At 49.7% G+C, this 270,644-nt stretch overlaps 17 protein-coding genes and 1 long non-coding RNA gene across 31 annotated transcripts; 10 read left to right on the top strand and 8 right to left on the bottom strand.

Moving 5' to 3' along the window:
- Positions 1-560: 560 nt before the first annotated feature.
- FAF2 (Fas associated factor family member 2) lies at positions 561-16,373 on the bottom strand. 2 transcript variants are annotated; one of them, XM_064458602.1, is made up of 12 exons: positions 16,063-16,373; positions 12,603-12,690; positions 8,999-9,067; positions 8,426-8,560; positions 7,651-7,727; positions 6,437-6,575; positions 5,058-5,143; positions 4,886-4,977; positions 3,275-3,452; positions 2,157-2,328; positions 1,793-1,936; positions 561-1,330 (listed from the first exon to the last, which is right to left on the bottom strand). In XM_064458602.1, exons 3-12 carry the CDS (start codon positions 9,044-9,046, stop codon positions 1,148-1,150), a joined length of 1,254 nt encoding a protein of 417 aa, XP_064314672.1. In that variant the 5' UTR covers positions 9,047-9,067; positions 12,603-12,690; positions 16,063-16,373; the 3' UTR covers positions 561-1,147. The 2 variants fall into 2 exon arrangements, with proteins under 2 accessions (XP_064314672.1, XP_064314671.1); XM_064458601.1 differs by lacking the exon at positions 12,603-12,690.
- Positions 16,374-16,491: 118 nt separating this feature from the next.
- Positions 16,492-21,946, top strand: CLTB (clathrin light chain B). 2 transcript variants are annotated; one of them, XM_064458603.1, is made up of 6 exons: positions 16,492-17,087; positions 18,746-18,792; positions 20,069-20,186; positions 20,481-20,592; positions 21,036-21,089; positions 21,579-21,946. In XM_064458603.1, exons 1-6 carry the CDS (start codon positions 16,904-16,906, stop codon positions 21,748-21,750), a joined length of 687 nt encoding a protein of 228 aa, XP_064314673.1. In that variant the 5' UTR covers positions 16,492-16,903; the 3' UTR covers positions 21,751-21,946. The 2 variants fall into 2 exon arrangements, with proteins under 2 accessions (XP_064314673.1, XP_064314674.1); XM_064458604.1 differs by lacking the exon at positions 21,036-21,089.
- A 3,480-nt stretch (positions 21,947-25,426) lies between these two features.
- On the bottom strand, positions 25,427-26,228 carry HIGD2A (HIG1 hypoxia inducible domain family member 2A). Its single transcript, XM_064458600.1, has 2 exons — positions 26,069-26,228; positions 25,427-25,780 (listed from the first exon to the last, which is right to left on the bottom strand). The coding sequence occupies exons 1-2, from the start codon at positions 26,181-26,183 to the stop codon at positions 25,614-25,616; spliced, it is 282 nt and encodes a 93-aa protein (XP_064314670.1). The 5' UTR covers positions 26,184-26,228; the 3' UTR covers positions 25,427-25,613.
- Positions 26,229-26,343: 115 nt separating this feature from the next.
- Positions 26,344-29,126, top strand: NOP16 (NOP16 nucleolar protein). The gene is made up of 5 exons (XM_064458597.1): positions 26,344-26,505; positions 26,675-26,789; positions 27,489-27,558; positions 28,331-28,437; positions 28,687-29,126. The coding sequence occupies exons 1-5, from the start codon at positions 26,399-26,401 to the stop codon at positions 28,828-28,830; spliced, it is 543 nt and encodes a 180-aa protein (XP_064314667.1). The 5' UTR covers positions 26,344-26,398; the 3' UTR covers positions 28,831-29,126.
- A 259-nt stretch (positions 29,127-29,385) lies between these two features.
- ARL10 (ADP ribosylation factor like GTPase 10) lies at positions 29,386-34,224 on the bottom strand. Of its 4 annotated transcripts, XM_064458593.1 has the most exons (6): positions 34,083-34,165; positions 33,281-33,369; positions 32,164-32,446; positions 31,368-31,530; positions 30,971-31,146; positions 29,386-30,510 (listed from the first exon to the last, which is right to left on the bottom strand). In XM_064458593.1, exons 2-6 carry the CDS (start codon positions 33,367-33,369, stop codon positions 30,334-30,336), a joined length of 888 nt encoding a protein of 295 aa, XP_064314663.1. In that variant the 5' UTR covers positions 34,083-34,165; the 3' UTR covers positions 29,386-30,333. The 4 variants fall into 4 exon arrangements, 3 of the variants coding, with proteins under 3 accessions (XP_064314663.1, XP_064314662.1, XP_064314664.1); XM_064458592.1 differs by having other exon boundaries at positions 33,281-34,165; XM_064458594.1 differs by having other exon boundaries at positions 32,164-34,165.
- Positions 34,147-42,879, top strand: KIAA1191 (KIAA1191 ortholog). The gene is made up of 7 exons (XM_064458596.1): positions 34,147-34,328; positions 34,410-34,600; positions 35,992-36,118; positions 37,787-37,911; positions 40,056-40,162; positions 40,484-40,620; positions 41,076-42,879. Exons 1-7 carry the CDS (start codon positions 34,301-34,303, stop codon positions 41,282-41,284), a joined length of 924 nt encoding a protein of 307 aa, XP_064314666.1. The 5' UTR covers positions 34,147-34,300; the 3' UTR covers positions 41,285-42,879.
- Positions 42,880-45,538: 2,659 nt separating this feature from the next.
- Positions 45,539-53,917, bottom strand: SIMC1 (SUMO interacting motifs containing 1). Of its 3 annotated transcripts, none has more exons than XM_064458589.1 (11): positions 53,793-53,917; positions 52,643-52,867; positions 51,309-52,064; positions 50,844-51,064; positions 50,032-50,101; positions 49,492-49,637; positions 48,869-49,048; positions 48,261-48,389; positions 47,125-47,281; positions 46,957-47,041; positions 45,539-46,010 (listed from the first exon to the last, which is right to left on the bottom strand). In XM_064458589.1, exons 2-11 carry the CDS (start codon positions 52,652-52,654, stop codon positions 45,775-45,777), a joined length of 1,992 nt encoding a protein of 663 aa, XP_064314659.1. In that variant the 5' UTR covers positions 52,655-52,867; positions 53,793-53,917; the 3' UTR covers positions 45,539-45,774. The 3 variants fall into 3 exon arrangements, with proteins under 3 accessions (XP_064314659.1, XP_064314661.1, XP_064314660.1); XM_064458591.1 differs by having other exon boundaries at positions 45,539-45,995; XM_064458590.1 differs by having other exon boundaries at positions 50,844-51,061.
- A 131-nt stretch (positions 53,918-54,048) lies between these two features.
- THOC3 (THO complex subunit 3) lies at positions 54,049-57,725 on the top strand. Its single transcript, XM_064458595.1, has 6 exons — positions 54,049-54,242; positions 54,706-54,862; positions 55,737-55,941; positions 56,288-56,449; positions 56,540-56,640; positions 56,972-57,725. The coding sequence occupies exons 1-6, from the start codon at positions 54,060-54,062 to the stop codon at positions 57,133-57,135; spliced, it is 972 nt and encodes a 323-aa protein (XP_064314665.1). The 5' UTR covers positions 54,049-54,059; the 3' UTR covers positions 57,136-57,725.
- A 1,119-nt stretch (positions 57,726-58,844) lies between these two features.
- On the bottom strand, positions 58,845-75,111 carry CPLX2 (complexin 2). 2 transcript variants are annotated; one of them, XM_064458598.1, is made up of 5 exons: positions 74,964-75,111; positions 70,248-70,346; positions 61,142-61,249; positions 60,480-60,655; positions 58,845-60,307 (listed from the first exon to the last, which is right to left on the bottom strand). In XM_064458598.1, exons 3-5 carry the CDS (start codon positions 61,170-61,172, stop codon positions 60,110-60,112), a joined length of 405 nt encoding a protein of 134 aa, XP_064314668.1. In that variant the 5' UTR covers positions 61,173-61,249; positions 70,248-70,346; positions 74,964-75,111; the 3' UTR covers positions 58,845-60,109. The 2 variants fall into 2 exon arrangements, with proteins under 2 accessions (XP_064314668.1, XP_064314669.1); XM_064458599.1 differs by lacking the exons at positions 70,248-70,346; positions 74,964-75,111 and adding an exon at positions 63,402-63,437.
- A 16,780-nt stretch (positions 75,112-91,891) lies between these two features.
- Positions 91,892-107,334, bottom strand: HRH2 (histamine receptor H2). Of its 2 annotated transcripts, none has more exons than XM_064458588.1 (4): positions 106,804-107,334; positions 98,806-100,329; positions 95,198-95,359; positions 91,892-93,267 (listed from the first exon to the last, which is right to left on the bottom strand). In XM_064458588.1, the coding sequence occupies exons 2-3, from the start codon at positions 99,906-99,908 to the stop codon at positions 95,341-95,343; spliced, it is 1,122 nt and encodes a 373-aa protein (XP_064314658.1). In that variant the 5' UTR covers positions 99,909-100,329; positions 106,804-107,334; the 3' UTR covers positions 91,892-93,267; positions 95,198-95,340. The 2 variants fall into 2 exon arrangements, with proteins under 2 accessions (XP_064314658.1, XP_064314657.1); XM_064458587.1 differs by lacking the exon at positions 106,804-107,334 and adding an exon at positions 102,041-102,075.
- Positions 107,335-140,634: 33,300 nt separating this feature from the next.
- LOC104048651 (serine peptidase inhibitor Kazal type 1) lies at positions 140,635-146,050 on the bottom strand. The gene is made up of 4 exons (XM_009509178.2): positions 145,680-146,050; positions 144,147-144,187; positions 143,430-143,542; positions 140,635-140,794 (listed from the first exon to the last, which is right to left on the bottom strand). The coding sequence occupies exons 1-4, from the start codon at positions 145,732-145,734 to the stop codon at positions 140,713-140,715; spliced, it is 291 nt and encodes a 96-aa protein (XP_009507473.2). The 5' UTR covers positions 145,735-146,050; the 3' UTR covers positions 140,635-140,712.
- An 11,214-nt stretch (positions 146,051-157,264) lies between these two features.
- Positions 157,265-202,492, top strand: LOC135314669 (serine protease inhibitor Kazal-type 5-like). Of its 5 annotated transcripts, XM_064458585.1 has the most exons (20): positions 157,265-157,345; positions 173,284-173,342; positions 176,791-176,917; positions 182,305-182,407; positions 183,175-183,221; positions 183,613-183,929; positions 184,569-184,739; positions 185,882-185,907; positions 186,974-187,101; positions 187,606-187,669; positions 189,343-189,470; positions 189,646-189,697; positions 192,021-192,151; positions 192,759-192,837; positions 193,350-193,417; positions 194,269-194,359; positions 196,704-196,831; positions 197,198-197,261; positions 200,418-200,470; positions 200,897-200,957. In XM_064458585.1, the coding sequence occupies exons 7-19, from the start codon at positions 184,682-184,684 to the stop codon at positions 200,421-200,423; spliced, it is 1,023 nt and encodes a 340-aa protein (XP_064314655.1). In that variant the 5' UTR covers positions 157,265-157,345; positions 173,284-173,342; positions 176,791-176,917; positions 182,305-182,407; positions 183,175-183,221; positions 183,613-183,929; positions 184,569-184,681; the 3' UTR covers positions 200,424-200,470; positions 200,897-200,957. The 5 variants fall into 5 exon arrangements, with proteins under 5 accessions (XP_064314655.1, XP_064314650.1, XP_064314651.1 ...); XM_064458580.1 differs by lacking the exons at positions 183,613-183,929; positions 194,269-194,359; positions 196,704-196,831; positions 197,198-197,261 and having other exon boundaries at positions 200,897-202,492; XM_064458581.1 differs by lacking the exons at positions 183,613-183,929; positions 184,569-184,739; positions 185,882-185,907; ... (1 more) ...; positions 196,704-196,831; positions 197,198-197,261 and having other exon boundaries at positions 200,897-202,492.
- A 4,713-nt stretch (positions 202,493-207,205) lies between these two features.
- Positions 207,206-217,674, top strand: LOC104048649 (serine peptidase inhibitor Kazal type 5). Its single transcript, XM_009509176.2, has 16 exons — positions 207,206-207,335; positions 207,711-207,730; positions 208,573-208,709; positions 208,880-208,940; positions 209,468-209,601; positions 210,057-210,117; positions 211,144-211,280; positions 211,710-211,770; positions 212,569-212,705; positions 213,158-213,218; positions 214,399-214,532; positions 214,605-214,665; positions 215,932-216,068; positions 216,445-216,505; positions 216,869-216,984; positions 217,485-217,674. The coding sequence occupies exons 1-16, from the start codon at positions 207,281-207,283 to the stop codon at positions 217,528-217,530; spliced, it is 1,419 nt and encodes a 472-aa protein (XP_009507471.1). The 5' UTR covers positions 207,206-207,280; the 3' UTR covers positions 217,531-217,674.
- Positions 217,675-226,151: 8,477 nt separating this feature from the next.
- LOC104048648 (ovomucoid) lies at positions 226,152-236,687 on the top strand. Its single transcript, XM_009509175.2, has 8 exons — positions 226,152-231,375; positions 232,343-232,362; positions 233,149-233,285; positions 233,800-233,857; positions 234,126-234,262; positions 234,836-234,896; positions 235,928-236,037; positions 236,506-236,687. The coding sequence occupies exons 1-8, from the start codon at positions 231,282-231,284 to the stop codon at positions 236,549-236,551; spliced, it is 663 nt and encodes a 220-aa protein (XP_009507470.2). The 5' UTR covers positions 226,152-231,281; the 3' UTR covers positions 236,552-236,687.
- A 2,209-nt stretch (positions 236,688-238,896) lies between these two features.
- LOC104048650 (ovomucoid) lies at positions 238,897-241,123 on the top strand. Its single transcript, XM_064458586.1, has 4 exons — positions 238,897-239,049; positions 239,874-239,890; positions 240,328-240,443; positions 240,915-241,123. The coding sequence occupies exons 1-4, from the start codon at positions 238,995-238,997 to the stop codon at positions 240,958-240,960; spliced, it is 234 nt and encodes a 77-aa protein (XP_064314656.1). The 5' UTR covers positions 238,897-238,994; the 3' UTR covers positions 240,961-241,123.
- A 3,476-nt stretch (positions 241,124-244,599) lies between these two features.
- LOC104041945 (ovomucoid) lies at positions 244,600-250,858 on the top strand. Its single transcript, XM_064458579.1, has 9 exons — positions 244,600-244,721; positions 246,404-246,608; positions 247,090-247,112; positions 247,682-247,806; positions 248,062-248,107; positions 249,006-249,133; positions 249,274-249,319; positions 250,023-250,141; positions 250,631-250,858. The coding sequence occupies exons 2-9, from the start codon at positions 246,551-246,553 to the stop codon at positions 250,674-250,676; spliced, it is 591 nt and encodes a 196-aa protein (XP_064314649.1). The 5' UTR covers positions 244,600-244,721; positions 246,404-246,550; the 3' UTR covers positions 250,677-250,858.
- On the bottom strand, positions 249,059-256,084 carry LOC135314668 (uncharacterized). The gene is made up of 3 exons (XR_010374165.1): positions 255,695-256,084; positions 254,518-254,659; positions 249,059-249,292 (listed from the first exon to the last, which is right to left on the bottom strand). It is a non-coding gene; the product is annotated as an uncharacterized LOC135314668 (long non-coding RNA).
- On the top strand, positions 254,015-259,249 carry LOC104041944 (serine protease inhibitor Kazal-type 6). The gene is made up of 4 exons (XM_009501294.2): positions 254,015-254,180; positions 256,318-256,343; positions 257,299-257,411; positions 259,084-259,249. The coding sequence occupies exons 1-4, from the start codon at positions 254,123-254,125 to the stop codon at positions 259,127-259,129; spliced, it is 243 nt and encodes an 80-aa protein (XP_009499589.1). The 5' UTR covers positions 254,015-254,122; the 3' UTR covers positions 259,130-259,249.
- Positions 259,250-270,644: the final 11,395 nt, after the last annotated feature.

The raw sequence follows: 270,644 nt of genomic DNA, 5'->3' as shown, positions 1-270,644 counted from the left end.
GCCAGGCCCTGGAGCCACCAGTAAAGGAGGCTGGTTTACTACAGCTTACAGGCTTCAGAAACACTGGAGGTGGAAAGACCTCCCTGCAGGTGAGTGAGCAGTTACCTGTCCAGAAGGGACTAGCAGGTAGGGAAGGAACAGGCTCCTGCTGCTCTCCCTTCTGGCAGGAGCTGATAGCACCACTCCACAGCCATGACCAATCCTCTGGGTGCAGAGGCTTACACCCACCCTTCTCCATACTTCACCTTCCATGTTTTTTTCCCCCAACTCTAACTCAATCTGGAAGGCTTGGCCCAGTGCTGTGAGTGAAGGGCCATCTCCCTCCTACCCCACAGTCAGGCAGCACACCAGTAGCCCAGCACTGCCTTCCCACAGGCTGCTCATGCTCTTTGTCTTATAGCAGCAGCTCTGCTGGCACAAAATTACTAATTCAAGGCCAGAAGTTAGGCATACCCACAGTGTTGTGAACAGTAACTTACTGCAGAGCCACAGAAGCTAGAACCCCCTCCCCAGCGTTGGGTTGTGGCAGTGGGCACAGGCAGAAAGCATTGGCACAGACATGCTAGAGGCAGAGTTTATTACACTACGCAGGCTAAGAACGCTGGGCAAGACCCCACACAGGTAAGAATTGAACCAGCTCTTTATCAAAAAGTTAATACTATAGTCAACCCCATTCTCCTTTGGTCATTACAAAGCAAGAGAAATATTAGAAGAAAGATACTTATACACAGAGGGAAGCTGAAGAGATTCTGTCCAGCCCTTCCCCCCCACCCCACTCAGGTGCCCAGTCTTCTGGCTGTGAGGAGCAGCAGAGTATCAAATCTTCACAAGATGTCAGGTTGTTGGGGTTTTATTATTGTTGTCAATAAAAGCAATTATTATCAAGAGCTGCCATTCCTGTTCCTCCCCAGGGAGGGCGGAGGGGCAACACCAGCTCCCCTCCCTGTCTGCCCTTCAAGTGTAGGGGATGGCTGTGTACATGGGTGTGTGAGGACGTGCACACACTTCCGCTCACCAGTGCACACACAGCACAGCTGGCACAGGCGATGTGGTCTCTGATCCCTCATTTGTACGCAGTCTTTTAAAAAAAATATTGTATTATAATAATATGAATTTATCTTTCCATTTTGTGTCTTCTGGAAAAATGTCAATCGTCCGTGAGGTCCTGCACAAAGAGGACTTCCGTGTGGCTGAGTCCAGCCTCCTGCAGCGTAGGTGGATTGGGCCACTCCTCTGTAGGGAGGCAGGGCAGGACACGGCGAGGAAAGTTGGCCTCAATCTGGAACTTTTCAGGGCTTTCTTTCAAGGAGAACAAGAAGTCATGGATCACCTAGGAAAGAAGCACAGAAATAACTGCCAGCTGGGGGAGCAATGACACAGCCACACTGCATTCATGGCATCTCACAGTGGGGGGGGTGTTACTACATTTGCACCATCGCTGCATTGTAGACACAAGACTGCCATTTTCTTAGCATGCATGAAACTGGACTTGTCACAGAGTATCTGGGGAGTCCAGACACTGTTTCTGGCTCTTTGTACACTCTTTATCTAATAGGGAGCAACAAGAGTCCCAGTTTTTCAGGAGAAAAAGTTTCTTCCATTTTTTTCCTCTGATCTCTCTCCTAAGCTGGTAGGCCCAGGCCCCACCACACCTTCCTTACCCAGGAACAACTCTGCCTCCTGCTCAGGCTCTCAGCAAAGTCCAATGGAACCAAAGCTTTGCTGAGCTACCTGGAGAATCTCTTGACCCTATTCTACTCTGAGAAGCCCATCAGCTCTGCCCCAAGCTCACCGTCAATGACTGTGTAAAGTGGAATCGCCGCTCCACTCTGGAATCATTAGGCAGCTTGAAAATGATCTTAACGCTCTCTGGGTCATCAGGATGTGGTTCAGGAGGAAGACATTCGGACTTCCGCTCCTTCTCCTCCTGCAGTGTCTGCAAAGCAAGGGGGGAGCAGGAGCAATGAGCATGCAATGAACTGACCTTTATGTTTGTCCCTTGCAGCATAGCTGCTTTAGGAGGCTCAAAGGGCACTCAAGCCCTAAACAAGACAAGCAGCTCCAGTCCGTTGAGAAAGCCCTACTGCAGGCACTGCTCCCACACAGGGGCATCTGACAGGGCACAGCAGCCTCCCCAGCAGTCTGTTTGCTCTCACCTGTCGCCGCCTCTCCTCTGCTAGTTTTTGCTGCTGCACTTCCTCCTCCTTCTTCTTCTTCCTTTCCCGTTCCTCCTTCTTCTTGCGCTCCTTTTCCTGGTCTGCACGCAAGGATGCCAGATAGGCCTCATCCTGCTGCTGCCTCAGAGCTTGGGTTTGGTTCCTCTCTTCCCTGCAAACACGAGCAGGGAGTAGTCAGGGCTGGCAGGCCCTAAAGCGAAGGCATGGCAGGCTGATGGCAGACCTGAGGGTGCAGGTACAGCCTCAAACTCGTAGGAGCACACATATCAGGTAACATCTCATTTAGAGTACCATAAGCTCCTAAAAGGCAAGCCAAGTCTCCACAGTCCCCAGCACACAAATTGTTTCCCTAGGTTGAGTGGAAATGAACTGAACACAAAAGACTTCTCACCCATTGCAGCTTGACAGAGTGGACAGGCAGCACATAAGCAGTGCCCAGGATTTTTGCCTCATACTCGAGACTCTTCACAGTTTTATTTCCTTCAGGTAATTCCTTGCACATTTCAGAAACCAGAGGAATCAAAACTTGTTATTGGGTCCCCACAGAATCGGTGGAGCACAGGAGGGGCAGACAGAAGACAAGGAGCTGGCATCCTACTTCGGACACAGCCTGCAAATCCCTACAGGATTATCAGGGACTGGAGCTTGTGCTCAGGAGGCACCACCAGAAATGCAGTCAGAATTCAGGACAGCCAGCTCAGGCAGCAGCACTCACTCACCAAATGAGTGCAGACACCAGCTCTCCTCCTGCCTGCAATGCCTTTTCCCCCACTTGGCACCTACTGGCTATCGTCCAGGCTTTACCTGCAAAGCTCCAGCACGCTAAGGGTGTGCTTCAACTGCAGAAAACAGCAGGGCACTCACACCCACCTTTCAGTGGTGGGCCTATGTGGGCAACACATCCAGCTCCCTGACTACAGGGTGGCCTGAATTTATGGACCAGTGATCCCACTGGGAAGAGGAGAGCCCATGGGCTGTGCTACAGAACAGGAGATGCTGAGCTACCTGCCTACACACGGTGCCTGGAGGGAGGAAGGGGGCAGAGCAGAGCCTGACTCCACAAGGTCTGAGTTACTGGAGCTCAGGTCCTGTCATACCTTTCCAGGCGTTCGGACACTAGGTACGTCTGATTGGCATCCATGATGAACATCAGTTGGTTAATGAGGTCATCAGCCTGGATGAGGCCTTCTAGCCGCCCAACTACTGTCATTCTGCGATCCTTCAGCATAATCACAGCCAGGAATGGGTACGTGTTCTCTCGCAGAGCCTGGGAGACTGGGAAGCAGGCACAAACATCACCATAACTGCCCCATGCAGAAGGGTCAGCAACAGGTACAGCACAAATGCTTTCCATCACCAAGGGCCTAGGAAAACAGCTTCCACAGCCACTATCTCTTCCAAGGCAGAAAAGGCCTCAGACTCCATTTTGTCAAACCAAACCCTATAAACTAGTAAAGGGAGGAAGTGGCTTGGAGCATAGAGACTGAGGGGAAAAAAACAAGCTTTCCAGTAGCCCAAAAGGTTCTGTAATTCAAGCAGGAAGGAAGTAAATTGCCCTGAATGTCAATTCAGAATGGAACAAAAATCCCTGGGTTTAAACTGCAGGAAGAGAAACACAGGTTAAGCACAGGGAAACACTTGCTAAGATGATTAAGGATGGCTGGACTCTGGAAGGTACTGTCATGGGGAAGATGTCGTAGTGTCCATCCTGGACATTTCCAAACAAAATTAGGTTGTTTCTACTGGAGGTAGGCTCTGTCCTGAGGCAGGGAACGGAGCAGATCAGGGGCTTTTAAGTTAGCATTCACCTATGGCTGCTGACTACCACCTCCTCAAAACATGCGTGGCACATCACGGAACTTGGAGTTGTCATTACCAGTGGAGCCCTCCAAACTAAATTAAGAGCACCCTGTGGATTAAATGAAAGGCCATGATGCCTTCCAGCCCTGCTTTCTAGGCTGTGACTCCGAAGCATTGCAGCAATGAAACAGCAATAAGTAAAAGAATGTCTCCTTAGACATTAGGTATTGATAACTGTTAGCTGAACTATGATGCCAAGGATGACCCAGGTTTATTACCAGAACTCCTGGCCTCTCCTGCCATGAAACAGGAAGGGTCAGAAGCAACACAGGAGCCACGAGTAGAACTTTGGGAAAAGGCTCCATCTGCTGCCAATCCCTCCCAAAAGGCTGGCAGGCCAGGTATCTGGAAAGACAGTACTTGAAAGGACCTCACTGTGGACTTTCCAAGAGACAGAGAGACTGGGTGTAAAGATGACTGGCTCAGAAAGCAAAAGAATGCACCTAACAAGTCACTCCTGGCCTCAGACATAATATGAGCCAGTGTTAAGGGCACAGCTAGTTAGATAATTGGTTCTGCACTCAGTTTAATCCTCAGCACACACCCACCAACTCCCATTAACAAGGCACTGAAAGCAGCTTGAATGCCGGAGCAAAGAGTGTACAACTAGGGCTGCCCGGAAATACAGGGAACAGTGGAGGTGAAGAACAGAAGGTATTTCCCTGGCATCCAACAGGCCCTCTGAAATATCACATGGAAACCAACATGCACTTCCCCACGTAATCCTGAATCTCTTGTCTGCTTGCACAAAAACAAACAGTGTGTTTCACATGTAAATTTGCCAAAGAGCATTTGGCCTGTTCCAGAGACAGAAGGGGACAGGTAAAGCCCAGAAAGGATATACTCACCTCTGTATCCCTCTGGTTTATTGGTTGAACAAGCCCAGAAGAGCATTCTAGTGTTTATGAGGGTGATCACCTCAGGTACACACAGTGTATTGCTAGGGGATGAGAAGAGACTGTGTGAATGAAGCTGCATTTAGAGTGCAAAGATAACTATTTGGAAAACTCTCCTACCTACCGGCAGAATTCATCTGTGTCTTGGTGGTCATCTCCATGAAGATAAACCAACAGGAAGCGCAGCTCCCGCTTGGCATCATTCAGTGCCTTGGCATAACAACAGAGGAGGTAAAAGTTACAGGGACTCTAGGCAAGGGGAAGGCAGCACCCACAAGCTTCTGTGACACAGCTCAGCAACATTTACCTGGGCCATTACTCTGCCACTAGCATGGTCTAAAAGAAGCAGCAGTGGAGGACAAACCTGTCAGACCTTCTGACTAAACCCTTGTTTAAGGGGGCTACAATGGTGTTCTTTCACACTCCTATCAGGATGTGGTTTTGGAGAACACTGAACTCTGAGCAAAGCCAGGTAGGCAACTGTGCAGACTGACAAGCCCCACCCTTCCACCAGGCTCAGCTGGCAGTGACAAGCTCTCCATCCCTCAGACTCACAGCAGCCAAGGCTGAGCTCTCCACTTAAACCTGTACAGGACACAGCCTTCAGACCACATCAAATGAAAACACTACCAAAAAAAGAACTCCATAATGCTGCAGGTCCCAGTAAAACGAACAAAACCAACAACAAAAAAACCTGTTTGCATCTACAGCCTCTGGATTCCACCCACCCAAAAGCATTTCTTAACAAGACCACAGGATAAGTGCACAATAGGCTCCCTGTTTTACTGGCAGAGTTTTGGTAGCCTACCCATTCTGTTATTTAAGTTTGGATTCCAGGCAAGACAGAGGGGCCTAGAAGAGCTGTAGAGGCAACAAGCTCCATCTCTGTGCAGCATGGAGCACAGACTCCACATTCTTCTCTGGCACTCAGGAAGCAGTGCTGATCCAACTGTCTGCTGGGACACACTGCAGGAGGCCCTTCCCTCGGCTAGGCTAAGGGAAGCTGCTGGGGCATCCCTCTTTTACAGAGAATGTCATCAGCCCAGATCTAACATACTGAACTCTTGCCTCCCATAATTTCTTCAGGGGCTTCCTCTCTCAGTTTTGAGGTCCTGCACCAAGTTCTGGAGTTGCATACAAGCCCAGGCAGTCAGTCCCAATTTGGTGAACAAAGGACAGGCTCTGGCATACCACATCAGTTCATAAAAACAAAGGCAGGATTACAAAGAATAGCTGTTGGCTACAGAGCCATACAGACAGTCAAAGAACAGTCAGAGCAGCTTTGCTTTCCAACTTTGCAGGCTTGGCAAATCATCAAGCCTGGCAGACACTGGTTTTCCAATACACTTGTTCACTAGCTCTCCATTACCCTGTTAGAGAGTTTGGGGACAAATGTCAGGCTTTTAGACAAAAAGTGATTTTGCCATGTAGGCCCTGATACGATCTGGCAAAATCCCCACTCTCCATCTCCACAGGATCTGTGCACCAACACATGACACTGACCTGGCTGTAAGTTCCCTGGTAGAAGACAGGGTGTATCCTCCCATATTTTTCCTCAAACATATGAATAAACGAAAGAATGTCACCCACTGGGTCAGTGACCCGACTACGAGGATCAGGGCGTATAAAACGCAGAGCAAACCTAGGAAAGAAGCATAGGACACTGGAAATTCAGCTTACTCACTTTCTTAAGAACAGGTTTTCTTTTCCACAGACAGTCACTGGTATTTGCAAGTAGGAAAAAAGTCACAGCTAAGACCCCTGAACATTTATAATAACCTAAAACTGCCACCTGCTCCAAACTGATACCATTGCTACAGAAACCCCCCAGTTACATGTTATCTCATGCCAGGCATCAGCAAGTATCTGAATCCTGTGTGATTAACAGTTTTGACTTCCTCTGAAGCATCAGGCATAAGCTACACCAACAGTGATGTTTGAGAAATTTAGTCAAAGGCAGGCTGTTAAAAGTCAAACAGTTTTGTCCAAATAACTTTGAAAACTGAATTTCTGCTCTTCCAAGACTAACAATTCCAGAGTGCAAAGAGCTCCAGAAAGCTTAACTGCAAGGCAGGTATCAATGTTGTTTAGTTCTGTTGATGTATAGAAGTTACACTGAACGGAAAAGTCCTTCAAGGGAAAAAGAAATACAACAGGGGAAACTGCCAAAACAATGCAGATGGCAGGACTGTTGGATATTTACCACCTTTCAACATTCCCTCTTCTCTAGAAAAGTTCTGGATGAACTAGCCCTTTGGGGCAGTAAGGGGAGAAGAGGCAACAGACACCAAAGGGGAAAAAGCAGAGGTGTTTACAGTTTGGGTTTTGCCAAGTAACACACAGGGATTAGGATAGGTTAACCTGCAGCCCAGCCCAATGGGATGTGATTCTGATCAAGTGGTTTGTCCAAGGATACCAGACTTTTGCATCCCCTTTGTGTGGCACTCAAACTGTAAAGCTGCATGGAGTTAGAAGTCCAGCTAAATACTTAATTTGCAGGGCTGCATGATGTTAGTTTTCTCTGCAATAAGATTTATTTCTTACTAAACAGTGTAGGAACTTTACAAGGCTACAGATAAAGCCAGCTGAGCAAATAAATGGAAAATCTGCCATTAGACTTAAAGATCCAAGTAAGATCCAAGTGACAGAGGTACAGCCAAATCTAAGCTAGTGTGCCTTGATGCAGTCAATATGAGTCAGCACAAAAAGGTACTTACCTAAATATATCAAGTAATGTGTAATAGGTAAATCGGAATGGAAGCATTATGAAGTAGTAACCCCATCCTAACAGGCCCTGCAATTACAAACAAAGAATTAGAACAGTCTCCACCCCAGGAACAGGCCTGCTAAAGCCAAGTGCTCACTAGCACCAAGCACACAGGAACACGTATGAGTATCAGTGCTCTAACCACTGCAAAAAGGCTCAGCAATATTTCGTGGCTTCGGACACATCAAATCAAGTCTAAGTGACTAACATGGTTCATTCAGAATTTGATGTGACACATCTGAAAACCAGCATCACTGACTATTCAAGCAGCAATGCTTTTGATCTGTGCTCATTTTCTTAATTGTGCAAAGGGATTAACAGCACTGAGTCTTACAGGTGCTTATGCAAATTTGCATGTGAAACATTAATGCAAGTAATTGATACTGTATTCAAGTAAATATACATTTTACAGGGCTCTAAAAAATATTATCATTCCACCATAAGTAGGGGACAGTCCTTTGTTCCAACTGATCAAAAAGCTTTACTACGCCACAGCAAGACATTCTATAACACAAAGAAGGTCATCCCATACTGTGACCACAGAGAAATTATCCACAGTAATGATAAAGGCTGAAGGAAAAGCTCTACATTTTGTTTTCAGAAGATAAAATATTCAGAAAGGAGAAAAAAGCATACAAAGAAAACAATTCATTCCCCTGCTTGCAAGTTCTGTTGCTCAAAGAGGCACCCAAGAAACAGGACAAATCCAAGATAAGATAACTTGCCCTTGGCTGTGGCCTTGAGACAACGTAGCTGTAGATCCTGTGGTCGGCTGTATTGACCTGTAATGGCCGCGACGGAGGAGGATTAAAGACACTTGGGACACCCTCTTGCTCATTCAGTCGGTCCTGTACAGCTGCCTTTGACACAAGAAAGAGCAAAGGGAGGTTCAGACATTTAAGGGTGGCAGAAGATTTTTTTTGTATATACTTCACTAACAGTAGTTATTATTTGCCCACAGCCCCAGAGCACTGGATAAGCACAACTCATTACAAACCATAACCACCAATACTCTGTTCTGTATGGAAAGCTTTTTCCATGGCAGCCTGCACACACACACACTCTACGGGAAGTTACACAACGTGGCAGTCAAGTGATTGTTCACAGCCGTAACAGCTCTGCTGTATACTTCCAAAACCAGCTCTCCGGATGTGTCAAGATACTGTTATAAAGAGCTACTAGTGTAAATTCAGAGGTTGACAGATTAAATCTTACTGGTAGGACCCCCCTCTCCCTGCAGAGTACTCTGTTTAACCCAGGTACTTGGAAACCACTACAATTCTTATTTGCAGTGGTACCTCTATGTTCCAGTTGTGCTGCTCCAGTGTGTGACGACATTGGTCCATGGACTCTATGCCTGTCAAGTCCTACAGAAGGAGAATAAAAGCAGATCAGTGCCAGGGAAGTGATGTATTTTTACTGTCCTTTGCAACACATGAGCACAGGCAGGAGTTACCACAACACACTACCACAATACTCTTTTTTTTAAAGTGCTTTACTCTCAGTTTAAGAGCAGAGCAACCTGAGCCAACCCAAACCCATAAACATACAGGAGGCCTCAAACAGGCCTTTGCACTCTTCCAGCATTAGCTAATTCTCAGTAGTGCCCAGGGTCTGGTACTAAAACTGCACTCAGCCCAGTCAAGAGTCTAACCTAATACTGCCCACAAATTTCACTCTGGAAGGATATGCCAGGCTGATGTCCTCAAATGTCACCTTGAAACATCAACTTAAAGACAGGCAAAGCATTTCTGAAAACCCAAGATGACCATTACTTCACTCACTGCAAGCATAAAACTAAAACTGAAATGAGCCAAGCACTAATGAAGTTAGTGTTTTCCAGCACCACAGGGGATTCTACAGTAAAAAAAATCCAGTCTAACACAGACAGGACCCTAAACAAAAAACATAGTCCAAACACACCAGCAGACTTCAAAGCCACTGGGCACTCACATCAATGTTTGGGAAGGTATATTTTAGCCTCATGCCAATCAGAACTTCTGCACAGGAGTTCAAACAACAGTAGTTATTACAGGAAGCCACATCAGCACCTCTTGAATGCAGACAAATCTCTTCTGAAGCAAACATCCCTGTCACTGTGCCACAGAAACACATCTTGCCCCACACCACTCACTGCAAGGTGTTTGAACAGATAGTTCAGGTTTGTATACCATACCTATCATCACAGAGCCAAAATTCACTCTTTCGTAGGAAAGCATAGAGCTACAAATGTGTTGCCACCACCCTTTTAACAATCCTTTGAATCAGTCAGTGAAAGGTCATTACAGGTGACACCATTAACAATGCTGGCAATTTTGAAAGAAATGCCTGTTATTTTAATATTAAGAAGCATAAAAACGTTGGTTTTTTTAAACTGGGCTATAGAAAGCCAAGAAAAATTAATCCTTCAGAAACAATTATTTAGCTTGAACACAAGATGGGAGAATCAATGACAATAATTGTCATAAGCAGTATAACAAACTGAACATAAAAATGTGCTGGTCGTCCTTGACAAGAAACCTTCAGATTCTCAGCACCTCATGTTCTCACCTGGTGGATTCAGTAACACTAAGAGGGTACACCGCCCTCAGTGGCTCAGGGTCCAATCTGCTTTCCCACTGGACAGCTACACACTGTGACAGTTGGGGACTGTGTGAGCTGAACTACACAACAGCCTTGCCTGTCCCCTGCCTGCTGGTTCCTCGCACTCTTCTCCGCAGCACCTGGGAAAAGCTCAGCCATGTTTGGCAAAGAGCAAGGAACTTTTGCTCCCTGTGTCTGTCACACAACAGAGCATACCTTTCTGCAGGAGGCAGCCTATAGTGATTGCTAACACAGAGTAATGAGTAGATGTAAATACTTGTGTGCAGTTTTTGTTGCACCTTGTGATCCAATCCATTGTAAGCAATCCTATTTAATTCTGCTCATCATCTCCCTCATTTCTTGCTTCATTTAAAAGCCCCTGAGGAAGTCTTGACAAGCTGACCGTTTAAGAACACACTGAATTGTTTTCTCACTGGAGAAGGATGGTGAATCTATTCCCCACCCTGCCCCCATTCATACATTCCACATGCTACTTCCACCCAAGTCACACAGTAGACAAATGCCCTATTCAATCTCTGGGCTCAGTTCAAACTTTTGAGCATTTCTTGGCCTCTTTCTCATGAAGTCTCCATCTACCTTCTCCCCAGTCTACTGGGCAAAAATCATTGTTTCATTCTGCTGTATAGAACCAGACTGTTCAAAGCATTGCTGACATCAACTATGTGATTGCAGCTGCTCAGAAAAAAGCACTTCTAGTCAGTGGTGTATGATTATTTATTAAAACGTAAGTGTGCAGCAAGCCTTGCAAGGGAGCACTACAGAAGCAAATATCATAGAAGTGAAGCTCAGTGAACTCATCTGTTGCTGCCAGAATACCTTTGTTTATCACTCTGCTTCACAATTTAGTTTTTAACATACTTCATTTGAAGATGCACTTCTCTGAGTAAAAGTTAGGTTTTGTATTCTGATTTTTTACACCCCAAACTCCTACAGAGGGCACTTCATTGTCCTTTTAGGAGGACACCTTAAGGCACCTGTAATTTACTTAATTATTTGATTTTACAATGGAGTCAATGTGTGACAAGTTCACACACTCCTTAACATCCCAGAAAGTCTGCTGGTGTTTGCAAAATTTCCAAGATTCAGAAATTCATTCACACCTTTGTCTTGAAATGCCTGGATTATCACTCAGCAATAACAACAGGGCTTCAGGACTGAACATTACCTCCTTTTTAAATTATGCAAAATACTTTAGCAGTTTTAGGTCAGAAATAAGCACCAAAGTAACAGCTATGCAAAACTATCAGCAAACATTTAATGAGCACTGAATCACCACAGCATTTGCAAGACCTACTGAGCTCCACAGAGACAGACTACAGGCCAGACAACTTCACTCCTTCCCAACCATTGTTATAGCAACAGGCACACTGTTGGTCAGATCTCAGTCTTTACAACAGCACTTTTGTGAAGGTGAATCTACTTTTTTTTCTTAGCATCTTAAGAGTTGCTCTCAACACAAAACAGTGCCAAACCACCCCAGCAGCACCATGCCCAGTGCTCCCACCACTCTTCTGATCAATGAAGCTGCACAATTAAACATTCCAGGAAAAAGAAACTGCCTGCATAAAGGCAGCTTTTAAAACTGAACACCTTTTTGAATGTTACTTTGACACGCTCCATAAGACAGACATACTACATTTCCAGGGCGTTCTGGAAGACAGATATGGGTTCTGAACAACTTGCACTCAATGTAAGGAACTGCAGGAAGGCAGTTCAACTCACAGTTTAGAAAACACTTGCTGGTGAACACCAGTACTGTTCACTATTGCTCCCAACAACCATTTATACTGTTATCTCAGTGCCTTCTATGGCCACTGTTTCACCTTAGTCACAGAAACAGGTCAGAAATTTGAAACACCACATCATTTCCACTGCACCACCTATAGCCTTGCTGGTGAATCTGGTGGCTAGCTGCAAACTGCATTATTCACATGCTGAACGAGCATGTTCTTAGTATCATAAGGCTAAGAGAACAAACAGTATCTTCAAATCAGTCACTAACTGCTGGTCTCCTACTCAATGTAGTCTCTCATTAGGTGCCTCAAAGAGCATATCTTACACAGACATAGTAAGTAATAAAAAGATAAGGCTCCCTGTACTTAAAGGGAATCCCATTAAACCAGTGCCCTCAAACCTTTGAATAAATGTAGGTCCAAGCTCAAGACAGTGGACAATATTTAGAAAACAAAATATTGAGTACCACAACTGCCAGTAAAGTTCAACACTGCATTCTCAAAGGCAGTGCTATCCTAAAACACACTGACACTGCTGCTAGATATAATTATTTGCATCTCTCACCTTTGAGACTGCTCAGAACGCTAAAATCTTCTCAATACTGAAGTTGCAGTTTCCGCTATTCCACACTTCAAAGGCAGGAGGAGTACCCCTGAGTGGACAAAGGTTGTAAACTGGACTTATGAAACTGTTCCCTCTGCAGATACACTTGTATGTTGAAACACAGCGTAAGAGATGCAAACCCACAGGACTGTAACTGGCACTGCTCTTAATTCCCAACCCACTTCCAAATTCCAGAGAATTATGTTTCCAAGGGTAAAGAACATCTGACTTGAAGCAGCAGGAAAGCCTTTACCAAGCGAGTTTCTCTTTGCATATTACAGCAAATGTCTTTATGAGGCTTTTGATCAATATGCAGTACACCTAGGAGGAAAGATGCCTGGAGTTTGTCTCCCCCTTCCTCTTTGAATTAGATATTTTCTCAGCCCCGAGCATTTTGTTTTCCCCAGTTGAAGTTAGAGGTGGTATCATGAGTGCTAACTTTTGCCTTTGCGAATAACACCCCATTACTTTACATTAGCATATTGTAACATTAGACATCAGCCCAAGTGTAATGGGCACAGATCGATAACAAGATCCTACAAAAGCAGTTCCGCTGTTTCTTCCATCTCCCAAATGCAACCATACCCTCACAGCTTTAAGCTGTTCACATGAAGATTCTCTCTACAGATGCCAAGACAGCCAAGTCGTGGCAGATGAAAAATGTTGATGCTTTTATTCCTTTGCATTAGCCAATGCTTCAGCAGTAAATGGGAGGCTGAAAGCATGCAAGAGTGCTTTGTTGCTTTAATTTCAAGTTTATCCCAGTTACCTCTCCCTTTTGGTACATTTGTTTTTACTCCATTAACCTGCCATAGCAAGGTGGCAGAAGACCGTTGTCCAGCCCTGCTGTAGAAAGAGCACTGCTACTTTCCCCATTCTGACAGCAGAGCTATTTATACGAGCACTGCCAAAACACATCAAGGAAACATCAGTGGAATTAATGCAAAGCATGTATTTAAACTGACTCCAATGGCTTGGGCCACAAACAGGATAGCAGGCATTCACCTCTCCACCCTGGAATGAGCAATTTCCAGCAGAAGTAGACTAAACAGTGTAGGGCAACAGCATCTTCACCCAAAACAGCTATTTGGTAGGTGAATGGCAGTCTACAGCTCTTTTTCAATGCTTCCCTTCTGGCTCTCCATTTAACTGTAACACTACTGAGGGCCTTCTGCTATTGCTTACTTCAATCTTTGTCATACCCACTGCCTTCTTTCCTAGTCTGCTGTCCTGCTCCATCCACACTGCAATGGTATGCTGCCTTCTGTGGAAGTACAATGCTCTGCACCACAGAATATTGTATAAATGACTTATGACAGTGCATCACAACAGAAGCATAAAGTTATCTTTGAAAATGTGTAAGCGTTCCCTGAGAAGACAGCGGGAATCCCTGAAAGGTTTACAAGTGTTTTGCGGCAATAGCAATGCAGAAATTATTTTAGCAATACTTAGCCATCCTCTCCAAACTAAATAATGCTTTTTAAGAGTGCAGCTAAAGGAAACCAGAATAAAAATCTTTTCCAGGTGGACTGATTTATTCTATCTCATTTCAAATAAACAAGCAGGGCTGCACACCTGAGCCCTTTTCAGCCATACATGAAGTACCAAAGGAGAAGGACTCACCAGTGAAGTCTGTCACTATCCCAGCCCTGGTGAAAAGCTAATCCCATACACCCTGGGGATAGAAGACTGAGAAGATCCTGGTATCAAAGCCTTCTAGGCTACAGCTTTCACATCAGACTCTGTACAATAGTTGTCTTCTAACTGAAAAAAATTCTCCCCTTTATAGTCTAAAGAGCTTTTGCCTCCACTTCACAGCAGGGCTCAACAGGAAGCTGGACTAAAGCCTGAATTCCTCCTTCTGACCCCTTCTCCATCTCCTCCAGCCCCTAGCCTGCTGTCCACAGCAACACTAGGTAGCATTAGGAAACAGGATTCTTTAGTTTCACAGCTGCCCACAGGGTTTTGAAAATAGCATCAGGGATACTGATGAATGCAGCTGGTCCTATCAGCCCAGATTCAGTAGATTAGTAAGTACTATGATATCTCACAGCAAGAGAATGGGAGTTGGACAGCTTTTGTGCATAAATACATTCAGCACATGGCTATGGCTTAAACCTCATATACTTACCAGGGAAACGGTAGCACTGGGAAAGCAATTGTTAACATTGCTCTCCCTCCTTTGTCTGTAAGTTAAGGTTGCCCAACCAGCTTAATTTGCAGTAAAGATTTAGAGGGGATATCTGTAAAAAAGTTTCCCCATAGCTATACTTACAGAGGAACACCGCAGTACATTAATTACTTCAGGAGGTTGGCGGATCCCCCTGGCTCAGAGGTAAATGCCTGGCAAATATCTCTCTGCAATAATGAGGAACACTTGCACCTCTCTACTGTGGAAGGCAGGGCTGGCTACCTCTGAAGTCCCTTTAAGCCCTATAATTCTACAGTTACATCACACTAAAAAATGCAAAGCACAGTCTCAAAAATATTCATTTGAAGCAACAAGATCACCCAAAACACTCTTGAAAGAAAATATCATATTTGTAAAAGAACTCTAATCTAAGGAACACCACATGATGCCCTACAATTCAGAAACAAACCCAAGACACCTGAAGATAAATTTCATTTGCCATCATGTTTAATTCCTTCTCAGTAGGCAGCCCTAAATATTTCAGCTCCACAGCACTATCTGCTCCCCAACAAGCCACACCTACAAATTGGGGGTTTTTCTTAATTATTCAACTGCTGCACAGCCCTGAGGCCCTGGCAAACCAGAGGTTAAGCAACCCAGCCCATGTTATGCAGCTGACAGCAAGATTAGATCATTACAGTCCCCAGTGGCCTCCCCCCAGTAGGCATTACCAAACAGCGAGGATTAGAAACAATTTTCTGAGAAACCACATTCCACAGAAACCCACTGGCTAGCCCTTGCAAGATGCCAGGAAAGGTTCTCCCACTCACGACTAACAACCAGAGAAATAATTTTTCAGACTAATTAAAATGACTGTGACTTACCAGGGATTTTTTTTCCGTAAGAGGCAATGGCATTTATTCAGCAGTCACTTCTTGCCTCCCCAATTAGCAATAACAGAACACCACTCCTAACGAAGCGCTGGGGCACAGAGCCGGCCACCCACAGCGCGGCCCCAGCCCGGGGCAGGAGCCCAAGCCCCGCACAGGCGCGTCACTCTCCCCCCCACCGGGCCCACGAGTCTCTCCCTCTCGCCCCCCACTCAGGCCCGGCCCGATACCGCCGGGCCCGCTCTGGGCGAGGCCTGCCCCGGCTCTCAGTGAGCCCCGCATTCCCCGGCCCGGCGCAGCGGCAGGACAGGACAGGCCCAGCCCAGTCCGTTCCGTGCCCGCGCCCCGCCTCTTGCGCTCGCTCCCGCCGGACGGCGCGGCCCCCCCCGGGGCGCGGGACCTGGAACTGCAGCAGCTTCTCGGTCTGCTCCGCCGTCAGCTCCCGCTCCTCAGGCGCCGCCATTTTGCTGCCGCCTCTTGACCCGCCGCTCCGTCACTCTCCGGAACTGACGTCTCCCACCCGCACTTCCGCCGCGGCTCCACGGCGCGCGCGCGCGCCAAGCGCCGGTATGGAGCCAATGACCGTTTATCGGCCGCAACCGGAAACGCTCGATCGGGTTCCGGAGAAAGCCGAAGGCTCTCATACCCGTCCGGAAATACCCGAAAGCACTGAGCCTTGTTGATGAGATTCGGGTATTTCCGGTGGGCGTACGAAGATTTCCGAAGTGTGCCGATAGCCGTTCGGGTGTTTCCGGACCTAGCTTGGGGTGGGCTTGGGGGGGGTGGGCAGAACGCGGGCCAGAGCCCCTCGGGAATGGGTTGGGCTGCCTGTCACCGGGTAGGTCCTGCTCTGGCACCCCCCGTCTTGCCGGGTCGCCCCTGCACCAACGGCGACTCCACCCAAGATGGCGGCCACCAGCCAAGATGGTGGCGGTAAGGGGTCGCCCGCCCCCGCCCCGGAGAGCTACGGGTACTCCGCGACCACGGGCCCGCGGGCCCTGCGGGAGGCGGCCAGGAGGCTCCGGCGCTCCATGTCCGCGGTGAGGCTGCGCCCAGCCCCGTAGCGGCTCCGGGGTGCGGCTTAGGCCTGGCGGGACGCGGCCGGGGGCAGCACCGCCCCTTCGCTGATGTCAGCCCGGCCGCCCCGCCCGCTGCCGCCGCCGCAGTGACAGCTCCGCCCGGGCCCAGTCGCGCCCAGCCCAGCCGAGCCGTGCAGCAGGAGCGCGGCGGGTGGGCCGACCATGGCCGACGACTTCGGCTTCTTTTCCTCCTCCGAGGGGGCTGGCGCCGAGGAGGACCCGGCCGCCGCCTTCCTAGCCCAGCAGGAGAGCGAGATCGCGGGTATCGAGAACGACGAGGGCTTCGGGCCGGCCGACAGTGAATCGGTTACCGCCCCGGCCGGGCAGGCGGCCCCGCCGGAACCGGGTGAGCGCCGCGCCGGGCGGGCACGGCAGGGGGCCCGCGGGGTGCCCCTGGCTGCGCCCCCGGTGGGCGCGGAGGGGCTGTGCCCCCACTTACCCCGGGGGCAGGGAGGGGTTCCCTGTGTGAGGCACTGCACCCCCAGTGGGTGATGAGGTCTGTGCTGCACCCCCAGTGGGCAGACGATGGGGTTCCCAGTAGACCAGGCCTACATCCCAGCAAAGACCTTCCGGGGCCTGTGCTTGGTCCCAAAGGGCTTGATGTTGGGGTTCTTTCTCAAGACTTAGGATGTGGGGTGAATCCTGAGCTGGGACTTGCCAGCTGCGGGCAATTCCTCCCGTGTGCTCAGGCTAGGTTCCCTGGTTGGATGGACCCCCATCTCCATGTCTCAGTGCCCCCAGCTAGGGCATTGTGAAAGGCATCCAGGCAAAGCTGAGGAGCAATGGCAGCCTTGTCACTGTCCCCACAGATGGGAGAGCCCTTTGGGGTGCAAAATGGAAGGCATTGAGGACATTGTGGTCCCAGGCCCTGCAGGTAGAAGGTGCTAATCCTGATATCTTGCCTCCAGGCTGTGGGGGCTTTGGTAGGTAGCAGGGGCTCAGGGTCTGCTCTCTGGACATAGGGACACTGCTGCCACAGTATGTCTCCTTTCCCTAACCCAGGCCCACAGGGTCTCCTCGTGCTGCCTGCGGAGCAGTGGTTTAATCTCTCCACATACAGGGCTGTGGGGGCAGACCTGGGCGCGATGAGGTGTTGACGTCCGTGGTGATAAATGCAGTCAGACAGGCTGGAGCTGGGTGTAGTCGGAGCTGCGTGGTGGGGGTGAGCACTATGGGGATGGTGCTTGCCTGCGCTGCACTGTGGCTGTGCGGCTGCCTGTGCCCGCAGCTAGTGGGCGGATAGAAGCCCTATAGTCATCATAGTTGTGGCAGCTTAAAGCTTGGAGTCTGCCTCCTTCAAAGCCTCTTCCCATGGGGCTGGCCTTTTGTCCTTGGTGTGCAGCTTGGTGTTCTCTGGGGCTGGGGGGGAGATGGGGCTGTACCCCACCTGTGGGTGTCAGTGGTGCCTCATTCCCAGCCCTAACCTTGCAGTTCACCCTAGGGACATGCCCCCAGGCAGGCTTTTGGAGACCTTGGCATGCATGCCTGCCCTCTTCTTCTGGTGGAGCACACTGCAATGTTTCTGTGGGCTCTGTTCCTAGCAGGGTTGCCTTCACATCAGAGACCTGTGCTGCTGGGCACTCGGCTGACAGCTTCTGGGTCAGCTGTCTGTGTCCATTGGCAGCTTCTGCCTGGCTGCTTGCAGACTGGGGTAGATCAGGTTGTCTTTCTATAGTCAGAGCACCTGCCTGTGTCCAGCCCTGTCCCTGGAACGGTTTCCCTAATCTTCAGATAAGATAAAACACCAGTGAAAATACCATAAAGATATAAATGCCTGGAGAGGCTTCTCGGGGAGAAGAGAAAATCCCACCAAGAACAGGAGACCAGGCAGCCTGGCCCACATATGTGGGGCTGTTGTGGATGGGTGTGCTGGGCTGGAAATTGGAAATGGCACAGCCAAACTCCCAGGAACTGATTTACTTGAGTTTCATGAACACCAGCCCCTCTGGGATCACCTGCAGCTGCCATAATTGTGTTTGTCTTTCCCTCTTCCTTTTTCCCTAGCTGGTTTCCAGAACGGAGGAGCCACTGTCAACGGAGATGTCTTTCAGGTGAGAGCTCAGCCCCTTGCCCTTGCCCAGTGGTGCTAAGGGGGATTGGGTGGGTATGGGGCCAGCACTCCACTGCTTTGCCCTCAGGAATGACTACACTTTACTATCCAGACCCAGAACAGCTGTGGTGTTCCTGGGAAGGTCTGGGTCTTGTGGGGTGGTCCTGGCTGCTCCATTCTCACCCCTCTTTGATGAGAAGATTGGTCTTGCCTGCCATGACCTGCCCCAAATCTGTTTGTAGGTGGCCTGTACCCTGAAGGAGCACCTGGGCTCTAAGATCAAGTGACAAATCCTCCATTCCCCACAGAAGCCTCTCCAGCCTGGGTAGCTCCTGGAGGCCTCCAGGGCAGTCAGGAGCATCTCTTGGCAGAGTCTGGAGCCAGGACAGGGCTGCCATGGGACACTTGTTTTGCTATGGCCTTGCTGCCAAGTCCTGGCAGCATCTCTCATTAAACCCACTTGCGCCATGGCCAAGGGTATTCAGTGGGGGCCACTTGCCTCAGTCTCAGCTGCCTCTGGTAGCCTGAAGCCCAGCTCTGCTGGCTACAGGAGAAGCTGTGTCAGCATCTGACGAGCGCTTCACCCCACTTGGTGCCCAGTAGTGTGGTATGTGCATTGCCCGTGCCTAGTTTATGGGAAGATAATCACATTAGAGATGGGACAGACTTAATTAGATTGGGGATTTTGGAGGAGAGCTGTAATCCCATTGCTGAGCTCGGTGTCAGGCTGGGCGTCCCAGTCAGTGGAAGGTGTTAGGAGAGGTGCTGGGCCTGGTGGGAGCCGTGTGGGCAGCTTGGCTCAGAAGAGCAAGGGAGGCTGTTGCCTGAGGGCTGGTGTCCAGGCAGAGAGCTGTACCTCCCTTGGGCCCTGCCTCTCTCCTGAGCTCTCCCCATCTGTTGTGTCCAAGCCTGTAATGGCTCTCAGCCCAAGACAGGGCCAGGGAAGCCTGGTGCTGCTGGGGAGCATGTCACAAAGCTGGTGGCTGTCTTCTGCCATGGGGCTGTCCAGAGGACATAGAGCTGTGTTGGCAGCCAGCAGCAAGTCTAGGAGGGGAGTGCTGGGAAGCCTTTCTGGGTGGCAGGGCCTGGGGCCAGGAACTGGGACAGCAGCTTGAGCAGTGCTTTGGGGACACTGTCCCATGCTGTCACCCTCCACACCTCCTGTCTTTGCTTGTCTGAGTGCTGGGAGTGTGGAGTCCTACCCTGCTGTCAGCCCTTCCAGGTAACTGGGCTGTAGGAGGAGCTGGTGTTGACGGTGAAGTGCTTGTGTCCTGCAGGAGTCCAATGGCCCCACAGACGCCTATGCAGCCGTAGCCAAGGCTGACCGGCTGACCCAGGAACCTGAGAGCATCCGCAAGTGGAGGGAGGAGCAGAAGAAGCGCTTGGAGGAGCTGGGTGAGCAAGGCCATGTGTGGCCATGCTCATGGCACCTTGCAACATGGCAGTTGGTGCCCTTGGTGTCCCTCACCTGGCAGTGACCCTGCTGCATGTCAGAGAGGAGTCTCATGTTCCACGCCCTGTGGGTGCTTCCGCCAAGGATCTGCTGTCCTTGGGGCAGTGATGCCTTTCAGACAGTACTAGTGGGGACTGGGGGCAGGCCTGGGGGCCTGCAGCTGTCCTGCCTGCCAAGGGGCTGCCCAGCAGTGGGTGTCAGTCTAGCTGATGGGGTCTGTCTCACCCTGGCCTTAGATGCGGCATCAAAGGTGACTGAGCAGGAATGGCGTGAGAAGGCCAAGAAGGACCTGGAGGAGTGGAACCTGCGTCAGAATGAGCAGATGGAGAAGAACAGGGCAAACAACAGGTACGTTGGGCTCAGTGTGGCCGTAAGGGCTGCAACAGGAGCTGCTGTGCAGCCAGATCTGCCTTCCTGGGATATCTGGGGGCCTCTGTACCCACATTGGGGCTCAGCCCTGCAGGGGAGAGCTTTGCCAGGCAAGGGGAGAGAACCCAGGGCATCAAGTGGCTCCCGTGGCTGTGCTGAGCCACCCTGGCTGGGACCACACCAGGATCACTGTGGGATCTTAGTGCTTCCTGCCCCCTGCATGGGCCTTGCATCTGGGCAGGGTTGGGGCACTGTCTGTGCAGCCCTGCTGTCACCAGCAGGTTCTCCTGGTGTCATATATGCTGTGATGAGTGGGTCATGCTCTGTGGGAGGACGCTAACCCCTTCTCTGTTTCTCTCTTTCTAACCCTTGGCCTGCCTGTCTGTTCTGCACTCTCTCTCTCTCTGTGCCTCGGGGGCTAGGATCGCTGACAAAGCCTTTTACCAGCAGCCGGACGCCGATGTGATTGGCTACGTGTATGTGCCTCTTACAGACCGTATCCTGCCCTGCAGGGTCTTGGGGTCCTGGCCCCAGGACTGGCTGCCCAGTCAAGGGAAAGGGGGATGCTGGGAGGTACTGGGCCCTGGTGAGGTCTCAGAGGGAGAATGCTGCAGCTGAGCATCTCCAAATGGTGAAGTCTTAGGAGGCAAGTGGACCTCCTGCAAATGCCTCTTCAGGGACTGGTGGAAGAGGCAAGGCTGTGGGGTCTTGTGCCTTTTGAGGGACAGCTCTGGGGGCAGAGAAGTCTTGGGAGCCAGAAGAGATTCCCTCTGCCCCTGGATGAACCATATCTTGGGTGAGCGCAGCCAACAGCAGCTTTGAGCACTGCACATCTCCGGATCCCGGAGGGTGTTGAGCTCATCAGCTGGAGCAAGTGGACAGGAAGCAGGGTTATGAGGGGTTCCCAGAGGGGAGGGTCTCCTTGGAAAGGGTTCTGCCAGTGACAACCCTCAACATCTCTGCAGGGCCTCGGAGGAAGCATTCCTGAAGGAGTCCAAGGAGGAAACCCCAGGCTCCGAGTGGGAGAAGGTGGCCCAGCTCTGTGATTTCAATCCCAAGAGCAGCAAGCAGAGCAAGGATGTCTCGCGGATGCGCTCGGTGCTCATTTCCCTCAAACAGACACCCCTGTCCCGCTAGCTGCTGCCTGGCATAGGCAGGAGTGCAGCAGGGCAAGGCCAAGCTCACTGAGCCGGGTAGCTTTGTGGGGCTGGCCCAGAATGGGCCAGCCCTACCTGTCCCGTGCTCCCTGGTGTGCACTTCGGCTGTGCTCGAGTCACTGGTTGTAACTCTCACCATGGTTTTCCTTTGCTTAAATGGTCTCTTTTTACACTTATTTATTACTGTGGCATTTCCCCGGGAAGCGACACTGGGTGGCAGAGCTGAGTTAGTAGGGGAGCCCTGGGCCTGGGCTCTGTGGGAGGTTGTGCCCAGGGACCTGGCACAGTGAGAGGGGGAACACCCTACCCTGTGTTACCCATCTCTCTCGTATGCTGGGAATAAACCTTACTGCAGCTGTCCTGGTGCTGGATGAGTAGCAGGCATGGCAGCCTCCTGTCTGGGCCTGGGTCCTAGCCACAAGGCAGCGATCATAGTGGGACCTCTGGCTCCCATCTGCCTTCCTGGTGGGGTTTAGAGCAGAGCTGGCTTGCAGGGCTGGGAGGGTGGAGTAATAGCCCTGACTCAGCTCTGCATCACAAGGTTCTGCAGGGAGCACAGCTGCAGTGTGATGCTGCTGGGCTAGCAGGGGCTGAGGAATGTGAGTGCAGACACCCAGGCTGGCCAGGACTGATAGTTGTTGCCCCAAGCCCAGCAGACCTCTCCTCAGCCTGGTTGTGCACCCCAAAAAGCTGGCAGGGCTCTGAGCAGCAGTTGCAATGTCTGTGTCCAGTCCATCCTGTGGGGCTGGCAGTGCCAGGCAGCATGGTGGTGCAGGGCACTGGGAACGGGCCATGGGGTGAGTGTGCAGGATGTTTCCTGTCCCTCCCCCAAGACTGCCACCAATTGGGAATGTGGGGTGCCATGCTTTGGGGGCCCTTAGCTCTGCTCTGCTCCTTCCCCTGCTACTAGGATGGGAGATGGAGGCTGTGTGGTTGCAGGGAAGCCGATAGGAAGGTCCAGCTGCTGTGGAGCAGGTCAAGCCAAGGGTCCAGAGCAGGATTGGGCAGAGTTCTGGTGCTGGAGCTTGTGCTGTCTCTGGAGAACAAGCCGCACAACTCTGCAGCTGCTCTGTGGTTTCTCTCTAGCCCCCGCTGGATTTGCACACCTAAGGCAGTGTGGTGAGATATCTCAGTCCCACCCCTGCCCTGCAAGGCACTCTTTCCAGCCTGAACACTGGCTTTCTGACCTCTGCTTGGTGAGGCTGGCACCAGCCACTCCAGCTTTGAGGCCCAGCCCAGGAAAACTGCAAAACTGTGTAGCAGGAGAGGGGCAGGCCTGTGCACACCCTGCTGCAGGGCAGCCTGGAGCTTGTGCCCCCAGTCTGCCCCACCAGGGTCTTGGGAAGGGCTTGCAGCAGTGGGCTGGGGGGACATGGAGCACAGCCCACAAAACATTTGCTTGAGCCTCACTGCAGAGCCCTGCTCAGCCAAAAAGCAAGTATGTGGAGCTCTCCTGCCCTGCAGGAAGGTCACCTGCCCTGTGACTGCAGCCCTCATAGGGTGACCAGGCAGTCCTGGCTGTGGGGCACAGGCTTAGCAGCAGGCTGGGAGAGGCAATGGGTGTGTAGGGAGTCACTCAGTGCTGTGTGCTAGGATTGTGCCCCGTCCATAGGACTGATCACTATGTGCCCCTGCACTCCAGCATGCATAGGCAGCTTGCTGTGGTACAGGATGGACACTGATGCAGGATACCTTGGGACTTGGCTGCCTGCCTCTGCCTGTAACTGCAGAGCAGTGGGAAGCACCTCTGGCTGCTTCCCAGGGGCAGGGACCCCCATTGCGCTCCAGCCCTTCAGCCCCCACAGGCAGCTAGTCCCACGTTCCCCTGGCTGCTGTGCACCCTGTGTCAAGCAAGGGCAGCCAGCTCTTGGGGAGCCACGCCCATAGCTGTTCTGTATCCCCTCAGCTTTGGTATCTGTGACTGTTAAAATCACCTGTTAAATAAACCAACATCTCCAATCCTACAAGGCACTGTCGTCTTTCTGCTTCATCAGCACATACATGTGTGTTTAGGAGAGCCTGTAGCCACAAAGTCTCCTGTGGAAGGGATGGGTCTGGAGAACCTCATTCTACAAGGAAGAAAACAGAGGAGTGAGGGGAAATGCCAGAGGGTTTGTGCTAGGCCAGGGCAGAAGCAGTGGCAGCAGTACCAGGGGGGGTCTGCTCTGCCCCCAGGGAGCTGTGAGCTCCTGCTCATTGTTCTGATGGGCCAAGCTGATCTCCAGCCCACTCTGCACATCTCAAGGCTGCCAGGGGATTGCACTTGCAGATCTGCCCACCAGCTGCTTTTCACATCCCTGCCTCAAGCTGGCCAGGCTGAAAGCGCCGGTGAGGCAGCCAAAAACAGCTTCTGGGAAAGGCGTGCTGAGCAGGCAGCCAGCCAGGGAAGGCAGGCAGCACCACAGCCCCGCAGGAGGCAGAGCCGTGGACTTCCCGGTGCAGAGGTGGAGCCAACCCTGCTCAGTACCAGCAATGGCTTGTCCCCCACCCTCGTGTTTCAGAAGTAAGCTCTAGCAGGGAGAGCCTTCTGTGCTCCTTGTTGAGGCCCACCAGCACCATGGTTCCCCAGATGGGACAAACTAAGCACTTCATGGGCAGAGTGAGTTTACTCCTCACCCTGTCCTCCAGAGCCGCTTGTAAGGGCAAAGCAGTATCAGGAAGGTGCCAGGCAGCTGGCTGCAAAGCCACTGCCGGCAAGGGGGGCCAGGGCACAGTAACCAACACGCACACACCCAGAGAGCAAAGCCTAGAGCGCCCCCGGCAGTTCAACGTGCGGAATTGCAGCAGCTAGCAAGGCCTGTGCCCCTCTCCTGCAGATACACTCTGCTTGCCGGCAGGTATACGCTGCTGCAGCCATGCAGCAAACAGATCTGACAGCCCCATTTCCTCCCCACGCTGCGCCCTGACACGGGAGAGCAAAGCCTCATTGCTCACCAAACACCCCTGGTATGATCCAAATGACCTAATGTCAACAGTGGGACTTGGAGCCACCCATGACGGTGTTTGTCATGACACAGGCAGCACAGCTCCCTCAGGGAACGGGGCACTTGCTCAGCAGCCAGTCCCAGCTCATGCGAAGCAGCAAGCTGTGTGGGAACCAACTCCCCAGCAAAAGCACCCAGCAAAGTGCATCCCAGAGAACACGGCCAGCTCCTGTTTTGGAAATGTGAGTTCCCGAGTTGTTTTCACAGGAGTTACATCTCATGTGTCCAGCTTGCATCACCACAGCTTCGAGGTAGCGTGCCTGCTCCCCTTCCTTCCTACGCTGTTTAGTCCTCTGGCTTCTCAATGCTCTGCAATCCAATATCAGTCAGAATCTCACTGCAATTCACTTTATTACTCACTGGTTGCAACCAGATTACATATTCTCCTCAAACAACTCACTCACTGCTTATGAACTCTGTCCTGACAGGATCAAACCATAAAAGAGCTGTTCCTTCCTACACAGGCAGCTCATTTCTCAAATGTTTGTGCACCGCCTGACTAAAGCCACACCTCAGGGCAGACCATGAACTGCACGACACGATTTTAACAGACTCTGACAGCACCAAGCAGGGACAAGAGGTCTGACAGGGGTGAAGAGCCTTAGTGAGGCACAGCCTCTGGTGTTGCAGGAGGATAAGCTCTCAGGGAATCAAAAAATGCCACAGCCCAAATTTCAGGTTAATCACAGAGGTGTATTAGCCACATTTCCAGCGCTCTGGAACACAGAGCCTCTCTGATACTTGCTCCACTGAGACATCACAACTGTCTCTCAGAAAACTCCATCCGCAGCCAGGATCCACCCTGCCAGGTGGGGCACAGGCTGGCAGCGCGCAGCCACAGCTTCTCTCTTGCCTGATTTCATTTTCTAGATTTCATGGCCGTGACCACCATGCCTCCCAAGAGGGCCACGAAGGTGAAGCCCTGGGCCAGGATACGTGCCCGCATCATCAGCTGGGACTGCCGGGTGTTGCCTCTCTTGAAGCTGATCAGTCCGTAAGTCAGGACGCCGACAGTGCAGAGGCAGCCTGTGGAGAAGGACAGAAGGACAGACGGGTCAGCAAAGCGGGGCAGGGGCTTGCAGGACCAGCTCACACATCACCCCCCGTATCCCCCCCACACCTGAGCGTTGCTGGCTCGTTAGACAACACCCCCAGACTAGAGATGCGTCCCCGGAGGGCAGCCCGTCGGGTCGGGCTCAGGAAGGTCCAGCCCACTGCACACGCCCTCCCCCAGCCCCAGCCCCCACCACCCCAGCCCTTCCCCCACCCCCCAGCGCCCCCCTCCCCCGTTACCCCCCGACCCTCCCACTGCACCGAGGGGCACCAGAGGGTTCTCGCGAGTCTTGCGCAGAAACTTGTCCCCGAAGCCCTCCTCGCTGAACACCGGCAGCGGGCTGGGCTCCAACGGCGGAGGAGGCCCGGCCGCCATGGCTGCCGCCCCCGACGGTCAATGGGAGGGCGGGGGGGGGACACACAGCTCCCGGCAGGCCGCACGCCCCGCCCCCGCCGCGGGGCATGCCGGGAGTTGTAGTCCGCGGCGGGGACACGCCGCAAGGCGGTGCGGGCGTGGGACTCTATTTCCCGTGGTGCCGCGCGGCGCGGCCTGGCGCTCCGCGGCGGCTGCACCGGCAGCGTGGTTTCGCCATGCCGAAGGCGAAGGGGAAGAACCGGCGGCAGAAATACTCCTACAACCTCAACCGCAAGCGGCTCTACCGGAGCGCCCGCCGCCGCGCCGCCCCGCGCATCGCCTGGTGAGGCCGGGGGATGGGGGACGCGCGGGTCGCCGGCCCGTGCCTGGGCCGTGCGGGAGTGGGTGCTCCGGGGGGGACCTGTAGCACGGCTCGGTGGGCGCTCGGGGGGTAGCTTGTCTGTGGGGAGGGGGACGCGCAGCCCGTGATGCCGGTGCCTGTCCCCACACAGCTCGCATATCCGCCATGCCTGGGACACGACCAAGTCGGTGGCGCAGAACCTGGCCGAGATGGGCCTGGCCGAGGATCCCAACAAGGCCGTCCCCATCCCTAAGGAGAAGCTACTGGTGAGTGTGGCCGGGCTCTGCCGGGGAAGGGGAATGAGCGGCTGGGGCTGCTCCTCTGCGGGGTGGGAGGTCAGGCGTCCTCCGGGACATGCAGCCGGGCTGGGGAGAGACAGGGTGGAGAGCAGCCTGCCCTGGAGTGTGGGACAGGTGTCTGCGGACCGGCCTCTGTAGGTGGATGTGTTTCTTATCTTTACTGATACGCTTTTCTCATCGAGATCCTGGTGTGGAAATGAGCTGAGGTGTCACAGGGAAATAATGGGCTTTGGAAAAAGTACAAGTAATGTCAGTCAGTCTCCTGGGACTTGCCAGAGGGAGGTGGGGTTGGGAACACTGCAGCTGAGTTGCTCCTGATAAGAAAGCAAGCCTCTTTGTATACATCAGCACCAGCCTGGCCTGCATACATCAGTGGGCAACACTTCCAGGCAGAAGGTGGCCCCATGAAATGCCATACTCATGAAGAAAACAAGAGTGACCTTGTTTGCCACTTGTCTCCGTTCACACAGTATTGCTCACGTGACTGGCTTGCCCCACAGTCTACCTTAATGGCACAAGAAAGGCTCTGCTCAAGCCGGCTAAGATTTCCTGGTCCTTGGAGCTGTTATATAAGCAGTCTGGAGTTTTGGGAGCAATGAGTTTTGAGGACACAGCTCTCTTCTAAACGGTCTTTTCTTGACTTACTTTCTCTCTCATTTAACACAGGGGATGGAAGTGGAAAGCGATGGATGGGGACAAAGAAAGAAAATAGTGCGGAAGCCCTATGTGGTGAATGGTCAGTGCTGTTTCTGTCCTCCCCAGAAGTGCTTCACCACCTTCATCCTTGGCGGGTTTGCTGAACCGCACTGCTGGCATTACATTTGGGGTTCTCCCAAGGCCCTGTGGGTTATTTTGTCTTTCATCTTTGTACTGCCAGACTGTCCTTAGCTGCTGTGCTGTGCCAGGGGCAGGAAAGGCTGTTAATTCTTGTCCAGGCTTGCAGGCTTGTAGAGGAGTACCCCACTGGCAGCAGTCAGCTGGGGGTTCCCAGCCAGGCTAGACCTGGGAGCGAGGACAGCAGCTCTGCCATTTCTGTGTGTCCTCTGCCTCATGAATTTCCATTTCCCTCCTGTGCTGCTTTTTTTCACAGTATTTCTACCTGCAGACCCAAGAGGGCTCTTGTCACTCTGAAAGGCACTGGCATGTGGCACTGGGGTGACAGGGACTGTGGCTGCAGTATCCATGTTTTAGTGGTGGGCTGGGCAGCTCTGAAGAGTCACGCTCTGCAGCCGGGGCAGAAAGGCTCCACACCTCATGGTGTGAACTGGAGAGGAGCCACAGTGCAGGCCTGAATGACTGCAGCCTATGCAGAGGGCTGTCATCTTGTTTGTTTTCCTGCACGATCGTTCTGGGAAGCAGTCCTGTGTGTGCAAGCAGCTGAGCTATGCTGCAGGAGCTGCCTCCTTTCTGCAGTACTGGCAGCACTTGATCTTGGGAAGAGGCTGGGGACCTCTGAGATGCTGCTTGCTTCCTTCAGCTGCCTCACAGTGTCTGTGTCCTCTGTTTAGAGATGGAATATGAGGCCAGTCTCCCCGAGAAGAAGTCAAACACACTCTCGCGAGACCTCATTGACTACGTGCGGTACATGATACAGAACCATGGGGAGAACTACAAGGTAAGTACTGGCTGTCCCAGAGCGAGGAGCACCTGGATCTTCTGCAGGGTGGGATCCTCTCTGTCCTGGGTCCCATTTCAGTCAGCTGACTGTTAAGGGGAAGCTGCGCTTTTGAACCTTGGCCAGATCCCTGTCTGAGTCAGACAATGATGACAGCCGGCCTGGGTGGGCCTTTGGAGCATGGCTGGGCTGGTTTTGTGTTTGCCCTTGGAGCCACTCCTCTCTGACTTATCCTCTCCTTTGTTACAGGAAATGGCTCGAGATGAGAAGAACTACTACCAGGATACTCCCAAGCAGATTAAGAGAAAGATCAACGTGTACAAGAATTTCTATCCCGAGGAGTACAAAGATTTCATATTATCACTCAAGCAGGAAAAGATGGACATGCAGTGATTGCCCTTTTTTCTCAGGTTTGCCTGCAAGTGCAGGTTTGATGTGACCATTTTCTGAACCAATTGGGGACTGACAGACAGGTGACGGTCACAAGCTCAGCACCAGCAAGCTGAGCTACGCAAAGCCTCTGGCAATGGAGGAAGGACCTTCATTAGACAGAGACAGTTATAATCAGGCATGAAAGACTCTTGGCTATGGCTTGTGGCATTGGGACTGGATGTGCTGTGCTGCTCCCTTTCTGTGTGGCCATCAGCACTTCTTTTGCCTTGTTAAAATAAATTACTCTTTCAAGCTGGTGTGAATGTCTTGCTTGTGGGCTCCCGCTTGGTGCAGTCGTGGTTCAGAGAGCTCCTGGTGCCGACCTGTGGGACACAGGCATCGGGTGTGTGTCCCTGCAGCAATGGGGCTGGGGGCCCATGGGGTGCAGGCAGCACTTGGGCCTTTGCTGATTCATCTGTAAGCAGATGCTGGAGTGGGGCCATGTGCTGCTTCCTTCCCTTCTGAGTGACCTTCCTGCCTCCAGCTTGGAAGACCAGGCTGGAGGCCCCTTCCCTGCCAAGGAGCTGGAGGGCAGCAGAGTGATCAGCCTCTTTTATTGACAGAAGGAAGAAGCGACTGTACAAAAGGTTTCACAGCAGAGACCAGCACATACTCCCTTTCACCAGTGTGCTCCCCAGCTTCTGCAATAGGTTTTCCAGGACCCGGTGCCCCACGGCCTGACCCAAGAGCCCTTCTGCCTGCAGGCAGGGCTTCCTGTGGGCCCTGAGCCTGGCCTCTTTCCCTTCTCCCTGGGGCAGCTGAGAGGGAGGGAGACCAGGCAGGGGGGCAAATGCCTGCTGAGTGCAACTCCTACCAAATAGACTGGCTTTACCCCTGTTCAGGGTTCAGGGTGAAGGGGCAGTGCAGGGCTGCACAATACCTGCCTTCATCTCTCCTACACAGGGCTTTAAATTCATAGTTGGGGGAATTGACAGCTGTGCTCTGCCCTGATGAGGGACAGCCTGAGTTGGTTATTCTCACTGGTGTGCGCTGTATTGGCAGGGCTGTGCCAGCAGTAACTCCCTGTGTTTTTTGGAAAGGAGAGCCCATCTCCTGGGATGACCTGTCTGTGCTGGTGGGTAGAAGGGCTACCTCACTTTTTCAGCGCCATTCATTTAATATCCTGCAGGGCTGCTGTGAAGGTGCGGGGCCCTGCCGTGTGCTGCACGTTCCCACTCACCAGGAGGTAAGAGCCATGCTTGTGCCACCATCCCAAGGGAGGCTTCATCCCTAAAGTGGGGTAGGCAACTGCCCTCTCCTTGTGGCAGAAAGCAGAGCCTGCTGCTCATGTTTCCCAAGGGCAGCTGTGCAGCAGCTCAACCCCAAACCTTGTGGGGTGCAGCAAACACCCCAGAACTGGCAGCCTGCTACCAGCAAGTCTTCAGTTCCAGGGCTCCTGCCTGGCCGCCTCCATCCTGTGCCGCAGACCCCAAATACAAGCCAGGGGTGGGAGCCTGTGCGGGCTCAGGGCTGGGAAAGCAGGGTGACCAGCAGGCTTTTCACACGGAGGACGCTGGTGGCAGTGCTTAGGCTGGCCCAGGTCGCGCTGGTGGGCAGGAGGAAGAGCTCCCGCTGCCCACTCAGCATGTGCAAGGCCAGCTCCTCCTGCAGCTCTGCCGCACTGAGGGCATTGCTCTTATCCTGCAAGGGAGAGAGAGAGGTGGCCACTCAGGAGGGGAGCCGTGCTGGGAGCAGCGTTCCCGGCTGGCAGGGGCCCCATCCTGCCTGTGCAGTCCTGGCAGGGACTGTGTGCTGACAGGGCTGCCTTGCCCTCACATTGGAGTCGCTTTGGCACAAGCTAACGGGAAGGAGCACCAGGCATGCTCTTGGCCACCTGCCTGGGGAATGTATTTCCCCTGTAGGATTTTGCAGGCTGCTGCCGGGGTATTCTCCCAAAACTTGTTAGCTGAGGCACTGGTAATGGCAGCCACGCCTCCTGATGAAAACTGGATGAGACAGCCCCCAAGAAATCAGATTTTGTAAGAGTGGGTGGATTTTGGGTATCAGGATTTCCCCTTGGAGCCCTTGGGAGGGTCAGTTTTGCTGTAAACAGCCCTGGGGGCAGCTGGAGGGACAGATGGATGGATGGATAGACACCCACCTGCTTGTTGGCCAGCACAACCAGGGGCAGCCGGGGCTCCGCAGCTAGCAGCGCATGCAACTCCTGCCGTGCCGTCAGCAGGCGCGACCTGTCCACCGAGTCCACCACAAACACCAGCACGTGGGCCTGGCTCAGGTAGTGGGGCCAGTATGCTCGCAGGTTCTGGCTGCCCCCCACTGCGGGAGATGGGCAGGATCAGACCCCTGCGCAGGGGCATGCAGGGCTGCCACCTCCTGCCTCCCTGTAGCACCCCGGGGAACCAGACGTCCTGCTGCCCGGGATGCTCCCACCGCCTGGGATGCTCTGCACCGCACAGCCTGGTGCCGGCAGGTGGGGACAGCCTCCGTGCCATGCAGGCTCAGCCCCAGGGGACACAGCAAAGCCAGGCCAGTCTTACCCTCCAGCAGGTCCATCTCCAGTCCCTCGATGTAGAGCTGGGCAGAGTTGAAGCCATGGGTGGGTGCAATGTGCTCCCTGGCTGTCTGGCTGCAGATGTAGTGCAGGACGCTGCTCTTCCCTGCCCCGTCCAGCCCCAGCACCAGCACCTGCCGCCAGTCCAGCTGCGGGGACGCAGGAGGGTGTGGGACTGGTCCCACGATCTGCAGCCCCATGCTCAGGCAGCTGGTTGAGGGACCAGCCCGGAGCAAGGAGTCCTGCCAGCTCCCCCAGCCCCTGCACGCCCATCTCCAGCCCAGTGGGCTGCAGGGGTGGTTCAGACAGGGGACCCCTTCCCCAGCAGGATGGACTGCCTGAGGGTCCCCAAGGGCCGTCATCCTGCAGAATATCCTGGGGAACAGAGCCTGACTGGCTCCAGGGGGATCCTGGTGCAAGATCCCAGGGTGATCCTGACCCTGCATCCCCTTCCCCAGCCCCATGCGCTCAGAGGGATCCCGCAGGCGATACAGAACCTTCCCTAGCCTGATGATCACAGAGACGATGCCGACCCCCTGCCCCTTCCCCAGCTGGACGGTCTCGATGGTGTGAGAAACCCGGAGGGATCCCCTGCCCCGTTGGGATTGGAGAGATTCCGACCCCCTGCCCCGTCCCTGCCCCGTTGGGATCGAAGAGATGCCGGTACTGGGCTCCCGGTGTAGAGGATCCCGGTATGGGGGATCCCAGGGAGATCCCGACCCTGCGCCCTTCCCGCCCCGCGACGAGCCGGGGGTCCCGGCGAGGGGCCGCCCCGCCCTTACCACGTCGCCGGCGGGGGCTCGCTCCCGCAGCTCCCGCAGTTCCTGCTCCCACCAGCCGCTCCAGTCGGTGCCGGTGCCGGTGCCGCGGAAGCAGATCTTCCAGGCGATGTAGAGGAAGGAGCCGAGGGCGGCCACGGCGGCCCCCAGGGCCAGTGTCAGGTCCCGGAGGGCGCCGGGCGGAGCCATGCGGCACCGGCGCAGCTGCACCCCCCCGACCCCGCCAGCTGTGCCCGCGGGCGGCGCGCCAGCGCCAGCTGTGCCCGCCCCCGACGTCACCGCCGCCCTTAAAGGGGACGCTCCGACCGCGGTAGGGAGGGAGAGATGGGTCATAGAACCATAGAATCACTAAAGCTGGAAAAGATTTCTAGGATCATCAAGTCCAACCGCCAACCCAACAACCCCAGACCTCCTAAATCAAGTCCCCAAGTGCCACGTCTACATGTGTTTTGAACACCTGCAGGGATGGCGACTCCACCACCTCTCTAGGCAGCCTTTTCCAATGCCTGACCACTCTTTCAGTGAAGACATTTTTCCTAATATCCAATCTAAACCTCCCCTGATGCAGCTTGAGGCCATTTCCTCTTGCCCTACCACTAGTGAGTTGTGAGAGGTGACCAACACCCACCTCACTACAACCTCCTCTCAGGTAGTTGTAGAGAGTGATAAGGTCTCCCCTCAGCCTCCTCTTCTCCAGACTAAACAATCCCAGTTCTCTCAGCCACTCCTCATAAGACCTGCTCTTCAGATCCTTCATCAGCTTCGTTGCCCTTCTCTGGACACGCTTGAGCACCTCAATGTCCTTCTTGTCCTGAGGAGCCCAAAACCGAATACAGTATTTGAGGTGCGGCCTCACCAGTGCAGAGCACAGGGGCACGATCACTGCCCTGCTCCTGCTGGCCACACTATTCCTGATACAAGCCAGGATGCTGTTGGCCACCTTGGCCACCTGGGCACACTGCTGGCTCATGTTCAGCTGGCTGTCAGCCAGCTCCCCCAGGTCCCTCTCTGTCAGGCATCTCTCCAGCCACTCCTCCCCAAGCCTGTACCATTGCATGGGGTTGTTGTGACCAAGGTGCGCAACCTGGCACTTGGCCTTGTTAAACCTCATACAATTGACCTCAGCCCATCGATCCAGCCTGTCCGGGTCCCTCTGCAGAGCCTTCCTACCCTCGAGCAGATCAGCGCTCCTGCCCAACTTGATGTCATCTGCAAAGTTAATGAGGGTGCACTCAGTCCCCTCACCCAGATTATTGATAAAGATGTGAAACAAGACTGGCCCCAACACTGAGCCGTGGGGAACACTGCTTGTGGCTGGCTGCCAACTCGATGTAGCTCCATCCATCACAACAATCTGGGCTGAGCCATCCAAATGGAGGGAGGGAGGGAGGCCTCCCCAGCCAGTGTACAGACAGGTGAGCCACCCCCAGGCCCCACACCCACCCGGCACCCAGCACAGCAGGCACCCATGGGCCCAGGCATTGCACCTGCTGCCCACAGGACTCTTTTGACCCCAGTTCTCCCCAGTGACACAACGTATACCCTGTGCTGGGCCAGGTTCCTCTGAAAGCAGCTGCAGGACCTTCCCTGGAGCCACTGTGCCTGGGTCCCACCCCGCTGCCAGGCCCGTGGGCTGGGCACCCCTCCGTGGGGGTCCTATGTGTTTTGCTGTCAGCTCATGGTGGGGCAGGGGATGGGGGCAGGCAGAAGCAGGTGGCGGGTGTGCCAGAGTGGGCAGGGTCAAGCAGCACCACCGAGGCAGCAAACCCCACGGCAGTGAGGTCTGGCAGGGACGGGGTGCGGCGGGCAGCGATGCCCACCCGTGCCCCAAAGCCCAACGCCCGACGCCCCCGTGGGGCCCGGCCACGCCCCGCACCTTGGCCACGCCCCTTTCGCTAGGCCACGCCTCACCGCATACCGACCTACAACTCCCAGCGTGCCCCGCGCGCCGCCGCCAGCTCTCGCGAGACCTACGCGCCTATAAGAGCCCTCCCGCGGTGGGGGATGGAGCTCCTCGCGCCTCCGGGCCGACGGCGGCGTTGGGTCCCCCGCCGGCCCCGCCATGGCGCCGCCGGCCCCCAGCCCGCCGTCCCCCGCCGAGCCGCGCTAGCCTCAGCCGAGCCGCGGCGCCGCCGCCGCCATGACCTCGCGGCAGCCTGACGCTCCCGGTAAGGCCTCCCCCACCCCCGCGCTCCCCACCGGCCCCGGTCGGCCCCGGCGGCGCTGAGCGCTGCCCTCTGTGTTCGCAGCGCTGGAGCAGGGCGGTGGGGCCCGCCCTGGCAAGATGTCGCTGCCCGTCGGCGTGCCGCGACGGGCCTTCAGCTACGACGACGCCCTGGAGGACACGGCTCCCATGACCCCGCCGCCCGCCGACCTCTGTGCCAACGTCCTCTGGAAGCAGCCGGTCATCCCCGAGCGCAAGTACCAGGAGCTCTCGAAGGTACGGTCCGGCCGGTTGCCTCAGCTCGGACCAGGTGCCTTCAGTGTGCTGCTGCAGCCCGGCCCTGGTAGCCCTCCGGCCTGGCTGGGACACAGCACTGGGCTAGCTGCTGCCCCGCCGGGCCCTCGGAGCCCTTGGTGGGTGCTGGGGGCAAAAGGCCAGCTTTGCTGCCTGGCTCTGTTGCAGGGGTGTTGAAGTATGGCTGAGATAAGCGTGTTCTGGGGGTTCCCTTGCTTATCGGAGGTGTTAACAGGTAAAAAAGCTGCAGGGTGTAACCAGGGGTAACTAAACCAGAGCAAAGGGTAGATGAAGGTTGGATGTAAATTCTTTATGATGAGGGTGGTGAGGCACTGGTACAGGTTGCCTGGAGAAGCAGTGGATGCTCCGTTCCTGGAAGTATTTGAAGTCAGTTGGGATGAGGCTTTGAGCAACCTAATTTAGAATCATACAATCATTAAGGTTGGAAAAGACCTCTAGGATCATCAAGTCCAGCCATCAGCCCAACAGACTAGTGAAAGGTGTCCCTGCCTGCAGCAGTGGGGCTGGACTAGATGATCTTTGAAGGTCCTTTCCAACCCAAACTGTTCTATGAAATGACACTGGGGATGCTTTGAGTGCAAGACCAGCTCTGTTAAATTTAGATTGAAGTGAAGGTAAATGTTGTTGAATGGAAATGAGTAACCCTGCATCCTTTGGAGCTTAACCTCTACTTTTCACCTCATTTTGTTTTAAAATCTTTCTTGTGGAAGAAAACTTAGATATGTTTGGCACAAAAACCGAACTGTCCAGTCATGGAACAGTAACTGCTGTGTTAGGGGGAGGAAGTCTAAGTTTCACAAGATTTCTTGTTTTCTAGCATTTATTGTCTGATTTTTTGTTGCTAGCATCTAGTGATCGGTGGTAGAGCTATGACCACTAGATACACTGAGCAAGAAACTGATACAGGGGATGAGGGGGAAAACAAGATCTAACACCAGCCTCTAATCTGTGTGATGCCATTCTGTAAATAGTTTGTGTTTCTGAGCTGTCTGGAAGGTGCTCTTACCCAACTAACCTTGAAGTCTGATTTGCAGCTATGAGAATAGAAGTAAACATGTTCTGGCTTCTTTCCTGTTGACCTTTTTGTACTTAGACTAACAACTTGTTGGCTCTGAGCTTGGTAGGTTTTCAAATGTTGGATGTGAGCTGCTTGTTCATGGCTAAGAATTGCAAGGTTCAAGCTCTAAATATTCCTGGACTGTAGTGAGAATGGTGTATGGGTTTCTTCCATGGGATGAAGGCTAGCTGCTAGAGCAGCTTGGCCTTGTCTCATTTGGGTAGTTAGAGATGTGTCCTGGCAAGGTGCTGAGGTACTTTTTTATCTTAAACTGTACCCTGCTTCTTCTCCACAGATTGAGGAAGGGGATGCTAACATGAATGCACCTGTCATAACTCCTTCATCATCCACTGAAAGTGTGAACAAGGTACCTGTGGTGAAGGCCAAGGCCACTCATATCATCATGAACTCTCTCATTACAAGTAAGAACTCTCACCTCTAATGTGGTGGCTAATGCGGTGGGCATGTGAGCATGCTCTGGCTTGGTAATGCCTCAAGGTAACTACCAGAGTTCCTGGACAGCTTGTAGGTTCAGACTGACTCTACTCTTGAGCTGTATGAGGTGTTTTTTTTTGGAGGATGATTCTAGAAGGAAGCAAGGAACTGGAGAATAGGCCACACTTACTGTCTCTGTTTCCAGGTGCTGGAGGTGGGTGATGAGGGAGGAGTGCAGGGTAGATTATCAGCTGATGTGATACTGCAGTCCATGCCACCTTGTTGCTGGAGTGCAGAGGTTGCTGCTGCTATTCTGTTTGCTTATTAACTTGCTATTCCCGAATGACAGGTAAAGCTCTAAAATTAACCAGAGTGGTGTGGAGAGCTGACATACTGTGCTAATGGAGCACTTGCTGGCATTTATGTTAATAGCAGCAGCAGCTCTCTTGCTAACAGTAACCCTTAAAAAACAAACCTCATAATTCATGGTGCTTTGAAATTGAGTTGGGTCAGTTATGCTTGCAGAGAAGACATACCCGTTTGCAGCAAGAGGAATTATTCATGTGTTAATCTGTCCCTGCTGCTGCCTCTTTTAGCAGCTGGGATCTGAGCTTCATCTTTTCCTCCAAGCAGTGCTTCCAAAGACTTCTAGATTTTCAGACCAGCATTTTGGAATAGCTATACATTTGTACTTGTTACAGCCTTGGCTCAAAAATAGCCAATGCTTCAGAAAATAACATCCAGGAAAATGGACTTTCTTCTCAAAAGCAGCTCCTGTTCTAGTCTAATGATAAAATGCCAATTAGTTAAAACCATGATGGTCTAAAAATCTTCTCGCGCAGTAAGAAGTCAGGAGCCCCAATCTACACTTCCCAGGAAGAACATTCAGTCACAAGTTGGAAATAAACAGACAAAGGTCCTCTAGATTTCTCATATATACAGTGCACTATCCCTGCAAATAACTTTAACATGGGAAGTGTTGTCTCTTTTAAAGATGACATTGGGCTTTTCCAGAATTTTTTTGTACTCTAATTCCTTTTGACTTTTCTTAGTTCCAGTAGGGAGTGAACATTTTATGCTGCTGGTGGTGGGAAATTGCTTATTTTTCAGAACTGAAGCTGATATCAGTGTATTAGAAGCTGGCTCTGTATTTGGCCGAAAAAGCTTACTTTTTCCTAATCTAGAATCCCTGGGAGTCTTTACCACTGGTTCTGCAAGGCTGTGATTGTCAGATTAGCTACTGTGGGGAAGTCTTTCAGAAGACTTCATTTTATTTGTTGGCAAAAAACCCTCCTGTGACCCTAGAGGGCCAATTAAAATGTACAGCTTATTGGGGTCTCCAAGATTTAGGAAGTTGTAATTAGGAGCAATGCAGCTTTTTGGGTGAGATGGCTTTAATTACAGGTGTTGCATTTGTAATACATCTGGTGATTTGGGACAAATCACTGCTCATCTGACTTAGCCCTATGACTCAGTGTGCTTTTCAAGTTGGAATATCTCATTAGCTTCATCTTGCTGCCTCTATCAACTCATCACAACATGTAGGTATGAATGATGAAAAAAGGGTCTTACATTTAGTTGCTTAAGTTGCCTTTATCTGCCAGAACTGCTTTTGGTGGCATTTCTGTGTGAATATGTGCTCTTGTCCATTCCAGAGCAGACTCAGGAGAGCATTCAGCGCTTTGAGCAGCAAGCAGGACTGAGAGATGCTGGCTATACTCCCCACAAAGGCCTCACTACTGAGGAGACCAAGTATCACCGAGTGGCTGAGGCTGTCCATGTAAGGCTTGCTTTGCATTGGCTTTCTCCATGTAGGTTGTGTACTAGCTTAACACCTATCTGGTGACATAACTTTTTGGAGCAATTTTCTAGGACTCCTTGAACTGCTTCCTCTGAAGGCTTTTAGCTCATTGTGTAAAAAAGGTTGCTCACTTATATTTTAAACTTAGTGTTAGCCTTTATAGTTTTGAAACAAACTTTTTTGGAAATCTGTCATATTCCACAGTCATGTCAGACTATCACAGTTGTCTTTCCAGGTGGGAACATCCCTACACAGAATCTCGTTGCTTGCTGTACCTTTGAATGGTGCCCTGCAGTTGATTGTTTTAACTGTTTGTCCCAAGAGAACTTGTAAGCTGTGCATTTCTGATGCGGGAGTTAGATGAAATTGGGTTTGCCTCTTACTGGAAATAAAGGCAATAAAGGTCTTGAATCAACATGTTGCTGATGAGCTCAGTTGCCCACAGTAATCTTGCAGCTGGAGTTAGTGAACTCTCCAAGTGTGTTCCCACAAGGTCAAAGTTTCAATAATAGCATTGGTGAATTGCATTAGTGTGGCTTGGATAGCCACAGGAAACATTCTGAGAAGGGGCCTGTGTAGTTGGTGTTTGAACTATAACTGCCCTTCAAGTGACTTCTTCAAAGTTGTTAGTACTGTCTGCCTTGTAATAACCTGGTTCATGTACACCCAGTTCCTGTTTATTTAATGACCAGGCGTACTCTTCAAATGCAGTTCATATTGGTGTTCAAGAGTGTCATGGACTGTTGCTGGATTGTTATCTGCAGCAAGACAGATGGTTTGTTAATGTGCTTCACTGATGAGGTGCCAGGTACTTAACATATACCACAATTTTATTAAGTTTTCCACTGTCCTTAAGCAAGTTTGCTTTAACCCATATAGTAAGCCCAATACATAATAAGGCAGAAATTGGTAGAGCAAGATACATGAAATCAGGGGAAGGGGGATGCAATCTGCTTGGTGTTCCAGTAGTCTGTGGTGAGGTCAAAGGTGATGGGGGTCTCTAACCAGCTAAGAGGGAATTCCACTGAGTTACTCCCATTCTCCAATTTTAGAGCTGCTGTGAAGCCCCCAGTCCCCACATGTCTTTGTACCCAGAGTCTTAATTGCTACAGCACATCCTGCTATGACTTTTGGAGCTGAACAGAGGCTGTTTGGGTAGATAAATGAGGGGAAAAGAGGAAGGGAGGCCTCATGATTCAGTGAAAATGTTCGCTTCTATAATTAGAGCCACACAACTAAACCTTCAATGATGAGTTGTGCTTGTGATTAGTGTTAGTTGTGAGTGGGTGACAGCTTCTTGATTTGGTTTAAATACTTCCCCCAGGGTGTTCTGTTAGAAACTGTTTAGGCTCTTGTTATAGGTTTAGGCCTGATTTTCTGGCAGCTGATAAGCAGTGTAGGGAGTGACAGAGGCATATTATCGAAGTCTAGCCCACAGCCCCAACTGTGCAATCAAGGGGTGACTACCAAGTCTTCATCTAGTTCCACCCCTCACCTCAGCCTCATCATGGTGTCCCTTCTTCAGCAGACCCCTGACACTAGTCCAGTCCCAGGGTCACGACCCCACATAGAGCAGTGTTTCCATCCTGTCCTATGTGGATTACTTCTCAGGGTCTAGTGCTCTTAGACCTTGTACCTTCTGTACAAAGTCTGGTCTTACCTTCTTTAGAGAATCCTTGGGACTGAAAACTTTGCTCTGAAAAGTGCTGGAGACAAATGGCTGATGTGGCATTTAGACTTGTTACAGGTAGCTGAACTGATCTGCAAGCTAGCTCTGCTATATCTGCAGCCTCCTTCTGAATGCTGATATTGAAGCAGTGCATTACTGGTGGGTAGTGACTCTGAATTGCAGAGTGAGCTGTAGGTGTTACTTCCTCTAGCCTGGAAGATGTGTCTTTGAGCATGGCAGACTTCCAAAATGCTTGTATCTGATGTGGAAACAAGCTTAAGGGGTGAATGTGAGTATTGTAGTACTGGGTTCAGCTTTACGTGAAGTGACATAAAATCCTTTATCACCTGTAATATAAACAATTATCCAGTTTTACAATAAAACTGGCTGTTTGTTCCTTACATCTTGTATTTAAACTCAATTGCTTCTGTGTTTCTCTTGCTTCTCTTAATAGAAGCTAAAAATGCAGAGTCGAGAGATGACAAAAGATGACAAACAGACTACTTCTGCTCAATCCACTCCAAGCAGCACTCCCCACTCCTCTCCCAAGCATAAAAACAGGTACTCTGTCGCTGGCAGATCACTGTCTCCCTGGGTTTCCTACAGGCTGCTGAGGTGGGACCTGCTACAAATAACCTCCTTATCCAGCAAGGGACTGTCTAAGGGCTGAAATACAGAGCTTACTATGGATTTGTGTTGGATAGATCCAAATATTGAAAGCTTGTGAAACTTCAGCATACATGTCTTCATTCTGGGTGGTAACAAACCTTTTGAGATTGAGTAAATTGTCCCTGATAACTACATGTAAAGTTCTTGGCATGGGGGGGCACTTGAAGTATTTATTCTCATGTTTTATATATATATCAATTATTTTTTTCCTAGGGGCTGGTTTAGTCAGGGATCCTCTACTTCTGTTATTGGCCCAGACTTTGCCATAGAAGCTGGTGGGGACAAATTGCCATCTGAAAGATGGAGCTTTTTTGGACCCAAAGCCATCCAGAAATCCACCAATGATCCAGGTATGTCCTCTAAGACCTCCTGCCCTGCAAGAGCTAGGGGAGAACTGTCATACAACGAACTTGCTAGCTAGTTCTGGAACCTTATCCTGCCTGCCTTGTTACTTTCTAGGACCACCATGTGAATGTGTGCTATTCATATAATTTCTGTGCCTAAATATAAAGCAGTTGGGTAAAAACCTGTGCCAAGGATATGAAAGTAGAAATTACTTGCACTGAGCTGCAGTCGAAAGGCAGGATGTGAAGGTGACAGCTTTTTACTCTTTCTGCTGCCTGGTAGAACCAGAACTGGAAGTGTCAGCCATTGGAGTAGGTTTTAGGTGACATGAAGCTGTGGTGTCTTGCATAGGCTTTCTGCAGTGTTGGGCATCAGTGACAGTGCCTGTTCCTGGCAGCAGTGGAAAAAGGACTTGACTAGTTTTCCTAGCTCTTACTTGCTGTAATTTTTTTATAATCAGGAGGATTTACCGTCCAGTCCTATAAGGGGGCCCAGAAGCCATCCCCGATGGAGCTGATGCGTGCTCAGGCTACTAGGATGCCAGAAGATCCAGTCAGCTTCAAGCCACCCAAAATGGACATCCCAGTCACAGAAGGGAGGAAACAATCTCCACGTTCCCATAATATCAAACCTCGGGATCTGAACGTGCTCACTCCCACGGGTTTCTAGGAAGAATGCTTCTGGTGTCTTTAGTAGGCTACCGGGTGTCTTAGGCTCTGCTTCCCTGTCCCATTGTGCTGCAGTAAAATAGGGACGTTGCCCTTCCAGCTCTTCATCTCAGAAAAGGAAACAGTTGTGACTGTCCTCCTAAAGCCAGTCTTGGAAAAACTCCTGCACGAGTACTAAACCAGTGTAAACCATCCTGTCTGCTGTATTGCACCATTTCAGTCTGCTAGGCTGTGTTAGATGTGCTTACCAGTACACTGCACCACAGTAAAACCTTGAACTGTGTTTTTTGGTACAAGACTGCATGTGATGTGCAAGCAGGCTGGCTTGTCTTCCTGTAGTCTGACTGTCTTGTCGTGTTCAGTGCTGGAGTACCCTCAGGAGCGCTGTGGTTCTGTCTGGTGTATACAGAGCACCAGTGGAAAATGATGAAAACAAGCAAGGACTAAAAACTGGATCATTAATTGCCAGAAGGAAGTTGCTCTGGGAATGTGGTGGATTAGTAAATGTGGCACTCCCTTACTATCCAGTTCAACACACCTAGTACTTCTTTTGTTCTTGGAATATTTTTTTTAAAGGAAAAGTGGAGCACTCTAAGATGCTTTTAATAGAAAGGCAGGAAGCAGAATTTAATGGGACTTGGCAGTAACAAGGAAGAATTGCTTCTCTTCCAGCTCTTGTTCCTCTGAAAAGGTGGAAATGACCAGGCTGGTATGGCGTGGACCAAGTAATCCTCCTCTCCTTCTGCCAAACACTGTTCTGCCTTCTAGACAACAGACTTACAGATGTTCTGGCACTCTGGGTGCTGATTGATTTTTTTTTTTTAGCATCTTATGAGTCACGTACTAGAAGTGTATTATACACCAGGCACACTTCTCAGGTAGGGTTTTCTGTTTCATCAGGGTTAAATGCATTTTGCAGGGCTGGGGGAGGACTGAGGGTGGATCAAGTCTAAACATTCCTCCCTGTTATGATACAGGTACATGTAACTTGGCCTAGTCAGAATCAGTTACTGGGAACAGCTAACACTTGCTTTCATGAAAAGTGGAAGGAACTCCTGGCTACCATCTAATTCTGTAAGCATTATAGGCAGCATTGCTCTGTAGTCTTCACCTGTCCTGTGGCAAATGGGTCTCCTCTCATCTCATGATTGTGTTGCAGAGCTCCCTCAGCCAGCAGCAGGCTTTATGTAGTGGTGAGGTGGAAGCGCAGCCTTGTATATGGTGCTGGCAGCTTCTCTGTTGCAAGGACATTATACAGAGGTTACTTAACAGCTGGTAACTGAGCTCTGGGTTTTCTACCTTCTTAAACCAAGCATTCCTCCTGGAGGGTGAGGCAGGGTTGGCTCAGTTGTCTTGCTGCTGTCCCCTCTGAAGAAGCATGTTTTGTGGCTCTGCTTCCTTTCAAGCTTGAACAGCACTGCCAGCAATGTGCTGTGTTGAAAGTCTCTTACCCGACCAAGCAGTTTTCACTGTTGCCACTCATTTGCACCTTGGCAATCAGTCTCATTTGACATTAATTTATTTGTTGTCTGTATTCATGTTGCTAATGTGTATGATTTTTGTTTGTTACAATAAAATAAAATCCTTGTCAGTGGAGGTCCTTGGTGTGTGTTAGCACTGGCAAAGCATCTGTGGAAGAAATGTGGGGCTGTCCAGTGAGTGTGGGGTCAAGATTCTGCCTAATAAGGCTCTGGCAGCACTTGTGCTAGGGTGAGATGTTTGCTCTGTAAAACTGCATTTTAACAGGGAGTCTAGGTATAAAGCCAGACTCAGTCTTAGGGCTTGTGCAGATGAAAAGAAACATGAAATCTTTGTTTTCTTGAGCTCTTCAAATGGTGGTTCTTCATGTGTCTGAGACAGCTTCTCTTGCAGCTTGTGAGCACTCCATACGCTGGAGGTGGGCACAGGTGCGGGAGCCAGGCTGCTGTTTTCCTAGAGGTGCCCAGCTCCTGGTGGTGCAGCCATATCTGCTTTACCTTCCTCTAAAAAGTTCTGGTTTGAGTGCTGTTGTGGCATCTGTAGCTGCCAAAGATCTGCTGATAGAGCACTCAGTTCTCCTGGGCTGGAGGTGTTTGGGCTGAATGCTGGTGTTTCCTGTGCTCCTAGAGTGTTAGCAGAACTAAAAGTGGTGAAATAACTCTGGTACAGGCTGCGGCTGCTGCTGCTGCAGGTCATTACACAGGCTGATCTTATAGTTTAGTTTGGAAAGGCTGGGGTTAAAATGTGGGCTCTTTGTGTGATTCTCATTCTGCTTCCTGTATTTTACTCTGACATCATCTTGGGATATGATGAATGTATCGGAAAACATCCATAACTGGACCTCTTGCTGGAATGTGGTGGCTTTTCTAGTCTAATGATAAAGTCTAACCCAGATTAGGTGCCTATCTGGAAAATACACCTGAATGAGCTTACCATGCAGAAAGAGCAGCCTTCTGGAGCAGGGAGCACTTGGAGTTTGCACTATTGGAAATGCTTCTGACTACTAATCCCAATACACACTTCATTTTTCTCTGGATGGCTTATCCTTGGACTAGAGGGGCAATGTCATGTGGATGAGTGGTTTGTTCTACATCTGGCAGTTGCAAAGACGCTTCCTAAAGAATAAGAAGCAAACCTGCAAGCCCCAGGTCAGACCCTTCCAAACACTTCTGAGCTAACTGAAGCCAGGCTTCTAGATGAGACGTTGCTGTGTAGCAAGCACCAGGTCTTCAGTGTGTGCAGCACTGGTGTCACTGAAATTGGGAATAAACGTTGTAACACCAGTGTAGTGTTAAAAGGCAGGCATTCTTTATTTGCGGTGACAGATGCATGGGGGATCCGGGTGCAGGGGGATCGCTCCTCCTAAAGTCAGATCTCTTTGTGCCAGTTAAGTCCATGCTTCATATACATATTCATTAGCTTTCTGATAAAAGATATACATATTCAGGCATTATTTGCACATGCCTATTGGTGTCTCCGGGTGGTGGTCGTCAGGGGTCTCTGCATGAAGGACATACTCTTCCTCCCTGTGTCCACTAGTTAACCCTTGTTTTCACGCAGACTCGGTTCTGAGATTACATACGTACTGCCCTTGAGGGGTGGCCTGTTCTGGTTTAGTGTCTGCTCTGCAGTTCCTTATCTTTATGGCTCTGAATGTCTGCCTTAAGGCCAAATGTAATTGTGACTTTGTTTAGGTACTTTGAATCTTGAGGCCTCTTTGACTCCCTAAAGCAACAAGGTTTTGTCATCGTGCAGGCTGTTCTTGTTTCGGCTACCTCCTTATCTTGGCTAAATTTTGGCTCCAGGTCCCAGCCTTAGTTGAGCTACACTAGACTATTAGTAACTCCCAACCATTTATACCCTGAATCATTACTACCTAAAAGTGAGGCTTTAGTTTAATCCTTAAAACAGAGGTTTGGACCCTAAGCACTAGGAGTGAGGGTTTTGGATCTAAAAATTAGGCTCTGAGTCTGAAAGGAGAGGCGTTCTGACAGAAACACATTATCTATTGCATTAATGATTAAAGAATACACTGATTGTCCCCAGACTTAATGTTCAGTTGGATGATATAGCAGCATCCGTGTTTGGTTAACTTCATCGCCCTGGTTACGCTGGGACTACTCCATTCCTGGCCATGACTGTGCTCATCAATGCTCCTAGGCTCTGGTCTCCTCATTAGGACCCTGCCAAGCATTGCCTACTGCAGGGGCAGATAAAGGTGTGGTGGGCAGCTACAGGAGTCTTTCTCCCACTCCCAACCCCTGTTGCTTCTGAACTGTCTGAGGAGACCTTCTGTAGAAATGCCTAATTGCTCTCTGACCTCAGTTGTGATCTGCATTGATGCCGGCGTATTTGAATTCAATATTCTTCATCATAACACGTATGCTTGCCTGCACCGCAGACACTTCAGTGCATTCTGGAAGAGGCACAACCTTTTTAGCTGATGCTGCTTTGCAGTCTTCCCTCTTGCCATGCTAATCACCTTGGGCAAAGACATGCAGATGTATTTGATTAGGAACAGAAACTTCCTCCTGAGGGCTGACCAGCATGGCTTGGGGATCTCTGCACTGTGAATGTCCCCACTGCAGCCCACACCTGCTTTTTTTCTTAAATATTAACCCCTTTTCCTAAATATTGAACATGTTTTTTTGGCATTTTACTTACTGTGCAAACCATCAGAGTTTATGCCTCTTAGTCTAATGCTCTCCTGAGGTATAGCTGACAGAGCTCTGCACTTCCTCTGGGCAGAGCTGGCACCAAGATGGAGAAGTCTCAGCAAATATGAAAATAATTTATTTTTTAAAAGTGTACAAAGTGCCTTGTAAAACTGTAGGGTGAGGCAAGTCTGAAAGGAAATTCTGAGACCATGTGAACCGGATGTTTTTCCAAAGAAATGTATAAGCAAACCCACATGATATATGACACTTGAGGCTGCAGCATGAGATGGGGGTTTTGATGGAGTTTTATAGAAGAAATTAAGCAATTTGTGCCCCTGCATAGTGTTTGTCTCCATCAGGTAGCAGTGACAATGAAGAACAATTCTCGAAGCATGCACAATTTCTCCATGATCTGCAGGGGAAAAGGCTGCCCCAGGACCTGCTCCATTCGGCTGATGAAGTCCTCTATCTTCAGCTGAATGTCTAGATAGCTGATGTCATCACTGTCCTGGAGCTTGGGCTTGGCTTTCTGAATGATCAAGTCTATCCGGTCGTTGAGTGAACTCCGCAAGTGCTCTGCAAGAGGAAATGCTGGTGGGGAGAGGCAACACACAGTGGGTTGCCTGACCTGTTCAGGGACAGATCACAGTCTGCTGCAGGTGAGGAGCAGTTGGGAACTGTGCTGATCCTCTCATGGTTATCCTTGATGCTTCTGCACAGGACTAGCCTGGTGGAGGAAGGTACTCTCCCCTCCTGGAGCTCAGACTGCACGGGAGAGAGCACCCAAGTAACAGGGAGGGGGCAGGGCATGTAGCATTCTTTTCTCCTGTGTTAGTGGCAGACTGGACAGCTGTCCAGCTGCAAAGGAGAGACTCTAAAGAGCTTAACAGTGATCATCTAGAGCTCTGGGGAGAATAACACTCTATGCACACATGATGGTGGGTTCCTCTGTATTCTTCCAGAAGAGCCTTAACCCTGGGCTAAAGCAGCTGAAGTTGGGAAGAGACTTCAGGAATTTTCTGGTAAAACAACTTTAGGGAATTTTAGGGAGTGTTTTGTGACTATGCCGCTCTCCTGGTCTCAGAAGCACTGCTCCTTCCATGGTTACTGTGGGTGGTGGTTCTTGCCCAGTCTACTAAGTGCTGAGTGTGTCCTGGCTTTGCCATCCCTTTGACTTCTGCTTTTTCTCCTAAACCACCCTATTCTTCCAGCCACTCTGTGTGCAACTTAGACTATAGTGCGTACAAAGCGCCCCTAGTGTACTTCTCACTGCTGGGATTGGTCCTTTAGGAAGTAGGCTATTTCTTAGGGGCTAAACTTGGCAAAGTAAGTTGGGTGCTCTGCTTGATGCAACATCAATTCTTTGCTCTGACTGCTAGGAATAGTTACTAGCATGGATGGAGGAACATTATCTTTCTAAGACTCAGTGGCTGTGAGTTCAAGAGTGATGAGAAGAGAGGACGAAGGGTACTTCGGCTGTTCTACTGCAGCCTCTTGATGAGATCGTGTTTGTTAAGGCCAGACACAGGCTGCTTACCCAGTATTACATTTTGGTAACTCATTAGCAGCAAACTCAAGTACTGCAGCATCTCATCCCATCTTTGCCATGTTTCTGTTTCATCCTACGATAGGAGAGATGGTATTTGGTTATTAGAAGAGGTTTTCTCAGGAGAAAACAAGGCAGAGGAGAGGTTGGACTGGATACCTGGTATTGCAGCAGCACAGAGGAGTGGCTCACGAAGTACAGGATCTTGGCCAGAGACAAGGGCAAGGTTGTAGGCACATCGCAACTATGCTGAAACAACAGCTCTAGCAGTTTGCAGCGCAGGAGCTGGCTCTCCATGGTGTTTAAGAAAGCTTCCCTGGAAGACAAAGGGATTTACTCTGGGCGAGACTGCACAGCCTGACCAGGGACAACTGCTCTAGCATGTTGCTGGTGTCCTGCTGGTGCTGATGTGGTACAGGGGCTGCCTAGCAGGGCAGTGGAAGGAAAACCACTAGATGTGATAGACCTTTGTTATGCAGTTTGGCCAAGGACATGTTTATGTCCTTAGGTCTGACCTGTGGCAACTCAAGGTTGGTACGGTCTGTGAAGCAAGCTTAGCTGCTTCACTTCACCCTGCCCAGCAGCCTGTGCAGAAGTTACCCATTCCTGCTGACTTGCATGGAGCACAGCCACACAAGTGTGAAGTGGGGTCAGAGGCCAACTGGACCTAGGAGATCTGTCCTGAGAAGAGTGATAACTTGGCTAGAGTCAATTTGGCTTGATTAGACCTGGTACATGCTCAGAGAGAGCTCTCCTAAAAGGGTCCAAAAGGGCTGCTGGCTGGGGCTGGCAACACAGGTTTGAAATGTCTGCGGGTCTAGTGGTATCATATCTATGCTAGAGCCAGTCAGGCCCTTGTGCTTTGGCTTCAGATACTGCATTTCTTAGAGAAGCAAACAAAAGTATGTACAGGCAAAGCTGCAAGAACTGCATCGTATTTCTGATGAGCTCCTCAGTTTCCCCTGGGAATCAGTGATGTGTTTGTCAGTACTCGAGCATGTTGAATCAGAATGCTGCTTTTCAGACCCTCTTCACAGTTTTAAGGTCCTGCAACCCTAACAAGTGGGAGAATCAACTTTTCTCAGCAACACATGAGCTGGGGAGATGTGTTCAGCTGGTGATGTTCTATCTCCATGGGATCTGTCAGTCTAACAGGCATTTATTTGCTGGCTGGGTCATAAATGAGCCTGTCTTTCTATACCCTGTTGTACTTTATGCATCCAGACTTGTATGTAAATCGGGAATAAGACTATTGCTCACACAGGCAGATGCTGCCTTGCACGTGTTTGTCTCACCTTTGGCTCCTCAGGGGAATATTCAGTATAAATGGGAATATCACATCTGCAATCTTACAGGAGCTGCAGTTGGGAGATTTGTCCACTTCCACTGCAATGGACAACATCCGCTGGAGCAGGAGCATCACCCTAGGTTAGAGAGACAGTCAACATGAGGAGACACTACCCCTCAGCTTGCAGTGTAAAGCAGTGGGGATGGCACCTAGTTCAGCCTCATGCCTTACAGTGAGGGACATAAGGGAATGTAGCAGGCTGGATTTGGTGTCTCTTGGTGGCTTTTGAATCTGATGCTCTTGGAAGTGGAGTTAATCCCCAGGTGGGCCCTCAGGAGGTCTCAGTAGCTGTACTGAGCATTGATGAAGCAGGATGGGGCAGCCTGGGCTGTGGGCCAAGAGCTCCAGCCTTATGCTACATGTAAGAGGAAGATGCTCACTGCGCCAGTTTCCTACTAGATAAGGAAGTCTGTTTCTCACCAAGTGTATGTCTACCCCTAAGGAGAACTTCAGATACAGCCTGGCTTCCCTGACCTGACGGGGAGAGGCTCTGGCTTCTCCCTGACTTGGGCCCCATGATACAGTTGGCAGGGAGTCAGTACTTCTGGGACTTACTTCTGGGCAAAGAAAGCTGGTGGAGCCACCTCTGCCTGGTCATTGCTGGCTGGCCATGGTGCAGATGAGCTGCGTTCAGCCCTTGCTTCTGCTGAAGAGGATGTAATCTCTTGCTGCTGCTCCTGGAGCTGGGAGAACCCAACTCCTGTAACTGCTGCGACCAACCATTCAACCACTTCCCTGGGACAGAAACAGGAATGTTAGCAGGGACAGGCCTGGTTTTGCTGCATTCTGACCTCTAGATCTACTTGGGAAGCCCCTGAGGATGGAAGATTACGTCCCTCCTGCTTGGACAGGCTAGGGAGTAGCTGTTGAGCAGCAGATTTATACGCTTGTCAACCAGACTGCCACCTTCTCAGTCCTGTCCTGAGCAATGCAAACCTGACATTGTTCCTGGGAAAAGCCCATTAGGTTGCAGCTGGAAATGCCTTGCATCATCTCTGGTCATTTGCTTTTGTAAACCTGTGCCTCTTCTTTATACTTGGGCCCTACACTGCCCCCTGCCTCCCAAGCTTTTTTCCTGGGAAGTCGGATAGTCTGACCTGGAGTCTCAACAAGTGTTCCCTGAGCCCCTGCCTCTCAGCATCTGGGTAGAGAATAGGGGAGGAGGAGGCATCCCTTACTTGACATTGCTGAAGCACATGTCACATGAAAGCACTTTCTTGGCAATTGACTTCTGCAGCATGCGCAATCTCAGGTTCTGCTGGAAGTCGTCCTCCAGGGTCTGCACCACGTACTGCAGGAAGAGGAGCCAGCCAGGGGGCTTCTCCTGTGGGCAGATGGAGACAGTATGAGCCTGGCAGAACTGCAGGGCAAGGAACACCATGAAATTTGGCTGTCTTGGGAGTGGGCTGATGTACATGCTTGGCTGGACCTGCTCTACCATTGCACTAGAGCTATGGCCCACAGAGGCTTTGTCTGTTGCTGTGTCTTCCTCAGAGGAGACAACCTGCCTACAGCTTTGCAGCAGCTTAGGGAGCACCACAGATAAAAGCAGGAGACCCAACTGGCATTTGCTGCCCTCAGCAGCTGCAATAAAACTGCAAGTTAGACTGGCCCATTCTACAGCAGAGCATGGCCACGAGGCCCTGGGGCAATGATTACCCTCAGGCACCATGTTCTGGATGATCCCTGCCCGATGTGACACATGCGGTGCGAAGTACCTGGTCCTCCATGATGTATTTCAGCAGTGTCCAGTCCCATCCCACTGTGGCAGCGTTGGCTGGATGGAGCCTGCAAGGACAGCACTGTCCGTTTTTGCTGAACGGTGTGACCATCTGCTTGGGGGCACAGCAACCCTGGCCCCACCTTGCTCAGGGGCCTGCCCTGCCTTCTCCTCTCCAGCTTTGCCTTCTCCCTTTCTCCTCCTCTGACCACATTAATTTTGTGGAAGCACCTGATTGGGGCTGTACTCCATGGAGACCATTGGTACTCCTGGGCCTGTGGCCTCACAAAACACTGTGACTCTCTGTAGGAACCCTGAGGGCAGTTGGGAGAACCACTCCAGCCACTGCTATAGCCCAGGGAAGGCGTTTCTGCCATGTCACAGCAGTGAAGAATGAGATCTGCTCTTCAGGAGCAAGGCAAACACACTCCTCTGTCCTAGAGAGCTCTGTGGTGTCACAGGCCATCCATCCCTGCACTATGTGGGCTTGCTACTAAATAATTAAAGCATGCTTATTATATAGTTGGAGCTGCTTTCCTTCTTGTCTCAGCATTCCCTGCCTCTCTCACCCCCTTCTCCATCTGCTTGGGGGTTTAGTGGCTGTTGTCTGGGCCAGCAATGGTTCTGACCCACCCTCAGACAGTCCAAGGTGTGCCTGTGCTAATAACAAGAGGCAGGAGTGGGAGGATCATCCTGAATTATAGGGGATACCGCTCCCTGTTCTGTGGGTGAGGACCATGGGGAATAACCTTTAGGGCCCCCGGGAGAACCTAGCCAGCCCCAGGGCACCATGGCAAAGGGAACACGTACATTTGGATCTTCATCAGCAGCATGTAGGTGTCCTTCAGGATCTCCCCTTGGTGGGAGTTCAACAGGATCTGTCTTATCAGGTGGGAGATGATTTCTTTGGGGGGACAGTGCTGGTGGGAGACAAACTCACTCAGGAAGTCCAAGGTGCCCTCCAGGAAGTTCTCCTCCATGGTGGTGCGCACCATGCTCAGCTTTCCGCTGGGGATAAGCTTAGGTTTCTGCTGCATGCAAGGCAAGGCAAGGCAATGGGTGAAAGCTGGCTTGCCCCAAAACAAAGGAACCCAGCTGTGACGCGGGGCCCACCCTGAAGGGAACTGCAATAAACAGAGATCTTAACTGCCTGGCAAAGCTTCCCCCAAAAGGGAGAGTGGAGCAGGGGCTGCGCCTGCTCCATCCTCTACCGCAGGGGCTGCTCTGAGCCAGCTCTGTCTGGGCTTGGCAGCAGCTGCTCTGAACCCCATTTACCTGCTGTGCTTCCCTGTTGGGTGCTACGCCTTGGAGAAAGAGGTGCTGGACTCCGCTCCTCCTGAAATAGTGCAGTTTGTTCAGCCAGGCCTTGCTGTCAGCTTTGGTCCTGGCTGGTGTCTTTTGCTGGATTGCTTCTAATGGTGGTAAATTGCCCGCTTCCAGCAAAGGCCCTTGGGCCTTCCCTGGGGCTGTGGGGATAGGTGGGACAGGGGTCAGCCTTGGGGACAGCTCCCTTTGCTGGCAGAGGTGGGGAGTCTCTTCCTCCGGGCCACCAGCTCTCCAGCTGCTGCTGCTGTCCAGACTGGAGGGGGATGGGGACAGCACGTCCGAGTCCAGCTGCACACTGGCTAGGGAGCCCAAGTCACTGTTAAAAGTGGTGGTGCTGCAATTCTGCTCTGGGCTGCAGGAAGAGCCGTGGCAGCTGGAGGCAGGAGAGGAGCAGCTCCAGTTCTCCGCACTTTCTGCTGTGTCCGTGGTGGCACCAGGCTCCGCAGGAGCACTGTGCCAGGGTACTGCAGGGCTCAACCCTGCCACTGCCTCTGTTTCTTGCACTGTGGTGGAGCAGAGCTGGGGATGGGACGTGTGTGCTGCCGGGGCATCAAGCGCCTGCCTGGGGTCCTGGTCAGCCCAACTGGCAGCGTGGGGAGGGCTGTGGGGAGGGCTGCATGTGTCCTCTGTCAGGTCAATGATGGTGAGGCTGCTCCACGGTGCCGGATCTGTGCTGATGTCCTCACAAGTCAGGTCAATGATCTCCTGTGGGGACAGAGGGGCCAGTGCTGCAGTGAAGGTGGCACCTGCGTGCCTTGGTCCTCCCCCACCAGTGACTTATGCTATGGTGGCACTGTTGCTGCAGCCTAAGGGGGAAAAGGGGCTCATTGGCACCAGCCCAGGAAGAGAAACCAAGGGCCTAGCCAAGGGCATGGGGCAGCCTCTGTGGTTGCAGCCCCAAGCTCTAGTGTTGGCCTGCCCTGGCAGCATGGCTGAGCCTGAGCCTGACCTGAGCTCTTCTTCCCTGTTCCTGGCAGGGGCAAACCCCCCGCACCCTCTGGGTCTTCTTATGGCAAATGGCTGTGTCCTCTGCCTCAAACACCTCTGGCCTTGGCCTAGAACAGGCCTGGCTACTTGCTCAGCTCCCTCCCGGGATGGGGGAATGCCAGCCCTGCTGGGGTGCATGGAGAGGGCAAGAAGAACGAAGTGAGCACTCTTATCCCCCGTCCCCAGGGCCTCCTGCCTGGCACGGGCAGCAACAGCACAGGATCCAAACCTCAGCACCCCTGCTGTGGCGCAACCTCACCCACTACACGGACACATGCAGTGGGGAACAGAGCTACCTTCACATCCATGGTACCAAGCCAGAGCTACAGCAGCCCTGAGGCTTCAGGGACTCCCATCCAGGACTTGTTGGGCAATGCAGCACCCAGAGCTCCAAGGGTGCGCCTGTCTGAGGGGCAGCAGGAGCAGGCAGGGGAAAGCAGATGTGTCCGCACTGCTGGCAGGCAGGACACGGCACTTCACAGGATCTTGACGTGCCCAGGAGCAGTCAAAGCCTGTTTGCTCTTGGGAAAAAAAACAAAAACAAAACCAAACAAAAAAACAAAACACACAAAACCAAAACCCAAACCCTCAGCATCTCAAAGCAGGAACATGTTTTGCGGACAATTTAAATCCACTTTTTTTCCACTGACTCAGACCTGCCGCCTTTCCCAAGGAGGGGCCGCAGGTAGCCTCAGGGGGTGGCAAAGCCCAGCATGCCTTGCATGCTCTGGGCAGCCGGTGGAGCCTAGTAGGGCTGGAGACTGCCCTGGCTCCAGCTGGCCCCGCCGCACCGGGTGCCGCGGAACTGCCGGTGTTTGAAAAGCACATCAGAACCGGAGCCAACGGTGGCCGGTGTGGGGAGCAGACAGGCCGCTCCGCCCCGCCCAAGGCTGTGCCTCTCCGGAGGCCTCATGCCCTGAACCGCTGCTGCACCGACCCATCGTCCCCTAGTCCGCGGGCGGCCCAGGTGAGGGGGCAGCGGCCGTCCCGCCATGGGCCGGGCTGGACCCCCCGGGGAGCTGCACCCTGGAGGGTGCCCGGGGGCTGAGCCCCAGCGGGCCGGGACCCACTTCGACGTGCGGCTGGGTGACCGAGGCCCTCCGTGGCTGGGGGCCGGGAGACGCGCTTGGAGACCAGCTCTATGCTGGCGGGAGGTGGCCGAGGGGACCCCAGCCCTCCCGGGGGAGGTCCTTGGGAGATGTGGCTGGGGGCCAGGACTGTCCTGTAAGGGACGTAACCGAGGGGGCCGGGAACACGGGCCCACCGCTGCCGGTATACCGCGCCACGCCCCATCCGCGACCCTCGAGGCTTCCTGTCCCCGCGCGGCTCCCGTCCCCTCCCGCGCCTCCGGCCGCGACGGAACCGCTGCCATCTTTGTGAGGGGCAGGCGGCGCGCGCGGCGGGAGGCCCCACCGCCCCGCCCCACCCTGGGGGCCGCCGACTCACCGCGGTGTGCGGCGGGGGGCTGCAGCGGCCGCGGAGTGGTGGTGAGCCGCCGCCCTCAGAGTCCGAGTCCGTTCTGAGGAGAACGCTGTCGGCCATCTTGGCAGCGGGCGGCGGCTCCGCCCCCCACGGAGCGGCGGCGGGAGCGGCGGCGGTGGCAGCGCTCGGTCTGGGGGCCGGGCCGGTGGAAGCTGCGCCAGTCGCGGCGGCAGGGCGGGGCAGGGGCGGCGGTGGCGGTGGCCGCCCCGGTCGCGGCGCGTCGCCGCCGTCATGGCGCTGTCGCCCTACGTGCAGGCCATGCAGGAGCTGTTCCGCGCCAACACGCGGAGCCGCGAATTCCCGGCCCACGGCGCCAAGGTGCATTCGGTGGCCTGGAGCTGCTGCGGGCGCCGCCTAGCCTCCGGCTCCTTCGACAAGACCGCCAGCGTCTTCCTCCTCGAGAAAGATCGGCTGGTGAGTTCCTCCGGCACCGGTTCGGTACCGGGCCCCGCGGGGCACCTGGAGCGGCCGTTCAGGCCGGTACCGGGACACCCCGGGAGCCCTTGGGCTGGGACTGGTGATTCGGGCCGGTACCAGCCCCCGGGGCCCGGATGCTCAGGTAGCTCCAACCGGGAGCGGGCCCCGGTGGTCAGTACCAGGCCTGAAAGCGGGGGTTTGGGTCTGTACTGGGAGAGGAGCATCGCCAAGGCCGATGCTGGGGCCAGGGAGCCGAGACTGGAGCTGGTGCCTGGGTGGGGAGTGCTCCTCCATCCCGGCCGGCCGTGGGTGGGGAGTGTGACCGAAATGGCGGTGGGGCACCGGGCTGGGCTCCCGCCCCATCCAGTAACCGGCAGAGGAGCAGGGTACATCATACCAGGGCAGGGGGCAGGTAGAGCTGGGCTCATCCCTCCCATGAATGGCTGTCCTCTCTCTCCAGGTGAAGGAGAACAACTACCGGGGCCACGGGGACAGTGTGGATCAACTCTGCTGGCACCCCAGCAACCCTGACCTCTTTGTCACAGCATCTGGGGACAAAACCATCCGCATCTGGGACGTCCGCACCACAAAGTGCATCGCCACTGTCAATACCAAAGGTGAGTCCCTGCATTCCTGGGAGGGCTGTTGGGTCTTGGCGGAACTTCTGCGTGGGACCTGTCTGCAGTGGCAGAGTCCTTTGGACCCTTGTTGTAGGTGTTGGTGATTTGGGCGTCTTTGCTGACTGCTTTTTTATCCTTGTGTTGCACTCATCTGTAAGGAGCAGCAGTGAACATGAGGGCTGATTTACTTTGGTGTCAGGACTGGAGAAACTACTGAAATACAATGCTGGCTGCTGAAATGTCCCGTGTACTTGTGTCTGGAGTCTGTGCACTGCAAGACTGGAGACTGGGGAAAGGCATGTTTGCAGAGAGCCATGGCAGAAGTAAAAGTTTTCTTGGATTCAGAAAGAAATTGTTCAAATTCATGGGCTGGTTAACCCAGATACCCTTGGAAATCTCCAATTTTGAATTGTTGGGGCTGGAAACGGCATTGTAAAGTGACAAACAGAAACCTGCTTTGTTCATACTGTTTTTCATATGTATTTATTGTTGGCTTCTGCTTTTTCTGGATTTTGAAGATCACTGGGTTAAGAGGGTCTTTGAGCCGGCCTTGTTTGGTGGTTGCTGTGGTCCCATCTTGGCTGAAACAGGAAGGGCAGTGATGAGATGACAGGGAGCGTAGTTGTGTTGGCTTGAAGCTGTGGTTCTGTTAAGTTTAAGTTTCAGTAACTATGTATTTGCTGGACAGCTACTGTATATGGCTTGTGTGTTAGACTGCAGACCTGGCAGCCTTTCCCATTTGGGAGTGGTTTGGAGTTAGTGGAGCAGATTGTGGCCTTGGATCAGGAATACAAGCTGCCTGCCTGCTTAATTCATGGCTGCTGTGAATTGTTGGGTGAAAGCAGGACCCACTGCCTTTCTGTCCCTGCAGGGGAGAACATCAACATCTGTTGGAGCCCTGATGGACAGACCATCGCAGTGGGGAACAAGGATGATGTGGTCACTTTCATTGATGCTAAGACGCATCGCTCCAAAGCTGAGGAACAGTTCAAGTTTGAGGTGAATGAGATCTCCTGGAACAATGATAACAACATGTTCTTCCTCACTAATGGGAATGGCTGCATCAACATCCTCAGGTAGGTGCTCTTGACAGCGGGTGGGCAGGGTATCTGGGCTGGCTGTGGCAGACATCAGTCTGCAAGTGCCTTTGCTGCTTTTGGGGAACCTGAGTCCCACACGCCAGCGATTCCCAGCCCTCTGGTGGGAACAAACTTGTCAGGAGCTGAGGTTGCCCCAGTTCTGGGCTGGGCTCCCTGAGAGTGACCCTGATGCTTTGCCTCATTCACTCAGCACTCAAGGTTTCCAAGAGCGTGGCTGTGCACCAGCTTGGTTTGTTTACAGTCCCAGTCCCAAACCTGCCCTGCTTGTAGACGAGCCCTATGCTCCTTCACTGCTTCCTGCCCTCTTCCTTCATCTCTGCAGCTACCCAGAGCTGAAGCCCATTCAGTCCATCAATGCTCATCCTTCAAACTGCATCTGCATCAAGTTTGATCCCATGGGGAAGTACTTTGCCACAGGCAGTGCTGATGCGTTAGTCAGCCTCTGGGATGTGGATGAACTGGTGTGTGTGAGGTGCTTCTCAAGGTAGGTCGTGCTGTCCCGAAGCTGTTTGCCTGCCCTCTGCAGTGATGGTGCAGGATGTGGCTCACTGTCAACTTTGCTCTGTTACTGCAGGCTTGACTGGCCTGTGCGAACGCTGAGCTTTAGCCACGATGGGAAGATGCTGGCATCAGCATCAGAAGATCACTTCATTGACATTGCAGAGGTGGAGACAGGTAACGTTTTCCTTTTGGGGAACACCAAGGAGGGAGTTGGATGGAGAAGTGCTGGTGGAGCTGGGACGGTAGTGGGAGTATCCGTCTGCTAAGGAAGAGCTTGGCTGTGCAGAGCAGAGCACCAAGAGGGGGAGCCTCTGCCTCGTTATTCTGTGGTAGACATGTGTCATGTCTGTGCCTTGTCACCAGGTGATTAAAAGGCGCTGAAGCAGCGTTTGTTCCTCCTCTGCTCTGTGCAGAAGTAGGTGCTTGGCTCTGGTGTGTGCTATGGAGCAGCATACAATGGAGGGCTGGAGGCTCTTCAGGCTGACATGGCCCCTTTTCCATGCAGGAGAGAAGCTCTGGGAGGTGCAGTGCGAGTCCCCCACGTTCACAGTGGCCTGGCACCCGAAGAGGCCACTGCTGGCCTTCGCCTGTGATGACAAAGATGGCAAATACGACAGCAGCCGGGAAGCAGGCACCGTCAAGCTCTTTGGGCTCCCCAATGACTCCTAATGAAACCACACTGAGGGAGGCAACGCTTCCCTGCTCTCGGGGATGGGATAGTGCTTAGTATAGGACAGGGTAAGGAGATGGCTCCCCTCTTTGCCTGCCTGGCAGTGGTGTGACCTTTGGCTCAGCTGGGTGTGTACTGTTCTCGGAACATTTATAAAAGAACCGGCTTGTGTGCTGGGGAGGATGGGAGGCGATGCTAGCAGAGCCCCTCTCGCTGTCTCAGGGCTGCCACCGCCTCCTCTCTGGGGCATGGGGAGCTTGTTCCAAAGGCAAGTGGCCAAAGAAAGTCAGTCACTGAAGGTCACTGCTAAGGAGCCTCTTGAGAGAGGAGCTCCAGGCTCCCCAGCAGTGATAAGTTGTGTGACTGTCCCCTTCTGCCCAACAGCCTGATGGCAAGGGCAGCCCTGGGAGCACAGCCTGTCCCTTCCCCTCCCAGACACCCTGTGTTCCGTCCCCTCACTGGGGCAGCAAGGTGAGGGTGAGGGGATACGAGCTGGGGGATGTTTCCCCAGCTGGGGCTTTTCTTGGTTTTTTATATGTGTGGTGTTTTTTTTTTTTTTTAATTTTGATAAATCCTCTTCTGTAACAAAGGTGCCTGTGGCTGCTGTGGGGGCAGAAGGGGGGCAGTGCTGAGCACCCCTCCCTTCCCCTTCCTCCTTCCCCTTGGCCAAGGGCTGTCCCCCTTGTCCCCACCGACTGTCCCCGTCTCTTGTCCTGTGCTGTCACCCCACCAGGGGGCGCTGCGCCCCTATGCTGGGGACAAGCGACACCAGGGACACTGCGGGGAGGATGGGGACGGCTGCAGGGACCTGCCCCAGACTCGTAGCACGGCTCTCACCTGGCAGCACCGTGCATGGATGGAGCAGGGCCGTGGCCCCAGCAGAAGACGCCACCTGTCCAACACCACAGCCACCGGCCCCAAGCAGAGCCCTTCTCTGCGTCCTTGCCAGGGCTTCCACGTCCCTGCTCTGCAGGGAGAGCTGTGGAGCTTTCTTCCCTCTGCACACTGGGTCACAGGGGAGATGGTTGCCACAGAGGAGGTGTGAGCACAGCCTGCCTGCGATGGAGACCTTACCTGCAAGATCTCTATCATTTCCTACCCTAATATTTTCTTCTGACAGAAGCTTTTCCAGGTGACTATTCTGCTGATGCCACCTGGGTAACAGCTGAGCTCTTTGCTGGTAAATGATAGCAAATCAGTTGAAACTGAGGCTGGCCCTGGACGGAGCCCTCCAGGGCTGTGCCAAGCCTGGGCACTATCAGGGGCCCTGCCTCGCTGTGGGGCACAAGGTGCCCCATTGCCCACGGCTTGCCCATAGCCTCGTGCCCCTGCTCTTGGGCGGCAGAAGGCTGTGACCCACCAGAAACAGCCATTGTACCCCAGGGGTATTCCCAGTCATTCTGTGAGGGGAGCCCCAGAGTCAGTCCCAGAAGCCCCCTGCCCACCAGCACCCATTCCTTTTACTCTGTCTCCAGGCCCGGAGAGGGTGCCTGCAGTGTGGACACATGGTTGTCCGCAGGAGGCAGCTGGACTAAGCAGGGCTCTGGAAGCCATGTGTAGCCTCTCCCTTCACCTGTGACCTGGTTTTGGTGGGCCCTACGGCCTCCCCTAATGTGGTAAGCTGCCAGGTCTCAGCCCTGAGGGGGATGGAGGGACGAGGGAACTTCTGCAGGGCCCCAGGGAAGCAATGGCTGAGAAGAGGCCAGAGCAATGTACAAATCCCTTTATTTTATTAGTTTGTCAAAGACTAGTTCGAGCAGGATGGTCACAGCATGTCTGCAGGGCCCCGAGCTGCTTGCCACCTCCCAGGGAGGACCCTGGTGAGCAGCTGGGGGCTGTGGTGGAGGAAGCATGGGGAAGGGCGAGCATGGTGCGGCAAGGGATGGGCTGGGGTGAGGGTGTGCCCCTGCATCCCATAGTTGGGGTGCAAGCAGCGGCTCCTGGGACACACCCAGGGCTCTTGCCCAGGTATCCCTTCCCAGGCCCAGGGGACCTGTGTGTCCAGCGTCGGGTAGGGGGCAGCCGAGCACTCCCAGCCCGGGACTGGCCCGGCAGCCCTCGGCCCCGCGCTGGCTTTATTGCAGGGGGCAGAGCGGGGGCCCCGGCAGCATGGCGGGGGGCTCTCGGCTCAGTGCCATGGGTGGCCCTGGGGACAGCGGGGACTCGGGGGTTGGCGCATGAGCAGCGGACACGAGGACGCATGGAGCGATGGGACACACCCTGGCACAGAGACACTAATGCGAGAACGGGGGGCCAGCGGGGCCAAGACACGGACGAGCGAGCAGTGGGGACGGGGCGGGGGGGGACGAGGCAGGTAGGGTCCCTGCCCCGCACGTGCCTTTGTACACGGTCGGCGGAGCGTGGCGCCCGCTCCTCCCGGTGCTGAAGTATTGCAGTCTAACTGATATGGCTTTAACTATGGGGCCAGAGATGCGGGGAGGGGGGGGGTCCCCTCCAACCTCCCGATGCTGGGGCACACCGGGCAGCCCCGGGGGACCCCCGTGCCCAGGGACCGGGGATGGGGGAGCTGTGGGCAGGGCGCCTGGCTTTGTGCTTTGGGCTTGGCCCAGGGCAGGACGGGGCAGGGGGATGGCAGTGCTGGGGACAAGGGCAGGCAAGTGGAGGCCTGCCGGGGTCCCCTGGGAGGGCAGGAGAGGCAGGGCAGGGGGCACAGGGAGCCACCCCGGGGGGGGCCGGTTGGACCTGGGGTGCCCCCGGCCTGCCACGAGGTTACATCAGTGCATTTGGTCCCAGTTCGCCCTGTCCGGCCAGGGCCACTCCCCTTTGGCACGGTGTGATGGGGGGGCCCTGCCTGGACGGGACAGGGTGGGTTTTTGGTCTGGTCAGGGGAAAGGTCAGGAGGGGATGGGGAGGGGGTGTGGGACGCCCCCTGGGGCCAAGGGAACTGATGGAGGGGTCAGAGGGGAGAGGGCGCCCGTGCCCCAGCACCCCATGGCAGGGTTGGTGGTGCTGTTACTTCTTGAACATATCCTGCAATGGGCCAGGCAGATACTTGAGGACGGTGTCCAGGATGCTCTCCTCCTCCTCCTCCTCCTCGTCCCCACAGCCCGCTGGAATCGCCTTCTTGGGGCGCGTCAGGCTGCCCTCACATGGCTGCTCCAGTGCGGCTTTCTCCTCTGCCTCCTTCTCCTCCTTCTTCTTCAGCCCGTACTGTGCGGACACAAGCCCTCAGCAGAGCAGGCAGCAAGTGCTGCCTGCTCTGTGCCCCGTGCCCATCACCGCTGCCTTGAGCCACCCTTCTCCCTGGCCATGCTGGCTACCTGTCCCAGCCCCACTGCGGGTGCCGTGGGCAGGGGTGGGTGCAGGGTAGGTGTGTGCCCACCTTGTCGCGGATCTGCTGCCGGACTTTCTCCCGCTCGGCTTCCATGCGGGCGTGTTTGGCTTTCCGCTCCTCCTCCTGCTGGCGCAGGGCCTCCTGCCTCTCCTCCTCCTTCTTTTGTGCGTCGGGGTCCTTCTCCTCCTCACCCCCCAGCATCTTCCCCATGTCCTTGGTGGCGCCTGTACAGCACAAGACCATCAGCTGGTCCCCAAGGGTGCTGCAGCCTGGCACTGGCTGCTGAAGCCCCTACAGAGGCAGGGAGGGCACGGAGCCCTCCAGCAAGGACGACCCGGGATGTTCCCAGGGCCACTGGCACCAGAGCTGGCTGCAGACGGGCTCTGGAGGCTGCAGGGATGGGGAGTGCTGTGGGCTGGCTGTGCTGCCCTAGTTTGCTGTCAGCTGGGGGAGACACCGGCAGCTACTTTGGTGCTGGCACCCAGGGGACCCGCTGGGGAATCCCACTTAGTGGCAGGAGAGACGGGATTCCCCAGCCAGGCGCTGCCGGCACTGGGAATGGGAGTCCTGTTGGGCAATGGCAGCAGCTCCCCGCTGTCAGCAGCTCTCCCCAACAGCTCTGTCGCCCTGCCATGTCCCTCCCGCCGCGCTCCCTGGGGTGCCAGGCTGGCACCCCTCCTGGAGGGGGGACCTTAATAGCACCCACTCACCGCCCAGTGCTTGCTTCATGACAAAGTCCATGGTGCCGGTGTGTGCGTGTGGCTAGGCCAGCGCCCAGCTCTCATTCACTGCCGTCCGGGCTCGCCAACCAGGGCCACCTGCGTGGGCAGAGAGGAACGTGGTCGGGGAAGCTGTGCCCAGGGTCCCCACCACCCAGGCATGAGGGATGGCATGGTCCCTCAGGCTGCAGGATGCACCCTCTGTGTCTCCAGCCCCAAATGTCTTCCAGGATGGGCAGAGGGAGCTTTTGGGGTCTGCAGGCAGAGGGTGGACAGATCTGCCTGCTGGCAACGCCTGCTCCCCTCGGCACTCTCCCCACATCCCTGCTGGCCTCGGGGACCTGCGGAGGGACTTTCTGCCCAGCACTGCCCTTGGTGGGGCAGCGAGACCTGGAAGCCCTGGGGTGCTGCCTGGGGGCTGGGGGGATAGACACCCACCACCCACTGCGTGACCCTGCTTTGAGGGTGGGGGGGACAGATCCTGCCTGGGGATACCACCGTGGCTCAGCCGGACACAGGGTGCTGTGAGTGCATGTGTGTGTTTGTGTGCGTGCATGTAGGCTGCAGAGGGATGGAGAAATGGCTGTTGGCGGGTTGTGACAGTGTTTGGGGGCTGTAGGGGTTGTAGGCAGCAGCATGTGACTGTGTGTGAGAGATCCCTGTGGGGTGCTGGGGATGGGTGACAACGTGCAGGGGTAGTGCATGTGCAGGATGGATGCAGCATGTGCAGCATGTATGTGCATGCTGTGTTTGCGTGCGCTGTGTGTGTGAGCTGTATGTGCAGGCTGTGTGTTTGGTCAAGAGGTGTGTTTGCAGGCTGTGTTTGCGTGGGGGGTGTGTGCACACGTGCGTGTGTTTAAGTTTGTGGGGCTGCAAGCTGTGTGTGCCCACACAGTGTGCGGGTTTGCAGCCTGTTTGCAAGCTTTGAGGGAGTGTGTGTGTGAGTCTGGGGTTTTGCGAGCCCTGTGGATATGTGTGAGGGCTTGCAAGGGGGTGTCTACATGCAGAGGTTTGCAGGCTGTGTTTGTGTGCGCTGTGCGTGTCTGTGCTGTGTGTATGTGTTTGCACACTGTGTGTGTGGGTTGCAGGCTGTGATAGTGTGTGTGTGGGACTGTGTGTGCAGGTCTATGGGTTTGCAGGCTGTACGGGGGGTGTGTGTGTGCGCGCACACGAATTTGCAGACTGCTGCGTGTGTGTACCTGTGGGGGTGTTGCAGGCTGTTTGCATGCTCTGTGTGTGTTGTGTGTGGATATAGGGGATTGCAGGTGGTGTGTTTTGTGTGTGTGCGTGGTGTGTTTGCCGATGCCCCCCACGTGCCCTGTCCGTGGGGCGGGGGGCTGCAGGCTGTGCGAGCAGCCTGGGCGTGTGGTTTGCAGCATGTGTATGTGCATGTGTGCATGTATATGTGTGTGCGTGCCCGGTGGGTGCTGCAGCCTCGCGGCCCCCCCCCCCCCCCCCCCAGCTCCCCGGACCCCGCTGGCCTGTGTGGGGGCTCCGCAAACCAGGACCCGGGGAAGTTTGTTGCTCCCAGCCCCGGGGCACCCCGCGGCACTGAGGGGCGGGGGGGGGGCGGAGGCTCCTCCAGGAGGTGCTGGGCTGAGCCCCGGGGCCGCAGAGGGGCTCAGGGGACAGTGGGGACGTGCGTGGGGACACCGGGGCCGCAGGGAAGGTGCAGGGGATAGCGGGGACCATTGAGACACGGGGGACACCAGAACACCGGGGTCGCGGCGGGGGGGGGGGGGGCGAGTGCAGCAACACCAGGGTACGTGGGCGGACACCGGGGGGGAGCAGGGAACGGGCGACGCGGGGGGGGGGGGGGGACGGGGGACACCGGCAGGCGCCGGGACACCCTGCCTACAAGGGCTGCAGCGACGAAGGGGACACGGGGGGGCGCTGGGAGGGCGGGGGACAGCGGGGACACGGGACAACATGGGGGACACCCGGCATGCGGGAAACACCAGGACCGCAGAGGGGTGCGGAGACCCGGGGAAACGCACCGCGGGGGTGGGCGCAGGGACACGCAGGACGCAGGACCCGGGACACGCACCGGGGGTGCAGGGGACACTGGGGACGCGGGGCGGGTGGGGGGTAGCTGTCGCGGGGACACGGGGAGGGTGGGAGCCGCCTGGGGGGGTCGCGCAGGGGACGCGGTGCCGCGGGGACCCGCCGCCCCCCCTCCCCCCGTGGATGCGGTGCGGGGCCCCACCCGGTGCCGCAGCGGCGGCGCTGTCCCTTCAGCACCGGCACTCACCGGCTCCGCCGCCGCTCTCCGCTGCCGCCGCTCCGCCCTCCCGCCCAGCCCCGCCCCGCCGCGGCCCGGCCCCCCGCCCGCCCCCGGCGGCACGCGTGGGACCGCCTGGGGCGACACGCCGCCCGCCCCGCCACCGCGCAGCCCGCCACCCCACGGAGTGGAGGATGCGGGACCCCCCCCCCCGGAAACACCACATAACCCCCAGGGAAACGTCCCGCTGCGGGAAGGGGTGTGTCCCGGGGAGCCCCGCACCGCACCCCAGGATGCGGAAGGGGCCCCCCCGGACACCTCCACCCCCCCAGCTCTCCCGCAGCAGAGGGATGGGGGGGAAGCGCGTCCTGCGCGGGGTTAATGATTCACCTCCGCGGCAATTAATGGGCAGAACGAGCATTAATCAGTTGGAGCCACCGAGGAGCTGCCCCTCCGGCTTCAATCCCGCACCCCTTGCTCCCTTACACAGCACCCCCAAGCCGCAGCAGCCTGTCCCTCTCCGCAGCTGCGCAGGGCGGCTGCGGGAGTTTAATTAAAGTCCCTGATAAATCACCTCAGCGCCCCCCCACCCCCCCAGCCCACCCCCTGCCAACAGCTGCCCGTGGAGGCTTTGGACTTTTGTTGCTGCTCCCCGCGGGAGGAGTCCCACGGCAGGCGGGGGGTGCTCAGGCAGGAGGGGCTGCACGGCCACGATACCCACAGAACTCAGGACCCCCATGAGCACAGGGGTCCTGGGGAAGGAAATGGGGGGGACCACCCTGCTTTGGCCCCCTGCGCTTGCCCAAAGGGAGACGGGCTTCTGCAGCCCCTCCTGCCCTCCCCGGCTGTGGGACAGGGCACGCGCCCCACCGTCAGCCCTGCCACCCCGCAGAGGGGCAGTCGGCGCCTCCTAATTAATCCAGCCCTGGGTTATTAGAAACAAGATGAGCCCTTTGCAAATGAGATTAGTGGTGCTCTGAGCCAGGCTTTGGGGATAGCTGGTGTTTAATGGTGAGGCTCTGGAGCAGCAGCCCTGCAGGGATACTTGCGGCGATGGCCTGGAAAAGTGCTGCCTAGAGTCTGGGTGTGGGGTCGTTTTGGTGAACCCCACAACCCACCCCTGCAGCACGTGTGAGGCTGCAGAGAGCTGGGATGGGCTGCAGTTGCCCCCACAAGCCTGGTGGTGCAGGCTGCAGAGATGCTGCTGGTGCCATTAGGCGCTGCTGGGGCTGCTGTGGGGAGGTCGAGGTGATGCGGGACGTGGGGCAGCAGTGGGGAGCCATCCCACAGCTGGGAGGGCTGGAGCCACGCCACAACCTGTGCCAGCCTAGCACCTCTACAGGGATGCAGCACCAGCAGACCCGTGTGTGTGCACTTGCTGCCGGCTCCTGCCCCAACGCACAGGTGCTGCTGCGGGTGGGTCTCAGCACAGGGACAACACATCGAAAACATGTCCCTCTTGTTCACCCCGTCACCACACCCCAAAATACCCCCCTTAGCACACCCCATCCCTGCCAGCCCCAAGCCCGCAGCCTCCTTCTGCCAACAATTCCTTTTCCATCTCTGCAGAAAAAACACCTCCTGCCTTCACGCCGAGCCCCATTCTGCCCGCCAGGACCTGGTGGGACAGGCACAGGGGCAGCAGGACAGGCCTGCACTTGGCCCATCCATCTGTCCGTCCTGCAGCAGCCCTGCTCAGGGCACTGACGTCAGCGCTCCCGGCAGCCGGGCGGTGGGCGGGCGGCACCGCTGCTATTGTATTAAAAATAATACAGCGGAGCATAAATTCATTACAGATAAGTGTGACAGCCAGGAGGAATTAACGAGCCCATCTCTCAGCGCCTGACAAACGCCTCCTTTTGTTCCTGGGATGGGTCCTTGAGTCTTTCAATCCTTGGAGATGCCTTGGCTCATTAAGCACATCCTCCCCCAGTAGCTCCCAGCGTGCCCAGGGACTGCTCCCAGTATGAGTTGTGGCCAAGCTGGCAGGGCTGTCCCTTGTGCCAGCACCCAGCGCTAAGCCAGGCTTGTTCTCCTTGGTGTCCGGTGGCCTGGAGTGCTGTCCCCAAGTGTGGGACCCCACGTGGGATACGGGGTGGCCAGGGGGAGGTGGGCGAAGCAGCTCCTGTGCCTGCTGCCGCGGGAAGCACGAGGCTCATGTGAGCTGAGGCCAACCACCCTGGCACTCCAGTTGCTGGTGCTGGCAGCGCAACCACAGCTGATGGGCTGGTGGGTGCCCAACTCTGCCCTGTTGGCGGTCTCTCATGGCAAAGGCAGCCAGGGGCATGTCACCAGCCCTGGATATTGCCTCTGTCCTCCTGCCCTACACGTCCCTGTGGACACCCCTGCTCCCAGGATGGGGATGGGCCCAGGGGACCCCTGCAGTTCCAGAGCTGAGCTGGCTCTGGCAGGTGTTTGGAGGATGCTCCTGGTGCTGGTAGCTTGCTTGTGCCTGGCATGGGCACTCCTTAGGCGCAGCTGTCCCCTGGCATTGTCCTGGGCAGTGTCACCTGCCGGGTGGCTGCCTGGAAATGCTGGGGAAGGCAGGAAGGGAAGGGATGGGGACGGATGGGAGGGCAGCACCATGGCCAGATGGAGGAGGAAGCTCTCAGCACTGCCAAGTCCTGCAAGTCACCTCCGTGCCGGCTCATGGGGGCAATGTGGCAGGGACAGAGCCAGCGCAGGTGCCAGGGCCCCGGCAGTGCTTCGCTCTGCTCCCCAATGGTACCTGGGGAAAGAGCATGAGGCTGGCTGCCACTGCTGCATTGCCCACCGCATCCGCTGCCAGCAACACCGTGAGTGGCACCTGCCCACCCTGCTGCCAGCGTTGCCCCCAGGTCTTGTAGCCACACAAGGTCACAGCCTCTGTGGGCACTTGCAAAGCTCCCGGGTAGAACTGGATGCCTGAGTACCTGCACCCATCCGTGTGGCACTGCCAGCCCAGCCTGCAGCCACTCATTAGCACAGGACAGTTATTTTACTTATTCTTCCCCCCGACCTCTGCAGAAAATAATTATTGGTCCTTCTCATCCCACCAAGGGATTAAAAGTGGTTAACTCCATTTCCAAAGGCTTTGTTATGTTGGTTTTTCCTTAGCTGCTGCACAAGGCGATTTCCACAGTGCCACTTAGGCAGCTTTTATCAGGTTGTCTCCTGGAGGTAATTGGGTTTTTCAGGAGCCTGTTTAGAATTCGTAAGCCAGCCTCTTAAACAAAACAAAAACAGCAGTGGGAAGAAGGGGAAGAGGCAGCACAAAACATGCAGCAGCTGCCACCTCGGAAGAGCAGCCCTGGCCCCTTGGGGCTGGCACCTGGCGGCGATGGGGACAGGAACAGGCACCAGCAAGCTGTAGCATCAGGCTGTGGCTGGACCTCCCAGTGCAGCAGCTGAGCACAATGAGGGTGCACACACTGCAAGGACAGCCCCTGCCCCCCCGCTGTCCCTCCCACTGGCGACACTGCACAAGGCGAGGGGGACCCGGGGTCACTCCATTATGCCGTGCCCAGGGCGAGCATGCAGTGCTCAGAGCTGTCCACGTCCAGCCCCTGGGGCTGCTGGGGCCACTGCTCTGCCCCTGCAGCAAGCCACAGCCCCCCCAGTACCCCGTCCCCCATTATCCTCCACTATATCAGGCACAGGGTGTGAACGTGGGTCTCACCATGGGGCCAGCATGGAGTGGACTAAGAGCCCTGGGGCTGGCAGGGAGGGAGGTGGGCTCGTGCTTGCAGCTTGACTCTGGCTCTGCCACAGTGCTCTGCCCGACCATGGGAGCAGCACTGTGGCAGCAGGGGGCTGGGGATGGCAGGGTCCTCAGAGCTCACCAGTGAGGGACAAAGAAAACAGGCCAAATCCACCCCAGGAGCCACCCTCACAGGATGACTTCTGCTGGCCCCATGCCCTGAGGGTCTCCCCAGCTTTGGGCTTTGCTGGCTGGACAGGGAAGGCTCCTGCCTGGTGTCCTCTCTGTTCCCTGCTCTGCACAGGCACAGCAAAGCACTCCCTGCAGCCAGAGGGACTCTGGGCTGATGCTGTGGCTTTTCCTGCTGTCATGGGCCCGTGTGCATTAACAGCATGGCCCAGTCAGCATCGGTATTGCAACCCATCTGCATTGCTACCATGGCCCTGTCGGCATGGCTCCTGCAGACCCATCTGCCCCCTCCTGCTGGACTCCTGCCTGCAGCATGGAGGGGCATGCTGGGCACCCCCAGCCCATCCCTGCCCAGCTCCGTGCCGTGGGGCGCAGTGTGGGCTGCAGAATGGGTGGCAGAGAGCTGCTGCAGCAGATGGTTGGCAGGACCGGATCACGGCACTGTATGCAATGAGGGATGCGTGCATCCCCGGGGGGGGGTTGTTTGCAGGAGCTGGTTGTGAATTAGTGCCTGCAGGGCCCTAAGAACATGCCTGCTCATCCCGAGCACGGCAGCTGGCGTGCGAGCTGGGGTGGCTGCGGCTGAAGGAGGGATGGGGTGAGGACGGGACTGAGCCCACGGCTTCCAGCTGTTCCCAGCATGGTGGTGTCCCAGGAGGATGCCTGAGAGGGAGGGGTGCTCCCAGTGCTGCTCAGCCCTCCAAAACTCCCCCAAAAGACCATCTACACCTACATCTGTGCAAGAGAGAGTGATGGAGGGGCTCAATCTCCCAGCAAGAGTGGACAGGGACTGAGCTCCAGGCTCCAGCTAAGAAGCACCCAGAGTGGCTGGGATGCCAGCCGCTGCGTGACCGAGTGCCGTGGCTTTGCCGCTGTTCCTCTGTGCCCTGTGACAGAAAGCTCTGCTCACCCAGCCCCAGCCTCAGGGCCACCCAGACCCCTGTTGTGTCCACGTCCCCATAGCTCTGCCGGAGCCACGGCAATCCACGCCGCAGCCACCCACTGCCCCGTGAGCACTGGGGGATGCCTGGATAGACCCCGCTGGCCGAGCGCTGCAGTGGTGACTCCTCGTCCCCGCGGCTCCCGGCGTGCTTCCGGTGCCTCTGTGCCATGCATTATTAAACAGAGGCACTGCAGCCTCTCGCTGTTTATCCTGGCATGGCTGTGCACGGAGCAGGCTGTGGGAGCTGCGGTGGCTCGCTGCAGTCTCAGCTGGAAGATTTAGGCTCACTGTGGGTCTGGCCGATTCCCCAATTAGGTTTATGACCCCTGGGGTTACTCACCTGGCCATTTCCCACCTCCCCACCCCACACACGATGGATCCCACCCCCCTGTAAAAAAGCCACCGTGCACTCAGCCTTGGTGCTGTCACCTACACGGCTTTCTCCTGCCCACACAGCAGGTACTTAGAGCATTTACATCCCAATCACCGTATATAAAGGCACACTTGCGCTGAGTCCACCCCATCAATATTTATGGCAGGCACGCACACCCGCACAGCTCTGCAGGGACCGGTGCAGAGTGGAGCTGGGTGCAGCACACCAGGCACTGCTTGGGGAGCAGACAAAAGCCCCCCTGAGCCCCTGCGCTGCCTTCCCGTCCCTCCGCATTGCCTCAGCCTTCAGCTTTGGGGAAGGAGCCAGACTGTGCACGTACTGATTTCCATCCCCGCCACCCTGGCAGGGAGGTGCAGGGCCTGTGCAGACGCTGACAACGGAGGTGGCTGGGACTGTGCAGGGAGTGGATGCCCGAGGGTCCCCTCCTGGCTCCGTGTCAGGAGGGAATTTGGGCACCTGCTTCCCACAGAAAGCCTCAGAGGGGTTATACTGACCCTCATTTCACTGGCAGGGGAAAGGCATGAAAGACAAGGGCATGATTAGGTCAAGACCAGGCACCCAGATCACAGCAGAGCAATGGCTGCCCCTGCCTGTCCCCCCTCCAGCCAAAAGCACCCTCAAAAATGAGACCTCAGGCACTGCTCCTCTGAGGTTCAGCCTCATGCTGATAGAGGCGTTGGTTTTGCAAAGAAGCTGAAAGCTCTCTGGGGCCCCTGAGATGAGGGCAGAGAGCCTGGGGTGCTTTAACCCCCGCCACACTGCTGAGGCTGGGGAGTGGGAGGAAGAGGGAAGTGGGGATGCTGCTACAGCTGGTCCTGCTCTACCCAAACTCCCAGCCTGGCTCTGGGAGAGCACCTGCCTTCCTAGGGGAGAAGGGCCCATCACCTCCCATGAACGGGGAAGTTTGGGAGCTGAGATGCCCTGTGCCCTGGGCAACAGAGCCAGCCAAGGGCCACAACGCCGGGGACACCGTCCTCCAAAGGCAGCAGATGGCTGCACGGTGGGGGGCTCTGTGACGGTGTTGGGGGGACATCTGGGTGTCTGGGCTCAAGCCAAGCTGCAGCTTGGTGGGAGTGGGATGAGCCTGTACTGCCATGGCTCAGGGTGCTGGGAGGGGTGAAACCCCTGCACTGGGGAGCAGCTGGGATAGATGGGGGGCTCACTGACCACCCCGGCTGAGACCTCCCCAGCCTGCTTGCTCTCAGGGTTTCCACTGCAGTGTGATGCTGGACAGGCACGGTGCTGCTCCAAGAGCTGCTGGGGCTCTGGCCAGAAAATTCATTCTTGGCTGCTTGCAGTGGGGTTTGGCGTGTACCTTTCCCATCTGGGGGCTTTCAAAGGAAAAAAAAAAAAAGAAGGAAAGAAAGAAGGAAAAAAAGCCCCTGGCCCTGCACCAGCTCTACAGTCACCATCACCTGCCACAGTCCCCAGGCAGGACCGTGCCCAGCACCCACCCTGGAGCCCCAGCTGCTCCCCCTCCCATGGCCTCAGCCTGGTCCTGAGCCGGTCTGGATGCCTCTCACCCTGCACTGAGGTCTTGCCAGGATGCCCATGATGAACACCCCATCCTGGGGGACCTGACTGGCTCTACCCAGTCAGCCCCAGGCATTACCCCTGCACCCCACATCCATCCGATGGCTGCACCGTGTTGGTTGGGGCAGCGCTGCCTACCTTGATGCGTGCAGAGCGGGGTGTCCGCAGGCTTCGGCACCTAATTCAGTGGGTTGAGGACCTTGTGGGGGTGGCTGGGCATCGCAGGGAGAGTGGGGCCTGCAGGAGACACCGACAGCGAGAGGATCAGCTTTGTGGTGGTGCCCAAGGACCGGATGGCGTGGACAAAGCAGAATCACCTGATGGGTGATGGACAGAGCACAACACTGCCCACTGTCCTCTCTGTCTACCCAGGGGGGCCCAGGGTGGGTCTGTGCACCCCCTAGCATCCCACCCCCAAGGACAGGAGCAACCTGCTGCCAACATGCACCGTCTCCCCTCAGGTGGGAGCCCAGCGGGGCAGGCAGAGGGTGACAGGCTGCAGGAGGTGGCAGCCTATCAGGGTCTGTGCTCCTCTCCCAGATCAGGGACACCACCTCTGCTGCTGGCAGAGGGCTCCCGGCCATCTCTGCAGACACCCAGCAGTTTGGATGCCTTCATTAAATATTTATAGGGCTCTCAACTCTTTGAGGGTTTTAAAATTTCACATTAACTCTGCCTTCCTCAGCTTGCAAATGAATTTCTTCTATGGAGAACATAATGCCTAGTTAAAACAAGCCACCAAACAAAAGCCCTTGCTCAGACTTTGCGATCTGAGAAAGCCTGGACCCCCTCCAGGCCCCCACTTCTGCTGGACCTCAGGAAGCTCCTGCCCGGGGATCTTGTCCCTTCCCTGAATGTCCTTGAAATCCCCGTGATGCTTGAGGAGACCCAGGGGATGCTGGCCTGGGTGGGGGCTGTGCAGAGGCCCAGGTACCAGGGTGCTGGGTGCCACGCTGCCAGTTTCTTGGAGTGGCCTGTCCTTATGGTGTGGCTGGTGCCACTGCAACATGTGCCATGAGTCTGATTTGTGCTCTGCAACTTGGGGAGTAGGGTTCCTGGGGAAGTTCCATATTCATCCTGACTTTGAGCAAAGGCTTTTCCTGCACCCTGGGGAAGGAGGGAGGTTTTGGCAAATTGGAAATAAATATATGACCCAGGGGAGCCAGGGGAAACACAGGCAAACAGTGATGCTGGAGGAGCAGGAACTGGGATGGATGGAGCCTGCATTTTTGAAAGCATTACAGAGCAGGGAATGCCTTGTCCCAGCCCAGGGGCAGGAGACACTGACAGCCCCCGGGGTACAGCACTGGGCTTGGGAAGGGTGCAGGCTCACCCAGGGGACCCCAAGCTCTGGGGGCTGCAGGGAAGGGGCAGAGGGTCCCCAGTGGGATCCCCGAGGAGACCCCAGAACTGTGACTGCTTCCCTGGGAAATGCAGCACTAAAAGCTCAGCCTGGAAAGGGCTCAGCAGCAGTGTGAAGGTGACCTTTGCTGGGGACAACTGCTGCCTCCTTCGGGATGTGGGAAGGCTGGGGAGTAGGGTAACACAGGCTGCAGAGTGCTGCGGGGATGCGTGCCTGGGGTGGCTGGTTTCCAGACAGCTCAGCGCCAAGGAGACGATCTGGGCTGGGACAGGATCAGTCCCCTGCTTTGTCGGCCATGGCCTGGGGTGCAAATTAGCCATTCTATGCTGAAACCCCAGAAGGTGGGAAGAGTGGGGACCCCCCACCTGGGGACCTGAGAGGATGCACAGGGTACTGGGGGGTGCTGTACTGATCCCTGCAGGGTATATTTTTTCTGAGACAGACTGAAGATTTTTTTTGTCCTGTCTTTGCAACAGCAGAGCCTGCCAGTACCACAAAGATGCATCTCACCTGAACAGCTGCACTAGCTCAGTCTGTCCAGGCAACCAGACATCAACTGCAGCCAAAAGCAGAGGACAGTGAAGAGCAGAGCAGGGTGTCAGTGCCAGGACACCCCCAGCTCCGGGGACTGCAGTGCCCTCAGGCGCTGGCAGGGCTGCTTTTATCCAGCTGAGGTCTGGACACAAGACAGTATCCAGGGCAAACTTAATGCTTGAGATGAGACCATTATTGAGTCTGCAGCTCCTCTGCTTTGGCACCTCTGGCTCTCGGCACCCTGCTTTTATAACTGAGCTTGTCCAAATGTCTGCAGAGGAGGGCAGGCTGGGGAAGGGAGGCAGAGGGGTGCGCAAGCTGGGAAACTCTGGGCCACATCTCAAAGCACTTTTCTTGCCTAAGAGAAATGCTCTTGTGACCTGCCTTGGGACTGGCATCAGCCTTGTGTCCAGGCATCGGGGTGGGAAAGAAGGATCAGAGACATGACGTTTGGGCAAAATATCTGCACACTGGACTCGGTGCCAGCAGTGTGCTATCCTGGCTCTCATGCAAGGGTGAAAAGGGCTCAGGGCTCCATGCTGCGCTGGGCAGCACCCAGAGGTATTTCCCAGCTGGAGTCCTGTACCTGAGCCAACCTGCCATGCCTTCAAAAAGTAGACCCTCAGCCTCAAAAATCTCAATGCCCCTTGCAGACTTCATCTTGCCATGGGCTGGGGCAGGTCTGGGTCACATTGTCACAAAGCTCTGGGATTTGGCTGAGATGAATGATGTTTCTGAGCCTCTGGTGAGTGTTACAGCAGGAGCTGCTGGGAGCAGCTGGGGAGGGACAGATCTGCTGGCCTGGCTGCTTACAGGAGGAACAGGCACCTGCAGTGCAGAACAGCACAGAAAACATGACAGTGGCTCCTGACGAGGCATCGGGCGACCCAGGGACATGCTGAAGTCTGGAGGCATGGCCTGGAAAGCCCATGGCTGTCCGAGGCACATGGTCCAGGTCTCTATGGCCAGGAAGGCTTTGCAGAGTCAGGAGAGGTGGAGGGGAAAGCTCCTGGGACGAGCAAGCAGAAAGCACTCACGTTAGAGCAGCCCGCAGGAGCACAGCTTGTTTACCCTGGCTGAGCAGGCCTGATTGCTCTCTATAAATACACCCAGCGAGTAAACACTGGGGAGGGAGAAGGATCATTTAAACTCGAGGATGATGCTGGCATAAGAACAAATGTGGAGGTCTGGCCAGGAACACGCAGAGACTGTGGGCAAGAGCAGAGATCCTCTGGATGCTGGGAAGGTCCTGCTCTGGGCGAGGGGTCCAGCCCAAGCTGTTCAGGCAGCGAGGGTCTTAGGCTTGGTGCTGGTGGGAAAGGCGGCAGTCCAGGCTGCAGTGCCCATGCCCACCTGCCAGACCAGACCTCTCCTGCTCTGCACTGTGGGCGCCCATGGGTGCCCAGCACTGGGAGCGGAGCTGTACCACTCTGCCAGCAGTCACCATCTCTTCCACAGAGGGTTTCTCTGCAATACCGGACCTTCGCTGGGATCTCTCAGCTACAGTGCTAAAACCATGATAGGCAACTTAACGTGGCTTCCCTCGGCTCCCAACAAGCAGCACCGGGCCTGGCAGGCTGTGCCTGGCAGCAGCCTCTGCAGAAACCCAGGGAAGAGCCAAGGTGCGAACCGCAATCATCCTCCAGTGCTTCGAGGTGTTAATAGCTCTGTCTGGTTGGGGTCATTTCAATACTAATGTTATTACGTGAGGCAATCGAAGAAACAAACACTCAGCCCATAGCCAAGGGAGATTTTGAGACATTTTTCTGTGCCAGTTTGCCTCAGCTGAGCTGTTACGTTTCCCCAGGACAGTGACGGCTGGATACCCAGAGCAGTGCTGCTGGCCAGGGGCTGAGCTCCCTGTTTTCCCCGGCCACATCAGAGCCCTTCCTGGCACCTGTCAGGATGCTGAGGCCTCGGGGGAACAAGGGCAGGTTTGGCAGGGAGGACGCGACTCTGCTCTGCAAGCCCAGCCCATCCTTCCTCATCCTCATTTGCCAAACCCAGCACCTCAGCTTGACTCAAATTGCTTCAGCTCCTTCACCAGACTTGGCCAGCAGCTGCCACAGCCCGCTGAGCCTTGCTGGTCATGCAGAGAAGCCCTGAGCTGCCAGCCCTGTCCAGAACGAAGGTGCCAGCCCTGCTTCGCTGCTCTGACTTACTGCACTGCCTGCCTCAGGCAGCGGCTGCCCGGTCACGCTTGTGCCATGCGGGTGGCAGTGCCACTGTGTGCTGCCAGGCCTGGACCACGGCAGCCACCTGCTCTGTGTTCTGCAGCCACGACACTGGGGGCATGGTGGGGAGAGGGGCTGGAGTGCAGGGCATCAGAAGGACCCTGGGGGGATGGTGTAGTGGAGAGAGGGGCCGGAGCATGGGAACCAGAGGACCATGCAATGGACCATGCAGCTGGGATGCTCCACGAGTGGTTGGACTTAGCTGCAGAGAGCAGGATGGAGGAAGGAGATGTGATAGGGAGGCGTGGGAAGAGCTCGGTGGGGTATTAGCAGCTCCCCACAGCAGAAGGTTTTGCGGAGCCTCCCCGGGTGCAGGCAGGGGGGGTTGTGGGGGGAGCAGGTCACCTCCTCTCCCTGCCCACAGCCCCGCTCTGCAGAGCCGCTCCACAGGGATGGCCAGGAACGGAGGGGCTGGAGCGGGGGGGGATGAAAACCACCGTCTGGGAGGTGACAGCCCTTCTCCTGCCATCCCCTCCGCATGGGCGTCCCCCCCCTCCCCACCCTGCGGGGGGAGCCGTCGGGGACGCACCGCTCAGCCCCGCATCTTGCACCCGCATCGCGCACCGCATCCCGCATGCCGCATCCCGCATCCCCGCGGCCGCCGCCCCGTTACATAAGCCGGCGCCCCCGGGAGGCTCGGCGGGCCGGTCCCGGTCCCCGTCCCCGGTCCCCCCCGGGCTCTGCGGCATGGCGGGGCCGCCCCCGGCCCGGCCCCGCACCCACCTGGCTGGGCTCGGCGCGGCTCCGGTCCGCCCCGTCCGCCCCCGGCGCAGGGAAGGAGCCGCCGCCGGAAGGGAGGCGGGAGCCGTAGCGGTACGGGGAGGGGGGGCCCGGTGCTGACTCCCCCTCCGCGCGCACGGCCTCCCGGGCGGGGCCGGCTCCGGGCCCGCCCCCGGCCCGCCCCGCGCCCCGGGCGGCAGCCCGCGGTCCCGGCCTTCCGTTCCCGCAGCCGGCTATTTCCCTCCAGTACCCGATGATTGTCCCCTCTGCCCGGCAGGTCCACTCGGTTCCCAGTGGCTGCAACCCCCCGGTACCCAGCCGCCCCCTTCCGTACCCCGCAGTTGCACCCCTGCTATCCACCCAACCCACCGGTACCCGGCCATTGCCTCCCAGTACCCAGGCATCCCTCCCAGCACCTGGCCATGCCTCTGGTTCCCAGCAGTTGCACCTCCAGTGCCCATAACAGCCACCCTCCAGTGCCCATAACAGCCATCCCCGGAACCTGGCCATACCTCCCAATCCCCACCCAGAGACCCCTGTTGCACCTGACAAAGCTCTTGCCCAGGGTGTCTTGGTGTCCCAAGGATGGGGGATGAGGAGAGCTGGGAATGGCCAAGAGGACTCCCAAGATCCCCAATGGCCGGAAGGGCTGGGACTCATCCTCCCCCTGCCCAGCCCCTCTTCACAGGCTGCTGCCCTCGCTTCCCTGGCAGGCAGGCAAAGCAGTCCTTTCCCTAGGTCTTGCTTTGGGTTTGTGGGTGTGCGGAACAGCTCCTGGTGAGCCGTGGGGTTGCTCTGAGGCTGATGCTTTCTTGGGTCAGGTCCTTGCTTTGCAACTCATCTTTGCCGTAGTTTTGGCCATTGGGACCTGATCTCCTGAAAAATGGGGTCTTGCCTCTCTGTCCTGAATGGGGAGTGTGGGATGGCCATGCCTTAGCGCCTGAGGACGGCTCAGCAGCCAGTCTTGGGGGAGCTCGCTGCTCACATTTCCCAATTTGGGGGGTCCCTACGCCACCAGGCGTCATGGCAGGTGGGATGCAGGTCCACCAGGAGCCACCTCTGGGGTCAGCTCACCCTGCTCCCTGCCGTGCTGTTCATCACATCACACAGCAGCTCATCATGAGACTTTCTTTTGCAGGACTACTGTGGGATGGAAAGGTTGATGAATAAATCAATCCCCCTTGGTGCTGAGGTAGCAAAACTTGGATGCAAATGGAGGAGCAGCGCTGGGGCTGGCAGCCTGACGGATGGGGTGGCACCACTTGTGAATTCCCCCATGCAGCTGCCGCAGACAGAACTGCCTGCAGCCAAGTGGGCAGCTCTGATTGCCTGCTCGCCATGTTTTATTTATCAAAACGCTCAATATGCAGGCTCTCTCCCGCTGTCCCACATTCTTCCCGGATTCTCTTGCCTGAAAATGGAAGCAGCAGTTTGGAGAGGGGCCGTGGGATGCTGCCTGTTCCTCCCAGGCCTGGGGGCACCAGCCCCTTTGCCTCCCTGTGGTGGGCTCCTGTGAGCCATTGGCACTGCTCTGCTCTGCTGCTGTCACTCAGCTGCTGCTATGCCAAGGAGATGGGGTCCCTCGCTGTGAGTGGAAGGACAGTGCTGTGCGACTGATCTTTCCTGAGCTCAGGGAGCACTTTTAAGGAGCAGCCAGGATCTTGCTGCTCCTCCCATGCTTTGCCAGGAGCACTGGTATCCCGGGCTGTTGTCAGTTATGGGAGGAGGCTGCTGTGATACCTCCATGCCTGGTAGATCCTGGTTCTGACCTGGCCCTGGCTGAACCGCAGCCATGCCTGCTGTCACTGGCCCTGGCCTGGCCTGGCCTCGCTTTCCTCCATCGCCTCCAGCTGCCTGCGCCAGAGGAGAGGGAGCTGCAGGGTGCATTTCTGCTGCCTCGCTGCTAATAAATAAGCCCCAGTAATGAGTTGGGCTCTGGCGGACAGGCAGGTAGTGGAAATAATCCCCCAATTAAGTGGACGAGGCAGACAGTTAAGTGCAGAAAAACCACAAATAAATAATAAGGAGAATAATTTAGGAGCAGGGAGGAGCTGGTGGCTGAGTCCCTCAGCCTTTCCCCGGGCAGTAGGCAGGGCCAGGAGCACTCTGGGAAGTGTAGTTCTGCCTTCCCTGCCAACGTCCTTTCTGGAGGGATGGAAATCTCTGATTTTCAGCCCATTCCTCCAGTTGCACCAAGGCTGGGTGTCCTGTGGAGGACCAGGGCAGCTGGCCCTGGGGATGGGGAGTGGGCCAGGAGCAGGACTGTGATGGAAGCCTGTGTGCAGGGGGCATCCCTTGCTGAGATGGGAGCCCACAGCGCTCAGACACTGAGGAAGCCCTGCCTGCCACGCCGTCCTTTGGCAGAGAGTCCCTGGGGCTGTCTCCATGCCATGAGCATGGGAGCCAAGGAGATGGAGAGGCTCTGGCCATGGGATGGCTGCTTTGCCTGCTCACCCCTGCCATGCATGAGTGAGCATCCCTGCTCTCCTGCTTCCTACAGATGGAAATACCATCTCAGAGAGCCCAGTGAAGGATGCACCCTGGAGGATGCACCTGTGCAGCAGCAGTGCTGGATGGTGCCGCTGCACAGGCTTCCTCCCGGAGCCCCGGACAGACACACAAACCACAGTGAAACCAAGAGCAAATATCTTCCCAGCGCTATTGATCACAGCTGTGGGCTGTGTGTGCCTTGCTGCTGAACTTACAGGGACAATCAATAGTCATTTGTCTCCCCAGCCTTCACCCTGCTAATTGGAGCCACTGTCCCTGTCATTTCCCTGGAGCAGCCAGGAGAAGCCAGCCACGGGCAGGCTGGTGCATGTCCTGCTTCTCCTTTGCATTTGCAGGTTTATAATCTCCAAGAGTTCTGGTGTGTACTGCGGCCTGGAGCTTTGCACCAGGAACCAGGGAGCTGGCAGCTCTGCTGAGGCCGCAGGGACAGCTAACATTGGTGCCTGGCTCGGGATGCCAGTACTGGGGTAGCTGTGATTAGTCACAAGCAAACGCTATGGAGCAAAGGACCCTGGGCTTGTGGTGTGCAGGAAATTCGCTCCCTGTGGTGACAGGTTTCACCCTTCATGACAGCCAGCAGTGGCTGCATTGGTGCATGCAATGCAGGAGGAGCTACTTGGTTCCACAGCTCTGCCTGTGCCATCGCAGGTGCTTGGGAGGATGCATCCGCTGTGCACAGGTGGGAAAGGGAAGCCCATGGTGCCGGGGACTGGGCTGGGGTGCCAGGGGACACGGTCCCATCCTGCCCAGTGGCAGTGCTGCTGATAGTGCCACCATGGGGATTTTTCCTGTGCTGGCAGCAGAAGGGGGGACTCAAGACAGGAATAATAATCCCCATGTGAAGTATAAGAAAAGAAGCTATTTAAGTATTACCTCCTCCGCCTGGCGAGCCCGCAGCCAGGCCCTTATCGTGAGAGGGAAGGCAGATAAATCCCGTTAGGCAGATGAGCTTATAACACTCACGTGGCACCAAATCTTGTGGGAAAATGTGCCTGTTCCTGGTGAGAAAGTGATGGAGGGGATGCTGGGGGCAGTCGGGATGGAGCCTGCCCACGATCCTGCCAGTGGCCAAACATGGGGCAGCGAGTGACCAGCATTGCCTCGGCTGCTGGGACACCTGCCAGGAATTTCTCAGGGACTGCAGCAATTCCCAGGGATTTTCATGTCTGTTCCTGCACAAGCAGTACCTGGGGCTGAACTCCTCCAGGGGAGGAGCAGGAAAAAAAAAAAAGCGAAGGGAAATCAAAGAAATCAGGGCTTTGATGCCTTTCCCTTTGAACCCAAGGACTTGCAGAGCTGGGCAGTAATGAGTAAGTGGCTCCCATGTGACAGTGGTGTGCTGCTGTGGGACAGAGGATGGACTGGGGTCCCTTCATCCTTCTTGCATCTGGGAAAGCCAAGCCAGGCCCCATGTGCCCACTGTCTGTTTTTGGAGGGCAGGCGCTGCCCTTCATGGCAGACTGGAGAAGATAGATGTGGTTTTGAAGCCAAACGAGAGTTTTTGCCCTGAAACGGTGCAGGCGCCTGGTCCGAATGCTAATCAGCTCCTTGGAAGGCAGTTTCAAAGTACAAAGGGCAGTGGGAAGCAGGAGCAGAGCACTCAGCCCCCTCCTTTGGTGCCTGGGGACTGCACCATCCCTTCCCAAAAGTCACAACAGAGAATTAAATGTGCAGGAAGAAAATCCCAAGGAGTCTGGCCCACGGTGCTGGGGGTCAGGCAGTGGCAACCCTCCTTGGGAGGTCATTGTGTGTTTTGTGGTGGCCATGGTGGCATCTGCTGCTCAGAGGGCAGCACTGCCAGACCAACTCCTGGAGGATCATTTTGGGGTGGCTGCAGCAGTGGCTTTATTTTACAGGCAGGTGCTGTCGGTGTGACCCACTGCACTGGTGGGAGAACGAGCAGAGAAGTACAGGGGGCATGTCCCAGCTGTGTCACCAACTATAGTCCCCCCCAGCCTTCTTGCTTGTTGAGCCTGCACAGAGTAGAGCATCCTCGGGGCCAATGCTGCGGGAGTTTGGGGGCGGCTGGTGCAGAGCAGCCATATGGCAGAGCCACCCCCAGACTCCCGCAGTGTCGGCCCCAGCCTGAATCCCTGCATGGGGGTGGCACAGCAGCATCTCGCACATCCCCCAAACTGTCACCTGTTGCCAGGGGGTCTTGCAGGGCAGGGGGTCAGGACCTGCACAGAGTCATTGCCGAAGCGCTCTCTCCATAGATCCTCCCACCTGCCTCTGCCCAGCTCATGGAGGTGATTTTCATCTCCTTTCATCTGAAAAACCACTGGCAAAAATCATATAACAACTTCCCTAGCAGCGGGAGAGGTGAAGAGATGTGCTTGCACATTCAGAACTGGTGAGTCTCTGTGCTGCTTGTTGGAGGAGGATCACTCTGGCTCGGGATGTGCAGCAGCGCTCAGGCAACCGTCCTCCTGACCTGCACCCAGCTGGGCACAGGGATGTGCAGGGAGGGCAGCAGTTACCCACCCTCAGTTGCAGCTTCTCCTCCATCCTCCCTTGTGCCTGCCCTGCGAGAGGTATCAGGCAGTGCAAAAATACCACAGCATCGCCTTTGAATAGAAAACACCCCAGCTGAGGGGAATAAGGTCAGGGTGGTGCATCCATAGGGGTCCCCCCTGCGCTGTGCCTGAGCACAGCCTCTCCCCATGGTGGAGATGCCTGGGAGCATCTGGTGGTGGAAGGCCCTCCAACCAGGGATGGGAGCATCATTATGGCAAGGCAGAGGCCAATACAGGCTCCTCAGGAGCCGCTGTAATCTCATTCCAAGAGCAGATCACATTCCCAGCAGCCAAGGACATGTTAGGTCTTAATAAAAATGGTAATTCCCAGCAGACTGAGTTGGGAACAGGGAGGCTGTTTGTCGCTTCCCCTTGCAAGCCCTCGCCAGTGCCTGTGGAGAGCATGACGGTGTTGCAGGAGGCAGAGGGCTGCACTGAAGGATGCAGCTTCTACTGGAAAGCAGGAGCATGGGGAGCTGCCACAAAGCCCCAGCTCCTCACATCCTCCTGGATCTGGCCTTGGCTTCTCGCCTGCCTGCCCGTTCCCTGCCCTGACGCTCGCCTGAGTTGCCCAGCCCCAAAAGCCAGAGCTGTTTGTTTGCAGTTTCCTAGGAGAGAAATCGTGTTAAAAAAATTAATTACACACCTGAAAACAAAATCTGGCTGCTCAAGTGCACATCAGGGATAAATGGTGTGCTCCAAATGAGACAATTTACAGCTTGGGTAAGTAATGAAGGAACGCAGCCAAGTGTAAAAGCGGAGGGGGAGAGTGACCTTGGAGGGGCTCAGGGCTTCCCCTCCCCCACCCCCCTGGCCTCCCAGCCTCTCCATCTCGCTGAAGCCCTCTTCATTGCCACTTGCTGAGAAATCCCAATTTGCTCAGCACAGCTGGCTGGGGTAGCTTCTTGCAGCCCCATCCTGGGGAGTTCAGCAGGGATTTTGGATGAATTTGAGCCCTCTTAGAGCTTGGAGATGGGGAATAGCCCCAGAGAATGGAGCAGATGAGGCAGGTAATGGAGTGTAGGCATGTGCCGTGGACCCCAGGTCGAAAGGGGCCATGTGGGTCCTGCCACCTCCATAGCAACCCAGTGAGCAGGGTGTCCAGTATGAGGGGGAACCTGCTGCACCCCGGTCTCCCCGGCATCCCCCAGCCCACACTGGCCTCTGCAGTCCTCCACCGCACGGTGTGTGGGAGGGCTGGCAGCATGCTGCTGAGGAACAGGCAGCTCTCCAGGCTTGCCAGAGAGAAGAAAATAATTTCTTTGCCTTATTTTTCCCTTTACAGTGTCCCAGCCTGGTCTGTGAGTGCAGGGATTTAAAGGGGCTGTGCCCCTGTGCCATCGCCCTGGGTTAGTGGCAGCGGGGATGGTTGATGTGACTGGATCCATATGGCGGAGCTGAGCTCTCCTTTGTGCATGGGCTGGTGGCTGTGGATGCTTCCCACTTTCCCCACAGAAAGGGAGACCTACAGGGACTCTCTCTGCCCCAGCCGCTTCCCTGGGCAGATCTGGAGTGTGGGCAGCACCCACGAGAGGTGAGGAGATGCCCTGTCCCCCTTGCACTACCCACAAGGGACCTGCCGCTGTGGGACCCCCAACTTGCAGGGAGCTTGGAGCACGGCATCACCTCAGGGAGCCATAGGGACAAACCCCCCTCCACATACACCCCTCCCCGGCCCCCCATGTGTTGCCCACCAACTCCAGCAAGGGGCAGTATCCCCCCAGGCTCCCCAGGCTGCCGACACGTGATGGTGTGTGGGACTAGGACCAGCCTCCCTTCTCCCCTCTCTGCTCAACTCCCACCTCTGCTCAAAGCCGCTTCGGAAACCAGCCAGCTAATGATGCGAGATGCGGAGCAGATGGGGGACCTGACGCTATACTCCCCAGCAGCGGATTAAGCATGCAAATGGATGTATAGCAACGCTGTGCCTCTTGGCCTGTATCCTTTCCACCCCCACCACGCATATGACATTCCAATTCTCAGCCCCAGGCCCCTTGCTCACAGCACCCCCGGCCTAGTCTGGAGCCACACATGGAGGGCAAAGACAGATGGATGGACGCAGGGCTGGGGATGGTCTGTGCAGCCCTGCCCACATGCGGGATGGCCCACATGTGGGATGGCCTCTGGTTTGCAAAAGCTCCTTGAACTGTAAATCCCCCCCCATGTCCCTGCAAGACAGTGGCAGCCGTGTGGATGACCTGCATTTGCTGCATCATTTCCTCTGCCCCCTTTTTGCACTCCTTTTGCAGCATCAGTGGGTGCTGCTGCCCCATGTTTGTGGGGGAGCTGCTGTGCAGAGAGGTGAGAGCAGGGCTGGGACAGGGACTTAGGTGCCACAGCCTCCCGGCTGTGCTGGCCTCAGAGGCATGGCTGGGCACTGCAGAGAGGATGGCCTGGGCTGCTGGCAGAGCTGCTTGTGCTCTGGGGAATGCCAACGGGCAGCGGTTTAGCTCCTGCAACACCTGTGACCACTTCTCGGCCTCAGAAAGGCTGGAAAACGTGAGTTGCCTGAGTCCTACCCCATCTCCAAAACCTGCAGGGAGGGCCAGGGGTTTGAGCTGCCTGATCCCACTGCATGCCCTGGGGTGACTGGGGCAGCCCTGAGGGGAACCATTTCAGGTGGGAGTGGGAGCAGAAAGGATGCCCTTCTCCAGCCCAGCCCTGCAGCTGTAAAACCAGCATCCCCCCCCGAAAGGTGCAAAGTCTCCCCTTCCCAGTGTGAGAGTGAAAATGCCTCCACCTGCAACATCGCTCCTTCAGACCATCTCTGCCACCGCAGCGCAGCACGGTGCAATGCCGTTATCTCTAATGCCTGGGAGCGGGAAACAGATTAATATTCATCACAAGGGAGCGGAGCATATGGAATATGAATAATGCTAATTGTGTCTGTATAGATTTAGTGTAAGAAGCTTCCATGCATTAAGGAGGGAGGGAATTAGTCCTTCTCGGAACCGCTTTAGACTCATTTGTGGTGAAGGAGCGCCTGCCTGCCTGCGGGTTTTGAGACAGGGGTGAGGACAAAACTTGTGTCCCATGCCTGAGCGTGGGAGAGGCTCGGGGATGTGGGGCATCTGTGCAGGTGGGTGCACGCATCCTCTGCCTCTGAAAAAACTGAGCGATGGAGCAAACTCTGTCACTGCAGATACCAAAGAAGAGAAGGGGCTGCCTGCAGATATGCAAGCCCTGCTGCCGTGGGCTGCTGTGTCCAGAGATCCCCCCAAGCTGCCTGAAGCTCTGAGCCTGCCATGGCTGGGCTGGCTTTCCATGTGCATGGCCCCTCTGGACTCTTGGTGCCTGTGGCCAAGAGGCAGTAGTGCAGGGCTGGCAGATGCGTAATGTTCCCACCCTGGGTGCATTTACCTGCCCCTAGGTGCAGGTAGTTGCCGTGCATGGCAGGGAGGGAGCTGGCAGGAGGCAGTGCCCGATGTGCAGGGGGGCTGGAGTGGTTAATGAGACACTGGGGGCAAAAAACTTCATGCCTTAAACATTCATCCCATTTGTCTTCTGGGGACAAGAGTTGGTGTCCTGTTTTAATTGAATCAGCTTATGGCTTTAATCAGGTGAAAAGGAGAAGGCTCATTTGATCAGCTGGGTGGCAGAGGCAGGTGGGGACATCAGACAGGGCGCTGTGGGCCCAGGGCTTCGGCAGAGCCCCTCCGGACCCAGATGAGTGTGTCCCCTTCTAGTGTGGCATGGGCTGACATGGGGCAATGTCACCTCAGTCATGGGGGATCCAGTAGGTGCAGTGGGACCAGGGCCCCCTCCCTGCAGGGCATGGCGCTGAGCTTTCCCCTGTGCCCCAGTGCTGCAGCTGGGGGTTTGGGCTGGACACGTTTCTTCTGCCATGCTCCCCAGAGATAGCCCTGTGGCAGTGGGGAGCCTGGCAAGGGCTGGGGTCATCCCTATCCTGGGGGCTAGAGCTGTCCAGGGATGTTTTGCAGCCCCAGGGGAGGACAGAAAACACCCAGGGTCTGGCTGCTTCCTGAGATGCCTGCTGGCATCCCAGCAGCTGCAGGGTGAGGAACATTCCATACCTTTCCCCAGGCTCTCTGGAGCCAGCAGCCGCAATATCTCAGACTTGACCACTGGCCTCTTTCTCCCCTCCCCTCCCATCACTGAGAACGTGGGATTCCTCTTTCTGCACTTTGATCTCTCCAGTTTTTAGCTCATTCTGGCTGCCTTATAGGCACTAATCCCTCTGCAGGCATCGGGGAGAATCCACCTACACTCCATGTAGCAATCACTTAAGTCTTATTGTGTAAACAAAATCTCAAACACAAAATCCCTAATCCTTAATGGTTGAAGCCTCCAATACCTGTTCCCCCGTGTCCTTCCCGACAGAGGCTGGAAGAGGGGGAAGGTCACTGCTATGTTTGCTCCCATCCTCAACCTCAGCCTGGATTAAACATCCGTGCACGCTTTTAACCTTGGGTTTTTCCTTTCTTCCCAGCAGTCCACACCGGCAAGCCACCCCCGGCCCCCTTCCTGCTCTGGTGCATTTGTTCAGCTTAGGGGATCAAGCTGGGTGACATTTGGAGTTGGGATATTTAAAATGCAAATCTCCCCTCTATAGATAAGTGGAATTTGCTCCCTCTTATGAAGGGAACCTCCGGGGAGAGGCGAGTGCTGCGGCTGGCCAGCTCTGAATGCAAAATCCATCTGGAGGGGAAGGAATGACTGCCTCCCCCCCCCATCCTAGCACTTTTGGGCAAACACTCATGCAATAACCATCCTCATCACCATGAAGGCATCCGAATTTCCCCTAAACACAGTGGAGAGGTAAGAACCGTGGGGCCGACAGGGAGACCTGAGATATTTCTGGGTTACAGTGAGGGAGGGAGAAATCTCGGTGGCCGCTGGTGTAATCCCAGAATTGATGTTTTCTTCCTCTGTGCCCGGGGTGCTGTTGATGTATCATTGTCTCTGCCTCCCAGCTCGAAAATGAAAGCTTTCGCCACTTTTCTTGCTGTAGAGACACAAATGGGTGCCTGAGAGAGAGATTTACACTTTGCCTTTCCTTTTGGAAATGAGGCATGATTTTCCAGCAGCTGCAGATGCTGGACCTGTCCTGGAGCATTGAGACAGGCTGTTGGGGGATGTGGGGGAGAGGAGCCCCCCACCTGCCCCCCCTCCTGGCCTGCCTGCAGCAAACTGGGTGAGTTTACACCCCAAACAGTTCAGCTGAGAGAAGGCTGTGGTCCTGTGCTGCCCCCTCCCACTCCCGTAGGTGTCCCCCCTTGTGCCCCTCCTTGCCCCCCCTTCCTGGGGGTGCAGAATCCAGGCTGAGCTGATTCACCTCCTGGCATGGCTCTGCCTGCAACCTGCTAAACCCTGCTGAAGGAAGGAGAACCAGAGCATCTTTAGGAAAAAACCACTCGATTTTCTGCCAACCACATCCACAATGTGCCTGCAGATATCAGACTGCAGCTGGTTTAGGAGATGGGGGGGCTCAGGGAGGACACGGTGATACATAAGGTGCAGAAGGGGCTGGGATGGAGAAGAGCAGCCCCAGGTGGGAAAGCTCTGGGAGGTTGGGTGGAGGGTTACCAAACATAGAGCCATGAATGGGCAGTGGCTCCTTCCCTGCCTGCAGTTGACCTGCCTGCCCTCAGCCTTGCACTCATCCAGCACAGTTTAACCAAAGGGGAAAATAATAAAGAAGAAAAAGTTCAGCTGTCTTTTTGAGCCGGTCCTGGGCTCCTGCAGCAGTGTCGGAGGGCAGGCTGGGGGCTTCCCGCCATCCACGATATGCCGCGGAATATCTGGAGCCTCATAAATATACTCTGGGAATGGAGGAAAAGGGATTTGAATTTCAACTTTGATGCATAATGTGCTTTCTCTGAAAAAGCAGCCTTCTTGGCAGGGACCGTACAACTTCCCACTAAATCTCCTGGAGGAGCGCGTTGCCAGTTGCAGAGATAAAACCTCAGTGAAACACAATTAGCTTCCACTTGGATTAGCCAAACGTGCCTCTCTCCTCCCACCCAGCCACCCCAGCCCAGCAGTGGGATGGGGACCGCTCGGTGCCAACTCCCCCTGTCCCCAAACCCTGCTGGGAGCAAGACGGCAGCTCTGCCTGGGAGGAGGATAACCTTCTCTTCATGGTTAAGGGGAACTGACGTGTGATGAATGCACGAAAGCCAGAGCGCTACAGGGCAGTCCCTGCCATCTCACTGAAGACAGCAGCTCATCACGGCTGGTTTGCTGTGATTCTCTGCCATTTGGAGGCCGTTGGGGAGCCTGGGGCAGGGTCCCTATACTGTCCCCCACAGTCCAGCCAGCTCGGGGTTGGGGCATGCCACCGCTGTCTCTTTTCCCTTCTCAGTCCCGAAGTAAGGAGAAGGGCGCAGAAAGGACCCGCTGGCAATGAATGTTGCTGAGAGATTTTTTCTTTAGGCAGCAATATCTTGAATATTGATTTTTCTTTTAAAGGCTTATAAGCTGGGATGTTTTCTAGGCTTGAAGTTTTTAGTCTTAAGCATCACTCATGGTGAGGAAGTCTCACTCATGTTTGGCTAAACTCCCTGAGTATCACGCTGAGCACAGACATATGTCAGCCTTTCTTGTGCCCCAGGTGCCTTTTTGGAGCAGGCTCCCACCTCCAGGCTGGGTCACATTGCCCCAGAGCCAGGCTGGCAGGGAGAGCACAGAGGAGGTAGAAGAAATGCCTCGGAGCCATCCCAGGGAGGGGAGCGCGCCCCCAGGCCTGCCACATCTGCCCCACTGGGGAGCAGCTGATGGAGGGACCAAGAGATGCTGGCAGGGCTCTGAGGGGAAACTGGCCCGTTAATTAAGAGCTTAATTACCCAGTAATGAACAGTGGACCTAGCTCAATCTTGAAGCAGACCAAGCGAGTGAAGTGCCCTCAGGGAGGGACAGGGAAGGTGAGCTGAGGGCATGCTTTGCTTTCTGTGGTACTTGCAAATATCTGCAAGATCTATACATGGAGAAAACAAGACACCACAGCCCCCTAGGTACCTCTGTCCCTGTTGTCTCCAAGGTGTCCCCCTGTGCCGTCACTGCCATCCCCCACATCAGTCCCATCATACCGCTCATGGGTGCTGCACCCGTCTCCTGCTTGGGGAATGGGTTATGGCCCCGCTGCCATGCTTGGAGGGTTATGGGGTGCGTGGCTCTCCCGCAGCACAGGACAGCTGCACATCTCATCCTGGGGAATGAGGATGAATGACCCAAACGCAGCCCTGAGTTAGCACAGCCTGGGAATGTGGTGCCAGCAGGAGGACACGGGATGGGGACCATTTGTCCCTCCAGCAATACTACATAATACCCCAGGGAAGACATGCCCTGTGGGGTTGGCATTTCTGCTGGCAGAGGAGGGAGGGGAGTTTGTGAGCTGGAAAGGGAGAAGGATTTCTTTGGCTTGATGCGTTTTGCTGCAGAAAGGCGGTTTCAGCTCCAAGGGTAAGGGAAATGAAACAGAAAAATGCCTCCCATTAAGCAAAAGAGATGGAGAACCCTGTGTAATAGTGCTGTCTGCAGGGGCTTTTCGTTCAGTGTTTGCATCCAGTGTGGCCTCATGCCAGTGCCCAGAGGGAGCCATGCTATGGCCAGACATGCCGTGTGCTGCTGCAGGAGGCAGAGGCCAGAGGGGACAAGATCCTGGCCCTGAAACTCTGGGGCGGGGACAGCCATATCTGTCACCCACCCCATGGATGATGCACAGTGCCCAGTGGGAGGGCGGGCAGATGCCCTCCATGCAGGTCCCTGTGAGCTCCTGGAGAGGTCCCACAGGGGGACTGGGATCTCCCTGACATGAGCTGAGACAGGGGCATAAGGAGCCCCTGGAGGGGGTTTGGTCGAAGCCTGTGGTCAGCCCTGAGGTTCTCCTGACATGACTGACATGGGCAGTGCCAGTGCATCCTCTTGCCCTGCCTGCATCTGCATGGCTCCAGGGAACCCAGCAGAGACCCCAACCCCAGCAGGGATCCCAAGCCCAGGCAGGGCACGGCTGCAGGTGTTCATCGGGGGACGCTCTTTCTCCCCCTTTGTAGTTAACTTTTTTAAAAGCCCAAGTAGACACGATGGGTGTGTGGAAGGAAGAACAACATTCGCTCCGGAGCTTTCCCAAGTAATTCATCCTCTGAGAAATTAATTATCAGCGCTGGTGCTGCATTTAATCAGCATCAGTCCCTGTGTGCCTGGGGTTGGAGGGTGTTGCTGCCTCTGCCTCCAGCAGCTCTGGGCTCCTGCTGGCAGGGAGCAGATCTGCTGCGGTCTGTGGAATGGGGGCTGGAAGCAGGGAGAGCAGATCAGGCCAGGAGGGCACAGCCCTAGAGCAGCTGTGCAAACACTACTGGTGTGGCAGCACCCTGCCAGCCTTGCCCGAGGGCTGGGCTGTGACAGGGCAGCTTCTGTGCTGAGAGACTCAGACGCCTGCAGGGGGGAGTCTCCAGGGTGTCCATCCAGCTGGGAGCAGGAATACAGCCTGGGAGATGGTAGCCTTCAACCCAGCACCGTGTCCTACATTGAGGACATCAAGCCCACATGGGCAGCATGCACACGCGTGTGTATGCATGTGCGGGTGTGTGGCACACTGGAAGGCAGCTGTTGCAATGTGTGTTTGCTGGGGGGGGCATGGGGGCATCTGTTTCAGCAGAGCTACCTCTGGCATCCATCTCCCTGACAAACGGTGTTTGGTTTGGTGGCAGAGCCTTAATGAAAGTGGTGCTGGCTGCAGCACAGGGCGGGGAGTGCCTGCCAGGAGGATGGACTGGGGGGAAAGGAGAAGAAAACGGCAAAAGGACTCCGGATGCAGCTCTTGGAAATGGCCAGATGGCTCCTTGGCAGGACCTGTGTCTTGCTGCCTGGCTAGGGACGCCCGGCTCTACACAGCCAGCCCTGCACGATGAGGTCTCATGCCACCGGGAGAAGGTGCGTTGCTGGTGAGGGACAGGGTCTGGGGGGTCCCCTTCAGTCCATTTTCTGGGCATGAGAAAGTGTTGGCTTTTGTGTGGGACCAGGCTGGTGCTGGGCTGGTGTTGTGGGGCTGTGCACCCCCCAAGCTGGAGGGCAGCAAGCTGGAGGTGCTGCCTGCATGCAGCACGGACTGCCACCAACCTGGACTGCAGGTCTTGGGCTGTCCAGGATAATGCTCTCCCAGGAGGGCCAGGACATTGTGTGTCCGTGGCTGGACAGACAGTCATGCACCACTGGCAGCAGAAGGTGCAGCAGTGCCACCACAGTACCTGGGGGACACCGAAGCCCTGGGGCCAGCAGGACCTCAGCTAAGGCTGGATATTTTGGAGATGGGGGGTGATGGGGGGTTTTGGGGACTTCCAAGACTGTTGCCCTGGGGAAGCTGGAGGTCCCTTGATTTGGGGACATGTTTCTGTCATACTTGTGCCCTCTAGTGGCTTTGTCCCCTCTCTGGTCCCATGGCCAGCAACCCGTGCTGGCTGGGGTCAGCCTGGCCCTGTACCTCTGGCGCTGCCAGCCTTGGTATTCATGTGTGGCCGGGAAACGCTGGGCAAGAAGGGTATGGCTCAGGCCAGGAGGGCACCTCAGCACTGCGTGATGCCATCCCCATGGTCGCCTCCTTCAGGATGGAAGGGAGTGGCTTCTCCTTGTTTTCAAGATGGTTTGGGGTGGAAATGTAATTTTTAGATCTGGGGGTAGGCAATGGATCCCAAAACCTTTCCAGAGGCTTGAATCTGCAGACAAAACTGTTGGATGAGTGACCCCAAAGTGCATTTTATTCCAGAAAATCAAATCTTGAGATTTCTAACACAAAGTTTCTCATTGTTTGACTGCTTGGGGCTGTTTGCTACCTTTCTGTCTCCTGTGTTTAATCACATGACAGCCTGCAAAAACCCCAACATGTTTTTTTTTTCTTCATTCTACTGATGTTTCTCTTTTATCTGAAAGAAATAAAGAGCCCCTTTGCCTCTGGCCCAAGGTAGCCACCGCTTCTCAGCTGCAGTCCTAGGGGAGGGGACACCTGGATGCCCTGCGGCTGCTCCTGCCTCCCGTGTGCATCTCTCCTTCGTGTCTCCTCTCTGCATGTTTTTGGACCCCACCCAGAACTGCAGCAAGGATGGGAAAAGTGGTTTGGTGGGAGAAGCCCAGCCAGGCACCGTGGGTCCTTGGGGTGGCTGGTGGAGCAGGGTGAGGATGGGGTCCTGTATATCAGGGCAGTGTGATCTCCCATGCCCTCCATGGGGACAGGGGGGTGGGGGTGTCCCTGTGCACTTGGCAGCCCTCCCTCCCTGTCCTCCTTATTGCTAGCAGGGGGATAAGCAGTTTCTTTTCCCTCCTAGAAATGCTGCTTGGAAAGATAATTAAATTCTAATTTGTTGTCGGTTTAGGGGAGAACAAAACCAAATGTCACCTGGAGAAGTTCCTGCTGTTGCACCCCCGGGGCTGGCACTGCTGCCCCAGGACTGAGATTAGCCCATCACCGAGAAAGCTGCCATGGTCAATGGTCCCCAATGGGATCAGATAGATGATCGATGCTGGGATTAGCTCGTACCATGGCTGTGGTAACAGCAGTGACCTGGAGCAGCAGCTTCACCCTGCCTGTGCTTGCACTGCGTTAACCCATCCTCTTGGCTGCTGGACTGTTTCATGCACCAAGCAGTGTCAGGCCTCTGCCAGCCTGGTGAGGGGCTTGGGGCAGCAGTGCTCCAGACAGCAACTGCCACAGGTGTTCCGCACTATGGATTTCTCCCCCTTCTAGCCTCGTTAGTATTGAAATTAAAAGCAAGTGTTTGTGAATTGGTAGCTGTTCTCCAAGACCCTAATTAGCAAATCTCTTCATCCCCTGGGGCTGCAATCTAATAATCAAAAAAAAAACCCCAACACCCAAACAAGCCCCAAACCTTGTTTGATGGATCAGGAGCGTTACTGGAACAGTCGGAAGCGGCTCTTCCTGGTTAGTATGGTAATTAAACACTTCAGTTGCAATTATTTTTGCAATTAGATAAGTCTCTAATTGTTATCATAGGTGGCAGGGGTTTGGGTGTGTGTTTGCCAGTTCTTCCTCCCAGAGCTGGAGTGAAGCGTGGATGCTACTGGCGATTCAAGGCCTGCTTCTGTCTGGTTGGCTTGGAGAAGACAAGTCACCAGTGTGCTCGGCTGCTGGGACTCTTCCTGCCTCTTTGCAAAGGAAGGTGCTGCTGAGGTAAGGTCACCTTCTGCTGTGGGATGCTCTCCCCCGGGGTCTTGTAGCTCCCTGTCCCCAGGCTATGCAGGTAGGACCAGGGAGGGGATGTTGCCTGCCAGGGCATCACCTCACTGCAGGTCTCTCCCTGCCCACTGATGCTTTAGTGGAACTCTGTGCTGCCTGGGCTGGGTGCTGTGGGGGACGGGGGCTGCAGCCCACTCCCAGCGCTCCGTGCTTTTTGGAAGTCATTTGCTCTGTGCAATCGCTAATTACTGATAGAAGGGCCAAATCGCCAGGGGTGAAAGTGGTAGGTGCTGAAACTAAACGCTGCGGTCGCTCTGGAAATGGCAGGGGGAGGAGGGACTGGGGACCTGAGAGGGGACCGCTGTGCCGGGTCGGAGGGGAGACCTGCCCGAGCCGTGGTGGGTGTTTCGGGGTACCCAGCCCGGTGTGTTCGTGGGTGAAGCCCCGTGACGAGGCCGGGATCGAGGGGGCCGGGCGGGCAGATCTGTCCCCGGCAGCAAGCAGGGGGAGCTCCGAGACTGCGCTGCCGCCGCGCCGGCCCCCTCCGCGCCGCTCCTCGGGGGGCGGCGGGGACGCGGAGCCGGGGCGGGGACGCGGAGCCCGGGGCGGGGACGCGGAGCCCGGGGCGGGGACGCGGAGCCCGGGGCGGGGACGCGGAGCCCGGCAGAGCGGCAGCAGCGCTCCGGGCGTCCCCGGGTCCTGACACCCACCGAGGCTGGGGGTCAGGCACCCCGACCTGGCCCCGTGCAGGGAGCCCCTTCCAAGCACCCCCACCCTCCCGGAGATCCTGAAGCTCAGGGCGGGAGTGTCCCGGAGCAGCTGGAGGGGCCCGTGAGACTGAGCTCTGCCATCACCCACTCACCCTCTCAGGGCAAAGCCCTGGGACACATGAAACCAGCTGGCCTGGTGGCCCAGCACTCTCCCTTCATGGGGGGATCCTGCAAACAGGGGATGATGTGGGGTGCAGAACAAGCATGCTATGCCCACAGATTATGTGGGTCAGGCTTATTCCAGGAGGAAAACTTTTGCCCCGCAGGACAGCAAGGGTTTCTTGTTCATTCCAGTCCTACCTGGTCCCCCCTGCCAGCTGCCTCCTTCTTCCCACCAGCTCAGGGACCAGGGAGAATATAATCTAGCTGGTCCCACGGGGCAAGGGGCTCTCTGTGGGGGGTGCCAGCCCTACCTCAAGTGGCTGCAACCTGTATCCTGGGGGCTTGTGCTGTGTGTGTCCAGGCTCTGTCCCAGCAGAGGGATGGGAATGGGACAGCAGGGCATAGGGGGACAGGGAGGTTCTTCTCAGGACAGAATACACCTAAATACATCAATCACCACATTTTCCCTCTGTGTTAAATAGATTTTTATAACCTAGATGACTCTGCACAGGCTTAGTGCAGAAACATCTTGTTTTGGCAGTCTTAGTGTTGAGCTGCTGGGGACGGTAGACCCCAGGGACAAATCCCAGCTGTTTAGTGTCTCCCTGCGGCTCAGAAGGCTCCAGAGCCTCTCCTCTTCTTGCAGTGGGGCTGGGACGGGGGGTGTGAAGCAGACAAAGAGAACAGGGATGGCCCCAATGATGCCAAAACCTCCCCAACATGGGAGGCAGGCTTGCCCCAGCATAGGTGCTGCAGGACTGGGCATCCTGTGCATGGACATCCAGCACTCGTGGCTGCCTAGCCCTCTGGCCACATCGTCCATCTCTCTGCCAGGACCCCTGCCCTCTCTGAGGGGTGAATATGGCCCTCAGGCAGGGCACCAGGGAGGCAGTGCCTGTGCTTCCCTTCTCCATCCTTGGCTACTCTGTCTGGCACCAAGACGTTTTCTGCAGCCCCTTCTCCCCCTGGCCTGTGACCACCCAGCCTGACCCACTCCTGTAGGCCTAGGGAGGGCAACCCACCCTGGCCCTGCTAGGGACACATGCTGGCTCCCAACCCAGATCCTTGGGCACCACTGCCTGCTGGTGTGGGGCTCGATGCTGGAGGTGTCACAGCCCAGACAGAGCAGGTGAGAGGCTCTGCTGCAGCTCCTTCGAGGGCTCTTCAAACACACCACCCTCCTGGGAAGAAACTCGGGCGGGCAAAGGCCTCTCCAGCAGTGTCTGGGGATGGAGCAAATGCTGTGTGCCAGAGCAGGGATCCTGCAGGGGAACAGAGAGGGGTTCAATGGCTTTGCAGGGTGCAGGTGGGTCCCTTCCCCCCCTTTCATGCTCCCCAGCGTAAGGGATGATGTATTAAGCACCCACTGTGCCTGGGAGGGACTATGGTGCGATGCTGTGAGGATGCCCTCAGCAAAGCACAGCTATATGCTGAGTGCTGACATTTGGGCAAAGCTGAGCAGGGTCACGCCACCCCAGGAACCATCATCTGACATCCCTCTGAGTAACATTGCTTTGCTTTGTGGTTTTCTCTGCCTGCTCTTTCCATGTGCTTGGGTCAGCCAGCAGTGGTGGGGTTGTTACCTCTGCAAATAGCTGCATAAAAGTAAGTGTCCTGGGATCAGTGGTGCTCTACTCCTTGGTGCTCCTTCTCCCATGGCCCCTCTGCCCATTGCTGTAAGTGGGTCAGGGAGTCTTCTGGGTGGGTGTCCCATGTGAAGTCATATTTCCTGTCCCCACCCCCATGGTGCAGAGAGGAAATCTGTGGCCACACCACGACCTCAGATCTCTTGCAAACCTTTTCCCCAGACTGACTTTGCTTCATTCTGCTGATTAGATTAGCAGCCTCTCAGAGGATGGCTGGTATTTTGCCTTTACCTCATCAAAACTAAATGTGTTTCGGAATATATGTGCAGCACACAGAGGGGGAAAGCATGAAGCAGAAGAGCTGGAATTGGCATCCCCTCCACCCCTGCTGTCAGGCAATGACATCAGTAGAGATGACTCTGCCTTGTGTCCTCACTGCTGCAGGGTGAGCACTGTGTCTGCCCCGGGGACGTTCACTGTGAGCTGTTGTGCCCTCCAGGTTCAGGGTTTCGTGCTACTCCCCCCTGTGGGGCAGCGCTGAGGCCATGGTCATGCCATTCCAGGGAGCAGCCTCTGCACTGCAATCTCCCTGTTGAGCAATACTTGTGCTTTGGCTCTTTTCACATCGAGGGACTTGCAGCCCAGCAGGGGCTGTGGAGTCATGAGGACCTTGCTGCCCTGCCCTGCTCCTGCCACCTTGCTCTCTAAGCCTCTGGTTCTCCTGCTGACAGGCAATGGCAACTCCAGGGTGATCTATGGGAGTCCATCTGAGAGGTGAAGGCTGATACGGTGCCCCAGGGCACGGGGCCCTGCGCTCACCTGCAGCAGCCCCAACTCCCTCCCTGCTGCACGTGTGGGCAGGCAACACTGGCTCTTGCTATCGCCATGACCTTGTCTAAGGTCAGCAGTGTTCAGCATGCAGCAGGGACAAGTGTACCTAGCTTCCAGTATGTGGGTGACCGTATCCCTCCCCCCGCCCCCGGGCACAGTCAATATGGGAGAGCCCAGGTTATCAGCATGAATTGTTGAAGAGAGCATGTGGAGGCCAGGGTGACCTTGTCTGGCTCTTCCTGAAAAAGGCTGCACAAAGTGGCTCTCTGGAGCTGAGAGGCATCCCCATGCATGGCAGCCATGTTCTCCAGCCCAGCACTGCTGGGAGAGAGTGGCAATGCCCAGTGCAGCATCAGCCCCTCACCCTGGGAGCCCTGCCAGTATCCCCACGAAAGCTGCTGGCAATTTATGTGGAGCTGATGTAGGCTTGCATGAAAATGAAGTGTGCTGGAAATCCATGCACTGAATGCAGCTGCCTCTGCAGTGTGTGGAGGGGCAGGCAGGATGCAGGCATCTTCCAGGGCATTGCAGGGTGGTTGTGTAAGCCCACACCTCCTGGACAGCTGGGGGAGCACAGCTCTGTGAGCCTCCCCTGGGTTTGGAGAGCAAATGGTGCTGGAGAGAAGACTGAGGATGCACTTCTGATGGTATCACCCTCTGCATCAGGTACCATCAGGATGGGATGAATGGACCAGGGAAAATGCAGTGGGTGCCACAGCAGGGAGAGCTGCCCCCTCCACTCATTTGCACCCAGTGACCCTGGCCCCATACTCACCCTGCAGCCCTCGCCTCTGCCGTTGAGTTTCTCCCTGAGGAAAATTGAGTGTTGTCGTTTCAACCTCACAGGATTTTGGAAGAGGGCAGCCAGGAGTTGAAGGCTGGGAGATGTGGGTCCTAGGGCAGCAGGCTGGCTGGGACTCATGGGAAGGCTCTGGTGCTGGAAAGGGTTAAATTGCACATGAAGACAGAAAGAAAAGAAAAAAAGAAGAGATCATTGGTCAGTGCCAGCCTGGTTGAGCCAGGCTTTGGTCTGTGGAGCACCAGCTACAGCATCAGGGGGCAGACACCAGGCAGGGTGGGGCAGGCACATCATGACTGGGACAATGATCCTTTCCTATGGGAACTGGCTTCTCTCTGCCCATGTACTATGGCCACGGTCATGCCCCAAGCTGCCCTCAGCACAGCTGATGTGTGCAAGAGGGTGATTCAGAGCTGCTTGCTAGGCTCTGGTGTTTTCTGCCTGTTACCTCCCTGTTAGTGCTGAATGTTCCTTCTCTCAGGCCTTTCATCTCCCTGGACCTCAGGGACTGGTCTCAGAACCTACAGCCATGCCCAGTGCTTGGCACGCTCCTCTTCAGAGTCCTGCCCTGCTGCAGTGAAGCAGGTTCCTGAGGTCCGCCAGGTGTTCTGGGTACAAGTAGTGCTTTCCTTTACTGGTTTTGTGTGAATTGCCTTGCCTCTTTGGTGCCTGGTGGGGAAACAGAAGCAGCTGTCTTCCCTTGCATCCCTGCCTGGCCCTGACTCTCCACCCTACCTGCTTCTCATCTATGGAAATGCCTCCAGCCCTTAAATGGCAGTGGTGCTCCCATGGCCTTTTGATTTCCAAAGTAGTGATGACTCTGACTCCCTGTCCTTGCTCCTGACACCCTTGAGACCAGCTGCAGTTCTCCAGTATTCCCACTATTGTTTGCTGCTCTTTCCTCTATGCCTCATAACAGGAAAGAGCACTGTTTTTAATGGCAGTGATTCAAAATACTACTAGTTGTACTTTTCCCTGAACGACCCCATGGAGCTGCTCTGAGCTGAGCTCTGGTCACTCTTATTTGGGAGGTTATGAGTTTGTGGAATGATTTATGTTGGTCTTTTTCTGTTAATGTGGCTGAGGCAGATGACTGGGAAGACTACGCAGAAGGGAAGGGGGGAGAGGAACCAGCTCAGTTCGTGCTTGGGGTAAAATTGGCTGCCAGGCTTTTGGTGTATAGATAAATCCTGTGCCCACCTGTCATGTGTGGTATTAGTTGATCCAGATCATCTGCCAATAGCAGATGCATATGTATCTGACTATGGAAAAAGGGGTTGGAAGGGGTCCCATGCAATCCTTGATGCATCGTTTCTGTGCAAGTGAGCAGGCTAAGAAGAGAAGTAGAGAAAGTAAAAGCAGTAACTGATCATTTGGTGCTTGAGCAACTCTTATCTGATTGTGAGCAGAAACCACAGCAGTGGTGCTGTGTAGGACCGGAAGGAGATCTCTGGATTTAGAAAGGTCAAGAAACATCCCTATGCTTGAGTCTTCCTCTCTCGCTTCCCTCACAGTTTCTGCAACTCTCAGTCTCTTCCCTCCAACCTCCTGAACACTTGGGAGCAAATCTAGCTGGGAGGCTCATTGGGTTTGATTTTAGTGGTGGGGGAACCTCACCACACAGAGGCGAGGACAGTCTGGAGCCACAAGCCAGTTCCCTGCGCTGGGGTTTTTGCCAAGCCCTGCTGGCATGGGGCACTCACATGCTGAGATCCTGGGGATGGCAGTCCCCTGGCTGCCATTGACCCCAGTGTGGGCTTTGGATGCAACTCCTGTAGCGGGATCAGGCCCTCTGGGGAACTAGAGGAAGCACCTTCTCTACCTGGGAAAGGTGGGAGGAGGCAGGCTCCAGTGACCCTGACCTCTGCCTAGGGAAGAGAAACCCATTTTTCTTCCCCTTTTCTTTCCCTCCATCTCATTATTCTCCCTTTGTGGTAAGGTAGCACTCTGAGAAGTCATTGATGTCTTTCTTCTCTTCTCCCACTTGGCTGCATAAGGAAGTCCTGCCGGCCTGTTGCCCTTGGCCAGCTCTCCCCAGCCAGCTCCAGTGTCCCAGTGCATGAGCTCTCAGTTTGCCCAGGAGCTGCACTTTTGTGCAAATAAACAGCACAGCTCTTCCTTTGTCTCTGTATGTTTGCAGAAGCATGTCTACCATGCCAGGCCCCTGCTCTCCATATGTTTTTATATATACCTACAACTACATTTACCAAATGCTATACCTTTGCACTCTTTATTAGCTCTTCAAAAGCTGGAAAGGCAGCCCCAGGAGCAGTGGTCTTGTATTTGGACTCATCCATCCCTCTGCGTCTCCTGGGGCAGAGTACCCTGACCCAAGCTGCCCCTCTGCCTTGGGTAAAGTCACATCTGAGCCCCAGGGGAGGCACAATGCCAGCTGAGCCTTTTGGATGGCTCTGCCCTTTAGTTCACCTCCCTACGTTCTCTTTTTGGTAGCTTGAGGCCATGTTTCTGGGACAGGATCAAGGGCATGAATGCGGCTTCTTTGCTGGCACACTGGTAATGGGGAGTCAAAGGACTCCTTATCTATGGATGGAAAGTTTCTGTGCTGCTTATCAGGCACTGCCTAGAAGTTAGATTAAAGTCTCGGGAGCAGCAGTTTGCACCATGGCAGACAGCATGCTTCTCTGTTCTCCTTATGCTCAGGTGGGTGAATGCCTCTGGGCAAGGTGGTGTGCAGGTGGCCCAGCCCTGCAGGGAGGTGGGAGCCCAGGGAGAGGACTGATGCCACAGCCCAGCACAGAGCTCATCCGCCTTGCACCCATTGTGCTTCCTCGCTGCACCTGCAACCCTCCGAGGGCCCTAACCCCTGTCACATGCTTGGATTGACACTGAGGGAATTTTTGGCTCTAACTTTATGTGGGTATTTGTATTTATAAAAGTATTTGCCAACCTAATTTTGGATATTCTTGCTCATTTCCAGAGATGGGAATGGAGCTTGCTGTTGGCTGAATTTGCTGCTGATGCATACTGACAGCCGAAATGCTGAGGGTGCATGGCTTGGCCGGGAAGGAAAACTGCTGAGTCACTCTGCAGGGGGCTGGGGACTCAGGTCTTGGCTATTGCAGGGACTTGGAGCCTGACCATGGTTGCCCTGACTCTGTTCCCCAGGGCTAACATCCTGTTCCCAAGCCCCCTGCAGCTCTGCTATGTGCCCAGGCCTTGCCTGCCCCTGGAGCATGGGACACAGCTGGTTTCTGGGAGCAGCCACAGCTAATGCTGTTCTGTACAGCAAATTCTGAAGGCAAAGCTGTCTCCATTACCCAGCAAAGTCAGAGACGTTTTGTGTTCCCTGTGAATGGGTGGCGATTGCAGGGGTGTTCCAGCCACATGTGAAGCTGGAGCAGCTGGACCTGTGCTGCCAGCATGGAGGGACGTGAGCTGAGTCCCTGCTGGTAGGTGATGAATTTCTAAGTGGCTGCAAAGAGCAAGAGTTGCCTGGGCAAGGATCTCCTGCTGGGGCTTTGGCTTGTTGCTTAAAAGTTCATGGACAACATGGGGTCCCACCTCTGCCTTCCTCTCTGGGGGTGGACCTACCTTCAAAGCCCCACACGTAAGAAGGCTCTTACCTCTTGAGGGCTCCATCAGTCAGCAAGATCCCCTTCCCGTTCCTCATCTCCAGTTTCAGGGGTTTACCCTCCTGCTTGCCCTGGCCCTGCCTGCTGCTCCTGCCCCTGGACTGGGACTTCTGTATGGGAGGCAGGCAGGAGCTGCTGGGGCCCCCAGTCCTCCAGCAGTGCAGCAAGTGCTGGTATGCCACCCGGAAATCCCTGTTCAGTGTCCCGTAGAGGATGGGGTTCAGGGCTGAGTTGGCGTAACCCAGCCAGAGGACAACAGACATGGGTGTGCCTTTCACCCTGCTGTCCCCCCACATCCCCCGGTATGTGAACACTGTGAAATAGGGGAACCAGCATGCAATGAATGCTCCCAACACCACCGCCAGCGTCACGGTGGCTTTGTGCTCTTTCACCATGGGTGGCATGGGGGTGTTGCTGCTGGAGCACCACGTGTGGTTTATCCTCTTGGCTTGTTCCCTTGCTATCTTCAATATCCGATAGTAGGTGATGCACATGATGACCAAAGGGATGTAGAAGGTGAGCAAGGCGTCCACTAGCCCATACACAGGATTCACCTCCAGTATGCACTCCGTGTTGCAGCTGCGGCCTGTGTTTTGGACTGCTGTCCCATTGGTGTTCCAGCCCAGGTGGATGGGTAGGAAAGACATCATCAGTGAAACGGTCCAAATAACAACTAAACCCACAGCCACCCGGGAGGGAGTGACCAGCTGGTTGTAGCGGAGTGGGGTGGTGACGGCAAAGTAGCGGTCCAGGCTGATCATTAAGAGGTTCAGGATGGAAGCCGTGCACAGCATGACATCGAGGCTGGTGTAGATGTTGCACAAAGTGCTGCCAAAGGGCCACTCTTTGGTGAGTTCATAGAAGGCAGAAAATGGTAGCACCAGGAGGCCCAGCAGCAGGTCAGTGATGGCCAAGGAAACAACGATGCAGTTTGTCAAGCTGCGGAGTCGGCGGTCAAGGGTGACGGCCAGGCAGACGATGACATTGCCACAGAGTGTGATCACGATAAGGATGGTGAGGCAGGAACCAACCAGCAGCTGCAGGGGGAAGTCCATCCTTTTTTGAGAGCTTGTATGGTTGTGACATGAATCCATAGTGCATGGATGGAGCAGTACTGCTCTCACTGTCTCCAAACCTACTTGGAGTGAGCCTCTACCAGGCAGGCCTAGTGTCTTTTCCAAAGCAACCTTGGGCCTACAGTGGCCTTGGAGAACATTGCAGTCACTCCATAGGTTCAGCCTTGTATGCTAGGAATGATACAGCCTAGGGAAAGATGTGCCCCGTGACTCGCTTGTGCCTGTTGCTCCCATCTGGGAGCTCAGTGCTGGAGCCGATCACCTGCAGCAGCTGCTGGTGGGTCTCAACTGCTCCCTTTTCCTCTCCTGCTTTCTCCTTTCTTCTGAGTGACCATGGGGGCAGGTTCGGTGGGGTCTCATATGCGCTGCATGTTTGGTTGGTGACAGCGGTCAGCAGTGCTCCAGCAGGGACAGAGCTTTGCCACCTCCTGAGGACAACCTGCAAAGAAAGCACCAGCTCAGAGTTGCAGTGGGCAAAGGTCCTTTGAGCTGCCCTTCAAACCCCTCCAGATATGGGGCATCTGCACCATGCTGGATGCTCCAGCCCACTTAAACCTGAACTGGGAGTCCCTCAGCAGCCAAGCACACGTGTCCCTGCCAGCTGTCCTTCCCCAGCCCCAGAGATGTCCACATTGTAGGGGTGTTGAGAGAAGGGCAGGGATTTAAGGGGCACTGAATTCCTATAGGGTTACAAGGGAGGATATGAGGAAAGAATTTTCCTGAGAAAGCGGTGTGCTTTTCTTACACAATCTAGCAAAATTAGTCACTGCTACGTAACTTCTGAAACTCAGCTGTGGCTGTAAGTCTCATTAAACTTTGCCTTTGTATCTGCACTTCGTGGCAGCCTGTGCGTAGGGTTGGTCCCTGCCATCAGCAACCACGCAGGCTCCTGCAGCCCAGAGAGGAAATCCTCACTTAGCTCAGGGCCCTGAGGGGAAAGAGGAACCCATTTGCCAGTGGTGCAATGTTCTAGGGAGGAGGTGGCTGGGAAGGGCTCTGACAGCTTTGTCAGTCCTGTTCCCAACAGCTGAAGGGGAGCATTAAGGTTTGTTTTTCAGGGAGAGTTTGGATGGAGCTGCTCCTGCTGTGGTATAGAGACAGAGAGTGGAGAAATGGGAATATGAATAACATTGAATGGGATCATATGAACAATATGACTGTTGTCTGGATGTAAATAACAAAAAGCCATATTTAGCAAGGGCAGAAACAACACAGAAAACCTCTCTAACCTCCAAAAGAGCTTTTAGCTGCGGTGGCCTCTGGGACCACGCTGCTCTAGATTCAAAGGTTCCTGTGTGATTGCAAGCAGCACCCGTGTTGGGCAGGCACTAAAAGGGAAACTGAGGCACTGCAGGGACAAGAGAGAGGGAGGGATGGGAGCAGGCTGAGGAGCCCACCAGCCTGTACTGGGACCCCCATGGAGCTGCCTGTGCTGCAGCTGTGGTCTTCCCCCATGAGCTTCCCGGGTGAGGTGATGGGTCTCCCCATCATCCCCGATGTGCTGGTGGGGGAGAGCTGCACCAGCCCCCTTGGGTGGTGCAGGACTCAGCTCTCCAGGCTCTCTGCAGCCCATGGAGCGGCAGTGAAGCCCTCCCTGGTGGTGCACAGACTTGTGCAGGAAGGTAGAGCTGATTCTCCCCAGGGTGCAACAGGCTGTGGAGATGGAGCAAACAGAAGAAACTCCAGGAAAGGGAAAGGTCCAGCCTTGGCAGAGGACAGAGGTAAGATTTTAAAGGTAAACTCACCCTGCAAGAACAAGATAACAATGTGGAGCAGGCTGAAACACTCTTCAGGTGATTTATGCCTTTGATTCGCGGTTAAAGGCATGGGGGCCAAGGGAGGGAGTATAGTGGGGAGACTGCATGGGTAAATAACTACTTGTTTTGGTTTAACCCCAGCTGGCAACTAAGCACCACACAGCTGCTCACTCACCCCTGCCTGCCCCTGCCTCCCCACTGCTTCCCCTGCCATGGCATGGGGGAGAGAATTGGAAGGGCAAAAGTAAGAAAACTCATGGGTTAAGATAAGAACAGTTTAAGAATTGAAATGAAATAATAATAATAATAATAATAAATTGTAGTGAAAAGGAAAACAACAAAAAAGAGAGATAGGAACAAAATCCAGGAAAAATAAGTGATGCAGCTGCTCACCATCCTCCGACTGACGCCCAGCCCGTCCCCAAGCAGCGATCATTTCCCTGCAGCCAGCTCTCCCTGGTTTATATACTGAGCATGACGTCATACAGTATGGAATATCCCTTTGGCCAGTTGGGGTCAGCTGTCCTGGCTGTGCCCCCTCCCAGCTTCCTGAGCACCTGGCAGAGCAGGGGAAGCTGAAAAGTCCTTCATTTGGTATAAAAACTACTTAGCAACAACTAAGATATAAATGTGTTTACAATGTTATTCTCATACTAAATCTGAACCACAGCACTATACCTGCTACTAGGAAAAAATTAACTCTATCTCAGCTAAAACCAGGACACTACTGATTGCCAGGAGCTGTACAGTGGAGAGGTGGGGACTGGACCAGTGAGATTGGAGATGGTACCTGTAGCCCTGATGCTTCTAAAGGAATTGAAAGTAAATGACAAATGGTGAACCGACCCATGGGAAGCCTTCTGCTGAGCACAGCAAACTCATTGCCAGACAGGCGGTCCTCTGAATTCGGGTACTGGGATTACGGCTGTCGGGAGAGGGATGCAATGCTTTCAGCCACAGCAGCAGCGTGCGGAGTGGTTCCTCGCCTCCTGCTGCAGCGCAGGCTCTTGCCATGGAAAGCTCTTTGTTCACGCACAAAAGGAGTGTGGAACAAGCCGAGCGCTGCCTGCCCGCTGACGGCAATGACGAGAACAGGTTGTTCTCTGAGAAGGGTATTTCCAAGTGAAAGGGATGTTTTTTTGTTGCTCCCAACACGTGGAAATGGCAGGATAAATTATAGGGGGAGCAGCACACTTAGAAAATGCTGTGGGTGGATTGCAGCCTTCTACATGGTTTCTTCACCACACATCAATAACCTGCTCCTGCCACCAGCTCATGCAGCTCACAAGGGCTAGGGCTCAGCTTTGGCTCTGCTGGTGGGTCCCAGCTCTGGGTGCTCTGGCGTGCTTGCCACCCGCAGCAGTGCAGGCAGCACCACAGGGCAGCCCCTTGGGTGCAGCCCTGCACTGCAGACATGGCCAGAGTAGTTTTGTTTCTTATTGCTTTATCCAGTTACCTCAGGGCAAGAAATGAGCGCTTTTTTTTTTTCCCTCCGGCAGCAGTAGGAAGTATTTCCAAATGAAACACGGAACTACAGGGTTGAGCTGTGGAAGGAAGGAGCAGGGGTCCCCAGACAAAGGGGACAGGTGTCCCCATCCCTGCAGAGGAGCCCAGGTAGAGCTGGGCTCTTGGCAGCTCTCAAAGCCTGGGCACGGGTACCCTCCCTGTACACTTACTTGGGCTGCAGGGCTCGGCTGCCTGCAAACCCTTGTGACTTTCTTCCTCCATGGGATGGGGCAGGACCTGATGGTTCATACATGGGATGTTGCAACCCTAACTGTGGGGGTATGAGAGACTTTCCCGTATCCCTTGGCCAAATTATCTTATGGAAACATTCCCCAAAGTGATCCCAGCTTCTGGATGTGGCTTTGCAGAAAAAGCAGGGGGCTGTGGGCTCAGCCCTCTGCCATCAGGGTGCAGTCCCTGGGGCAATGCACCCAGCTTGGGCCTCTCTCCTGGAGCACTGGCCCTCTGGGACTCCACATCTGCCCCTGGTTTTCTGCCAAAATCACTTGCAGCCACCTTTAATACCAGGTCCTGTGTCCTCTACTCCTGTTGTGTTTTGGCAGGGCGAGTTTATTTCTTCCTTGATGTATGAGTGGAGCAGCTGTTTCCCATGGCAGCCTTTCTAGCAATAGCCTGAATAAATGATACCCTTCCAGCCCTGTCTCACCAGGCAGCTTTTACGTTTACCTGATTATCCTCATTATCACAGCCTAGACCTGTTCCTGGTTCAAAATCACCCTCCTGACAGTGAGGGACCAGAGCAGGGCATTGCTTCTGGGTCATATTTCTAGTGCCTTTTCCAGCGGCCCTGGTGCTTTGATGGACACTATCTCTGCTGTGAAGACTTGTCAGATTGTATTTGTTTTGTTGCAGTCATCCCAGGGTTCCCTAAAAGCCAGATATTTTTCCTGTGGTGTTTTCAGTTGCTCAGAGTAGCAATTCTTGCTGTTATCCCATAAGCATATGAACGTGTGCCAGCCCATTGTGTTTCTGTCGATCTTCAGATCCTCTGGTTCTTCTCCTGTAGTACTTGGTCCCTTGTCCAGTTCAAAACTACTCCCATGTTTCTCACCAGTACATTTTCTTAAAGAAGCTCCCTTTGTCTGAGCCAACATCACTAATGAAAACCATTACATAAAATTTATCTCTAGGCTGATCTTTAAGGAACTCTATTAATAGCCTTCTCCAGAGCATTAATGATCCTTCCATTGTAATGTACTATCTTTTCCCCATTAGCCTCCTTATAAATTCTTATAGTAATTCCTGCCTTCTCCTGCCTGAATAGATATTTTCTGCTCTGTTGCAGCCCATGTTACATTTAATCCACTGTGGTCCCATTTAAAACAGCAATTATCTCGTCTGGGGAGGGTGCTGTGATTTATCCATGGGAAATTTCTGTTGCATTTTATCCTTTTATCCCTCCTCCCCATCTTTCAGCATCCTTTCCTTCAGCATTTATTCCAGCACTTTGTGCAATTTTGCAGCAAGACTAATGGGATGCAGTGCCTGCTCCGGCAGTGTAGGTAATATGTTTGCTGCTCTCTGTTCACATGCTTCTACTTCTGGCTTAATACATTTGCTTAAAATCTGTTAAAAGCCTAGGTACATTGGCACCATGAGTGGATACATGGGCAGAAAGGAGCACTCAGTGAATGCCTGAATGTCGCAGTCTGTCTTTGGCAACTGTTTCCCACTACCCAAAATGGCACCGACAGCGATGGTTAGGGGCTCAGGATAAGGACCCCATGAAGCTCCCCAGAGCTCCCCATTTCAGCTCTTTTAGGGACTGGATGGGTCTGCTCTCAGTCAGACCTGAAATGTCACTCTGCCTCCTGCATTAACTTCTTTCCAAGCAAAGTGTCGGCAGAAGTTACTTAGGAGCAAAGCAAATTCCCTGGCCCTGCAGAGCTTGCAACAGTGTGTCACAGCTTTTTCTAAAATTACGTTCCAGTGCTTCCAGAGATAAACATCTGGGCACCCTGTGGGAGATACTTCAGCCAAGGCTGTGAGATGGGCAGGAGTCTGGGCCTCTCTTCTGGTCTGAAAGAGGATGTTTGAGGCTTGATGGTGGGAAGTGGACACAGCCAGTAGCTGCAGGGACCCTGGAAAAGGGCTGTTTTGATCCTCTGCCAGAGCCATGAGCCTGCCACACTACAGGACAAGACCAAATTTGCTATAGTTGGGGCTTGAAGGCAACGTAAGAGGGGACAAGTGTAAGAGTGATGCAGAAACTAGCTTGCCCTGTTGTCTGTGGAGGGCTTTGGTGAGGTTGTGGGGTTGTTTATGGGCAGCCTTTCTGGAAGGGCTGTGCTCTTTCCCACACCTCCCATGTGGTGCTGCACCCCATAGCAATATCCAGCATGCCTCTGCCCCTACGCTTGATGAGCCCCACTGCTGGAGCTCTTTCTCCCTTGCAATCGTTTGTCTCCACTATGCTCCCCGGGGCAGGGGTGTCGGGTGTGCTCCTTGTGGGTGCTCACCTATCCAGGGTCCCCTATGCCCTCATTCAGGTGGGTAGACACAGCTTACTCCATGGTCTTACAGGTGTGCAGACAGTTGCAGTCTCATTTTTGCAGAGCCCCTTTGCAATCTTTCTGTGCCTCTGGGGCTGTGGGGGAACACGGGGGTCCTGCCTGGCTGTACCCCCAGCCACTTTTGTCCCTGCTTCTTGGTCTCCTCCAGAGCCTGGAGCTCCTTCTGTCCCATCCCAGCCTGAACCCCAGCTGAAACACAGCAGCAATTACTGCCTCTGGTGTGAGCAGAGGGACTGGGGGAAGCAGGACATAATTCCTATCATGGCCACCAGGCCTCCATTGGGCCCCAGGAGGAAAAGGGCTCTGTGGGTAAGAGGGAGTTCAGGACCCTTGAAAAAGAAAACCTGAAGAGGGAGGTAGGCGGAAGCCCGCATAGCAGTCAGCGTTTTGAAAGTTTTCTCTACAGAGGGTGTCTGGGAAAGGTGAAACTGAAAACAGAGGTGCTGGGCTCATGGGTGTGCTTAGAGCTGCCTGAGTTCCCAGCAGAAGTCCGAGGGTCAGCCTCCTGCAAAGCCTATTCCGGCTCAGGGGCAGCAGGGACCGCCTAACGCTGGCAGCTACACACCCCTCCTGTGCCAATGCTACAGCCCAGCTTCGGGGTACCCTGCCCCAGAGAGCCAACTGTGCCCCCAGAAGGGGCAATCCCTACTCCGGTGGATGCCCACCGACTGCCAAGGTGTGGAGGGCTGGATGGAGGGGCTGGGGTGCTTGGAGAAAGGGCTTGGGCAGCTCGGTTCAAAAAGTTGGCTTAACAGCAAACCTTGTGGGGAGGCTGCTTGAGCAAAGATGCTTCACACTCACATGCAGATGCTTAGGCAACGCAGGGCGCTGCCTGTGCCCTGGGCACACTACACCCACATCCTCCCTCTGACCCTGATGTTCTGGGCTCCAGTGGTCCTCACCAGCAACAGCCAGCAAAAGTCCCCAAACTGGCCTCTGCTCCAGGTACAGCATGATGATGATGATGCAAAGGTCTGATGAGAGACACAGCTAGCCCATTGCAGGGTGCTTAGCATACCCCAAACTCAGCAAGGACCCACCAACCCCTGTGAGATATCACCTAGAAAGTGATTTACCAGTGTAACAACCAAGCGAAAAGTAAGACAAAAGCTTTACCTGGGAAAAGTGCTGCTTTCCTACAGCCCCATAGCAGGTGGGAGCCCTCGGTGGCTGCGCTGCCTCCAACTTTCCTCCAGCGTGTGTGTCTCAGCTTGTGAAGGCAGCACAAGTGGGTGGGATCAGAGCTGTGAACTCAGGCACTGAGGTTATCATCCGGCAAATTTGAAATGCTGAAAGTGAGCTGTACTCCAGGCACGTGGTGTGTTGGGCTCCACTGAGCTGTGCCAGGCACAGAGAGGGGTGTGGGATGCCTGCTGCCTCCCACTGCTTCTTCCTTGTGTATTACCATCACCTTCCTCGCTAATGTTAAGGTTTCAGAGCTCTTGCTGCTTGCTTGCCATGTGCAAAGCCTCCTTCCTGAGTGGCTCTCTGCTGCAGGCATGCACTTGCCTGCTGCTGGGAGGCCTGATGCCATCAGTCACTCCCAGTGCAAGCCTGGATTTGCAGTGTGAGCCCCGGAGAGCAAGCACAGATGAACCTGGAGCTGGGCTGTCTGAGATGGCTCAGAGGCCACAAGGAGATGGAGGCTTTCAGGTTGCGCTGGGAAGAGATAGAGAAAAAAAGGGGGGTAGCTGCAAAGTGGGAGGAGGAAACTGGAGCCCAGCCAATGCCGGGGCGTGCAAATTTGCTCTTTATGCAATCCAAGGAGGCAGGAGGAGCCCACGCCTATGTGCTGGAGTTTCTGTGTCGCGGCCAGGAGAGGCTTCACATACTCTGGGTCAGTGGCAGGGATGCTCTGGGTTGGGAATCCTTCTGCAAGGCTGCGCTCACCTCTGCTGAAAATTATCCCCTGCATGTGCGATGGCAGGGAGGTACCACATCAAATGACAAACAGGCAGTGACAGTGTTTCATGTCTCTCGAATCTTTCATCTGTGGGTTTCAAAGCACTGTGTGAGTATCAACTGCTGGGCCAGCTGTGCAAGGGCCTGTTTCCCCTTTTAGCTCTCCCTCTTGAGCTGAGCAGGTCCTGGGCTGCCTGCAGAGCTAGCCACCCCCCCACCCCCGGCTCCACATGGCCCAGGAAAAACAGTCCCACCAGCGATGCACTGACAGTGAGGTGCTTCACTCCCCACCAGCCACTTCTGAGCCCCCTGAGCAGATAACCAGGGAGTGACTTATTACAGTCTGCATGTGGCCCTGGACTCCCCAAGCTGGAAGGAGAAGGATCCTGCTGCTCCCCCAGCCGGGCTGAGCTCCCCCAATGCCCTGTGCTGGGAACAAAGAGAACATCCCAGCCTCCATCTCTGCCAAACAGGAATAGCAGCGGCACTGGCACACAGACCAAAATGCTGTTGATGTTGTGGTTTAACCTGTCAGGCTGCTAAACGCCACACAGCCATTCTCTCACTCCCCCCACAGTGAGATGGGGGAGAGAATCAGAAAAAAGGTAAAACTCATGGGCTGAGATAAAGAAAATTTAATAAGACAGAAAAGGAAGGGAAAATAATGATAAAAGAATACGCAAAACAAGTGATGCACAATGAAATTTCTCACCAACTGCTGACTGATGCCCAGACAGTTCCTGAGCGGTGGCTGCACACATCCCCCCGCCCAGCGAACTGCCCCCTGTTTTTGTTCAGCATGAAGTCATACCGTATGGAATATCCTTTTGGTCAGTTGGGGTCAGCTGTCGTGGCTGTGACCCCTCTCATCTTCTTGTGCACCTCCAGCCTCCTCACTGGCAGGTGAGTATGAGAGGCTGAAAAGTCCTTGAATTAGCACAAGCACTGCTCAGCAACAGCTAAAACATTAGTGTGTTTCAACATTGTTCTCATCCTAAATCCAAAACACAGCACTATACCAGTTACTGGGAAGAAAATTAACTCTATCTCAGCTGAAACCAGGGCAGGTGCGTTTATGTTTGCAGACCAAAGCACAGATCTGTCTTTAATAAGCTTATGATCTGCTGAAGCTGGAGAGTTTTCCTGCTGATCAGCAGCCCTGTGATGTGTCTGGGTAGCTGTGGACTGGCTGCTGGGAGCTTGTCAAGTGGCTAGCATGTGCAGCATGTGGCCATGGAGGGATCCCTCCTGCAAAACAAGATTCAAATCTGCTCAGGAATGTCTGTGTCAGCTAAAGTCACTGGAGTGTTGAGCTATTCCAGGCTCCCTTGCTTGGCTCTGCTCTGGGAGGGATCTTTTTTCTGGAAGTCTCAGGATGGGAAGCACCATGTAGGGATAAAAGGCTCTGGTTATGGGGGCAGGATCCCTTTTCCAGCACCCTTGCCCTAATCCCTCCCGATAAAAGGTCCCTGATACCTGGGGAAAGCCCAATGGGGCTGGCTCTGAGCTCACTGTGCTCCATCTTCCCAATGTCTCTGGGGATCTTTGGGGGTTCAAACTCTCACTGGGCTTCATCAGCCCCCATGGGCAGCCAGCAGAGAGGAACAGTTGCACCACCCTCCCTATGCTGCCTCCCCCAGCCACCGGGACCGGCACCCTAACCCACCTCACCCAGCAGCCAGAGACCAGGCTGGTGGCTGGAGCTGGGGCTGGGCTGCCGTATCTGTCCCTGGGATGGATCTATTGGTCCCAGCTCTGCAGAAGGATGCTGCATGCAGGATGCTGGGGGATGGGTGGATGTGTGTGTGTGGGGTGTGGCAGAGTGGCCTCGGGCTTGCAGGGGCGTCTGGGTCATGGGGAAACCCACCACTTCTGCAAAACCCTGAGTACAGGAGATCCTTGAAGTCTGACCCTGTGCAATGGCTGGGTGACTATGGAGCTTCTGAGGAGCCATATGGGCTGGTATGCTAGATCTGAGTTAATTGGAGAACATAGCACTGGTGATGTGAGAAGTACTGCCTGCAGTGAGGTGCAGGGAAGCAGCTGGACTTAGAGCCAAAAGGAGCTGTGCAGTGGCATTCCTGCTAGCATGGGCTGCTGTACGCTGTTCGTCTGCAGAAGCAGCCTGGGAAGTGGCAGATGTAATACTTGCAGAGGCTGTTGCTGGAAAACATCAGTGGTGACAAGTTCCGAAAAGGAAGGAGACACTTGAGACCCATCAGACCCAACAGCCAACCCACTGCATGTGCGTGGGCAGCACAGCCACCTCTTTGGGCTGCATGGTGCAGGCAGCAAACAGAAACACTCATAAACCGGGTGTTGTGGTTTAGCCCCAGCTAGCAACTAAGCACCACACAGCTGCTTGCTCACTCCCCCCAGGTGGGATGGGGGAGAGAACTGGAACAGAAAAAGTGAGAAAACTCTCCCAACTGAAACCAGGACACAGGGACATTTCTTAAGTGGGCTGTGGTGAGCCACGGACTGAGTAATGAGTCAGGAGATGGCAAGGAGAGGTCTTCTGATATCCCTCTGCGCATGCGTGTGTGTGTGTGTAAAGCAGTAGTTATTAAAGGCTACAGCAATGCTGGGAGCTGGGAAAGTGCAAGAGAAGCCAGGGAAAGACTGGGACTCCAGGAAGACCGATGTGAGGTTTGGCAAACACGGGAGCTCCTGAAAAGCCTCAGATGGTAAAGTTATGTCTGGAAGGTGGCAGCCAACCTGGGAGATCACATATGGCAGCTCAGCTCTGAGAAGGGCTTGGAGGTGCAGCTCTGTGCTGCTCTCCCCAGCCTGGGTTGGGTTTGGAAAAGCCAGTGCAGGGGAAGAGGAGTAGAAAATACATAGAAAACAAAGCATCTGGGTGTGTAGCACCTCCTCAGACAGTATGGGCTGAGAGGAGCCGGGGGGGTGTCCTGCTGGGTTTCAGAGATATTTGTGTGAACTCTGGCAGAAGTTCCTGGGTTAGGGAAATGGGACTTGAGCTTAGTTGTTTCCTCTGGAAAAATCAAAACCAAAAATCCATGGAAACGTCCTGACCCCATCACAGACTGCTGTGTTTCCTGGCTAGATGGGAGAAGCCAATAGCTTACTCAAATATTCTGAACACTTTGATTTCCAGTGGATTATATACATGGTGAAAATAAGACAGAGACCTCCCCGATGTGTTAATATGTTTTTTTCTTTCTTAAACAAATACTTTCCAGTGAATTCCTGTCCTGGGCAAAATGGTAAATCATGACAGAAATCTCTGATATTCCCTGCTGGGGGCTGTATAAGCCAGAGCATACTTGTGGGAAATAAACATTGCAAGGAAAGGATGCGTAAAACAGCCGCAGTGAGTCCGACACAGGGGCGTTGCAGTTGTGCAAGGAACTGCCCCTGCCTGGAGCAGGCAGCTCCCGTGGTGGTGGGAGACCCCCTCTAGGCTGTGGTTGAGCTCCAGAGCAACATCCTGCTTGCATATATATTTTTGGAATGGCATAAATCTTGGCTATTGCAGGAATACTTCTGTCCAAAGGCCCCTTTCCTGTATCAGGACACATGTACTGGAGAAGAAAAGGATGCTAGGGCCTTTCCCACCCCCTTGGATCCTGCAACGCTGATCCCAAGAAGGCTTAGCAGGATCCCATCTGCTGTGATATAGTGTCAGACTATAGACACAGCCTGTGATATATTTCTTAATGTTCTCTTAGAGCAGAGAGAAGATGTTAGAAGTTTATTTCCAGGTTGCTGGTCTATTTGTGTTATACACAGCTCTCCAAGCTCTAATGAGGACTGGAGGATGCTGGCTGGCTTCACACTAGTATGGAGCACTCTTCAGGCAGTTGAGGGCTTACGTTTTCCAGTGTGTTCATGGGCCAAGGAGGGTCCTCGATTCACTCAAACATAAATTCAGTTCATAAATTAAACTGTGCTAGGAAGAGAGCAGTTTGTATGACACCAGTACAGGGTTTTTAATGTATCTGATGCACTGTAAAGAGAAAAATGAAAGGCTGAGGTCTGTGAGAGGAGGTGACAGTCATTCCCCCAGACCACAAGGCTGGGAGGGGAGTGGGAGCCTTGGCACAGCGTGCACCCACTCACCGGTGTGCATGAGGTGTCCCCAGGAAGGGATCAACTGGCTACAGCTCTGATGAGTGGGTCTTTTAGGGGCTTTAGCACTAATCTTGCCAAATGCAATTGTGCATGCCCTTGTTTTCCAGATAAATACTTAATCCTCCTCCTAACACTGCTGAGATCATGCCCTGGGTGATATCTTGTGGCAGCAGATACTAACCTGCTGTGAGGCTGTGCAAAGCTTTTGCCCTGTCTGGTTGTGGGAGGAGGCTGAGCCAAGGGTTGTTCTTGGTCCAGGAGCAGGGTGGGAGGATGGGATCCTCTGGGCTGCAGCCTTGCTCAGACGCCTCCCAGGATTTTTGGACCCTCTGTCAGGAAGGTCAGACAATTTCTGCTGGAATGAGCTGTCTGGTTTCAGCCTGGGGCTGAACCAGTAAAGTCTGGTCTGCATATGCAAGTGCTTGCTCTGAGGCTGTTTGGGTGGTTTAGGACATCTCAGGGCTGGAGGCCTGCTCCTGCTCCGTCACTTCGCAGGGAAGGATTGCCTGCTTGAGTCACAGGTGCTTCCAAAGCATTTCCCTGCAAAGCTGGCAGGAGGTTGTCCTGCCGGGCACACGGCAGGAATGAAATGATTAGGAAAATGCTCCCCTGCAGTTGGACCACCATGGGGCTGGCAAGGAGTATGGGGCTCGGTGCACGGACCTGGATGCAAGCAGAGCCCAGGCAGGCTGCCAGCTAACACCCTGCCTGGGCCCTGCACTGGGACCCTGCTGTGCCCCTGCCTGACCTGCCAGGCTGGGCAGACCAGGCATAGGGAGGCCCTGCAAGGACTGGGGGTTGCAGAGGGATCATGAAGCCAATGCGGTGCTGGGCTGCTCCCAGCACAAGATGAGGAGCTGGGCACTGGTGTGGGTGTGCAGCAGCAGCAGGTCTCTGCATGCAGACCCCAACAGTGAGGGTCACCTGGGGAGGGAGCAGCATTGCTTTGCTGGTGGCTCCTTGCAGTGGTGTGAGCAAGCTCAGCCGGGCCAGGCCAGAGGCTGTGACAATCTCCCTGCAACGGGCGAAAAGCTCCAAGGGTGAGGAGCACGTGGGATAGAGGCCTGGAGGACATGTCCTCTGAGAAAAGACTGATGGGACTGTGAAGGAGAAGATGTCATAACCTGTATATATTTCCAGTTTTTCCACAGGGAAGTAGAAGCTCCCTTCCCCTAAGAGGAGAAGTAGCAGCCAAGGGCTTAGACTGCAAAAACTATGATTAATTTAGACTTACTCATCATGAGACTAGTCATGCACTGGAAGGAATTTCTTAAGGAAGTTTAGGTTGGACAAAGTCCCAAAGTCAGCATGGAGTTGGAGCACCTGGCAAGAGGCATTGCAAGCAGCAGCTGCCCCAGCACCAGTGCATCGCTTTCACATCTTCCATACATACAATCCCTATATACCATAAGCTTCTGGGAAATATCAACATGGGAACGGCCATAGAGGCTCAGAGCAAAAGACATCCTGTCTAATAATAACCACCTATGAAAAAAAATAAAAGCAGGCAGTGAAACGTGCCTGGAGCCTTCCCTCTGCAAACTACAAGCTGAGACTTGTGATAGGCACTTGGTGACAGCCGTACTGACAAAGGAAAGCAGCCACTGCTGTGCCCGGGGTGGGCTCACTGCAGGTGGACTGGTCAAACCCATCCTGCCTTGTATGGGAAGCGTGAGAGCTGGTGTGGTAAGGCAACAAATTCCCAAATATACTTCCCCCCCCTTATACAACCTGGAATAAGGCCAAAAATGTAGGGCTGGAATCTCTCTCCAGACAATTAATTATTGCAAAGGGACAAATTGTTAAGCAAGTGGGGCTTTTAATTTGTAAGAGCTCATCTATTCTTACTGTATCTTTTAAACTGAAAGAAGCCGAATTGATCAAAATAGACTCGAAATGGAAGATTTTAATTTAGAGGCTGTGTTCAATGTGCCAACAGAAATAGGAAACAAGTCTCTCAGAAGAGCATGCTCCCCCCGAAACCCGGCTGGAGTGTGCAGTGAGTGCTCCAGAACAGCTCAAATCATTACAAAAATGCTCAGAAATCTTTTGGTGAGATTCAGCTGGATTTGCTTAGGAAAGGCAGGACTGTCTCCGTTGCTGATTGCTGCCCAGGTGCTGATTCCCTGCCTGCAAGGCTCTCACTGGCGCAGCATGTGATGTCCAAGGGGAGGCAGGGGTTGGGGTTTGGGGGAGCCTGAAGTGATGGGATCAGAGCTGTGGTCTGCTGCCCTTTAGGAAGACCCATCGAGTTTAGGTTATACAAGGGACATGGCAATTGCAAGGGGTGCTGGCCAGGTGGCCGAGCCAAGACCTGCAGCCTGGTGAAGCATCTGCACTCCCCTTGTCCCAGACTATGCGTACCCCACAGCAGGATCCCAGAGTCTGAGGCAGGTAGTGATTAAAGTGGGAGACAGCCACGATGTGCCTGGGAAAGGCTGTCAGGCTGTTATCCTGCACTCAGCGGCTTCCCTGTTCAGTGCTGGGATGTGGCCATGCTGCCACCGGCGGGTGAGCCAGGGCTGCAGCAGCGCAGGCACCTGCCCAGGGAACATTTGCACTTTAGCATCTTTTCATCAGAAAGCACTGGTTCTTCAAAGCTGCCAGTCTGCACAGAAAAGGATACGTTTTGACCAGTCTCCTTATTACACTTGTTCTTTTGAAATATCTATATTTAGAAATCTTTGTGAAGTCTCACATTGACACTTTTCAAAGGAGAATGGTTCGTTTTTTGCTTTGAAACAACTTATTTAGAAATTTGTGCTCATCTGCAGCATAACAAGTAGGTTGGGCTGTAGAAAAGACTGGAAATGGAAGTGAAATGACCCTTTCTGTCATTGCTCTGGATGCCTCACTTGCAAAACATTTTGAGATCCCAACTTTTTGTCCCAATTCAAGCTGGGAATTACTCTCTTCCAGTCTGTGCATGGATGCCATCTCCTACCTAGTCGAAAAGCTGCATGAAAAAGCCACTGTCTTTCCATGAAAGAAAAGGGACTCTCCCCAAATGAGGCATTGCTCCCTGAAGACTGCAGGCCCATTGAGAAGGAGCTTGCTGTAAAGATTGTATCAGCTGGCTGAAGGAAAGGAGCCAGCCCGTGGGCAATTCAGTTGGAAGCAGAATCAACTCTGCTTCAGTTTAAAAAATAATAATCTATAATGAAGTGAAAGCAAAAGGGAAAATGGGTAGAAATTGAATTAGAGCTGTGGTTGTTCCAGTACTCCTCTGCAAGCTGAGTGCCCCTGGACCCAGCCTGCTTCCCAGCAATCTCTGAAGCCTGGAGAGGCACCAGTAGGTGCAGTGGGGCAATTTGTGTTTGGGTATGCCGCTTCTTGGAAGGAGGGTGAGAAATTAAAAGGTAAATCACTCCAAATAAACAAACCGCTGCTGCTGCTGGGCTATGCAGCAAGAGCCTGTTAGTGATGGGAACTGCCTGTGCTGGCTCTGTGTGGCAGCATTAGATTAGCATAGCTGATTAGGCACGTTGCAGTCTTGACTTTCTGCTAAGCAGAGCTGGGGATTTTCCTAGAAATGTCTGGAAATCAGATGGCAAGTCGAGTGCTTCAGTTATGGGAAGGAGAATTAGCACTCACATGTATGCTGCAGGCAGGGAGGAGCTGAAGGGAATGAGATGTTCCTCCAGTATTTTTGGCTGGTCCCAAGTCATGAAGCTGGGGTGCTCCCACAGTGATGCTTGAAGACTCTTGCTTCTGGATCTCCATTTACCAGGGACATTTCAGGCCCGTGAGTGCTATGAACCCAGTCCTGGTTTTGGGCGGAGATCATCCATTAAAAACAGTCTCAAACCTGCCCTAGCCCCCTGCTGTAGCCCTGCCAGTCCAGGAGATGGGTGCTGGTGCTGATCTGCCTCACAGCCCATGGGCTAGTCCCCATTCCCACAGGCTATTGGGGACTTAGTGGGGTGGTGCTCCAGCAAACACTTTGCTGCAGTTGAGGTAGATTAGATCTTCATTCCTCCATTTACAGAGGCAATATCTTATCTGCGAGTGGTATCTGGCTGTCTGGCACCCTTGGGGAAGTGGAAAACAGGCTGATACACTCTGAGCTCCAGCTTGGACTTTGCTCCATGCCTGGCATGTGGCATGGGACACCTGAATTGTTGGTGGAGTGGCATTTTTCCCTCTTTTAAGTTGAGGTGCTGTGTTTTCTGTTCTCCTTTCCCTATGCTTGGTGAATGTTTTTATGGGCAGGTTTCAGTGTCAGGTGTTCAGCACTGAGGGACAGGAACCAGACATGTCCATGACATAAGCTTACTGCCCTTTGACTTTTGATCTGGAAGGATGTGACATTTACACGTCCACCTCCTTGCCCCTGTTATCCTCATGCTTTCTGCACACTGACAGGATGGTAGAAAGAGGATGCATTAGTTTTGGATCACACTTTAATCTATACCCCATCCTCTCTGTAGAGCAGCTCCATTTCTTCTTTCCTTCTTTTCCACTGATGTATATGGCTAAAACTTCTCTTGTTATTTTTCTTGCCATCCTCTGCAGGAGCCAATTCAGCCTGACCTTTGCCAGTTCTCACTTTATGTCTTGGGTGTTTTAAGACATAGGGGTAGGCTGCCTTTTTCCTTTGCAGCACAATCCTTGTACCCCATTCTTTATCAGCTCTCTCTGTCCTTTTATGTAGTTATTTCCTTGGTCAGAACAAAAGGCTTTCTGGGCTTGAAATACATGTTCCGGAGATCAAAGGTGCAAAACCACTTAAAGGAGACTTCAAGCCAGCTCTGTGTACAAGTCCCCAGACTCACCACCCAGCTGGTTTTGTACTTAGAGATGCATACATGGCAGACTCCATCAGGAGAGCAGCCAGCAGCATGGTGCTGGGATGGGGCTGGGAGGGGCTGAGCGGCAGTGCGGGGGTGGAAGAAGGACCACAAGAAAGGAAATTCCTCTCTCCCAAGGATCAAGATGAGATATGGTCCCAGTGGGTTATTTTTATCTAGTGCTTTTCTATTTTTGGGGCACCACCATGTACCAAGCGATGTTCAGAGCTGTGGCTTGGTGGCCATTCTGCTCCCGTCCCTCCACAAGCTTTGCCTGGCTTTTACATTGAAGGGGAAAATGGAAAGAAATATCACCTGCCCTTTCTCATGCTTTGTTTAATGTGAAGATCAGCTGTGGCCATTCTTGCAGGACAGAAAGAGAGCATGAGAGTTGTGCAGGATTCGGGGCTTGTGCGTCCCAGGGGATTCATTAGGGAAGGAATGATAATGCAAGGCCGAAGGCAGCTGGACAGCACTATTTTACTTGGACATATGCCAAATAAAAAGGGAAAAAAAAAAAAAAGAAGAAAGGCCAAAGATTTTGTCCAAACACCACCACAGTTTTGGGAAGGCCAGCCCTGGTATTTGGAGCTGTATCCTACCTAGTTTGTTAGTGTCTGTCCTGGCCCTGGTGCCCTGGGGAGGACTGGGGCTGCATGGCTCCTTCAGCTGCACCGTTCTGCTGCCTTACAGCCAGAACTGTCCCACCAGCTGTGCCTGCTGCCAGCTCCACTTTGGCTGTCACAAAAGCTATTACAGGGTGGCTGCTAGTGCCCTGCTGTGTGATGCTCAGCTCAGCTACTCACTAGCTCCTGCCGGCTGCTCGTGAGGGGTGAACACTTGTCATTCTTGTACTGGAGGATAAACTCATCCTTACTGCAATGGAAGGATCTGCATGGAATAAACTGGATCCCAGCAAAAAGAAGACTTTGGAAGAAAAGCAAACAGCTGATTCTTCCTTCTCTCGGGCTCTTGTACAGCTTTGGGCAGGGCCAGGGACAATTTCATTTTGGACTATGTCACCTGGAGCAAACTTCTAGTTCTGGTCTTTCTGCCATGTTTCTCTGCCTTGTCTCTCACCTCACCAGGCAGCCCTTATCCTTCAGAACCTGGCTTACAAATATCCCCATGCTGTTGCATAGGACTATCGCTGCCAAGCTGCACCCCACGAAACCTGTGGCTAGTGCCACTCTGAGGTGACGGAGCAGGCAGTCCTCAGCATCTCCCCCCGGGCCCTCCTGTTTCTCCACCTCTGGAAAGGGAAGTGGCATCCCTTGGCATCTTTGACTCTGCTGCCTACACATAAACTGCTGTTCCCATCCCTCCTCGTGGGAACTGGTCGCTTTGACTCTTACCCCATTGCTGAGGCCAGTCTGATTTGGCACAGGGATCCTGGAGCAGAAATTGCTGGAGTGCTCCAGTGTAGGAGACATACTCCATCTGCCTGGGATCAGGAGAAACATTCACAGAGGCCAAAGGCTGCTCTAGCAGACAGGGGTCTTTTACTTTGCTGCCAACACAACTGTTTTTCCAAGGCATAACTGTTGCCAGAGATCTGTGGAGTCAAGACCTGCTATTTCTTCACTTCCAAACAGAACAAAGCCTAGTTTGCTTTCTCCCAGGGAGAAAAGCTCTTGTCTCAGAGAATAAAATCAGGCAGAAAGAGAGTGGGATCCAGTTTCCTCTCTCATTCAGTAATGATAAATTTGGGGAGAGGGAAATTGAACTACCTTGCAGGAGTTGGGAGATGGGTACAAAGCCTGGGCATGCTTTAATCTGCATGAGGAAGCCTCAACTGTGCTTGCAAGATGTTTTAAGCATCTTTCCAACCTGTTCATCCTTTGGAAGTGGTTGGGCTCCTTCTCCATGGTGCCTTAGGCAACTGTAAGCAGCATGACGAGCTCGCTGCCATGCTGCTTTTGCAGTTCAGCAGAATCATCATGCATAAAATCCCCAGGTAATTTACCCTGAGTGGGATCCTGTGATTTGCTGACATTCCTCATAAACTGAAATGAACATAAAAGAAATGAATGCAGATTTGCTAATTTGGAAACTCATTTTGAATTACTCCTTACTGATGTGGTAACGGTTAGGAGGGAGCCCTGGTGATAAATAATAGTTGCTGAAATCCAGAATTGGCTATAACTTGGTGTGAAGGAGCAGAATCCCCTGCGTGAGGCTCAGCTCAGTGAGTTACTCTACGCTACACTCATCACCAACTGCAGGTGAAGACAGAGGTAGTTTTAGCTGTATGAGGTTGTAGTAGCAGATGTCCTGATATATGCAAACTAGAAGATCATCTGCATCCGCAAATGCCAGCTTTGCTTTACATCACTTACTGCTTCTGGGAGCTGCAGGGCTTTATACCAGTGGATTATCCGCCTCCCTTCTCTGCTGAGCATTCCTCCTTTTTAGCTGCTTGGTGTAACTGCTTATAAACTGGGAAGATCCCAAAGGGATCATTGCTTTTCTGCACAAACTGCTTTCCTTATTCACATTTCACATCATCATCTGCAGGCATCCCTGAGATAAAGCAGCATTTTCTTGCAGGGCAGGGTGGTTTGCACGGGGCTGCAGTGGTAACAGGCAGAGAACTGCTGTGCTTAGGGCTGGGTGGGATGAGGTGGTCTGAGACCTCTGTGGTGGTACCCAAGGTGTGATGGGGACAATATTTCCTCATGGACAACTGGCTTTCCTTCCTGGTGGCTCACCCTCCCCAGCATCTCTGTGATGTTCAGTCCTGGGGAGGAGAATGTGGCACCTCACCTCCAAGATGCTCAGGATGGATCAGCAGAAGGGCCAAGGGTTGGGAGCATGGTAGCAACTTCTCCCTCCCACGAGCTCAAGGCTGACTTGGTGGGGCTACTTGGATCCACCTTCCAGCACTGTGCCTGATGTATAACAGCACCTGGGAGGCTGAAGGATGTGTAAGGAAATGCTGATGGTGAGAACAAAGCTTGAACACAGCCTTTCTCTGCTGAACATGACTGTTTTTGAAAGCCATGAGTCTGAGCTGTAACGAGGATGAAATTGAAGTTTCTTTTCACCACATTTTGTCTTCCAAAAGAGCTGCTGCTGCTGCTTGTAGGTGGCTGCAATCACAGCCACCTTCATGATGTACAGCGTTTGCTCATCAAGAGGGGAAACTGTGCTGCTAACATTGCAAGTTTTGTTGATCTGGGTGGCTAAGGCATGACTCAACCAACAGCCTGCAGAGTCAGTGGTCACATCAGCCACGTCTCAGAGGTAGCTTCCACCAACACCATCCTGTAAAGCAATTGCAGAAGCAGACTGTAATTATTTGTGACAACAAACTTTGAAAGATACATCTTTGTCTTTCAAAACCTTGTGACTGCAGCAGTCAGTTGTTATACACACTGGGAACGAGTCAGAACTCAGAGGGCTGCTCAGCTTTTCAGGTACTGATCTGGCACTCAGCCCTAAGAGTTAAAGCTTTCTGTTGGGTTTCCTCCATCTGTGGCACCTCAGGCAGACTCATCCATTGAGATGGCAGAGATCTGCTTCTGCTTATCTCAAAAGGAAATTATTGTACAGATTGTGAACTGTGGTAGCTAGACCACAAAAGCAAGGCAGATTGTCCAGCACAGAGATATGGATGATCTTCCCTGACTATGTATGTGCTTGAGAAAGATATATAGGAGTTCAGTGTTTACGTTGGTTAAGGAGATTCTAAATCTGCCACGTGCTTTCACTTATTGTGGCATCCTGATTGTGTGATTTTTGGTCCTCCTGTACTAACCATGACTAGCAAGCTCATAGGTAAGATCCCTCCACATAAATTTTCTCCACATTATTTCTAAGAGTTTGTTAAATTGTACAGGTTTCTTCCTTCTGCTCCTTCTCAGCAGAGGCTGTGATTTATAATATGCATTTGTATATTTTTAGATGTCCCTTCTCTATCATAAACTCCCTTGAAATATGTTACTATAAGTGACTCTGGGGAGATTCGCTCTGCTTGAGGCATGCAGCTTTTGGCTCTGTGTCCTTGCAGAGGCATGACATGTTTAAGAAACACTTCATGTTAGACAAACTGTTTGCAGGCTGAAGACATCCAACAGCAGCCAGTGATTAATGTTTTATGAATCAGAAGGTGCAAATCTTATTTTAATCCTGCCCGACTCATGGCAAGCTTGTCCTGACCAGGCTCAGGACTTGCTGCCTTTCTTCTGACTGCATCTCATCCTGATCACCAGGGCAAGCAGTTGGCAATCCCTGGCTCTCAGAAGAGTAAAGGTAGTGTAAGAATGTCAACTCAAAATGACTCAATAGCCATAATTCAGAGGAGCAGGCCTCTGGCTCAGAGAGATATCATGATGGACCTCCTCTGACTGGAAGATCTTATTCCTCCCCCAAGCACAGTGGGTCCTTTCCTCTAGGACTTTCTGTTAGCTCAAAACAAACTCAGAGCTGGCTAGGAGAGCTGCAGCTGTGATTATAACCAGCTTGACCTTTGAAAACCCCTCTCTTCCTTGAGCTGGGTTGGAGCACAGCTTTCCAAGCCAGAAGACTGATGTTAGAATTGCTTCATTCAGCAATGTTGGGTAAAGGCTAATAAACACCACTAAGAGCTTGCTAATAGCTCTAATTAGACTGCAGCTGATGCTTCATAAGTGGTTCTCTTTCCTCCTCCACCCCTTCCTTGCTGCTATTTCCTGGTGGAGTTTACAAAGGTGAGGTGGATTAATGCTACTTTGGGAGACAGTCAAGGGTCCCAGCTGCAAAATAACATTTTTGTCTTGGCCTTTTTTTTTTTTTTTTTTTTTTTTGTAGTGGGTCTGGCAGGGATTTCTCAGGGCAGCTGTCTGCTTCTGCCTGGTCTGGGTTGAGCTGCGGATGATGCTTTTGTCTTGCTGGTGTTTTGCTGGGAATAAGCCTAATTTGGGAGTTCAACAGACCAAAGGTAGAATGAAAATGTAGCTTTGATGACCTATTCACCCTTGCTGCTGGGACCTTTCCTGGCTGTGAGAGAATCAGCAAGTTGTTTCCTCAAACATATGGGCAAAAGAACCTGTAATAAAAGGGTTTGAAGGAGTTAATCTTAAAAACAGAAAGCTTTGCTGTAATTCATGTTTTCATTTTCTTTGTATTTTTTAACCTTGAGTACTTCCTGAAGCAGGAGAGGCTTACATGTCAAGACTTTAGCTGTCTTGTGGCACATGAGATTTTTAAGCTGCTCTTTTTTTTAATTGGCCAAGAATCATGACTCTGAAGGCACAGGGGATGCCTGGTGCTGTGCAGAGCAGGTGGTCAGGGGCCCGTCACTGTTCAGCATCTATTCCTTGGCTATCTGCCACTATAGGGCCTGGGCCCAGGAATCCAGGGGTGCCTCTGGTCCAGGTCTGGGGGTCACATCACCAGAAACATGCAAGATGCTTCAGCCCTTGCCTTAGAGCATTGTGTGCTGCATTTCTTGTCCCAGTCCTCTGTTTACAGACAGTGGGTTTCTTCTGCATGTGAGCTGGCCTGAGCTGCAGAATTACACGGGCTTCATCAGCAGTGTCATGGAAAACACTGTTCACTGCATTGTAGAGCAAGGTGGGTTGTAAAGACTGAGGCAGCAATGATGCAGGGCTCTGCTGTTTCTTGGCCTGAGAATCCTAATTCTAGCTCTCTTCTCCAACACCTTCTATTACAGTTCCTATAATGCATCTGGAAAACCTGCTGTGCAACCTTCTTCCACAGGGATTCATGAGCATATTTTGAAAGCATCTTTACTCTAAGCCCCCACCAAAAAAAACAAAATCAAACCAAACATACTTTGGAATAAAGCACCCGAGCAGATGACTTGGAAATGGCTCTTGCATAGCTCTGGTGTTGTGTGCAGGCATATGTCCCCTGATTCTGTGGACTTAAAAGCAAGTGAAAACAGTGATTGTGTTAGCAGATCTTGTTTCCTTCTTACAGAGATAAAAGCAAGGAGCAGGCTGGATTTTTGTGGGAGAGAGAGCTTTTTGAGACATGCTCTTATTGAAACCTCTTATGGAAATAGAACAAACATCTGCAGGTGGGGAAAGTAATAACAATTGTCCATCACACAGCCCTGGACAGTTGTTGCAAAGCAGAGATTTGTTCTGTGTGTGTGTTGAGCTAAGGGGTGCAATCTCCCTACAGATAATGTCTGGGGGAGGGAACCAGTGCATTGCACATACAAAACAAGCTCTTGAGCATGGCCCACAACATTTGCTGCAGTGTTTGTAGGCATGTGCTGAGGGTTGGGGAAGTAGAGGAGGGCAAGATGAGTATCTAGGGGCCTCTGGTAATAAACTGCAGCAAGATGCAGGTGAGAGGCTAGTGAGCTGCTCTTTGCTGGTCGAGCTACAGTCATGACATTGCCCGATATTAGAGGTAAGGAAGGTTGGCTGGGGAACCTGTTTTCACTCTAAGTGGTGCTACTGGTCTGTGCTGGGGGCCAGATAGCCCTGGGACTGAGCTAACCCAGCTATTTGTGTGTACGGAGCAGAGCAGGGTGGCAGGCAGTGATGGTTTAGTGCAGGACTGGAGTCCCCATGAGCCGGGCTGGCTGTGAGAGCATGGTGTTATTTCAGTTTCAACATCTCCTGGGGTGTGAGTGATTTCAAGCAGTGTGTGTGTTTCTGAAGGTCTGAGGCAGGTTTGCAAAGAGGAGAAGGATGCCTGTCCATCCAGGTGGACAGTGCGTTTGGGCAGGGAATCAGTCATACCTAGGACTATCGTGGGTTAAGCTTTTCTCTGCAGTAGCAGGGCTAGGAACATTGGGGTTACTTCACTTTCTAGAAGGAAAGCTGAATTCCTCCTTTGGGACTCAAGGGAAAAACATTCCTTGAAATACGACCAAATTCCTGCACATCATACGCTGGTGACAGCACTGCTGAATGTGATGGAAATGAGTGCTTGTTTTTCCCAATATCCCTTCCCAACCCCTCTTGGACAGCACCTTTTTTTAGGCTGTGCCAGAATAACATGGAGCTCATCAAATGCTGTGCGTCAGTGTCTGGAAGAGATAGGGTCTATTTGGAAATTCTGCGAGGGCTTCCAGTGCTTCCTGGAAGCCATGCTGCCCCCATCCTGTGCCAAGGGGCTGCAATTCCTGGCTGCTCAAGGAAGGTGCAGAGCTTACTGCTAATCCTCTACAACCCAAGCCCTGCCTGTGCTGGGGAAATAAGCTCACAGATTCTGGCTAAAGATGTTTCGTCAGCTTCTTTCTGGCAGCCTCTGCCTGGATTTGGCAGGCCTGGGGACTTTGTGACATTTGGTCCTTGTCCCCAAGAGCGTGGAGGGGTCTAAAGTGCCCTGACCTCATGCTATGCCTGCTGTGGAACCAAGAAGGTGGCTTGTGCTGTAACAGTCTAGAAAAACAAATGCTTACTTCTGTATTTACACCAAACAGACTGGGAGTACGATAGATAGAATTGCTATAGTGACTTCAAGTGGAAAAAAAGCTCCACAAAGCAAAATGAGCAAGTTGAGACACAGAAAGGATGAAGATTTTTAAAGGGAAAAAAGAGCCCTGGGTGTGCTGTAAGCCACATGTTGGCTCCTGAGGTCTGGACTTGTGCTGTTGGGAAAGGCAAAGCTATCAAGAACTTACTTGGTTGTTCTGGGGTTTTCTGAGCCAGGTTCACATATTCCTGGGAAAGCAGTGTCTTGTATGCTTTAGGCCAGATGCTGGTGGCACAAGGTGGGAGGTGAATATCTGGCCCTTGAATGTAACTAATATTAAAAATCACATTTGGGAGCCTCCATGGAGCTCTTTGGAAGAAAGCAGAACAGTTCAACGCTGCTCCCAAATGAGTGCCACAGGACACATGCTGGCATTGCAAGCAGGCGATGCCACTGCCAAGGCCCTCCTGGCTGGCCAGCCCTGCAGGTGAGGCTGAGCTCCTGGGGGAAGACACTTGTCTGCCCCTTGATAACACCCTCTGCTTCCCTCCAGGTGCAGCCGTGGGTGTGTCTTCTGCTTCCCCGTGCCTTTCTGCAGCACTTAGAGGTCCCCTGGACTCTCCCTCATGTATGAAGACAGTGTGGAGGCAGGGGCATTTTTTTGATGGCTGCTGGCAGCCTTCTGCAGGGCACCCCTGTGCATTTGCTGGCCAGTGCACGGAGATGGGATACTATCTGCCTTGGTCCCTGCACACAAGGAGCTGCAGCAACTGAGCCCATGTTTCCTTCTCAAAGCCCTCCATCCTCTTGCCTCTGGAGCTATTTCACTCAGATTTTCGCCTCCACTGTGGGAAAGCTGTGCACAGAGGAAGGCACTGGTCTGTGATTGCTGCTTTGAGACCCTATGAGGTCTGTATGGGAATTTTGGGTCCTTCCGCCTTGATTTTCCAGGACTTTCAGATTTTCTGTCTTAAGGAAACTTAGTGGCTTTAGAAATGCTCCTTTGCCTGATTGCTATCTTGATGCTGTGTGAGGGAAGAGCCTGCTTGCTCCAGCCTTTCCCATTCAGTCATCCTGGGAAGGTTTGAGAGATTTGGCAGGGCATCCCATGGTGGGGAATTTGGTGTTTAATTGCACCATCTGTTTCTCCTCTCAGCTAATGTTTGCTTGAAGGCTCTTGAAATGCAAACAAGGCCAAACCGCACAAATCTGGAACAATGCACACGAGTAAGGACTGCGAAAACTGATTTTAGGATTATCCCATTGTTCCACCTTCTTCAATGCAAGTTCACGAAGCATGAAATGCTATGTGCAGACAGAGAGAGCACTCGAAGAGCTGCCCTGTGTGCTGGGCAAATGCTTTGAGGAGTGTCCTGAAACATTTAGAAATGGAGCAATTGTGAGGACTATATTGTGGCAGAGCAGTAGAAATGCTGGAACACCTTCTGGCAAGAGGTCTGGGATGTCAAAATGTGTGTGGTGTGAAACAGCAGGAAATGTCCCATTTCAGAAGTTCCTAGGAATTCCTTGAAAAGGAAACCCTGGATGGACTTGGCTGTTTCAAAGGAACTACTTACTCTAAAGAAATCTGGCATGTTTTGTTCTTCTTTTGAGTTTTAAATCTTTTAATCTAAATCTAATCTAAATCTTTTAATTTATAAGATTGGGGAAATATATGGCAGTATAATTTTGAAATGGAAAACTGATGGGGAAAATTCATTTTTGCAAATAAATTTCTGGAGAAGAAAATAAGAAATTTCAGGAAAAGTCATTAAAATCAAAGCATTTCTATAGAAAAAATCTGTTTCACAAAATGGCCTTTCCTGTGGAAAGCTGTGCAGCTAGGGAGTTCCTAGAAAGGGGTGGATGAAGTAGGCAGAGAATGCTTGGAAAGGGATGCTTTTGTTGACACATCGGCTGAACTGAATCACAGCCCTAAATTTTGCATCACAAAACCCCTCCCTGCACTTTTTGGAGGCTTGGGGTAGGTTTGTACATATAGCCAGGAGACTGGAAATAGCCAGAGACTGGCAGCAACCAGATGATGTGGGTTGGATGAATTTTCAACCGTTATTTAAATGTGATTTTGTCAAAACCCTTTTGGACATTTTGCTTTGTAGCTCAGATCCTGTCCTTGTGCAGGAAGGCTGGGTGCCTCTGGAGCTACTCTCAGCAGGGTCTAGCATTAGAGGCGATGTCTGTTTTGCCTGGCAGCAGCCAAGCCTGTCTGATTATTTGGAGGAGAATTGGATGGCAGTGCCAAGCAATAGCTATTAAACCAGGCACCTGTGGATCTTGCTCAGTATGGCTGCGTGCTACAAGCCTACACAGGTTTCCACAGTGTCTAGTACCAGCAGGCAATGTTTGTGTCATACCTTGGGCTCGGACAACATAGTTATTGTCACACTCCACCCTCCCACCCCGGTGCGATTTGCTGCCAGTGTTGTACCAGCAAAAGGGGGACGAAAAAAAAGCGGTGTTTCCAGTTTACAGATAGAAATAGAGATGTCTGTATGGCAGTTGTGACTGGTGTAATCTTGGTTGTTAGACAGCTTTAAGTAGGATTTAAAACAGTCAAAGATGCCAAAACAAATAGCAATGAGATAGATGGTCTATTAGGCACAGCTTGTTTGAATCAGTTGGTGCAGGAAGACTTCTGCTTGGTTTGTTGTGGTGCATTGGCAGTGCTAAACAAGAGGAAAAAGGGCTATGGCCCTAGTGGGACATGCTGCCAAGGAATGGGCCAACACCAGTTTTCAAGTATATCACCAGGCAAAGCTTTTAAAGCGGCTGTGTCTGTGCGGCGCTTCCTTGGCTGTTGGGCTTGGGCTTCACCCTGTTCAGTGCCCCGCACAGAGGGAAGGTTTGACACTGTGCTCTAAGCCTAGAGTCCAGCCAGGTTCTCACCTGCCCACCTGAGGAGCTAAAGAAACATAATTCCAAAGACTGATTGTTATGCTTTTATCTCTGCTTGGTTGATTTTGATGTTTTTCCAGAGCAGGACCTTTGTCCTAATTTTCAATCATTTTCATCCAAAGCTGGTGCAAGTATCAGTAAGGAACCAGGGAGGTACATTCGCCCTTTGGTCCCAGTCTAGGCTACCAAGATCCCCAGGCTTCCAGGGGACCTTCTCCTTTCTGGTCCCTGCTATTTAATGCTTGGGCCACTGGAGCTGAGACGCTGTTCACACCTTCCAGACATGTGGATATATCATGCCAGCAGCTTTTTTCAACAGCATCACATTTTTCACTTCAAGTCCCCATGTGAATCCCAGCGAGCAGACACGTGGCCACTGGGAGAGGGACCACAGCAAAGTAGACAGCCAGAGGCAGGTGATGCATGGGAGGGCGTGTGTCCTGCCAGTGAAAGGACAAGGATATCTCTTGTTCTGGCCAAATGTGGCCCATCTTCATGCCTCATCTGGGAACAGAAGCCCCTTTCCTATCTCCAGCAATGACCTTTGCAAATGCGACATTAAACAGAGAAAACTGTAATTGCATAAACTAATAATTTACAGCATGAGCTTTCCCATGGCTATGTAAAAATGTCTGGTGTCTGTTAGTGATTGATAGACAAGGAAAAGAGAAGTCTCAGGGCCAGCTGGTTTATGTATTTTTGTTAAGTCAGTCTGCTGCTGGTAAAGCTCTAATTGACCAAACTCCGTCCTGGGACTCCTGGCTGTGTGAGGCAGCTGTCATTTGCCTCAACTTCCACCAGTTGGCTGGAGGTATTTTTCTCTCATACTCTTGTTTTGCTAGTTTTGTTTCTGTCAATGTATATACTTAATTTTACTTAACTGCTGAAGGGAAAAGAAGCAAAACCAAGCAACTTAGATGGAAAGACAGATGAAGAGCTACTTCTGTACTGGAGATCATCAGGAATTAATTTCTGACATCCTCACCTTGGTGCAGTCCAGACTTTATTAAAGCATTTGCAAAACTGCCAGCAGTCAAGCATGCAGCAGAATAATTTGTGTCTCCCTATAGATTGAACTGGTATCTGCCTCTGGGTTTGGCTGGTCTCATTTAGGAAATGTTTGTGTTGCTTGCTGCTGCACAGAAGGGGCTCTTTGTACTATCTTTTGCATAACAAAATGGTGTACACCTTCAGCAGGGCATACAGCAGCAAACTGGCTGAGGAGGCGGTGAGGGCCTGCTGTGATTTGTTCAATAGGTGGAGAAGCAGACTGGGAATATGACAGGACAGCGCTCATGGCCATGAAAATAGGATCTGAGCTTAGTACTTCGGTCTCTAGTATAAAGAAAAAGATCTTGGTTGCAGAGCTAAATGGATGGAGCTGGACACAAAGCTGTCAACAGGCTGTGCATCCCCCCAAGGACCCACATCTCCCCGATGTGTGTGATGCGGTGCTGTGATTACTTACTGAAGGACACACAGAGCCTTATGTGGTGTTTTCAGATCTTGATCAGCCAAATAAACAAGCTGAAGTTACAGCGAACTGGCTGTGATGGTCCGACCTGGGGAAAACCTGGGAAGAAGCCGAGTAGGAGCTGCACCACGTGCAATTTAATTTTGTTTTCATTAGTAAAGCTGGGAGCCTGTTAGGCTGCAGTGAGACCAGCAAGACAAGTCAATTGTAATAAACACTTCCAGGAACTGAGCTCCTTGCCACCTCTTGAATGGGTAACGTGCATGCTGCAGGTCTGCTGGAAATCAGCCTGCAGTGGCTTTGGTGGGGTGGGCAATTACCTGCTAGCATTACACTGTAGGAAAATTTGTTCTAGTTTTGCTAAATATAGCAAACAATACCCAGGGCACAACACATGTATCGTGGAATGGAGACGATGGACAACTGATATAATATGCCACTGGAAACTTGTGTTTTGGCTTGGGTGCAAGCTGTGGTATTAACCCTTTCAGATATCTATTGGGAGAGCACAGACTGCTTCTTCCAGTATACATGGAGTCCCGTAGTATTAGACATGGCATTATTCTCACTTACATGAACGTAATTATATGTAGAAACTTCTTTTAAATAGTTCAAGGCAATGTAATGACTGTAATTAGGCTGCCATATACAACATAGAAAGAAAAAAATCCTCAAAACACTGAACGCATTGAGCCAGGACCTTATTAGTAAGAGGGGAAAGTTTAAAAAAACCTGAACATTTATTATGTGCTTTATAAAAACCAATGGCCTAGCACTGGCTGTCCCTTCCTGTGTGTTTTGACATTATCAGGTATGACTCATAGTGCAGAGGCACTGGGGCTGCAACTGTCCCCTCTGCTTGTCCCCTCTCACTCCAGAGTGATGCTGCAGTAACTGCAGGTCCCTGTGGGGAAGCTGACCTGGGCAGGCCCTGCTAAAAGCCAGACGAGTTTTCTGCAGAGCAGGCTCACTCCTTTAGCCAAAAAGAAGCAGTAATCAGCCTGTGCAGTGGTGTAGGAGCCCGCAGAATTGAAGAAAGCCAAAGGCTCTTGCACTAGCAAAGCCCAGCTTGTCACTTTTCCCTCCTGTGGAGCACTACGTAGCACTAATCCACATGTGGCAGCCAGCCCAGGCTTTAGCAAGCCACGACTGCTGCACTGCATTTATTGGCATGTTCCCATAGCACTGCCCTCCCTGGGCATCCTTTTCGCCTCTGCACTTGCTACTGTCTGACCTTCCTGAGTGACTTGTTGACTGGGAGACATTGCTGGGTGTTTATGAGGAGCTTCACTCCCGTTTCAGCTCCCTGGCCCACAATGGAGCAACATGAGTTAATCTTTAAGTAAACAGCCAGGGAGGGCGGGGAAGGATAAAAACTCGGAATAATGACTGGAATGTCAGACATTCAGCATTGAGTTGGTCCTGATGTTGACAACTGAGCCTGTTAAAAGCATTCTTGATCAAAAAAGCCAAAGGCAAACCTAATTCTTATTATCCCAGTTGTTGTTTTTGGCCTAGTTTTTAAAGTCTTAAGAAGGAAATAAAATTTTAGAAAATATTTACAGACATGAGAAATGCAGAATTTCATCATGGCTGGTAACTTCATTGATCTGCAGGTGGAAAGGACAGCAATTAAAGAGCAGGAGGGCAAACAAATTCTCACATCTCCTTTGCAGAGATATTGTCAGGCTTAGAAGTCGAAGCGTGCGTTGTTAGGGCTGGTGGAGCAAGAAGCCGCCAGGTCTCAGCGTGAGGCTTTGAGGAGCTCTGAAGGCTTTCAGGGTGTTAAATGAGTAGTTGTGAGCAAGGCCGCGGTTTGACAGACTTTGCTGGGAGCTATAAAGGTGAAATGATCAGTGATGTGTTGTGTGTCAGTGAAACAAAAATGCCCAAAACTGCCCTGAATAATGCATGGTCTTTGAGGGTCAAAGTCTCCTATGAGAAGGCCAGTGGAAAAGGCTTGATGGAGCTTACCCTAAGCAACAGCCGTAGATTTCAGGTTTGGATTAGGGTGACAATAGAGGACAGCAGCAGGAGCAGCAAGAAGGAGAGAAAATCTGACCTAGCAGGAGAGATGGAAGGGAAGAAAATTGCTTACTGAAGATTGAGGTAAAACAGGATGTTGTGGTTTAGTCCCAGTCAGCAACTAAGCAACACAGAGCTGCTTTCTCACTCCCCCCACCCCAGTGAGATGGGGGAAAGAATTGGAAGAGCAAAAGTATGAAAACTCATGGGTTGAGATGAGAATGGTTTAATAACAGAAATAAAATAGTAATAGTAATATCAGATAAATAACATGAATTAAATATAAATCAGGTAATAAAATCTCAGAAAGGGATCCTGGTTGCTTGGCTTCCTTACCCTCTAATTCCAGGCTACCGGTCCCATTATCCCTGCATTGGAGCAGCCAGATGACAATGTGCTCACCTAGACAATGGCTGAAATCTCTTCACATATCTCGCAGCTCACTCAAGGACAGGGATTGGGTGATCTCTTTCTTGTTTATGAGTTCTTCCTCTTCCTCCTCCTTTCCTCGTGATGGCCCTGCTCTTCCATCATCTCTTTCTAAACAAGTTGACTTTTGCTTCCAAGATTTCTTCTTGTGTATAGGGGTGACTGATACTGGCACAGGTTGGTTCTTTGATTCAGCTGCAGCGCCTGTCATGGGGGTTGGAGTGGCTGCAGTGCCTTTCACTGAGGTGGTAGTAGCCGCGGCGCCTGTTGCTTTCTTTCTCTTTGTCTTTTTTGATCCAGACACCTTCTCTTCCCCTTGGGGGTACTGAATACTTTTGAACAGGGCTTGGTAGGCATGGGCCAGGCCCCAGCACGTTGCAGTGATCTGTGCCTCTCTGGAGTTGCCAGGGTGACAACACACTTTCTCCAAGTACTCTACTAGTTTTTCAGGATTCTGCACTTGTTCAGGGGTGAAGTTCCAAAACACTGGGGGTGCCCACCGTCCTAGGTATTTGCCATACTATTCCACATACCCTGCCACTCATAACTATTGAGCCTTGGGCAGATCTCTGGATCTCCCCTCCCACCTTGGTTGGATGGGGGAGAGAATCAGAAGAGCAAAAGTAAGAAAACTCATGGTTTGAGATAAGAACAGTCTAATAATTAAAATACAACAACAACAATAATAATAGTGATGATGAAAAGGAAAATAATGAGAGATAGAGAGAGAGGTGAAACACAGGCCAAAAAACCCTAAGTGATGCAACCGCTCACTACCTGCTGTCCGACACTGCCAGTCCCTGAGCTTTGATCACTGCTTCCCCTGGCCAACTCCTCTCAGTTAATATACTGGCATGACGTCATATGATATGAAATATCCCTTCGGCCAGTTTGGATCAGCTGTCTTGGCTGTGCCTCCTCCCCTCCCAGCTGCTTGTGCACCTGGCAGAGGAGGGGAAGCTGGAAAAGTCCTTGACTAGTGTAAGCACTACTTAGCAGCAACTAAAACATCAGTGCATTATCAATGGTATTCTCATACTAAATCCAAACCGCAGCACTATACCAGCTACAGTGATGAAAATTAACTCTATCCCAGCCAAAACCATGACAAAAGGTAAGTGTGAAGCTCTTCAAATGTATAAAAAGCTACTGAAAAGAGGAAGGAAATGCTTTTTTCTGTCTGTCTCTCATGGCTAGGAGAAAATGTCATGAGCATAAGCCAAACCAGAAAGACACAGATCCTGGGAAATGGTTTCTTGGGGAAGTTGTAAAAATTCCATTACTGGAGGCCTTCGAAGAGAAGCTGAAAAAACAGCTGATACGGCTGGTTATGCTTTAAGCTCCTTAGGATCCTTCAAGCTTTATTTTTTTTATGAGTGTATTAATTTGTGGTTATTACCGTGATATTAGAGAGATAGCACAGCTGTTGATGGCATTTTGGAAGGATTCAACTCCAGAACTGCAGAGTTGGATACTGCCAGAACCATCTGTGAGGGCAAAGTCCTGAACCGAGACCGCAGATCTTGGTGGTTGAGTGTTGAGTAGAAAATGGAAGCCGTGAACAGAGAAAAGCATCTCTTGATATTTAATTAGGTTCCTTGTAAATGAGTGGGAGCACACCAGGCACTTCACCAGTTTCCCCATGGCTGGGCACAGACAGATTTTTCTGATTCCTGGATTCAGGAAGGGTGGCAGAGTGTGACCGAGGCCTCCAGCCCAGATGATGTGATCCAGATGGGTCTCTGGGGATGGTTAAGCTCCTCTGTATCCAGCCATGCAGATGGGATTGTGACTCCCACACCAGGCAGTGGCTGCCTGTCAAGATAACTCCTGCCTGGCTCTGCCAATGGGGAAATGGTCCCCCTGTGTCCTTGGCCAAGACCCTGAATTGAGGCTGTGCAGGAGGTTGCCAGGCCCTCAGATCCACCAGCAGAACTACCCAAACTGGGTAGTTGAGGTCAGAATGGAGGGGAGCTGGGAAGGTACGAGTAGATGGCGGTCCCTTGTGTGGTGACTCATGTCTTCACACCTTTCACGTTCGTGGTGCCCCTGGGAACCGTGCAACTATGTTCTCGAAGGACATACTGTGGTGGAAGCACAGTGCTCAGCTAGATGGACCTTTGGGGCTGGAACAGCCATTCCTATGTACTCATTTAAATGTCACTGATTTTTCTAAAGAATTATTTCTCCCTTGATGGTATAGAAATAAAACCTCTTGCCCCAGTTGGCACAACAACCTCACGATTCCTCTCTATTGACAAGGAGGTTTTTACATTCTGTCTCAACATGGAAAAGCTATTCTTCAACAAGCTTAATCAGAGAAAGAGAAAATTACATTTATGCACCTCCTGCTGCTTCCTGTTACATTTCCCCTCCTGGCTTTCCAGGGGCAGGTGTTCATGCAAGATCCCCTATACACGCTGGCCAGTGAGTTACCTATCATCAGGTTTTTCACAGGAATATCTCCTCCAGATGTGGGCAATGCCCAGTTAGCTGTATTGCCAGGCTACAAGTTTGCAGTGATATTTTCAGTTTTTCTCTGAGGTTCCTTTTTGTCCCTAGCCTTATCTTGGCTGAAGCAAAACAGCTTGTGTGGCTATTCTTTGTGCCCCAATCTGTTTTCTGGCTCATTTCTCAAGGTGCAACCAGATGTGTGCAAAGCAAGTGAGGACATGGAGTGTGCTGACCCTTTTGGGCAGAGTGCACGTGTCAAGCTGGTGACCTGGAGTCAAGGGCTTGCACAAAGGATTCCCCAAATTCAAATGCTTTGAATAGTAGCAGCAAAGAGGGAGTGTGGAAGCTGGTATGATGACAGCAGGTTTGCTGGGCTACCTGAGGATAATGTGATAAAGGTGCTATTTTCCAGCTTCCACTTTGGTTAGGACCTTTCTGGCCATTACAGATATATTAGATGCCATTATATAGATGGGTCAGGATTTTGGATGAGGAAGCCTTCATAGGTTTCAGAATTGCAGCTATGCTATTTCCAGCACATACAGTCTCCAGCTGTGATCCTTGAAGACCCGGCTCCACAGCTCGTTTCCTTTGTTTGTGTTTCAGTGGGTAATCCCAGCAGTGTTTTCCAGGAACAAGTAAGAATTATGGACTTATATTAGCCACAAGATCCTGAAAATTATGTACTGTGTCACTTGTGGAGGCTGTATGTGCCACCTACTGCCCTCATTAACTGGAACTTGTTTGCATGGGAAAGGGCTTCTGCTGTCTGGGCTGGTTACTGGGAGTGACTTTGCGCTCATGAGCCTTATTTCTGAGAGTGGCAGTTGAGCTGTACAACTGTAAATACATGTTTCCTTGTCCATATGTCCTATTTAGTCCAAAGCCCGCACTTTGCCTTTAAGAGAGTTAGAAAAGCAGAGACCTGCCTTTGCAGTCAATTAGCTGCCTTCAAGGCAGGAATTATCTTTAAAAGAGGTTGGATTGGGATAGGGAACATGTATCAGAGCTGGAACTAGAAGATGCTTGTCTGCCTCAGTGCCTATAGAGGTGAATTGAACTTTCCTTAATTTCTTTTGGGGAAGTTAATTGTAACCAGGTAGTTGGTTTCCTTTGCCAAGAACTTGAGTGTATTTGTGGCTCTGGAGTAAGACGGAACAGCAAAAATGTTGGGGTATTCATTAGACTGAACCAGTTTATGCTTAGTCTTTCAAACAGTTTTTCCAGAGGAAGACCTTAGCCTTGAACACTATCTTTGTTTATTTGCTATACTCATTTCTCTTGCACTGTCAGGTGAACTGGAAAGCTCAGGCATGTTTGTGACTGTTTCTGAGCACCAAAATGAGAAGCTCCTGTTGAATCGGGTGGCTGTGCTCAGAACATGGGGTGGTCGGGGGCAAGGGAAGGGTTAGAGGGCAGATACGCCTGGCTATGTCCCAGGATGATTTTACCTGGTTTGCTTTAAGGCACCATAGCCCAGGCTGCATGCTCCCTGGAGCTTTCTACACAGGCTGGATGTATGTGCTGTCCCCTAAAACATCCTGTCCACACAGGGCAAGACCTACTCACCCCTCCTGCTCTGCACTTCATCTGCTTGGGCTGTGCTGAAAGTTGGAGGAGAGGAGGTAAGCCCTGGTGCAGATGTTTTGTTTCATCACTGCATTGCTGCTGGCTGGCAGTGATGCAGGTGCAGTGTCCCGAACCAGCCAGGAAGGCCAGCGGAGGCAAGGAGAGTCACATCTAGCCAGCTCCTTACTCCTGGCAATGTGCACAGATTAATCCCATGGGTTAACAAATTCCTGTGTGCTTGCGACCAGGAGCGGGGTGAAGTAAGAGGAATAACTCCTGCCCAAGTCCTGGGGCAGCCAGAAATGCTTTCAGCCGAACACCAGCAATGCTGGTCTATCTACATTTAGTGTCTTGCTGGGGATGAATCCAAAGCCCTGCTATACTCACTGGTTTTGGCCCACTTAGAATCAGGCTTTTGTGCCATCTCACTGTTGTGTGCATTAGCTCATCCCCTGCCTTTGAGGCAGCATGCGGCCATTGGTACAAGGGCTGTGGGATGCTGTTCTCTGCCTCAGCCATGACCTACCTACTACTTCAGTCCTGCCTTGACGACTTCTTCCCCACCATGTTTCAGCCCCCAGGGGGCCCAACTTGAGGTGTCCTGGGTGGCTTTTGCTTTCAGGACCTGGCATCCCACTGCTGCACTTAAACACCATCTGCACCTGTGAGGACATTGGTGGGGGACACAGTGCCCCAGAGCATGCTATAGGGTGTATAGGGAAGGCTGCTGTTTCCCTTCCCCTGTACGGATGCTTCCTTCAGGAGAGAGAGCTGATGGGAATCTCTGATGAATGCATCAGGTCTTGGTCCCTGAGAGGGATGCCACCTTCAAGCTGGACACTTGCACTGACCTAATGTCTTTGTGGCTTCAAGCCACATTAGCACCATCTGCCAGCAAAGGAATGCTTCCCAGCACCCCACGAAGTGGGTGTGGATCATCAGATGCTTTCAGGCCAGGTTGTGCTGGGAAGGACATGACCTTCTCCCAGAGGCCAGCAGTCCCTGTCAGGGTTTAAACCACACATGTGATTTTCTGTTTGTGGTATCCTTTCTCAACTAGTAAAGCGCTTAAGTTTTAGGAAAGAACCTGTAATCCAGCCCTGCTGAGCAATGCTACAACAACAGGTTATTGTTCTGGCATAGATGAAGGACAGGACCTGTGCCTGGGAGCTTTCCAGGAATTGTGCTGCTTAGCTGGAAGGAAGCAGAACTTCTCAGCAGTGCTAATGCTGACTGCAGAGCCGCAAGGTCTCCGATGGTGTGCAGAGCACAAGGAATCCAGCTTCATGTGCCGGCACCGTGGGGAGCTGGCACTTCCAGCCCCTTCTGTCCCTTGCTGTAAGTGGAGTGTGCCTGATGCAGGACGAAGGCCAGAAAACTAGTGTTGAAACATTGGCAGGGCTGCCTTGCTGTCTGCCCTGGCTGCAGAGCACTTTGGCTGCTCGTGGTTCCTGGAAGCTTACTGTCTTCTGATAGAGAGAAATACAAACTATTACGGTCATTTAACTTGTCTGTAACAGCTCAGAGACATTAGAAAGCAAAAGCTGAGATCCTGCTTTGAATTTGCAGCTCTAGTTGTGGCTATTTGCTCCATGTCTGTGGTTATCATGGTGCTTTCAGCCCACCAGTGAGAAGTGTCCGTTCTCTTATTTAGCGATGATCCTGCTATAACCCCACTAAGCCCTATGGACAGTCTGTATTGGTACAGAGCCACTTCCAGCTCATTCCCATACATTTGCCAAGGACAGCTTTTCCCCTAGGTAGCCTGAGCTGTGGTTTAGGTAAAAGGAAATTTGCAGTTTAAAAGCATCCTTCCATTTCAGTGAGACTTTGGCTTTGCAGAGAGTTAACACTATCATTTCCTACTTGGGTGGGACCAATTGATATTGCCTTCTCTGGCTGCAAGATTGGCAGCATAACCCTCTAACATACCGCTGTTGCTGGGCTGTACTGGGCAACTGTCTCTCCACAATGATAAAATTGTTTGTATTTGCTGGCACTCCTGACATCTCTTCTGAGGTTGTCACAACAGCAGCAGCTGAAGTAGTTATGTAGGTCTGGTGTGCACACCTGACCCATAAAGGAGAGCAGGCTCTGGACCTCTATTCTGCACTGGGCACGGGGACACTGCTGTCTGCACTCTTTGCAAAAGGCCAAATCCAGGAGGTGGCACATGGCAGCATCGTAACACATGCAGAGCTTTTCACCAGCAGCAGGCAGGTTCCCATGGGGTGTCTGCAAAGAGAAGCTCTCTTTGACAATGGGGCCAACCGGGCTTAATTCAGCTGTCCCTCAAAAAAGTCTCCTGGAACTGAACACATGCCATGGAAAGTGCCCTCTGGCAGCTGCAGCAACCGAGGAAGGCTCTGCTTATTTCCAGGCTAGAAAAAGAAATCTGATCTTGAAAATGTAGCTAAAACAGAAGCTGCCTTAGTGGACAAAGGCCAGGGGAAGCTGCAGTGGGCAAAGGCTGCCCCTTCCAAATAGGTCTGAAAACAAGAACATTTTGAAACTACCAAAAATACAGAGCTTCTTCACAGGTGTGGCCTTGCATGTCACTAAAGTCTGTCTGTCCAGTCTGTGCAGTTTGCTATCATGACATTATAAAGTCAAATGCCAGCAGCAATGGAAATAGATATTCCCTTCCAGATGGGAGCTTCAGTAAAGTGTGCCAGGTTTTACTGGCAGAAAAGTCTCAATTCTAAAGAAACATGGTTTTCTGATCAGGAGATGCTCCCCTGGGCCATCTGTCCTCAGCTGTCTGGTTTTCATCACTCTTGTGAAATTCCTAAGGCTTGGCAGTACCCACGGCTGCTTTGGAGGCACTGAGCCGGATGCAACCCTGGTTTGAAAAGCTTCCACCTGAACAGCAAATCCTGGAAAAGCAGTGCAGAAAAGATGCCCCCCTGATGGCAGAAGGTGGGAAAGGAGGGGAAGCATTGCCAGCTGCAAACTGCCTGGTCCACCCATAGATGTGCTGGTGGTCCCCAGGGCAGGCAGGCTGGAAGCTGGCACGGGACTGGCCTGTGCATGTATCTTGCTCTCTGCAGAGCCCCAGCTGCCACAACTGGCGTGGTTATTTTTGGCATTTCCCCCTTTGTCATTCAAACACTTGTTATTCAGAGCAGTGCGGCAGCGGGGCAGGCTATCAGGTTGCTCCATGCCTGTGCTTCCCCAGGTAGTAAATGCTAAGCTACCCCATTTGTACTAGCCTTTGGGGTCCTCCTTGCCCACCGTGTGCCTGTGAACCCCTTGGCCTTTGCCACTGCCCTGGCTGATCCCTCTGGGAGCAGCCAGAAAGGAAGGAGGAGAGAGGCGGATGGCTGAGCACTTCCTGTGTTTTGGCAAGTCCAAACTGTTTTAATGCAGTTTTATCATTTAAAATGCACTCATGGCTCTCCCAAACACCCACCAGCAGAAGCGCTGCCCTTGGAAGGTGGCCTGAAAGGCTGCAGCTATTTAGACTGAAAAAAAACCCCTGAAGCTGTTAGCCTTCCTCCTGTCACTCTCCCTTTTGCTCTTTCCCCATCCCTGCCAGTTTGCTAGCACTTGGACGAGCATCATGGAGGCATGGAGAAGAAAGCTGCTGTCTCAGAAAAGTCATGCTGGCTGCTGGCAGGATGGCTCCAGGCTCTGCTGGTGTTCAGATAGCAGAGGAGCAGCTGAGATGAAGTGCTTCTCTCCTCAGCTTCAGGGAAGAATCTTTATCAAGGCAGGAGACTGGCTTTGGAGGAGTCCCCTATAAATAAAGCTAAACCCAGCCTAGGGGCCAGTAAAACACCTTCGCACCTGCTAAAGCTTCCTCAGAGTTGCACTTGTTCAAGCAAAAACTGGAATATGGACAGGAACCATTTCCTCCTGGATACTTGCTGCTGGTTCTGCCTGATATGTCCCTGCTGTGCCGTACCTACAGTGTCAGCCTGCTGCTTCCCATAATCTCAAGCCTGATACAGAGCTTGCTGCAGAACGGATGTGGCTGACATTTAGCAGGAATGCTAGTTCTTGTCAGAACAGTGCCTGGGGAGATGCAGCCCGCGCTCAACCATCCAGCTGATGCAACTTGCTGCTTTGCAAGCTCGGTCAGCACCTCACTTCATCAAAGAAATGCTCTTGGTTAATATTGGGTAATGTTCCCCAGGAATGGCATGGGCAGGAAAGATGTTTTGCTTTGCATGAGCTGGCCTCAGAGCAACCTCTCCAGCATTGTCTGGGTGGAAGAAACCAACTTGGATGAGTTTGGAGCTAAGCTGGGTTTAGTCAGGCCACAAAGTCTAAGAGCAGTGAGTGAACAGTGTGAGGAGGCTCAGCCTCCCCTCCTGCCAGCCCCACTTGCAGAGATCTCTCCAGGTAAAAGCTATGCTCCATTTCTTGTGGTGCAGCAGAATCAGAAATATCCCAGTTGGGGGCGGCATACTTCCAGGACCCTCTTTGTGCAAAAATGTCGAGGCAATTTGCAGTCTCAAGCCTATTTGGGGCTACCACCTTTAGTGCATTAATTTTACATATGGGCAGAGTGAGTTGTTTTTAATCTCTCCCTTGACTCCAGACAGACTTGTTGGCAGATCTGGGAAGAGGAGCCTGTGCTGTGCCCCGCAGCTGCATCTGGTTGCATTTGAAATTTCAAGCGAGCGCTAGAGCTTTCTCTCAGCTTGATCACGCATTTTTTCGTGTGTGTTTCAGCCACTTCTCCAAGGACCATAAAGAGAGCTCAGACACATCTTTCTAACCAAAGTGAAGTTCAGGATTTGCTAAGAATGAAGCATTTGGTTTGCCCAAAATACAAATAGCCATTTACTCAAGGGCTATTATTCATGGGGAACCCCAAGATGCTTCAAACCTCAGCCTGGACTGCGCTGGCCCGGGCTGTTTTGGGACTCATTACAGTCCTTTGATACAAGCAGTGGAGTGCCCAGGTCCCTGGGGAAGAGCCGGCAGGGCTGTGCCGGTGCCAGGCAGACGCATCCCTCCAGCACAGGACTTGCGGGCAGACCCTTTGGGACCACTCGTGTCCTTGCAACCCCCCCGGCCGGAGCACGAGGTCCCCGCAGCGTGAGGGACGGGGACGCTGCGAGGCTGGGCGCCCAGGCTACCCCGCCGCAGCAGCTTTCAGCCTCGCTGCAGGGCTGGAAGGAGCAGCCCCGGCACCTCGCCGCGGGGCGCCCAGCGCCGCGCCCCCGCAGCCCCGGCCGGGCCGAGCCGCCGCCGCCTCCCGCCAGCTGCGGGCGCCAGCTGCGGGCTCGGCTCCGGCACCGGCGGACCAACAGCGGCCTCCAGTGCCGAAACCTCCTCCCGTTCTCAGTCCAGAGACCAGCACTCTGGGGGTATCTCTCCCGCCAGCACGCAGCCCTGGGGCCCGGGCAGGGGTGCCAGCAGCAGAGCTCACCAAGGCCACTATAGAAAAAAAAAAAAATTTCCTGGAAAAATTGAGCCTTTTTGGTTTTCCGAGGCACTGGGTAGCTGTGACCTGCAGGGCAAGTCTGAGGCTGGTGGTGGTTGGTGCACAGGGACCATGTGATGGGGCACTGGCATATGGACAAGGCTGGAGGCAGGTCAGCATGGAGATGACTTGTTGAACTCTTCCTCCTGGCAAAGGCCCTGGAGTAAGGGCTTTAATGCCCTGTATTTAACAAATGTAATTGTAGGCAATGAGAATGCTAAACTCTCCTATTGCTTGGATGCTGGAAGTTTAGGGAAGGAAAATAAAATTATTGATGCAAAAACAGAGACTCCTTGTTATGCCAGAGCCTGGCTCTCTCCTAGGGCATGCGTTAGCCTGGTCCCTAGGGCTCTGTCAGTATTTGCTCATAGCTCTTTATGGACATTACAAAAACAAACCATATTTTTCAGGAAGGTATTTTAAATGACAGGGAAAGGGGTCTGCTGTGTGTGTAAGAAATCACAGTGCAAGACATGGCAATGCTTCCATTTTATTAGGAGTTTGTACAGGTGAGGGCGAGCCTTGTGCTACCTCATCTGGAACGGTTGCGCCTTTTAGTTTTGAGCGGAGTCGGAGCGTGGAGAGGGTTTTTGGCACATTCCCCTGTTCTTTATGCGCACATTAATGTTTCTTTGCCTGGAAGAGAGGTTAAAAATGCTAGAGGATGCCTTCTGGTCCCTGATACAGAGAAGAGCCTGGCTCAGAGGACAAAGAAAGAAAGAAAGGCAAATACTGCTTAAATAATTGTTTAAGTGTTATTCACAGTAAGAAAGGCTACATATTCTTGACAGGGAGTTCAGGGTTACCATGGACGTGTGTTAATTAATTCCAGTAAGCTCAAGAGCTGGTGCTTCCTGACACCTTCTGGCAGAATAATTCACCTCTGTGCTGTAGGGCAGCACTAAGACACCTCTAATGCCTGTCTGGCTGCAGACGATAAAGGTTATGACTTTGTTTTGTGGCCTGCCGTTGTGTCTTGATTGGGCTTGGGCCTGCTCCCAGCCTCCTCTCCTGATTCCTTCTGCAGCAAAAGTGAGGAAAATATTAAAAAGGCACCTGCAAAAAATTAGGGGTTTTTTTTGCCCAGTAGTGGACATAATTGCTCCACTTACATGTGGAATCATGATGTTCTCCTCTTTGGAAAGACCAATCCATTTCTCAGGTGCATAGAGAAATGCTGGTAAAATAATTTTCAAGCTGTTTTGCATTTTGCAAAGAACATTTTTCACACTGGTCACAGTGAAGTGACCAAAGGTGACAAGTGAGATACCGCTGCCACAGGGACCTGCCAGATGCTCTTGCTGTGGTTACTCCCAGACTCCTTGCAGGCCTCCAGCTCTTGTCAGACCAGCTGCACACAAAAAACCACAAATGACACTTCATCCTGCCTCTCAGCTACCTGACTTTTCCCCATGGACCAAGGCTTTACAGATAAGGATTCTCCATTTCTCTCTCCCCTGAGACACTGGGCACCAGGCAGCTTCAAAGTCCTGGTGCCTGGCCCAGATCGCCCTGAGTGGGAGACCAAATAGCTGTTGTTCCTAACCCCAAAACTTTTTTGCTTGGGAATGTTACAGGAGAGCTGCAAGGCTCAGGGCTTCGACCTGCAGGAGCAGCACATTTCTAGTAGCAGCTGCCAAGAGTGTGCACAAATGGAATTTTGAAGACGTCCAGGGATGCAAAGCCTGTCAACGCAAAGCAGGTGTCAGCACGAGCTTCTCATCCATCCATTCCCTCCCCTGACTCCTGGATGGCTCTGGATACACCACCGGCTCAGTCCTTTTCTTTTTTGAACCCTAAATCTTCCTTCTTGTGACTACTAATGTCTCCCATCCATTCTGAAGCCATGCTCTGCACCAGGGGGATGTAGCATCCTTGATGCCACTTTGCTGCCTTCATAGCTTGCTTTGAAGCCTTCCCTGTTCTCCTTACCCTGCTCTTGGTTCATGGCCAAAGCCCTAATGATGTTGTGTCTGAAGAACCTCCCAGCCCCATCTGTTGCACAATACAGCCAACAGCTGGTGCTGGGCTGCTGGCTTCCAGCATGGTCATTACCACCCTGCCATGCCGCGCCGGGTCATTAACCGTGGCGCCTTCGTTCAGGAGATCCCACTCAGCATGTCTTTGCCTGACTGCATCATCTTCGTGTTTAAATGTAAAACCAGCATTTGAGTGGGCCAGGAGCAGAATATGGGGCAGCAGCCTGGGTTAGTGAAGGACAGAGGGTACAACCAGACCAACAATTCTTATCCAGGCTTTTTCCTGGTGATCTGGCCTCTGTTCCTTGTCACTGCACAGTTAGCTGGGAGGAAATGCTCCTAAAAGCAGAATTTGGCTCCACAAGCCTGCTCATCTAGGGAAAGAAAAGCTGGATTTTGAGCTTCTGTTAGAGATGTCTCTGCTCATGGCAGATGGGCGTGTGAGCCTGCTCACCAAAAATCCCTGCCTCCACCAGCTAAAGTCAAGGGTGAAGCTCGCTTAGCCCCACAGACTAGGGCATCTGGCTACAGGTAAGACTCAAGCTTCCCAACAGAAATTTTGAACCACCTAATAGCATTGAGTTGGAAGTAATTCCTTCACTTGTCTGACACAGAGTGCTTCCAATGTATAAATATACTCAAAATTACCCACGGCCCAAGCCCGATGAAATGAATCAAGTCTTGCCAGAGACGTCACTAGCATTTGGACCTGGCCTTCTGCTAAAACAGTGCAATCTGGCACCAGCACAGATTAAATATGAGGCTCGTTCTTAAAAATACCCAGAGCAAATTGTATTCTTTCAAATGCAGAGAAGACAGAAAGCAGAGCTCAGCTATAAATTTCAGGGGTGAAAGAACATAGTTTTTCCTCAGCCACCACATGTCTGAGGTCACCTGGAAAAATACTTTTCTGTCTGCATGCTAGATCTGGGCAGACTTGGAGGACTTTGCTGTTTTTCTGAGTTCCTGGACACCTGCCAGCACAGTCTGAGCAATCTCTGCAGCGTGGCAGCTGCAGGTGTGGGGAGATTTTGGCCATGCGGACCCTGCTGTGGGCAGCTTGTGTGCTGCGAGCTGCACACAATGGACCTATTTTGCACATGGAGTCCACATGCTCAGAACAGCAGGTGCAGCATCTGTGCGGGAGGCCAGATTCATGCCAGATGTGCTGGGCTTACTGCCCACACTCCACCCAGCTGCATACAAACAGCTTGCTTTCTAGGAAATCCCAGACATATGTAGTAGCCCTAATCCACGTGATATTTAGACTTGCAGGAGGTCCAGATACTCACAGGTTCTGAAAGCACAACAGACACTCATTGTCATATAGGAGGTTGTCTGTGCCGCAGACAGGGTCAAAGATCTTTGTACAACCTCTTTTTAGGTCATAGTTGCCACAAGCAGCCTGGAGATGTAAAAGGGTAATACTGAAAATATTTGAAAATATTACATATTATTTCAGTTTATGAAACAAGCTTTACATTCACAGGGAGGTGCATATTTTGTGTCTCTTGATAACCCATCCCAGCTTACTCAGAGCTCTGCTATGAACTCTCAGGAGTGCTGGGACTGCCTGTCACCATGCTGTCCGTGGGCCAGCTGAACTTCACCTGCCACTTCTGCACATGCTTAGGAGTGACAATCTTAATGCTCCATGGGCAGTGCCTGATTATGTTCTTCCCAGTTCTTATTTTTATGCCACAACGAAACCTGCCCTTGTACTTGAAAGCTAGGGAGTAAGGGGAGCTCTGATCTTCTTGGCAGGTAATAATATTTAGCTCTTTATTAACAGTTTTCTTCCACTGAGTGTGGGGAAATGCAGTAGGAAACCAGTACCCTCACTGGGATTTTGCTGTGGCACAGCAGGTAGAAAGGCAGAAGGAGGTTCCCAGGAACTGGCTCACTGTACTTCACTGTATTTAGCAATTCTGTTTCCCCAGTGTATAGGTCAGCGCTGTCTCACCAAAGCTGGGCACACCCTTGTGCTACACAAAAATAGGAGCCTTCACCTCTGTTCCTTTGCCAGCAGCTCCATCCGTCTCAGCGTTTCCTAGAGAAAGAGTGGAGAGAAGACGCTGTAGCACCTATCACTCAGGCTGGTTTCAAGGGAGAGCTACTAAAGACGCTTTAGCCTGAGGACTGCATGTCTTCATTCTGACACCTTTGTCCCAGCAAACAATTTCTTCCCTTGGATCTCCCCCGTTTTGCAGCCAGGTCCCTCCCTGCTGTATCTGACTCTTTCCCCTGGCAGAAACACTGTGATTGTGCAAGGCCCTGTCAAGGCCAGATGCACTTCTAATGAATTTCCCTGCCAGATGCCAGGGAGCAAAGGTGGCTTTCATTATCTCTTATCATGCTTTCATGGGTAACTGAGAAACCCCCACTGATGCTGAGCTGGTGCTGGAGTAAACCCAGGGTGATTTTTCTGGTGTCAGTGTGTTTGTACCACAAGGAAACTGAGCAAAAGACAAGTTGCTGAAGGTCTCTACTGAAAGGAGAAATGAGTGGACCTTGAGGTCTCACACCAAAGCTGTTGGGAGCAAGCCGTGGCTTTGGTGGGCTTCTCCACGGAGAAGCTGGCCCTGAACTGACATCTAGGATCACATAGGTGGAACATGTGGTGGGTGTATTTTGAAAAACAATCCGAATTTGTTTGGCAAAAGGCAGTACTGAGAAGACCTTGGGTTGCTTATAGACCCAGAACTCATCTACATGGAGGCTTTAGGCTACATCTACATTAACAACCAGTGTGGCCCAATAGCAGTGGGTCTGTAGAGTGAAACAGTTTGGTGCAGATGACCTGACAGCCGCACCACTGTTTAGGGTTTCAGGGATTTTACTCCAGACTAGCAGTGGTCGAGACCTAGGAGCTGCAGCTTACTACATCCTCAGTACATCTGAAATGAGTTCAGATTTTGGGCTCAGATGGCTCTGCAATGGCAACTGCTGCACAGTGAATAGGATTATGGAGGACTTGGTTCAGAAGCTCCCTCCTGTTCTGAATGAACCTATGAATGCATAAATCCCTGGTGAGCAGGACCTGAAGAGCAGCAACAGCTCATGTTCTCATCTCTCTGCACCATATGGGATTTTGAAAACACAGTTGGCTCAAACATTGACTTTGGTTGCGAAAGCTGCTTTTTTCCCTTGCATAGATCTGTTTCCTGTCTTCTTGGGTTTGCTTTTTTAAAACCAGAATAGCACCTATTCACTCTAAAGGAATTGCAGTGTCCTAAAAATCACCAGCTCCAGGCCAAATCCCAGCCCTGAAGGGAGAGCATCAGACCAGCAGATCTGTTCATTTTTGGGCGCAGGTGCCAGGCAGCCTTTTAAAGCCTTTGCTTTAGACTTACTCACAGATGGCTGGTTTAATGCACATTGGCCATTGCAGCATTCTCTGGGGATCGATTGCTTTCCCTGCCCAGGGCTGGAGCAAGGTCCCAACACCAGCTGTCTTGTTCCCAGGCTCACCTTCCCACCCAGCAGACCTGGGAGCTTTAGCAAGGAAAGGAAATGGCTCCTAAGCCAAATGTTGCACTCACCTTGGTAGCAGCAGAATGTCAGGGAGAGCAGCAGAAAAATGCCAGTTGCCTTCATATTCAAGGTGATCCTTTACTGGTTGCAACAAAGAAGAAGTGGGACACTTCTCAGGCTTTCAGAGATCCTCTCTCTGGCAGTCTGTGCTGGGACTTTTATACCTTTCCCCATCTCTGGCACCACCCTGCATGGCCAGCTCCACCCGGCAGTCTTGTGATGACAACATTCAAAGTATGGGGACAACACCAGGTGGCAAATGGCTCATTGGTGTGTGCAGGGATTAAAGGCTCTCCAAAGCCAACGGAGGTAACAATCCTTATCACTGGCAAGGACTGGAGGCACATCTCACGTGTAGGAGACAGCCTTGGGTCTGCACTGCAAGCTGGGAACAGAGACTTTGCAGAAGCAGATTGCAGAAATGGGCAGGACAGCAAGGGGAATACATGTGTTAGCATGAGTAGTGTGACTTTGATTAATGACCTTGCCACGGCCACGGCCACTTGCAGGGCTCTGAGTGAGGATGGCTTTGGCCCACACACACCTTTCCTGGCATGATCTGCAGAGCAGAGCTGGGGTGTTACAGCCCCTCTTCCCATCCTGGACAGATAGGGACAGCAGCAGGAACTGCTGCCGGAGAGCAGAGAGCTCAGATGTGCCCTGGGTTCACCTGTGGCTGCACATTCAGTGCTGTTATTTTGACTGCACATCTCTGATTGCAGGCAGGCAGCCGAAAGGAGCTTGTTGGTTTGGATGCTGCTCCCTTCCCCTCTCCCTGCCTGCAGTTTGGAGTAAACCCTAGGGATTTCCTACATTTATTCCACCAATGGTGCATTGCGGAGAGTGGATCAGTCCCTTGGGTATTAGAAGGATTAATTAATGTTTCTAAAGCACTTTGATATCTCAGCCATAAATCACTGGAGAAGTGCAAAGCAAATTATTACTAATGGGGGCTTATGACTCAAAGACAGATTTTTAATTAGCTGAACAGGAAAAAGTCAATGCCAAGAGCAGTTCAAGGAGCTGTTTGTACGACAGGAGTCTCAGCTCAATCAGCAGCTGCGCTGCTGTCCAAGGGAGACCCCAGTCCCAGTGTGGCTCTCAAGGACACTTTACTCTGCCAGAAACATCCTTTGTGAATTCGCTTCAGTGGTGATGGATATTTTCCCTGCTCCTGTCTGGGCTTCCCTCTATTCTCCGTAGGGTCACCTGCAACATGAGGCCTAAAGAACTGCTCTTAATAGCATCTGTTAATAATATTAACTTGGAGCGTAAAGCTGGCTTTGGGTATGACCGGCTCACTAGCTGTGAATAGCTGGGCTGAGTGTTGGTGGACCTCTGTGATCAAGCAACAGTCCTTCAGCATGCCTGGGACAAGGATTCACATGGTGTTATCACCCTCTGAGGAGCAATAAAGATCATGTTTTATAGCTGAAAGAGGTTCATCTTGATCCAACACTGTCCCTTGCTACTCCTCCAACACACCTGCCAGCTTCGCAGCATGTGTAAAGCCAATAGGTGCCAATATGTTCTTTGGTCTCACTTCCCAAAGTTGGAAGGGGACGTAGCAAGGGCATTTGTTGTTATATGCCAGGGCAACTGGGGAAAAGATTTTCCTCTTCAATCTGTAACACATGTAAACAGAGCAGTGCTGAAAAGAATTTCTCTGATTACCCTTGTTTGGGATGTGCCTACTCCTGGTAAAACACATTTGCAAATTTTTCAGTCTAGAGTTCCCCACTGTAGCCAGGAAATGTGATAGTTTTGATTGCCCAGAAAAAGAAACATCTTTCCTCAGATTCCTTGGAAACATCCGGGCACATTGATGGGTATAGCCTCAGTGTTCACGAGAGCAGCTCTGTGGATGGGAACTGTGTTGGCTCCTGGGACATTTCAAAGGTGTACAATGCCACAGTTTTCTCCTTTCCTTCCTCCACAAGTCAGAGGCATCAATGCAGAGACAGGCTGCTAACCTCCCCCTGCCTCCTGGACACTTCTATCTTCATCCTCTTATTACTTAGGCTCCTGATAGATTTGCGCAGACTTAATTTCACATTCATAACCCCTCCCAGAGCTTTATGACATTAAGTACTTTACTACTGAAGCAGGTTGAAGAAACTCCAGATTATGCAATTCAACGGGCTGAACTTAATTATTCCACAACGAATTGAGCCAAACCGGCTCATTCAAGTGCGGTTGCCTCTGCCAAAAGAAGAATCCAACATCGGCTGCTAACACTGCTGCAGCCTAACAGCAGTCACACTAGATTTTTAATGCAGTTTCTCCTTTAGCAATTGCCCTTCCTTTTCTAGTGCCTCTACTGACACCTGTCTGTTTATGAAAAGCCTTCAGAAATGTGGGATTTCAGGGCTCCTCTCCCCTGATTGACATCTATTCTATATCCTTCAGGAAAATCAAACAGAAGTGCTTGGGGCTTATTTGACTGGGGAGGAATGAAAAAGAGCTGTGAACTGCTATTGCGCTGGGTGCTCCTGGTAGAAGGAGCAGGGAGATGTCTTCAGTGGTGTGGGCTTTCTCAGGATGTGTCACCTTGTCAGAGCAGCGTGTTCCTTCAAACACATCAGCTGGAGGAGTAGAGAAAAATGAGTCAGGCGGCTCTGCCAGCCGTGCTGTGTGACTCGCTGAGCACAGCGCCCGTCACAGAGAAATGGAGAGGACAGGCAGGCCCCAAAGCAGGTGCTGGCATGGGACAGCTTTCCCTCGGTTGCCTTGCTGGGTGATGGCCACCACACGGGGTGTGGGACAGAAGACCTCTGCAATTGCTGATAATGTCTTTTCCAGGCTTCTGGAAGGCACTTGGAGGAGAAATGAATGCCACACAAGCCATGTGGGGAAGGCACGGTGGGTAAGGAGGTAAGTTGAATCAGCAGGTCTTCCTCTGGGTGGATCAGCAGGAAGAGATGATTCTCCTGCAGGATGAATGTCTGCATCATCTGTCAGCCAAATCTGAGCACTTTAAAGTTACATTTTTTTGAATAGTAAAGTTTTGCAAAGGAATAAAAAATTGCATTGCAGGGGAACGAAAAATTTGGGAACCTACCTACTTCTCTGTGATGGCCCATCCACGACAGGCTGGAGGAACACTTGTTGTACCAGGGCTGGAATTTGCTTTTTGTGAAGACTTAATGCACAGAGAAAAGCCACCAGTACCCTGGGGAAATTGCAACAGTCTCACCAGCAAAAGCATTCAAAGATCACAAACCAGACCCAGATGATCATGAATCACAGCTTAGAAACCGCAAATGGTTCTTAAGGCTTCAAAATAATGCATTTACCAACAGGCTTGTTTGGGGTGGTTCATATTTTCCAGCCTTATTCTGAACGACAGAGAGAGAATGGGCTAAACCAAAAGCAGAGCTCCTCTTGCAGTCCCAGTACCCAGGAACTGGGGTGATAACAGGGAGACTCTGTGACACTGGGCACAAGCTCATGCTTGCTGACGGTGCTGGGGCTGTATGGGAGCTCATCTGCTGGTGAGTGCAGCAAGGGGTGACTCCTTGACCCTGTCCCAACAGTGTCCAAACCTCTGCCACCAAGGAGTGGCTGTGTGGCCAAGACCTGCACCACAGCCCTGTGCTGGTGACACCCCTGAGCCCTGGTCCCTTGGTGGAGGTTATGTGGAACTTCCTTGGGATACACAAAGGAAAGGCATCTTTTGGAGACCTGTGGGAGGATTTTTGGTGTTCAGGATGGTCAACAAGGAAGGTAGGGGGTTTGCTGCTGCCCTGCACTGGGTGGGACGGGCGGAGGTTGGAGAAAGGCTGATGCAAATGGGAAGCCCATGGGTGTCACAAAAGACAGTTCCCAAGATGCTCAAAGCTCTCTTGGGTCCAAAGAGATCTTGTGTTCTATTCAAAGGATAAAAATCACTAAAGCTCTATTACCTGCTGGGTTTGGCAGGCCTGGAGCTTGCAGGTGTACCCAAAACCTTGTCTATGCTGTCAAAGATGGGTTTGAAAGCAGTCAGTGCAGACAGTGCAGAAGAGCAAGCCCTATGCAGTAGTGTGTCTACAGAGGGGAGGAGGTCATCTGTGCATGCAGGAATCCATGGGGAGATCTATCTGCAAGTCGCTGGGAGGAAGAGGGATGGTGCGGCTGGATCCATTCAGACATGGGAGACAGACCAAGCCATTTTGCGTCAGCAAGGTGAGAGATAGCCAGTGTGCAGTGATCAGCTGCTCTTGTATCCAGAGGATACTGCTCAAACACTGATTTTTCCTGCAGAGAAAAAAACCAACCCAAATCATAGCTTGGTCCATAGTGACTGGTCCATTAATGCTGAGAAAGCTATTTTGTTGCTCTGGGTGTATGGAAGATATTGAACACTCTGACAGTTTAGGAAAAAGGATCCTGTGAGTAGCTGCTGTGAAAACATAACTTATTTTCTTCAGCTCTAGGAGACTCTTTGGAGCCTAGGACAGTATATCAATTTGTTTCCTCTTCTGTCCTGGAAACATTGCCCCTAGGACCTCTGGTTTGTGTGGAGGGGGCTGAACATAGCTACAGGAGAAAATTAACAAATGATCATTTCTACTTTTACTAAAGTTTCTGTTTGTTATCCTTCAGCAAGGGCAGTGTGTCCATGATGGTGACCTTTGCAAATCTGCAGGCGTCGGCGGCTTTGCCTGAGGAAGAGTATTGCTGACAACAGTGTCTGAAGACAAAAGCATCACATAAATCATAGCTTGTTGGGTTGTTCAGAAAAGGCCATGCCAGAATGCCAATCAAATGCTTCCTGAGGAGGATGAACGTGCTGGGGACAGGTGATGTGTTTGCAAGGATTACTAGCTGAAGTTGGCTAGGATGCAATTGCACATCTCCCTTGTGTAGTGGTAAGTTCCCAGCTCAGCTCCTGGCCCATTTCCCTGTGCTTTCCCACCACTGCAGTGACACCAAACCCCATGGACTCAGTCCACAAATCCTTCCCCTCATCTCTATGGCTTACTGGGTGGTGGCACATGGCCAGTGGAAATAGCTCTGGGCTGTGGTCAACTCTGGTCACAGTGGTGGCCTTGGGGCTCTGTCCCTTGCAGATGGGACAGCTGCTGCCGTCTGCTGCAGAGACCATCTACCTCAAAGCGATCCTGGGTCAGGAACAGTGCAGGCGGTGCTGCCTCCCGGCAAAACTTTCTCCCCTGATAGCTTGTGTCCCTCTCCTTAGCTCCTGTGAGGATCTCCATGGGCTGTGGAGGCAGCGGAAGCACGTGGCATTGGTCACCCAGGAGCTGAAACATGGAGCTCTGCTCTTCTTGGCATCATTGCAGAAAAAGCATAATTTTCCCCACTCCTACAGAAAATGCCCAAAGCAGAGAATTCCTTCATAAAATTGGTTCTTTATTAAATCCTATCTGCCTCCCACCTCCACATCCAACTGCCCGTGCAGCTCCCAGAGAGATCCAGGGCAGAGTGATTCAGTGCTGTGGCCGATAATTGGGCAAACACAGTTTTCAGTCTCCTGCAAGGCACTCCCCTTTCTCCACACTAGAAGCAGCAGCCCCTGCCCACTCCCTCTTTCACACAGCTGAACAAGATGGAAAGCATATGGTATGTACCTTCCTTTTGGGGTTACGGATTCCTGGAGGATGACCTGATCTAATCTGACCTTCTGCATAGCTCAGGCCAGCTCTGCCCCTGCTCCCAAGGACCACACGTCCCTTGTCCAGGGCTGGACCTTGCTTTGAGGTGTGGGTGGGATAACTTAACAAAGAGCTCTGGTATTAACCAGTCTTGACAAGGATCCCGGATCTCTACTGCCCTGTCCTGTTTGGATAAACAATCCTGTCTGCCTGCAGCTATTGTTGCCTTTAAGGCCCCTTTCCCTCAGGTGAGTTTGAAGTGATTATCTCTGAAAACTGACTCTTTAGAAAAGTTGGATGAAGCCCAAGTGAATTCCGGGTGCATTGGCCGACTGCAGAGCTGCTGCAAAGCAGGGGAAGAATTGGCCAGGTCACTGGGAGAAGACAGAGCTAGAGTCCTCCCAGAGCTGCACAGCAAAAGGATGGGAGGCAGTGGAGACAGGTTGGAGGAAGGGTCACCCCAACAGGACAGTAGGAAAAAAACATTTACCATGAGGGTGGCCAAACACTGTTGCTGGACCAAAAAGGCTGTGGAGTTCCCCATCCTTGCAAAGGTTCATAACATGATTGAACGAGCTGATATTTTCTGCAGAAGCTTTCAGAAACCATCAGACAAGCAACAGCCTGTCCCCTCTGTGGTCCTTAACTAACCCGATGTCCCCAAGACTAGGAGCTTTTTTTAGTGGAGGTCTAAAATGCAGAATATCTTCACATAATTTCTTAATTTCTTGAAAACATTTTGTCAAAGTTTTTGTCAAGGTTTTATAATACTGTCCATTGCTTTGTAAGGCAGTTGATAAACAAAAAACAAATTGTGAATGACTTTCATCACAACCCCAGAAATATTTGGCATTTCTAGCTACTTCTGTGAGTTCCATTGGCAGCACTAATGGCTATTGCTACATGGATTGCTCCCTGGCCCAGGACTCAGAAAAACACTATTGTACTTCTGATTTCAATGAAATATGTGGCCAGAGGAGGCTGAAACTCTTAGATCCATCTCACTGTACCATTTTGGACAATTAGAGGAGATGTGGCTTTTCCAGCAGAGAGCTCTTGGCCTGATTAGCTCTGTGGGAAAAACTGGCTATTAAAAAAAAATAGAAAGGTGCAGAAAGAAAGGGAAAAGTAATGCAAACTATGAAATAAGGCTTTAATTTCTGACAGCATTTCTTCCTCCTGTTACCTATGGACAGATTTTAAAATGAGAAGTGCACTTTTTCACAGACCTATAGAAATTAGATTTTTGGGAAGAAAAAGAAAAAAGTAGTGGACATGGGTTAGAGCAGGTAATAATGTTTTTGTTGCTGGATTCTGATCCTGAACATATCAAAAAGGGGATAGAAAAGCTCAGCAGAGGTTGGAAACACTGAACCTATTTCTAGAGATGGCTTTTCACTGAAGCCACACTGTCATGAGGCACCATGAGGCCCATGTTAGTTAAGAAGGTCATTCAGAAATTTTAACTTTATCCTTGGCAAACTCTTACCTTGCCAGCATCTAGTGCTACCTATGGTTGCTTTAGCCACAATAAATATGCACTTATCATTGTGTTAATTGTTCATATCTGCTCTCTGGTGTGGAAAACCAATACTCCCTGACTCCACCTATGTGTCAGCAGTCAGCATGCCACACACCTGTCTGAGTAAAATCTCCCGGAAGCTGATAAATGATGGTTAAATACTGCTGATAAACTTTAGCTAACTCCTATTGACCCTTGGGGTTGGGCTGAGATTAGATAAGGCCCAATTAGCTCTTGCTCCTTTTCCTAATGACTGCTCAAGGTCAAAGGCAGAGGCTGAAAGTTTAAGGCAGGTGAAATAGGGACGCTGTGATGCTTTGGGCCTTAGATGATGGCTGATGCTTATTGTCCACACAAAAATGTCCTTTGTTTTGAGAGCTGGGAGTGGCTGCCAGGACACAGATATGAAGCAGGAATGGCAGGGGAGAGGAGGGCAAGATGTTGGGGTATAAAAGCATCTGCACTGGCAGCCCTGCCGTGAAAGGCAATGCTGTGGGCATTGTTGGTGGCTCCATATGCTTTCAGCTTTGGTCAATGGCCTTGATTAAAGAAGGATTTTGTCTTTGATTTAGGGAGCCTTTGAAATTAGTGGCTAAACAATTCCTTTCGATCAAGACTTTCCCTTTGATTTCTGCATGTAGTCACCTCCCTATGTCCCTCAGTGAGATTTGCACTTGAATCACTTCCCTAATAAATGTGACATTTTTTTTTGATGCCCTGTACGCTTTCAGCTGGGTGTAAAAGCGAGGTGCTTTGCAGTGAAAGCACCATATTCAGCCCATCAGGGATATGGGGAGCAGTCCTTTTGCTCTGGTAATGAATATGAAATAATTCACTGCTGAACATCCTTTCCCCAAGCAGCTTTTAACTTGTTTTTTTCTGTTCTACGTGAGGAAGTGGCTGCCAAAGCCTATGGCTGCTGCCTGCAGTATGCTTTTCCTTCTTGTCCTTATTCATCCCTGCCAAGATCTTCTTTTCTTGATTTCTTCTCATTTTCTGAGCTTCTGGAAGACCCTGGCTCATAGTTTCAAGCCCCACTTAGCAAGAAAATTGGTTTTCCTTTTAAAAACCAGCTGAGGTTCCCATGTTATGTTGTGGTTTCTGTAGGAAGTACTCGGAGATGTTGCATCCTGAATTTTTCCTTCTGTGTTTTTTGGAAGAAGAAATCCAGCCTGCTTCCAAGCTCAAGGCAGCCCTGCAGTGCCTGGACTTGGGGCAGCTCTTCTCCAGTGCTGAGATGCTTGCCAGGAGCAGACAGTGGCAGGCATGCTGGAGGCAGCCGATGATGCTGATCACACTGTCCTGCATCTGCCTGTTTAGCTGAGACATCCCTGAGCTTTGTGCTTTGCTGTTGCTCTGCTCAGGCCGAACTGCAGAGCTGCCTGGTGGCCGATCATGCTCTCCCTAAGCATCTGCCACTGTTACATGGCAGGTGATCAGGCACTACCCGCAAGGGGCTGGGGATGCGGATACCCTGCAGAGCGCAGGAGGGAGGGAGAGTGCACCAGGTGCCCGTGTCCCTGAGCCTGAATATCTTTGCTGCCACTCTCACAGTGTCAGCCTTTCACCCATTTTGGGCCTCAGATTCAGAGACCTCTCCCTGGCCATGTCCATTGAGGTGCAGATGTAGATCAGGCATAGACACAGCTGCCACAGGTCCCTTTTACTCTGGGAGATACAGTTCCACCAACTGAGACTGTCACCTGTTGCCTCATTTTTGCATTTTGTGCCCTGCTGGCATTCATGTCCTTTCACTGGATCTGGCATTTTGGTGGTTAGGAGCAGTCTTTCTCAATGGATCCAGGATCTGCCAATTCCAGGATCCTGTAAATTCAGCTTTCAGCCATACAGAGCCCTGGGATTTTTATGGACTTGGAACAAAGGTGCATAAATGATAATTAAAGACTCTACAGAAACACTCGGTGCTGGCCAGAAGTGTAAGTAATAAATAATTATTTTGATGCCCAGCTTTACATTTATGATCCTGTATTATTATAAACTAGAACAGATATTATGAGACTTGGAAAGTCAGCAGTGGACTGGAGAGGTAAAAAACTTTGAGGAGGTCTCAGGATCCCTTCTGAGGACAGGGTGTTGGACTAGATGACCCTGTGCTTTCAGGGATACTGCTTTTATGCTCTTCCATTGTATCAATATTTGAATCAGGGATTAAAACATTGATGACACCCAAAAGCTTTACTGCATGTACTTTATTGGGATGTAGGTCTTGCTCTGACTGAAGCCTCAGGATTGCCCATGCACTTGGACCATGCAGTGTTTTACCATGTTAGTGCACTCAGCATCACCTATGTGTGTTCGTTAATGAAAAGCAAGGGAAGTATTTTAAAACAAAATTGTTCTGCCATCCCTCAGATTTCCAAAGGCAGGTGTGGGGCTGGATTCACCTGAACCCCTGGTCAGATGAGCTCTGGAGGGAGCTGGAGACCAGGTTAGAGATTCCCTGCTCTCCATCATAGCCAGTATTGCCCCCTCATAGTGCCCTGGAAGAGTGTCATGAGCCCGTCTGGGCTTAGCGTGCTGAGAGGTCACCCCTTGCCCGCCCTCCCTGGCACCAGGGGTTCCCACACAGCCCTTCTCACAGTCCCAGAACCATCAGCGCGTCTGAGCTTGTGCCTAGTGTTGCAGTATCTCCCTGTTATCACCCCAGTTCCTGGGTACTGGGACTGCAAGAGGAGCTCTGCTTTTGGTTTAGCCCATTTTCTCTCTCAGGTTTGGAATAAGGCTGGAAAATGTAAACCACCCCAAACAAGCCTGTTGGTAAATTCCATTATTTTGAAGAGGCTTAAGAACCGTTTGCGGTTTCTAAGCTGTGATTCATGATCATCTGGGTCTGGTTTGTGATGTTTGAATGCTTTTAACTGCTGACTCTGTTGCAATTTCCCTGGGGCGCTAGTGGAGCATGCTGCTTCTTGCCTCTCTCTGGACTTCAAAACATTCAAGGCCTTGACAAAAGCAAATCCTAGCCTTCTTCTGAGGACTCAGGCAGGTTTTTGCTATGCAGATCCCACTCTGCTGAGAGGAATTGCAGGCACCATCCTCAGTGTGTCCCACTGGCTACCCTCCCATCCCATTTTCCATTTTGGTGGGTGGCTGCTGCACACAGCATGCTCCTCTCGGTTCAACGGAGTGAGACCCTCCAAGGTGAAATCCCGGAGCTCCTGGTTGCTGCTGCTCTACTCATTGACTGGAGATACGCTCTGCCCCTCCATGGACAACAGCCCCTGGTAAACCCATCCAATTTTGTCCAGTAGCTCACCCACAGGTAACACAGCAGGGAGAGGCCACTGATGGCCCAGCACTGGACCTGGGAGCCTCCAAGTCCCACCGAACCATGTGGAGCCCCTTGCCTGGCCTGGGAGGAAATATTCAGCCGGAGATCCCTTGTTCTCTCTTGGGGATGATGTATGGACTTGTGAATTCAACAATTCGTCGGACCAGGGGCTAAAAAGAGTCCCTAGCAGAAATGGGAAGGTTTGTTACTTGAAGGGCATCTGCGCAAGGGTGCAGATCGTGTTTCCACTTGTTATAGAAGTTTAAATAAAAGATGTGATGCCTTCCCACCCACTCCCCCGCATCAGAAGAAGAACAGCTGCTAAATGCTGTTAATGTTAAAAGCCCTCAATTAGGAAGAACACTAGGGGACAACACAGGAAGCCAGAAAGTGCTCTGTAGCTAAAATAACTACTGTGAGGCACTGTGATAATGGAGTGAGACCGGAGGACAAATTGCTGCAGTGATACTGCCTTCCTGCCTGCAAGGATGGACCCAGTGGTAGGAAGGATTGGGGACAGGAGCAAGAACATCCCAGAGTGCTGGTAGCTGGGACAGCTCCTTCTTTGCAGAGCCTCCCTGCACAGCTGGGTTAGGCTGTCATGAGCAAATCCCACCGCCAAGGCAAACTAAAGGGGACTTCAGCTTCATAGCCACGTGCTCTGCTCTTTCCCATAGGTTCTGTGAGATAATTTTGGGGTTTTTTTTGTTTGTTTTTGTATACAGACGTAAAAAAAGAAAGCTACTTCAAGATTGTTTATTCAGACCCTATATCTGGTGTTCAGAGGAAGCTGAGCTCTCCCATGTGCAAAGAGTGGGGCAGAGGCAGGAGCAGGCTGAGAGGGAATTAGGTCCATCTGGGCCCAGAGAGGGGGAGGAGGCTTGTAGAAAGATAACAAATTTTTCTCCTTGGAAATAAAAAGCTTCTGGCATCACTTGCTGCTTGTCTCACTGCAGTGACAAGTAGTTTCTTTCTAGGCCTAAAGAGCACAACCCAGACTCCAATAGGGGCTTAACTGCCATTAATCCTGTTAATTGAATTTGGTTCTCCTGTGCCACTTAGCACTCTGACTGAAGGAGAGAAATAGAAAAGGAAAAAAAAAAAAGACTGGGAAACAAGCTCAGCTGACCCAAGGCATGTGACTCCTCCTGATATTATATGCATGTGCCCCACACACAGCTGGGGGGTCTGTTCTGGAAGAAGGCTGGCTGGGGAGAAGCAGTTCCTGCTGTAATTGGGCTTTGAGGGATCCATGGGCTGAATGTGAGTTCTTAAATCAAGATGAATTCCAGGTGATTATGATATTTGGGGTGGTAGGGGACAAAGTATTCTCTCAGGGATAGCCCTGCTTCTATAGGGCTTTATTTGAAAGCAGGTGTGTGGTGTACAGTAGTGTTTTTGATTTCAAAACCAAGTGTTTGTGGGGTGCAGGGCAGCAAAGATGACTTTTGAATAGGTGGTTCCCCTCCAGGGTGGACCTCTCACAGATGGCTCAGAGGAACAAGCTGTCCCATCAGAGGTGTGTCTGCATCTGCCTTCCCTCATGGGCAGGCAGGTTTTTGGCGTGTGCTAGGCTTCTGAGGAGCCCTGCTGTGCTGGCACCTGCACCGATTTCTCTATTTGCCAGTAACTCCCACAGCAAGAGCAGCAGTGGGCTCTTTAGAAAGAGGTTGCTTTATTCCTTTTTTTGTTGGTAGTATTTTTGTTAGTAAAAGCATTTTGAGAAGGGGCTCTTTGGGTAATGAGCTCCGTTCCCTTGTTGCAAATGGACTATATGAAGCATCCATAGTGTTTGGAGGTTTTATTCCCTCTGGGTTACATCCAGACTCTGGCTGCAGTTTCTGTCTGGGCATTAGGTGGTTGGGTAAGAGTGGAAAAGTCTGGATGCTGTCTTCCTGATTTCTGGAATGAGACCTATGTGTTAACTAAATCCTTGGGCATCCCTCCTGTGGAGTTGGGGCAGTGCAATGCTGCTGTGCTATGTGTAAAACAACTACAGGTGTATAAGGTGGTAGTCGATTTTTTGGGGGAGAGCTCCTTGGCTTTTAGTTCTTGCCCTGTGTGTGTTCCTGTGAGTTGCTGATCATCACTAGGCTGTGGAAGAGGCAGAGATATGTGTGTTTGGGGGACAGCTGCCAAATAACAGCAAGTAAAGGTCTTGTAGTGAAGATCATATAAGCATAAATCAGAGACCTGAGATGAGTCAGAGGTTTAATTTAATTAGTTCTAAAATTAGAGTGTCTGTAAGGGGAAGGCAGGGCAGGAGGAGGGAAGATTTGGGGCTATGTTTTGTAAGTGAGAACTGAGGGATACAGGCTGGTGCTGTTTATACAGACTCATAGTAGTGTCCTATGGCCTTTAATATATTTAATAATAACGTTTTATATACAAACTAGTGTGCACAGCTCAGTATTGCCATTCATTGTATAATTTAGGCTAGTCAATTTCTGGTTTTGCTTCCACCTAAGAGCTATGCTTCCTTGTCTTTTTCTTTTCTATCTTTCCAGTTTCTACAGAAAAGAATATTGCCTTTTAACATATGCGTATTATCTAATACCTGGCCCAGTGGCACTAGGGATTGTAGTGACTGCTGCAGGGTAAATATATTCAGTAATAATGGTAGTTCACATGTAAAGAACGTGCCAATGCTCTTATTTCTAGAGATTTTCCCTTTAACTTGAACTGTGTTTTGTAAACTGGTTTAAGTGTCTGACCTAGTGAATCCTTTGACTTCTCTTTCACTTCCTGAAGATGGCAAAGGTCAATGAACTGTTGGTCAGTGAATGAAGAAAGATGTGACCTAAGGATCCTGTTGGCCAGTTAATGGAAAAGCAAATTTGGTCTTGAAATGGCTCAGGAAGTGGATTTCCTGGGGAGGGGAATCCCACCTTCCAACAATTTTTAACCAAAAGAAGAACAAGCTAAAGGCTTCCAAGTTTGGGAACATGATAAAGAATTCACCCATCTATTAACAAACATCTTGTAGCATGTGTCAAGAGCCTTCACAGTCCTTGAGGGCCCCAGAGTCCTGCTGACCTTGGTGGCTTTGCTCTATGTTTTGATTCTGCTTTGGGCCATGCTGCAAAAACTGCCTGGAGAAGTTGATTGGGGGGTTTTGTGAGGTGGTTCCATCCACTGCAAGGTTAAGCTAAACCCCACAACTGTTATCAAAGGCATTTTGGGTCCTTGGGCATGCAGTGCATTTGCAGTGTCCAAACACATGTCTAATCATGGTGCATGAATATGGTGGGGTGGTCCCCCTGCTCATTCCCAAGGTGTTTCTGAGCAGCTTGAGCTCCCCTCCATGTCCAAAAAAAAGTGGTAAGATGTTCAGGAAGGGAAGAGATGATGCCAATGCTCAAGAAAGTTATCCAAGAAAAGGGTTTTCACTTGGGGAGGAAGACAAAAGTACACCCAGAAATTGTTCCTTGCTCTATTCCACTGCAGGTAACTGTCTTCCTCTTCTTGCTGTAGAACAGTCTTGGCATGTGGTGCCAAATTCCATGTTACACTGATGGTCGTGGCCATACAGAGGGTTATCCAGCAGCTCAGTTTCTGTCCCATACAACCACATGGAAAGGGGGAATGGCCCAATGAGCAGCTGAGAATATGATATAGAATTACTGCTGCTTTTGTGTTCTGACTAGCAGGTGAGATACAGTTGTGTGGATGGGCTGGGATGGTGCCTGGGCACCCCTGTGGGAGGGTTGGGATGGGGACTGGGTGTCAGCAGGTGGCACTGTCTGCTGTAAGCTGGCCCCATGCTCTCCTTGCACCTTGGGGTGCTCCTGTGGGAGCGGGACCTCTGGGAGCTGCAGCTCTGCCTCCCCTCCCTGGGGCCCACTTGCAATCAAGTTGTAGGTGCAGATGTGACACACTCTGCGTAGGTAGGCAAATCTGGCTTTTTTTAAGGGGCTACTGTGACTTAAGGTCTGTGCTTAGCAATAAATTTAAGGCACATTATATGTACTGTTTTAAGGAGGTATTCAGAGTGATTCCTGATGCTAAGAAAAGTGTTCCCTTGGGATGGCATTGTATCTGTAATAGAAGTAGGGTTTCTACCCCTGCTGCCTCTAATAACTGCAGTTAGAGAATTGCATTTCATCTGCCAGAAATTCTCCCGCTGCTCCAGCAAGACGCTGGACTGCTTTCAGCTCTTTCCAGTATTGATCTGACATTGCAGAGCGTTGTTTAAAGGCTGCCCCTCTCCATCCAAAAGGCTTTGGGATCCCTACATCTTCACAGGATTTAGTGAGCAAACTGGGACCGCAGGATGAATGGTAATGAATAACTGTCAGCAGTTAGTGCTAAGCCACAGCCATTGGAAATAAGAAAAAATGAACCAATGTTTCCTTGTAAACCCCTGCAATTGTGGGTTCTCCCTGCCACCGGAGCAGCGATGGCGAGGCAGGAGTCCTGCTCCAGGTCAGTGGTGTTGCAAAAGCAGGGAGACTTTCACTTGCATGCTCCAAGGAACCCTGGGGACAGAAATTGCTGCTGAAGTGAAACAGAGCTGGGAGCAACCTCCTAGCCCTGCCTGGTCTGTCATGGGAAGAGCAGAAGTGCTCTTGCAGCTCAGGCAGTCCCCTCTCCTGATCAAGTAGTTTCATCCATGAAAAGCTTGTAATAAATGCAGACATCGCTGATGTTGGGGTCTGATGTGCAACCTCTTCTTGTGCATGTAGGCACTCTGCTTTCCTTCACAGCCCCTTGTGTCTTGGGGCTGCTGAGGACCAGGGTGTTTCCTTCCCTCCTGTGCACACCTGGATGCCCTTGCATGGGAGATCTGCCCACCTGCCTGCTGGGTGAGGGAGGAGTGCAGCCCATATCTTCAGCAAAGAATTAGTAATTTCAGGTGATGAAATACTTTTTATAGAATCATAGAATTAAGGTTGGAAAAGACCTCTAAGATCATCAAGTCCAACTGTTAACCCAACACCCACCATGCCTCCTAAACCATATCCTGAAGTGCTGTGTCTACATGTCTTTTTGAACACCTCCAGGGACGGCTGGTGGCACCCTGGAGGTGTATGATGGACCTGGTGAATGTGGGTGCTGTGCTGCTTGCTGGCAGTATTCAAGAGAGTCCTGACTAATGTAGCGGATAGCTGGGGTGGGGTGGACAGACATCACTCCTGGTGACATGTGTCCCACTCTGAGTGAGCTGCCACCATGATGGTGTGAGACACACTGACTTCCTGCAGTCTCACAGTTGAAGGCCAGCTCCCTGCCCTTACTAATGCCTCAGAGGGTTCTGGGTGTCCCTAAACCAAGCTCTGCCTCGGTTGGAGGAAATAAGTGTGATTTCAAGTGCAGAATGAGCTGGGATATTCTGCCCCAGTTTTTAGCAAAAGCTATGCAATGCCAGTAGCTTGTGTTCTGTTTTGGCTGCCTATCTAGCTTTGGTCATGTCAAAGTTTGTCCCCATACTTTGGTACCATCCCCACTGGCCTCTGCTTTTCATTGCAAGATGTAGGACTCTTTATAGGCCTGTTAAAAACGTGCCCCTGGTTTTCCAGCTGGTCCTGGTTGCTGTGTGTCCATGGCCTGCTCTGTCTCACTTGTCTTGGATACCTTTCTTTCCAGGTCATTGATGATGAACAGGAAGTGCTCAAGAAGCCAATTCGTGTGGGGCACAGAGGAAAACAAAAGTGCTCGGTGACAAATCTACTGAGATGGCTGTGACTGTTTCTGCAGCATTTCTGCTGTCCAAGGTGTACTGCCTGTGTTCCTCTGACGGCCCCAGCCTGGGGCTGGGAGTCAAGTGCATTCAGCTGGGAGTCAGCTAGGGATGGCCTTGGGAGAGGTACTTAACTCTCTCTCCTCCTTACTGATGGGGAAATGGATAAAAATAAAGATGCTCACCTCCCTCTGAGGGTGGTGAGAGGATTAATTGGTTAATGTTTGCAAAGTGCTTTGAAGTTGAAATAGGGCAGATGAGTGCTAACCTGGATTGCAAAAGCTAGATGTGTCATGTGGAGGTAAAGGCTGTGCTGAGAAGGCACTGTGAGCCTTAAACCCTCTGTCCCTCAGATGTTAGGCACCTCACGGGTTGACCTGTGCTCAGGGGCAGTCAAACACAGGGATTGGAGAAGGTGGCAATTGCAACACTGAGACCTTTCCCTCCCCATTAAGTCCTAGGCCAGCCTGCCATCTTGCTGTGCTGCATCCTGTCATCCAAGTGGTGAGGTGCAGGCCAGCTCTCGCCGTAGTGGTCTTAATGTTGTGTCCTCCCCATCCTTGGGGCAGAGTTGTGTGGGCAAGGAGGGCCGGCATGTTTTGTGAGGAGTGAAATCTGGTTCTGGGTTCAGCATAGGGGAAACCAGAGCTAGAGCAGGGTTGAGCAATGCAAGCTCCCTCCTGGGGAGGAGCGTGAGAACTAGTGCACCCAAAGCAAGAATGTGTTTGGTGACCTCGGTTTAAGCCATGGTGGGTGGGAGTGGTGGTACTGGAGCTGTGTTTAACCTGGGTGTGTGTCCACCCACTGGTGGTTGCTCAACAGGCTGAAGAAGGAGACAATGTTTACTTGGCTGTTCACTGGTGCTGGGGGGGTGAGCCCAGTGGGGAGCCCCAGACACAACGGCATGTTGTGTTTCCAGTGAAAGGAGAGCTGCCGTGGGGTGGTTGATGCTCTGGGCTTCAGGCAGAGTGCTCCTGGGGTCTGTGTGTTGGTCTTTAGGACAAGCCATCTGCATGCCATGCATTGTGTTGCCTTGTCGTGTGCTGCAGGGCATCCACACTGGAAGAAGAGAGGATCAAAACTAATTTTCTCTCTTTCTGAAGCAGTGGACGGGGCAAGACTTTGTCCTGCTGGATGAGGAGCAGAGCTGGCTGTCACAGCCAACACTGTCCTGAACGAGTCCAGACTTAAAACTTTCCTTCTGGAAGGACAGAGCATGTGGAGGGGAGTCAGCATTTATCTGCTACCTCTTGTGGAGCCTGTTGTCTATCTCCCATGGCACAAAGTTGCCGGTGGACTGCTGGATGTAGGACAGTAAAAGTCTGGCCTCTGTCATCCCATTTCTCCATGGTTCATGATCCATAGCAAGCAGACCACCTCCACAGCCCTGTTTTTGTTGCTCTCATCATACAGGGAGAATTGGAGATGGTGCTGTCCTCTAGGGAAGACAGGTTTGGGTAGCAAAGGTGGAGCCAGGCTGGCTGTGACTTGTGTGAGCCTGGTTTCAAACCAGAAATGGGAGCTGCTCAGAGCTGTGCCTGGCTGCTGGATGGGTTGGTTGCTTGTGTGCGTTCACACTGGTTTCAGCAGGGGCAGAAGTGTTTGTCTTGGACTCTCTTGGTCTTAGTACGTGGGATTCTTCTTGTCTGTACCTCATGGGATTGGCTTTCTAAGGTCAAGGGCCAGCATGTGGGGCAGGGCTGGTACAGGGATAGGTGAATTTGTGGATCTCCGATACGAATTTGGGACAAAGCAAGGGATGACTAGACCTAGAATCCTCTGGCCAAGAGCTGAGCTGCAGCCTTCCAGTAATTGACAGTATCTGGACAGCCAGACCCTCCTGGAGCAGGCTGGGTTTGGCAAGTAAAAGGATTTGAGTAGGAGAAGATAAGCAGCCCGTCAGAGACAGCTGGGCTGGCAAGGTAGAGTCTGGAGGAGGGTGCAGGTATCTTTCACTTTCATTGGCTTCTCCTCTGAATGTGGGACTGTGAGCCAAGAAGCAGCACTGCAGGCAGCACCCTGGTCCTTGCAGGGAGCCTGCTGTGGTCCCCCTCCTGCCTTGCAAAGCAGGTGGGACTGTTCTGCCTGCATCTGCTCCTTGGCACAGGTTGCATGTGCTGCTTGGTGGTTACCCGTGGCTGCTCTGCGTCACTCCTTTCCCCTGGGAAGGATCAAACTGCTGTTTCAGCCTGTCATCCAAATACCTCAAAGTGGGGAAGAGCCTGGGGACCTGTTTTACAAGGGTCAAACAGATGTAAATAGCTTTTCTACAAAGATTTCTGTTCCACTTCCCCCATCCCGAATGCTATAGCAGCCCCTGAGAAGACTTCTTTTTGCTTCCATTACTGTGCCCTGCTGAGGACTCAGCCCACACAGCCAGTTTTGGCCTCTCCAAGGTTTCTTCAAGAAAACAGCCAAGTGTTTGTTTTATGGACACCCTCATAACGCATATGGGTTTTCCAAGGAACAGCCAAAGGCAAGGGGGAGAACTATGAGGAACTCTTCATCTGGGTTGACTCATGCTTGTTGCTTCAGACGGGTTTATTATTCATCATGTTCCCATTATTGCCTGGGGCCTGCTTAGCTCCATGCTTAAAGTTTTATCTTTTTTTTTTTTCTTTAAAAAATACCCACATCACTGCAGTGCTGCTGAGCACTTGTTTGCCATTGCCATAAGTGCCTTCATTCCAAAGCTCTGGGACGAAGCGGGAAATAACTAAATTCTTCCTCCTTTTCTGTAGAAGATGGTTTTGTTCCTGGACAGCCCTAGCCCACCCAGCCAAAGGAACCATTCCTCCAAGCAGGAAAACTGTAGTGCCAAGTTAAGTGGCATGCAAATGTGGTGGTCTCATTTGTGGGTCTTTGTAACTACTGCTGCAAGCAAAGGGTAAGAGAGGGAAGTTGAAGTTTTTCCTATGAGTCCTCTTGTCCTGAGCACCAGTTGGATGGAGGATAATTAAAAGACCAAAACTAATCCTGTTTGAAATAGAGATTTCCCATGGAATGACAGCTCTGCTTTCCAGCGCTGTTGTCTTCTGTGAATAAGTGTGCTCACCTGTGGGCACTGTGTGTTCCTGCTGCATCCCAGAGAGCCATATTCTCTGCAGGTACCAGCGACAGCAATGCTGTCCAAGGATATGCTGCTTTGAAAGTGGCAATGCCATTAGGGCAGTCCTACTATGCTTACATAGAGAAAATGACCAAACCCACTTCTTGGGCTTTATTTTTTGTCTCAGACGGTCCTGTAGAAGCAAAATTCATTGGTCATGTGCTTGGCCTGGGAAAGAGGGACCTGCAGAGATGATCCTCTTGGGGAGGGTGGGCAGGGGGAGAAAGGAGTTAAGGGCTCCTGGAAAGCAGCAACATCTGGTCTGCTATTGTGCACCTGAACTGTTAAAATTATACCTTTTTGGGCTGGGAATCTATGTCACTGAAAGCTGCTTGTTACAGAAACCGTGTCCAGTGAAGAGGGATGAAACTGTCTCTGCTGCAGCAGGATGAAGTACCTGTGCAATATAAGTTCTCCTTCACCTCCCAAACCTCAGTGCTATTACTGTGGACCTCAGCAGCAGAAAAGCGAGTCTGGGGAGGTGACGGGGGACAACGGAATGAACCCCAGGCTCAGCTCCAGGGAAGGTGAAGAGTGTTTTACCCTAACCACTGACTCATTTGATGTCCAGTGGCAAATCTCTGCTTCCTCCATAGCCCAGCTGATAAACAGACACTACTCACAGGTCAGCCTCTTCAGGCTATTGGAAAAATGATTCAGTTGGTGTAAAGCACCTAGGAGGTGATGGCCAGTTATATAAATAGCAGGTCTTTGTATATGCGAATGGAAGGACAGCACCTGGAGCTCTGGGTGCAGTTAGGTGCAAAGCTGATCAGATAACACCTCCCCAAACAGCCGTTATTGTGGTAAGGATAGCTTAATTCCAAAGGTAAGTCCTAAAACAAAAGTCAGGGGAGTAAGGCAGTGGCAAAACCATGCTTTGGGGGGTGTGAGATCCTGGTCTAGGACAGCAGCCTGCTGCCAAAGGGCAGGTTGCTTATTTTCTTGCCACTAAAATCCTTATATCCCCTGCCTGCTGAGTGTGCACTGTTGCCTACAACACACATGACACAGTTTGAATGGACTAGTTAAATCTTAGCTATGCTGATGAAACAGAACTTAAAAAAAAATATCTCAGACTGTGCAAAGCACCTTTTGACTTAGATTCACTTAATTTGTGAAGTGTTGAGGCTAGAAGTGAAAAATGAAATTCATGATAGAGAAGTCAAGTTCACGGATGTCCTGAGGTGGTTCAAACATCTTGAGAGTTGTTCTTTATTCAGGGCGGGGACTTTCCTACATATCTTTGGTTTCCTCTTTGTTTTTTTGACTCTTGAGTGCTCTCTTTAGTCTTGCTTATTAATCCTGTTTCCTGCAGTGGTGCCACAGGGAGCCGCTACTGCTGGCATGATGAGCTTTCAGCCTAATTTGAAACAAGGTGTAACAAGGGCACAGAACCTGGAGTGGGAGGCAGAGGGTGTAGTGAGATCCTAGGTTTGATAGCCTGCGTGTTGCAAGACACGGTGTGTTTGAGTGCCTTGTTTGCAAACCTAGGGTCCCTTTTTGTAAGTTTTGGGGAAAAATATCAACCTGAAGGTCAAGATCAATATGTGGAGAATAAGTGTTGATTCCAATTGGCCCTGGACTATTAATTTGCCTGTATTTTTGGAGATGGAGAAACTTAGTAGAGGTGGGTTTCTAGACCTGGTGCGCAAAGAGTTCAGTGGTGATGTCTGTGGGAGAAGTTACCAAAAGAGGCTTCAAAGATTGCTAGTGCTGTTGAAGCAGTAATACAATATGATGCAAAACAGAACAAGAGAAGCCAAAGCAGTGGGCTGCAGCTCTGGGGAAATCTAAAGGTGAGGAGGGCAATGCACTGGTTTTAATGGGAACACTGAGAGTTATTAAAGGAAGGATGAGGGATAAGTAAGGATGGAGCTTATCAGATGCCTTTAAAATGTAGGACGTGGGAAAACTGGGGGAAATGTGTTGGCGTGCATCCCAGGCTGCACTGTTTTATTTTTAAACAAGGAATCTACCATTATGAGATGTAAAGACTTACAGCAGCTGTTCTCTGCAGGGATGTGAAAGCCTTTGGGCATCCTGGGAGCCAAGTGAATGTGGTTCTTCCCTCTCACTCTTCCTTATTCCTCCACAGTAAAAGTTGATCATCCCCTTTCTACCAAAAGCAAAGTACCAAATATTTCCTCTTGATTTATTCCTTTTATGATTAGCTTCCTTCTGCCCTTGCAGCTTGTTCTGGTTCAAAATATCTGCAATTACTCTGGTACTGGCAATTTGGCCAGGGTGTTGTGACTCATGAAGTTTGACTTCATCGGTTCAAGGCAGCAAGCCATAAGGGTCTTGTTAGTTTGTCCTATGTTTATCTGGAAGCATAGGTGGCTCTGGGAGCTGTGTTGCCCTTTTTCAAGTGTTTCTTTGTGCTCCATGCTTCGATTCATAAAGCTACTAAAGGTAGAATTGAAATCGCAGGAGGAAGAGTAAAGGGTCCCTTGTGGGGAGGAAACTGCCCAAGTCTCCCTGTGGAGATCTGATGGACTTTGGGGTCAGATCTGTGTATCTCTTTCCAACCTTGGCCGCAAGACTGGCTGGAGCTCAGATAAAAGCGAAGTGTATGGTGCTTATTTGGCTGTAGGGAGGAGGTGTTCTATGGGGAGAAGACAGTGTGCTGCTGGCTCTGCTTTGGCTCCTGAGCACCAGTCCATCAGTGCCTTGCATGGATGTCAAGGTTCAGCTCTCACAGGCATCAGGCAAAGGGATTATTTCTTCCACACATAAAAAGATAGCAGGGTTTGGCATCTACTTTGAGGTTCTTGCTGCCAGGCTTAGTAAAGAGGCTTAGGAGTACTTGAACCAGAGAGATAAATCTGCTGCACGTCTTATCAAAAATAATGGACAACAGGCTTCAAAGGAAGAAGAAAATCTTTTTGTAGTCTACTTGTGTGCCTGGTCTGACTGATTTTCAACCTTGTGTCTTTGTACTGGAGTAACAGTCAGTGGGAAAATAAATAGAAACTGATATGTCTAGGAATATATCTGGTGAGTGGGTGGGACACCTCCAATGCTGGGGAGGCTCCTCAAAGAGAGGAAACATCATCTCTACCTGGATCACTGCTGTGGGCTGCCGAGGGGCAGGGCTGTGGCTCTCTGGGATTGCACGTGGCTGCCTGAGGGGGATTTTTATGGAGCAACTGTGGTAATTAGCAAGCACAAGTTTTTCCACGTACCAAACATTGTCAAGGGCAGTAATTCAGTCCCATGCTTGTTATTGTAGTGAGTATTGGGCAGGAGTGTCCTGGGAATTTGTCACATCCCAAGGGGGGAGCCCATCAAAGTGTCCTTGGCTTGCTGATGTTGGCTTGCCACCCTGAAACAAAGGACTGATGAAATAGCGTTAGCCAAGCTGGTCGCTAATGAGGGCAAAAGAACATCTGGAGCCAGGATTTGTTTATAGCTTTTTGTTTTGTCATTGTCAGGGAGACAGAAGAGGAAGTGTCACTCAGAGTATAAATCATGACATCCGAACAAAGAACTGACATCTGGGTGTGATTTTGGTTTTCATGTACTGGGGATCTCCTGAGGTTTAAAGCCCAAAATTTTAGCCCAAGATGTTGGCAATCACTCCTGTTTTCAGAAGGTCTAGTGTCACTTGAGGACAGGGACAAAGAGGCAGTCCAGATGTCTAGACCAGAATTGGCATGTACTGAGACTTGAGAATATCCACATCAACTCTGAGATCCTGCATCAGCCTGGGAGAACAACTGCCGTACTTTGGTTCTGGGTCTGGCCATGGCTGGCTGTGGTGTTGAGGGGAATAAACGGGGCAAGCACAAAGTAATTCTTCTGTGATACAACTTCATATGTCTTAGGGACTTGCCAGCCAGAGGCTGCATCTCCATCATCATGTTTAATAGCCACTGATGGACCAGTCCGTGAATTTGTTTAATTGACTTTTGACTCCCTTGATGTGTTTGGCATCCACAACATCCTTGGGCAATGAGTTCCACAGTGCAATTAGATTGTATGGGGAAGGGAAAGAAAATTTCCTCTTGTTTGTTTAAACCTACTATAGGGTCATTTATTTAGTATCCCCTAATCCTAGTGCTATGAGTAATCCTGAACAACATTTACTGTTCTTTTTCCCCTGAGTCATTCCTGATTTTGTGGACTCTATTGTAACCATACCCCCTCTGTAGCCTGTCTTCCACCACAGGAGTTCCTGTGGGTTTAGACAAAAGCCCTTCCTATTTCTGTTCCATTCTGTGGCCAGGAGAGGGGCTCTCTGTGCCCTGTCTAGCTCCCTACATCCCTGTTGTGATGATGATGAGGAAGGCTGTGCTGCAGCAACTGTGCAGAACGATGCATCTGGGCAGACCCAGCAGTTGTACAGCAGCATGATAGAAATAACTTGTTTTATCCTCTCTCTGTTTAACAGTTCCTATCAGATGATAAACTTTTCTGATTGTTCAACAATGAGGTGACACTTATTTGTGACCTTACCCACTATGTCTCCATAATACACCCCCAACAGTGATTGCTAGTGTAGAGCTGTAGTATGCAGGTATAGTATAACTAGCTTTTTCCCTGTCTCTATTTTTCAATACTGAAACTTGTCTGCCACTTTCTTGTCCAGCCACTGTGTCATGAGTGACTTATGCTTTTCTCTCAGTTGACTTGAAGCTTTGAACTCTTCTGAATCATTCCATTTGTCCCTTTGCTAATTGCCTTTTCAGAGTCATTTTAGAAAAGCTGTGCTGCAGAGATTCCTGTTGGGTTTCCCTTCTGTTGGGAGAGCTGACCTCTTATTACTGTTTTCACTTTTAACCATTTTCAGCTCAAAAGAAGTTTCTACTTTATGGTACCTTGCTTTCTTCATAAGCTTTTAGAGGAGAGATCCTGAACTTTTTTCTAACCAACCAATTTCATTGTCAAGCAGTGCCATTTCTTGCCCAGCCTTGGGGGAATTCTAATGGACTGATGAGACAGGTCTTGCTCCCCCAAACCTGTGATGAGTCTTCCCCAGTCTGTCGCCTCTCTCTGTGTACTTACTGCACCACTCTGTTCATATCAGCTTTCCTCCCTTTCCCACAAAACCACAGTGCAGAGCTTGAGCTGGGTGATTGCATGTTCAAGCTTCTTCAGTGCTGCTGGGGGAGTTTAATCCCTGGCTGTGGTTCTGTTACCTGGATTAATCAGTTTATTGTGAATATGAGTTAATTCAGCTTTTCTGCTATGGTGTTATCTTACTTGGAGACTCCCTTAGCCCTGTGTTCATGGACTCTCCAACATGTTTTGTTGTTATTGCCTGTGACTTGGAAAATTCTGCTCAGAATCTTTGGTGTATTTTGGCACAGTTGCAGATTTTACATCTTAGACTTTTTCACGCTTTCATTATTTGGACAGTGCTTCTACTTAGAAAGCCTCATTTTACTGTTAATTGTACCACTTTGTTTAATATGCTAGCTTTTATTCTAAATTTATTTTCCCTTAAGAGATGCACGTTTACTCTAACGACTTCTTCAAATTGTTTTCTCACCTCCTGGGTGTGTGTTTTCTGTATTGTCTTTTCCTTTTTAATTTTCTTTGAACAAGGATTTGTGTTTTCAGGCACAGTTAAACATACAGTAGCAGGCTTGCAGGGCTGCTCCTTCAAGGGTCTGTTTTAAAGGTGCAAAGAGCCACTGGCAATACACTTGAAATCAAACCCACTAGTTCCTGGGTCCTGCTCAGGACATGCTGTAGATGATGCTCTTTGCTTCAAAGGTCACTAACTGCTGCAGCAGGGAGCAGTAGCTTCCCATCTTAAATGCAGACATCTTTCTGTCCTATCAGTTACTCCGTCTGTACAGAGACAGAGACATCTTCCGTTTGTTTATGCTTGTATCCTCTTATGTCCATCACAGCCTTGGTCATCTCCCTTAAGGTGTTGTGGTTGTTGTCCTGCTCTGGATGGGTGGATGATGGAGTAACTCAAATAATACTATAATGTCTGAGCATGGGGCTGCAATCCTAGGGACTCTGGCAGTTGTTGATACAGTTAACTTTGTTGTGCTCTTTGATAAGCTCTTCTTAATGTATGCCTTAATGCCCAGCTCCTTGATGCTCAGCTCCTCCACCTGCACAGCCTACTCTCATTCCATTGTAATTTGTACCCACTCATCACCATGTCCCACTGCTTATCTTCCCCCCACCAGATTTCTGAGATGCTGGCTATATTAATAGCCCCATGTGAAACCAGGGCACTGCTGTTCACTCACCTTGCTTTTTAGACCCTTGGTGCTTGGATAAAAATGCATACATGGTGTCTTGTTCTGTTGTCTCTCTTTCTCTGCAGGCCTGAGAGGGGTGTTTGCTGGGGCTGCAGTCTGCTGTTTCCTCCCTGACTGTTTTTGGCTTCTCTCCTATCCTTTTATTCAAGGATACAAAATTTTCACAACTTCTCCACTGGAGATCGTATTTTCCCAAACCATATGTCTTGTCAAACAGTTGGCTTTCCCACAATATTTAGTTTAAAAGACCTCCTTTATGGTCCAGTAGCCTTGATCCATTTTCATTTGGATTTAGTACTTGGATCTTTACTGTATAGCCTCTACCTATTCAAGCCTGTCTTCAGGGTACTATATTCTAAACCTTGCGGTGACTCTAGGTTTCATTATAGGGCACGGGGGAAGCATTTCTGAGCATGTTACCGAGTTGGTCCTGGCCTTTAGCCTGCTAGCTACTAGCTAAATTTTATCTTCAAGATTGTTCTCTCCATCTTGCATTGGTGACCATGTGGACCACACCATGAGTTCTTCCTCGCTCAGAGTAGGGGACAGTCCAGATGTGAGACCACCCTGTTAGCATCCGGCAGGCAATTTATATTCTAGTCCTCAGTTGTCTGTTCCTATTACGCTGACCTTTTTCATCCTATTGACAGCGTTCCCTGTTTTCAGAGGGATACCCTTAGTATGAAAATACACCTCCCTCCTCAGACAGTTTTTTGGAGTTGCTGGTCTGCATCAGTGCTTCATGGTGTTCTTGAATGTCTCACTACTATCTATCTGGTCCCAGCAGACCTCCAGTTTGGCTGTTGATGCTACAGGACTTGGCACTTTGTCTTTGAGGTCTTTGGGCATCCTTCACAATATGCAGACCTGAGTGATCTGCCCATAACCAGCCCTAAAACGTGCACAAAGCTGTCCAGCTGTGTATGTGCAACAAGTCTAATGCAGCTCAAATCCTCAGCATGGATTCTCTGCTCAGGCCTTGCAATCCCGTTAAAATAGCCTGAATGGGATGATCATCTGAAATCCACTAAACCGGGATAGACTGGGTAAATTATTCCCTTGACCAGTACCATAATCAGCTGTAAATACTTAGACTTTGTTCTTTTTAGAGGCTTTTTGCACCTTTTCAAGATTGTTGCTTTTTGAGATGTCCTACAAATATCCAGCAAGAAGCTATAGGGATGTCTTCCATTCCTGAGCAAAACTTAACTGTTTGTCCTGTTGCTCAGAGAGGAAAGGTGGATTCATGTCCTGTTACTTAGTGATTCAAAACATGGGGCTATGTTTTGGATTTGTGTTAAAAACAGTGTTGATAATGTGGAGATGTCTTAGTTGTTGCTAAGTAGTGCTTACGCTAGTCAAGGACTACTTCAGCTCCCCGTGCTCTGCTGGGTGCCCAAGAAGCTGGGAGGGGACACAGACGGTACAGCTGACCCCGACTGACCAAAGGGATATTCCATACCATATGATGCCATGCTCAGAATATAAAGCTGGGGGAAGAAGGAAGCAGGAGGATATTCAGAGTTATGGTATTTATGTTGGTCTTCCCAAGTAACTATTATGCGCGATGGAGCCCTGCTTTCCTAGGGATGGCTGAACACCTACCTCTGATGAGAAGGAGCAAATGAATTCCTTGTTTTGCTTTGCTTGCACATGGAGCTTTTGCTTTACTTATTAAAACTGTCTTTATCTCAACCAACGAGTTTTCTCACTTTTACCATTCTGATTCTCTCCTCCATCCCACCCGGGGGGAGTGAGCAAGCAGCTGTGTGGGGCTGAGCTGCCAGCTGGGGTTAAACCATGACGTGTTCAGTTAGAAGAAAATAGTACAACAAAAGTTGCACAGGTTTCTTAGTAAATATGAGATACTTATTATTTGTTATTAATTAATTAGCATATATTCTGGCTGAAGATTTATCTAATCTCTAGGACAGGATCTTCAAAAGCATGTGGGGAAAAAGCCTAGGGCATATGGATATAATATTCTTCAATTTTATTATATGCCATACCTGGGGAAAAAAAAAAAATCCATTTAACTGCTTGCTTTTGAAATTTGTTGATGGGTGTAGCTCTTAGGGTGGGATTTAAACCAGTTAGCTGCGGCCAGAGAATTGTTTTGAGTTAATTCTTGTTTCACTCAGAGCAGTGACTTTTTTTTTTAATTTTTTTTTTATCCTTTCAGCTTGTGGATTCCCCGGGGTGTCTCTCAGGAAAGGTGCAATTCCTTGAAAAAAATTCCCAGTAAGTGTATTGTTACATAGCTGATGGAAACTGCTTTTCTTTTGTTACCTCTCACAAACCATGTAGCAGTAGTTCAGAGATTCTCAGAGACTCATGAATTTGGGGCAGAAAGCCACTTGCTAAAATTGCCTTGGCAAAACATTCAGACCACACGGAAAATTTGCTTGTGACATGGGATGCCCTGGACTGCCTTTCCCCTCCACTGGCCCAGGCTCAGTTAAATGGTCACCCCTTTTTTCCAGTCTGACGTTGCTTTGCTGTGGCTTTTAGCCTTTGGATCCTGTTATTCCTCTGCCAGACTGAGGAGCCCATTAACTGTGACAGGCCAATCAAACATCTCCTAATTGATCTAGTGATGTGGTTACTAGTGACGACAGGCAGATGAACTTGATGACCCAGAAGGTCCTTTCCACGTCTGTGTTCCAACGAGGTAGCACAGTGTTAATGCCAGAGTGAATCACAGGTGTATCTCTGTCCTACATCTTTGGGAGCAGGCTCCATGGCATCTCCAACAACTCTGATGAACAAGGCAAAGTGTCCCCCCTGTGGTCAGCACATGAGGCCAAACACCCCATGGAACCAAACATGTAGGGCAACAAATGCAAGGAAATAGCATTTGGACCCTGACAGAATTGTATGCTGCATCTGGTCCTGAGCCAGTGATGGATAGACAGACCTTCTGGACAGGCAGTAACTCGCACAAGGATTAGTGTCAGCAGTAAAGGCAGCTGGATGGTGTGACAGAGCTGCAGAAGGACAGACGGCAACAGAGACCCAAGTGAACATGTAACAGATTCAAAAGGGAGAGAAAGGAGGAGGACTCTACAAGCAGAGACTTCTTGAAAAGAAGGGCAAATTCCTGAGGCAGCAGCTTGGTCCCTGCATCCCAACCCCAGGGCTCTGTTTATCACTGGGCTCCCTGTTTCAGTGCTGCAAAGGGGAGGGCTTCTTTTTGGTTCATGTTGTGTGTAAAGCGTAGCCACATTTGTACAGATGAACTGATGTGCAACACCTGGTGGGTGGCATCCTCAGCTCCCACAAAAGGTGAAAATGCAAGCTTTATGCAAACTTACTAAACCTTATTCAGAAGGTTTTATTCCTGCAGCCCAGAAGCTGGGTTATAACCTTATTTTCAGTTGGGAAACAGAGTGAATGCAATCGCATCTCTGGGAGGGACCACAAGCTGGGAAATCCTAGCAGTCCACCATGAAGGATAGTTCTGCTGTTGGTCTTCCACTGCTGTGGACAAACACTTGGAGTATGTTCAGCTAAAACATTGGATATTTTAGGACAAAGTGATCACTGACGGGAGCTGAGCTCCTTTTTTGCATACTGTCTATTTGAAGTTATATTGGTTTCACCATTCTGCCAGGCACTAAGTGGTGATGAAAAGGCCCAGACCATGATCTAGATGTTCCTAGAAAAAAAAAAACCCTGATTTAGCACTGATTTGGGTCTTTCCCTGGCCTTTTTTCAGCTTTGGGATGCTGGTGGTGTCTGCCACATGCCATTCCCACGAGCCAATTTGCTCATCAATCACTGCTGGTGAATGTGTTGCTTCTCACCGCTGTCATTAGGTGTGTGTTAGCTGATCTGCTTCACCACTAGTCTGGTGACCCGGCTGCAACGGGATGCTTATTAAGTTGGATATGGGTGCACAGACTAGTGTGCTGTGTGAAACGGTGTTATTAAATTCAAGCGAAAAGCCACAGGTAGTTAAAGGCAATCAGGTAAACCTCAGGGCTTCCTGTGGTGAGCGCATTCCTGCTGCAAGGATAACAGAGCACTGTGTGGGGATGAGTGCCTATGGAAAAGGCATGGTTTATAACAGTCCTTGGGGAAACAGGTTGGGTTAAATGTGTGCTGAACTCCCATGAAGTGCATGTGTTTGAGAAGCAGACAAAAGGACGCTGAGGATAGTTTGCAGTGGCTGAGGAAATACTTCAGACAGCACCAAACTGGATAAAAGAGCTGAAAAGACCCACAAGCTCTTTGGGAAAGGTTCTTTCTCCCTCTTTGATGGAGGGTAAGTGGGAGGCCAGAGAAATGTAGAACAAAAATGGGAGCCAACAGCATAGGTGCAGTCCCTGGTGATGTAGAGAAGGAATATGGCTCACTCCTCTCTTCTTTCTCTCCCAGAAGAAAAGCTGGAAGAAAAAAGAGCAAAACTGCCATGGCAATCAGCCACGTCTGCTGGAGATGCTGAAAGGTGCCCTTAGCTCAGCAGATCACTGATCAGTGAGTGGTTAGCACTCCTTTGGGAAGCATGATCCATACCTGTAGGGGAGTCCAGAGGCAAGCCAGACCCATGGAGTGGGCAGGAACTGGAGCATGTCTTCCTGGGCATGGTGTGCCCTAGCTCACTGGCCATGTGAACAGACACTTGATGGGGTGTTTCTTCAGCCTTTCTGTAGTTCAGAGCACAGCCAGAACAACCTCTTCTCCACTCAGCATGAGCAGAGTTGCTGGTGTCTGGCCAGAAGGTATTGTGTAGACAAGTCCTGGTGTCAGACACTAGAGGGTTTTGTGGGACACTAATGTCAGAAGTCCCATGTTTGTAAGGGAAAGCATGCTAGCTGGAATTTGTCATGGTGTCCTAGTACTGTTGCCAGAAAGGGCCTGGCAAACAATCCTGCTAGAGCATAGGGATTACTAGTTAAGTAGCAAGCATGTTAGCTGAAAATCAGGTACAAACTTGCAGGGGATTTGGTGACTGCAGACTTGCTCTCTGGAGTATTTGACCACAGTGCAGAGGAGCAGACTCCAGAGTTACATGCTGAATGCCTGTATGAAACTTGTTTTGGTTTATGAATGGAGACAGCTGATCAGTGAGGACTGAATGGAGATTGTTTCTTAAGTGTGTTAGACCTAAAGTGATTCCCCCAAATCCTGATTCATTTCCGGTGATTCCTCTCCCCTCTAAGCATCAAGGGCTGTGCCATTAACTTTGATACGGCTGAACTATTCCTTTAGCAACCAGAGTGATGCTGTTAAGGTGATGATGCTATTTGACAGCATGCCTCCCTTTGCCATAGAAAGGTGTTTAATCCTTTCCACATGTCACATAAACGGACAAGCTGTCTCTTCCCCAGGTGCTGCCACATCATCAGCACACTGGGAAAGCATTGCATAGTGGCTGAAAAGTAAGTTATGGGTGCCGTGAATATGTTTCATGGCTTTCAATTTAAAAATAGGGGGGTTTGACCAAATGTAAATACTCATGTCTGTATGCTGTCCCTTAAATCTAGGGGATATGGAAGGAGAAACAGAAGATTATGGAAAAACCATAGCTCTTATGCAAACATATTGTACTCTCAATTTTAGTTGCTTATTTTTTTAGTGAAAATTTGACAGTTTCCTTTGAAAATTATCTTTGGCTTGCAAGAATCTGTAGTTGGAATCCATGGCAGCAGACGCCTCTAGTAATGCCACTGTTGTTTTCTTTCAGATACGTGCACAGAAATGCCTTATTCTCAGTTACCTTCTACAGAGCAAAGACATTCAGGGTCCAGTCTTCCCATAGGTTCCTCCAGAGGAACAGTGGGTGCTGTGATGGATCACATGCATGGCTAAAGGTACCTGCCATCAGACTGGCTGTGGGGTAGGGTAGAGATCAGAGTTTCAGAGCACAATTAGCAGAGTGGGGTGTGGTGATACTATAATCTAAGAGCAACCAACACCCACGTGGGGTGTGTGTTTGGCCTCCTGCGACAGGTACTGGCACTTATGCCACCACACCCCAGTGTCAGAACTGGCCATATAGAGCCTTTTCTACTAATAAAACATATTTTTCAGAGGTAAAACCACTATGTTCTTGTCCTGCGTTCAGGTGGGGATGGCTGGTGGTGAAGGTTGTTGGGTGATGTGGAAGGGCTCAGTCATCACTGGAGGGCAGATTTTGGTACCCTTCATTGGAATGGCACTTACAGGGTCCAGCTAGCAGCACAGGATGGGGAAGTATTACTCAAACAGGTCATTTCATGCCGTGTAATGCTTTGTGCACTGTGCTTATGGGTGCTCTTCTTGCTGTCCACAAGAAAATAATATCAGGACAAGTTTTTAATTCCTCTGTTGAAATTCTGCTGTTTCAGCAACCGAGTGACAGTCATTGTCTTTATTTCCATGTGTGAGTTGAAGCCAGAGTCAGAAAATTTTCTATTTTGTTCCCAAACAATGGGGCTGCATTTTTTTTCTACATGATTACTCCAGCTTTTCAGCCGGTGTGCCTTACTTCACTTCTAGCTGTAGCCCATGGCTGGTGCTCAGCAGAGGCCGGAAAATGCCCACAATGAATCTGGGTGGTTATGCAATGCTGTGCATGAAGTAAAATTCCTTTCTAACCCCTGCAGGCAATCAGTTTACGCCCTGAATGATGAGATTTTGATTACCCTTATCTAAGCTACAAATACTGTTAACAGCCGTGAAATCGGCAAGCTCTGGTAAAGTCCATCAAAGCACAGATCTTGGTGGCCTTCTGAGGCTGCAAGTCCTTTGCAGCTCCGTGGGATGTCATGGTGCTTTGCCATGTGAAATCCTTTACTCTGCAGATGTTACTTGCTGAGACCTTGTAGATCAAAACCCAACTCCTGCCATTTCCAGCCTAAAAAATTTTAATGAGCAAATACCGCCCTGGAAAGTGTTGACAGTAGGAATGGCAGACTGCTTTCCCAGAGTTGGTGGGGGGAGCTTGTTGCCTTGATGCTGGGTCTCTCTCTGAATGCAGAGACTGCTTCCAGCATCCTCAGCCCCACATGGCATTGCTTATAGTGTGGAGGGCAACTTTGCTCTCCCAGCAAGCACAGTTCCCAGTGCAGCTTCATTTTTCTGTGAACAAAAGTTGTTGAGCTGTGGGGAGACTCCCGGCTGGAAGGTGGGACCTTTCCATGGGCCAAACTGACTGCTGGGTGGAATGAGGCTGGGTGATGTTAGACACTCAGATACGTTTTCTCCCTGGATTCATCTCTCTTATATTTCACATACAGAAAGAAGTAATTTAAAAAAAAAACAATCCAGCAATAAGCCAGAGATCCTTGTACCCTTCAGCCTGGTGGGAGGGAAGAAGAATTGATAAGTTGATCAGTTTTCAAGGTCAGGAGAGATTGATAGGACCAGTCAGCCTAGTGTGTCATGCAAACTAGACTATAGAAGATAATAGTGATTCCTGTAGCAAGCCTGCCTGAGAGATAGCATTGTTGTTTTGACTTGTGGGAGGATTTCTCACACCACAGGGATGAATTCCAGTGTAAGACCAGGGATGAATAGACTGATATAGGTGTGACCCAGAGGATAATGTGGTCTTCTGCATCTTAATATCTTCATCTGAGAAATGCAAATAATAACAGGGGAACCTTGTAGGGATTCATTAATCCTTTGAAGATGGCATGTGTTACACGCTATTATTGTGATCTTCCGAAGTTGGCCTCATCCCTGCCTTTTGGACATACACCTCTTGCTGTTGCTCACTTCCTGATTCATTTCCCCCTCCTCCCTGGCACTGTCAAGCTAAGTCAGCAGTGTCAAAGGCCTGTCAGCCACATGTCATGGTGGCTCATGGTCTGGGAAGGGTTGCAAAGATGAGGCCCATGCTCTGGTTCAAGCATGGAGTGCTGGAAATTGCTGCCATTGCATTGCAGATGTGACAAGGAGACCCAGAAGCTTTCTGTGCTGGAGGGTGTACAAATGACATGTAAGACAGTTCATAAACCAAGATGCTTTTTCTGACTTTTAGATCAGAGCCACAGGGTGGATTTGGGCAGGAAAGGAAACCTGGTGACAGGGAAGGGTATGACCCATAAGACATTGGGTTCAGAGGAGGATGCAGTAGATCCTGGATTTAAGGGAAGCTATTAGATGCTCTTGGTGCACAGAAATTTGCAAAGTAATTGATCCATATTAAGTTTATCCATATTCTTTCCATCTGAAGCAGTGAATTCCATTGGTGCAGGTTACTTTGTGTATGTTTTATTTTTCAGTGAAGCTTGTTGCCATGCTCTGGACATGTTTCTGAAAAGCTTTTTGCTGAGGTTCCATGTGCTCTAGGATGTATGGGACTTGCTGCACACCTGATTCTTGGAGGTGGATGAAAATAAAGGAGATTCTTGTCATTCCTCTCCTGGCCTCTAGCAGCTCACGCTCCTTGGTGAGCCGGCAGAGAGGGAATAGTGCTCCAGGATGCAGAGAGTTAATACACTCCACTGCTGCATTTGCAGTGATGCAGCCAGGTGGCGTGAAGAGTCAGCTGCTGTGCTGCTGGGCTGGGTTGCACACCCAACACAACGGTGGGAAATGAGCAGCCACTTGAAGGACTTCTCACTGGGTCAGACTGGTGGAGCTCTGTTTTGGGCACAGGAAGCTTGTCCTGGCTGAAGGGTAAGGTGACTGTGGTGTAGACCTTGGGTAACTGCAGTGACAGTGGGGTGTCAGGATGATCAAAGCTTGTTTCCATGGAGATCTGGGCAGCACTCACCTGAGAGCTGCAGCAGCAGTAGGTATGAACAGGGGAGCTCTGAAACATGTGGCTATTGCAGTTTGGAAACTCAAACTTGTTTCCATTAGCTTGGGGTTGACTGTCCTGTTGGCTGATCAGCTACTGGGTTTTGGTCACAGAATTGCATGCAAGCAGAAGTAGTTTGTCTAGTGTCATAAACCTTGTCCTTGCATGGGATGTCTGTGGATGAAGTGCTTCCCAAGCTGCACTGAGGAGATGGGTGAGAATGGTGGCTCCTCTTGCAGCAGAGTCTAGCCCAGGGTGGGTGTAGAACTAGGTGTTTCTGGGGGGCAGGAAGCTATCCTGTTGTGATTGTTACCAGCAGAGATGAGTCCTTTTCTAAGGCTCTAGGCAAGATGTGCAGAACAGACCCTCTCTGTGAGCAACAGTAGTGCAGATGCAGGCCAAAAGGCTCTGTTAGCTTGCAATGTTAGCATGGCAGCACAATAATCTTCCCTTGATGTTTCTTATTTGACAGCTGCGGGTAAGCCCAAAGCAAGATGCAAAGGGCTGCTTGTTCTGAAGTGTTAATAATGTTGAGAGACTGATTAAAAACGGGTGTCTTTGAAGTCCCTGGATTTTGAAATATTTCACTTTAGAGGTGTAACTCATGAAACACTGCTGAACTTGAGATCTCTGGACTCTGCTTTGGCTATGAAGCAAAATACTATCTACCCTGAGTTTCCTTTGTTAGATATGCCCAACAACTATTCCTCTCTGTTTTAGCCCTGAGGATCTCTGGGTTGTGACAGGAGTGTAGTGGTGGGCTAGAGAAGAGAAGTTTCGATGTTTTGGAGAAAGTAAGCATTAAGCAATGGTGCTGATGGTGGGATGATAGGGGGAAGAGATGAGGAGGAGGCACAAAAGTGTGTCAATCAGGATGGAAAAGGACAACTACAGTGGGACTATAAGTACACCTGTAGCTGTAATAGAAATATGTGGGATCTAGTTTTCCTACTCATGTTGCTTTCTACTGGGTACAAAGGAGTTCACTTCCATGGAAGAGGAGAGCAGGGGATGGTACCTGGTCTTGAAGGCTGCCTGTGCTGGTGTGAACAGGGCACCTAGAGAGATGGCAGAGCACAAACCACCTGAGAGCATATGCTGGGACCTATGAAGATTGTGGTGATGTGAGCTCGGCTGGTGCTCGGAGGAAGCGTGAGTAGTGCTGGAAGCACGGGCATGTGTTGCTTTTCCAGTGTGGTCTAAGGACCCAACAGTGATGTTGGGTAAAGTCCCCTTTGCTTGATGAGAGTCATGTTGATGATACTGAAGCCACAGCACTGATTGCAAAGATGTGAATTTTCCAGTGCAAAAAAATAAAGGCACACAGTGCTGTGAAGGGGACTGTCTCTGGCAGCATTGCTAAAGTAGGTGGTGAAAGATGGGCTGCAGATCCTTATCAAGGCTCACTTTATCCCACTGTGGTGGCTTTGGAGACCTGACCCAAAACACTGCCTTGCTCTGGGGTGAGAATGGGGCTGTACAGATCACGCTCTTGAGCGTTGAGGGCACACTCAGAGCTGTTTGGGCTGAAGAATGGTGTTCAAACAGTGAAGAGCTACCAAAGCAGAGGTGGCTTAAAACAACACCCAACAACAACCAAAAAACCCCAAACAAACCCTCACCCCCTAAAAACCCCCAAGCAGTTATACTGCCAGGAAGCTTTCCCTTACAAAACCATCCCTAGGTGATACTAAATCCATTAGAAAGGATGTGATTCCATCTGCAAAAAGGTGCTGTGTCATTAAAGGGAAGAAAAACAACTTTTCTGAGTGGACAAGGCATCTCAATTAATTTTTATATATCTATGGTTACACTCCTGTGTGGCACAATCTGTGAAGGAGTGAAATATGGGAACATCAGAAAATGGGAGAATTATAATAAAAAACGGATGCTAACAACTGTTCTGATCTGAGAAACATGCAGCAGCAATTTATTACAAGGGTTTATACATGAAAGCATGTTCATCACTGGGTATGAACCATTTGGCTGCTTATTGGACTCCCTTCCCCATTTTCCTCTGGACCCTGAAGAGGGAAGAGTATCCCCTGTGGCTGTGTCCTGCCCAGCTCAGTGGCTGTAGTACTTTATTCCTAGGGCTCCTCACAACCTCTTGGGCTTCCACCTGACAAGAGTTTGCCTAAACTTCATGTTATGGTCCATTTTCACCTGTGTTTTCCTGGTTGCTTCTCCATTATTATTTTATCCTCTTTCCCATTTTTTTCTAGCAGACCGTGGTGGGAAATGGACCCAGTGAGAGCTGTCCTACCAGGCATAACATCCTTATATGCTGTTTACTTTTGCAAAATTTTAACTGAGACATGAACAAAAAGGTCTTTGTAATATCTCTTCTTGCTTTCAGCTGCTTTTCTTGGTGGCATATCGCTCTTCAGCTGTCTGACATAACTTTTAAGGTTAGCAAGGTGCTGTACTAAACCCGTTGCTAAAGCATCAGGATCATCTCTCCTACAGATCTGATCCTGCAATACAAACTCCTATGGAAATTAATGAGCTGTTCAGATTCCAGTGCAGGATTGAGACTTTATTGTGTAAATCCATCAATAAAGGCAATCAGGTGAGTCAGGCAAGGTTTGTGTTTAATACGCTTCTGCTGTCATCCCTCATTATTCTGCTCAGGTTTCCTTTAACTCAAGTACACATGAGAAAATCCTTCAAACCATATGGCTTTTCAGGGTCCTCCCCAACCCCCGGCATCATCTTTCATACCATTGGTGCTTTTTTTAAGAGATTGTACTTATCCAGTAGTAATTGGGAGGGAAATCCTTATCTTTTTTTTTTTTTTTTAGACTTGGAACTCAACATGGTTCTGGTTTAGATATCAAGGTGTGTTTGGGCCATTCTGACCTTCTCCCACAGGTTGGTGTGGGTTTGGATTGTGGACAGTGGTGGCTTGTGCTGCAGAGGTGGGATGATGGAGAGAGATATGGTGGTCATGGGGATTGTCTGGGGTCAGGACCTGGGTCCTTCTCTCTTCTTCCCTGACTGTCTGTGCTGCCAGGATGGGAGCTGCTCTTGCCTAGACAGTGTGACTGGGTCTGGTACCCGCTCTGCTCCCTTCAGGAACAGGGTGGTCAGCCAGCTGTCTTAAATCAGGGGGTTGTTTCACTTCTCTGTTCCTATAGAGATTTTGGAGGAGAAGATGACTTCAAAAACAAAATCCATATAAATGTGCCTCTCCTATCCAAACCCTACCACCTTGTGACTGATTCATGGGGAGACACCTCAGTAACAAAGAATGTCTTCTGGTTTTGTCCTTCATATAGGTTTCCAGCTCTATTTAGTTTTAAACTACCATACTTTTTTTTGCTTTTTCCATTCCAGATCTCTTCCAATCTCTCCCAAGGATTTGCTGAGACATGCTAGATCTGGTTAGTTTTCTTCTCTTTCTGTTGGCCTGCCCTCTAATTCCATGCCCAGATATGCATACAGAAATTATCTCACGATTCAGGGCAACACACAGCTCTTCAGATCTGCCACAAACCATCTGTATGACTTCAGGCAGTTTACTTCTCTGTTCCAAACTCTCCACTGTCAACCTGGACATGATTTTGCTTTGAGTTGAAAAGAAATGTTAGGGATGACCGCATACCAAATTAGGACTCTACTTGGCTTTGGCTCTAGTTGTAAACGCTAACAACTCTTCTGATCTGAGAAACACGTGTCAAGAATTTATTACAAGGGTTTATATCTGAACTGAGCTGTGTTGCCCTGTCTGGCCAAATGTGTGTCATGCAGAAGTATGTTTTCTTCCTTTCTCAGATGGTGCTGACCTGCCTCTCTGCACAGCCACAGCTTGCTTGCCTGTGCTCGAGCCCCTCATTGCTCATCCATCCACCTATTTCAAACCTTGCAAATGACTTTTCTCTCCAAATTCTCCTGTCTTCACTGGAGAACAAGGCACAGATCTTCCTCCCATGTAAATCACATTCCAAAACTTTGGTGTCATCTGTATTTTCCCCTCTCAAGTCTCCTGTGAAACCCTGTGCAGGATGACAACCTTCACTTTTCTCTTCTGTGGGAGAGACCTGAGCGGGACTACTTTGCTGGACCTTTAGCATCAATAACAGCATACATCTGTGAGTACTGATCTGCTTGAAGAGCAGTATCTGTATGGTCTGCCAGGTCCCACCTGAGTTGGGAAAAGGTTTTCACTAATAACACTACAATTTCTTCTGAAGACAACAGGGAGGGACAGGGAAGGGATGAGGGTTCAGCAGCATGGTTTTTCTCATTAACACAGCTGCTATGTGAACTTTGTTGAAACTCTGAGTTTGTTGTTAAGCCTCAAGCCTAGTGTTTTTCAACCTTGCCTGAATGCTTACTATTTAGGTTCCTACTGGGGTGCCTTAATAAAAGCAGGCTGATTTACAGAGGTCTCAAGTGACCTGGCTCTATTGTTGTCCCTGCTAGAGCCAAGTTATCGAAATAAAACCCTTCCAGCTATTTTCTTGAGATAAAGCTCTTAGGGGTGTGCTGACTGGGGTACCTCTGTCTTATGAACCACCCTGAAGATGGCAAGAATTCCTCTGGCTGTATGGGGAAACTGAAATGATCTATTTTTAATTTTCTTACCTTAACAAAATGTAGGGAGTGACTCAAATATGCCCCATCCTTATGGCAATTAATTGTGTTAATGGGATCATTAGAATGTAGAGCTACTGTCATCAAACTGGTTTTTGCAGCTAATGATGGTTCTTCATTATGTCATAATGAAGGCGGAGAATCTGGTCATCTATATATATGTGATCTGACCTGAGCCCTTTCTTTGGGTTCGTTGAGCAATGTGCTAATAGAGTCAACGTAGGCAAAACCAGCTGCCACCCTCACCATGAAAATAGAAGGTGCCTCAGTGGTCCTTGCTCTGGCATTTTTCTGCTTCTTTTCAGGTTAGTAACTTCTGATATTCTCTTTGCTGAAATCTGGGACTGTTGCAGGACACAGCCTGGGAGTTCCTGCAAAGACAGTGAGACAGAGGATTAGAGAGCTCTTATTCTTTAAAAAGCGTAGTGGCATAACCAGAAGACCACCGTTTTTCACAGTACCACTTGTATTGATTTGATATAACACATTCTTCATAATGGCTTTTTCTCTTGCATGTGAAAATGGTGAAGCTCTACTGATAGGTGAAAGTAACTATTTTTAGTAGAATTAACAGTTTAAGAACAAACAAAAAACCCCAAATCTCCAGTTGTCTAAGTGGACAAATTTCCAACCAGGATGAATTTTTACATAAAAAGCTTGAATTTGAACAAAAGTGTAATATAATTTTTGGTAAATTCAGAAAAATGCGACTTTCTTGTAAACACAAAGGAATGCATTTTTGTATGGCTACAATAGACTTCAGCAGGAGTTTAGGCTTGATGCAATGGTCTTTCACTTTACTGCCTGTTTACACTGAAAATGAGCTAATGGAGGATTTCTTGATGGCTTCCTGTGATGCCACAGATGATGCAAGAGAAAAGGATGACATGTATTATACCAGCTCTAAACGTCTTAATAGAAAGAAGCAGATATCAGCTACCCACCTGCTGACTCATTATTAATTTGTATGAAGTACTCCAAATGGAATGGGTGTTGAAAAGGAATTTGAAGGTTTGGACAAACAACAATGATATGGCCTAGCTCTGGTTTCCCAATTTTAAGTGAAGATGAAGAAAGCAAAAAAATATTTGGGTAAGGTTGGTACAAGTACCATGGCAGTGGGATAGAATAGTAATGAAACAGTTATTGAACCATTCTTGAAGCCTGGATTTTAAGACTCAGAAAAGTAACACAGTAAAGGAGGGCACAAAGACACACACAAAAAAATGGTTGGGCTTTTTGCATTGGAATAAGTGCAATGTTCCAGAAAGTCTTTAGTGCTTAGTCCTTTCTATCAGTGTACCATAATGCATTAGGTTGGCTTTTATCTAGAGGTATTTGGGTGGATTAGGAAACTGCATCAAGTATTTTCATTAAATACTTTTGATTTAAAATATCTCTTCAAAGATATTGTGTAGTTTCATTGTTGGTTTATTTTCTGCCACAGATGTTGCCAGCCGAGCTTCAATTAAAGTGAGTCCAGCCTTTTCTATTCTGATTCTCCTTTTGTTTTGCCAACTACGCTGCTTAATGCATGCCCTGAGCAAAGTAGTTTAGACAGGCTATACTTACATATCATAATGCTTTTTCAGTGGTAGAAAAAGCAGTTAATTTCTCCATGTTTAGAGACAATACTTTTGTAACACAGCAGTGGCTTTTGCTGACAGTGTATATTTAGTGTGCTATGCTGAGCACATATCCGAACAGCTCTGGGCTGGATATCTCATGACATGAAGTTAGAAGTGGCATGACTTACATTTCTAATGATATTTCAGAACTTTGCTTCTGATCCATCAGAAAACCCTGCTTCTGATAATTCCTAGGTTTGATAATTAAAAGAGTTAAGGCAAGCCCTCTGAGTCTCAGGTATTTGATTCAACGACGGAGAAGCCAGTTCCATTCACGTTTTAGTCAAACAAGCTTGCCTCTCCTTAGTAAAGACCCTTTTGGAAAAACATTGTAGCCAAAAATAGCTCAATGGTTCATTGATCCTCCCTAGTCTGCATTTTAGTTACCCAGCAGAAGAGGCAATTGGTTGATGAGGCATTACACAATATTACTGCTCTGCTTCCTAAGAGGATTGTGCTTTTCTGTGCTTCGGTCTTGTACCTGAATTGCTCTTCAGTCACTGGTTAATTCATTACTCTTGCATCCCACTGGCACTTCTAGGGCTATATTTTTCTGCTCTTGACTAACTTTATACTATAGAGTCCTCCCCCGCAGCAGGTAGCAATTTGCAGCTGTATGCAAATAAAATATGTATTCCTTTCTCCATGAATAACGGCCATTGCAATGGGTTTTGAACTTTCTTGTTGTCTTTCCTGCCTTGGGAGCCGCAAGCGGGACTCTGGGTGCAGCCTGTACTGCTCGTGGTGAGGGATGGGGATGAGGAGCATGGGTAGCCCCAGGCCTGGCATGTAAAGATTATTGCTGTTGAGACCACATAGCCCACCCAAAAAAGTTTAAATGTGAATGAACTGTTCATGGAATCTCGACGGACTCTGAGGGATACTCCGCTAACTGCCCTCCTGCTTTTCAGAATGAGTGCATGAAAATTTGGTCGCTTCTGCGCAGCGGGAAGTTTTCCTGTCCCACCAACAAGGAGCCAGTCAGAAGCCCTGATGGCAAAACAGACCTCAACAAGTGCCTGATGTGCCAAAGGCTGCTGTGAGTATCCGCCACCCACTGGCTCATGCGGCTGCCCCGCCCATTTGTAGCACGTTATCCCCTGTAGCTCTTAGGAGGCTCTGTCTCACTCTGAGGTGTAAAATTGTAGTCCTGGGCCAGGCAGACCAGTCTGTAGCTCTTCTGCACACCTGTGAATCCAGTAGGGCCCTCCAGCTCATCACGTGGGGGCACACACTACAGGGTGCGAGGAGCAAATCTAGGGTGAAAACATGTGGATTTAGTTTGTTTCCATAGATGGTGTTTAACAGGATGGAAACATCTGGATGCTTTGCAGAGAGAAAGGACGGCAAAATGCCCCCAGCTGAGAGATGCTAAATACTCCAGGCGTGTCTCGCTGAGCTAGAGCCCCAGTGCTGGTCTGTCCTGCTGCCTTGCACAACGGGGAGGTGGGGTTGGCAGGACTGGCCTTTCATCACTAGCTATTTTGGTTTTATGTCTGAGGACTGCACGCTGCTCTGTCACTCACACCTCCCGTTCTTGCAGGGAAAGAGACACAAACAAAGGGAGTGGTGGAGAGGCGAACAGGAACGCAAACCTCTCAGGAGAGGTGAGGTGAAACATCGCTACCGAAGCCAATTTTATCGGTGTGCCAGGAGCAAGATGATGCAGTGGCATTGAGTCTTCTGCCTTTGACCTACTTGCTGAGCACACTTCCTTGTCTATGGTGTGGGAAATGTTGGCTTGGCTGATGTGGGAGGGTCCCGTGGTGTCTGCAGTGGAAGCAGGGCAAACATGCTCTGCCTTGGCAAGTGGGTCTGAAGGAGCACGAGGCTTTGTGCTACCCATGAGCATGAAAGAAACCAAAACTCGCGGCTCCTCCCAGGCAATCTAGTCCCTGTTGGGCAATTACTGACATGTCACGTATGGTCTGTGCCTGACCCAGAGTATAGGCTAAGGAGGATACCTGCCCATTTGTAAGGCACACTATTGGTATCTGACAAATAATTAATAGCAATGATGGTGCATGTGAGCTGTGACTAGGGCAGGGTGTGGGAACAGGCTAGCTCTAATTGTCCCTTATTTATCTTGTTGATGCACCTGGCTGATTTCTTTTAACCATAGCTGTTTTTCTAGATAGCAGGTCTTTATATGGAGGAACTTGTCTTTTTGAGCCTTGGGTTTTTACCCTAGGAGTGAATTGGTTTCCATCAGATAGTGATGGTTGCAGTGATATATATATATTTTTTTTTAAAACATTTTGTTAAGCAGGGTAGCTTTCTAGCTGTCGTGTGTCTGGGCAATTTAAAGACTGTAAAGCATAGCTATCCTAAGGCAGATCTTTTTTACACACCTGACTTGCCAAAGTGTGGTCCTGAGGCAGAAGAAGAGTTTTACAGTGTCAGGAAGAGACCTACACTGAATTTCTTTGTTCAACCATAGTTTTTCTGTCTGGCTTTTGGCAAGTAATTTTCTGGGCTTGACTTCCCCTTATGCAGAGCTGGGATAAGTTATCAAACCATCATCTTTACACAGTGCAGGGGGAGGAGGGGGGAAGAATGTAGATCACATGGCAGATGACCTTAAAAGTGCTCCATAAAGGATCTTAAAGGCATCACAATGTAGTATGTGTTTCTTATGCTACAAGCCTGCTCACATGTCCTAAAAGTTGGAGGAAAGCTGTTCAGAGGAAATACAGGACCAGACTGAAATGCTTAAGTGGGTTTTGCTACAAAAGCCTTTTGTGAAAGAATGCTTTGCTTCAATTAATGCATAGAGTGGTATTTGGAAGGTAAAAATGCCTGCCTCTTACTTTAGCATACCTGGAAAGGAGGTGTGTGAGGATATTCTTTTTAATGCCTGCTGCTTTGTCTTTCACTGTGCACTGATTTTTAAAACACTTGGTAGTGTGTTCACTCATGAGAGATGGGAAAACTGACTTCCTTATTCAAAATCCACTAAGACATTTTCGCTTTTATACGTAGAGCAGAACCTAGGACCTTCGGGCAGGTTCTTGCATGTCTGATCTATTAGAAATAGAAATAAGGCTACCCTGGATGCAAAAGACAAATATGCTCATCTAAATATGAATTTGTTTTATGTTGCCTACTATAGTTTAAAAGAACGTATCAGGCAAACTATGGTTTTCCACTGAGTTAAGCCTCAAGGAAACAAATAGTGTTTGGAATGTAATTCTTTGGGTGGATATTCCTCTGGATTTATGGGAGGTACATCTCTCTGTCAGTATATTTGTATCAACCCATGTTCTTGGCACTTCCACAGGATGACTGCGAAGAGTTTCAGGATCTCTTTGAGAGAGGGAAACTTTCCTGCACCAGAGAAAATGACCCTGTCCGGGATTCCTCTGGAAAGCAGCACAGCAATAAGTGCATCATGTGTGCAGAGAAGTTGTGAGTAGAGGAAAAACGGCTTTTTCTGTAAAATTGAGAAAGCAGCTGCTGGAGTGACTTGGCTGCTGATGCCAGTGGATGGGATCACTCGCCCCTTGTGCAGCTGGTGGCAGGGAAAACCTCTCGCTCCCTGGAGCACCATGGTATTCACTTTCTCATCTTGCTTCTTTTACAGCAAAAGGGAGAAGGAGCGGAAGTTATCTAAAAACAGACAAGGAAAAGATAAGGTGAGATTAAAGTATTAGGCAGGTCAATACAGAACTTTATTGGATTTTCACCCAAGATAAAGGCAACATTATTCTACTCATTTTTTCTGTCTCTACTGACTTAATTTTGAGATGCACTTTCCTTTCCCTCCATTTCTTGTTCATGCTTTTGAATCCCCCAAGTGAAGAGCTTGCCTGAATGTTATGGTTTATCCCATTGACCTGTGGATCTAGGGACAGGCAAATCCCATGAGAATAAGAAACCAGCTGTGCTGCACTGTCCAGAAACCTGGCTCAAGGTTGGAGAAGCCAGTGCTGCTGAGGGTGCTGATTAGGTTAAAATGAAAAATCTGGCTGAAAAGCTCTGAAAAGTTCAAGACGACATTTTATTCTGGGCGGAGAGCTCAGCCCTGCACTATCTCCATGAGCCTGTGGCTCAGTTTTAGCTTTTCTCATTGGAAACTTTGTTCTCACGGAGCTGCCATTTACCACCTTTGCCCTGCAGCCACTGTACCCCGTGCACTGATGCTTTTCTGATGAAAGCAGTTCTGTAAAGGGGGGAAAGAAGTCCCTTTCTAACACTTACCTTTCAATTTCTGCCATGGCAGGGACTGGTGCAGTTGTTTTAAGCTCTAGTCTTGAGGATAATCCTGTTTCAGTGCTTTTTCCTAATGACTTTGGCACAAAAAATGGAAGTGTGAGTGAAATTTACTGATGGCAGAGCTGGGAGGCAGTATCGGCAGACGAGAATCAGCAGATCACTCAGGACTAATTGGATAGTGCTGAGGCCTGGAGTAATAGAAACAAGATAAAATGTAATAACAGTGCAAGATCACACAGTCAGTGATTAACAAGAATTCCTTCTTGTTGGTTAGAAGTGACAAAGGAAAAGAAATCCCTGCGTTTATTAGTGGGTCAGGGATGTGACAGGCCATGAAAAAGGCACATGCAAGTCTTGGATGTACTCAGCAAGGCTTTTGCAGCAGAGGTCAGGAAGTTAACAGAGCTCCAGAAATGCTAGTTCAAAAGGAGACTGTTTGAGAGAGGCTGTTAGGGGAAGGCAGATCTGTCTCGGAGGCAGAGGTTTGAGATGCTGAGCTGGGCTGGTCCCAGGGAATGAGGCACGGAGGGGCTGGGAGAGCTTTTCTAGGCTTGTCAGGGAGGGAAAGCATTGCCTGAACTGCACAGGGATGTGAGCACATGCTGGTGATAGGGAGAAGCAGTGAGGCTCTTGGGCAAGTAAATAAACAGGGCATTTATTTCTGATGGGAGCAATGCAATGTGGCTGCTGGCCCCAGAAGGTGTAGGATTGTCCTGTGCCAGATCTTATCTCTCCTACTGATGGCTAGTTTGGCTCTAGGGAAATGTAGAGATTTGTACTCTGAGCTTTTTGCCAGCTTAAGTCCAGTAGCAAAGCTGGGCTGCTGGAGGCTGAGGTGACCCAGGTAGGATGCAGAACACAATGCAGGGGAAATCCTCTCCCAGCAGACAGGATGAGGTGCTGGAAGCTTCTGAGCAAAGCAAAGGATGAGGTCAGTGACCCGCTAAGGACCTTAATGCAAGCTAGCCAAAACTCTCCTGTGTGCAAAATAAGCAGAAAATTGGAGGTGTTAAAACCAATTTGTAAAAAACTGAAGGGTAAGCGGGTTCCAGTTACTTATCCTCTGTACTTGCTGTTTGGAGTTAGCTGTTGCGGTGTCCGAAATAGTGGACATCGGGGAATTGAATGTTTACATCCATGTTATATAACAGGGGCAAATTAACATGGTTTCTGCACAGTGATTTTAAACAGGGAACAAATTAATCATCCACTCTCCAAACAACGTTCCACTGCTCATGGACTGTATGTTTACATTGTATGTTTACATTGTCCCTTTGTTTTAACTGCTGCTTCTTGATTGACACATCCCAACGTGTGGCTGGTTTTGGGGATACTACTTGCTCTGTAAACGAAATTATTATCTGAGCTATGATCCCAGAAAAAGCTGTAGCTGTGCATTAAGGATGTTGGGACAAATGGGAGGGACTTCATTACTGCATCAGTCGCGTCACTGGCATGCTTTGGATAGTCCAACAAGAGGAATAATAATTAGTTGAACCATGCTAGAAAACTCCCAACACGTGCTGTGCAGACAGAGGGACCCATAATTTTTCTGACTCACTCCTCTGTTTATATACTAAATGGCTGGTACTGCACATCCTCAGCTCTTGCCCACACCTAGGCTCTCCTGTGTTGCATTTGTGATGGTTCAATGTTCTCCTGGCAGGAGCCCCCAAGTTTCTAAGAATCAGATCGATAAGGCAAAGAGGACAGGGTGCTCTAACCACTGCCGTACTTCTGCAGGATGACTGCAGTGAGTATCGCTCCCACTTTGAAGCTCATGGACGACTGTCCTGCACGAGGGAGAATGACCCTGTTCGGGATTCCTCTGGCAAGCAGCACATCAACAAATGTCTCATGTGTGCTGAGAAGTTGTGAGTACAGCTTCCTCTGAGCAACAACAACAGCAGAGAGGGAAACCTCCTGCTGCGAAACTGCAGCTTCTGCCTGTGGAGCTGTATCTGGGTAATGTCTGGGAGAGAGTCCTGAATCCCAGTGGTCCTCCAAGAGATGCTTTGGCAGTAGGGCTCCGGTCATTGCCCCTCTTCCCACTTCCCTTTCAGCACAAAGGGCCCAGGGGCAGGTGAGAAGCAGTGTGGAATAGAGGAGGAGAAGCAAGGCTGATAGAGAGCAACCCCTTTCCTGGGGACTGCTGGGTGTGGGCAGCTCCTGAGGAGTTTCCCATGCATGTACTTTGCCTTCCAGATGCTCTCTACTCCCATAGAGCATATGCAGAAGCAGCCCTGATATGAAAGCAGCCACCTGGATCCAGGATGTAGCATACAGTGGGAATGGTGAGGAGAAGGGAGAAGGCTTTTAGGGGTGGGAATTAGTAACAGGGCCACCAGGAACAGGGACTGCGGATGGGGAGGTGGTGCCTAATGGCATGACGCTGGCTTACAGGGCAGCCCTGGATCCCGGTGGCACTTGCACTGCCATAGCACTCTCTTTTTCTCCTTTCCTCCTCTCCCCTTCTTTCAGCAAAAAGGAAGCCCAAAGAGGTCAGTCTGGTGGAACTGTCCAGCGAAACAAGCCACTTACTTCAAAGGGTACAAGCCAGGTGAGATGGAGCTTGGAGCCTGCCTTGAGCTCAGAGAAAGGGGCTGGTGAGAGTCTGGAATCCTGATGGCCAGGGACTATCTGTGGTCAGCCTGGGGTGACCATGGTGCTTGGGATGCTGGAGCCAGCTAATGATGAGGGAGAAGCAGGTTGCATTGCAAAGCCTTGTTCATTTGTGGAGTGGACATGTGTGTAAGCATACAAAGTGGGCATGTTTGGACCTGGCAGAACAGCCCCTCTTGGCTTTTCCGATGGTGTGATGCTGTATGTGAGATAAAGGGCAGGTTCAGAACCTCCACAATCCTGTCAGCCCTTGGGTGATAACATTTGGTGGGTATTAAAGCCTGTATGGAGAAAGCATCAAACCTGCTTCTCTAGAAATAGCCCTGCAACTCCCTGGGCCTGGGAGGAGGAAGGGGGAGGACAGGAGCTGCTTTAGCTTTGCTTCTTTTCTAGTTGTATAAAAGTTGTTTTTATGCTTGGTTGTTGAATGTGATTCTCCCCCTTTTGCAGACGAGCTGCGGTGGTTCAGGGTCACAGCAGGGTGTGAATGAGAGACGTCCCATCTCATCAAACAGAGGGTGAGTACAGCAGCACCTGGGATGGCAGCCTGTCCCCCTGACTACCCCATAAGCTCTAGCACTTAGAAGGGGGTTTCTGCCCCCTTCTACCTACATATTTTTCCCTAGGGGTGGTTAGGAGGCTAATTGGCACAGGAATGGTTCAGTAGCATGCTGTCTGGGATGGAGAACTGAACACTGTGTTGTTTGGTGCTCAGTATAGCACTTCTCCCCACTGGCTAGCCTGGTGATAGGGGAGAGATGCACATTTCTCATGCAACCCTTGCTCCTTTTTGTCCTTAACTTTCTTGCATGAAGCACCGGTGATTGCTGTGCTCAAAATCCCTCTCAGGGCACCTTTGCCCAGCAAACCCTGTCTCCTGGCAGGGCACATGTCTGCTGCCTAGCCCTGGCTCATCCTCAGCTCCTGGGTCAGAGGCAGTGCCTGGTGCACCATGTGCTTTCTGGGGACTAGTCAGGTGCTTTTGTTTGTTTTATAGCTGCTGGACCTGAGCAGGACTCAGTTGCTGCTTTTTCAGAGCCTTTGCTGGGGAGCTCTGGGATTTCTTGCTTTTGGCTGGTGTAGTCCCTTCATCTCCTCACCCACCAAACAATGCCGGTGGGCAGACAGGTTTGCAGAGCCCTGGGGTGGTGATGCACTTGGGCTGTGTGCAGGGCAAGGTTTGTCCTGCTGTTGGCTGCCTCCCTGTTAGCATGTGTCTGGGGGGGCTTCTTGCCCTCTCCTCTCCTGGTGGGTACAAGCAACTCCCCTAGGGCGGTGGGGTCTGTGGGGAGGGTGGGTTCACACTGCAGTCCCCCTCTTCTGGAGGGGAGGTGTGATGAGCTGCCTCTCTGCTCTCTTTCCCTGCCAGCCCGCAAGGAAATGTGGCTCAGAGCAGTAAGAACTGGAACGTGGCACCCGGCCGCCAGGCACAGAGCAGAGACACTGACACCTACCAGCTGGTAAACCCACCTTCTGCATCTGAGATGGCAGCTGCATGGGCAGAAATGGGGACCTATCCCATGGGGTGATCCTCCACTGGCACTGAGCCCCTGCTGGCTCCTCTCGCAGCAGCTGCTTCTGTTCCTGCTGTGACCCTAAAGCCTCTCACTTGGCCTCATGTCCTTGGAGGGGTTTGAATGAGTGAAAGCACCTGTACCGTGATGCTGGCCCTGTATCCCCCAGCACTGAAGCAGAAGGAAGGGGAGTAGGCCTGGATGTGCCCATATGGGACCCTCCTAAGCCAGTTTTGCTTCCAAGGGTGCTGGCCTTGAGCTCAGGCTGGATGCCTGCCCCATACGTAGCCAAAGTGGGGTGAGGAGTGCCACCCCTCACATGTTAAGAAAGTGCTGAGTCAAATGCAATGGCTGACACGGGGTGATAGAGCTGCCCATGGCCTGAGGACAAGGTTGACAGGGGGAGGGAGTGCTAAAGGGTGGTATCACTCAGTGACAGAGGACAACTGTGTATAGAATAAGGTGGGAGGAAGAAGGTGTCTGCTCTCTTATCTCCACAAAAAAGGAAATGGAACAGTTTCAACAAAGCTAAAAGTGGAAAATATGAAACTAATAAGAGAAATTAAGTTACCATAAAAGGCTGACTAAACTGTGGATCTCACTGTCACAGGGTGTTATCAAGAGCTAGGATGGTTAAAAAAAATGACCTGATGTTTAAATCCCTCCAGTGTTTGCATACCCTTATTTTAAATAACATTTTGGAAGGGATAAGCAATATATTTCTGTGGGGCTGGAGGGACCTCACTACAAACTGCCTTAACTCTCTGAAGCCTCTGTCACTGACTGCTTTTAAAAAAGGGATATTTGAGTTTAAAAAATCCTGGCAGGTGGTTCAGGTACAGGAATTTTGATGCATTCCAGAGGAAGCATGAGGTGTAATAACTCTAGTCTGCTTCAGGGCTTAGTGGTATTTCCTGGTAGCACTGGAGGAGTGGATACTGATGAGCCTGACTGATGAGAGGTGATTCAGAGAGCAAATCTGCTCCTCTCCTCTTTCCAGGGCCACCTGTGGGTTTTGTCACAGGCAGCTCCCATTCCCCAGAGCCAAAGGAGTGGTGGCATTGGCTGCTGGGACCTGTGATATGTGGGGCTGCTGGTGGGGTGGCTGCCTCCCCTGGCCAGTAATGCAGGCACATGGGTTGTACCGCAGGCAGCAATGTCTGGTGTATAGGAAGGCATCTAGCAGTGAATTACAAAGGTCAGCGTTGTCTGCCTTCATGTCATTGGTAATTACCCAGATGAGAGAGGAAGTGGCACATTAATGACATTAGTGATGTTTAACCAGCAGGTGCATTACAGCACCCCAATGTCACTGAATCCCCTGTGCTGCCCAGCACAAAACCTTCTTTTCCCTGCAGTGCTTCCTGCCCTGTGGTGCTGTTGATAAACTATCAGTTTGTGCCAAATGGTCATCTCCAGGTGGGACAGGAGGCAAAATGTCCTTTCCATCCCAGCTGCAGCTCTCCTTGTTGCAACATGTTTTATAGCACCTGGAGAAGGGGATGGAAACCCATTAGTGACTTCATCTTTGGTCTTTTTTCCTCACCTGGAACAGAGGCGAGTGGCCATGCTGATGAAGGGGCTGTGTGTGCCAGAGAACAGGCTGTGGCATCTCTGACCTCTGCTGTTTGAAATTTGCTATGACTCTGCAAACACCTGACCCAGCATGCTTGTAGGGTGGAGACCTAAGTGTGAGAGGCTTTTTGGGGTCCCCAAAAGCCACTACTTCTGCTGTGAGTTTGTCCTGATTGTTCCATGTGTGGTTTGTAAGGAAAGCTGCATCTAAATTTTCCTGTTGTCATGCTCAAGAAGAAAGAGGAGGACACCCTTAGTCATAGCTGCTCATACATGCTTGTGTCTCTGAACTCAGTGGGTGTCAGAAGTTGTGCTGCATGTCATGCAGGAGTCTGCTGTAGAGGTTTTCTCCATAATTTTGGCCAATTGGTTTCATCTTCATTCTTGGAGATGAAATGGACTAGGGATAGTAGCGGAAGTTTTCATCTTCTTGTGAATTCCCAGTGACAGAAATAAACCTGCCCTGGACCAAGGTGTCAAGGTGGGTCAGATGAGCAGGTCTGTGCCAGGCAGGGAGGGCTCTGTTCCCAAAAGTTTGGCTGGCTGGTCCAGCAAGAGACATTCTTTACAAGCCTGTCCTTGCTGGAGGCGTGGTGGATGTGCTGCAGGGCAGAGGGACCCCAGAGCAAGTCTTGGTTTGTAAGCGCTTTTAAGTTGTGGAAAAGAGGGTCTTGCAAGTGAACCAGCACCAAACGTGATTTCTTTCTCTCTTCAGCTGGACTGTGATCGAATTCTGCACGGGGTAAAGGGTGGACGGATTTTCTGCAGCGAATCCTCACAACCAGTCTGTGGCACTGATGGGAAAACATACAAAAATGAATGTGACTTGTGTTCAGCTGCCATGTGAGTAGGCGGAGAGATTTCAGTAATATAGGGCCATCCACCATTCCCGAGTGTCTTTTGCAGCACAGTGTTTGTTTTGATATATCATGACTCACTATCAAGTGTGTCCTTGGTGCCTTGCTGTTAAGCAAATGTAGATCAAAATGCCTGAGATTAATCTGATGACAGCTAATTAAGATACACAAGTTTCCCTAGTCCCCTATTGCCTTTCTGCCCAAACATAAGATTGTTTGGGGAGTAATAAATGCCACCATATTGGAAGTAGCATCAAAGTATTAAGGAGTCCAGAGAGGACTGTCATGCTGATGGCAGAGAGCTGTGGCATTGTGAGTGAATAATAAGCAGTGTCTTGTCCTCCCTTTGCAGGAGAGCTTCAAACTACATCACGGTAAACTACCGAGGTGAATGCCGAAAGCCTGCCCCTGAAGTGGTAAGCGGCATGCCACAGCTGGGCCAGGGAAACATCAATCTTTTCTTTTCCCCTTGTGGAACTTCCCTGTTGGCACTATCTCAGCTCGTGGGGGCCTGATCCAGGCAGCCACAATGGAGAGTGAAAAATGAGTAGTTGGCAGCCAGTCACCAGCTGCCCTGCTGTTCTCTTCAGCAATAGCTGGGGGTCTCAACACCTTGACCCCGTAGGCAGGTTAACTAACACGTAAATTGAATGAACAAGTTAAGTGAACTAACAGGTTAATTAAAGCCATGGTCTGTGGCTGCTCTTTAGAGACGTGGTGCAGCATGCTTCACCAGCTGAGCTGTTAGCATCGGCTGGAGGAGCCCTGCAGGTTGGGAGGGCTCAGTTGTATCACAGGCTGAGAGAGAAGTATTGGAGGCCCCAGTCTCTTCTTCCCCTCCCTGGCATGGAATGGGATGTTGCTGAGAGGTGAAGAGAACAGCCACCTGAAGTGTCTCTTGACTGTGTGTGGCATCCCATTTCTCACTCCAAGTGTATGCTAAGGACCCAGCCTGCCCCCTGCATCTGTGGTGGGGTTGTTAGAGCCCCAGGAGTGGGGTGCTTGTGGTCTAGATGCTTAAATACAGGTTCAGACTTGGATTTCATATATAACCTGGACATGGTCTCCATGTTTTACCTAGCCTGTAGTGTAGGAGAGTGACATGTCTGGGAAAACATGTGGCTTTCTTTAGGGGGCTTTGAGGCCAGAAAGACTAGAACTGTGTCAACCATAAAGGGCTCATTTCCCAAATAACATCCAGAGAGATGGTTAGGAAATGAAAATTATTCATGAAGTGGCATACTTTTGGGGAAAATTCTTGAGACTTGACATCTTGTGTGAACCCATATAACAAATGAGTTCAATATTTCTCAGCTGTGCCCTGTCTTCCCAGCCGTGGCAGCTTGGCAGTCTCCAGTACTTTGGGCTGCAGCCAGGGTGTGTGTTCATGTCTCTTCAGTGTGCAGGATGCCCTGTAACACTCAGGAAGGACTGTCTTCTGTATTGGCATGAACTCTTGAGAAGCTGAATTCTCATCCTCAGGGAAATACTGAGCCTTGTTTCCACTCTCCAAACCTGGAGAGAATCAAAATATTGAACCAGACAAACAGAAGTTCTGTAATGTCTTTGGATGGGAGCTTTGGCTTCTGAATTTGAATTTGGTATCAATGTGTGTGTAGGCAAGGAAGAACTTTCCTGTGGGATAGCTATCATGCTGTAGCATCATGCCATGCCTTCTTCTGCCCCGTGCCAGGATGTCTGCAGATCCCTGAAACATTAAAATATTAACATCCCAGCTCCTCTTCCCCTCTTCTGTAACGCAACAGAGCGCTCTCAGCTTTGTTTAAAGTTGAAGAAATTGTAGTGCAGAGCGAAGTAATTTTGCCTGTGGTCATACTGGAGGCCTTTGTGCCTCAACCTTTAGTGTGATAGAGCCACTCTTGGGTCATGTATTCTGGGAGTGCAGGGAGACCAGCCACTACGCAGGCCTGTTGGTGACTGTCCTCACACTGCCCAAGACAGGCAGGATTGGGTATACCATGGCAACAGAAAACCAGAGAGGATTCCCACGAAACTGTGCCTGGTCTGGAATTCCTTACTGTTTTACCAAGCTGTTATAGTTCTCAGGCCTTTGCAGTAAATGGTTTATTCCTCTAATTGAAAGTCAGACAGCTTGCAGCTATGTTAAGTATTCTGAGGAGAGTTGGATACAATTAAAAGGGAAAGTGACAAGCTTTTTTCCCTGGGGCAAAAAAATGCAGAATATAAAGCCCTGTCCACAACGATTTATTCTTTTTGTATATTACGTCACCTGAAAAATGAGATTGGGAATTTATGGAAGCCCATTTCCTTGGAAAACCTTTCGAGTCCATCAAAGACTTTCCCTGTTTCTCAGTTGGAAGCTTATGAACAATGTACAGAACAATGTTATTTTCAGCATGGAAATTCATGGTCGCCTGCAGTATAATGAATTCTTTTTTTCTACTGAAGATCCAGGCACTCAATATATGCCACTAAAACCCAGAGGAAACCAGCTCCAGCAGTGCTTTTGGCATCAGAAATGGTTTTAGACAGTTGCAATGTGCAGAACAAAAATGCAAAGGCCTCTCTTTAAGCTTTGGAAGAAGATAAATTGTTACTCAAAAATGTAGTATTTCCTTGAGTTGTATTTTGAAATTATTCATGAAGGGTGCTGGGTTGCCTGACAAAATGTGTGCCCAAGCTGCCTCATCCCTTTGCAGCTCACTGTCTGCATCCACTCCTGCCTGCGAAGCTCCTACTGGGTTTCCAGGTGTTTCTGGCAACTCTCCCTGCCTGATAACCAGATTGCTATCAGGGAGGGATGCTTGTAGGAAGGGATGAGAGCAGCGTGGTTTAAGACAGATCTCGCACTGACGGGTTGTACCTATGTACTGCTGTGATGGAAAACCTTGCTGCAGAGACAGCCTGTCCCAGGGCCCTCAGGCTGGCCCAAGACCTTCTCCACAACGTCTGTGCTGTAACCAAATTCCTTTGATCCCATGCCACTTTACTGTGGATGAATGGAAACTAGCTGGCCACTAGGTCCTGCAGTGCGATGTTATATGGGTGAATTTAATTGTGGGTCTTTGCAGTACATTTCATTTTTAATGTTGCATATCTTGCCATTCCTTGTTCAAAGTTTTTTCCACAAATCACCCATGCAAGAGTCACCAGTCTATCCACATTAGTCAATAGGTCAGGAAGAAAGGAGCTATCCAGTTCCTCCTTTTTTCTTTTTTTTTTTTTTTTTTTAAATCTCTTTCTGGGAGTTATCTGTTTAAGGTTTGCAATGGGCAAGTCCCAGTTTTCTTACAATGCTCTTTATTTTGTCATGTTTTTTTTAAGGTGGCAGGAGAAGGAAAAAGAAAAAAAAAAAGCAGGATAATTTCCAGTTAGGTAGTAGGTGTGGAAAGCACCTAGTCAGCCTGAAATTAGTCTTGTTTTCCTAGGCTGGCAGCTACCCAACCTGCCTGCCCTGGTGCCAAGCTCTGCCGTAGTTGTTTCTTGTGGCTGCTGAGCTGGTCAGAGGGGCAGTCACTCAGACACTAGTGCTCTGCAGTGCCACACAGTCATGCTTGGGGATGGACTTATCTTTTTTTCTTTCTTTCCAGAAGTAATGGAGTTCAGACTGCCAGCAAACACCAGGGATCATCTGTGACTAAAGGTATGGAGAGAGGGGCAGCGATTTACCCTACCTCAGCCAGCCTGTCCCCTGTAGGCTGTATTTCACAAGGGTTGGAGTGTCTAACCTTGTCAGGGCAGGCTGCACGGCCGGGGCAAAGGGCTTTGCAGTGTGCTTTTCTCTTTCGCTGCAGCGATGGGATGGTGGGACTGAGCCCATGGGAATGTGCAAACTTTCTAGTGCCTGCAGTGGTGGGCTCTGCCCATTCCTTTTCGCCAGCCCGTTTTTTAGCCAAGCTGTCCTTGTGGAGGAGGGAGGACTGTTTCCCCCTGTTGTCCCCGATCATGGGGAGGCAGGGGTCACCCAGAGCATGGGACCATCACAGCTTTTATGTTTCCCCGTGGTCCTTTCATGTCCCTTTGCCTTTTGGGAATATAGTAATAAACTGTCTGCCTCCTGTCACCCTAGGGCAAGTAAAGGAAGAGTTGATGTTGAGCATCAGGGGAGCTGCCGAGTCCCCAGGACTGCCAGAGCTGTCTTCATCCCCTTCTGCAGTGAACAGGGCCCATCCTTGCTCAGGTGGAGGGCAAAGGGCTGTGGGGACCCAGCGGTGTCTTCCCAGGTCTGCCCCACGCATGCCATTGTGGTCTCTACTGCCTCACTGTGTCTTAGCGTGCTTCTACAATAAAGATAACTCAGCAGCTTCATGTCACTTTTCTTCACTAAGCCTTGTGAGAGGGACACATGGATTCCCCACTCCAGCTTTACACTGTGTGTCCCTTAGGCAACAAGCAAGTGCAGAGGCCCCTGGGTGCGCCAGCTGCTGTAAATACCTGGCAAAGATGTTGGACCCAAGGAGGAAGAGCGTGGTCTGGGGTTTTGTGGGGAGGGACTGGGGATCAGGTTCTCTGTCTTGTTGTGGGGGCTTGGCTCAATCACTTCACTGCCCTTTTAGCCCTTTTCTCTCTCCTGTAAAACTGACATTAAAAGATACTTACCTACCTCAGAGGGCTGTTTTTTGAGACTTAATTGGTTTACATTTGGAAACCTCAGAGGAAAAACTGGTTTTAAAGCACCCCAGATATTGGGCTGGCAGTTTAACTGTTGCATTAAGTGTCCTCTTCCAACCTCAGCTGAGGCACTGGGAAATCTAGAAGACTTTGAGCAGCTTTGGGAATTAGATACACCTTGACTGGTTGTGTTAGATGGTGTGCTAAGGCCCTGCCCCATTGAAGCTGGTGTTGGTGACACAGCTTGGAAGGTCTCTGGGATCTGAGGGTGTGAATTTGGCCAGCAGAATTTCTTGCTCTGAGAGGGCAGAAGCACTGATGTCACTATTGAGGCAGTGCTGGCCAAGCAGAAAGCTCAGTCCTCTTGGTGGCCCATAGACCGTTACTGTGTGCTTTTGGGTCACCCTTCTGCCTTGGCCTGAACTTTGTTCCCAAACAAGCCTCTGTGGGCTCAAGGGCTCAGCCAGTGCCCATCTCAGGAGCCATCTCCTTCAGGGAGGGGTCTGTCCTTTGGGCTTATGGTGCTATGGGGAAGATGGTGAAGTGAGAAGTTCCATTGTGTTGAACAGCTAAAGCTATTTAAGGAAAAGTGTTTTTTGAGATGTACAGATTTACAGATGGTTCTACTTTGTTTATAGTCTGAGACTTCCTTAAGATGAAGCTAGGTTTTCAAGCTGAAGGTTCATCTCGCTAGTTGGGGCAACACCTTAGAGTGGGGTGGGATTTGCAAAGGAGGAGACTGTGATGGTGGGTTATCAAAAATCTGCTGGCAGTTTACAGGTACTTCCTGTACTTTCTTTTATAGCTGTTACTTAAAGCAAATACATTCTTTATTTGAATAAACTTTATTACACGACATTTCCAGAAGACCTTGAGTGAACATACACAGTGTTTGAGTCCATTTTAGCTGTGACCTGATCTGTAAACACTTTCTATTGTAGATAAGGCTAGAGGGACTTTCTTACAGAATTTTGGCAGGATTTTACCCAATACCAATTAATTTCACTCCCACCAAAGAGATAGGTTGGTTTGTTGGGTTTTTTTTCAGTTATTTTTTTTTCCTACTGTAGTTAAAAATTGATTCTCATTAACTCTCAAAATGCTTATGCACGCAGCAGGTTTTATTTCTGCTAATAGTAAAAGATGATTTTACTATTAGCAGACTGACATAACTAGTTGTTAACATTTTGTATGCTGACTTCTAATATGAGCTAACACTATGATTTAGAAATAAATTATTACTGTCTATTTCTATGTGGAAAATCCCCTCACCAAGTACAGTAATGCAGGGCAAAAGCCACTAGTTTGGTCCTGGTTAGCTGTTTTGGGGATGCCAAATTTTTCTGCCTTTGAGCTGTGATAAAACAAGTAAGTTCTTGAATGTTATTTATGCAACCCAACAATGATGCCTATCAGACAGTAAAAATGTTCTCTTATGATGTCTGCTCACTGATTCCAGCTAAAATCATATGCAGGAACATCTACATGATTTCATAAAAGCAGTGCACAATTTTTTGGCTTAAAATAAACTCTTGCAAAGAAAATCAGTGCACTTGAAAGCTGTTATGATTTGTAGTGATTTTAAGTATTTAGGTTTTGAAATAATCACCCATAAAACCTGCATTAACTGTGCTCCAAAAGCAATGAACTGATGAAGATGGTGCCCTAGAAGCACCTTCTGAATTTCTCCTGATGCCAGTAGAAATTATCATCCACAAAAATTGCAGCTGGCAATAAGGGACTGTTAATCAGACTCCAAACCTGTTTACCAAGAAGGTGCAGGACAGTGACTTGCTAAAACCACCTGCGCTGTCATTAACAGCCCTATCAGTGGTGGCAATGCTAACTCCTTTCTGCTTTCAGCAGCCTGCCCTGTCAGTTCTTGCTTTCAACCCCTTTTTGTAGATTGCTCCAAGGGCTTGCCAACGATGTCTTTCCTGAGCAGCGCTGCGTGTGGTGGAGCTCCAGTGGGACTCTGCGTGAGTGATGCTATGCATTATTTCTGTGAGGTTCCTGGAAAGAAAGAGGCAAAAGCTAAAAAAGTATTGGGAATTTATTACCCTTTCTTTTACATTTGTTCTTGGTTACCCTTTGCTTTGTCCTCTAACGCAGTAATGAGGCCAAAACAGTCCTCCTCAAACCTGGAAATGTACAAGTGCTATGGGGAGTCTTCAGTTTGCTGTAAATTACACTTTATTAAGGGTGACTCTTGCCAAGATCCACAGAACCCATGTGATTCACAGCAGTTGCTGAGGTTTTGCAGAACTGGTGTTATGAATTGGCAGCTTCAGTCTCCAGGCCTCTCAACATGGCTGGGTTTTGAACTAAACTACTGTCTGCAGGGGCCTTGAATCTCTCACCTTTTTTTTTTCCTTCCATAGAAGGTGTCAGGTACTTATGCAATTCTTCAGGGCATGCAAATGCTGCTCTTGGTATGCAGTGAGGACTGTTGAATCTGGCAGTGGACTCAGCAGACCTTGAACTCACTGTGGTGTTTCTCAATTTTCTGCAGTCTGTCCTTTTGGAGTGTGGTAGCTCAGCTCACCACCTCCCAGCTGCACTCACAGCCACCATGGAGGGAGAGCCCATGCATGGCAGCGTGGTGTGCTCCAGCCAGGGGACCTCTCTGTCTGCTACAGTAGATGGTGCCAGAAATCCTGCAGTTTAGGGGTATTTGCTTCTTTAAAAACTGAGTAAGTTGTGATGTGGAAAGCCTGATGCTGTTTGTGCGGTGAAGCCCCTCTGGGTCTGCTGCAGAGCTCTCTTCTCTGACTTTCCCTGCATCCCTGTGACACTCAATCCCACCAAGCAACTGCTGCCTATGGGCACCTGGGGTTTCAGCATTATTCACCTTGATTATCTTAACCGCTGCTCTATAGCCTATCTGCTTTTATCCTGGGGATTGGGCTTCTCTCTTTCCCCTACTTAAGGCTCCTGTTTGGCATCTGTTAGCACATCTGTCCTTTCCTGTCAGGGCCTCCCTACTACAGGGAGCTCTTGTCTAGGCCATTTGCTTGAGACCTCCTTGCTCCAGTCTGTAGCAGGAGTCTTACTGCTGCCTAGCCCTCCTGCCAGGACTACAACACAAGAATTTTCAACACTTTCCCCAGCATGAAGGTATGAGTAACTCTACAAAGGTCGTTCACTGAAAACAGTAAGATTTAGATGCAACTACTTTCAGATTACAAATCTAGATAAGAATTTGTGATTTGCCTTGATGTTGAAGGTCCCAAAAGAAACTGTTCGGCGTTAGGTATAGTAACAACAGTGCACTTGGCTTGTGGATGGGAAGCCTAGACAATTTCTACTTATATTTCTGGGAAACAGGTGAGTTGGCTTTATTGCCTTCTGGCCTCAAAGGGGTTGCTTCCTTTCTTGACTCATGTCAGTGAAATTCTGCAGAAATGGTGACAGATGATTCACAGCTGTGACTAGGGGTAACCTGGAGAGGCAGTAGAAGAGAAGAAAGGAGTAGAGTGCCCACGTACGGGCTGTTTGGCCAGGTGGGCTTTGCAAAGCCACCCTCTCCTGGTGTGCTCAGCAAAGGGAAAATAAAAAGGTAGATGTCAACACAGAGTAACTGCAAGTGGGGGTTGCACAAACAAAAAGATGTAAATACACAATGACAACAAAGGTTTCCCTCTCATGCAGCTCCCTGTCCAGCCTGGGTGGGATGTGTTACACCAGAAGTTGCAGCAGGTTGTGAAAGGGCTCTGTCTTGCTTTCCCACCAGACAAACAGCTGGTGGGAAAAGCTCTGCTGAATCGCCCTCTGAGAAGCAGGCAGTTAGCTTGTAGGGTCGCAGCATAGATCTTCCTTGTGCGTGAGGCAGGAGCCTGAAGCTGAACATTATGTGCCTCGTCCAAGGTGAGGCGCAGCAGGCATGTGCTATTGCTGTGGTGATGTTTCCTGGGTCCCAATTCCTTATCTAGATCCTTGACAGGTGTTTGATGTTCTGTCCCTCTAATCTATCCCCTACTGCAAACTATTCCCCAAATTTAATAACTTAGCTGGAAGAAAATTGCTTTGATCTTGACAGAGCATGCTGAGTCAAACTATTTTAACTGCAGATTTGGTTTGTAAATAATATCTCCTTTCTGATAAGGTTCAGGTGTCATCTCTGTGGACACTGGCAGAAATTTTCTTGACCATGACAGCTTTTACAGTCTGGCAATTAAGTTGTCAAGATACATTTTCCTCTGCCAGGAAGCATTAATTGATGATAGTCTTGGCTGGAATAAGCCCTGAGAGATGGATATTGTAATCAGGATGAACAGAGGTCCTTGTAGCCGAAGCCTGCATTGGTCCAAAGGTCTGGAGTCCTTGACACTTGATGGAGCTGAGATAAGGGACAGGACAGGAAACATTGGGGCTGAGATGAGGGGGGAGAAGGAAAAGATATATGGAGATCTCTCTAATGTCAGTAGAGATTAACGTAGCTGAAAATGCTGGTATTTGGGGAGACTTTAGCTTTGCAGATGCACACTGCAAACTACTAATATTAGCAGAGCTCCTAAATACAAAAGTGAATAGAATTTTCCATTAGGTAATCCCCAAAATTGTGTCATTGTGTATTTGCTTTTCAAGTGAGAAAGATGTTGGAGATTATGTTCTCTTAGAAAATAAAACTGGGATGATTCAACATGAGCTCACTCTGTTTAAGTTATGTCAAAAATAGATCTGCAAGTAAAGATTTTGATTACCAAGTACAGGATTCAAAAGATTAAAAGTTAGTGTGAAATTTGGAGAATTTAGGATCCTAACTGAGAAGACTGGGATTGAGACCAGTCCAAAGAATTGCCAAAAATATCTTTAAATAAAGGACAAAAAACCATGTTCAGGACCAATTCAAGTTCTGTTACCTTAATAGGGGGCAAACCTTTGGGAGAAATTTGAAGAAAACTAAAGATACACAGCGTAAAGGGATAATGTACACAGTAAATTTTCACGAAGGAAACAATGCGTGGGCTGATATCAACCTTTGCAAAGTTGGCTGACTTCCTAGATAAAGGAAATATAGTACATCTAGTCTATGCAGACGTTAAAAGTATTTGGCCTGCTGCCCTGTGGGATGGCGTCACTTAGGCTTGGTGAGGTGGGTCAGGAACTGGTCATGGGGGAGGTGGTAGCAGATGAGCAGAGCGTACTATGGGAGTTATCGGTGAACAGACAAAAAGATGGATTTTAGGACCAGACTTAATATTTTTGTTCCTTGCTGTAGTACAGAAAAAGTTGGCATGTGGAGCAGAGTGCTGCTGAGGTTGTGGGGTTTTTTTGGGTTGTTTGTTTTTTTTTTTTGTTGTTTTTAAAAAAAAGCAGGATTTCTCCCATGGAGCACTGGGTGACCTTCTGGGCTGAAACGGCCTGGGCTTAAGCTGAGATGAAATACAGCAGTGAAGAGTACAAAATCATGCTCTGTGGTTAAATAACAAGGGTTTTGGCTATCAGCTGGCAGCTCAGTTGAATACTATAGAGGAGAAGAAAGACTTAATTGCATTTAGCCAGTCACAGGGTAGAGGTGAGTTGCAAGGTGCCACAGCTGTGAGGGGCAGCCCAGGGCTGAGGCAGAGCCATCCAGGAGAGGAGGTGTCCTGCCATGCTCCACGCTCCGCTCGAGCCATGCAGAAGGCCCTTTCCTGGCATACATGTCTGTGTCAATCATTAGCTAGAAACCTAGAGCTAGGTAAACATATTTTTGGCTTTGACAGGCTTGGAGCATTACCTAATAAGGTGGGACCACTTGATATCGTGGTGTGCTATATATTCCTGCTCCTACCTGCAATCTTCCTCTCCCACACACAGAGAGATAGCAGGGTGTAGTGGAACAGTACCTCTGCCTGCCATGAAGATAACAGGGCTTTTTGTGAGGGCGGCTCTAGCCCTTTGCTGCTTCTTAGGTGAGTATTTCCTGAGATATCGCAGAGGTCAATCTAGGTGAATCAGAGCTGAATTTTCATTTCAGTAAAAGTATTTGGGTCTTCTAACATGGAGGAGAGCCTTATTCCATTAAGAAATATTCTTTCTGAGAGAGTATAGCAAAAAAATTAGACTTCAAGACCAAGGTTTTGGCAAACCTCATACAGGCGACTGTTTTTATCATCTTGGTTTATTATTTAGTAACTTCTAATACATTCTCTGACCGTTTACTGGCATAATGTAAAACTCCATACTAGTCAACAACAATCACTGAATGTAACAGTTTCATGAAAGATTTACATAATCTTCTCTGCATATCAATATTTTCTGTTCTGTCTCAATTTTTTTTTTTTCAGGTATTGCCTTTGGAGTTGAGGTGAGCTACAGATCTATTTATTCTGTTCTATTCCAGGTTTCTAGTAGAAACATTATGTAATTACCTGATGAGCAAGTGGATTAAATCTAATGAAAGCTTAGCTGTTCAAATAACATTTGCTAGTGCATGGTTGAATGATATTACCAATTTCACGGGAAAGTAAAAGGCTCCCCATTTTTTTAAACAATATTTTCAGTTCATTAAATAAAATTAGGAAAGTGGAAGTAATTATACAGTTCCATTATATTCACTCTTAGACGTATTTCAGTTACTCCAAGCCAAAGTCAGTAGGTTACCTCCTCACGAGGAATACTGTCTTAAGGTGATACGCTCGAAAGCATCAAAGACTGATTCTGATACTTTTTCTATATGGTAAGACCTGTAGAACTGTGTTCCTGGCATAGGTTTGCTATACCTATATCATAGAGAGGAAAACACAGTGTCTGTGTGATGGATTTGTCTGCAGGTTCTTCCCACGCAGTTATGAGACTCCTGTAAGTCACCAGAGACTGCAGCACAATTTGAAACAATCAGATTTTGGGCTGAGGGGCTCTGGTGTACAGCTGGGCTCCCAATTACTAGCTGCATTCATTAGGCACCCTCTCTCCCACAGCAGTCCTTCCTCTGTGCCCTACATCCCGCAGACCCCAGCAGGAAAGCACAATCAGAAAATTCTGTAGAGAAGATTCACTCCTGACTGCCTGAGCAGATTCAGGATAATACATCCAATTCACCTCCTGGCAGGAGCTGCAGGCGCTGTGGCTGTGGTGGTGGGAGGCTGCATGGGGCTTTCTTTCCATGAGGGAGCCAATGTTGGGGCTGATCCTGTGCTGTTTTCACAGATTGATTGCACCCAGTATTCCAGTGGCATCAGCAAGGATGGGACGGCCTGGGTAGCTTGCCCGAGGAACTTGAAGCCAGTCTGCGGCACTGATGGCATCACATACAGCAACGAGTGTGGGATCTGCTTCCACAACAGGTCAGTATTGCTGGAAACCCAGAAGAAGCTGCAGGGCAAGGGGCTCAAGGTGTAAGGGTGGCACCTTCATCCTCCAAAGGTGGACTGGGCAGAGTCAGCAGCTGGGTGCTGATGCTGCCAGCCTTGAGGCAATGCTGCTCTGTGACTGACACAGGTCTGCTTTCTTCTAGGAAACAGGGAGCCAGTGTGGAGAAGGCACATGATGGAGAATGCATGCTGAAATCTATTACAGTAAGACAAAGTCTATGGAAGAGTTCAGATGGTTGTTAAAGGGGACAGTTCAAACATCACATGAGAGGAAAACAGATTGTGCACAGCTGGTCTGCACATCCCAAAGGGAGTTAAAACCTGATGATAACCAAAGCTGAGAGAGTGTTTATGGGCTATCTGGTACCATGTCTCTGTGTTTTTTTGAGTTCAGACTTCTAGCCTCTGTAATTGGGAATAAAATGAAAATGTTGTGTTGGCTGAAGGTTGGATTTCACCACCTGGACAGCTCCAGCAGGGTCTTATGAAGGACCTCACAAATTTTAAGTCACAGTCCTTGCTATGCCATCTGTTTTTTAGCAGGAGACAGTTCCCACAGAACTGACCCTGGCTTACACTTTTGATAATGGAATTAGTTTGATGCTGGATTTTTCCCCAAAGGCTGAGGGAGAGTAAGAAGACTATGTAAGAGTGTTATATCTTTATATTGAAAATATGTTGGCTTCCCCCTTCTCTTTCCTTTCCCCTCCCCATTCCTGGTATTTTTGCAGATCGATTGCAGTAAGCACCAAAAAGTTGTAATAGATGATCACGTCATGGTAGCATGCCCAAGGATACTGAAACCAGTCTGTGGCTCAGATAGTTTCACTTATGACAACGAATGTGGGATTTGTGCCTATAATGCGTAAGTCTTATTCATAGAACATCCTTCTGGATAATTAGCAATAGTTAAGGCTCTCAGAAGAACTTCTGTAAATCACTAGTTTTTAAGGCTGTTGTCTCTGTAGGTCTCTTTGGAGCTGGCTCCTTGTAATTCTCCAGTCACCCTGAGTTTTCTTCCCCATTTTCTGTCTGTGCTCATGACGGGAATCACAAAAGAACCAGAGGACAACCCAGGGCAGAACCACAAGCAGATCGAAGTCTTCGTCTTAATACCTAATTAGTCTTAACACTTAATTGCCATGTGGTATGGAAATACCATGCATTTGCTGCTACCATCAGTGGGGAGCATTCAGACAATTCAAGTGGTGGGAGTGTCCCACAAGGTGGATGGGACCTTGCTTTCTCATCCCAGTGCCTAGAGTATAAAGGGAAAAGTTATTCTGAAGGCTTCCTAACCAAAGCATTTCTTTTTTTCAGAGAACATCACACCAACATTAGCAAGTTATATGATGGAGAATGCAAGCAGGACTTTGCCCCTGTAAGTGCAATAGAAGTAAAAAATCCATCTCTTAGGGCTGTTCATAGAATCCTGAGAAGCCCACAGATTTCCCTAGGAAACTGCAAAAGGACCATGTCACAAGGCTTACGAGGGTCCCAGTCCATGCTTTGCTTTTCTGCCCAGTGAGGGTGGCTTTTGCATCCTCCCTACTCTAAAGAGAGGGTCATCCTATGCATACCAAACCAATCTGACAGAAGATAAAGGAGATGAATATGAATTGAGAAGCTGCAGTGAGTCAGTGCTGCAGAACTCATTTCCCTATGTACTAAGCTGTCTTTTGTGCCCAGGCGAAGGGGAGGCCCAAGATTTCACTTGCCGACATGCTGTGCAGGTTGGCAGTTTTCTTTCTGGAGATGACAAGCGTTTCCACGCTTTACAACAGGGATTAAAAACTTCTGTGCTGGCTGCTTTCACAAACATAGTGAGGCTCATAAGAACACTAAGTATATGTATTTATAGAGTATTGTTTATTGTGTATTTGTAGAAGGCCAATGGTCTGGTGCCTCAGGAAAAGAAGCTTCTATATTTCAGCATCAAAATTCTGGAGTGTAGAAAGTCCATTCCCCAGCTGATAACCATTTTTTCTCTATGCTTTCAAACCCTGTGCTTAGCTACAGGGAATCTGAAGTAATAAGTAGTCACAGAGCTGGAGAAGTGGGGAGAAAACCAACACAAACCAAAACAGTACTAGTCAGATTTCCAGCTGGTGAAAAATGTTTCCCGCTAAACTCAAAACCATCTTTTTTATGAGAATGGGCCCAAACTTTTGTACGGGTTCTTCTGCCTGAAGGATCCCTTCTCCAAGATAGTCCTTTTTCTTGACTCCTAGAGAACTAGGACAATATTCGGAGAGCTCATTTCTGGTTGCAGCTTTAGCTTCAGTGTATCAGGGCTTTGTCCTGTTGCAGAAACAACGGAGGCTGGGATACAGAAAGAAAAAGTTTTGCATCTACTTTTCTTGCACAACAAGGGTTCCATTAGAGCTAATTCTCTTTCTTTTGACAGATTGACTGCAGTAAGTACCCAACAGAAACCACTGAAGATGGCAAAGTATTAATATCCTGTCCAGACATCCTGCGTCCAGTTTGCGGCACAGATGGCGTTACATATGATAATGAATGTGGGATCTGTGCCCACAATGAGTAAGTACCATCCACAGAGCACTCCTAAATAGCCAGCAATACTTTGCAGTCCAGAGAACCATCCTTCTGCATTTCTGCTTATTTCTATTTCTTCAAGACTTTTAGAAATTGGATTGGTTTTGGGTTTACCTTGAGTTTCCTTCTGGTATCTTCTTTGTGTTTATGAGGGGAAACCTTGAAAAGTCAGATGGCAGCTCCTTGGATTAGTCTGTGGCTGGGCAGTGACTGAGCAGAGGAAGGAATAATTCAGAATATTGCTTTAAATTGCATGTATGAGAAGATGCGATGAGCTTGTTAATGAGTAAAGTAATGTAGCTATTCTGATAAGCTCTTACAGAGTCTGAAGCCGTGGTTTGCTTTATTTTGCATGTGACTGCGGCCAAGTGGTTAAGCATTTAGTTCCTCAACTTTATTGTTTCTCTCTTCCAGACAACAGAGCACCCATGTTGGCAAAAAGCATAATGGAAAATGCAGACAGGAGGCTTCCGAGGTAAGTGTCCAATATAAGGTATATTTCTTCTCTTATTTGTATAAACTGGAAGTTCTCTGAGGCTACATCTACTCTGCAAGTGAGCTGGCCTGAAGCTTGGCTTTCTCCACATGTTTATTAACTCTTGTCAGCCCCTTGCATTGAGGATACTTACAAATCCCATCTGTACCAAGGCAGGTGTCCTCTGGGCCATCCTTGCCTGCACAGCCCTGGCAGATGGGCTGCATGGGAGCTAGGCACAGAGTTTTCATTATGAATTCATACTTACACCAACCTTTGGGGTGGAGATATATTCTGGTATATGGAGCACACCTGAAATTTTGGTCTGAGTGTATCAGCTGAGAAGTCCCAGAGCTGGTGTCTAGGACATGCCAACACATAAATGTGGAAGTTGGTTGGTTTGGGCTTAGATCTTCCTTCGAGGATGCTCTTCAAATCCATTATCAGCAAAGTCCAAATTCCTTCACTATTTTTGTGTTTTGTTTATATCTGTAATGCAGAATGAAAAGGGGACTACATTTTTCTCTATTTTTTTTTCTTTCTTTTCTGGCATATCTTGCATTGGGATTGACCGAGCTACTTATCCTAGTGACCTGGCATCTCACAAACTATGCAGTGCTATGCAGTTCTGTCTGTGCATGACAGGATTCATGCAGAACTGACTCAGCCTGGTTTCGAGAGAACTGAGACATAGCACTAGTGTTGTCCCAGCATAAAAGACGTGGTGGGAGGTTACATTGGGTTTTTTCTTGGAGAACGAGGACTTCCCCAGGTTTGAAGCTCTTGGTTTTTTTGTAGATTGATTGCAGTCAATACCCATCAGGAATGATTAAGGGTGGTAAATCCCACATATATTGTCCGAGGATCCTGCTCCCAGTCTGTGGCACAGATGGATTCACTTATGATAACGAATGCGGCATCTGTGCCCATAACCTGTAAGTACTGTACATAGGACGCTTTTGGAGTGACCAGTCGTGGTTAGTGCTCCAGATGGCTTTTCTTTTGAAACCAATACATTGATGTGTCTCTGATTCTCTTTCAACCTCCTAAGCCCCTGTCACCTTGATTTTTGTTCCCTGATGCTCTGTTTGTGCTCATCAGGGAGATGGGGGAGACTCAGCTCTCCATCTGAGCACACTGAGGGCTATGGTATTTGGGCAGAGGCAAGAGTGGATGGGGCTGCTACATGGCACACAGTGAGGACACCTAATAGATTCATTACTGCTTAAGATTACACTTGCTAATGACCGGGAGAAGCTGGTTCGTTAGGCAATCAGATGCCTCCTTTATCATATATATTGGCTATGAGTTTGGTTTGCTTTCTGTGGCACCCAGGTGCCACAGGGCTTAGCTGGTGAGCATGCTAACACCAACCTCTCCCTTTCAGAAAACATGGGACTGACATTAAGAAAAGCCATGAAGGAAGATGCAAGAAGGAAACTGTGTCTGTAAGTGTACCTAGTTATAAAATAAGCACTATCTCCTACTCTTCAGTCTCCAGAGAGACCCTGGCTGGGCTCAGGGCACCCGCCGTGCTCCTGGATGCATGGAGGGTGATGCACACGGCTGGTGCTGGTGCTGCAGTTCTCCCTAGCTACTCACAGCAGCTGCTGCCAGTGTGCTGTACTTGAGGGTAAGAGAGAATGCGAACAGGCCGGGACTTCAAAAACAAAATGTCCCTGTACTGTAGATCTCTTAACAGAAATCATCAGAGGCAGCCCAAGAACCATGTAGCTCATTTTAGCACAGTAGGAGAGGAAGACAGAAGGCTGTGTTAGATGTCTGTGTATTCATTCAGTGCTAGGATTTCCACTGCACTAGACAGGCAGGTTAAAAAAATCCTTATGCTCTGGTCAACCAGGAAAAAATCTGCCCTCAGGTATGCATACAGAAATAGCTTTATTATCCTGCACAGTAACAATATGTGCTGATAATATCTCAATGCATTTATTCTGCTTATGCAGAGCAGCTCTAAAGCACTGAAAATAATTTCATGCATCCTGAGGGACTGGAATATATTTTTCTATAGTAAAGACACGTTGTTAAAATGCTGTCTTTGCTTTAATTTGCTCCTGGACCATGTGGGAAATATGGGTAATAAGAGACACTGCGTTGGGGAAACTGCAAAATGACAGTGAAGTGTCAGTGATGCTTAGCTAGTGTAGGCTGACTTCCAAGAGGTGTTTGTCTATTTATCCTCAAATATTTAAACTGGTAGATTTTATATATTGTAAGTATTTTTGCAATAGGAGCTGGTGAAATTGTTCTTGCTGCTGTTTTGAAGAATCTGAAACAAAATCTGTTAACTATGTCAAGGTGAACTTAATGTCAAGCACTTTACATCAGGTTCCTTAGATTAAATACTTGTTTTAAAACTTGCATGCATACTACTGTAGGAGAATAATCTTTTTGGCCAGCTCTTCCTTTCTTCCCTCTGTTAGAAGACAATACCAAACCCAACTACAATTACTTAATTCATTTCTAATGGAAGACTAAGCTCAAAAACTGATGTGATTATTTCCTCTGGCAGAAGCCTTTAAAATCTGGAGGATCGGAGTGGACAGACTGCAGATGAGCACTCTTCCATCTCCCAGCAGCTGACCCAGCATTGTTATTTTGTCTCCCCAGGTTGACTGCAGCACATACCTGAGCAATACCAAAACTGGCGAAGCCATCCCAGCCTGCCCCTTCGTCCTGCAAGAGATCTGTGGGACAGACGGTGTCACCTACAGCAATGACTGTGCGCTGTGTGCCCATAACATGTAAGTCCTGGGCTTCACCTGCTGAGAACTCTGCACCTTGGTGAGCATTTTTAACTCTGCTTTCTCTTCCAGTGAATTTGGAACCAGTGTTGCCAAGAAGCATGATGGAAGGTGCATAGAGGAAGTTCCCCAAGTAAGTGAAACCTAAAGAAAAATAAGAGCTTGAGGTGGTGCTGATTGCAGAACTTGAATAAACACTGGTTGGATTTGGTGGTATAGCCTCCACTGGGGGTGGCGGCTTGTGCTGCCCTTCCTTTTGCGGGTGAATATCACCCTCCCAGCTGCCAGAACGTTGTGCACTTCCTGCAGGCAGTCAGGAAAAGAAAGAGGAGAGGATGGGTGAGGAATGAGTTATGAGACAAGTAGCATGAATGATTTAAGGCTTTACAAGACAAAGTCCCTTTCCCACAGCAGTCAATCATAGCTACTGCAGGAACTTAGCAGGCTGTCTTGGCAATAGGGGAAGGGGATACAGAGGACCCAGAGTGTCCGATGCCTTCAGGATGCATTTTACAAAAATATGTTCTGCAAAGATTAGAAAATTCCCTGTGTTTTGAATGCTGATACCTAATGCACCAGGGGATTCAAATGCTTTTTTTTTGTAAGTGAAATATACTCTAATATATACCAACAATTAATCTTGTAAAAATACCAGATTAACTATATTTGGCCAGCTGTAAACTATTTACGCTCACTGGGGAATAGAAGAACAAAGCCATCTCATTAGCATATTAGCATGTGTTTGAAAGAGTCAACAACCCGAGTCAGATATTTCATTTCTATACAAAAAAACTGTGAAATGTCATTCTGTTGTTTCCTGAGTACGCTCTGTGCTCAGACCGGGTGAGATGCATAAATCAGGGAGGAAGAGCTCACACTGGAGAAACTGGGAGTGCTAAAACACAAAGCCAATTCTTCAACTGGTGTAAATCAGCTTCAACTGCTGTCAGTCCTGCCGGCAGATTTCAACACTCAGAGCCGTCCTGTTGCAACAAAAGGCCTGTCAGCACATCTCCCCTCCATTCTTGTGGGCTGTGAAAAACTCCTTGGTCACAGTCAGCTCTCTTGCAGGAAGTGCATAATCATGCCATTTTGATTTGCAGATTATTTTTGTGGTGCCTTTTGTAATATCCTGGTAGGTTCAGCAAGGTATAGGGGCTTCATGATAAATACAAAGCTGAATGAGTGATGCCTACCTTCAACCCTTGATTCAGTCTTCTCTAGCATGAGGTTATGAAAGGAAATTGCTAGTTTTCCATGAAGAATAAGATAATCTATAACTGTAGTTAATTCTATGGCAGTTCCTAAAAGGCAGAGACATAAGCAGGTGGGATTGTGCCTGGGTGCCCTTGCACAGAGCAGAGCCTGTGATGGAGTTTTTGCCGTCTTTGTTTCCCAGTTTGACTGCAGCCAGTACCAAACATCTCTGGTGGAGGGCAGCAAACAGCTGATGGTCTGCACAATGATCTATGATCCTGTCTGTGGTACCGATGGTGTCACCTATGCCAGCGAGTGTACACTGTGTGCCCACAACCTGTAAGTACTCATCCTTCTCCCCAGGTAATTTGTGGTGGTGCTGGCTGGATCCATTTTTGAGTGCCAAGTGATGTGCAAGGGTTCTCTCTGAAACACTCTTCTGAACGGGTGCTATTTATCTACCCGTTTTCCTGGTTGGTGTTCGACATGGGGTTCAACCCTGTAGCCCCACAAAGAGGGATGCATCAACTTGGGAGATCGTTATTTCAAAAGACACATGCCTGGTCCATAAAGGCATGTTCTTGCTAGGCTGTGCAGGCAATGCTAAGCTAATTATTTTGAAAGTCTCCTGTGCGCTACACAGGAGTGAGGTTATGTTCTTGCACTGGGGTTGTAATGAGGAAGATTATGGCTAACAACAGTCATCTTCCTCCAGGGAGCATCGCACCAATGTTGGCAAAAGAAAGAGCGGACGCTGTGAAGAGGATGTTACAAAAGTGAGTGGGAAAGAACGGGAACAAAAAGCAAGGTCCAGTGTCGGTTAAGCTCATGGGGGACTGTCCTCTGCTCTGGTTTACAAACTGGGGAAATGGTGGTGTGCAGGCCTAAAGACATCCTTTGGGAATTTCACAATGGTCGTAAAACAGCCAACATCCATCCCATTGCTCTAACTGTGCAGGAAAAGATGTGGCAGTGAGCAGAAATAGTACAAGAGCACATCTGCCACCTGGAGGAAACTTGGACTTGGTTATTATGATGTTACAGACAGTTTTATTTCTCAGTGGGGTGTTGTGCCTTATGCTGGGGAGACCATGGTTTGCTCTCAGGCAGAGATACTCATGTCTGCCTTCTGTGTGCAGGAGTATTGCAAGGACTTCCAAGAAATCTCTTCTTTCTGCACCATGGAATATATGCCCCACTGCGGCTCTGATGGCGAAACATATGGCAACAGATGTGTTTTCTGCAATGCCTACCTGTACGTACAAAAGCAAACCCTTCCTTTCATGATCAATTCCTGTACCTACAATGAATGCAGGGCTGTTTTCATAATGCATTTTTAACTAACTGCTTATGGGCATATACTGGACATCTCTAGTGCACCATGACGTGTGCAAGGAGATGGGCCTTTTGCATTTTAAGGGAAAATGTGAAAGGCCCATTTCTGTGATCTGTACGTGGCCTCCTGTTTGTTAACTTCAAGGATATTTTACTCATTTTTTCACCAGCACATAATCTGTCCCACAAGCTCATCAGGGCATGTGGAAAGTACTTCACAAAACCAACTGGATTGTATGAAATGTGTGAAACCTTTTGTCTTTCCTTTAATGATAATAATGAAAGGGTGTATTTGGGCTTTTAAGACTGTTCGTTACCTCCACCCAACACCAGCCAACACTTGGGCTGGTGAAGTGAGGAACAGGGCTTCAGCACTGAATATGCTCTGTGTCTAACACTTCTCTCTCCTTTTCTCACCAGGAAAAGCAATAGGACTCTCAACCTTGTGAGTATGACTGAATGTTAAGTCTGCACTGGAGTCCAGCCCAGGAAGACAAGCTCCCTTGCATGTGACTTCCCATGGGCTGATCTTCCCCAGCAACTTTCCTTCAGTTTGTCTCATTTCCTTAGCTACTGAAACACTTATTCAATAAACTCATTTGGCAATGTTTCTCAGTCTTAATGCCATGTCTCATTCTTTTTGCCCCTTCTCCCTGACATGGGACTTCCAGCAGTGCGGATGTATTTTTCTACGGATGTTCTGCTCTACCAATGTGGGTAAATCTATTCTTGCCATGTATCATAGAATCATAAACCTTTCTATGATTCGAGGTTGGAAGGGACCTTTAGAGGTCATCTAGTCCAACCCCCCTGTAATGAACAGGGACATCTTTAACTAGATCAGGTTTCTGAGAACCCCGTCCAACTTGACCTCGAATGTTGCGAAGGCATCTACCACCTCTCTGGGCAACCTGTTCCAGTGTTTCACCACACTCATTGTAAAAAAATTTTTCTTTATATCCAGTCTAAATCTACCCTCCTTTAGTTTAAAACCTTTACCCCTTGTCCTGTCACAACAGGCCTTGCTAAAGAGATTTCCCCCATCTTTCCTATAGTCCCCCTTTAAGTACTGGAAAGCCACAATAAGGTGTCCCCGCAGCCTTCTCTTCTCCAGGCTGAACAACCCCAACTCTCAGCCTGTCTTCATAGGAGAGGTGCTCCAGGCCTCGAATCATTTTTCTGTCCTGCCTCTGGACGTCCTCCAACAGATCTGTGTCCTTTATATGTTGAGGGCTCTAGAGCTGGATGCAGTGCTCCAGGTGTGGTCTCACCAGAGTGGAGTAGAGGGGTAGAATCACCTCCCTTGACCTGCTGGCCATGCTTCTTTTGATGCAGCCCAGGATATGGTTGGTGTTCTGGGCTGCAAGTGCACATTGTTGGCTCATGTCCAGCTTTTTGTCCCCCAGTACCCCCAAATCCTTCTTTGGAGGGCTGCTCTCAATCTCTTCATCCCCCAGCCTGTATCGATATTGGGGCTTGCCCTGACCCAGGTGCATGACCTTGTACTTGGCCTTGTTGAACCTCATGAGGTTCTCACAGGCCCACCTCTCCAGCTTGTCCAGGTCTCTCTGGATGACATCCCGTCCTTCTGGCATATCAACTGCTCTGCTCAGCTTGGTGTCATCTGCAAACTTGCTGAGGGTGCACTTGATTCCACTCTGTCACTGATTAAGATATTAAATAGTACCAGTCCCAGTATGGACCTTTGAGGGACAGCACTTATCATTGACAGCTACACTCTGCATGTGACCATCCAGCCAGTTCCTTATCCACTGAACAGTCCACCCATCAAATCCATATGTCCCCAGTTTAGAAAGGATGCTGTGGGGGACTGTGTCAAAGGCCTTACAGAAATCCAGATGGATGACATCTGTAGCTCTTTCCTTGTCTGCTGATGTAGTTACTCCATCATAGAAGGCCACTAGGTTGGTCAGGCAGGACTTGCCCTTGGTGAAGTCATGCTGGCTGCCTCTGATCACCTCCCTGTCCTCCATGTGCCTTAGCATAGCTTCTAGGAGGATCTGTTCCATGATCTTCCCAGGCACACAGGTGAGGCTGACAGGACAGTAGTTCCCTGGTTCCTCCTTTCTACCCTTTTTAAAGATGGACACGATGTTTCCCTTCTTCTGGTCCCCAGTGACTTCACCTGACTGGCATGACTTTTCAAATATCATGGAGTAGGGCTTGGCAACTATATCAGCCAATTCCCTCAGGACTCTGGGATGCACCTCATCAGGTCCCATAAACTTGTGTATATCCAGATTCCTCAGGTGGTCATGAACCTAATCTTCCTTTACAGTAGGAGGGGCTTTATCCCCCTGGTTTCCATCCTGTGGTCCATTGACTTGGGAGGAGCAAGGAGAGAGGTTACCAGTGAAGGCCAAAAAAGTTGTGGAGTACCTCAGCCTTCTCATCTGTTGATACTAGGCCACCATTCTTGTTCATCGTGGGGTACACTTTCTTTGACTTTCCTTTTCTGGTTAATGTACCTGTAGAAGCCTTTCTTGTTATTCTTTGCAACCCTTGCTAAATTCAGCTCCAGCTGTGCCTTGGCCCTCCTGACCCCATCCCTGTGCTACTGGGCAGTGTCCCTATACTCTTCCTAGGATACCTGTCCCTGCTTCCACCTCCTGTGCAGTTCCTTCTTGCTCTTTAGTCTGACTAGCATGTCTCGACTCAGCCATGCTGGTCTCTTCCCTTCCTTGCCTGATTTCTTACACCTGGGAACTGAGAGGTCTTACACTGTATGGAGCATGTCCTTAAAGATCTGCCAGCTCTATTCTGTTCCCTTGCCCCTGAGGATCATTTCCCAGGCGATCCTGCTGACTAACTCCTTGAAGAGCTAGAAGTCTGCTTTCCTAAAATTTAGGGTCCTGACTATACTCCTAGATTTTCCTGTATACCTCAGGAGCGTGAACTCCACCAATGCATGACCACTGCAGCCCAGGCTGCCTCCAATCTTGATGTCACCGATGAGCTCACTTGTATTGGTGACCATCAGGTCACCAATGTGTCACTGTGTGTCAGTGCCATCTCTGCTCTGATGAGGGCCTGGCCTCTCCTCAGAACTCCCAGGTACTTCCTTGCTCCTCAGAGTCTTCTTATCAGTATTAGTCTCATCTAGCCATTAATATCTCTGTATGACTGATCACAGCTCCATCTTTGCAGTCAGTGCAAGGAGACACTCACCTCAAGGGCAAGGTCCACCCATGCTCCATGGGGCAATGTCTAGGATGTGGGTGGTGGTTTGCTCTCAAAAGGGGCACTTTCTTGCTGTGGGCTAGAAAGGGAAACTTGCTGCCTAGCTGAGAGGTGCCACTGTCCTGGTTCCCACTGCCTGTGCAGCCTGTCCCATGGAAGAGGTAGCAGCTGCTATTAGGAAAGGAGATCCCAGCCTGTCTCCACTGAATTGGCCTCAGTGCTATGTGCTGTAATAGGATATAATTGACAGGAGGGGAATGTTGAACTCCCTTCAGGGTCACAGACAGCAGAAGCATCCATTCATGAAATATCTTGATTTATTAATGCAACAGAATGTCTCTGGATCTGGTGGGCAGAAATCACCCCTGGGATGGGGGATAGCCCTGATACAGCCATCACTGCAACTGCCTGCCCTTTAAAGCCATTCAGGAAGGAAAAGGATGCAGAGGTTTACTTGTGACCAGTTTTAACCGAATATATAGCAAGTTATAGGAAAGTGGTTCTGCTTGACAATTATGTTTTGCCTACTTTTTTGAGGCCAAAGAGCTCAGGACCTGGTGATACAATTACTGCCACTTTGGTGTCCATATGGAAGGCAGAGAGGTAGGGGGACTTGGGGGCTGCCCTTCATCTGTTGGCAACTTAGGTACAGAATTTCTTCTGGACTACAGCTAGCACCTCCCTGATTCAATGTCCCACTGTAGTTTACCAGAGAATAACACAAATATTTGGATTGGTTTGGAAAGTCACTCTGAATTGTCAGGCTAGATGAATAGGCTGAAAGGCAAATGTTCTTGACCTGGAGATACTGTGGGTATTGTACCAGGGAATGAGACTCTAAGAATCCATGCTCTTAGAGTCCATGGCTGGTATGTACTTCTCAAGACAATTTGTAACTAACAATGGCTTATTGTACTTTTCTTGGGTCTGTGTACTAATGTAAACGTTCCTTTGGTTTATATAACCTTTTTGCCATTTTCTGTTTAGGTGTTTTTATAGAACATTCTCCTTTAGTCTAGTTTAAGCGTTACTTGATTATTCTCAAGGATAAGAACTGAATAATGTTTTGTGGACTTTGGCAGAGTTTCACTTGGCCTTAGCTCTGACCGTTGGCTTTTGCAAGCTCTTGCAGTAAAGCTTGTCAAGATCCAACTGAATAGCATTAGTTGGGCACAGCTGTGCCAAAGCCTCCTCTGCGGAGCTCGTTGTCTGATGACACCAAAGGCAAACATGAACTCAAGGAGGGACAAAGTTGAAGTTAAGTCAGAGCAATCTAGGGAAGAAGCTAAAGCAGTCATTAGACACAGGTTTCCAGGCAGTATCCACCAGTAAGTTTCGTGTGAAAGTACATGATGGAATAAATCACTAAAAACAGGCCAGAAAATGGGAAAAGCCTGACATTGGAGTTTAAACATCTCCTGGGCTCAGGGTTTTTTTTTATGAAGCAATATAACTCTAAAAGTAGGGCAGCTGCCTTCTCAGGGACAGAGCTGTTTTCTGTGCCTTGGAGCTGTTTTTCAACTGTTCAGCATTATTACTGAGTGTGTGTTAATTAGATTATTTCTTTCTGCTTCTTGTTGATGAGGAAGCAATTGTCAGTTGAAGATGAGTACATTCAAGAGGAAGCATTGAATTTTTGTGGTGTAGGAGAGATGTGGAACAATACCAAGTTTAAAGTGTCACTAAGAGACTTGAAAGGTGGTCTTAAGGTATGGTTGACCCAGCTGGATGCCTGCTTGGCCATAAATAGAGGAATAGCTAGATAAATGGTTAGAGATTCCTGGGTAGCACCAAAAGATGATCTCATGAGCTCAGTTCTTGCCAGGCTGCAAATATATTCAGTAACTGTCTCCAGTGTGAGGGTGACAGACACTTGGTTCTGCTCAGACTAGTGCTCCATTGCTTCTCAGGTGCATAATGCTGCTGCGCTCCAAGGCTGAATTTGTTACTCATCTTGGGCAAAGCCTGAGCAGCTTCAAAGTGTTAAGATCACCCTCTAAGACCATTCAACTGTCATGCTATGAAAGCCTGTTTTTTTAACTTGGAAAGAGACACTAATGCAAGCCTGGATTTAGTCCTGCTTCAATAGACTATCATATTTGCACTCTTGCTGTGAACAGAAATAGTTGCAGGTACAGCCATGTACCCTCAGTCAAGGATGCAGTGAAGAAAAAAACCTGACTTTCCAGTGCTACTATGACTGCAACATCGGGTATCTAAAATTTACTGCTCAAATGCAGATGGTCTGGCTCTGCCCACTACCTTGCAGCCACTACTGCAGCCCTCCGGCTCTGGAGAGCAGGGACGGAGCTCCTGAGCAGCACCAAGGGCTGATCAACTTCTATGTATTTCACACTGGTGATGGTTCAGCCTCAGGATTTGTGACTTGTAAGTGCACTACTGCATACTGCAGAGGCACTATTTTAAAAATGTAAATGCCTATTCTCCTTCCTTGTTTGTCTGACTTATCTTTATAGCCTTATCAATGTTTTCTGAATCTACAGTAATTTTTCTTACAACACAAAGAGGAGGAAGAATGAGATGACAAATTTCGTTCTTGATTGATAAGTGGGATTTAGAAAACAATACTTAGTCTTTTTATATTGAGCTGAAAGAATTTTTTTTCCCCACTGTTTAACGGCATGGTATATCTCAGCACTCACCCCTCTGTGACTTGAAAAAAAATACCAAATTTTCCTTGACAGTGTCTGTACCTAACAGACAGTGTTCATTCAAACACCAAAAAAATCTATGCCTTTCAAAATTATGTCTGCTGATAATTTGCCTTGGTTTAGCTTTTTTGTTTTTCCGCTTTATAATTATATGTTCCTCACCAAAAAAAGAAAGATATACAGGAATAATTATACAAACTCATTGTATCAGTTGCATTGGTCTATTTAACTGTCTGTTAGCAAAGGAAATTGTTTGGGAACTGAAAAAATTTCCTCAGACCTCTATATTTAAAGGCATATAATCATGGTATCCACCCATTTCAACCATCAGCATGTTCACATTCAGAAATGTTAATTCTCTTGTTGTAATTTAATGTTTTATACAATTTTATTTGATTCTTTGCTGTGCTTTGGGCTCTGTTTGCACGCTCTCTGCTGATCAACAAGTAGACATGAGAAAAGCAGAAAGCAAAAGCAGAAGGGAGCCTGTCTCCTGCTGGCAGGCATCCACTCAGCCTAGGAGGGTTTTCCAGATTTTCACCAGCTGAGGTGCAGCCCCATAAGTTTAAACATACTGTGAATTTGCAAACAAAGCGTGTTCACATAGTATATAGTTTCCTGCCTATTTTTCATTCATAGATGCAAACCCTTAATTTCATTAAAGACCCCTGAAGAATGAGGAATGCTTGGAAATTTATTGCTTTAAAATCTTCTCTGTTTCCTTCAAGGCTTAGCTGTAACACATGCCCCAGGGACAGTGCTGAGGATCAACAGTCAGAGCTCCCTGGACAAGCACTGGACCAGATCTGTCTGTGGCACAGATGGTTTCACTTGCACCAGTGAATGTGGGATCCATGCCTATAATGTGTCAGTTTGATGGAATGAACATGCTTTCTGAGTGACAGTCCCCTTGCCCCTGGCCTCTCCTTGTGCTTTTCCAATTTATCCTCCTTTTCTCCTCTCTACTTGCTGTTTGTGCTTTGGGGGGTGTGGGGGGTGGATTGTGAGATAAAGGAAAACAGCTGGAGTGGAAATCCAAATGATGCAGCATATTCAGATGGCACAGGTTTGTTGACTGATAGGATTATAATAGTCAGAGATGGTAAAACAACTTCGTTGTCAGTGGTTAACTCAGATGAACTCTCCTTCACTTGCATCATTTGGGAGTTTTATTTACATTCCCAGCACCCGGCCCCCTTTGGGAAAATGGTCATATTGAGTCTTTAATGGTAGACTTTCCCTTCTTCAGAGAACATGGGACACCCAGGGACTCAGGAACAGCAGCCATCTCAGTGACTAAGAAGAAAGACAAACCAAGAAGCAGCCTGAACTCCCATTGCTCTCTGTGGCAGCATCCCAAATAGTGTCAGCTGGATGGTGAGCAGGCGGCTTACAATTGGATGTAAGTGATGCATATACCTTCTGTTGGTATTTTATTTGGCAATGATTTAATGCTAGCTTCCTAATATTGCTATTCTCCACAGGCTGCGTTCAAATGTATGAAGGGAAAGATAGCAAAAAGGTGAAAAATATAAGACAAGTAGCAGAAGTATTTTTGCTATGCATGCATGCACAAACAACCTTCACTGACAGCTTCAGAAAAGTGCAGCATAACCTGTTTCAAGACCGGAAAAGGAGACACACAAACCTTTGCAGAGATCAGTGCATTCAGCTCTCCTGAGACAAGAATTTTTGTTAGATTGCAAACAGGGCACAGTGCCCAAGCCAGAGGATGTAGGCTCCATATGATCATGTACAACATAGAAGTTGTCATGCATGTGCTAATATATTAAGTAAATAACTGCATTACTTTGCTAGTGCAACAGTTTAGAGATGGTAGAATTCCTGCTATCTACCTCAATGTCTGTGAAATAGAAAAATCCTGTAATTCAGCAATATGGTGCTTCACCCATGTCCAGCTGCAAAGAATCAGCCAGTGGTCTCATTTAACTCTACAGAATAAATTAAACCGTTCCCCTTTTGATGTGAATAATGAGGGAAGAAGTAATAGGCCTTAGCTATAGAAACTCTTTCCATCCAGTTCCTCCTATTCCAGCCAAGTGTTTGAATTATAGTGCCATGATGCATCCAGTCTCTTGCTCTATTTTCCCTCTTCCCCACCCGTGACAGCGGGCGATATTCTGTCTTAGCCTATTGCACCCTATCCCTCAGAAAGAAAATCCCTTATTGCCACTTCATTTATAAGAGCTTTCTTAAAAAGCAAACCATCGTTCATCCCAAATCCAAGAGGTTCCTGGTTTTCTTCCCATAAATGAAAGCAAGCACCTTCATTTGTCTTTTCCAAACGCTGTTTGTCATATGGATTTTTGCTAGTTTTCTGGCTGATAAGGTGAGATCTGGGAATGTGGTTTTGTCTGATGCTCTACTTGCTCCTGATCTGCTTTGCCTCATCCTGTGGTTTCACATGAAAAGGAAACTTTGCCCTGGGGATGTGATACCTTGATGTTTCTTAGGACAGCTAACAGGCAGAGTGATGCCTCCAGGTTACTGTGGCAGTAATGGACTGGCACCTCCAGAAATAGCTGCTTTCTCTTTCATACGTATCATTATCTGTGTATGAACTTCTGCACCTCTAGCTCCCTCAAGGGAGGGCAGAGCCTCAGCTCACCCTGTTCTGAGATTGCGTGAAGCAGGTTCCAGATCCTGGCCGAAAGGACTGCAGAGCCATAGGCTGATGGGGATCTCACTCACAGACCTGGGGCTGGGCCGAAAGCCCTGAGTCCAAGGCTTTGCCACTTACTCGAGGAAATTCTTCCTCATTTACCTACTACTCCAGATCAAGCTCATTAAAAATTGTTATTCCAGTCCTCCTGACCTCTGATCAAGAGCATAAAAGGAAACCTTTGCTTGTTTACAGCCAGCCCTTCCCAGAATGTACAAACTTGGTGTGTTACTTACCAGGAGGAGGGAGATGTAAACGTCAAAGTTTAATTACCCAGTTGTCAAGAACACTTTGTGGTCTATAGACATGCCTGTCAATCTTATGAAACAGAACTGAAGGGAGTGAGCACTGAAGACATGTTCCTATCATAAATTAATGAGACTTGGCAGCTCACTGTGAAGAGATGATCCCTGTGCTTCATGGCAGACCGTAACCTGGCTCCTGAGCCAGCCTTGCCATAGCCTTCATACTGTAGTCACATCCGGGATGCTTATCCCTCTGTAAACAAGCTTTTGAATGCAGCTGTTCAGGGATCAAACGATCTTCCTTGAGGCCTTTGTGTTCCTCTTTGCTGCTCAGTAGCATGCAGCAATTTCTCATCCCAACCATACTGAATTACTTTTCCCAGCCCTGCTAGTTAGTCAATTAAAATATCTTACTTCTGCCTATAAGCCTTTCTTGACAATGACACTCTTTGGTGGCTTGCATAGCTGTCTGAAATCCAAGAGACACAGCCATGATCCCCCTGCCGTGTGCTATTCTGATGAAGTGCGTGCTGCTAGATGACTGGAAATGCCTCATCTGCTGTCCTTTGGAGATGTGTTCAACTATTCCCCTGGTTTATATAGCCTCAAAGAAATTTGCTTTCATGGCAGAACATGGTTATTCATTCTGTTTTAACTGTGCATAGAGCTATAAATAATGTCTCCTTGCAGATAATCTACTGATTTTTTTTCTACCTTTGGAAAATTTTCTTCTGACCCCAGCTCCTGAAGGAGACTTTCCCAGCTTTAGCAGTGAAGTTACCAGGTTGACTCTTTCCTGCCAGGCAGCCATGAACAGTGTCAATCCCAGGTCAGCTGCTACGTCCATGCAGCCACCCCTTTTTTGTTCCCGCTTGAGCTGTGGCAAAGATGAGAAAAGCAGTCATGATGTACAGCTGAGATCACTGAAGTGACAGGAAAACTGATTGAACCAATGATTTCCTCTTCCTCTGACCAGCTGCAGGATAACATCTCCTGCATTACCCCCAGACCAACCTCCCTGCAGTATGTTCACTTCAAAGAGCAATAGCCTGAGCCAATGTCCTGCTGTTTAATGCCTCCTTTTTCTGCTGCTTATTCTAGCATTTTCCTGCTTTCACGTGAGTAACTCTTGCCCTATACAACGGAGCCCTGACCCAATGTCCTTATCATCCACAAACTGCCCAGAGCTGGAGCACAGCATGAGCTGGTGAGGTGAGAAGTGAAGGTATGTCCTCAGAGCCGATGCTGCTGAGACCCGCATCTGGCCCAGGCTGCAGCACAGCAGTAAAGTGGCTGCTATTTTGGTGGCTGATTTTCTGTGGTGCAGATAACTTTGCTGTAGGTTTGAATGCTGATGTTCTTCTGGGGAAGCATTGTGATGGCAGGGGGACTGGGCTGTTGCAGAGTGGAGATACTTGGAAATCATTGAGAGCTAATAACGTTCTCAAATGTGAATAATTTAGTGTGTTGGGGGTTTTTTTAACAATGATTACAATCTACTCTTTTTGTTGTACATGTTACTGGTCACCCCCTGTAAAAATGTGCTGGGAGCTCTTTGTACCACTTACCTGTGGCCCTTTAGCAAAGGTTGTAGGAAAACTCTGAGGCTGTTCTCCTGGGTCATCAAGAAGTATTATGTTCCTTCATTAGTAAAAAATATCCATAAGAGAGAACATTATGTACGTACCATATATATAAAATAATTCAGGTTGGAAGAGCTCTCTAGAGGTCTCTAGACCAACCCCTGCTCAAGGCAAGGTCAAAGTCAAAGTCAGCTCAGGGTCCTCAAGGCCTTCCTTGTTTAGCTAGGTTTTCAATATCACTGAGGAAAGACGTGCATGACCTCTCTGGTTCCTGTGCCACTGCTTGATCACCCTCATGGCAAAGAATAATTCCTCATGTTTGGTCACAATTTAATCCTTTTGCTATGCAGCTGTGAGAAGGTTCTGTCTCTGTCTTCTCTACAGCCCCATCAGGGAGCTGCAGATAGCAATGTAGCCATCTCTTCTCCAGGCCCAGCTCCTTCAGCTTACCCCTATGCCCTGTGTTCCAGCCCCTGACCAGCCTGGTGGCCTCTACTGTACTCGTTCCCACGTGTTGACATGTGTCCTTGCAGTGGGACCAAGTACAGTGAATTCATTGCATAAATAATGTGAAACCATGTTAGCCTTCACCTGCAGGGTACAAAGTTCTGCACATGGTTTTATTAGTTCAGGAAAACGTTCACTGGCATTACCTGAAGCAAGTTCTATTTAATAAGCTCATGAAAACATGGATATGTATTCATATTGATATGTTTTAGTTGTATCAGTGACTTTGAACTAAGCAATAAAGAAAACTGCCTTTGGGCACTAGGTGAGAGGCAGATCTTCTATTTGTTCTATATCAGTTTCTCCAGGCGTGTGGCTCAGTACAAATAGTCATCGGCCACACTGTGGCCAAGAGAAAGACAAAGATGGAAACTGCAGACTGAATTTTATTTAGCAGGGATTTTGGAGTGATTAGAGGCAATTTCACGATAGAGCTACAACTAATTATTGTTATTTCCCACTTTTACAACAGCTATTTGTTAATTAAATAATGTGACAAAACCCAGGAATGTTTGGAAGAGTGTATTAAATAATTTGTCGGTCACTTATCAGTGTATTACTTACACTGAGAAGACATGTATCTGCTAAGAAAATTCCCTAACATCAGTTTTGATTCTTCCAGATAATGTGAAATAGATACTGGCAAAAACTGTCATGGGAAATGTAAAACAAGGAACTCCTTGGGTAAGCAAGAGAGGATGTTATATGATGGCCAAATTCCTCTCTAGTGTCCACCACACAACTCTGGTGTTCAGGACCATAACATATGGTACCCTGAGACGTGGCACTGCCTTTGCTTACTTGCAGATCTCTGCCCTCGTGCCGGCTTCTGTACACATGAGGATTTTCCTTTAGCCAAATGGTCATTAGCTTTATGCTGCAGCTGACTTTGAGGATTAGAAGACCATAATGAAGTGGATTACAGTACGAGATCAGTGGCAGGATTGCAGACCAAATCCTCTTTCTAGCTGTTCTTCCGGGAGTAGCTAAGAACTGAGCAACCTGTCCTACAGCATGAGCTTAGCCAGCTGTGGGATTTTTCCATGCTGTTATCAGAGGCAGGATAATGTGGAGCTGTAACCTCAGGTGAGGAGGCTGTGGATGTTCGTTGGCTGCAGGCTGTGCGTGAGTCTGAAACCTGGTGATTTCTGGGTGTCATTTTTGCAGCTTCCTAGAGAGGGTACCTGAGTGGCTCAGGGGAGACTGGTGTTCCCCAGTCAGCACTTAATTGTCATAGACTTGAGGGTCCCTAGTGTGTAGGTGAGAGAATGACGGAATGGATCTGCTGAACATCATGTGGGTGTTGTGGTGGTTGGAGGGAATCTGGGTTGCTCGAGGCCAGTAAGTGCCAGACCCAGTGCTGAAGCTGGCAGATGCAGTGGAATTCTTTCTCTGGTGTATACAGGTAACACACACCAGCCTTTGGCAAGAAGGTGCTTTCCACCCATCAGGAGAGGTCAGTCCTGCCTAGAGGACAGCACCATCCGGGCAGGGAGCAGTCTGGAGCAGCAGCATGCAGGCACCAGGCAGGAGGTAACCTGTCAAAAGCTGCCTGGAAAGGCTGGCAAGGATAAGTCACAGAGGTCTCACTGCTGGCTGGAGAAAGCAGTTGCAAAGTTCATGTTTGACCCAGAAAGATGTACCTCGCTCTAACTGTGCAGAGGCTATATGTCTGAATTGATGAAGGCAACAAGCATGGCATGTGACAGCAGCCTCAGTGTGCTCCTATACATGCTCACAGAAAAGTATTTGCCTTCGAGAGACACCATCCACGAGGCACATTAGGTCAATATGTCTTGAAGATGTACCAGATCTGTCCAAAATATTCATTCATGCTCTGTGTAATTTATAGAAACAAACCCAGCAGCATAATTATTTTAATCATTCTCCTTGTGAAGAAACCCATCTCTTTTAGGTAAAAATGTAACCTATATATCCATGCAGCCATGCTGCAGCCTTCGTAACATGTCAGTGCCCAGGTTAGGTGATTCCATGCACTATACAATTTATAATTTAAGGATCAAAGTATACCTGTTAGACCACTGTGATGTATTAGACACCAACTCAATTGCTTGGATTAACTTTCAATGGTTTCAGCTGAATTTCATTCGATTGATGGGTGGTGCCTTGTTTGTTCAAGGGAGCACCTGTAAAACATCTTTTGCTCTGCAGCTGCCATGGTGCTGAAGTCAATCCTGAGCAGAACGCTTAGCTCCCATGACCAAATGAACCCAGGTATGCTTGCCATTTCAGACCTGTGAAAGGGATCGTGGTGAGAAACTTACATTAAAGGCAGAACCCACTCCTGCAAAATTACACCTACTAAAACAGGAGAGGTCCAGACCTCCTCCTGGGAAGGAGCAATTTGGAGGTAGCTTAAAGGCTGGAGGTGTAAGACAGACAGGAAAATTGGGACAGGCTTTATGTTTTAAGTGTCATTTTCTAAAATATCTGTAGGGCAAAAGGACCTACTGTACTTTCAACCATAGTTGGTGCTATGTAAATAGGTTCCAAAACCTTCAGTGTCTTTTGTTCTTAAGATGGCTTAGTGGAACACTTTGAATTGGTCAGTGTGTTTAACTGTGACTAGGTCTGTAAATAAGTGCTCCCTGCTGATGAGGTTCAAGTGACATTTTTAGTGGTATTTGACAGAATTTAACCTGCTTTCAAGTCTTCTACTGAGTGCTTCTATATCCAGGCAGTGAAACTGTCAAGAAGCCCTTTCTTTTATCAAACTAATGCTTAAATACCATTACCTTCACAGGTTAGACACAGTCCTGCCAGACTCACCTGGCAAAGCTTGACCAGTTCTGCTGATGGCAACGCCACACCTGACCCATGTTTATACCTAGTGGTGAATACCTGGGAATGCGGAAAAAACCCCACCCAAACCCAGAAAGGAAAGCAGAGACTCTTAGCCAGATCTGCAAACAGGGTAGTACTGCATGCTCTGCCTAAGCTGGTCCCTGATAGGAGATGTTGCTCTGCGGAGATTAATAAAGGATCTGCTTTTTACTGCCCTCAATATTTTGTGCTCCTTACATTTCTATGAGAATCCTTAAGAGGTTTCTTTTGTGTCTAAAAGGCTGTTTGTTTGGTTTTGACCACTGATAACTTGTGACACTTGTCTCAAGCTATTAACCAGATGTCCAGCCAAAATCAATTGCTTTGCAGACACAGACCATTACCTGAAAGTCAAGACCTCAATAAATATTACCAGCTTCATTGTACCAGTGACAGATTCTGCTGGTTGTTTTACGTTACAGTTGAACAGTTTAGACACTGCATTTGTATATATTTGTAGTCAGCCTTGGAGAGACCATCTTATGAGCAGAGCAGGAGCAGGCAGCCTGCAGACTTCCACCATGATCATGGCAGGCGTTTTCATGCTCTTCTCCTTTGTGCTTTGCTGCTTCCCAGGTGAGTAACTCTCAAGGCCCTGCAGAGGCTTCATGTCTGAGTCCTGGCTGTCTTTAAAGGGATAAGATAGTGGTTTCAAAGAGAGAAAATCTCCTCCAAAGAGCTAGACTGCCTTGGTAGGTTGGCATTGCATAGGATGCAGGAGCAGATTTCAAGATAGTCTTAAATGGATCACTGCTTTAGCTGGTCATCTGTCATAAATACAAATAACTGCAAGTGGAGTTCTGTGCTATCACCCTTTTTACACTGGTGTTTTAACAGTTAACCTGCTTACACTTGTTGTATAAGTACAACAAATGGATAAATACTTGAAACAAGGCTGTAACAAGGTGGTCACACCTCCAGTAACTAGTCATGAAAATATTGTAATGACACAAGCAAGTTCTTTGCAGGAGCCTGGCAACTTTCCTGCTGTACTTTTGCTGCTAATGGGTTAAAAAAGAGATGAACACAAGCCCGAGTCTGATGTTCTCACTGCATATTTACATCTGATGAAATTACGAAGTCAAAGACAACGTTTTTTCCACACTCAGCTTCTTTAAAATGCATATTGCTGATAACAGAGGCTGTATGTATTTGCTTATCCTGTAGGTGACTATTTGCACGTATCTGTATTGATTCAGGTTTCTTTTCAGATAAATAACAGCGGGTCTTTAGGGTCAAAGCAGATGTGTAAAAAGATAAGGAAGGAAAAGCTATTAATTTTAAATTAATAAGTATACTTATCTCAAAATAAAAAAGAACAAAGCTATTCAAAAGTGTTTCATCACAGCCAGCAATAAGCAACACTATGATACTTATCAAGATAAAAAAAATTCATACATAGTTTATTTAGTTCAGGAAACCAATCACTGGAAATCATTCCGTTTGGTCCTGTATACAGGAATTTTACATTCAGATTTCCAGCTTTAACTGAGGTCTTATGTTGGCTTTGTTTCACACTTTCTGCCTCTCTTTTCTTTTCCAGATGCTGCCTTTGGGGTTGAGGTGAGTGGAAGATTTCTTTCTGTCACTTTTCTCAGGCATGTGTCCTGGTAAAGCCATAACCAAAGGAATGTGAAAAACTTCAGGCTTGTAGATGCTTAGCTGTTTCTAGCCTCGGGTGAAGTTAGTGTCATTGTAATCACATCCTACAGTGTAAAGCATTGAATTATACTGTTCTTGGTTCTACGTCTATGCTGTATGTTAATAATGTAGTAATAGTAATGATACAAAATTTTTTTATTAATTTTTCACCAACTTTAAACTGGTCTAAGCTTTAAGCTGGTCATATATGACCACCTCTAAACTGTTAGCAATAGACTGTGGTATCAGAGCCCAACCAAAGGCAACCTACTGAAAGAATAAAATACTATGAGACGCTCCAGGTTCTACACACCAGGTCATTAGTCTTGCTCCTCTGAAAAAACCATGATCAGTGTGTTGAGAATGAAAAAGTAATAACAGCAGTGCACTGGAAGGGGCCACAAGAATATAAGAATGAGGGACCAATGGGTAGCCTTGGTAAAATTATGCCAAGTGAGAAACCACCACTGATTTACCCCATCTGGGGGGCTACATAGCTATAGCCCTCTCCTCCTCTTCCTCTGCTGCTGTGTGTGGAGGTCTCTGCAAGAAGGATTCAACTGTTACCTCATTGATCCACCAGCACAACTTCGTGCTGTGGTAGTAAAAATCCCGCTGCAGGTTGTATCTGGTCACTGTCTCATGCAAAATGAGAGCTGTGAACGTAAAATATCTTCTCCACACTGTTGCTGTACGTTCCTTTGGCAGGTGGACTGCAGTTCGTATTCCAAAACTACAAATGAGGAAGGCAAAGAGGCGTTGGTCTGCACCAAGATCCTCAGCCCCATCTGTGGTACCGATGGAGTCACCTACAGTAATGAGTGCCTGCTCTGTGCCTACAACATGTACGTACTGCACAGGGGATCTCAGGCAGCAATGCTTAGGACTCCTGGCAGCACTACTTTTCAACAAACAGTGATCCGTGATATGTCAGTTGTGCCAATTCCTTCAAAATAACCTTGGGTGTCACTGCATGGCACTCCGTTGCCTAAACATCGCTTTAGTCACCGTGTCTCTGTTGCTGATGTAATTTATTCAGGTTTTTCTTCTCCAGCTCAAGGATCACCCATATGACAGCCCCTAGGGCACATCTCATCACAGCTAAGCAGAGCAAAAGGATGGAGAGATGCTCTGCTCTGAACTGCCCAAAATGGTCCTAAAGCTCACAGGGTCATTAGAACCCTGCCAGCCAGTCAGTGCTGGCTGGTCAGGGAGGATGGCACTACCTTCTCAAAAAATATGTACAAGCCTGACTGATAAAGAGGCAGCTATCTTTTGTATTAGTTACATATTTCCGGCACCTAGGATGTAGCAAGACGTCTTTGCTGTACTTCCTAACATTTGTCTTTCCCTCTCCAGAGAATATGGAACCAATATTACCAAAGACCACGATGGAGAATGCAAGGAAGTTGTCCCTGTAAGTGAAACTAAGGGCCACGTCCCACTTCTGAGTAGCCAAATCTGCTTATTGACTCTCCCAAGAAATAATTCAAACACTAAATAAGAGGACATATGAGATGTCAGAGTCTTGCATTTGCCATCTTCAAGTCATCATAGTGATGCACAAAAAAGTGTTTTTCCTGCTGTGGTGGTATCCCGGGTGGCCAGACAGACACACTGAACAGATCTACTTGCTTCCTATAAGTAAGCCTTCACCAGTGCTGCTTTGTGTGTTCTCTCAACAGGAGGACTGCAGTAGATATCCCAACACGAAAAATGAGGACGGCAAAGTGGTGTTGCTCTGCGACAAAGACCTCAGCCCTGTCTGTGGTACCAACGGGGTCACCTACGACAATGAGTGCCTGCTGTGTGCCCGTAACCTGTGAGTACTGCGTGTGCAAGAGCACTGCTGTGAGGGACAAGCGCTTAGCACTCCTGGTAGCTGCTCTTCTGAATATCAGGACTTCTACCAAGGCTTTTTCTGTAAGGTGCTTGGACTTTGACCCTTGTCTTCCTCCGGTCACTAGACCTGGTTTTCCTTTGTGATTAGAAGGAAAACTGTGCCCTTGATCTAAAGAGAGTAGTAGAGGGCTGGGTGGGGATATAACACAGGACAGAATGCTTCTCTTAACTAAGTTAGAGGGTCTATGTGGCAGATGCTGCCTTGCAGAGGACAGCAACTAACATGAGGTATATCTACATTGCCACACAACCTAGCTACTAGTTCATCGTAACACCCTGGACTCTCCCTTGTCCTTCACACTATGATGTAAAACAGGACTCTAGCAGGCTGTGGCACCACTTGAGCTTGTATTTAGAGCTGTGTGGACACAGCCTAAACTGAACCTCTCCGGTATCCTGTACATTGTACCGGAGGCTGCTCAGCATTGCTGGGATGCGGGGTTCAGCAAAGTTGCTCGCAGAGCTCCCTAACGCAGGTGTCTTCCCTTCCTAGAGAGCCTGGAACCAGTGTTGGCAAGAAGTATGATGGTGAATGTAAGAAGGAAATTGCTACAGTAAGTGAGCTGTGTGATGAGGGACGGGGTTTCAGTCCCATTGATGTCAGAGAAAGCACTGCCAGTGTCTGCAGCAGCCCCCAGACCAGCAGCATCTTTCAGGAGTGTAACTGCTGCTGTGTTTCAGCACAGGGAAGGTTTTGCTTTCTCCACACATAATACACATTATCCACACAAATGTCAGAAAAGGAAGAGGGTGACCGCACAGGAACGGATCAGTAAAAGAGCAGTAGCAGAAATAATCCATCAGGGCAGAATTGAGAATGTGAACAAAGAATGGCTTTTGAGGTCAGACCAATGACCCATCAAGCCCATGATGTCTTGATGCAAAGCCTGCTCTTAGCAGGGGTCGTAAGGAGATTGTGTAGGAGAGAGTAAGAGTAGAGTGAGTATGTATGGGACTTCTAATCTTCCAACCTCTAGCTATTTTCAGGTGATGGACCTCAGCTAGGTGCAATTTCTGTGTAGTCAGTAAGCCTCTGTGTGTTTCTCCTCTGTGAAATTCCTCAGCCTCTTCCTGGATCCATATATATTTTTTGCATTATGATACCTCTCAGCAAGTATAGCACCCATTGCACAAAGAAATAAAATCCCACTCTCACAGCATCTAGCTAAGTGCTGATCTTCCTCTTCTAAGGCTACAGGGGAGATACTGGACCCTTATATAGGCATCAGCACCTACAATTTTCCAGACACCAGTGTTTTTCCATTTAATTTCCTGGCCAGGCTGGGAACACGGTGCAATGTGATCACAAGCATGGAACGTTCACCGAGTGAACTGCTGCTACTTTGAAATGCTGTGGTCAGGTTATGATATGCATCCCTTCAAACAGGAAATTATGATCTATTTTTGTGTTATTAAATTCTCCTGGCATAGGGGAAACTGACACCTCAGTTTATATCAGATTGTGCAAGGAAGTTAATTACTTTTAGTTAGATCATTACCACTAGCACAGCAACTGTAGCTAGGGGTTCAAGCCCTTCTGCTATTGATGCCTTCATATCCTTCACATTAGACTTTTTTTTTGCAGGTTGACTGCAGTGACTACCCTAAACCTGTCTGCTCGCTTGAGTACATGCCTCTCTGTGGCTCTGACAGCAAAACATACAGCAATAAGTGTAACTTCTGCAATGCAGTCGTGTATGTACAAACGTGATCACATTTGTGTTATCAGTTGCCTCCTACAGGCACAAATTTGCACAGTTGCTGCTCTCTTGTTTGCTCACCCGCATTGATTAAGGATTTGGGGCAGGAGACAATACCAACTGTCATGCCAATCATTCTTTTTTTTTCATCAGAGAATACAAAGATTGCTAGTGTGAGTGATGTGAAGACCTTTAAACTTAATGGAGTTTTTCTTGCATGTTGCAAACAAAATTGTATTTGAAGTTTCATTATCGTTCCCAAGAATATTTTCAGTTTCAGAAGGGGTTAAATAATTTCACTCGTCTCTTAATAATCAAATAGCTAACGGGGCTCTTAGTCTGCATGTTCTTTGGTTCTGGGGCAGGATCCTATCTCATGCCTTCTCTAGGAGACAAGCAAAAGGACAGATTATACCAGGCAGGACTCTGTGTCTAATCCATTTTTTCCTCTCCTCACTTTCAGGGACAGCAACGGGACTCTCACTTTAAGCCATTTTGGAAAATGCTGAGTATTGGTGCTGAGAGAATTCACCACAGGATCCCCACTGGCAAACCCCAGCTAAAGATCTCACCTCAGTTCATCTCACCCTCTGGGGAACTCAGCTCACTCCTGATTTTCTTTCTCAATAAACTAAATCAGCAACATTTCCTTGTCTTGTTTCATATGTTGTCTCATGAAACATTTTCTTTTGATTTGTTGAATGGCGATGCTCATAGCTCTGGGACATAACAAGAACAACATCCTGCTCCCCTCCCTCCCATAAAAGGCAGAAAATGAAATACAGATGCATAAACCTCAGAGCTGTGTGACTTTGCACATAAATGATAGTCAGCCTGCATTAGTGTTCGGACCCTTTTAGACATTTGGCATTGTAAAGGGCTGAAGTGATGACACTAGCGGATCTCTCCCAGGGTATTTCTGGTGCACTTTCCCTATGCAGGCATCGTCAGCAAAACCCATTCAGACTGTGGTGGTGTCTGCACCAAGAGCTGATCCCTGGCCTCCTGAGTGCAGTCCTCACATGAAGCATAGCACTCTGCAAGGGCAGTCTGTTAGCAAAGCCTATCTGTCTAGGTCCTCCAAAGGACTTATTTCTAGGCTTTTCTCATCTTGAAATTGTCCTTTAACAACCTCCAAGTGTTTTAAGATAAATGTCCTCATAGGGATGGCTCCCTCTTCTGCATACTTGTCTTCTCTCTTAGTTTTTAATAACATAATACTCTTTACCAGCCCAAGGAGTATTTCAGCAGTGTTTCACAATCCAAGGACAAAGAATCATCCTGGTTTTTGAGAGTGTGACCTGTCATTGGTGTATTGTCCATGCAATTTATTTTGCTTTTGTCCTCTGTTGGAGTATTGAACTGGTGGTTCACAAGAGAAACATAAATAAATTGGGCATATCCCTTCTAAAAAGTAATATCTCCCATATGCATTTTTTCTAGGAGCCAAAGGGAGGGGGTGCTTCTTTCTCTTGGTTGAATGAGGTCATCCAAAAAAGTGATGCTTTGGTGGTAAAACAAAGGATTTAAGTTGAGATGAGCAGATGGATGAAGAAGCAATTTCCAGATTGGATTCAACTTTTCTAGGGCCCAGGCTAGGGTCTCGTATCATTCTGTCATCATGAGACTATCAGTCCATTACTGTAAATCTAAGCTACAATGTTAATGGCTTTTAGGGGAAATGACAATTGTAAATTCTTTGCATATGCCCATAAAAGTTGCTCCACCTCTTGCCCAGTCTGGGGACTTCCTTCAGTGTCTGGGACACCTTCTTGCTTGCCTTCCTAGTTCACTGCTTTCCTGGTTTCACTATAACTTAATGATCCTTTACTGGGATGAAGCATGAAAGTAAAGGTAGAGACTTGCCACTTTGGTAGCAGTTCATTCAGTGTTTTGCTTGTGAAAAAGCACTGCACATAAATAGGCACTGATAGGTGCACACAGAGAAAATCTGGCAGCAGTTGCTGCTTAAGTTTGTACAGTTGCTCTTTCACCCACAGGAATTTTCTATGGTCCTTGAGAAGGAACCAGTCACATATTTCACTTGAAATAAAGACACAGAGGGTGTACCTAACATATCTAAACTTCCTGTTACTCCTGTTGATGAAGAAGCATTCTTCCTGGCTCTTGTGGTTTAACCCCAGACAGCAACTCAGCCCCACACAGCTGCTCACTCACTGCCCCCCAGTGGGATGGGGGAGAGAATCAGAAGGATAGAAGTGAGAAAATTCGTGGGTTGAGATAAAGACAGTTTAATAAGTAAAGCAAAAGCTGCACACACAAGCAAAGCAAAACAAGGAATTAATTCCCTCCTTCCCATGGGCAGGCAGGTGTTCAGCCATCTCCAGGAAAGCAGGGCTCCATCGTGTGTAACGGTTACTTGGGAAGACAAATGTCATTGCTCCAAACGTCCCCCCTTCCTCCTTCTTCCCCAGCTCTATATACTGAGCATGACATCAATCACACATGACATGGTATGGAATATCCCTTGGGTCAGTTGGAGTCCGCTGTCCCAGCTGTGCCCCCTCTCAGCTCCTTGTGCCCCCCCAGCCTACATGCTGGTGGGGTGGGGTAAGAAGCAGAAAAGGCCTTGGTTCTGTGTAAGCCCTGCTCAGCAGTAACTAAAACATCCTTGTGTTATTAGCACTGTTTTCAGCACAAATCCACAACACAGCCCCATGCTAGCTACGATGAAGAAAAGTAACTCTACCCCAGCCCAAACCAGTGCACTGGCTTACAGCACGGCTTACCTCTGTCAAAAGACCAGGAATGTTACTTCAGAAGAAGGGTGGAGAAGCCAAATATGAATGCACACAAACACACACACCACACACACACACAACACAAACAGGCAAGCGTACATATAAGCATGGTTACCACCCGAGGGCAGAATTAAGGCTACGTTTACTGAGCAAGGCACAGGCTCCTCCGCACGCAGACGCTTCAGCCACCATGAAGACAGCAGGCGTGTTGCTGCTCTTTGCTCTAGCCTTTTGCTGCATCCCAGGTGAGTAGCTTCACTGCCTCCTGCTCTGCCTTTGAGTAAGCACTGACTGTGTTTAAAACCACAAAAGCTTCCTCAGACTGGAAAGAGCTTCATTCTACAAGGACTTATTTACTCCTAGAAAGATAGTGTTGAAAAGACTTGACATCAAAGACTATCACTTATGGGGTAATATTTTAGCAACAGAACTGAGTGGGTAAGAACAACTGTGGGAACAGCTCTACTCTCAGCACTAGTTTATGCAAAATGAAAGAAGTGACATGTATGTGGTACAACCCAGAGACTCAGACATCCAATATTTAACCTCTGAAATGTTGCAGAAACACGAGTTATTTTACTGAATGGAAGTGAATATTTCTTGCAGTTAACCTGAACTGCGATGTAATTTGAGAGCCTGAACCATTGTAGAAGCTTTATAAAAGTCCCATTTCTCTTATTTATGAGCTATTGTGGCAATGCATATAAGACACTCCCTCCATGTCCTTGCAAGTTTTGTGAACCTGTTTGCTTCAGTAACTTGTTTACCTTTGAGTACATGTTGTGCTCTACCCTTGGAACCCTGCAAAATACCTTTCTCTTCTTTCATTTTGTACATCCTTTTCCATCTTGGCTGTAAGCCTCATTAAAAAAAAAAAAATTATAGTACAGAATCAATGTTGTAAACATACAATATGGCACAAAACTTTGCCTGAAAATCCTGTTGTCAAAGAAATAATTTGCTAACAAACAGTGAATTGAAAGTTGAGCATTCAGGGCATGCATTCACAGATTTTAACTCTAACTAAACCCATTTATATAATATTTCCTTTTTTATTATTATTTTCCAGATATTGATGCACTGCAGGTAAGGGACAGATCTTTCTATTCTTCCATAATTTCTTTCCTTAAAGCAGTTTCTGCATAAATCCCTATAATCACATTGTGATCGAGCATTTGAAACTCCTGAGTCATCCAGCTGCCTGAACAGTATTTGCCACAGATACTATTGGGTGAAATTCCCATTTTCATCTGACAATAGTTTCAACAAGTAGTGCAGTATTCAGTTCACGTCCAAGTTTTTGTCAAAGTTACTGCAGCAGCATTTACGATGGTTACACAGGCTCTACATTGCTGCAGGCAACGTACCACTGTACTCCTCTCCTGTCCCTGGGCTTTTTTCAGCATCTGTTTCTGGCCAGTACTGGGGGAGCTCAGGGGGTGTGTGGCGGCTCCTAATGTCACCTTTCTTACACATCTGTTGTTGAGAACTTTTTTCTGAACATAGATTGCATCTATTTACAGGGCTACTGCAGCAACTACATGAAACCCAGTCCTATCTGTACTCTGGAGTACAACCCACACTGTGGGTCCGATGGTGTAACATACGGCAATAAATGCTTATTCTGCAATGCATTCCTGTATGTATGAAAATAAATCTCTTCACTAACTAAATGGCAAACTAACTTAGCTTAAACTAACGAATTAGTCTTGGAGACTGGTTGGAGAAGCAAAGTTCTTTTATTTTGTGTTTACCTGCTCTCTTACTAGCAAGGATTAGGTTTTTACTGGGAGAATTTGCCAGGAATTCCTTTCTTTCAGGTATAAAAAGGTAACGTTTAGTAGAGGTCTTCACTTCCCTCTTAATTAATTTGCTGAAAAGCTCTCTTCCAGCAAAAAAAGTCTACTTCCTATGGACTATTTGTTCTTTCTGTAAATTAAATCTTTATCTTTTCTTTGAATGTTAGTAATACAAAGAAAGAGCTGGAACAGTGTTCAGAAGTTGTCTGTTTTGCTTAAGTTCCTCTATGATATAACCTTAACCAGAAGGAGAGACAGATAGTAAAAGCCCAGATATTCTGTCTCTGAAGTACTGATTTCTTTCTCCGCAGGAGAAGCCGTCAGACTCTTCAATTGCAGTATCTTCGAGAGTGTTAACTTCTCGACAGGCTTCAGCTCAGAAAGAGGAGTCCTCCCTGGCAATGTTCCCCATGGCTGATGTTCCCCTAAATCCCTGTCCTGAACCTTGAATGCTCATGATGAATCTTGAAACCTCTGCTTAATAAAAAAAGCCATTGGCATTTTTGTCTTGCTTTAATAATACGTCTCATTCTCTTTTAGCTAAGATGTTGCATGATTACATCACTGCAACAATCCTGGGGTGCGGGTATTAACAGGAAAATTACAGGGAGAGGGAATACATTGTTCTGATCTACAAAGAAATCAACCCCAACCTCAAAGGCAATGGGTAGATCCTGAGGGCATCTGCCTTCATCCAGCTTTCCAAAAGAAAACCGGGGCAGGCGATGCATCCTGGTGCAATTCTCCAATTGATTTATTCCACTAAGGGCGTCTTGGATAGTCACCCTGCTTTGGTGAGAGGAGCTGTCTGCCTCCCTAACCACTTCTGTCAAATACCTGCTGCCTCACGCCTACATTACTGTATGCTGCACTTTGGTGGCATGAAGGAGCCCCAAGCAAACCTGAACATACACATAATTAGAGACAGTCCCAAGACTGTTGCAGTTGGGTGTGTTTCGTGGCTGCTCTGCAAAAGCCATGGAGGCACCCAGGGTCTTGCTGGCACTGGGAGCTGCTCGTCACTCTGTTTCCAGAGTTAGCCCCAATTTCTTATGCCCATAAGAGAAGTAGTGAAGAAGGGCAGTTGCCAGCTGCATCTGTTCCCCTTGCAAGTGGGGATGGAAACACACCTTTAGGTGAGAGAAGTCCTTTTGCAATCTGCTTTGCCTCCCAAAGCAGCAGGACAGGGTGTTTCCTCTGGGCAGGCAGATACCTGGCTGCCCACGTTCATGTTTGCAATGTTCATTGGTGCCGAGTATTGCAGAAAACCAGTGGGCAGTCAGTCCTAACAGACCTGATGTTTGGAGGACCTCTAGCAATTGCTGCTGCAGCCCATTTCTGCACCTCACCCACCACTTAGCTGCCGCTTGCAGGTAATTACATCGACTGTTGCTTGTAGAGGATCCTTTGAGATTCTCCAGCCTCTGGAAATCTCGGCCGATGAAAGGAAGGACTCAGAGTCATAGCATTACTTTACTATTCATTAACAGCAAAGCGCTGGCAGTGTGGCATGCTGTACAGGCAACAGTCTCACAGTCAAATAGTTAATGACCTTAAGCGACAATGTGTCACTTTCCAGAGACTGGAGAGAGAAGCTCTCTGAAGGGAGACAATTTATTTCCAAAAGACATGACTCTCTGCAACCATTTAGTGCCAAGTCCCTTCCCGGGTCTGGAATGTCCCTCCTGTGGGAGGGAGGTCTGGGTGCAGGAAGGCGTTTCAGTGTCAGATGCAATTTCTTAGGACCAAGGCAAATTGAGGCTCTGGGACGTTGTGCCAGGGTTGTGTGGCTCAGGGGCTTCATGATGTTTCTTGTCCCCCTCCACTGCATGAGGGACTCAGGGGTAAGAGCTCCAGCACTTATTTTCTTTTCTGTGGAGCAGCAGAGACAATGAGGCTGGTCCCCAGGAACCATGATGCCTTGGAAACAAGCGGAGCTCCCGATCATGCTCAAGATCCCAGTGGTCCTCAGAGGGCATCTTCCAGGGGCCATGTCCACTAAACAGGAAAATCCACCAGGAAATTGAGGGGAAACTGTGAGCAGAAGTGAAAGGGGACAAATCCTCCACCCTGATGCAGAGTTATGCAGTATTACTCAGGAGTAACCGAGGGCAGAGCAGGACCCCAGTGGCACCCCAGACCCCTTGCCCTGGGGGAGCAGCTCCTTAGGATGGCGAGGAAGAGAGTCGTCTTTTATGGGCACTGCACTGGAAATAATTTTTTTGTTGCTGCTCAATAAAATCCTGTCACAACCACACAGAATCCTCTCACCATTACTAATCTAACTCTCCCTCCAGGAAATTCAAGGCAGGAAACATTGTCTGCCTGCCAAGGTATTTTATGGTACAATTCTTTAAGCAGTACCTCAGCACTTTATGTCATTATCTGATGTTTGTGAATTTAGGAAATGCCATTCAATTACCCCACACCTGATTAACACATTGCATGCAGTTATTTTGTTCTGCTCTATTTTATATCAATGTTTCTGTTTTAGTGCATTGTTCTACTTGTTGCTGGCCAAAATATACCTCAGGCCAGTCTAGACCTTTCTGTAATGCAGTTTCTCTCTGAGGCTTCATTCAGGATAAATGGTTTGTTACTATGTTCTTTCTTGATGCAGAGAAAAATAAAATGATGTTTTAAAAGAAAATTACTTGGAGATGTCATTTTGGAAGGCTGGCTGTGTCAGAGCTATTACAATGAGGCAGAGCTGAAACTCGCTGAGGGATTGGGATGTGCGAGGCCAGATCTTCAGGCTTTTGCTGTTAGTATGCAGCTCCCAGACAGTCAAATTATTCCAGATACCCTTGCCTGTGATATCATCTATGTTTAAATGACTGGAGATACGCAGGCAGCAATCAAATATCTGAACTGCAAGGGGAAATATTACATGAGTGCGGCTTAGAGCAGGGGTTTTGCTTGCTGTAAATTGAATTCACATTCTCATAGAAGATCCAGTTCTGCCCCCGTGTGCAGAGGTCTGGGAACAGCAACCTGCTTTGTGAGTTCTTGCAGTGTGCCACATTGCTAGTCAATGGCAAAGGAATGCATTTTGCATTTGTCTCTACAGTAGTATAGACTAGAGCGCAGTACCACTTTATTCTTGATTACAGTGTGGTGTGTGACAGCAGGATACAGGAGCAAGGACAATGATACTGCTGCTGGAGTAACAACACGTGGTCACCTTGCATGCACACATCCACCCACCTTTTCTATTTTCCAAAAAAATTAAAAAGTATAATTTCTCTTTGTAGCTAGATGAAGCCTGGCTTCAAACTGAAGCAGGGAAAATAAATGAAGTATTTTTTAGGTCGTAGTAGATTATGGACTTGTTTGAGCTGGAATCTCAAGACCAGAGGAAAAGATTTCCAGAAAAATATCACTGTTATGTAAAGAGATAATGCTGAGTTAGAAACTGGGTAGAATTTCCAGACTTATTGGAAATTTACCTTAATACAAGAGAATCCATCATATGAGTGCCAATGTTTATCCTACTCATGTGGCCATAACCTTTTGAAAGTTTGTCCTCCAAGAACTTGAAATAGCAGGAAGAGTTTTATTTAAACCTTTCTGTCTTTCTCGTATCTGTAGAAAGGTTAAAATAATCCTATGGCCAAAGTCACTTTACTGAGTCTCACATCATGAGGCTCCAGAATATCAAGAGGGGTTTTGGCAGGTGAGTTCATTTTGCCCTTCCCACTTGCAACACGTGTATGGCATTTCCTGAAGCTTGCTCTTCCAAATGCATGGAGACAGTTGTTTTTGACTGCTCCTAATGCCTGTTTTCAACCCATCTGCTGCCCCGTAATTACATCTGTCCCATTCCCTCTGTTTCTTATTAATGGAGCTCCTTGTGCAATCCCATGTCACACCTAGCCCAGCAGCTCTCTCTGCCCTGCCCTTGACTGCTGCCAATTATCTCCCATCCTTTCTCATAGACCCTGTAGCAAGACTCTTTCCTTGTTTCTGGTTTTTTTTTCCCTGCTGCCCTGTGAAGTGGTAGTGAGTGCTGGAGAAAGAGAGCTTCTTTTGGAGCAGTCCTGGCTGGCTACCCTGACACTCAGAAGCAGCATGTGGATCAGAAGGGGATCTCCCCAACGGATCTAATTAATAAAAAGGTAGGTGTTGGCCAAACACAAGAATGATGCCACTCCCTAGCAGGTACCCTGCCATTCACAACAGCTTCTGAGTGACCAGTGTGATTTCAGCCTGGCGGGAGAGGAAACCAATGAAGCTGCACAGTTTTTGGTAACTGGGGATCTTGGATCTTGAGGCAGATATGGAGAAGCTCAGGTAGCAGGGCTGGAGAGGAGACAGACTACATACCTGCAGCTCCACTAATTGCTGCAGAGCTGGAAAGTACCATCTCCACTGGCAGCTGGTGCAAGTTGTGAGGGAGCCTTGTTTTCAGGCTTTGGCACTTGTGCCCCTGGAGAATAATCAATATTAATGCTTCTGTGATTACTGCTTCTCTTCCAAATATGCTCACAATCAGGTCAAGGAATCTGAAAGTCAAGTCACTCAGGATGCTAAGAATACAACAGAAACAGCTTTCAAAGGAACCTGTCAACTCCTGATATTTGTGAATGAGATCCAAATAGCATTACTCATTTATTTTTCAGGAAAATTATTTCATTGATATGAACAGGTTGATTTCTGCAAGCTCTATTCTGTGACTACAGCTCCCTTACACTTTCAGCTACACTCTTTTGATTTATCTGCCCATGCCAAGACTTGAACATTTCCCAGGATAATAAGAAAAACAATTCTGATTTTCTGTTTAAAATTCAGGCTGCCTTTAAGCCACATGTATGAATCAAGCTTCTCCTAAAGCACAAACATGTTCCATCCCTCAATTCCTTCTCTAACTACCTTAAATCAAAAACATATTATTTTATGCAATATTCCGTATTTGTTTTTCCCTACACTTGTGGTAGAGCTGAAACACTTAACAGAGCCTAGCACATTATTCTTCACTTGTCTTCCTTAAAACAAGACTTTCAGCTGACTCTCTAAATTTAATGCCATATAATGGGGGGGGGGGGGGGGGGGGGAGAGGGGGAAGCCTAAGGACTCATCTTCTGTTTGCAGCTGCTGTGAATTTTTCTTGAATGTCTTTGGTATTAAGAAGCCTATGTCACCTGTGCAGAACACTACTCACTTGCCTTCAAGAGGAAACATTGTCCCAGTCTAGATTTAAGGCTACTTATTCTCATCATTTTTTAACCAGACTCATGCCCATGCCAACAGATTAATAACTCTTGCTTCTACATAGAGATGTCTTTATAAACTTCTGAAGGTTTAGGTATTGCTTTCCTGTTGTGATGACTGTTTCCTTCCTGTTGGTGAGAAATCCATTGTACCAGGAAACTACAGGAAAGATGCTGAGGGCTCAGTTAATCCCTCTGTACTCTTTAAAGTACACTGATGTCTGCCAAACCCCAGATTTTATATCTGTAAAAGCTTAGAGCATCCTATGCTGCTGTCCCCCTGTTCTAGTGTACTGTGCAACTCTCTTGGAGCCCAAATATTGTCTAGTATATGTAACATGGTGTGCACAAGTTCAAACACTTTCAACAAATGGGCTTTTTTTGCTTTACCAACTTCCATATGTAATTTCACAACATCCACTATTGAGACAGTGCTCTTGTTTGGAAAGTACAAATCACTCATTGTACAGCAGGGTGCCTTTGTTAACAAGCTGGGTGTAGCTCACATTTTTGTTTAATTCTTCTGGGCATCTCTCTAACAAACAAGTATTCTTCAGAGCTCAACTCAATAATCAATACAATTTTCTTAGTTTACAGAGCAAATTATTACTTTATGGGATGACTTCACAAGGTCAGGGAGATGTATATATATAGTGTGGAGAGAGAAGGCTGAGAATCATCTACTGAACTCAACAGGGACAGATTTGCAAGTAACAGACAGCAAAACCATCTCCGCTATGAAGACAACAAGAAGCTTTGCCCTTCTTGGGCTTGTGCTTCTCATCTGCCTTTCTGGTAAGTTGTTTTTGTTACAGTCTACACTAGTATCTCTAGTTCTCCTGAACCCTTGCCTTTATATACACATCTTAAGGGAGAGTTCACTCTTTTGGAGAAGTGATGATTTAGTTATACACGAGCTCTCTTTTAATGAACTCTATCCTTATGCAGAAAAATACTATAGATTGGTAGGATGCATTTGCTGATTTAAACTTATGAGACTTAGTGGGGATAATAGTGTTGCAAAACGAGAATAGTTTATGTCTTATTTCTTCTTTAGTGAGTCCAAATTTCTGTATTCACAAAAAATTGATTTTTTAAATCTTAGTATATAACTTCTTGTTTACTTGGAGTAGATGAAACATTTGGGAAAACGATAACTTCTCAGTAATAAGAAAGTGTATTTGCTTACTCTGTTGGGAAAGTGATGATTCCAAAAGAATTTTAGTCAAGGACATTGTACAATTTTTACATTTCATAATCTCTGTTTTTATTGTAGATATTGCTATTGCTCAACAACGGGTGAGTAGTAGATCTTCTTTGTCATTTAGTCTTAATTTCTAAGTCTAGATAAATAATTCATAATCACATTGTAACCCAGAGAAGGCTTGAGGGAGAAAAAAAAAAGAGTGAGAAAAGAAGAAGGAAAAGTGCCTCTAAGTATTATACCACCTGTTTTCCCCAAAATAAGAAAATAAGAAAATCTTTGTCAGAGAAAGACAACTTACCATCCAGATGATAAAAAAAGACAGTAATTAATAATGTAGAGTGAGAGTCAGCACATCACAAAGTGCCAGCAGAAAATCCATACTACTATCGAATAACTGCCTAAAGATCTTCCCTGTCTTGATTCCCCAAGGAATGATCATTTTTGCCCGCAGTTCTTGCCAAAAGTACTGAAAGTCTTAGCAGCAAAAAGGTGCTTTTGTGTGCTGTAAGAAATGAGATCTATTTTGTTTGCTTTCCTCTTCACAATGGAGGAACAACCGAGAAAAAATATGACCACAGTAGTCTCCCAACGCAGCAAAAACACGATTAACACAAGCACACCCTTCACTCCACCTGGAGCCATTACAAGTCCTCTTTAACAGGCCTACTGCAGCACGTACCGGTTGTCTGGAGGAATGCATCTTGCCTGTCCCCGCAACTATGAACCCGTCTGTGGGACTGACAGCGTGACCTACCCCAATGAGTGCTCCCTCTGCAAACAAATGTTGTGAGTATAAGGTCTCCCAATTACCTACAATGCCAGCTCAAGCAGCAGACAAAAGCCTTTGGGGTTGTGACTAATCGTGGGGTGGACTAGATTTTTCCCAGGTTTCTGTCTTCCCTAATGCCCATGACCTTCTGTGTCAAAGCTCCTGAAACTGATTAATACTGGGGCTTTACGAGTGGTGATACTTAATGAGTGACATGACTAGGTGGTATCAACAGACTAATCCTTCCTTTCCTTCTCTCCCTCTCCCTCTAGCCTTAACCGAGCCATTGACAAGAAGCACGATGGAAGATGTGTTAGGGTAAGGTCTGAGGTTGGTTCCTTCTACTGCAATAAGCAGTGGTGGGTGAAATGATGGCAGAGAGCTAGACATAAACCTTGCCTAGGATTAATTCTGTGTTAAACCCACACAATTTAAAACTGTCAGAAATGGAATGAAAATTATAAATTTCAGATTTGAAAGAATTTATTTTACAATTTTTTCGAACAGTTAAAATAAGTGAATTTTAAAATGTTATCTTGTGCATACCACCAGACGTAAGAATGGAAATTTTTTATTTCAATAATGCTTCAGCATTATCAAAATACTTTCCTTTAGACTTAGAGGCTTGTTGAAGCTAAGAAATTCCCAGAGGAAGTTTGGATTTTGACTAAATTGTAATTTTGTAGCAGAAAAGGTGATTCTATCAGATTGTTTATCAATATATAGAGCTACCATGAAGTGGAGAAGTGTCTCTATTTTTAGTTTAGAGAGAGAAGGTAAAGAAACACTCTTGCGGTGCAATTTAACATAATACAGTGACTTCCATTTCAGTACACTCAGAGTAATTGCAGAAACACAGAGGTGAGCGTAAACTCCATTTTCAAGTGGCATCGACATTTTGCAGTAAAAGTTGATGCCGCATAAGGCATTTTAGGCAAAGATCCCTCATGGTGGTGTTCACGGTGAAAATCCCCAAGGTGGCAGGGATGAAGCCCATTTCAAGACAGAAAAAACCCATGTACTCCAGGATTATGCTGTAGCCATGTCCAGGACTTCAACTGTTCATGCTCCTCCAACTCCACCACGCTGGGGCTGGAAGCTCCTCTCCCCTCACGGCTCTGGGGAGAGGGGGAGATGTCTCTTGCACCACTCTCCGTTACACAGAACTGATGCGAAGGGGAGCAGAGATAAAAATGTTGTTCTGTGACTGTTTCAGCTCGACTGTACTGGCTACCTGAGATCAAGCAGAGGTCGTACAATCCCTTGCAACCTGGAGTACATGCCCATCTGCGGCAGCAACGGGGTTACCTACAGAAACAAGTGCGACTTCTGCAATGCTGTGGCGTAAGTGAAGGGGCTGGGCCATGGGAGGGGTTTCTGGTTCAGTAGGTGCTCATGTTGGAATTTAGAGCGTAATGAGGTAGTTTGACTCATGAAGCGGCTGTGCTGTGCTCATTCATTCTCAACTCACTTTCTTCCCAAAGGAATGGACTGGACATAAACCTGCACAATATTGGAGAATGTTACCAGGTAAAGTGCAGAAATCTGCACTCTTAACTGCTGTTAAAATACATTTTACAACACTAATTCAGAGAATCATAACCGAATAATAGAAGTGCCTTCACTGCCTTGGTGCATTTGGCCTGGAAATAAGATTTGAGGAAAATAGTTGAAGTATGCCAGGGTTAAAGGGTGTTGAACTATATGCATGACTGAGATATGTGGTCCTATCTCTGGCCTGGGAACACAGAAGCCAGCAGGTGCTGAGACCTTCATTTACTGTGAAAGGGGCTGAGCAAGAGATGCTGCCTCATCCCTTCCATGGGAGAACAGGAGGCTTGTATACTAACAGCACTACTAGTAGTGGTGATTCCTTGGGTGGGAGTATTTTCTGCAGTATGGCTTCTGACCACCCACTTTCTGTACACTTGCCTCTGCTAGCCTGCTGAACCAGAGCAAAGCAGCCAGTGGGAGGGCCAGCCTGGAAATGTCAGCATGGTCATTTCAGTATTTATTAGATTCCACCCCCCCATACCTTCTTCCCACTTCAGGCTGCTCCAGGGAAGCAATTTCTCTGCCTTTGAGTTTGCAGAGTCACTAGAACAACAGAACTATGCACCTGAAAAGTGCTTTTATGCTTTGCCATATCATAAACATTAAATAAACATAAAGCACACATGTAGGAAAATATGGGGAACAAAAGCTTTAAACCCTATTGTTGCTCCGTTATTAGCAGGTTGACTGCAGTGGTCATAAAGGTAGCAATGTCATCTGCACTGCCCAGTATGACCCCCTTTGCGGCTCTGACGGCAAAACTTACGGAAACAAGTGCCAGTTCTGCAACGCAGTTTCGTAAGTATGGACCTCACTGTGATTTCATGGCTACAGAGGAGCTGGAGTACACGTGCATCGGCGGCAGCTGGTGTGGAAGCTTTGAAGCTCCCATTAGCCCCTTGGTAAATCCGTCCCTGCTCCATGCTCCTTTCCCAACTCTCACTCCCCTGTCAGCCCCCAGGCACTGAAGACCTTAAGCCCGCGTGAGTCTTCTCCTTCCCTTGCAATTAAATCCAGATCCCCGTTTGCAGGCCTGTAGTGTTGCTAACTCTTTCCCTGCCAGAGTGATTTAAACTGTGACCATAGGAGGTGTCCAAAATTCTGGGGTTTGTCCCAGATCTCTTTCGCGTGAGAAAGCATGTAACCTGGGGAATCAGGAAAGAGGTGAAACATTAAGTGAAGTACTTTACCCAAATAAGCCAATGTTTTCACGCTCTCCAAGTTATAAAGTTAGACTATAAAACTGAGGTCCACGTCTGTAATTTTGGTCTTTCTCTTTCTCTTCAGGCGGAGCCAGGGAACCCTGTTCCTCAAACACCGTGGTGAATGCTGAGCACTGGAGCCATACCCTTTGCCCTGATTTTTCCCCTATGAATCCTACAATCAAACAAGCTCTCTCCTGCTCCCTCGACTGTTGCACATTGGTCTCTACTTTGATTGATCAATAAATTAAATGCAGCCACTCTCTTTGCCGTGGACTGGTTTTAGGGTTTGGTTGTTGGATTTTTTTTCAGGGCAGGGGTAATGGTCTTCACGCTTTTAGGTACTTATCTGTCAGGCAGGAGAAGTTGTGAAATAAACCACAATAAAGAGCAAAGCGTAACGCCCATCACACACCAGCCCAAGCCCTCACGAGAGTACGTCACTCCATACCAAACCATCAGAAGAGAAACCAAGCTGCTGTAAAATACTGCCACTTTCCTAATTTTGGTGTCTTATAGAGTGTAAATGGATTTGCCTCTGTACTGGTCCTTTTAGGGGCCCTGACGTGGGGGCATGGCCCTGGGGACGTGTGAAAGAGAAAGGTGGCCATGGTCAGCTCTACCTGGTCACACCTGGGCAAGGGACAGGTCTGGCTGTGCATTATAAAAAGGAGGCTTATGGTAAAGGGAGGAGGCTATCTCATAGGGAAGAAAATTAGGAACTGCTGCTTCCTTGAAGGGTGTGTCCATCGAGACTGTGTTGATCAGCAGAAAATTGCAGCAAGCTTTGCAAGGCTGTAATGAGCCTAATGAGAACCCAAGGAAAAATTAGACTGGGCCTGGGCTTTCAGCTGCTCAGAGAAGAGATCTGAAAAGTTGTATTTGGGGTATCTGAGGCAGAGGTAGGACAGGGAACCTTTCAGGAAAAGGTCTTGGATTTTTAACCCTATGAAAGAAGGGCCAGAAGATGTGCTGGTAGCTCCAAGATGCTTTCTGTCTTGGGAAAAATGTATGGAGATAAGATCTTTGTGGGAGTCTAAAGAGTTCACTGGAGGAGCAATGATATATATGAATGTTCATGATGACGTGCCATCTTTTTGGGTGAGTCAAGGAGTTAATATGCAAACAGCACAGGCAAAAAGTCTCTAGTGCCATGGCTCACACATTCCCTTCCTCTTCCTTTATCCACCTCCCATTCTCTTGTTATGTAGCAAAAATATCTGCTGCTAAGGCTGATATTTAGGACATAATCTGTGACTTCCAAGCCTTTTCTTTGGGCCTCGTTTCCTGAAGTAGACAATTTCTTGACCAGGAATTTTGTAGGTGCTTCCCACCAGAAAATAAGAGGCTTGTCCTTCCCCTAGTACTACCACAGAGCAGTGCTTTGTCCTAGGAAGAGGGATAGAACTTCATATTTTCAGGTTTTTTTCTGCTAGTACAGGCAATATAAATCACATCATACCTTTGTGCCTGCTTTTCAGAAAAGGCAGACTGGAGGGCCATGGGAGTCCTCATTGCCTACCTGCTTTTGTGTGTGTGAAAAATAATTAAGGAACAGTCTAAGTAGCTAGTGGATATGACCAGAGACCTGTCAGCACAGGACAGAGCTCTGTTGTAATTTCTGTTGGCTAAGAGGTTTATAGAGTGACCACAGACTAGTGGAGTTTTGGCCATAGCAGGAAATCGTCTTCAACAGCAAGAGCCTATGGCAACCCACCTCTGCAGTTGTAGTTTCTGCCTGAGGAAGCCAAATTCTTGCTTAGGAGCTCAGAAGGCTTTGGAAAAGCCAAAGAAGAACTGCTCACCTACAGGGAAAAGGAGGGCAAATGGCAAGTACTGGGTGTATGGCTGTATCCTAGGTCCTTCATGAGCCATGAACTCATTAGAAGATGGAAAGGTTTGTATCACAAAGGCTAAAGACTGGCCCAGCACAGGTAAGTACTCAGCTTGACACCAGCAAGACTCTGCCAACTACACATCTTACACTGCAAAGCAAGGTCCAGGTGCCCTTCTTCTATCCCTGATTTTCAGAGAAGTCAGAAGGACAGCAGAATTCCCTCACCTGTGCCAGGAAGTGGCCTGTTTCAGATGTTACAAAGAAGTGGAAAGGCATAATAATGATAATCATCTGGTTGGTAGTTTAGTCTCTTCCTCTCCTCAGCTCAGGAGGGATTGGTCTCTGTGGTATGTTTGCTAAGGCTTTAGCTAGTCAGTTATGCTGCAGCAACCAAAAAGTTTGGGTAGAGGACTGAGGCATTAAGGCTGTGGTAGTGGGCAGTGATGTATGAAACTAGAAAAGGCAAACAAGTAGTGCTGCGACTGGCAGAGCTAAGAGTGTTTTTGAACAGCGCTGTGGCTGACTGACTTGATAACTAAATTATATGAGAAGCCATGTCATGAGCTCACCCTTAATAGACATCTGAGAATTCACCTGTCAGTCACCGTTTCTTTGTTGTATGGATTTTGAGATGTCTAGCAAGATGCACACTCCAATGCTTCCCCAGATGTAGGGCATTCATAGCATTGCTCTCCTGCAGAAACTCTGTCCCTTGCTGGCTGAGAACATTAGTGGCATCTTTCCCTTGTTGCTAGAAAAATGCATAAAAATTTATATTATATATTTATTTTTATTTTTTCTCCCTCTATGTCAAATTTGGTTGGAACTAGTCGCAGATTCAAAATTTGCTGAGAGAACTAATAAACAGATATATGTATACATATTACTCTCCTAAGCCTTGTCTCCTTTGGAAAGCATACTAAATTTTAAGCTGAGTCTTATCTGACCAGATAGTTTGCAGATGGTGCACATGAACACAAATCCTTGCACAGACTCAGCTGGAAGTAGAGCTCAAGTTTCCCAATTCCCCATCAAATTCCCTTCACTGCCACTTGCTGTGGGAGCAGAGACCTAACATATGTTTGTGAATGTGAAAAACTAGAAAACATTGACAGCTAGAGTTTATAAAGTTCAGGGAGGAGAGTCAGCAGTCCTATCTGGGACTGTGCACACAGCTATGAGAGCATGTCACATTGGAGCGCCTCTCCACCCCAACCCAACAAATTTAGAACCATCCTCAAAAATAGCCAGGGAACAACGTATAATTGGTTTCACAGACAACACATTCTCATGCTGTGATTTATTTCGTAACGTCTAGTGAGTGTCATCACGCCACACTCAAAGCCTTGGAGCTGGCATTCAGCGAGGGCCCAGAGAACGAAAATTACCAGCTTCCCCGATGAATCACTGCTTTGAAAATTCACCCTTGTGAGAATCCTGTGACTATTTAGAAAAAAAAAAAGATATTACAAGCCCGAGTCTATCACTCATATAATTAGCCCTTTCTAGGTTTGATGTGGACAGGGCAGCATTCCTAAAGCACCATAAACACAGCCAGGACCAATAATGGCTTTAGAAATGAAGTGGAGAAGTTCTCACAATTAAGGTGGGGAATGAGGACAGCTATGAATGGGCGCATAAATACACAGAAAGGCAGGTCTGTGTGCACACTGTGGGCTCCGGTGCTGAGACGACACCTCCTGCACAGATCACTTGGATTGGACTAGAGCTACCTGCAGCATGAAGGCAACAGGTGCCTTAGTGCTTCTCAGCCTGCTGCTGCTCTCTTTCTTCTCAGGTAAGTGATCTTTTCCCTAGCCTAGGAAAAAAATAAAATGGAAAACCTTTCCTGACAAAGGAAACTTAGGACAGCCTTGATCACCAGATGACAGGCTTGAAGATAAAGCTGAGCGAGTAGAAAATATCTGTTGGACTTGCTCACTCGTATGACATATTTCCACTCCTTGTGTGCCTCCACAGTGAATAATGCAGTGGAGGTGTCAGTGGGAGACAGAGTAAGCAAATTCTAAGCAGCTCTTTCAGCAAATATACCAATTTTTACAGAGTATAATCATGAATTTTTGGTACCAATGTTCGCTGGAGAGTTTTGTGAACCACTTAGAGAAGAAACTTACCTCAGGGTCATCAGCTCTTGTTTTGATCCTAAGCATCTTGGTATTTGGTGTTTTCCTTGGAGATGTGGAAATGTAATTAGATGAAAGTTTCAGCTTTCATTTTATGTTGCAGAGAAAAGCTTGAAAATTAAATTCAAATGTCCTGAAGGAGTCAGAACAAAGAGGGCAAATTAAAAGGATCCAGCATTTATTTATATGGAGACATACACATCTCTCATGATCTGGGAAGCTGAGTGATGATTTTTTAACATATAGGTCATGCCAGTGTTATCAATTTCTTGTGTCCAGCTGACCCAGCTCTGAAAGGCTTGTGGTGACAGTTATGGAAGAATGTGCAGAACAAGAACTACTTATACTTGTTTTTCTGTAAATGATTTGAATAAAGAATTTAGTTCAGAAAATCACAGGCTGTGCATGAAGAAAAGAGGTGAATTACTTTGTACACATTATTCATTATGAAATATTCATTTGTCGCTAATTGAGTCTTAATTGGGACTGGGTTCCGTCAGAGTGTGAGGCTTCCTGCCAAGGCCAGGCAGAATAGCAGCAAGCTCTGTGTTCTCCTATAAAATAAAAAAATGTCAAGAGACATCATCACAGAGTCTTGTGTAGCCACATGTAATATTTATAAAACTATCTAATGAGCTATTTTGTAAATAACATGCAGATAGCCATAACAGTGACTTTACAGTTAAGGCAGCCTAGCCTAACCTGAGGACATGATAAATATACCAGTGCCAGGCATATAACACCAAAGGGCAATAAAATTGGCAGAAGAAGTAGGGTGGGTTGATGGATGGTGGTCTAGCTGGCTGGTTGGGTGGGATTTCCAAGGTGTGGGGGCCCACATGTAGGACAAAGTCCTCCCATCTCTTGCCCCAGGTTCCCTCCTGCTCAGGGCCACCCAAGCAGCATCACAGCTGGCAGTGACCCCACCGACCCAGCGGGTACAGCCTCGCATCTGAACCTCTGCTGCCCTGCTGCTGTGCGAGATGCTGGGTATTTGTCCTACAGTGTTGTGACCCAGATTCTGCAAATCTGCATTCAATCCACCCTTGAGTGTCAGGCTTCCCCTTAGAAACACTGCAGGGTCACCCTGTCCCACAGCTATGACTCAACTTACGTGCCTGACTGCAGACTTTGCAGTGAAAAAATATAAAGAGGGTGGACTGATTACCTTCAAGCCCAGATCCTGTGGTTATAGCAGGTATTTTTGCACTCTTACTGACCAGCACTGCCTGTTCTGCTCTGTTTCACCCCATGATGTCTCCTTGTGCCTTGCCCGGGATGAAGTTGTTCTGGGAGAGTCTCTGGGCTGTGCCGTGCTGAGGATGGCTGCAAAGCTGACCACAGGGTCTTCTCCTTCTACATGGTACGCTCTTGTTAGCAGTACCAGCCATTTTTGCTGTTCAGAGGTGCAGGAGCCTAAAAGCCTTAAAAGTCAATATAGCTTTAAAATCTCTGTTGAGCGCAGCTCCAGATCCGATATGGCAGCTCGCTTCCCCAGGAGTGGCTGCCTTCCAGGAGATTGGGTTATGTGTCTGGGGTGCAGTTAGCAGCTGAATGACTGATTACATCGTATTTTAGTAACATTTTTCAAACAAGCAAAATACTGAAAAGCAATTCAGATAATGTATTTCCTGCCCCCTCCTCCACCGCACAAGATGACAGAGTAGGAAAAACCTGGTGTATGTTTCACTGTGGTTTGCATAAAGGGTTTGTGACTTTAGTTCAGCCTCTCTCAGAGAATAATGCTAATGTGTAAAATCTCTGGGATTTTTTGTCATTTTTTTATTCCAGATGTAGCAGGTCAAGACATTGAAGAGGTTAGTGCAGCTGTTTCTGCTTACTGAATCTGCATTTTCTAGAGGAATGGTTTTGTAACCAGGATCTTGGTGCATGGTAAAGAGTTTTTAATGTCTGCTGGGAGCAGGTGGGTCCTTCCAAGATGTCCCAACACTTTGGGGAGTTTGCCGTTGTACAAGGGATCTAATGTGTGGCCACACTAGCAAGCAGACCAGGGAAATGGACAGTTATTTTAGCAAATGCTTCCCTTGATTAGGTCTATGGTGCTTGCACAGGGTTGTGTTTGTACGCAGCACCACTTTTGTCCACTTTGCTCCATTGTCCAATCTTCTCATGAAACAAATGCACTATTGAGAGTGTTTTATTCCCCCGAACATGGTCCATTGCTGGGATTTGTCCAGAGACAAAATACCTGTACATTTCCTGGACACCATTTTTAATTCCCCATGGACTATGGTTTTCTCCTCCTTCTGCTGGGAAGGCAGAAAGCTCAGCAAGCACCAAGTCGAGTGCACAGTTTCGCAAGATGTGTGAAGCCATGCAGCAGTCAGCTAACTTGGCACCAAACGCTTGAAAGAGCATCAGTGCTGACTCTTCTTCTACATGCCTAGGCTAATCCACCTGTGTCTTTGGGAGATCAAGACTTCTCCCAGGTGACTACTGTTTCCCTCCTCAAAGATGGGGCAAAAATTCCCCTGAAACACTGCTTCTGCTCATTTCTGACAGGGCTTTTTTCTTTCAGTAAATAGGCAGCGTCATCACTGCTGTGTTAGTCCTCTTGTCAGAAAAAGCATTATATTAGTGACCTTATATGCAATTTGGAAAGTGAAAGAAAGAGTATGGGAGTCCTGAAAAGTTTTTTTTGGTTTGGTTGGTTTGTTTTGTTTTGTGGGTTTTTTTTTTTTGTGGTTTTTTTTTGTGTTTTTTTTTTTTTGTTTTTAATGTTTGTTTGTGGTTTTTTCATTCCTTTTGCAGATTTGTAAAGAGTTTGTAAACAGAAGCGTGTACTGCACGAGGGAGTCCAACCCTCACTGTGGCACGGATGGCATCACGTATGGAAACAAATGCGCCTTCTGCAAGGCAGTGCTGTAAGTGAAAGTAGAGGGGTTTGAAATAACAGAGAGAGTTGGCTCCACTTCCATGTATGTAACAATGTTCTTCATGGAGGGAAGGCCCTGCATCCAGGCTGTTCCTGCTGTAAGGACCAGTCCCTGAATCAAGCCAAGAGGAATACTTCCTCCTTGGAATGGAGCTGTGCGAATGCAAGTTATTTTTAATTCATTTCTAGGCTTTGCATGGTGTTTGTTGCCATGCTGAGAGGCAGCACGGGGCCTGGGAGGCAATTGCATGCTGCCTGTACCTTCTGCACACATTAAATTGATGCACATTTCCCACTATGTGCCACAGGCTGCAACTCTCACTGCCCACGCTTTTGGATACTGAAAAGTGTCTGGAGGAATGAGGGAGCTGAGCTGTACCAAATAATTCCTGAGAAGTCTGAATGGACTTTGTGGAACAAGATACAAAATCACAGAATCACAGAATGGTAGGGGTTGGAAAGGACCTCTGGAGATCATCTCGTCCTGTCCCCCTGCTTGTGCAGGGATGCCTAAAGCAGGGGGCACAGGACCATGTACAGGCAGGTTTTGAATATTTCCAGAGAAGGAGACTCCACAGCCTTTCTGGGCAGCCTGTTCCAGTGCTCTGTCACCCTCACAGAAAAGAAGTTTTTTCTCATGTTTAGGTGAAACTAACTGTGTTCCAGCTTGTGCCCGTTGCCTCTTGTCCTGTCATTGGGCACCACTGAAAAGAGTCCAGCCCCATCCTCTTGACACCCATCCTTTAGATATTTATCAGCATTGATAACATCCCCCCACAGTCTTCTCTTCTCCAGGCTGAACAAACCCAAGTCTCTTAGCCTTTCCTCATAAAAGATGCTTCAGTATCCTGATCATCTTCGTAGCTCTCCTTTGGACTTTATCCAGTAATTCCCTGTCTTGAACTGGGAAGCCCAGAACTGGACACAGTACTCCATATGTGGCATCACTAGGGCAGAGTAGAGGGGAAGGATAACCTCTCTCGACCTGCTGGCCACTCTCCTTTTATTGCACCCCAGGATACCATTGGCCTTCTTGGCCACAAGGGCACAGTGCTGGCTCAGGGTCACCTTGCTGCCCACCAACACTCCCAGGTCCTTCTCAACAGAGCCGCCTTCCAGTAGTTCAGCCCCCAGCCTGTACTGGTGCCTGGGGTTGTTCCTCCCCAGGTACAGGACCTTGCACTTGCTCTTGTTGAATTCCATGAGGTTCTCCTCAGCCCAGCTCTCCAGCCTGTCCAGGTCTCGCTGGATGGCAGCACAGCCTTCTGGTGTATCAGCCACTCCTCCCAGCTTGGTATCCTCAGCGCACTTGCTGGGGTTACACTCTGTCCCTTTGTGCAGGTCAGAGGAAGAACCTGAGCTCTGCACCTTTTTTAGGAGATGCAACAGGAGCCAGCACCCCTGGACTGAATGTACTTGCAAACCATCAGTTTTTGCTTTGCAGTCCTTAACATTTGGTGCATGCTCAAGGCTGTCTTACCTTAGGGGAAATCAGAGAGGAGCAAAAAGAGGAAAAAATGGCTTGATGTTCCCTGTGAGGCACCAGGGTAGACTAGCATGGGTCAGGTGAATAGTCCCGTTTGGACACATGAGCTCCTTGTCCCACACTACTGTGTCTGTCATACACTGCTTAATCTAAGTCTGTCTTGCTGATTTTACAGGAGAAGTGGAGGCAAAATAAGATTGAAGCACCTGGGGAAATGTTGAGTCCTCACCATCACTGAGCAGCAACAGCTGAGCCCCTGTCAGCAATGGCCGCGGCCGCCTGTGCACGGACACGGGAGCAGCTTGCCCTCATCTCTGTCATCTCTGCTCAATAAAATAAAACTCAGCACGATGCTTTGGCTGGATTTCTTTCTCTGTAATACCCAGAAAAGTGCTTTGACACAGCTGTGCTAGATCCTAATGTGTGGCTTCGCTATACTGTGCTATTACATCACCCTCCTCCTGGGAAGTGAGGCACTCCCTGTGCCGGAGCAGCGATTCCCATGGCTCCAGTGGGCTGTGTCCTCCTGTCCCCAGCAGCCATAGCTCTTCTCTCCCTGTCCTGCCTGACAAATTGGCACATGCCTGCTGGGCAACCAAGCAGTGCAACCACTCGTGGGCTTCTGCCCAATTCTCCCCACCCTGGGGGGTGGGTGTCAGTGGGTGCTTTTATTCTTTACCCAGCCTCCATAGACATGTTCCTTCCTCTTTCGGAGGTTATTGTGGGAGGGTGACAGGAGAGCTGGTGAACAGCGTGACTGCATATGCCTCATCTCCTTTAGAAACCAGAGACAAACAAGCTGAGGCTAGGGAATATTGCTCCATTTAAGCCTGCAACAGGAAGATGGCAGGTGGAGGCTGGTTTTAGGCAGAAGCTGGGAGGCTCTTCTTTCCAAATCAGTCTCCTTCTTCATTCTAAGAGAATGCTTTGTCTTGAAAACTGTGAACACACCAGCATTAGTTTTCTGCTGCCAAGTGCTTCTCATGCTAATAAAATTATATTTAGAAGAGCACCAGATTGCCTAAAGTGTCAATAATTTTTAAAAAAAGTATTCCCTGGAGGAGGAGAGCTGCGGGCTTCCTCTCCCCACCTCTAGGATAAACTATCCCTGAATCATACACAGACCTTGATTTTATCAGCACAAGGATTTGTATTTATTTACAATTTTTAATGCACATAGACATTATTCCTTTCTTCACTTTTCACACTGCTGCCCTCTCTCTTCTTGATGCTGGCTGGAAAATCCTTCTTTGTGCAAACATGAGAAAGTGAATTCTATAGTTGCTTCCTATTCACACAGGGAAAATTCACACAGTGAAATACTTGTGGCATCCCCTTGTTAAAACATTGGCAGCAGATCAATGAGACACCACCTCCTTCATGTTAAACACTTAACTTTCAAAGGGAGCTTTAGATTTTATCATGAGCCTCAGGGGTCAACATATTTTGCAAGTACCTAAATGCTGAGCATCTAAACCTCTGGACCTTGTTTGGACAGAGCTTGAGTGTTTGCCTATCATGCCACAATCCACGCTTTGAACTCAATTGGGGCGCAATGCCTAAACAGAGAGGACTTAGCACTGTGCTCAGCACACCTAAAGCTGGCTTCTCTTCTGATAATTCACATTTGTGATGCCAATTCTGGCAAATCCTTTGTCATTTGGTAACTTTACAGGCAGCGTGCAGGCGGCAGCCAGCCAGTGGTTGAACCATTCAGGCAAAACTCCTCGTTGGCTCACTTAAAGCTTCTCTTGGACCAGCTGTCTTTGATCCTGATATTTTTCCCATCCCAATTTACTGGACTCTTGCAAAACCTGCCACCTCTTCTTGGAAGCAGACTAACACTCTTTCTATCCCAGGTTGTACAGCCTGGGAAAGTGTACTTGTTCGGTTTGGAATTCAGATGTTACATTAATAAACTGAACAGCAAAACATCCAGGACATGGGTAAGATGGAGGGGAGCAAGAAGCACCTCCTGCACAAAGACAAGTGGTCACGAAGGACATGTTGGGGAAGTGGGAGGACCTTCCTCATCAATCCTCCTGCTTGGAGCAGGATGACCTCTGCATGTCCTCTCCTACCTGAGTTATCCTGTGATGATCCTATTACATTGTGTGGCTCTGGACCAGCACCATATTCAGAGCACAGGAGAAGAAAAAAAAACCAAAACATTTTAAAGATGGAAAATGGCATTTTTATGCCCGGGATGGCCCTCGGAGACTCCAAAAACCTCACAGCATATTCGAGTATCTAATCCTTTTTAATTTGGACGCTGAGACAACAAGGACAGCCACAAGAGAACAGGACATTTAGTGCAAATAACAAATAAAAACACCTCCGTACCTCTACAGACCCAGCTACCATCTCCTCCACCTGTGCTGGGGGAGTGGAGAATGGGAGTTACCTCCTTTGAGGAGATGATTTCCCCCAGTTGGGGAAACTTCCCAAAACCTTGTCCCCAGGAGAGGCCAAGAGAGGCAGCACTACACCAAGTGAATGGCATCTGTTGTGGTCCGTCCTTCCGGCTGAGCGGGTGCATCATAGAACCATAGAATCATAGAATGGTTTAGGTTGGAAGAGACCTTTAGAGGCCATCTAGTCCAACCCCTTTGCAGTGAGCAGCGACATCTTCAACTAGATCAGGTTGCTCAGAACCTGGTTAACGGAGACAGCAGTGATGCTTTGCTGGTCCTGGGTCCACTCACTCTTGGTTTCAGAGTGCTGTGCTCACCTTCCCAGCAGGGCTGGATGCCAGGGATAGGATAGGAGTGCGGCAGTGGCCACAACCTGTCCAGACTGAGCTCCCATCTGTGACTGCCTACCTCCCCACACATGTACCAAACCAGAAACCATACCTTCAGCCACTACTTTTCCTTTGATTTCCTTCCTCACCTCTTAAGATGTGTTGGGTTTTGGGGATTTTTTTCTGACAGCTTTGAAAGGTGAGTGAGTCATGATACATTTGAGATCTCTCTTCTATTAGATAACACGAGCATCTTCACAGCTTTTCCTCTCCCTGGGGTGGAATGATCCTTAGCTACAGGGCAGAGGCCGGGGTGGGAGCTGCTCCAGCACCTCGGCCACTGCCAAGACCTGCCCCTTGTAGCAGAATGAGGGCCTTGTGCCTCCTGTGTCTCACTCAGTCCCCCTTGGCAGTTAAAATAATGGAAGAATTAAATTTGTGCATGGTTGCTCTTACTGAAAGGAAGCTGCTGCTCACAGCTGAGCAGCCTCCTGTGACCGGGCTATGCATATGGCAGAGGGGAAGAATGTATTCCCATCTCACAGCTTCACTCTGCTGGTGATGCAGCTAATACATTATTGTGTCCAGGTTCTTGGCCCATTTAACTTGTGTGCTCCATCGCTTCCTCCTCCTCCCCCAGCACAGGCACGTGTCACTGTCGCAACTCAGTTGAATCCTTTGTCCTACTTTTTTCCCTTGACATTCACAGCATTTGACAAGGCTTTTCTAGCTGCCATGGGATGATCCAAGGGTGGTGGTGCTGACTGCAGGGTTCCCACAGCCCGGCTGGGGAGGAAGCTCTGGACTTGGTTATCATTTCAATGTTGTTATGTTATTATGTCAATGACCAGCTGGAGCGCACGGAGCTCCACCCGGGGGTGGATGAGGAGCTGACTGAGAGCTTATGGGTCAGGATTAAAGGAAGGGCAGGGACAGGTGGCATTACAGTGAGGGTCTGCTACAGGCCACCTGGCCAGGCAGACTGAGTGGATGAGGACCTCTATAGACAGATAGGAACAGTCTCACATTCGCCAGTCCTGGTCCTCATGGGGGACTTCAACCACCCCGATATCTGTTGGAGGGACAGCACAGCAGGGCATAAGCAATCTGGGAGGTTTCTAGAATGTGTTGATGATAACTTCCTTCTCCAAGTGATAGATGAGCCAACGAGGAGAGGTGCTATGCTAGACTTCATTCTCATCAACATGGAGGACTGGTGGGGAATGTGAAGCTCAAGGGCAGCCTTGGCTGCAGTGACCGTAAAATGGTGGAGTTCAAGATCCTTAAGGCAGTGAGGAAGGTGCACGGCAAGCTCGATACCCTGGACTTCAGGAGAGCAGACTTCTGCCTTTTTATGGCTCTGCTTCTAGTGGACCATGAGATAAAGCCCTGGAGGGGAAAGGAGCCCAGAAAAGCTCATTAATATTGAAGGATCACCTCCTCCAAGCTCAGGAGCAATGCATCCCAACAAAGAGGAAGTCAGGCAAAAATGCCAGGAGGCCTGCATGGGGGAACAAGGAGCTCCTGGACAAACTCAAACACAGAAAGGAAGCCTAGAGAGGGTGGGAGCAAGGACAGGTAGCCTGGGAGGAACACAGAGAAATTGTCCAAGCAGCCAGGCATCAGGTTAGGAAAGCTAAAGCCCTGATAGAATTAAATCTGGCCAGGGACATCAAGAACAACAAGAAAAGCTTCTATAGGTACATCAGTGATAAAAGGAAGACGAGGGAAAATGTGGGCCCTCTCCAGAAGGAGATGGAAGACCTGGTTACCAAGGATATGGGGAAGGCTGAGCCACTCAACAACTTTTTTGCCTCAGTATTCACCAACAAGTGCTCAAGACACACCACCTAAGCCACAGAAGGCAAAGGCAGGGACTGGGAGAATGAAGAACAACCCACAGTAAGAGAAGATCAAGTTTGAGACCATCTAAGGAACCTGAAGGTCCACAAGTCCATGGGACCTGATGAGATGCATCCTCAGGTCCTGAGGGAGCTGGCAGATGAAGTTGCTAAGCCACTATCCATCATATTTGACAAGTTGTGCAGTCTGGTGAAGTTCCCACTGACTGGAAAAGGGGAAACATAAACCCCATTTTTAAAAAGGAGAAAAAGGAGGATCCGGGGAACTACAGGCCAGTCAGTCTCACCTCTGTCTCATCTCTGGCAAGATTATGGAGCAGATCCTCCTGGAAACTATGCTAAGGTACATGGAAAATAAGGAGGTCACTGGTGACAGACTAAATGGCTTTACTAAGGGCAAACCATACTTGACAAATTTGGTGGCCTTCTATGACAGGGTTACAGCATTGATGGATAAGGGAAGAGCAACTGATGTCACCTACCTGGACTTGTGCAAAGCCTTTGACACTGTCCCACATGACATCCTTGTCTCTAAATCAGAGAGACATGGATTTGATGGATGGACCACTTGGTGGATAAGGAATTGGCTGGACAGTCACATTCAAAGAGTTGCAATCAACAGTTCGATATCCAAGTGACGAGTAGTGTTCCTCAGGGGTCAGTAGTGGGACTGGCGCTGTTTAATGTCTTTATTGGCAATGTGGACAGTGAGATTGAGTGCACCCTCAGCAAGTTTCCTGATGACACCAGCTGTGTGGTGCTGTTGACACACTGGAGGCAAGGGATGCTATCCAGGGGAACCTTGACAGACTTGAGAGGTGGGCCTGTGAGAACCTCAGGAAGTTCAACAAGGCCAAGTGCAAGCAATCACAAACACAAATACAGGCGAGCAGAGAATGGATTGAGGGCAGCTCTGAGCAGAAGGACTTGGGGGTGTTGGTTGATGAAAAGCCCATCTCTGGAGATGTTCAAGGCCATGTTGGATGGGGCTTTGAGCAACCTGGTCTAGTGGAAGGTGTCCCTGCCCATGGCAGAGGGCTTGGAACTAGATCACAGATGATCTTTAAGGTCCCTTCCAACCCAAACCATTCTATGATTCCATGATTTTGGTTCACCCTCTTTTCCCTAAGAGAATGCAGGCTGGATCAGGTTGGAAAGGACTTTGGTCCAACCCCCTGCTCACAGTAGGGTCAGTTCTGAGGTCATATGAGGTTACTCAGGGCTTTATCCAGTCTAGCATTGAAAATCTCCAAGGGTGAAGGATGTATGACCTCCCTGGGCTACCTGTCCCAGTGTTAGACTGTCATTATGATAAAGAAATTTTTCCTTGTATCTGGTTTCAACCTATTTTATTTCAACTGCCTCATCTCCAAGCCATGCACCACTGTGAGGAGCCTGGCTCCATTTGCTCAGTAACCTGCTTGTTAACCGGCAGGCTGCTCTTGCACCCCCCCCGAATCCTTCTTCTCACCAGGCTGAAAAAGCCCAACTCCCTCTGCCACTTCTTACAGGCCAAATGCTCCAGTCCCCAACTCTCCAGCTTTTCAATGGCTTTCTTGTATTGGAGGGGGGCCCAAAACTGAACATGAGCTATGGGGACAAGGAAAAGGATTATTCAGGGAGTAGGTGGGAGAACCGTAGGAGTATTGCAGGGGACTGAAAAGGTGTGGGTGATGGCAGTTGCAGGGAGCGGCAGGAAGGTGTCAGTGCGTATCGGGTCCTGTAAGGATCAGCGAGCAGCAGAGCCCGCTCTGGGGTGAAACGGCGCCCAGATGCTGGGAATCAGCCAAAGTTTGCCCCCTCCCCAGGGCCGCCGAAGGGCGCTCGGCCCGGCGCATCTCTGCCGGCGGCGCGGGCGCGGCGGCTGCGCCCCGGCGCCGCTCCTCGTTCCCAGGCGTCGGGCTCCCTCTTGTGACTGCGGGCACCCGCTGGAGAGGCTCCGCAGCCGCCGGCTGCCCTGCGGGGCTGGACCGCCTCCGGCTGGGGAGGCTGCTGTGGTCTTGCTGGACGGGCTCAGTTTGGAGAGAGGCCCTCACGTCCCCTTTGTGCCAACCTTTGGGAGCAAGTCAGCTCTGCTAAAATGAGGAAAACGCCATCCTGTGGTCCTAGTGCTCTGCAGAGGTGTGACCCAGCCACCGCGCGGATTTTACTTTTTGATGTCTTGCTTAAAATTAGAGGTGCCAACAGTAGAGCTGTGCACAAACCATGGTAAAGCTGTTCACCCCCAGAGACTCATAAGTTCCTGAGATTGTGGCACTCATCCTCTTCTCAGGATGGGTGTATATATTAGCCTGTTTTTGCTGAGACCAACAGCTGTTTTTGCAATTAATTACACTGACAGAGATCTGTGCAGGCCCGACAGGGTGGTACTGGCACTGTGAGCTGCCATAATAAATCGTTTCTGTTTGTTACTCGTGCCTCAGCTCTCCTTCCTGGAAGCAGTTATGCCCCTCTGCTCAGACCACTGTTGGGCCAGGGTGTCTGAACAAATCTCCTGTGCATCCCATCCCCTCTCATCAAAGAGCTCAGACACAGGGAACAGTCTTGGCATGTCCCCTTGATATAATAGATAAAAGGTAGCTCTAATCAGTTACTTCCTCGGTCTGAGACTGCTCAGGCTGCTGTCTTCCCCAGGGCACTGCTCACCTCTCCTGCAGATGCTAGAAGAAGAAGGAGTTGTTTGGGGGCAGAGACGTGCAGCTGAGATGAGCTGGGCTCTCTACCTCTATGATTTGGGAAGAGCTTTCCAGTTATGCATCAGTGGCAGGACTCCAGTTGTGACACACTCACTCAGCTTTGCATTGAACCCAGCTGAGGTTTGGGCTCTGCCTCTCTGAAGCCCTTTCCCTTTGTTAACGCTGTGGCAAAGAGAAAGCCGTTGCTTACCCTTGTATCCTAGCAGCTATGGCACAGCACAGCTGCAGAGTTGGTGCAAGTCCCCTCTACCCTAACAGGGTCTCAGAGGACCTTCTGCTCCTGGGGTGCTCTGCTGTTTGGTGTTGTGTCTTGGTGGCCTGTCTAGCACCTGCTTAACCCTCTGGGATGGGCCAGACCTTGGTGTCATCTCTCCAAGGCCTGGCAGGATGATGATGCTCCTCCTTTTGTGAGCAAATTGCAGAGCGATTGGGGAGGGAGAGTGCAGTACCAAGGACGGACACTGGATGCTGCCACAGACCGGGTGGGTTTATCGGTGGTGCTGTGTCTCTTCAGCGCAGTTCAGCTTTGAGCTTCTGGCACCAGGCTGTGATTCTTGCTATGGATCTTTTGTAAAGCCCCAGCTCCTGGAGTGTGGTGAGTAGGTGAGACCTAAACTTCTACCTTCCTAAAAATATTTATACAGTTTAAGCCCCTCTAATATGAGGTCAAATGATGATTCAAGAAGGTTGAGAAAACTCTGATAGAATAACAACCTTTTTTGAAAAATCAGCATGATGTTCTATTGCAGGGAACAAACATTTCCAGTGGACTAAATCCCAGCCCCTGTCTTGTTTACAAGTCAGATTAGCCCTGGGTCATGACATACAAACATTCAGCTGGTAGCTCCAGGAGCCTGGCAGAGGTCGCAGGTGCTGAGACAAAAATGTGATCCTCCTGCCAAGCTCTGATAAGGGTCCTTATTCCTGCCTGGGTGGGGCTTTAGTCCTCTGTTGCTCCAGTTTTGCTGGTGTTGCAGCCCTCCTGTTGGCATCAGCCCTGCCTTGAGAGTTGGCCTGGAGCACCTACCCTGGAAGGGAGCTTAGGGGCCTTTGACATAACAGGTTCTGCATCCCCTCCTTGGCTTTGTTTTTTCTTTGGGGGGGAGGAACCTCACAGATTAAAACAGAGGCTTCTGCTGGTGCCTGTGCTTGTTCCTCCCTGTTTGGCCGAGCTCTGCCATTCCTGCTGGCACAACTGTGGCAGGTAGCAACTACTCATAGCCTGTTTTAAACATGAAATTTCAGGTGCATGGGTGTCTGTTCACTGCTCCAAAATATTTGTCTGCTGTGATAATTTATTCCCAGCCCCAGCACTGCACTCCAGGGAATGGTCTCTGTTCCAGAGTATGCAGCATAAGGCATGTACAGAGAGGGCAGGAAGGCCGGGGTGGGGCAGAAGAAACCATTTATGTCCCATCCACAGACAGACTGCAGTCACACTTTTTGTTAAGAGGACTGTGGGTGTCTGGGGGGGGTCATCCTGGAGCTGCTGGGATTTTGTCATGTTTATTTGGAAACCTGACAGCAGGCAATAAAGTGGCTATCTCAAGAGTCAGTGGGAGAAGGTAGTTCCTCCTGTCTGGATACAGGACTTTCTCGCTGGGTATGTGGGGAGGTATCAAATATTAGCAGGAACAGTTGGTACTCTAGCAGTGCTGAAGACCAGGGAGCTTGCCAGCCCTGTGGCAAGCTGTGCATTACAGCTGCAAGGGGCAGTGGGGTGACCCTGCCCTTTACCTAGGACTATACGAGCCACGGCTGGCAACACCAGGATTTGTGTTTAATGCCAGAGTTTTACTCTTGACTTCACTACAACAATAACTGTATCTGATAGGTTTCTAAAACTAGGACCGCAGGCACCCCCAGCAGACATTGTGGAGCTCCCTGGGTAGAGAAACTGCAGCGCAGCTGGGATGGCTCCTGGGGAGCTGAGCTGCTCTTGCTATTACAGAAAGATAGGTTGGGGGGTTGAGGGGGGTGGCAGGGAACCTCTATAGCAAAGAGAATAATTGTTACTGTCCTGTACTATGCAGCACATGACCTGCTTCTTAATTTGATTTTTATGGTGGTCTTGTGGGAAAATATAGAGGAAGTATTAATAAATTTCCTTTCCCCTTTCTGGACGTCAACATAGGACAGTGATAAAGGAGAATGTAAGGAGCAGATAAAGCCACCCTTACAATGGTGGGGAGAGCTATTTATGTGGGTGTACAGACAGCCCTTGGCGTGGAAAAGCTGTTTTATCAGCTAAACCTGGAGAGGAAAGCACTGGCAAAGCTGCACATACCTTCATGCTACAGAAAATGTGAAAGTATTTATATTCCCCAAAAGACTGATGCTTGTTGCATAAAGTTGAATTCAGTAAACTGAGTCTTTTGTGGGGCAATGAAGGTTTGCTGAGCCAACTTGCATGCAGTTCAAACATTCAGCTTTGACCAGTCAAACCTCACCTCCCTTTGAAAGCAGGTTCATGCGGTAGAGACAGGAGGCATGACAAGGTGTAACTGGAGATGAGCCTTAACCCCTGTTCTTAGCAAATGAATAGTCTTCGATGATGGTGCTTTGTTAATGAGAATGAAGTGAAAAGTGCTTGAGTTTTCCTACTGTGTGTGGCAATGTCACTGCTGCTGGAAAAATGATGGAAATAGGAGAACCAGAGAGGGCCATGGGGCCTCCTCGTTTAAAAAGATGGTGTGGGGTTTAGGGACAGGTATGGGGTCAATGACAGGATATCTGGGTTAGAGCAGCAGCCTCAGGGTAAAGCACTGTGCCAGCAAGCAGGAAAGCTTCTTCTGAAAGTCAGAGGCTTTCTATGCTCTCCCAGGCAGTGGTGACCCCAAAGGGTTTTGCTGGATTTTCTGTGAAGGTCAGTGGCTGCACCCGGCACTGAGACTGGGAATCAAAATGAGTGGAAGCCTTCCTGAAGATCAGCTCTAGGTATTTTGTGGCTGTGGCCTTTCTCTAGCAATAGGGGAAGGTCTCAGACACTAGACATGGGATGAAAGCAGAAATGATGGTCACAGGGAGTTGGGTGTCCATGGCACTCTGCTTTGGGACATGACTGTGGGTATGGACCTCACTGTCCAACTTTTGCATCCCTGTGGCATGAGCAGGGACTGAGGGGAGGCAGGACAGCAGGGACCTGCTGATACTGCTCCAGCCTTGCTCTGTTGATTTCAGGGCACACCTGTGTTGTCCTGAGAAAGGCCGGTTCTGCCTGTGTTTCATTGTGGCTTAGGAACAGGAGAAACAGCACTGATCAAGGAATGGTTTGAGCAAATTACACTTGCTGCTAGGTCCTTGTTGCAGGGCTGGAGAGACTGTTTGACACTTTGGCTGCATGAACACCCTGCCCAGTGCTGTCTCTGCTAGATAAGATAAGGTCATGCCATGCTATCTCCTGCCCCTGTAAAGCTTGTGCAATCCAGCTGCTGCATGTTAATTGGCTTTTGCAGAAGCTTTAACTCAAAAGCTCTGGTCTGTTTTCCTTCACAGCCTTTAGCGCTTTGCTGCAGTGCTTGTCCCATGCCCAGCCCAAGGCTTCTGCTCAACCCTCTGGAAAGGCAAGGCAGGAGCAGCGTGTAAAGCTCAACTGATCCTTGCGAAAGACTGACCGGTGCTGGAAACTCTGCTCATAAGTCTCTGTTTGCCCTGCTTGCTGCCTAAATAGTCTGACAGCTTAGTGCTGTTGCCATTGTCTGGCTTCATTCAAGTTTCTTTGGAGGTAATTCTGTGACTTCTTTTCCTTTCAGGTTCTGCAATTGTGCCCTCTACTTGACTGAGTCATGCTCTGTGGGTCTGTAATTATCTGTGTTGCCTACATATCCATTAAGGAGTTTTATATGTTAATCTCACAAGATCTACTGCTCGTTTTGATGTTTTCATCTCGTTGGCTGCCTGTAACCTCTGCATGCAATGTGCTGGGTTAGCTGCAGGGCAAGCAGAGATGAGGACAAGCATTTTTCCCTGCTGGTCTCTCCCTAACTCACCTTTATCTCTTACCCCCAGCTGTGCAGTTGGTCTCCCAGCTCCCAGGTGAGGCTTCTGGACCAGCACCAAGCTGGGGGGCTCTTGGCGTGCACACTTCAACACATCTTTCAGTGCATTGGAGAGTAAGGAATGGTTCTGCATCTGTGGCATAAGTTTAACTGGACAATTATTTTATAGCACCTCTAAGGTTGAAACCAGAAAATCTGTCATATAACTTGGTCAGGGATTGCTGTAATGAGTGAGTGACAAGCCATGAAGTCAGTTTTATCAGTGACAACATTACCATCTCAATGCTGCATGGGTCCATTTCAGTTCCATAAAACCATATGTTATATAGTTTACTAGATACAGAACCAAAGCTGCATAAATTTACTTAGTTTTGGTCTATCTAAAGTAAATATCTTTTCAGGGCATTGTCTGATATTTTGAAGTGAACCAACCAAAC

This window comes from Phalacrocorax carbo, chromosome 8, assembly GCF_963921805.1.
Source record: "Phalacrocorax carbo chromosome 8, bPhaCar2.1, whole genome shotgun sequence".
Taxonomy (NCBI): domain Eukaryota; kingdom Metazoa; phylum Chordata; class Aves; order Suliformes; family Phalacrocoracidae; genus Phalacrocorax; species Phalacrocorax carbo.
This window is presented reverse-complemented; position numbering and strand designations above follow the sequence as displayed.

Bases quoted from the DNA above. Each gene is read 5' to 3' on its own strand.
- LOC104048648 (XM_009509175.2), top strand. From the start codon at position 231,282: ATGAGCAGAGCAGGAGCAGGCAGCCTGCAGACTTCCACCATGATCATG. The intron at 232,363-233,148 runs GTGAGTGGAAGA...TTCCTTTGGCAG, and splicing joins ATGCTGCCTTTGGGGTTGAG to GTGGACTGCAGTTCGTATTC. The intron at 233,286-233,799 runs GTACGTACTGCA...TTCCCTCTCCAG, and splicing joins CTGCTCTGTGCCTACAACAT to AGAATATGGAACCAATATTA.
- ARL10 (XM_064458592.1), bottom strand. From the start codon at position 33,501: ATGGAGCTACATCGAGTTGGCAGCCAGCCACAAGCAGTGTTCCCCACG. The intron at 32,447-33,280 runs GTCAATTGTATG...GTCCCCTTTAAG, and splicing joins GGCTGGATCGATGGGCTGAG to GGCGGCGGTGACGTCGGGGG. The intron at 30,511-30,970 runs GTGGGTGTCTAT...TCTCCCTTGCAG, and splicing joins TTGTGCTGGCCAACAAGCAG to GATAAGAGCAATGCCCTCAG.
- HIGD2A (XM_064458600.1), bottom strand. From the start codon at position 26,183: ATGGCGGCCGGGCCTCCTCCGCCGTTGGAGCCCAGCCCGCTGCCGGTG. The intron at 25,781-26,068 runs GTGCAGTGGGAG...CCTTCTCCACAG, and splicing joins GAACCCTCTGGTGCCCCTCG to GCTGCCTCTGCACTGTCGGC.
- LOC104041945 (XM_064458579.1), top strand. From the start codon at position 246,551: ATGAAGACAACAAGAAGCTTTGCCCTTCTTGGGCTTGTGCTTCTCATC. The intron at 247,113-247,681 runs GTGAGTAGTAGA...CCTCTTTAACAG, and splicing joins TTGCTATTGCTCAACAACGG to GCCTACTGCAGCACGTACCG. The intron at 248,108-249,005 runs GTAAGGTCTGAG...TGACTGTTTCAG, and splicing joins ACGATGGAAGATGTGTTAGG to CTCGACTGTACTGGCTACCT.
- LOC104048649 (XM_009509176.2), top strand. From the start codon at position 207,281: ATGAAGATAACAGGGCTTTTTGTGAGGGCGGCTCTAGCCCTTTGCTGC. The intron at 207,336-207,710 runs GTGAGTATTTCC...TTTTTTTTTCAG, and splicing joins AGCCCTTTGCTGCTTCTTAG to GTATTGCCTTTGGAGTTGAG. The intron at 208,710-208,879 runs GTCAGTATTGCT...GCTTTCTTCTAG, and splicing joins GGGATCTGCTTCCACAACAG to GAAACAGGGAGCCAGTGTGG.
- CLTB (XM_064458603.1), top strand. From the start codon at position 16,904: ATGGCCGACGACTTCGGCTTCTTTTCCTCCTCCGAGGGGGCTGGCGCC. The intron at 17,088-18,745 runs GTGAGCGCCGCG...CTTTTTCCCTAG, and splicing joins GGCGGCCCCGCCGGAACCGG to CTGGTTTCCAGAACGGAGGA. The intron at 18,793-20,068 runs GTGAGAGCTCAG...TGTGTCCTGCAG, and splicing joins TCAACGGAGATGTCTTTCAG to GAGTCCAATGGCCCCACAGA.
- FAF2 (XM_064458601.1), bottom strand. From the start codon at position 16,125: ATGGCGGCGCCTGAGGAGCGGGAGCTGACGGCGGAGCAGACCGAGAAG. The intron at 9,068-16,062 runs GTCCCGCGCCCC...CTCCTTCTGTAG, and splicing joins AGAAGCTGCTGCAGTTCCAG to GACTTGACAGGCATAGAGTC. The intron at 1,331-1,792 runs GTGAGCTTGGGG...CTTCTTTCCTAG, and splicing joins ACTTTACACAGTCATTGACG to GTGATCCATGACTTCTTGTT.
- LOC104048650 (XM_064458586.1), top strand. From the start codon at position 238,995: ATGAAGACAGCAGGCGTGTTGCTGCTCTTTGCTCTAGCCTTTTGCTGC. The intron at 240,444-240,914 runs GTATGTATGAAA...CTTTCTCCGCAG, and splicing joins TTATTCTGCAATGCATTCCT to GAGAAGCCGTCAGACTCTTC.
- THOC3 (XM_064458595.1), top strand. From the start codon at position 54,060: ATGGCGCTGTCGCCCTACGTGCAGGCCATGCAGGAGCTGTTCCGCGCC. The intron at 56,450-56,539 runs GTAGGTCGTGCT...CTGTTACTGCAG, and splicing joins TGTGTGAGGTGCTTCTCAAG to GCTTGACTGGCCTGTGCGAA. The intron at 56,641-56,971 runs GTAACGTTTTCC...TTTTCCATGCAG, and splicing joins CATTGCAGAGGTGGAGACAG to GAGAGAAGCTCTGGGAGGTG.
- LOC104041944 (XM_009501294.2), top strand. From the start codon at position 254,123: ATGAAGGCAACAGGTGCCTTAGTGCTTCTCAGCCTGCTGCTGCTCTCT. The intron at 254,181-256,317 runs GTAAGTGATCTT...TTTTTATTCCAG, and splicing joins GCTGCTCTCTTTCTTCTCAG to ATGTAGCAGGTCAAGACATT. The intron at 257,412-259,083 runs GTAAGTGAAAGT...CTGATTTTACAG, and splicing joins GCCTTCTGCAAGGCAGTGCT to GAGAAGTGGAGGCAAAATAA.
- CPLX2 (XM_064458598.1), bottom strand. From the start codon at position 61,172: ATGGACTTTGTCATGAAGCAAGCACTGGGCG. The intron at 60,656-61,141 runs GTGAGTGGGTGC...TGTGCTGTACAG, and splicing joins CATGAAGCAAGCACTGGGCG to GCGCCACCAAGGACATGGGG. The intron at 60,308-60,479 runs GTGGGCACACAC...GTGTCCGCACAG, and splicing joins GGCAGCAGATCCGCGACAAG to TACGGGCTGAAGAAGAAGGA.
- NOP16 (XM_064458597.1), top strand. From the start codon at position 26,399: ATGCCGAAGGCGAAGGGGAAGAACCGGCGGCAGAAATACTCCTACAAC. The intron at 26,790-27,488 runs GTGAGTGTGGCC...CATTTAACACAG, and splicing joins TCCCTAAGGAGAAGCTACTG to GGGATGGAAGTGGAAAGCGA. The intron at 28,438-28,686 runs GTAAGTACTGGC...CCTTTGTTACAG, and splicing joins ACCATGGGGAGAACTACAAG to GAAATGGCTCGAGATGAGAA.
- LOC104048651 (XM_009509178.2), bottom strand. From the start codon at position 145,734: ATGAAGGCAACTGGCATTTTTCTGCTGCTCTCCCTGACATTCTGCTGC. The intron at 143,543-144,146 runs GTGAAGGCTCCT...TTACATCTCCAG, and splicing joins CTGCTGGCAAAGGAACAGAG to GCTGCTTGTGGCAACTATGA. The intron at 140,795-143,429 runs GTGAGTATCTGG...CCTCTCTTCCAG, and splicing joins CTGTTGTGCTTTCAGAACCT to GCAAAGAAACATTAATGTGC.
- HRH2 (XM_064458588.1), bottom strand. From the start codon at position 99,908: ATGGATTCATGTCACAACCATACAAGCTCTCAAAAAAGGATGGACTTC.
- KIAA1191 (XM_064458596.1), top strand. From the start codon at position 34,301: ATGACCTCGCGGCAGCCTGACGCTCCCG. The intron at 34,601-35,991 runs GTACGGTCCGGC...TCTTCTCCACAG, and splicing joins AGTACCAGGAGCTCTCGAAG to ATTGAGGAAGGGGATGCTAA. The intron at 40,163-40,483 runs GTACTCTGTCGC...TTTTTTTCCTAG, and splicing joins TCTCCCAAGCATAAAAACAG to GGGCTGGTTTAGTCAGGGAT.
- SIMC1 (XM_064458589.1), bottom strand. The intron at 51,065-51,308 runs GTAAATGGGGTT...CCTTGCATGCAG, and splicing joins CCAACAGGGAAGCACAGCAG to CAGAAACCTAAGCTTATCCC. The intron at 50,102-50,843 runs GTACGTGTTCCC...CTGTCCTTGCAG, and splicing joins CTGCTGATGAAGATCCAAAT to GCTCCATCCAGCCAACGCTG.
- LOC135314669 (XM_064458580.1), top strand. From the start codon at position 184,682: ATGAAAATAGAAGGTGCCTCAGTGGTCCTTGCTCTGGCATTTTTCTGC. The intron at 185,908-186,973 runs GTGAGTCCAGCC...CCTGCTTTTCAG, and splicing joins CCAGCCGAGCTTCAATTAAA to AATGAGTGCATGAAAATTTG. The intron at 193,418-200,417 runs GTGAGTACAGCA...CTTTCTTTCCAG, and splicing joins CCCATCTCATCAAACAGAGG to AAGTAATGGAGTTCAGACTG.